Genomic DNA, 288358 nt, shown 5'->3' on the forward strand with positions numbered 1-288358 from the left:
TTAATTTGTGACTTCCCTTCTTCAATAAGCTTATTCATTTTTAGCTTTTCATATAAAGTGAGAAAGGTATGACGCTTCCTTTCACTTGGACACTGCAGTACAATTCCAAGAAAGCTTTAGTCACGGTGATGACCAAAATCACCTATTAGGAGAGCAGTGCATCTGCTACTAATGGACCGTTATCAATGGCCCTGCTGTGCTCAGACAAGCTAGAAGTAGTCTCTGGGAAATATTGCTTCCATAAATGCAGCAGTCTGCCCAAAGAGGGACCTATGTGGTATTTAAAGTCTGAGAGGCCTTTTGCACCAGGAGATTTGAGTTGTCCATTTTCATGACCATCATGCCCCCTTTACAGTGGCAGCCACTGTAATTAATGCTTTGCCAGACATTGTCCTAACTTCTTCTCTATGGGTTCTCAATGCAGTGGAAGCCTTAAAACTTCAAAGCAACTCCCAAACATTCTCAGTCTGCTAGGTTATCACCTATGGAATTTTTTTATTGTTTGCTTCCCAAAAAATAATAATAAAAAAAAATAAAGAGCTACTTTTTTTTTTTTACAGTGAAAGTTAACATCCTGACTGCTTGATATCTTCAAAATCTAAAGATTCCCATCCTGACCTGACTGATACTTCCCTAGACAACATTTATGTGGTCATATTTATTCATCATATAATTGGAATGGACTTGCTGAGTTACAGGAATAGTGTATGTTTAGCTTTCATTGATAAAGTAAATTGTTTTCTGAAGTATTTGAATCAATTCATGCCCTCACCAGCAACGTATGTCTATTGAATCCACATCCTTAACTATAGTTGGTGCACTGTTTTTAAAATTTTAAGATAGTATGAAAGGTGTGTGGTGATATTTCATTAACTTCTTAGGAATTATCCATTTCTCTAATTAATAATGAATATTTTTTCATATATTTATTGGTCATTTGAATATCTTATCTTTGTGATGTGGCTATTAAACTATTTTGAGAATTTTTAATTGAGTTGTCTTTTTCTTACTTATTTGTATGAATAATTTGTATATCCTGGCTATGAATTCTTTTTTTTTTTTTTGAGACAGAATCTCAAGCTGTCACTCTGGGTAGAGGGCTGTGACATCATAGCTCACAGCAGCTTCCAACTCTTGGGCTCACACAACCCTCTTGCCTCAGTTTTTCTATTTTTTAGTAGAGAGATGTTCTCACTTTTGCTCAGGCTGTTCTCAAACTTGTGAGCTCAAGCTATACACCCTCTTTGGCCTCCCAGAGTGCTAGGATTACAGGCATGAGCCACCGCACCCAGCTTATGACTACGAATTCTTTATTGGATGCAAGTACTGAGAAAATCTTTCATTTGTGTAGAGTCCTTTTTTACAGTGTTTATGCTTTCTTTTGGCAAAAAAAATTTCTTAATGTTAATATTATCCATTTTATCATTTTAAAATTTATGGTTAGAAATTTTGGGGTCCTATTTAAAAAAATCTTTACCTTCTCCAGTATCACAACTAAACTTGTCTACATCTTATTCTCTAAAACTATATTGGTTTACTTAACTTTTAGGTCAGCAATTCCTATGGAATTAATTTTTGTGTTATGGTGTAAGGTTGGGCCTATGCTACATATTTTTTATTATATATTTACTTAACTTATTAGCACTTTGACATCAAAGACTATTTCTTCATGCCATTGCAATTCAGTCTTTGTCATGAATTATTTGATGTGTATGGATCTGTTTCTAAACTATATTTTTTCCATTGTTCAGTTTGTAGCCTTTTGTGCATTTACTTTGTTTGCTTAATTTACAATGGCTTTATTATTTGTTTAGACTATTTGCAATGTACATTCTTCAGCTTCCAAAATATTTTGTGTTCTTCTTCTACTTATTCCAGGGCTTTCAAAGTCTGTTATATTTTTATATAAAATTTATAATCAGTTATTGATTCCTTCTAAGTTTCCTAGCGTTTTCATTGCCCTTACATTGAATTAGTAGATTAAATGGCAGTAAGCAATGAGATCTTTACAATGTCATCTTCTAATGCAGGTACATGTATTTTATTTCATTAATTTATGTTTTTTAAAAAATTTAATCTTAATAATGTTTTCTAACTTTAGAATAGAGACCTTATGCATCATTTGTTAGCTATATTCCCAGATATTCAATATTGTTATGCAATTTGAAAATTGCCAAAACTACTCATTGAGTAGTTCTAAGTTTTATGTTTTGCTTAAATATTTTTAGCATTTCCATTTAGTTATTTTCACAGATTTTTATATTTTATGAACATTTCCTTCTTTTATATGCTTTCTCCATCTTATACACTATTTTTAAAAAATATACTAATTATAGCTCTTTTATATATTAATTTATCTACTAACTCCAATATCTGGATCACCTACTGTTCTGCTTCAGGTGTCTATTTTGTCTATTCATTATTAAACATTTTATTTATCTCTCTTTCACTATCTCTGTCTGTCTTTACCTTTTCCCTAGTAATTACTGAATGATTACCTGATATTTTATATAAAGACATATCACAGTGGGGCAATGCCGGTCACTGGTATCTTCCATCAGTAATAGTGTCCACCTTTATATCTTAGGCAATGAGTTTTAGAGCTTGATCACTTCAATGCATATGATCACCTCATAAATTATGTCTTGCTTTGAATTAGGGGTAGTGGGAGGTTTTTGTGAATTTTATTTTGCTTATGTGTAGCTCCTTTTCACTAGGTAGTTTTCCTCCTGAGCTTATTCTCAAGACCCTAGCTGTTCTCTATGTTCTAATCCCTGAAATAGTGTGGAGGATTCAGATCTGCACTTTATATGTTGAAAGACAAGATATCCATTCTCTAGGGCTATGTACCATAAGAATTTTGCAAACCTTTTGAAAACAAGATTGGCCCTATGCCTTCTTTTCTAGTGTATCTTTGTTTCCCAAGTACTATGAGATTATAGATGATTTCACTGTTACTTTTGGAAGATTTGCTATGGCTTTACAGACTCCTACCCATGACCAGAAGTTAATAAATGACTCACAGGGAAAATATGGCTTATGCCAATTTTTCGGTTTGTTGCATTATTACCTTGGAATTTAAGGAGCTTTTCTTTTCTTCTAATAGAATATTTTACTACATGAGTAAACATTCCTGTTAAAAACTTAATCTGATGGGCGGCGCCTGTGGCTCAAGGAGTAGGGCGCCGGTCCCATATGCCGGAGGTGGCGGGTTCAAACCCAGCCCCGGCCAAAAACCACCAAAAAAAACCACTTAATCTGATACTCACTAAAAGATAGACAATTCTGGAGCCGACTGGTAAACAATATTCACTGAGAAGTAGAAACTCTAGCATCAATTGTTAAATATGAAGATATCAAGGACAGCTTCTCAGAAATCAAGACCCATGTTAAGGATGATGTAATTTTTCATATTTGTATAGTTTCCCCTCATCTCTTCATATGTTCTATCTTTTGCAGCAGACTACGTAAATTACTAAACTATTCTCTTTGGCTTATATTTGCTTGAATACAAAATAATCTAAAGCTTCTTGTGTTATTGGTCATTGTCTTCATATTTCTTACCTCCTGTTGTCTAATAACAAAATGCTTTCAAGTTACCATATAGCCATTTATTCTTTGTCAAAATCCAGTTGATATAGTGCTTCAAAGTGAAAATACAGTGTTATATCATGGTCGACATTGTTTCTTGGGAATTAAAGTGAACTAAAGGAATGACTAAATAGTCCTGATAGCCAGATCTTTGTGCCCCCAGCAGCTCACTTGAGTTCTAGGGGATGGGCTCTGACCTGCGGTGTGCATCTCTAAAAATTGCTCATGGGCAGGGACCTCCCAGGTTGGGCACCCCTGTGTCCTCACAGGGAAGGGTAGCAGTCCCACTCACTGTGAAAAGCTCAGACTGGATGATGTGCCATATGGAAAGAGGCTGCCCCTTGCCAAATACGTGGCTCAAACTGCTCTCCCACTCCCAGTAGTTGGGACAGGGGCAGGGAAGGGTAAGAGTCTGTGTGGAAGAAAGTCCACTCTTTATCTACTTAGGTCACTCTCCTTGGAGGGGAACACCACACAGGATGTCCAAGCTCTCCGATCACACAAGTTCTCCCCAGTTTCGTAGTTGCTACAATGTTCAGACTCATGGGAGTGTGCGAGTGGAAAAGCTTCTAAGTGACTTGATAACCCACTGGTTACTGAAGGAATGTTAAAAGGAGAAAGAAATTCGCCCTCTTTACTCAGCTTTGAGGTTTCTTGGTTTGATCCTTTCCACTTCATTTTCTTTCTTCTCTGCTTCATAATTTTCCTCTATGAGGTCCCTGGCAGGCTCCAGCACTTCTCTGTATAAACTACAGCTAAGCTGTGTCCCCTTCCCCAATCCTTTACCTGAAACCCTCCCTTCCCTCTGTGGTGATCAGGGGAGAGAATCTCTAGTCCCGCATCAAATTTACTTTCAGCCTCTCACACAGAATGTTGATGTTGCACATGGTAGAAACTCAACTAAGTTTGTTAAATTAACAAGAAACTTTGGCAAAATAGCAGCATTTTAAGGCAAAGTCCATACCTTTTTTTCAATCACGAGCAATGGGAGCAGTGTTTATATTCATTCCTCCCTTTTTCCTTTGGCCCTTACGTTATATTCCTACCTTTGAAAGAAAGCGGAACCTTTCAAAGAAATGTATCTCATTCTTTGTGAAAGGAATTGGCTCAGGTTCTGTGAACATTTCATTGCCCTATATAAATGTTTTAGTGACTTAGAAACAAAAATATCCATGCCTGTGAAAAGTGTAATGAGTCCCAGTCTAGCTGTTTGTAATGGGGATTTAACTGCTTTGTTTGTGAGCTTCAGCTAAGGAAACAGATTACCTTCATCATGTGCTAATACCCCAGAGTCTACGTAAACTCCGCTCCACTTTGAAAAGGCATCATGGGGATGCCGGCAAATATTCTAAAGATGAATTCTGTAAACCTGTCAGCTGCTGAATAAGGAATTATTACTGATGCCAAAGTTCCAGTTCAACACCCTTCTTACTTGTACAGGACTTAAAACTAATTGAGAAATCATTATAGATGCATGTCAGAATTGAAATTCTACTTTCACAATAACCGAAGTACTTACATAAAAATATGCCTACTAAATGTCTAAGAATCTAGGGAATGATAGAGATATAGTTAAAAAGACACGAGTCCTTCAATTACTGTTATAGTGTCACAAATGTCAAAACATTATTCCATTAATACTACTTTATCACCAAAACTTGTGTATCTGTGTATTTCCCATAAATTTTCACTGTGTTTAATTTCAGATTTCTTTGTCATTGTTTTAATATGTTATCTTTCCACTATAACCTTTAATCATTGTGAAAGCTATACTTAAATGCATAGTAAATATATTTCTCCTCTCTGTCCTCCACAACAATACTAATACCATATGAAGTCAGGAGTCAATGTATTAAAAATTAAATCAAATGCATATGATTTTCATATGTAAGAATACTAGCCGAATGTCTACCATATCAGAAAGCATTAAGGAAAAATTATTTTATGTTTATTTAAGAACAGTGTGCTAAACGATTTTCCTTGAAGCAAAGCAGTTTAATTTTTCTTTTCATATTATTGTCAGTGGTTATAAACTTATTTAGCTTTGTATACTTAACATTCACTTGCATTTAGGACACATTTAGTCTTTTTTTAGCATAACTTTTTGAAATCAAAATATGACTAGCGAGGTGTAAGTTTGATTAGTGGAAGAGAACAATAACAAGTAATCATAGCGATGAGATGTTAATTGGTGCCTGGGCTGATCTATTCATAGTAACAATGAGACATAATATCTCTGTGTCCTTTGCTGTTCAACAGCATTTTGCCAGATCATTTATTATAATGCCAATTATATTGCACTTGAAATTCACAGGTATTTTAACAGTATAAAGGGACACGGGTTGGTTTAAGAAGCCTGTCTGTTCTAACACGGAGGCAAGATTTAAGATGAAATATTTTGCCAAATTCCCTTGCATTAAATTTCAAAGTCTAAAATGAGAGATTTTGGAAGATTTTAGTTTCCAAAAAATTGTGGGCAAGGTGTATTTGTATGTTGACATTGACCGAATTTTTGAACAGATTTTTCACTTACTAAATACAGGCAGATAACAAAAATTCAAGTAAACTCTTGCTTAATTTTAGCATGGAACAGATCTGTATTTTAGATACAGATCTGAGAGGGAATTTCAGTTTGTTGCTGTGTATGTCAATATAGCTAGCCGACACTTTGTTGCACTGATTCATCCAAAAGTAAAAGAGAGGTGACTATTATCTAATGAATTATTTTTCTACATTAAGTTTAGACAATTTCAAGAGTTTGGGAGTAAAAACATATTCAGTTGGACATATTCAATTTAACTACCTGTATATACATAATCTCAATCTTTCAGGTAAAAGTTTTTATACATTTAAAAAAAAAGATTTTATAAATTCTTTATGAATTTGTTCATAATACATAAAAACCCAATTATAAACCAATAAGTTTGTTTATTACTTAACATTAAAAGGAACTGCTTATTTTGTTACAATCCTAATTGAAATTATAATTTGGGTTCCTATCTTCATATTTTTATTCATAATAATACTTAATATTGCTAATTTCATGCTTTATTATAGTATCATACCATTGGTAACAATACTGTAATAATATATATAATTTATTGAATAATTTATGTGTTTCAGACATTAGGATAAGCACTTTTAAGTACATTATTCCATTTCATCCTCCCCCCAAATCTAAGGAAGCACTTATTATCCCCAATGTGTAGATTGCAGATCTAAAACTTGAAGATAATAACTAACTTCCACAACATCTCATAGCTAAGCTGAGTGAAAATGAAATTTGTATAAAGTTGAGTGTGTTGACAAAACACATATTCTTTACGAAAATAATTGAAATAATTTTGAAAATTCAAAGATACACACAATGTTACAAGTAAATATAAAAGTCAAAAATGTGAACATGAATCAGATAAAAAATCAAATCCCTTAGAAGTAATTATTGACAGTTTGTACTTTATGTTATACATATCAGTACATACAAAGAAAAAATGAGAATGTAGTACTTATTATTTGTGCTTTTGTTTCATTTTGTTTGAGAATATATTTTAAAATTTTGCTGACATTCCCAAATTTCCCTCCAAATGAGTAAGAAATGAATATACTCTCCAAAATGTGTTTTAATTCTAGTTTTCCACATACTTTCCATTATTGCTTCTCTTTAATCTTTGTCATGGTAAGTGAAAAACAACTGTTTGAAATCAGATATCATAAATCACGGATAATTTTTTGATGCAGTTACTATTCATTTTAGTTTCTCTTTTTTTGTTTGTCTTTTTAAAACCTTGTTATTTAAATTTTAATTGATTATTGATTTACAAAAGCTACATCTATTTGGATATGAATCTTTTACCTTTCATGTGTGTTATAAACATTTAATACATTTTCTTCTCTTTTTGGATACTGTGCTTTTATTTTTTTGCCTTATGTAGGCATTATAGGTAGTCAAACATGTTAAATTTTTTTTTGGCGTAGCTTCTGTATGTTGTGATAAACATACAAGGACCTTATCTAGCCTAAGATTATAAATAAGATTTACTACTCTTTTCTTCTGGTATTTTTGTTTTCATTTTTTACATTATAATCTTTGATTCATCTGGATTTCAGCAAGCTAAAAGCAGTCGTTCTTCAATTTTGCATATATAATAACCTGTAGATTCAATAGCTCAACTGGTCACGCTGATTTAAAATATCTCCTTTGCCATTTTCAAAATTCCTATATGAACATTTAATTATTTCTATAGTTTTTTCAAAGCCTTATTGATCTAAATACCTCTGTGTAAAAGTAGCTTTATTTAACACATTTGTCATGAGTACCACTCTGGGTTGCACTGACCAGGTAGAAAAGCTGGCTATCTCTAAGAGCTAAAGCTTTTGGGACACATCCTGGATGATTCACTTGCTTCTTAAATAATGCACTATATTTGAGAATGATTACTCTAAACACAACAGAATAAATTTGCTAGAATATAATTTAAATATAATGGCATTTACATGGTCTTAACAAATACCATAGGACTGTGGTTTCCACTGAGAATTAGATAGAAACTCAGTCTTGCCCATGTCTTCCTCCTGCTGAGTCCCCTCCCCTTGTGGTGATTTAAGTCAATATCTAGTGCTTGGTTAGTTTTAGAAACTACAGTCAAATTAACAGGCTATGTTTGCTAACATTCTATCTACATAGAGATCATTTACAAGTTGGCAGCACAATAGGCTTAATGCTAAGGCAAGGCTGTGTTCAGAGTTTATAGAATTGATATGCTTCTTTCAAACGAATGAGCCAGTTACCTCTCTGCAACCAAAATTAAAAATAAACATGTTCCTTGTTATCATTGCAAATTATCTTTTTATTGATTTGGGTACTGAATTTTGAAAAGTCAAAATAACATTGAGGATATGAGATTTTAATTTTTTTTTATTCATTGCTTCAGGTTCATTGAGGGTACAAAGAATTAGGTTATACTGTTTGCATTTGTTAGGTAAAGTCCCTCCTATAATTGTATCCTGCCCCCAAGAGGTGTGTCATGCACTGTAAGTCCATTCCCCTCCTTCCCTCTGCCTCACACCTCATTCCCCTGCTCCCCCTTTGAATTTACTTGAGTTTTTCTCTTATGTGGGTATGTATTAGATTATCTACTGGCTTCATATTAGAATTGAGTATATTGGATTCTTGCTTCTCCATTCTTGTAATACTTTACTAAGAAGAATGTGTTCCAACTCTATCTAGGTTAATACAAAAGATGTAAAGTCTCCATCTTTTCTAATGGCTGAATAGTATTCCATGGTATACATATACCACAGCTTGTTAATCCATTCCTGGCTTGGTGGGCATTTAGATTGTTTCCATATTCTGGTGACTGTAAATTGAGCAGTGATAAACAGTTTAGTGCAAATGTCCTTATGATAAAATGATTTTTTTCTTCTGGGTAAGATTGTAATTTTTATCTAATGGGAACCTGAAATTTAAAAGAATTTTAAGAAGTTCTCATTCCAACTATTATTCCATCTTAATTAAAGAGCAGAATAACTCCTTAATGAAAAGTTTACAAGGGAAATTTCATATTTTGTTCTGTTAAGTTGATGGGCCTGTCATGGGATCTTCATCTTCTCTCTGAGTCAACCTTGTACTATACCTCAATAGAGTTTTCACACAGGACAGGGAATAATGAGTCCGTGTTTCTAGAGGTGCAGCGCTAGGGTAAGGAATAGAAACAAACCTGTTTTCAGGCAAATATCCCTTATCCCTTTCCTTGTCTTTATAGCCACAGAGTGATGACATCAGTGGGTGAGCTTTGTGGAAAGGATTAATAGTCCTAGCAGCCTACATTAGGCCCAAGATCTACAGCAGAGCCAAGAGTGAACTTAGCACTGGGGCTATAATAAAACCAACTATATTTGTCTATCTAATACATTTTCTCTTTTGCTACTACTATTCAGTAACCCCCAAGCCCACCCCGAAACTTTCTCTTCTGCAGCACAGAAAGTGAACTTAACTTCATCTTTGAGTATAGAAAAAAATCATATGGCTGAGCCCTGGTTAAAAAAAAAACAAAAAAACTTAAAATTTCCCTTGTTTAATAACTGAGTCAGTGATAAACAAGTGATCCCTATCTACCTACCTACAAAAAGAAATTATGGCTACTATGAGATGTTGGAAGAAAGAAACCAGCCTACTATTTTGATGAACACAAATCTACCGGAAGTGCATAGTTATGAGTTTAAAATTACCAAAGGTCATTTCATGGAACCTGATATGAAGTCAACTTACAGAAGGAATGAAGCAAGAAATTAAGACAAGAGAGTTTTGATGGCTTAACTGAATCCCCAAAATCAATTCAAACGTAAAACTATATATAATTGAAACTTTCAAATTCCAGCCATTCTGTTTTTTTTTTTTTATTAAGTCATTTTGCATGGGAATTAATATGGCTTTAAACTTAGGGAATCATAATGAATATAGGAGGTACAAGATTGCTAATAAATACATTGCTACTTCAAGATGAATAAATGGTGTATTTTTATCTGTTCACCTAATATTTTCATAGATTGGGAATAAGAATTTCTCATTCTGTGAAATTTTATAATGAATTCAGTGGATCTTGGGATAAATTATATACATTAAATCCTGAGGCATTTTTAGATTGTAATAGACTAAAATTGTGACCATTTCATTTAAAACATTTTTGGATTGATAAATATAATATTTATAAATTTGTACAAAAGATATTAGTATATATTAATCCATCTCAATCCTTAAAAATGTCTATTTTCTGTTAACCTGGGAATGGCTATTCTTGCCTCATTACAGCCTTGATCGCTCCCCTTTCTTTTTTCATGTTTTGAACATTCCCTACTTCTTTGCTGCAATGGCAGGAGGGATGTTGTAACTCCTGGGGTTGACTATCTCAACTTCGTCCTAGGTAGACAATGTGGAAAACTTATTCTCTTGAAGTTAAAGGCCATATGCAAATTATGTTCTCGTCATTATTTATCTTCACTGAGAGAGGGAAGATGTAAATAACATGGTGATTATAATTTTGCTCCTTTAGCAGTTGGCAACCAAGGAGGTGGTGACATGAATAAATGTTTCAAAACAGGGGCTGTGCCTTGTCTTTGCATTCAGCACCTACCACTCAGTTTTCTGTGTTTGAAAGGAAGCTGAGCAGGGTCACCAGCAACAATAATAGCAGCTTCTTGACTGCTGAAATACGGTAGACATGTCCACATTTTGATCCTCTAGTCCTTCCAACAAATTTATAAGCACCTGCTCCTTTGTACTAAATCTCTTTCTGCTTAAAATATTTACAATGGTTTCTATTTTCTTCCTTCTTACATGAATGATGTATATGGGATTATAGATTCTAGTTTTTTGGCATAGAAGTTGAAAGATAAAAGAACAATAAATTTTATATTAAATGTAATCTTAATAACATAAGCCACCATATTTTGAAATTAGTACCATTTTTATTTTTTCTGAATTAAACTCCATTGCTTTTTCTCTACACATGTTAATTTCCCTATGTTTGTAATACAAAAAATATGATGTAATGATTACAGGATACCTTGAAGATATTGCAGATTTCCTTCCAGTTCACAATAAAGTTAATTTCATAATCAAATGAGCCACGCAATTTTTTTTTTTTTGGTTTTCTAGTGCTTTTAAAAGTTGTGTTTACACTATAGTATAGTTTACTAAAGGTGGAATAGCATTATGTCTAAGAAAAACATGTACCTATCTTAATTAAAAATAGTTTATTCCTAAAAAATGCTAACAACCATCTGAGTCTTCCAGTAGTCTCAATGTTTTTGCTTGCAGTAAGATCTTGTCTCAATGTTGATGCTTGCAGTAAGATCTTGTCTTACTGAACTGTCTAGGTGAACTGATCAGGGTGGTAATTTCTGAAGGTTGAGGTGGCTGTGGCAATTTCTTCGAATTTGCCTAATATAGTTGCTTTTAAGATTTAAGATATTAGCTGTTTTTCAGATTTCACAGGCCTGGAACCATCATTAAAATATAGTAGGATCTAAAGAAATTGTAACCGACATTACTAGTGTTGAAATCATTCTACATGGAGTCATAATCTTTTTAATATTTATCTGTAAATTCTCTTTCTCTTATATGACATTCAAGGTTTCAACTTCTGTTCATTCTTTTCTTTTGAGATTTACTGAATAATCTAGAAAAGAAATTTATATAATTTTATTACAGCCCACTGTTGACTTGATCTGGAGACAATTCAAGGCAAGGAGTCTCTGAGATAAGAATTGAGAATAAAAACAAGATGATTGACATAAACAAATTATATTCATATTTACATTAAGCAAACATGGGCAGACAAATCATTACAATTGAAAAACAAAGATTTTATAACAAAACTACAGACTAATATCCCTTATAAATATAGATACAATAAAATTGTATCTAATTGCTCAATAAAATTGTAGCAAACTGAATACAATAGCACTTCAAAAAAATAAAATTCACCATAACCTAGTAGCCTTTATCCCAAAGATGCAAGGATGGTTCAACATATGCAAATCTAGAGCAAATCTAGAAATGTGGTTCACCACATAAACAGAAGCAGAAACAAAAACTACATGATTGCCTCAACAGATCAGAGAAAGCATTTCACAAAATTCAGCACCCTTTTATCATAAAAACTCTTAACAAAATGTGCACAGAGGAAATATACCTGAAAATTATGAAAGCCATATATGACAAACCCACAGTCACTACCATACTGAACAGGGAAAGATTAAAAGTATTCCCACTTAGATTTAGAACTAGACAAGGTTTCCAACTGTCACTATTTCTGTTCAATATACTCCTAGAAGTCCTAGCAGGAGCAATCAGATAAGAGAAGAAAGCCAAAAGTATCCAAATGGGAACAGAAAAGGTCCAGCTATCAGGCTTTGCTGACATATCATCTTATATTTACAAAACCCCAAAGATGATTCCAAGAGATTCCTGGAATTGACAAATAAATTCAGCAGAGTCTCAGGTTACAAAATCAGTACAATTCAGTAGCATTCCTAAGCACCAACAGCAGTCAAGCTGAGAATCAAATTAAAGATCCAATGCTTTTCACAATAGTGACAAAGAAAATAAAATACGTAATAGGTATTTAATCAAGGAGGTAAAGACCTCTATAGGGAGAACTGTAAGTTACTAAGGGCAGAAATCACAGAAGATATAAACAAAATATGGAAATATATATAATGCTCATAAATCAGCAGAATCAACGTTGTTAAAGTATCTGTACTACCCAAAGTGATCTACAGTTTCAATACAATCCCCATTAAAATACCAACATTATTTTTTGAAGATCTAGAAAAAATAATAATACACTTTGTATGGAACCAGAAAAGAGTCCCAATAGCCAAAGCAACCTTAAGCAAAATGGACAAATTAAGAGGCATCCTTTTATCAGACTTCAAAATATACTATAAGGCTATAGTCACCAAAACAATAAGGAACAGAAACATAGACCAATGGATCAGAACAGAATACCCAGACATGAAACCATCCTCATATTTTCAGCTGATCTTTGACAAAGCAGAAAAAATATGCACTGGGGAAAAGATACCCTATTCAGTAAGTGGTGCTGGGCAAATAGGATAGCCACATATACAAGAGTGAAACAGGATCCACACCTCTTACAACTCACATTAATTAATTCATGATGGATGACAGAGTTTATCTTATGTTATGAAACTACAAGAATTCTGAAGAAATTGTTGGAAAAACTCTTATAGACATTAGCCCAGGCAAAGAATTTGTGAAGATGATCCCAAAGGCAATAGAATGACAAGAAAAATTAACAAATGGGGCCTGATTGAATTAAAAAGCTTCTGCATAGCCAAGGACATAATCAATAGAGCAAATAGACAACCTACAGAATGGAAGAGGATAGTTGTGTGATATGCATCCCATAAAGGGCTGATAACAAGAATCAATAAAGAACTCGAGCAAATCAGCAAGAAATAAGTCAAACAACCCCCCAAAAAGTAGGCAAAAGACACGAGCAGAAAGTTTTCAAAAAGAAGATAGACTAATGACCATCAAACAGGAAAAAAAATGCTTAACATCTCCAATAATCAAGGAAATGTAAATAAAAACCACAATGAGATATCAATCGCCTGACCCCAGCGAGAATGGTTTTTATCAAAAAATCCCAAATCAACATATGCTGATGTGGATACAGAAAGAAAAGAACACTCAGACATTTTTGGTAGGACTGCAAACTAGTATAGCCTCTATGGAGAGTCATATGGAGATACCTCAGAGAATTAAAAGTAGACCTACCATTAGATTACCTATTACTAGGTATTTACCCAAAGGAAAAAAAAATCATTTTATCAAAAAAAATTATGTGCACTTAAATATTTATTGCTTATTCATAATTGCAAAGATGTGGAACCAAGCCAAGTGCCCATCAATACATGAATCAACTAATAAAATGTGGTGTATGTATGCCAGGGAGTAGTATCAGCCATTAAAAATGGTGAACTAATACCTTTTGTGACAACCTGGATGAAACTGGAGACCATTCTAAGTTAAAAAACAAACACCACCTGTACAGACTATTATATTTGAACTAATCAATCAATACCCATGAGCACATTTGGTGGTAAAACTCAATGGAAAGCAAGCTGGTGGGTGGGGGCAAGAGGGGAGGAGTAAATTCACACTTAACAGGTATAATGCGTACTATAGGTGAGGGACATACTTACAGCTTTGACTTAAACTGTTCAAAAGCAATTTGTGTAACCAAAACATTTGCACCCTTGTAATATTCTGAAATAAAAAAAATTTTAAAAACTAAATAAGGAGAAAGCCAAAAAGTAAAAATAACATTGCATTAAAAATGATTATCATGTTAAAAAAAAAACATTTTTTTTTTAAAGTAAATGTATTCCAGGTTAATGTGAGGCTACAAACAACCTAGTCAAAAATTTGATTTTGCTAGATGGAGTCCCTCTTGTGGTTTTGTCCCATACATAGAAGGTGTGCCAAACACCCCCACCACTTGCCCATTCAGTGAGAGCACACCGACCTCTCCCCCTCTCTCACTTTACCCCTCCCTCCAACTTGAATTGAAATGAGTTTTTCTCCTGTGTGGGCATGCATCAGATCATCTACTGGCTTTATGTTAGTATTGGGTACATTTGATAGTTGCTTTTCCATTCTTGTGATACTTTACTAAGAAGAATGTGTTTCAACTCAATCCAGGATATTACAAAAGATGTGAAGTCACCATCTTTTTATGGCTGAATAGTATTCCAAGGTGTGCATGTACCACAATTTGTTAATTCATTCCTGAGTTGATGGGCATTTAGGTTGTTTCCATGTCTTGTTGATTGTAAATTGAGCTGCGATAAACAACCTAGTACAAATATCCTTATGATAAAATGATTTTTTTCTTCTTGGTTGATGCCTAGTAGTGGTATTGCAGAGTCAAATGAGAGATCTAATTTTAGATGTTTGAGGATTCTCAGATAAGACATTTTAAATATTAATGTACTGTGTTTGTTTAAAGTACAAAAGATGCATATATAAGCATACACACATATACATACATTGGTCAAATAAAAAAGTAACTGGTAAGGATATGTAAACGTTAAGGATTTTAGGGCAGGAAGTGTTATGAGAGAAAGATATTTTAGAATGACAGGAGTCAATTGCAACTGGAAGGTAATCAATTCTAGAGTTGAATTGACTTAATAACATGCTTTTGAAATATGTAGAAAAAGTTGACTAAAGTTGATAAAGAAATGAGTAAAACCACAATTGTCGAAAATATATTGTTCAGAAATTCTCTAGCCTTATCAAAATACAACTGACATAATAAAGGACATGTTTAAATTATACAATCTGATAAATTTGACACATGTAGTATAGCCATCGAATCATCCGCAAGAAGATATTAACATATCCAGCACCCCAAAAGTTTCATTATCCCCGCTCTTCATGATTGCTTCCCTACCTTATCTCAGACAACATTAATCTGTTTATTGTTATTAAAGATTAGTTTGCATTTCTAGAATGTTCAATGAATGGAATCATACAGTATGCACTCTTGAATAGTGTGACTTCTTTCATTTAGAGTATTTATTTTGAATTTCATCCATGTTGTTATGTGTATCAGTAATCCATTTTTTATATCTGAATAGTATTCTCTCGTGTTGGTATATCAAATTATTTTTATCCTTTCACTTTTGGTGAGCATTTGGGTTGTTTCTACCTTCGGGCTATTACAAATAAGACTGCTCTGAGCATTTATGTATAGCTCTTTAAGTGCATACAAGTTTTCATTTCTCATAAATTTTCTAGGTGTGAAATGACGGGGTCATAGGCCTGCAGTATGTTTAACTTTTTAAGAAAGTATCAAACTGGTTCCCAAAGTAGTTCTATCATTTTACATTCCTACCAGTAGTGCATGGGAGTGGTAAAGGTACATGACTGTGGCTCTGATTTGCATTTCCTTGATGATTAATGATGGTATGTACCTTTTCAAGTGCTTATTTTCCCTATGTATATCATCTTTGGTGAAATGTCCGTTTATGTCTTGTTCATTTATAAAAATTCAATTGTCGGTCTGATTGTAGTATAAGTAAAACTTCATACAGTAAGTTGAAAAGTATTCTATTGTCTTCAATTATCTGGAGGAATATCTATAATATTTTTATTACACTTTTAAAAAAATGTTTGGTCAAATTTACCAGTAAAATCATCTGTGCTTACAATCTCATTTGTGAGATTGCGTTTTTTTTTGTTTGTTGTTTGTTTTTGAGGTTTTTGGCCAGGGCTGAGCTTGAACCCGCCACCTCCAGCATATGGGGCCAGTGCCCTACCCCTTTGAGCCACAGATGCTGCCCGTGAGAATTTGTTTTTAATTACAAATTATAATTAATAGATGTAGGACAGTTCATGTTATCCATTTCTTATTGAGTGAACATTGGTATTTTGTGTCATTCAAAGTTTTAACCATTTCATCTCCACTGTCTAATGTACTGGCATAAATTTATTCATAAAATATTATGAGAAATATTTTTATATTTTCATTACCTATCTATAGAATTTTGTAGTTATGTTACTTCTCTCACTCTTGATAATGAAAATTTGTGTATTCTTCCTTTTTCCACCAAGTTTGGCTAGAAGCTTATGATTTTAATTAGTAGTCTCCAAGAACCAACTTTTAATTTTACTGAATTTTCTCTATGAGTTTTATTTTCCCTTTACTTGTTGGGTCTTATTCTGATTTCTTTGTATTCATTTTGTATTTCATTTTCTTTTTCTAGTTTATTAAAGTAGATTCTGAGGTCATTGATTTGGGATTTTTTTTCTTTTCTAATGTAGATATTTAGTACTATAAATGTCCATGTAAATAGTGCTGTATGTCAGGGAACTGTTTTTGATGGGTGGTTCTAACTTAGGGTGTCTTGAGTGAATCTATCAGACAAGTCTGCAGTCTCTGAAGACTTGAATGGTGGTGAAGGATCCACTTCCAAGCTTACTTATGTGGCTGATAGAAGAAGGCTACATATAGTTCATCATCACCTGGGCCTCCTCTCATAGGGTGGCTTATGACATGCCTTCCCTTTGTCCAAGAAACAGAGAGAGAGAAGGATGTACCAAGACTGAGGCTGCTGTCATTCGTAACCCAATCTTAGAAACCACCTGCCATCATTTCTCCCATGTTTTAATTATTGTCATATGGGAGGGGACCACACCAGGATTTGAATACCAGGAGATAGAAGCTCCTGAGGATCCTCTTGAAGACTGCTTGCCACAGATAGACACAATTTCTATTTTTCTCTTTTCTCTTTGCTTTTGGATTAATCAACCTGGCTTTGACATATTCTTCCTCATGTTAAGTTAAAACTGTCAATTAGAGTACAATAACGTCATGCCCTGACCTGAGAACACTTCTATCCCTTAGAATAGAAGTGGTAAGGAATGTGTTATTTTTGAAGGTTAATTCTTGGATAAAAATCTTATTTGTTTGCAAGTTCTTGGGGGATCAATATTTTTATTACCCAAACGTGAAAATGTAGCTATTTGCGTACTTTATGAGATTCTAATCAATATGTCACATTTTAATTCAGCCATTTTTTAATACTTGGTTTAACTTATTTAATTTACTATTTACTTAACACTAGTGATGAATAATAAATATTATTTTTTCAATTGCCTTTTTTTGGTAAGAAAGAGCAGAATAGGAAAAGAAGTAATTTTAAACCAGATTCTGAATGTTTATATAATATCCAAAAATACTGTGAAATTGACTTTAGGAAGAAAGTTACATGACGTAAGAATAAAAATATCATGTTTAGTTTTAATTTATTTTTGTAGAAATATGTATACATATATACGTATATATTTATACCTTTATATATTTGTATAACTTTAATTCATTCCCATATTATGTAGATTATTGAATGGAAAAATATCACTAAATAATATATATTCTGTTCATTTTACATCAAGGAGCATTACTCACAAACATTAAGAGTAAAGTGATGCTTCGATAAACCACTTTTTAATGCTCTTTTGGTAAACTTTAATTTTAATGGAGGCCTGCAGAACATGAAAGAGAAAAATATCCCTTAAGAAAGTAAATGTATTAAATATTGAACTCAACCCATAAGCAAAATGATATATTTTAAAAAATCATGTTTAAATTAAAATTGAATAAATTATCCGTGTAGCCATAATAGAACAAAATATTTTTCCATTCGCTTTTTAGAAATAATTTTACATTTCTTACTGTCTCAAATACCTGAAAAAAATGATATGTGAGCACTTTTTACAGTAGTCAATGCTTCAGTTTCACAGGACAGAGCTTCTTACTGCTTAATTATGTATACTGGATGAAGTCTGGTGATTAAGTTAGGGAATTCCCCCTGGAGAATGAGCTGCATAACTCACTGTGGTCAGCTTTGAAGTCCTCACCTTGGGAAGCTGTGCGCCTTGGCCAGTGCCTAGTCCACTTGTCAAAGCAGTTTTGAAACTTTTTTTTTGGAATGCTAATCAGAGCTGTCTGCATATTACCCTGATGTTCTGAATGTCATCAAAATGTCTAGCTTCCACCATTTCCTTTATCATTGGGTAAAGAAAAAAGTCCTCAGGGCCCAGATCAGGTAAGAAGGGAGAGTGTTCCAATACAGTTCTTTGTGTACTGGCTTCAGTCTTCCTCCCGGACCGTGCCGTGTGAACTGGTTGATTGTGGTGATGCAAGACCATTTTTGCATACACATTTCTTCAAGATTTTCACTTAAGTCTTTCTGTTTCTCTATCAATGTTTCCTTGGTCCTCTATGGTTCTCACAGTCGCCAATGATTTGACACACAATTTGATGAATTTATGTAATACTTTCATTAGTTCTGCTCCTTATTGGCTCCCCGACCTCTTCCATCGGTGACGATTTCTCTCCCCTCAGAAAAACATTTAATTCATATGTACGCTGCCATCTTCATCATGAAATTATCCCCATAAACTTGGACTAACAAGTCTCTGATTTCACTTCCACTCTTGCCAAATTGAACAAGAAATTTAATGTTTATTATTTGTTGTAATTCCAGCTCTGACATTCTCACGATGGCACACAAAAACATGTAGCAACAACAAAGAACACCACTCTGCAAGATTCTACCACAACTGTGGGACATGGGTATAACTTACTGAGTTTGTTGGTCCAGTGCTGTCAATGGTAAGCGCATGGTGGCAAGTTCACAAACTTAATTGTCAGGCCTGAGGGGTGTGTGTGTGTGTATGTGTGTGTGTGTGTGAGTGTATGTATGTGTGTTTGTAGCAATTTCTCATATTATGGTTGAAATATATTCACTTCCTAAAATCATGAAAAATTAAACAGAAAGTATCAATAAACTCCTGTATCACCACAAATTACTTCCTAAGGAATTTCTTTCATGTCTTACATAACGTATACAAAGAAAATTTCTTAAGAAAAATATACATATATATTACTTTAAAATATGTTAATTTGGTGTAAATAAAAGAGTAGGCTTCTTTCCTGTAAATATTGCCTAAATTATAGGATGGTGTATCTAGGGTGGAGATGGGAGAGGTTCACCCCAAGACAAGTTTACACAGGTAGACTGATGAGAGATGAGATGAAAAGTGACACCCCAGGAACCCAAAGTCAGGAATTTCACAGAAGACAAAACAGGTAAAAATGTAGGCTTTTATGAAAGTATGTCCCAGTTTTGAGAGACAGACTATAAATACGTGATTGATTAAACAGGTAACATAGGTTACCATGACAATGAGATCAAAATGTGTGAGCAGGTAAAGGTGGCTCCTTTAGAAATAGACTTGTCAGGGAGGCTTTTCTACTAAGGGAATGGCTGAGCACCTGAACAAAGTGAGGCACTGGCCCACTGGGCACAGGTGGAGGGAGCGCTTCAGGTAGAGGGACTACAGAGGGCAGGGGCCCCAAGGAAGAGCAAGGAGCAGAAGGTGTGAGGGTGAGGAGGGAGAGACTAGGGAAGAGACCAAGCCTGGAGCCACACCACCATGTTCCTGTTAACAAACTTTGATTCTTCTGACAACTAAATTTTATCATTATGTAAATATACATACATAATAATAAAATATATAAATAATAAAATAATAAAAAATAAATAATAAAAAATAAAATTATATATATAGAGAGAGTGTGTGTGTGTGTGCGCGCGCGCGCACGCGCGGGCCTGGAAGATAGCTTTTCTCTTATATGGAAAGTAAACATCCAATACAGTTTTCATGCCTGACATGCCAGTAATCTTAGAGCTTATCAGAGGCTAGAGCACTTGCAGTAAGATAGGGTGTGGATTAAAGAAGGCATCCCTTTTTTATTTATTTGTATTTTTTTAATTAATTTATTTTTATTGTTAAATCATAGCTGTGTACATTAGTGCAATCAAGGGGTACAATGTGCGGGTTCCATATACAATCTGAACTATTCTCATCAAACTGTTCAACGTAGCTACCTTCATGGCATTTTCTTAGTTACTGTATGTAGGCATTTGTATTCTGCATTTAGTAAGTTTCGCCTGTACCCATTCTAAGATGCTCTGTAGATGTGGCCCCATCCATTACCCTCTCTCCACCAAAACCTCCCCCCTCCCTTCCCCTTCTTTGGCCCTTTCCCCTTATTCTTGTGCTATAGTTGGGTTATAGCCTTCATGTGAAAGCTATAATTTAGCTTCATAGTAGAGCTGAGTACATTGAATACTTTTTCTTCCATTCCTGAGATACTTTGCTAAGAAGAATATGTTCCAGCTCCATCCATGCAAACATGAAAGAGGTAAAGTCTCCATCTTTCTTTAAGGCTGCATAATATTCCATAGTATACATGTACCATAAATTGCTAGTCCATTCGTGGGTCGATGGACACTTGGGCTTCTTCCCTGACTTAGCAATTATCAAATGGGCTGCAATAAACATTCTGGTATAGATGTCTTCGTTATATTGCGACTTTTAGTCTTCTGGGTATAAACCTAGTAAAGGAATTATACGATCGAACGGCAGGTCTATTTTTAGGTCTCTAAGTATTCTCCAAACATCCTTCCAGAAGGAACATATTAATGTGCATTCCCATTCTCCCATTCTGAGGGCTGTCTGCTTGTTTTACTTACAATGTTCTTGGCTGTGCAGAAGCTTTTTAGTTTGATCAGGTCCCAGTAGTGTATTTTTGATACTGCTTCAATTGCCTGGGGAGTCCTCCTCAAAAAATATTCACCCAGGCCGATTCCTTCAAGAGTTTTCCCTGCACTTTCTTCAAGTATTTTTATAGTTTCATGTCTTAAGTTTAATCTTTAATCCAGTGAGAGTCTATCTTGGTTAATGGTGAAAGGTGTGGGTCCAGTTTCAGTCTTCTACAGGTTGCCAGCCAGCTCACCCAGCACCATTTGTTAAATAGGGACTCTTTTCCCCACTGAATGTTTTTAATTGGCTTGTCAAAGATTAAATAACAGTAAATAGCTGGATTCATCTCTTGGTTCTCTATTCTGTTCCAGACATCTACTTCTCTGCTTTTGTGCCAGTACCATGCTGTTTTGATCACTATCGATTTATAGTATAGTCTCAGGTCTGGTAGCGTGATTCCTCCTGCTTTGTTTTTATTGATGAGTAATGTTTTGGCTATTCGAGGTTTTTTCTGATTCCATATAAAATGAAGTATTATTTTTTCAAGATCTTTAAAATATGACAATGGAGTTTTAATAGGAATCGCATTACAATTGTATATTGCTTTGGGTAGTATGGACATTTTAACAATGTTGATTCTTCCCAGCCATGAGCATGGTATGTTTTTCCATCTGTTAACATCTTCAGCTATTTCTTTTCTTAAGGTTTTGTAGTTTTCTTTGTATAGCTCTTTCACATCCTTTGTTAGGTATACTCCCAAATATTTCATCTTCTTTGGCACTACTGTGAAAGGAATAGAGTCCTTGACTGTTTTTTAGGCTTGGTTATTGTTGGTATATATAAAGGCTACAGATTTATGGGTGTTGAGACATTGCTGAGACATTGCTGTATTCCTTGATCACTTCTAAAAGTTTTGTAGTAGAATCCCTAGTGTTTTCCATATATATGATCATATCATCTGCGAAGAGTGAAAGTTTGATCTCTTCTGACCCTATGTGGATACCCTTGATCGCCTTTTCTTCCCTAATTGCAATGGCTAAAATTTCCATTACAATGTTAAAGAGCAATGGAGACAATGGGCAACCTTGCCTGGTTCCTGATCTAAGTGGAAATGATTTCAATTTAACTCCATTCAATACGATATTGGCTGTGGTTTTGCTGTACATGGCCTCTATTAGTTTAAGAAATGTCCCTTCTATACCAATTTTCTTAAGTGTTCTGATCATGAAGGGATGCTGGATATTATCAAAAGCTTTTTCTGCATCAATTGAGAGAATCATATGGTCCTTATTTTTTAGTTTGTTTATGTGTTGAATTACATTTATAAATTTACGTATATTGAACCAGCCTTGAGAACCTGGGATAAATCCCACTTGGTCATGGTGTATAATTTTTTTTGATGTGTTGTTGGATTCTGTCTGTTAGGATCTTATTGAGTATTTTAGCATCAATATTCATTAGTGACATTTGTCTATAATTTTCTTTTCTTGTTGGGTCTTCCCCTGGTTTGGGGATCAAGGTGATGTTTGCTTCGTAGAATGTGTTGGGTAATATTCCTTCTTTTTCTATATTTTGGAAGAGGTTTAGTAGTATAGGTACTAGTTCTACTTTAAAGGTTTGGTAGAATTCTGATGTAAAGCCATCTGGTCCTGGGCTTTTCTTTTTAGGGAGATTTTATATTGTTGATGCTATTTCAGAACTTGATATAGGCCTGTTCAACATTTCCACTTCGTTCTGACTAAGTCTTGGTAGGTGGCATACTTCCAGATTTCTTTCAGATTTTTATATTTCTGAGAGTAGAGTTTCTTGTAGTATTCATTAAGGATTTTTTGAATTTCTGAGGGGTCTGTTGTGATTTCATCTTTACCATTTCTGACTGATGAAATTAGAGATTTTGCTCTTTTTTTCCTGGTTAGGTTGGCCAAAGGTTTATCTAGTTTATTGACATTTTCAAAAAACCAACTTTTGGATTTATTGATGTGTTGTATAATTCTTTTGTTTTCAATTTCATTTAGTTCTGCTCTGATTTTGATTATGTCTTTTCTTCTGCTGGGTTTGGGATTGGAGTGTTCTTCCTTCTCCAGTTGCTTGAGATGTCCCATTAAGTTATTAACTTCCTCTCTTTCTGTTTTCTTGAGGAAGGCTGGCACTGCCATAAATTTCCCGCTTAGCACTGCCTTTGCAGTATCCCAGAGGTTCTGGTAATTTGTGTCTTGATTGTTGTTTTGTTCCAAAAATTTGGTGATTTCCTTCTTAAACTCTTCTATAACCCATCTATCCTTAAGCATAAGGTTGTTTAGCTTCCATGTTTTTATATAGGTATGCAGGTTCCTGTTGTTATTGAGTTCAACTTTTATTCCATGATGGTCTGAGAAGATGCAAGGAATAATTTCTATTTTTTAAAATTTGCTGAGGTTATATTTGTGGCCTAGGATGTGGTCAATTTTGGAGTATGTTGGAGTGGTTCAATTTTGGCTGATGAGAAGAATGTGTATTCAGTTTTGTTGGGATGAAATGTTCTGTAGATGTCTGTTAAGTCCAGATGTTGAATGGTTGAGTTTAAATCTAAGATTTCTTTGCTTAGCTTCTTTTTGGAGGATCTATCCAGCACTGCTAAAGGGATGTTAAAATCTCCAACTACTTGGAAGTGGAGAAAATCGAGTTGCTCATGTCTGTTTTATATGTGAATTTTATTTTAGTTTTTGAGAGAAAGCCTCACTATGTCACCCTTGGTGTAGAGTGCTATGGCATCACAGCTCACAGCAACTTCAAACTCTTAGGCTTAAGTGATTCTCTTACCTCATCCTCCCAAGTAGCAGGGGACTACAGGTATCCGCCACAACGCCCAGCTATTTTTTTGTTGTAGTTGTTGTTGTTTAGCAGCTCTGGTCTGGGTTTGAATCCACCAGCCTCAGTGTATGTGGCCAGTGCCCTAACCACTTAACTACAGGAGCTGAGACTGTACATGAATTTTATTTTTTATTTTTTCATCTGTTCTAATTATATATTTTTATTTAATCATAACTGTACTTTAATGCATTTATGAGGTACAATGTACTGATTTTATATACAATTTGGGATGCTTACATCAAACTGGTTAACATAGCTTACACCTTACTTGTTTAATTATTGTGTTACAATATTTATACTCTACACTTAATAAATTTGGCACTACCCTTGCAATATGCACCACAGGTGTATTCCCACCATTTATCCTCCATCCACCAAACCTGCCCCCTCTCCTCCCTTCCCCCTTCTCTGCCCTTCTTCATCTTGGGCTATAGTTGTGTTTTATCTTTCATATGGGAGTGTGAGTGATTGCTATAGTGAATTTTCCATGTATCCCTCATCCCATTTCCACTGGGCAGGCACAGCACTGAGCCCATGGCATGGTGAGCAGACTGTGGTCATGGTACAGTCCCTCTTCTGGACATGGGTTGAGTATTTCAGGGTAGGGCCCAATCAGAATGTTCACTCATTTTGGCCCCAGCAAAGACTATGCCTTACATATTTTGTCTGTAGCCCTCAATATAATATGCAATTGCAAAATAATAGACATAAAATGAATGTATACATGTCTCTAATTTTTATGCAATTCTAGTCATTTGAAGATTCCATCACTATGTCTTATTATCACTGTTGCCCTTACTCTTTCTCTGAGTCTTTTTCAGAAAAATACGTGAACATCAGCAAAGCCTTCGTATGATGTTTTTTCTCTTAAGTGTGTTTTTTCAAAGGCATTGTGAATGAGGTTTTACGCATTTTCCTGACTTCCTTGTCAGTGAAATAATCAATAGGGAATAACCAGGCCCAAAAGCATACTTCCTTTCTTCCTCTTTATGTAAGGCATGTCTTTCTTTTTCTTTCATGAGGCAGTTATTATCAGACACTGGAAATAGTTCCACTAACCTCTTCTTGAAGCATCATTTAAGTTTCAGTGCCACATTTGAATTATACAGGCATTTTAAACTCAAGGATGATGTAGAGATTGTAAATTCCCAGGATGTGAGATTCTTCCTTTCACCAGGATGAATACTTGTGGCAGGAAGGAATAAAGAATATTGTGCATGCCAGACTTTTACCGTAACTCAGTGTACCCTGGGGGGCGGAAGTTGCAAGGAAGCTCATATTCCTGCCCTCTTTATGTATACATATATTTTTTTAAACAATAGTTCAATAGGTCCCGGGAAGAGATTACTGACTCTGCTAGGTCCTGCTGGTGCATACCTGCTGAGATGGGGTAGGGGGTCACACAGTTATCCTTGCCATGCTCCAAGGAGGAAGCCTGCTGTGGTTAAAGTATGTGTTCTTATTAAATATATATTGTAAAGTAACTCTATTGATACTGTTAAAGTCCTACCATAAAAATGTTGCATATAATCAACCACTGCTAAGTTAATATTTCTTTTAGGAAGTTTATGTGTTAAAGCTTACTTAATATAACATTAATCTAAGGGGCAGGATTATTTTGTTCTGTTTTGTTTAGCCTTGTTTGGCACAGACAGACACATTATGTATGTATGTACACTTTCAAGTGTTTATAAAATCGTAACCAACTCCAGTGAGAACATATGGTTTTATGCTGACACTTGTGCTGGGAAAACCTTGGTTTACCTATTCACAATATAGTTGAAGTTCTCACATCTTTCTGCCACTACGTAGAAATTTCTTGATTCCTACACAGATTCAGAGTTCTTTGAAAGAAAAATAGCAAAAGTAACCCAGCTGGTAACGATAGGCTGCATATGTAAAGACTCAAATAGTGCATGTTGGCATAAATCTGACTTGTTATATTGTCTGTTTACAGGGCCTTTTATTGAGTGTTTGTCCAGAATATAGGAAAATGAAAACTGTGGTGTTAAATATAGAGTATTTTTAAAGGTAAGCAGTGTACAAGGCAGACCAAAACATTGATATACAATAGCATATGTTTCTGATTTCTAGATTTAAGTCTGTATATTTTTATATATCTACAAATCTCTAATGAACTGTAATGCTACTAGTTCATCTAAAAATAAGAGGTGCTTATCTGTGCACATTTTAATACCTTAGAAGTATTACAATTAAAATTGAATTTGAATGAAAATTGAAAACGCAAAACGTCAAGTTTATCAGAATAAAGCAAATGAATTTATATTATTTATATGTTCTATGACTTGTTTATAATTCTAATATTTAAGCCATTCTTTAAGAAAGGATATCATGTCAAATTACCATAATCGTTAACATCAAATCTTTATTAGATGGTGGGCTTTTTTTCTTCCCTGAAATATGAACCATTTACTTCTAAAATAAAGCTATTTTATCTCTTGTCATCACACAGCCATAAAAATTGCAGGCAGTCAAAAGTTAGCAATGGCTGCTTCACAGACCCATAGCAATACTTAGTAACAGATTTTCAAAGCAGTTCAAAGAGTCCGGTTTCCATCTGTGTTTGGTGAAGGATGCACAAACCTTGAGGCCATCTGAAAACTCAGCTTCATCTCTAACACTTGGAATAACAAAGGTGTTATTTTTCAAAGCTGTTTTCTCCCCTCCTGGGGTGGATCTGCAGATTCAGTTCAGGGAAGGTGGGAAACTTCAGAGCAGGTATTCTCCTCCTAGACTTTGCCTCCTTCGGGGAGTCCTTTTGAGGGTGTTACAATGGTGGCCTCCTCAACATGGGTTACTGCCAATAGAGGCCCAGAGTTAATGAACCTTATAGACAAATCCCTTCTTCTGGTTTTCTGAGCAAAATATCCACATAGAACCAGCCATCTCCTTTCTTCTAGACTAGGGGTGTTGTTTAATCAGGAGAAAGCAGAGGGTGCTCTCTACTCACGATACGCTGTCAAATGCTGCAGGAGTGTTGAGTCTTCATCCCATTCAGCTGCTTTTCTAACAGCAAAACTGCTGAGAAAGAAATGGTTGGATATCCTTGTCTTCAGTTTATTACAAAGGCATGCAAGATTTAAATGAAAAAAAATGTATATTTTCCCTTCCTCATTCTGTTTAGTATCCCAGGTGTTGATTATCTGGCAGAATTTTTGATAGTGTCTTTACAAAGACTACTTAGCATAAAGTTAATGCACAATTAACAGGATATAATGGAAAGACAGACATTTACTATTTGAATTTATTATGGAAATGTAAGAGGAAGCATTTAAAAAATAAATGTACAAGTCTAGATCACGAATGACACTTCTATCAAATTAGATGACCTCCTTGTAAGAGAAATAGAATTATTTAATTATTTGGTTCTTTTTCCTAGATATCTGTTTTAGAAAACGGACATGGACGTCAACTCTAATATTAATGAAAGAAAAAAGTGGATGTTTATGCATTATTATCCCCAATTGTTTTAACCACAATCCCATCTAATTCTCAATGGAAACTCAGGATTCTATACAAACTCTTCTGTAAGCATACCTTTGTCTTTCTCATTTAAGTGTTATACACAAGCATACTACTTTTCGGACCCACAATAACTATTCTGACCTAATTTCCTCCCTTTTTGCCTGCTATATTCTGTTTATATTTACCAGTATCCTTATCAAGTCCTATTTCTTCAGGGAAGTCTTTTCTGATGTACCACCCAGCTTCTAGTTCTCTCTCAAGCCTCAAAACCTCACAACACTAATCATTAGACTCACTCTATTATTTTCACTTCTGACTCATATTTTTCTGCTTTCACATCCTGGTTTCTCAACACACAACCTCCTAGAGGAAATTGATCAATATTAAGGTTTTTTTTTTTTATATCTCCTCAAGTGTTTTCTGCTTTAGGTGTTCGATTAAAATTTGAGGTGTGATTGCAACTTTTTGTGCTAAGTTAGTTTTATTCCCTTTCTCTCCTTTACTGCAGACGTTAAATGTCTATCAATTCCTATGGGCTTTTGAGACTGACACACATGTTAGTACCTCAAAAGGTTTCTTAGCCAGTTATAAATTTATATTTCAAATTGGGCAACTGGAAGAATAACCATTCTGTGAGTTAGTCTAAGCACGTGAGTCTGTGCTGACTGGATACAGTATCAAAACACTATTGTCCTAACGCTACATTTTATTGAAATTGCTACCTCCTTTTTGGGTTTCATATCATGCTTTCTGAAAATGAATGTTAATAGTTAACCTTTAATTTAAGTAAAAGTGTTTCATAACTACCTGATATGCCTGCTTATCACATCCATCTTCAAATACAATATGTATAAGACAATCAATAAATCTAATGTATATATTCATAGCAAAATATTCACTGCGAATTCACTTATGAAGATCAAAGTTAGAAAAATAAATGTGTAACTAATAAATAGATGCGATTTTGAAAAGTAAATGAGATTGTATTCCATAATACAGAAGGTAATCTCTGGAAAAACAAATACGTACAATTTAATATTAATTTGTGGTACTAAATTGAATAAAGTCAAATTGGATCAGAATAGTATAAAATAATTTGATGAAGTAGATTTTAGGTTATGAATGTAAAGATAGTTCAACATTAAGAAATCTATTAATGCAATACTTTCCTGGGTACAAAGAAAGTATTTTATTTAATTCAATGACTCATTCTGAAATTTGAAACTTCATAGTAACAGAGGAATCAAAAGATATTGTTACTATGATTAAAACTATGTAACAGAGGACATAAACATACTAACAAATGCTATAAATGGATTTGGAATTAAAGATCCATTAAAGTTCAGTTTGGGCCCCCGTCAAACTTTGGCAATTCTAATATGCAAAATGTTTTTCAAAGTTATTTTACAAATATAATTTGGCTTATCAAAACTTCTGTATGATTATTAACCTTGTGATAGCATCATCTCTAATCAATGTAGACACTTAAACAATATGCCATTAAGATTTATTGTTAAATAAATAGCCTTCAAAGAGAATCACCCTCAATGTAACTTGAAGTTATTTGATATATTGACAATCTTAGTTAAATAATTGTGCTCATCTATTATTATAAAAGTAAAATGTGACTATAATTGATGACTGATGTGAAATATTATGAACAAAAATAGTTAATAACTGTTAAGTATTTAAGTGAAAATGAAAACAAACAATATAAACACTAAGATAGAAGGTAATAGCTAAATAACCTTTAGAAATACACTGTATCTCTTTTAACAAATTAAAGTGTGAAAAGCTTTAAAAGACATTGCAAAGCTGAATATTTAACTATAACATAACTCTAATCTTCATAGTATTCTCGGGTATACTCACATTCATAACACTAAACATAACAGCTGTTAAAGTTTCAGAAAAATGGCATATTTTTTATAAATTATATCTATTCTTGGCCATGACTTTTTTTTTAAATTAAATATTGCTGGGGAATTCCTCATATGTTTTAAAATAAATTAAAAACAAGATAACAATTTTATAATTCAAAATTTACTAAGGAAGAAAAACTAAAAAAAAAAAAAAGAACAGATAAAATATCAAGAAAAAATCCTCTTTGGTACCTACCAACATATGAACTAATCAACGAGAGTCTAGCCTTTTTACAGTAAAGGAAGGTAATATTAAATACCTTGATCCTTTACAATACTGTTAAAATTCAGCTTCCATTTATGTATAGATCATATTCACTTAAGAATTTTTCAAATAAATTCTAATGATAAATAATAATAAATGAAGTTAATACCATGCTGTAATTTTTAAAAATAATGATAAGATTCCAAATTTATTTTTGTGTTCCAGAAGTTTATCCTCAGAGTTGATTTCATCTCTGGCTATGGTGCCAGATGATTGTCAATATTAATACTTGGCCACTTAATATTTAGCCAAAATATGTATTTGGAAAACCTTTATGAATAAACTTTAAGAGAAATATTCAACACTTATGTTACAAAGCTATACAACTTTACTCAAAGATGAAATAGACAACTTGAATAAATAAAGATATATACACGTCCTGGGGAAGAAAGACTTAATGTAGTAAAGACAAAATTTTTCAATATTAATATCTTGTGCAATATAACATTAATAAAAATTCCCCGTGAACTTTAAAATTTGGTAATAAAGAAGTAACACATATATTTCAATATAATAGAAAGCTACATATAAAAACTCCACAGTAAACATCATATTTAACAATAAAAGTATGAAAACTTTTTCTCTAAGATTCGGAATAGGTCAAGGATGAGGACTTTCACTGCTTCTATTCAACATAGACTGGAAGGCTCTAGCCATATGTGTCAGGCAAGAAAAATAAGTAAAAGACTTTCAAATTGGAAAAGAGAAAATAAAATTATTTTTGTTAAAATATAATACAATCTTATTAATAAAAACCCTAAAGATGTGACTTAACGCATGTTAAAACTGAGAAATAAATTTAGCCAGGTAGTAGAAGACAAACTTAACTTGCAAAATTCAGTAGGCTTTCTTTACACTAACAATAAGCAATTTGAAAAGGAAATTAAAAAATAATTGCATTTACAGTAGCACCAAAAATAATAAAATACTTAGGAATTATCAACCAGGGAGATGAAAAACTTGTAAAATGAAACTATAAAACATTGCTGAAAAAAATTAAAGAAAAAGTAAATAAATGAAAACACAACCCATGTTTATGCATAAGGAGCCTTAATCTTGTTAAGATGTCATTATTACCTAAAGTAATCTACTATCAAAAGTAGTAATACAATGCAATATATAAAGAAAACTATTCTAAAATTTGTATGGAATCTCAAGGGACCCTGAATAGTCAAAACAAAGAACATCTTGGATAAGAACAAAGCTAAAAGACTCACACTTTCTAATTTTAAAAAACTTACTATTATGGCTATCATAATCAAAACAGTGTGGTGCTGGTATTAGTCAGACATATAGAGCAAAGGAATGGAATGGATATGTTAGAAATAAACTCTCCCATATATGATCAAATGACATTTTTCAAGTCAAAAGGAAGCTAAGACCAGTCAATAGGAAAGTGAAAGTCTTTTCAGCAGATGATTCTGAGAAAAGTAAACATGCAAAGAATGCCAAGAATGGGGCCTTCACCTTACAATATCTATAAAATTTGACTCAAAATGGATCAAAGACCTAAGTATAAGGAATAAAACCATAAAATTGTTAAAAGGAAATATAGGGCAAAACTTTCATGACATTAAATTTGGCAAAGATTCTTTAACTCGGCATCAAAAGCATAGGTAACAAAAGAAAAAAAGAGACCAAAAGGACTTATTAAAAACAAATTTCTATCAAAAATCAATATCAAAATAATAAAAATGCAAACCATAGAATGGGAGAAAATACTTACAAATCACAGAGAACTAATAATATTCAACAAGAAAAAGTGTTGTTAAAATATGTGCAAAAGACTTTAAAAGACATTTCCCTAAAATGTCCATCAATGGATGAATGCATCATCGAAATGTTTTATACAAATACAATAAATACTAATCAGCCTTTAAAAGGGAGGAAATGCTGACATATGCTACAACATGTATGAACTTTGAGAGAATCATGCTAAGTAAAATACAGATTCCATTCATGTGAGGTATGTAAGTGAGTCACAGTCATGGGGACAAACTGTTAAGTGATGGCTTCCAAGTGCTGGGGGGCAGGGAGTTTCAGTTTCACAAGGAGTTGTAAATGGATAGTGGTGATAACTGCAAAGCTTTCTAAAACTACAGTAGAACCTCTGTAAGTTGACCACCCAACAACCCGTAACATACTGGTCAACACAAAGAAGTGGTCAACATAGTGACCACTTCCAGACAGCAGGGATCACATATCAGGCAACCTTGCATCCTGAGCACCCATCAATAAACAGTTTTCAAAAAGTGAATAAAAGCATTCTATTACAAATATATTTAAATAAGAAATTGTTGCTCATTATTGTTAAAGGAGACTGGCAATTGGAAATCTCATTTAGGGGAGAATGTGTCTACAGTGGTGAATAGGTAATTTGATATAATTTTGACTAGAAATTGGACAGAAAGCATTTCTGAAAAATCTATTGTAATTTAAGAATGAAATATTTACTCACTGGATATAGTTCACAATAATTTTCAGTGATAAAGGAGCCATGTGGAATCTGGGACTCATTTCATGCAAGAATACATTGTTTATTACAAAAATGGGTTTTGAAGTTAGCTTTTTGACAGGGAGAGAAAATCCCAAAGTCATAAATTTCTGACAACTGTCTCAGTGATATAGTTGGAATGGAGGAATTCTAGCCAAGAAAATAGTAGAAACACTGATCAGTCATGGTTTTCTATATGAACTAATCTTAAAAAGGGCATAAAATATAGATATTTCTCAGTTTATGATGGGGTCCCATCCTGATAAGCTGATTCTAAGTAAAAAATCAAAAGTCAAAAGTACATTTAATGCTGGCTGCCTCACGAGCCACCAAACCTATGGCAAATCCACACCAACTGGCATTCAAATCTTGTTGCTGTACACTGTTTTGAGTCAGCCGCGTCTTCCAAGCTTTCCACTCACTGCACAACTTCCCCCAACAACTGAAAACTCTGGAAAGGCTTCCTCCCATCCCAGACCTCTGTGGGGAGAGCCAGCCAATCCCAGCTGGTTGCAATTACTTGCCTAACTTATTATATTTCCACTGCTCCTGATCATAAGCTGTATCCAGCTCATCACCTCCTCACTGGGCTCCCTGAGCTATGACTCTGGGTAAGATCCCTACACCAGGTATGGCTGCATTCTCTCTTTTTCCCCAGTTGTGCTAGGAGAGCTCAGCTGAACAATCTCTCTGGTCCACCATCTTGGTCTGCCCCTTAAAGTATCTTTTTTATTGCAAAATGATATTATTGAACTGATGCTCTCTTATTGGCTCTTTGCTTGAGTTCAAAGACATGTTCTCTACCCTGTTCCCCTATGTTCACAAATTTTTGAACCAACACAGTTTTGTTAAGGGGTAAAGTGCATTTTACAAGGGTTTAAAATTTTGGTTTTCACCATATCAACAAAGAGTTTACAGTGTGTACATAAATAATAATAAATTTTATATGAATGTCATAAAATATGTATTTTGTTTAAAAAGAGAAATAAAAACAATTTAAGTGGTAAATTCTATCTGATGAGAATTTTTACCATTGTAAATGCAAAATTGAAGGCACAAATCAGCTCTTTCTTTGTCTCATATTTATTGCAATGTTGTTCTCATGATATTAATATAAAATTTTTTTGAACAAAATTACAACTAAATGCAGACCAGATTGTTCATCCAGGATTCAAATGAAGAAATAGCAGTATGTCCTAAAATGGGTATATTTGTATTATGCTCGATTGTGTTCCCCAAAAGCATGTGCTGGGAAGTAGGGTTAATAGAAGGTGTTTAGGTCATAGGAGTTCGACCTTCATAAATTGATTAATATTGATTATAAAATTGCTTGAGGCTGCAAGTTCAATCTCTTGCTCTCTCTTTTTTACATACTCTCTTGCCTTTCTACCTTCCACCATAGGATGACACAGCAAGAAGGCTTTCATCAGAGGCGGATCCTCTACCTTGGATTTTCCAGTTTCTGGAACTGTAAGAAATAAACCTCTAATCATTATAAACTATCCAGTTTCAGATATTCTGCTATAGCGCCATGTAATAAATTAAAATAATAGATCATAAGTTGGGTTTTCAGGTTGATACCTTTATAAGGAGATTTTTAAATAATCTTCAGTTAGTCTGATAACCAAATAGCCAAGTCCTCCAAATATATGTTATCAATGTAATAGACACCCTCTAAATATGAATTTCATTGTGCTCTACAAGTTTGTTGCATGACAGATGAACTTTAGCGCTACCACATATCCAATGAGCTATTGTTAAAGATGATCCACATCTTATGATAGTTCAACTCATGATTTTTGGACTTTACCATTGGTTTATAAAAACATAACTCCACTCAAAACTCAAAGACATTGTTATGACATATGATGGGGTCATGGTTTTTACTAAATGATTCCATTGTGAAGTCAAAAAAAAATCACAAGCCACATCATCACTAGTTGGGAACTGTCTGCTCTGTTACCAGCATAGTGAGAATATCTTGGTGATGAGGGGGCAATCTTAGGGAGGATAGGTCATAAGAACGTCTTACCAGGGGCCTGAAGCATGGCTGTCTTAATTACACCTGCCCGGATCAGAACTTCACTCTTGGGACAGGCTGAGGGACTCCTGCACCCCAGAGGAACTGTAGTCAGGGGGCACTATGAGACCTGCCCTTAAAGGATTCTTATGAGCTTTAAGATCCCAAAGTGGCAGGATCCGAATGCTGAGAAACAATCAGGCAATCACAGGAGGAAACTCAGTTAGAAATAAGGACCATAGAGGTTGCAGGCTATGCTGTCTCCTAAAAAACCACAGCGCCACCTGGTGTCCTGGTGTCATATTATAACATATTGTCATGGAAAGCAAGGACTTTCTATTTATTTGGCCATGAGGAAGAGTTTGGCTTTGTTCAGGCTGAGGCCACTTCAAGACCTAAGCACTGAGCCAAAGTAATTTGAAGCAAAGGAGGCAGTGGGACGGAAGAAGGAGGACAAGAAGGTGAAGAAGAAAGAACACATGAAGAGAAACCAAAGGAAAAGTTCAGGCAACATGAGAAACCAAAACAAAGGAACTTCCCCCAAAGGATCATCAGGCAGCTACTGCAGAAGACTTCACCTGTAAAGAATTAAGGGACTTGACATTTAGGGAATTTAAAATATTTTAAATAAGGCAATAAAAGGCAATAAAAGGAATGGATGAGAAAATTGAAAGACAGAACCAAAAGTCAGATAAGAAATGTGTAGAGTATAGAAAGGATATGGTGGAGCTAACAGAGATGAAGGAGACAATCAGGGAATGTGAAGATGCAGTAGAAACTATCAGAAATAGGTTAGACCCCAGACAAGAAACAAAACCTCAGAGCTAGAGGACAAAGTCTTTGAGTTAATCCAGGTACTTCAAGAGGTAGAAAAGAAGAGAGAGAAAGCAGAACAGGTGCTAAGAAAACTATGAGACACCACGAAGTGTTCAAACCTACGAATAATAGGGATTCCTGAAGAAGAAGATTGTCCCAAAGATATGAAAGCTCTACTGGAAACTATCATAAATGAAAAATTCCCAAGTTTTACTAAAGACCCCAACACACTCTTTTCACAAGAATATTGAACCCCTGAATATTGAACTCAACTCAAACAGAGCCTCTCCAGGACACACATTTAATGAACCTTTCCACAGTCAAGATAAAAGAAGAACTTATGCAAGCATCCAGGAGATGCACCAATGGATCTGCAGAGGCATGGCTATTAGGATGAAAGCAGAATTTTCAACTGAAACTTTCCAAGCCAGAAAAGCATGGTCATCCACCTTCAGCATTCTTTTTTTTTTTTTTTTTTTATTGTTGGGGATTCATTGAGGGTACAATAAGCCAGGTTACACTGATTGCAATTGTTAGGTAAAGTCCCTCTTGCAATCATGTCTTGCCCCCATAAAGTGTGACACACACCAAGACCCCACCCCCCTCCCTCCATCCCTCTTTCTGCTTTTCCTCCCCCCCATAACCTTAATTGTCATTAATTGTCCTCATATCAAAATTGAGTACATAGGATTCATGCTTCTCCATTCTTGGGATGCTTTACTAAGAATAATGTCTTCCACGTCCATCTAGGTTAATACAAAGACTGTAAAGTCTCCATTTTTTTTTAATAGCTGAATAGTATTCCATGGTATACATATACCACAGTTTGTTAATCCATTCCTGGGTTGGTGGGCATTTAGGCTGTTTCCACATTTTGGCGATTGTAAATTGAGCTGCAATAAACAGTCTAGTACAAGTGTCCTTATGATAAAAGGATTTCTTTCCTTCTAGGTAGATGCCCAGTAATGGGATTGCAGGATCAAATGGGAGGTCTAGCTTGAGTGCTTTGAGGTTTCTCCATACTTCCTTCCAGAAAGGTTGTACTAGTTTGCAGTCCCACCAGCAGTGTAAAAGTGTTCCCTTCTCTCCACATCCATGCCAGCATCTGCAGTTTTGAGATTTTGTGATGTGGGCCATTCTCACTGGGGCTAGATGATATCTCAGGGTTGTTTTGATTTGCATTTCTCTAATATATAGAGATGATGAACATTTTTTCATGTGTTTGTTAGCCATTCATCTGTCATCTTTAGAGAAAGTTCTATTGATGTCTCTTGCCCATTGATATATGGGATTGTTGGCTTTTTTCATGTGGATTAATTTGAGTTCTCTATAGATCCTAGTTATCAAGCTTTTGTCTGATTGAAAATATGCAAATATCCTTTCCCATTGTGTAGGTTGTCTCTTTGCTTTGGTTATTGTCTCCTTAGCTGTACAGAAGAAGCTTTTCAGTTTAATGAAGTCCCATTTGTTTATTTTTGTTGTTGTTGCAATTGCCATGGCAGTCTTCTTCATGAAGTCTTTCCCCAGGCCAATATCTTCCAGTGTTTTTCCTATGCTTTCTTGGAGGATTTTTATTGTTTCATGCCTTAAATTTAAGTCCTTTATCCATCTTGAATCAATTTTTGTGAGTGGGGAAAGGTGTGGGTCCAGTTTCAGTCTTTTACTTGTAGACATCCAGTTCTCCCAACACCATTTATTGAATAGGGAGTCTTTCCCCCAAGGTATGTTCTTGATTGGTTTATCAAAGATTAGGTGGTTGTAAGATGTTAGTTTCATTTCTTGGTTTTCAATTCGATTCCAAGTGTCTATGTCTCTGTTTTTGTGCCAGTACCATGCTGTCTTGAGCACTATGTCTTTGTAGTACAGACTAAAATCTGGTATGCTGATGTCATGAACACTATCATAGGTTTATTCAATTAAAATTACAGTCTTCTGTAGTCTTATTAAAACAAATATTAATAACTGTTTGAAATGCTTGACTTTTGGTCTTCAGATTTGTGTATTTGCAACACTTTCTTGAAAGTGTGTTTATACTTGATATTTGCATAAGAACCTAATCTCCCCGAGGGCTTGTTCTCAGCTGTACCTCAGATTCTTGGAAATTAAGTATATTGTAGAGGCTCAGTAATTGCTTATTGAAAGGTAAAAGGGAAATGAAGGAAGTGAACAGAAAAGAGTGAAATATATATTTATTTTGAAATATGTAGGTATTGGATTGATTTGGGGTGGATTTCCAAAATTATAAATAAGAGATTATTTCCAATGATATTATATTACCCTACATTTCTTTTCTTTTTTTTTTTTTTTGCAGTTTTTGGCCAGGGCTGGGTTTAAACTCGCCACCTCTGGCCTGTGAGGCTGGCACCCTACTCCTTTGAGCCACAGGTGCTGCCCTATATTACCCTACATTTCTAAAAGTAAAGCAGAACATTTTCCAAATTAAAATCTGTATTTAGCACTTTTAAAAATGTAAAATGATCTTGGGTGAAATGCAGCTAACATGTAAAAAGGAAAAAAAATCACATTAAAATAATATGAGATACTAATGAAGAATATATTTCTTGGTCTCTTCTATACCCCAGGATAAGCATATTCTTAAAAATATACTTTAAAAAACATCTTAGAATGAAGGCACTGCAAACCTAAATCCTAAATAGAAAATTATTATCATGTTGTCTAGACTATGGCACCTATGGCTCAGTCGGTAAGGCGCCGGCCCCATATACCAAGGGTGGCGGGTTCAAACCTGGCCCCAGCTGAACTGCAACCAAAAAAAAAATAGCCGGGCGTTGTGGCGGGCGCCTGTAGTCCCAGCTACTCGGGAGGCTGAGGCAAGAGAATCGCTTAAGCCCAGGAGTTGGAGGTTGCTGTGAGCTGTGTGAGGCCACGGCACTCTACCAAGGGCCATAAAGTGAGACTCTCTCTACAAAAAAAAAAAAAAAAAAAAAAATGAAAATTAAATGAAACTTGAAATGAAATGAAACTTAAATGAAAATGCTACGAACCTTTAACAGATAGTTTCTAAATGCCAATATGAGCCCGACACTCTGCAAGATGCTCAGAAAAGCATGATCCTTGCTCTCGCTGACTGTGCAGCTCCGGCAGACAGGGAGACATGAGAAAATACAATATGTAATAAGTTCTGTAATGGGCAAATACAGGAAACCGGTAACTGGAGGCCGGGGCAAGACTTTTGATAAATTTAATATTAATAAACAATTGAAGCTAGAAGACAAAAATAACTCATGACTTTAATGAATTTGCCTTCTTATCTCCTCCAGAAGCAAATACTTCTGCTTTATTGGCTGAGAGGATCATAAGGAGAGGCAATAGCTCTTATTTGTATTACTGAATCTTGTCATACATCTTACAATTATCTCTACCATGTGCATGTCACATGGTTAAAGTGGAATTCTCACCAGAAAACCTTTCCAGGATCTCTACTGATCAATGTTTATTTTGCAACTGTTTCAGTCATTGCTTCTTAAGATAGGTTCTTTCGAAGTATTTGAATTTTAAAAGGAATACGTAGAGACTAAAAAGAGAAGGACAATGTAATTATGAGATTATGAGTCATAGTAATTTCACTGAATTAATTTAATTATTACATAGAACTAAGTTATATTACTCTTAAAAGATTTTCTGAGAAATTCTAAACATTCTGCACTTCCATTTGAAATGACTGTACAATTGTTGCTTAGAGTTGACTTTCTTTTCAAATAAAGCCTGAAGATACAATGATATTTCCAAATTATAAAATAGGATTTTTAGTGCTACTTGCTTTTACTAGAAATAATCATAATTTTAAAATGTTCATTATTTTAAAATTATTTATTTTTACTTCCTCATGTTTTGGATAAGGCTCATACTAATTAATTAATTATTTTTGTGATCCTATTGCACCACTATGATAAATTACTGACTTATATTTATGGAACAGTTAACTTTTAGTGTTACTTTGCCTGTTCTAAAAGGATAAGAGAAATATCTCTATTTATGCTTGTATTTTTCAGCAACTTTATGTCAGATAATGATGCATATATTACTGTAAAAATCAGATATGCAGGTCCAAAGGAAGATGAAGAATAAGAAGAAGAAAGCAAGCTTTAAAGTCTATTTTTGAACACTACATTAGGAACTCAGCACTACTGTCAAATCAAGAAATGATCAAAATTCTGTGTAAGATCTAGACTGTAATATGAAACTTTAAAACAAAGAGTTAAGATAGCCAGTTCAAGCAAATCAAAACGTTCAAATACAATTAACATTATTAGTAACTTTATCTCACTAGAAATCATAAATAAAAATTCAACTTTTATATAGATATAAATTAAAAAGTTTCATTTATATCAATTATGGCATACAACCAACCAAAAAGTGAAATCACAATAAAATTGTACATAAGAATTTTTCTTATATACAAAAAATTGAGACTATTCATTCTATGAAACTATAAAAAAACTTCCTGAAACACTATCATGTAGTCCTTTTTAATATTTACTTACATTTAAAATAATCAATGCATTAAAACTAATTCTTAAATATTAACTTTTCCAATAGAATTATTCTACTTGAAATCTCTTTAAGATTGAATTTGTGTTTTGTTCATTTGTTTTTTGAGACAGTCTCACTTTGTCATCTTGGGTAGAGTGCTGTAGCGTCACAGCTCACAGCAACCTCAAATTCTTGGGCTCAGCAATTTTCTTGCCTCCGCCTCCCAATTAGCTGGGATTATGATGAAAGCCTATATATTTTTTGTTGTTGTTGCCATTGTTGTTTTTTACCTGTCCCAAGTTGCCTTGGAACCAGCCAGCCTTGGTGTATGTGGCTGGTGCCCTATCTACTGAGCTATGAATACTGCCCTAAGAGTGAATATTTTTAATGAAACATTACCTCCATATTCCTTGGGCTAATTTGTGCTTTTGATGAAACCACACTTCTGTATTTATACTGATGTATAGTTAGGCTTTCCCCTCACAATGAAGAAATTTTATAACATCAGAGTTATTCTTTTCTCTGACATAAACACTATGACATAGTTTTTACCGTGTCCATATATTACATGCCTCCCAAGAAGAAGACTTCAAATTGGGAAAAGAATACATGTTCAAAAATTCTAGGAAAGAGAATTGTAAAGGGGGAGTAAGTCAATAAAATGGCTTACTTTGTAACCATAGGTCAATGAATTTGGGCACATTTAAATATATAAACATATTTTCACCCTGTAAGCAATTTTCAAATGTGTATATATGAATATATTTATGTGTCACCCAAAACATATATACTGTTCAAGTACTTAATTAATCCACACATTTATGGGATCTGATACAAGAATAACTTATCAGTAAAAAGAGAATAACTTATCAGTAAATAATTTGATGCAAAGCCAACAAAATATAGGTTGATATTCTTTTTAATTAATACAATAATATTAATTGCTAATGGCTTAATTCTCCCTCTCCCCCTGTTAACAATCTAAAAGGTTAACTCTCAGCTCTAAGGCAACTCCCAGGGTGCTGTTCACAAAAGATTGTCACCTTGCTGTGGATTGTGACCTCTGATCCCATTACTTTTGCACATTTAATACAATTTATACATGAATTAAAAAAAATAAGCACAGAGAAATTGTAGGCCCTTCTGTGAAATATTCCATTGTTTCTATACATCTAATTGATCTTTCACATTATAGAACATAAGAAAAACAAATCAATAGGATTCCTTAGTAGCCAGTCCAATGCAATCTTTATTCTTAACATGCTAAACACGTTCCTTTCAAGGCAATGGTACCTAAACACTGCTAGAAGTATCAAAATGACTTCTCATTAATAACCATTATATTAATCACTGTTGCCCAGAACTAGAATCTGACTGCGAAATCCCCTGGTGGAAATTGCTATAATCGTTCAAACTACAGGAATGAATATTTTTCAGCATAATTACTGCTGTCTTATTGAAAAATATCCCATTAGATGGCAGCTTTTAGTTACGTAAATCGTGTTGATTAATTTTTAATTTCTAGCATTTATATGACATTGCACAAGTAAAGATCTTTGATAATTTAAATGGTTAGCTGAGCAATTATTAAAATAACTTACAGCAATTGAAGCATTCATTTACTTACTAGAAGTGCCATACATCATTAACTCCTGATTAAAACAAAGTGTGGAAAATTGCAAGTGCTGAACTGATCACTAAGATATCTATTTCAGGGTATTTTATAAAACTATTCCTGCCATGTAGGATGCCTCAGCGTCAAGGATAAAGCTTTAGCATAAATGTTTCAAAGCAAACGATTCTAAATTATAATGGCAATATGGCATCCCAGCCATGTGCTCAAGTACATATTTCTGCCTCTAGGCAGGCAATTTATATGGTGTAACATCATAATTTTTAGCCATCCCAGTACCTCTTTTATTTAAAATGAACAAAGAGTTTTAATACTTATGAGAAAATAATGACTTTTCGGTCTTAATTGTATGTTTTATGTTTTTTATTGACTTATTTGAAATTTCATATTAACTATGAACTCTTAGATAATTTCAAGTTTCTTCATTTGTAAATTGGGAAAATAACTATACTTAGATCATAATGCTACATGAAGGAATAACATGAATAACTACACATAGGATTCGCAAAGCAATAAAATTGCTTTATAAAAAAATTTTTAAATTGCTAATATAAAATTTCTATGAAATTCTTCAAATATGTGGCCCTTATAAAATGATAAATGTTTTGCATATAAAAATAAATGCCATTTGATCCTTAATATCTCTTTACCTTTGTCTTAATAAATTAAAAACAAAAATACCCATAAACTTGGTTTTCAGTTGAGTTAGCTACCAGTTATTAAGGTTTTAGTAAACAGAATAAAGATTTCAAAACAAGGTGACTTTCTATAAGAAACTACATTTTCACTATAATAAACAATTGTTGTTAAGTCTTAAAGATAACAATACAGATGAACTATAAATAAAAACTGTCTAATATATTGCAATATTCTAAAACCTACAATTTATCCTTTGAGATTTTTTTCCTAGAAATTTGTGAAATTGCTCCCAAAACATAGTCTTTACAGTTAATCAGTTCAGAGGGAATTGGCAGGTACATTTGTTTACTACATGTTATTTTCCAACAAAAAAGGATATATTAAAACTTCACATACAAATATTTAATCAGCTTTTGTAAATACCTGAAAAATGTCGAGAAGTTGTCTTTATAATCTTTTCCCTCAATATAGTCATATCTCAGTTGGAAAATAAAGATAAGATTGGTAGTTGCAATGTCCTGTGACAGTTGTTACAAAGTCCATACATAGTCAGTAACTTATGGGAATAGGAGAGAAGTTCTTAACTGGGTTTAGGGGTTTGTAGAAATCTTCTGAGGGCAGGGACAGTTGACTAGGTCTTTCTCTTCCTTCCTTCCTCCTTCCCTCCCTCCCTTCTTTCCTTTCTTCTCTTTCTCTCTTTTCTTTTTAGAAAGGGTCTCACTGTATTGCCCAATCTGAAGGGTAGTGGCTTGATCACAGCTCTTTGCAACCAGCAACTTCCAGAATAGCTAGGACTGTAGGCATTTACCACCATGTCCAACTAATTTTTCTATTATTTATAGAGACAGAGTCTCACTATGCTGCCCATGTCTCAATCTCTAGGCCTCGAGTTAACTTTTCCCCTTAGCCTCCCATACTGTTAGGATAACAGGTGTGGGCCACTATGACCAGCCAACTTCCTTGGACTTGAAGGATGAGAATTTGAAAAAAAAGAGTGTTTGGGAGAAAAACATTTTTGGAAAAAAACATGAAGTGAGTGAAATAAGACAGAGTGCCCATATGACCCCATGTGCCCAGTCCCTGAAGCTTTGTAGGTGTTCAAAAAAGAATTTGTTGAATAAATTAATGAATCAAGAAACTGGAGAAAAGGTTATGAGAGGGACAAAAATAAACCTATAAAAGAACAGTAAACACCTTTGACTTTATAATTTTGCCCATCTTTCTGTACATTCTTGTGATTTTTTTCCATCTACCTCCCAAGTTCCATTTTACTTTTGTTGTTCTTCATCTATAACTAATGTCTGAGGCCATTCCTCTCTTAACCCACTGATGATAACTTTACTTCTGATACTGCTTTCTGCGAGCTTCTGGACTTCTGTGCCCACAGGGGCTTCTCACTTCTCCCTCTTACTGTTCTGCGTTTCAGAGACTTGACTCCTATAAGGTACTGTTTCTAGACTCCCATAAAAATTCCTTCCTGGTTGATTTCACTCAACACGTGACACTGGGGAGATCAGAAGACAAAAAGATGGGAGAAACCAGAGTACGTCTCTTCCTTCTTTGCAGGAGTAATTCTGCATCCTGCCCGGTAGGCCTACTTTGTTTCCATCTACTGTGCGTTGACCCTAAACCAGGAGTGCAGTCATGGCATTTCCTCCAATTGCCCCCTCTAAAGGATTTTGGGATTACATTGAAGATTTAAATATAAAATATGAGATTTGGTTTACAATGCATTGCTCTTTCTATATTACCACAGGGATACCTCCTTAAATATATTTGACAAAGTATTGGGTGTCTGTAGGCCCAAACCTGGGACAGTGGTCAGGAAGGGAGACAGCATGGAAGAAATCACAAAACCTACACCAAAGTTAGTACCTAAAACCGGAGGCCTGTAAGGGCATACAATGTTTCATGTGCCTGGTGGCAGCATGAACACAGCGCAGCACCTATCCTGTTTTCTGGAATCTTGTTATTGGGTACATAACAGAGTATACATGCAACGATGCACAGACCTAAGTAGTGAGCAGTGAAGGTTCAGAATGACAGAGGTTGGGGGCTCACGGTGTGTGGCGCACCTCTTGGGGCAGGGCATAAGTATAAGAGGGACTTTATCTAACATATGCCATCAGTGTAACCTAATTCTTTGTCCCCTCAATGGATCCTAAACAATGAAAGAAAAAAATAAAAAGAATTACAGAGGGGAGATTACAGCCCCCTGGGAAGTTGAGTAAAGGGTAAGCAAGGAAATAGGGTGATGGAACATCTGAAGTGGCCAGATAATGGTGCAACCGGAGGAGGTGGGGGTAGACCAAGTCTCTCAGCTGCCTGCACTGCTAATTTCCTCATGCAGGGATAGTCAGTGAGGCATCCCCTGATTGAGCACCTTACCCTGAGATAGAAGGTCTCTGAGGAATTCAGCCTGTCTGCCTCCCACAACAAAGGAATTACCATCTATAATTAATCAATATGAGAAGATAAGAAATGTTAGGAGATAGAGATCAATAAAAAGAAGACAATATTCTAGCATTAAGAAACATTTTTTAATTTCACATAACAGAAACATTTTTTATCTTCACATAACTTCACATAGATTAAGCAACAGAGTCTTCTTTTTCTCATATATGAACCAATCACAGTCAGGTAGTTGCTGCCTTTTTCTCAGTTGCTCCACAACATGGTGATAGCATTTCAAAAATTCTTTTGGCATTTTCTACAGGAAAGATGCAATTGCAGACATTATATTCATGATTAAGGAAGGAAAAAAGAGGATAAGAGTCCTATGAGTCAAGTGTATCCTTTTTTTCTGGAAAGCAAAAGCTTTCCCAGAGTTCTCAGCCAATGTGGTGTAAGTCTTTTGGACCAGAAGTGTATCCCATGATCACTCAGGCACAGTGAAACTAACAAAGTAAATGCTAGATATTTCAGCCTCTTCGGTGGAGGCTGGTGGCTAAGAGGAAGATTGACCATGAGTGATGGGTTATCCAGCCAACAGATGCATGCAGAAGGGAACTATTTTAATCACAGGTGAATAAATGAACGGCAGTTTTAAAGAAAGTAAATTGTGTTATTGAACACTTTTGGTACTAAGAAAATAGTTAATATTCCAGTTTGGAACAAATTAAGTTAAGAAAAATGTTGGACACATGTACTTCAAAACATATGCAAAATATTGTGTAACAATAAAAAAGTGTTGGGAAAATCATAATTTAGCAAAGAAATATTTTCATATGTGGAAAATGAGGATCAGAGAAGTTACATACATTGTCCAAGTTCATGAACCTGGTAAATTGCAATGACAGTTTTCAGGATTAACTTTAACTTTGCTTTAACTACAAAGCCTTCCAGCTTTGTGCTATAAGGCACCGTTAGAATATGGTTTATTAGCTACTACCAAAGGATACCAGAATTTCATGTATGCGTACAACCAACCCATACACTTTAAAAAACTATTCTCCCTGTGCCCAAAGGCCCCACAATGAGTTTTGTACTTCAAAGCCACTCTCTACATTTAAAACAAAATATGTTTACATTTCTGTTAAATATTTATAGAAAAAAATAATAATAGTTCAATGTTCCCTAAGCCTCACATCTTTTAGAAGTGATGTTGAATTGTATATAGCACAGAAAATAGATTTTAACAAGAAAAAAAAGCTCAAAATAATAACATAGTTCCTATTCACACTTTCATTCACTGTTGCCCTTGAGAGCTATTTTTATACTAAATTGATGCAGTTTATGTCTTCCAAGTGCACTATACATAATTAATTCTGATGATTTCTAACTATTTCTGCAATGAAACATCACAGTAAATGTTAGCTAATATTTAGCTCATTCTGCATATCTGAATGTAGCATAAATGTTCCATTTGCACTCCATTTTTATATTTCCTATAGCATTCAGTTTGATATCTAATATGAAATCGATGCTAACTAACAATTCATTTAATTAATTTCTTTCCTTGTCTGCTATTTTGACTTCCATGTACCTCCCTGATTACCAAGAACATGTGCTTCCTGTGTACTTACCTCCCATTTTATTTTTAACAGCAAGCTAAGGCCAGGCGTTGTGGCTTATACTTGTAATCCTAACACTCTGGGAGGCCAAGGCAAGTGGATCACCCGAGCTCAGGAGTTCAAGATCAGCCTGAGCGAGAGCAAGGCCCACCTCTATGAAAAATAGAAAAACTAGCTGGGCATCATGGCGGGCTCTGTAGTTCCCACTACTTGGGAGGCTAAAGCAAGAGGATTGCTGGAGCCCAGGAATTTGAGCTTGCTGTGAGCTATGATGCCAAGGCACTCAGGGCAACAGAGTGAGACTCTGTCTCAAAATCAATCAATCAATCAATCAATCAATAAAGGCAAACAAATTAACTTTATAAAAAATTTAAGTTTAAATTATGAGAAACTATAGTCTGTGCCAACTTCTCACTCTTTGATTAGTACTATCTACTAAATTTATCACATTTGCTTAAATATCTGGAATGTGAAGAAGTAACTTTTTTTCTGGTTGCTATATTAGTATATTAGTGTCTGGTTTCTATGTTAGACAGTTTTGAAGTGTGGATGTCTCTACGTGGAAACCCTCCTCCCCAAACTTCTTCCTATGGGAACCAGATCTGCACGTAAGTAGATTTTTATCTGTATGAGACTGTCGCCCAAAGACACAGCGAGTTTGTTTCTTCACATGTTCAATATTAAATGGAGAGATTGAACTATATACTCTTTGAGGTTAAGGAGGTTCTATTATTTGGCATTTACATGATTCTTAATTGTTTATTCACTATCTCTTTTAACTATTTCTTTTATTATTAGTCTCCAGAATCTTTGGCATGGTTATCCTCCAACAAAATCTTTAGTTTAGAAAAGAATCTTAAAATGTGATAATCAGAATAAGAAACTGTAATAATAATAAATCATATAAATAATAATAATAGCTAATATTTAAAAACACCTCAAGTGACACTCTTTAAGAATTTCGTGTGCATTATTTTATTTAGTATTTACAATAGCACCTGGAAGTGTGAAGGGGTTCACTGTGCCCTGGTGACCAACTTGTCTGAGCCTGGTGAGACAGAACGGATTCATATGCAACAGGTAGTTACCTCCCTCCTTACTTGAGGTTGTTGCATTCCCAGCACTTTCTACAGTTATTCTTGAGAACTACAAGCAAGAAAACAGAGAGAACTGGGCCCCCCGTCTCCCAGAGAAGTGTCCTACAATTATTATTGTTGCTGTTTCATTTAATGGTCAGAAGCTGATTCTTGGAAATCTTAAAGTTACCAGGAATTTTCCAAAGCTCAGGATCAACAAATTTTTTCATTGGTCTGACTTTTATCTTTTTCACATGATTATATTTCAAAATTTGATAGCATAAATTTGTTTGTACTGTTTGAATGGCTTCCTCCTCTTATAAGACGGCCAAATATCTATGTAAATAATATTTTAAATGCATTGCCGAGATAACTGAAATATTTAACTATTAAAATTTATGCCAGTGAAATTTCATCATATTACTGATACAGAATCTAATTTCTTAAAATAAAATATATTGGTCATCTTAAGAGGAAAGTTTTTACAGATATCAGCTTCTGTTTTAATAAGCATACTGACACAATAGGCCTACTTAATGTTGTGCATTTTTCCTAAATACTGAGCAATTTTAATGGATTCAATGTAAGGTTTTCAATATTTATCCAAAAGTTAATATTCTCATATTATTATTATATTTCCAGAATTAAGTGAAGCACAAAAACACTCCTGTATCTGTGAAAGTGTTTATTCAGTCCACGTACAGTGCTCAGAACATCTGCCAAAATACCTATAGAAAAGAGAGACTCATTTTTCCACAATTTATTTGAAAAGTTAAACATAGTGCATAAATCCCCTGACTTAGTTTTGTGGTAAGCAAGATAATAAGACACATGAGATTTCTACAGAAGGTCGAGGACTGAGATTAAATCAGTAATTTTGTTAGAATAATAATGTTGCTTCTTAAGTTAACTTTAGGTTATTTGTTCATGGTGTAAAATTAAGTTACTGTGTTACTTTACAGGGAGCTTAACAGCATTTCAAAGTTCTTAATTCACAGTGTAACACAGTGGGCAGGGAGTTTCAGGGTCTCTCTTCTTAATATTAACTTTCAGGAAGTGACTCATTACACATCATGGAGACTATTTTCCTATCATAAATAAAATGAATGACATATGTGATTCCTCTCATCAGTCAAAACAGGCAGCCATTCTCCTGGGTGGCCAGTATGGTGACCAAGTCCCCATTTTCCCTCTAAGAAGTCTTCCCACAAAGCATCTCATGTTTAGTTCAGAATCAGTTTGGGGTCAGGGCCAAATTTCCAAAATCTACCATCCACTTTTAGCTTACTCTTTATGTTCTTCATAGCCATGATTTTACAATAAAAAAACCAGAGGAAATTATGGAACTGTATGCATTGATACACAAAGAAATATGAGAGATGTATTTTAAAACTTGTGATTTCTGGTCAAAAACAAGAATTAGCAAGTGCCACGAGAACCATCCTCCACAAACAACTCTGGAGAAACTGCAGATAAGAATTAACCGTAGATATGAATTAACCCATGAATGGGTTAACAAATTTTGGTATGTATACCATGGAATACTATGCAGCCATAAAAGGATGGAGTCTTTACAACTTTTATGTTTACCTGGATAGAAGTGAAACTTATTATTTTTAGTAGAGTATCTCAAGAATGGGGGAAAAAGTACCCAATGTACTCAATACTATTACGAAACCAATATATCATCACCTACATGTTCATATGAATGATAAAAGACAACTATAGTCCAGAAAGAAGGAGGGGAGAAGTGGGACCTGACCTATTGTCCATAATGCAGTGGTACATTTCAAAACTACTAAGAGTAGAGTATAAATGTCTGACCATGACAAATAAATAAGTGAGATAATGGCTATGTTAATCAGTTTGATTTGGGCATTCCACATTGCATATCAAACCAACTTATTGTATCCCATAATTGTACACAGTTATGATTTGATAAAAAAATAAAAGAAATGTAAGTAAGGATTCCAAGAGTTAAAAACTGCCACCAAAAAACACGGTCCCTATGAAACATCTTGGGAAATGACTTAATCTGGATGTGTGGCTTTAACTTGGAAGGCAGAATTGTAGGGGAAAGACAAACTAAAAGGAATTTTTTTTAACACCACCCATATACACACCAGGTGTTGGTGACCTGATTTGTTCAATGATTTGTTCAAAGGCAAATGTGCTAATCAACTTCTATGTTCACTCCCTCCCCTAAATCCCACAGGCATGAGATCTCACACCACCGTGGTTTTACCATAAGGAGTTAAACATACAACCCAATTGTAGTGCTTGACTGATAGGGCAGCTCCCCAAAGAAAAAAATGACCCTGAGTTCATGTCCCTGAACCCGTACCCCATCCTGCAGGGAAAGTAGCTGATATCCTGGTGGAAAATGAGCTCACAGTTGAAAATAACTAAGTACCAAAACAAGAAAACCTTCTCAAAAGAAAGACATCAAAGTCAGCAATCTACATTATCGGTCAGATAATTGGTCAGGTGTCAGAACCGATGGGGTGAGGATTTAAAAAAAAAAAAACTATTAAATATCTTCAGGCATTAAGTGGAGACCATTGGAATTTAAAACAAGATGACTTTCACCACTCTTTCAGTGCAGACTGATTTCTCTGGCTTTGAATTCAGCAAAACCAAAGAAACAGTAGCAAAATCTTGTTACTAAAGCTCTCATAGTTGCAAAACGGAAACCGAACCCACAAGGTTTTTTTGTATGTTTGTTCATTTGATTGATTTCTGAGTCCTTATGTTTTGACGTTGCAGTCTAGCCCCTCTGGGAACTAGAATCAGGCAACCTCCCCAACTACTGGTGAAAGAACCTTTAAGACAGAGGCAAGCTCCCAACCAGGGAGCTCAATGCATGTCTGTGTGACAACTACACAATCATATCTGCATAAATATTTCCTTTATCCTGGTAATATGTATACATAATTTGGAAAGACAATTCTACAGAAGAGTTAAAATTCACTCCAGCATCACTCTTCCTTTTCACAGTTCTCTTCCTACAGCAATCACCTGAGAATATTCAGCAGTTACTTCTGAATCTTCTAAAATACAGGCTTCGTGAGGACAGCTTGTTTCTGGATATGGATTGTGGTTTCAGTCTGGCATTTTGGAAACCTACTTCAAGTGTCTTGCTTTCCTTGTTTGTTCTTTTATATTTAAGAATGAGGCAATAAAGACACTGACTGTAAAACATGCAGAGTAGAACCATCCTATTTGCTTGTTTATTTGTTGTTGTTTTGAGACAGTCTCTGTTGCCCTTGGCCGAGTGCTCTAACATCATAGCTCACAGCAACCTCAAACTCTTGGGCTTGAGTAATTCTTTAGCCTCAGCCTCCAGAGTAGCTTGGAATACAGGTATCCGCCACAGTGTCTGGCTAGTTTTTCTGTTTTTGCTCTTGCTCGGGCTTGTCTCAAACCCCTGAGCTCAAGCAATCCACCTGCCTTAGCTTTCAGGAGTGCTAGGATTGCAGACATAGAACCATTCTGTTTGCTTCAGTGGAAGATGGAGAAGAGAGTCAACTCTTCCATTGCAGGGAGTCTTCTCAGAGTGGGGGCTCAGTTGTTCAATGTGCACGTCATACGGACGTAGGCCTTACTTATGTTCTCGGGCAAACCTTCTACTTTCTAGCCTGCTGGCCCTTGGGAATTCTGTAGATTCCTTCTTGGCAAGACATCCTTGAGACATTCTCTAGGCTGTGGCCGTAGCAGCCCTGCAGGTGCCTTTCTCTATCTGTTTTATGATGTCCAGCTTATTTGTCATTAATAGTGTATACTTTTTGCTTTCCCTCCTCTTTTTTGCTATTTACTATCATTTATGCTTTTAATGTGGGTTTCATAAGGGAAAGGGTAGGAAAAACGTAAGACAGTAGGTCTGTCACTTATATTAGAAAATTTCATGGACATTTTCAGATGTACCCGAGTTTTCTAGTTTTCACATTACTTTGGAGTTGTATTTTTAAAAAAGACCATACATGCAAACCATCAGTTATGTTCAATCTCAAGCAAAAGATCTGAGAGGGGCACTTGGTTCCTGACAGGACATCTCAAGGAATGTCAAGTACAGAGTACTGAGACATTAGAGTTGTATTTGTCAGTGTTTGAAGTGCAAAAGTACAGAGGTAGAAAAGCCAGCCAGGGGCAGAATCCTGGAGGGTTGTGCCTGTCAGGTCCAGGAACTGATGTGTTACTGGGGGGCCTTTAGGTACAGCTGGGTACTTGCAAAAGAAGCTGACCATTTTGAAAAAGGTCCCATTCTCCCATAAGGAGGGAGGGGGGCGGGGCCTTGGTGTGTGCCACACCGTCTGGGGTCAAGACATGATTGCAAGAGGGACTTTACCTAACAAATGCAATCAGTGTAACCTGGCTTATTGTACTGTCAATGAATCCCCAACAATAAAAAACAAACAAAAAGAAACAACTCCCCCCTCAGTTTATAATACATTGATTAAAAAAAAAGAAAAAGATAAACACGCAATGAAAAATAAAATGGGAATGTGAAAATTTAGTCTCAGATCATGTAAATGCCATAGGTAATGTAACATATTTTTTCTTATTTACAAACTGATTTTAAAACAAATGGACTTTAGCTGCATAAAACAATGGTGATATGTGTACATAAAGAAACTGCAGAGAAAAAAACTAAAGACTTCCTCTAAAATGAAGTAAATAAATATGCCATTCACTGTGGTCATCTACAGGTAGAGAATAGATTGGGCCCTGAGTACTTAGTAAACAAGAGAAAGTACAGCAACTTTCACTGCCTTCCTAACAAGAAGAAAAGTTGCACGTTAGTTAGGAGAGCTATATATTTAACTTTTTCTGGATTTTATTTATTTATTTTTTTTGAGATGGAGTCTCAAGCTGTCGCCCTGGGTAGAGTGCTATGGTGGCACAGCAACCTCCAACTCCTGGGCTTAAGCGATTCTCTTGCCTCAGCCTCCCAAGTATCTGGGACTACAGGTGCCCGCCACAACGCCTGGCTACTTTTTTTTGGTTGTAGTTGTCATCGTTGTTTGGCAGGCCTGGGCTAGATTCAAACCCGCCAGCTCTGGTGTATGTGGCTGGTGCCTTAGCTGCTTGAGGTACAGGTGCCGAGCCTTTTTCTGGATTTTAAATTTCTCAGCTATTAGCAAATTTCTAACCTGTGAATCAGTAATTCTGGAAGAAATATAGCAGGTTTTGTGGCAAAGAAAATTCAGGAGTAAGTTAAAATGTGGTTTTTGTGCTGTCACATGTCCTCAGAAAATGATCAAAATTTTAACTTTTCATCTTTATCTGCAAGGGGTTTGATTGTTGGCTTGTGTGAGTGATGCACAGAGTTCAAAAAAGGCTGACTCATTTTTTTAAAGTTGAAATATACCACTACTGCAATCTCCCTTCTCTCCACTTTTATTTCAAACCCATATGCAGTTTTTCTGTTTTGATAAAAACTGTATTCTTCTTCCTTAAGTTTGACTGTAGAAGACCCATTTTAGATCGGTAGATTAAAGATACACACACACAAAAGATCCTTTGTGTCTTTTTCTGAGAAGTAGGGTAACCATGATTTTCTTGTTAGTGTTCATAAATAAAAGCAGGGTAGTAAATCATCCCTATGCATCATAGTTAGTTATCATCTTACCAATTAAAACAATAAGAAAATGGGAAGAAGTAAAGAAAATATCATCAATAGAAACTGCACAGTTTGTGAACAAACGTGATCTGAACCTATCCGCCTGATTTATATGCACAGATATTATTTCTACAGAGCAGCGAAAGGACTCACTACTGTTTCAAGGCACCCTTGGAAGTAATTATTCCCATGTCCTCCTTCTGGCCTTTTTCTCCTTGGTGGTCTTCAGACATTCTTTTTCTTTAATAGCACCAGAAATAGTAGGGGGTAAGAAGACAGGGTAGACAAGGCGATTTTGTGTACAGTTATAGATATGGCCTTTTGTAGTTTAATTTTTGAAACTGCAGCCTTTAGTTCTTTGAATGTATTTACACAGATGTTGGGGAAGACGGCTTGTAACCATCTACCACTGGCCTTGTGGTCACCTTTGCCTTAAAGCGATCTCTGGGAGGTACATTAAAAATGATTGTATTAGACACCCATTTCTAAGAGACCGTGTTTTTGTTCCACGTTGTCATTTTGGAATGTAACCTAATCCGTATTCTTTAGACTTGAGCATGTTTACTTAGTATTATATGATTAGTTCATTTGGAAACCTGTAGTTTTCTCCGGTTAATATCAGTAGTCTATACAATGTGTGTGAGACAAATGAATGCAATCTATTATGCTGCTTAATCGAGTATTTCAGAATCGCTGGGATTGAATTTTGACATATAATGTCAACAATTATCAGTAAAGAGAAAATAAATGTAGCCCGATTTTTGGTTTCAGACCTCTACTTTAAGGAAAATATTTTCAGAAGGTAATTTTGAATAAAACATTAACTGAACTATAAAAATATATTATTGAAAGTCAGTAGGACATTTTTTCTACGTTTTCCATCATTTTGCTATATTGGCTACTATTGAAACGTTATAGGGGATATAATTAAACACAATTTAATGTCATCTTTAAAATCTGTTTTCTCTTTTTCTATTTGTTTTTTTCTGTCTCTTTTTTAATTTGGAACCAAAAGGGTAAGTTATTCCTGATTCTTCTTTTTAGGGGTGTTTTCTGTTCCTTCGGACGTTGCAGGTGCCAACATCCCGCTGCTATGCCAAATGCTTTCTCCCACTGGGAGTTTCTATCTAGCTAGGTGTCATGGCTGTCAAGCTGAGGGATGAGCGCTAAGTTGAGCTGTCAGAGGGATACGTGCAACATGGTTTTCACCCTCAAGTCGAAGGTGTTACCTATATGATGCCTCTGAGAGCCAGCAATAGTGACTTGGCAGTTTCTCTACTTTAGCAAACTCTGCTCTTGCTCACTAACTGGTCATATGGACCTCCTGCTGTTATGCCTAATAACTACTGCTCCGTTGCCCACATCTTTTCTCACCTTTTTACCAGGAAGGAAGCATTGTCTTTGATTGTCCATCAGGACTAATCCTTTCTCAGCATGATACTTGTTAGCATAATTGCAGAGAAACAACCAGAAAAGCACATTACATTAGAAGTTGTTCCTTTTAAAAAGATACGTGTACTTTGGATGAAAAAGACACTATATATATTTCACTAATCTGGTGGTGAAGATTTCTTCCATTATCATCTTTTTCAACCTTTGTATTTTCATTATTTTTACGTAATTAGAAACCCTACCCAACTCTATAAAAACCTTCATAATAATCTTTAACATTATCATAATCCAGAAAAGTTCTTATTAATATTTTTAAAGAGTCTTAGCTCTAGACAAATTAAATTATGAACAATTCCTGTTACTTTTGGATCAACTTTGGTCATGCAACTGGGTTGGTCATGACTTACTCTAAAAGAGAATAAAATAACAGTACTGAGATCTCTTTCCAAATGAATTCTAAAATCACTAAAAGCCTTTTTATTTGGTCTTCAGAGAATAAGCTGAGAGTGGAAAGTTGGAATGAGCTGCAATCATAGAGATAAAATGAACAGAAGATGTGTGCCTGGATGAGTTTAATGTCTATTTACTGAAATAATGGTTTACTTGCATTTCCAAAACCCAGAAAAATCATCAAAAGTTCTTCTTTAACAGAAAGGGAAGAATTTACAGTTTGTATCCTGGTTTTTAAAAAAACATAACATAAAAATTTAATGTCAGTGTTCAAGGTAAAAAACAAATATTGGCCGGCTCATGCCTATATTCCTAGCACTCTGGTCTAGCACTCTGGTAGGCTGAAGCAGGAAGAGCGCTTGAGCTCAGGAGTAGGAGACCAGCCTGAGCAAAATTGACACTTGCCTCTACTAAAAACCCAGAACAAAACAAACAAACAAACAAACAAAACAAGACAAAAAAAAATCAAAATAAAAACTACCTGGGTGTTGTAGTCTTGCTACTCAGGAGGCTGAGGCAGGAGGATGGCTTGAGCCCAAGAGTTTGAGGTTGCTGTGAGCTATGATGTCAAGGCACTCTACCTAGGGTACAGAGTAAGACTTTGTCTCAAAAAACAATACTAATGAAAAAGACTGTAGGAATGGAGAAGCAAAATATATTATTATATTCTTATTTATTTGTCTATTTTCTTTTTAAAAAAAAAATCTATCTACAAAGGCATTTAGTTACCATGTTTCTATATAGAAACAGCAGTGTCAGGGAAGTAACTAAACTTATCTGGGAACTTTATTCAGCCTACTTTGTAAGTAAAGAAAAAAAAGAAGATTAAAAAAGAGAAAGGATCTTAATAGCTGAGATTGTTGCATAGGACACATTTTGACAAGTGTGAAAAATATAATTCAGTGTCCCTGACTATTACTAAATTGAGAAGTTTCTACTACCTTTTTATGTTCTATTTCAATAGAAATGTAGTATCTTTTGGTAATATTACTCTTGTCAAAGTGTTATTATTATTTTTGGTGGTCTCCCTTGACTCTTGGTTCGAAGACACCATTTTCAAGGTCCTATTTCAAATCTACTCTTGTTCAAAATAGGTAAAATCCTGGTGCAAACTTTCTCTTGCTAGTTTTGCACAGTGTTTTTTATTTAGTGTGGTGACCACAACACCAAGCAGACTAAAAATCCCCAGATGGCGCCATTTAAATCTTCTAACTGTAACACCAAAAAAGGATACAATAAAAATTTGTTTATCCCAAGTTAAGTATGTTTCATGAAAGTTAAATCAGTCTTACAATTTAAGGTTGGATATCACGAGGTCTTCTTTCCTATTAGTGATGGAAACAATTGGAAACTCGATGGTTTTACTTACTCCATTTCAGATGATTTTATGAAGTAGCTTCAAATTGGGATCTTAAGGATTTATCTGAAACCCTGAAACTGAAGTCATAGGTACAATCTCACTTGACTGTTCAGCACACCAGCACCCAGGACGCCCTTTTGCTTAATTTTTAAAAGAGTATTCACAACCCAGTTTCATTTCCCACAATACTTCTGGGAATTTCAAGAGGCTTGCATGTGCCTCAGGTAGGAAATCTGGCAGTGGAGTTGCCCACTCAGCTGCACATTATTTATTTCTGTCTTTAGATCAGAACCCCCAGGCAGCTACTGCCTGTGTCCTCCCGCTTTGCGTATTCAGGACCAGAATCTAATGCTTAATGTATTTTAGGGAACTTTTAGAGATAGCATAAAGGCGTTTGCTATCTGCTAGCAAATAACAAATTAGACACTAGAGACTGTGACTCCTTTTTAAAATTATTACTTGTAATCATTTTGCATTTTATCTTACAAGAAATTAGAGACCCAGAGAGAAGCCTTTTCGTTTCATGCTGAACCATCTCACTAGATGTAAATTCCTGTCTTGTTCCCCTCACCGTGATGTCTTCATGTCCGATCTCCCATAAAAGTTGTAGGATTAAAACAATGCATTTGGTCCTAAGAACCTATTTTACTTTGTAGACATAAATAGACATTCAAAATAAAGCATTTTCAGAACAAAGAATTAATTGGTGGAGATGTTATGTGGTGCAATTTTGTCCACAGGTTAGATTTTCCCGTATAGAATTTGACTGAAGGGTCATCAATATTTTCATCAGAGAACATACCCTTTAAGCTTTGAAATTAGTTGAGCAAAGTCTCAAAAGTCCCAAGGCCAGATTGGGTTCAATCAAAACTCAAGTGAAGTCTTTTTTTTTTTCAGAACAAGGGCTATACATGGGCAAATGTTTTCAAGTATTGATCTATTGGTGAAAGGCTGTTCTAAGGCAGGAGTGGATACCCTGCTCCTTTCCATGACCCACCTGAGATGGAGTCAGGAGACGATATGCTTTGCTATGAGATTAAATGGCATTCTCCTTTCCTTGGTTGTCTATACCCAGATGAAATTAGAGTTGAACAATATCTCAACACATTTTGGAAAAATAAAAGTAAGAATTAAAAGAAATAAAATTTAGGCGGTGGCTGTGGCTCAAAGGAGTAGGGCGCTGGTCCCATATGCCGAGGTGGGAGGTTCAAACCCAGCCCCGGCCAAAACTGCAAAAAAATAATAATAATGATGATAAAATAAAATAAAATTTACCTAGTAGAGTCTTTACAACAAAGTTGAACATTTTAACTACGCAGTATAAATTTAGTTACAAAGAAAGTGTAGGTGTAAAGTAATTACTTTCTCTCGTACATACTTTCTCCAATGATGCCCTAGGGACGTTTATAAAATAGGTCATCTATTGAATGATAACTTTTACCTTAATGCAAATAGTACACTAGAGAATTTTTAGAACAGAGCCCACGTACGCATTGGATGGCATTTCATTTGCAGGGTTTCATGTGTGTGCATGTGTATACGTCTATGTGACTTAGATGTTTATAGAGAATAGATATAGAAAAGTAATTAGAAAGGAGCTAGATTTTCTTTGTAATAAAAAATGTTTAATTATAAATGAATTTTCAATTGAACAAAGAAACTGGGTAAGGATTTCTCCTAGTTCAGGGAAAAGATACATGGTGCTTGTCAGGCAGAAAATGTTCTCTCCTGCGTGACCTAGCTTTGGCCTTTACTGCAGGAATAGATTTGTTTTGGTAGACCCCTGTAGCCAGCTACCTGCAGAGCAGGGAATCGTAGTAGAGAGAATTCTTGACAATAGTTAAATATTCTTTCATTGGAGTGAAACTTTCATATATGATATCCTTCTATATTCAACATAATTTATAGACTTAATTTTAATGCAGTTTCTTTCAGAATAAATAAAAATAACTATGAAAATTAACAAGAGAACTATAGAGCCTCCGTTGAAAAGTTTTAGCCTGTTCAAATCGAACAGGTCCATTCTGAAACAGCTGAGAATAAGATGTAACATGAATAAGAAAAGAAAGCACAGCAGACTGTACCAGATGTTTTTTATGTGTTGGCTGTACATCTATCTTCCTTTGTGAGCGTATCTTGCAGATTGAATGCACTGTACATCATTTTATTCACAATAGCTGGCTACGTAGCATCTACTCACATATGGATATCATCTCTCTGAAGATTTATTGAAATACAAAGATAGGAAAACACAATACGACATATACGTGGAATTCTACACAAGCCAGTGTGAACTGTAAAGTTAGATGCTCTCTTCAAGGGGTTCCTTATCACTATCTCACTGGGTAGCGTAAGGCTTAATTGGTTGAAGTATGTGGGCTCCTTGAAGCCGGAAAACACTATGCTAAGTGTTATCATGGTAACTTGAGAGTGAGGCATAAATGATTTACAACTTCATCAGCTCTTTGAAATGTGTGTCTAGCCTGATTCAGTTTTCTCTTACAGGGTTTGGTGGATCGGAAAGTTTTTTTAATCAGATTTGAAGATGAAATATGTTCTATTGAAATCATGCTGGTCTGCACAATCTTTTTTCTATACAGTTAGTAAAGCGATGTTTCTCAAAATAGAAGAAAGCGAAATATGATTCCAATACACATTTAATAAAGTAGGATTGCGACATCAATTATAACTCGTCTATTTTCATTTGATTGACTAAGCTGTAGTTCTCTTAATTAGTACAAGTGCAGTCTATAGTTAATTTGCATGAAGGTAGCTGTTCCCATCTTTTACACAGCCAGCAGCATATTCATTGTTTCCACAGAGCTCGCATAGGTTTTATAATCATGTTTCAGTGCATGATTTTCAAATGCAAAAATATCATTTCTGAAATGTAATTTATTACTTCTTTTAAGAATATATTTTAAACAGTTGAGCATAAAACTATTTCCTATCTTCGTAAGTCTGATTTTGGATATATCCTTCTCTCTCTATTATTTTGTATAGATAATGGGCCAAGAAGAGTAATGCACTGGTCAGATATTTTATTTTATATTTATTTTTATAAAAAATGTTTCTTTGAACAAGTACTACATTTTCTAATTTTCACTTTTTAAACTCCTCAGAGGTAGCAATGGTAGCAGGGAATTTTTTAAGCAAAGCAATTATGTAATAAATGGATTCCAATAACAATATTGTTCATTAGGAGATTATTTTGTTTTAGAGTTAAATTTGAAAAAACAGAAATACAAAATAACGTAGTAAATATCTATTTGTGCCCACCCAGAAATGATGACTATTAATACCTGCCCCATTCTACTGAGGTTATGTTAGTTATAATTGGACTACCCTTCCATGGGTTCATTTTCTTTTCTCCATGGCCAGAGGTGCCATTATGGTGAACCTGGTATTTAAGTGTATCTTTGTGTTTTCATAGTTGTATTTGAATAAATACCTTTGGAAATAACATTTATTAGTGTTTTTGGAATTCTCATGTTTATGTAAATATTGTAAGGCATGCATTATTTCACAATGTTTTCACTTAACCTTTTTTTTTTTTTAAGCTACCCTTATTGATGCCATAGACCCTCGTCTGCTGGATTCTGGTAGGCTCCGTAATGTGTTTATTGAAGTGCTACAATAAAACCCCTTCTCTACACCTCCAGGGTCACACGTGTAAGAGTCTGTCATGAGTATACTAAAAGAAGAATAGCTGGAGTGCAGAATGTGTGCAATTTCAGCTTTGAGGAGACCGAATATCCTCATCTCCTCCCAGGACTGCCACTGTGCTACTGTTGCTCATGCATCCTCGTTGGGTAAGCATGTGTCTTGGATTTTTCATTTTTAATAAAGTATTATTATAAGTTTCATTGATTAGAGCCAGCATGGGCTTGTTAAACGTTCATGTTGTCTAGTTCTTCCAGCTATTGTCATGCCTCACGCAGGATGTGAGACAAATGAAATATTAACAGAATTCTGAATTTAGTGGGGGTTAAACCTGAACATTATTTTTATTGTCCTTATTTATTTCAACATGGTTCATTGACAAGGACAGTAGGCAGAATGCTTAATGATGAAACAGTGTGCGCTTGGTGACTAGCAGCTAGGGACAGCTAGCTTGTTCCAGTCTCGCAGGGTGGTAGTGAAGTATTTGACTCATTTTTTAAATGTTGTCCACTACGATAAAACTGGCAAACCATCACATGTTAAGTTGGTGGAAAACAAAAGTCATAATGGGTTAAACATACATGAAGTATGTGCAGAGAATAGAAACGAAGCACATAGAACATAGTTCACTGTTTTGCAACAGTGGTTTCTGTCATCTCTCATACACCTATTTATTTATTGGGTTGCTCAGTAACGACTATTTTTCCTAAATAATTTGTTTCAGCAGCAATGACTTAAGACATAAAAGTACATGTTTAATTAAAAACTACTAAATTTCCTATTCAAGAAAATTTATGGGAATAATAAAACTTACACAACATGTTTGTTGGCAATTTTTAATCCACTCTTAGGGCCACAAAGATAACACCTCATAAAATCCAGAATATACAAATATAACGGGGAAAAGATCAGCTTCTATTTCAAAAATTAATCTTTTGTTACATTAAGAAAATTATGCCCACGGGAGGCTGAGGCAAGAGAATCACCTAAGCCCAGGAGTTGGAGGTTGCTGTGAGCTGTGTGATGCTACGGCACTCTACTGAGAAGAAAACTATGCCCAAAAATGACATTTTCATAGGTTTAATATACGAAGTTTGAAAAAATGTATAAGCTTATCATTTTGAGAAGCATGGGTTTTCATTTAGATCAAACTATTGTTTTAAAAAAAATTATGTGTATTTTTAATTCTACTTTTTTCACACCTTTGAAGTATGTATCAATAGTTTTTAATACATTAGCTCTCTTAGTAATAGAAGGCATGTTAAAAGTTTAATAACATTATTTAAATATTTCACACGAAAATTAGTTCTAAAAATGGTTCCATTTTGCATCAAATAATGGATTCAAAGTAAAACTGTGAATTTTATTCTGCCAGAAATAAAACCTGTGACAATATTGTGTATTTTTTAAAAATTCAGACAAAACACTAATCATTGTTAATAATTTTCTTATTGACAACATGAATTAACATTAGAGAAGGTTGCAAGAAATTTTACAAAAAATTAATAAAAATTAAAAGGGATACATTTTCAGGGATCATTGTGGCTAATAAACTGATTAATGTATATAAATATGTTCCAGTATAATTATTCTGGTTGCTATTTCTAATGTCTATATAATAAATGTAAAGGGGTTATTTTTCTGTTTAAATTATATAATTATTATTTTAAATATTTGAAGAATTCATTTTCAAAGACAGTTTAAAAAAGAACTATTTCATATGTCCATGAAGCATAAATTTAGTATATAGGTGAATTAAATATTTCATGTTATATATTTTAATGTTAAATATCACATATATTTAACATATGTGATAACATAATATATAAACAATGTTATATATTTAGTACTTTTTATCTTAAAAATTTTCAGTTTGAACAATATATTTTATAGTCACCCTAACTTTACAAAATATCATGAAATGGTTTTGTGTATTGATGAAACAAATGTATTCTTGCTACATCCTTGTCAGCACTTGATATTATTATTATTTTATTATTTGCAGTTTTTTTTTTTTTGGGATGGGGCTGGGTTTGAACCCACCACCTCCAGCAATATGGGGCCAGTGCCCTACTCCTTTGAGCCACAGGTGCTGCCCTAACACTTGATATTATTATTTTAAGTTACCTAACAAATGCACATCATCTGGTTTTCATTTATATCACCTTGTTTACATGAAATACTAATGAGCTCACATATTGTGTCATTTTTATTGATCTCTTTAGTTCCTTCTTTTGTGAAATTGATCTATCAATTGCTTCTCTATTTTCCATTAGGTAAATTGCCTTTTTTCTTTTTTACTTGGAAGAGTTATTTTGATATCTATTGGATTTTATCACTTTTTATTTACATGTTTTCATGGTGCTTATTTGGAGTTTCATAGACCTTCTAACAGGGACTGTTTAGAAATCATATGCAAAGATTTTCAAAAAGCCAACTTAGAAGGCATTCAATGGCTGTAATGCTAGCTCCAAATGAATTGAAGAATTATGTCACTTCAGCAAAACATACCCAAAGATATTCATTAAAAAGCTCTAAAGTGCTAAATTTTATCCTTTTAATAAATTCTTCATTTAAATGGCTATTACAACAACAACAACAAAAAAAAAAACTATAAAAGTTTAGTTACCTAGCTCCCAGAGGGTCTACAAAATATTTTAGTTATCTTTTCATAAAAATCACTAAAATACTTGTTGAAATGCAGATTTTTTTCAAGTCCCATTTCAGTTTACTGAACCAGAATTTGCAAGGAAAACACCTAGTAATATCTGGATTGCGTAAAAAAAAAAAAAAGACCCATGTTATTCTTTGTGGATATTTGGGAAACCATCTTTTGGAAACGCAAGAGGAATTAAAAGACAATGAAAAGCAAGTTAGCGTCAAAAAGAGTTTCTCCTTTTGCCCATCTCCTCCTCAAATTACTGCCTTTGTTTTCTTTCTCATTTTTGATTACTACTACTACATCGCACAGCATTTCAGAGCACGAGAAACCATGCTGGTTTGCAATTTAGCAAAAGTAAGGAACCTATTTCTGAACGTTTTCCTTAAGACCATACTATGTCTGGCTAGTCACTGTGTGTCAGTTACTGCCTATTTCTTACTATGAAATAGCAGGTATTTAACAAAAATATTTCACTACTTTGGCAAAGTTATCTTCCCCAAACATTCCACTGCATCTATAATTGTGTTGAAAATTTGGAGACTGACATTTTGAATTTCAAATATGCATGGGAGATAGGGAAGCAGCTTGAGATGTCAGAGGCTATGATGAGAAGATTTCTTACTCTTATTAACTTCTAAATTGTTTTGTGTTAAAGCAGATGTGCAGGTATCGGATGAACAGGTAGGTCACTGAAGCATGACTGTAGTTAAAGTTGTAAAAGCTTTGGTGAGATTACACATGGTAACATCTCTGCAGGAAATTTAGACCTTAGCTCAGCTGGGAGGTGTAAAAGAAAAGAGTATTTCTGACTTTTCATTGATTCTCCAGCGGAGTCTTAAAGAGAGATAACACAATATTGTGGAAAGAGGCAGTTTTGTTGTCAGATATCAGACTTGAGAGAAGTTAACGACGTGTTCTGAATCTCGAATTTAGGGTGTATGAAATAAGATTTAAAAAAAAATTCTGCTACCCAAGAGTACAGTTATAAAGATCACCAAATAAAATAATGGGAATAGATTATTTTTGCCTTATGTTTTTCCTCGAGAAAAACACCATTTAACTTAGTTACTTTGTATCATTTGATATAACAATAGTAGTTTAAGTAGATTACCTTACCTACTGTACCCAGTTTTGATTTTTGCAGAACTCCAGTTGTTCTGTAAAGAATCTGATATGACTTGCAAAAAACAGTGGATAATTGTAGGTTACTTAGGAGCCAGTCTTCATTTACAGACTCTATATAATTCCCAGGCAGAACACAGCCTATTTGGAACAGTTAGGTGTGAAAGATGAAGGATCATTGAGAAAAGATTGCTTTATGGATTAGTCCTCTAAATATCCAGCTTGAAATATTACATGTATGATGCTGCTCGTTTTGGAGAGAGTGGAATACCAGCAAGAAGAAATGTGCTCGAGGGTGAAATAAAGAGTCGGTTTTGGTATGTGGAGATGTAAAGTAGGCAGATGACTATGCCAAGGCTGGAGGTCAGAGCAAAAATCTGTCCTGTAGACATACATTTGTTAATGGTTGGCCAAAAAAGAGTTGTTGAAGCCTAGAGAATGTGTAGAAGCAGAAGGAAAAGCAAAGACGATCGTGGACTAACAGCTAAAACCACTCCAACATCTAGACATTTAGCAAAGAAGCCAAGAAGATACATATCAAGATCATGTTAAAATTGGTGGGAGAAGAAACATTACTTTGTAAGAGGTAGTCAGAAAACTAGTTATTTGCTTGCTAATTGGGAAAAATAAAATCTATGAAAAATTTTTTAAGTATTCAAATATTTAAAAAACTCACATGCTTAATAGATTAAATAAATAAAATTAAATTAATTGTTTGGCTTGGTGCCCGTAGCACAGTGGTTACGGTGCCAGCCACATACACCGAGGTTGGCAGGTTCAATCCCGGCCTTGGCCAGCTAAACAACAATGACAACTGCAACAAAAAATAGCCAGGCAATGTGGCGGGCACCTGTAGTCACAGTTCCTTGGGAGGCTGAGGCAAGAGAATCACTTAAGACCAAGAGTTTGAGGTTGCTATGAGCTGTGATGCCATGGCACTCTGCCGAGGGCAACATAATTAAACTCTGTCTGAAAAAAATTAAATTAATTTTTAATGACAATATAATATGAGCAAATATGAAATAATCACTCTAAATGAGATTAACAGGTGGTTATGTTTTCTACCACTGCCCCGCTTTTCTTCTTGATTCGTGTGTCACTTTAACTCACCAAATAATGACTTTTCTCAAACCAATTATTTTTTGACACTCTTTTTTAGTTTTTAACATGACCAATATCAAATTTTTCGCTAGAGAATAAATGGAGAATTTGGACTACTATATGTAAAACACTAGCTTTTTAGAATTGAGCTTCTAGAATGTGCTTAATTAGGGGATTATCATGAGAGTTTGAATATTTTTTTTTAGATTTCTGTGATTGCATCTCCAAAATAACCAGTGATGACTACAATAAAACTAAAATTATGCAGGCTTTTAAGAAAATGACATATAAATAAATTTGAAACTCTTAATTTGGATGCCTACTAAGCATTGCTTCTATCTAAGTAAGTTCTCTATTCACTTTCCCCAGAATCTCAATCTTTTTTTTTTTTTTACTATGTAACTGGATATTACATGTAAGAACATTTTTAAGTTTGAGACTCTTCATTATAGAAAGAGAGACTGCCAAAAAAAAGTCAAAAAATTAAATTGGTGAATTCTCAACATGCAATTATGTTAGAGAAAAGGGATGCCATAAGTACGTCAGCTTTGATTCACCTTCCTCCTTTTTCTGTCCCTGGACACCTAGCGTCTTTGATCCAGAAAAGTATAATTGGAGATATCAATTTGCATTTTTTAAATATTTATGTACAAGTGACATAATGGGGTCCACCTTTATGAGGATGCATTCTGTTGAAGAGTGCTCCAGTGCAAGTGCCAACGCTAAAAGCAAAGGACAGAATCACCCATGGAAGAATCCCAAAACTTTTTGACATCTTTTCAAAAGAAATATTTTTAAGTAGTTCTTAGATACATTCTCCATTTTTAAGTAATATTTTCTAAATTGCAAATTTATGAAGGAAATGATATTTCTTCATTCTGAAGTAATCTTTCATAAAAACTTATTTAATTTCTTATATATAATACTCAAATATAATTTTTAAATTATAATGAGTGCATGTCATGCATACTTTTCTATAACCAAATTATTTCGTCTAATATATTCTATCAACAAAGGGCAACTTCACTCTTTTTAATGGTACTAAAAGCTGTGGTATACCATTTTCTGGATGTACAGTATTTTATTAGGGCATTTCCGTCTTTCATGGTGAATATTTATGTTATTTCAATGCTTGTGTTATAACAAATAATAAAGGACTACAGATGTTTATACGTAAGAGTTCTATTTTGTTAATTAAACCACTATATTACATTCTGTTATGAAAGGACTATTTTTTCAGTTGTTCCCACTACACTTTTCTTAAACCCCTACAAATTTCATCATATATTTTCTTACAGTACATAATAGAGTATTTATACAAGATATGACAATTAAGTTTGTGAACTTGTCACTGTGTGCTTATGTTGAAAGCATTGAACGAACATCTCGGTAAGGTTTCGTAATCTTGGCACATCAGCATCTCATAGATGTTTTCTTGTCATTGTGTGGCAATGTCTTGTTGAGTGGTGTTCGTTATTGCTATTATGTACTTTTCTGTGCTATCATAAGAATGTCAGAGCTTGAATTTTGAATTATAGCACCTAAAAAACATTAAATTTCTTGTTAAACTTGGCAAGAGTAGAAGTGAAATCAGGGACATGTTAGTCCAAGATTATGGAGATAATACCATGAAAAAAACTGCAGCATATGAATATATTAACTATTTTTCTGAGGAAAGAGAAAGTGTCACTTATGAAGAGAGGTCATAGTGACTACTAAGAGGCAGAACTGATGACAATACTACAAAAATTCACTGAATTATATGTTGTTGGGTGACTGTAAGAAGCATAGTCAACCAAGTAAACTTGATAGAGAAACAGGAAAATCTTAACTAACAATCTTGGCATGAGAAAGTTGTGGCTCTTGCATCATGACAATGCACCAACTCACACAGCACTGTCTATGAGGGAGTTTTCAGCCAGTAAACAAACAACTGTATTGAAATACCTTCCCTACTCCCCTAATCTTGCTTAGAGTGACTTTTTTCTTTACCTAATGATAAAGAAATATTGAAAAAAGACATTTTGGTGACGTTCATTACATCAAGGTTAATACGATGACAAATCTGATATCTTTTCCAAAAAAAAAGTTCCAAAATTGCTCTGAAGAGTGAACTTGACACTGGTGTTGGTGCATAGCTTCCCAAGGGGCATTCTTTGAAGGCGAACATAGTAATATTCAGCAGTGAGGTAAGTAACACTTTTTCTAGGATGAGTTTGCTGACTTAATTGTCAGACCATGCCTGCCACGCGCGTCTGTGTGTGTGTGTGCGCTCACATGCATACCTCTGTGTAAATTTATCAAGAAATAAAATTTCCTGGTAATTTGGTGTGCCTTTTCCCAAATTTACCAAGCATGGCCAAACTGCTATCTGAAGTGATTATATCAATTCCAGTCAACTCACAGCGACAACGTAGTAAGGCCCTTACTTTCCTATACTCTTGTCAAGACATGGCTATGCTAGACTTTTAAATTTCTGTTAATGCTGTGGCTCAAAAATGGCATTTCATTGTGGTTTTAACTTTATTTTTATTTATTTACCGACTACTCAGCTTTCTTCTCCTGTGAACTGCTTGTTTATATCCTTTGTTCCTGTTCTAATTTTTAGCCTTTATCTTACGGAGTTGTATGTGGCATTTTATTTTATTTTATTTTTTCCTACCAACTCTTTGCATGACCGATATCTTTTTTCAGTTAGTAACATGCCCTTTTTCAAGATTTTAAGAATGTATACTTCAAACAACATTTTTATTCATTATTACAGCCATTTGAGCCCTGTTAACAATATTCTTCTTTAACATCGTAAATTATTCTTTAATGTTTTCATCAAGCAGTTTCAGTTTCCATTTTACATGAACGTTTAGAATCAGGTGCAATTTACTCTTGTGTGTATTGAGATAAAGAAATTAATTTTTATCTGTTCTTAAAAGATAGGTTTAACCAATGGTCCCTTCAATTTTTTCCTTAAAATGTTGTTTAGTGTTCCATTATTTCACCACTGTTGAGATAATCCCTTCCGTCGTGATGTATGTGTTGTTTCTGAGTTGTGTCTTCTGTTCTGTTGGTCTACTTGCAATACTTCATTCCACACTACAGTGTTTATAAATACGGACATACAGGTGTTCACTGTTACACAGAGTGCACCATCCTCTTCTCTTTCGTCCTCTTTCACCATTTTTCTTTCTCTAATACACTGAACGTGGCTACATCAGCCTTAGCCCTTTTCAATTCCGTGTTTAGGATCTGCTTGTCAATGTTTATGAAATGCTTTGTTGTAATTTTGAACATTACTGCAATAAATTTATTTATTAATTTAAAAAGATGTTTTCACCATGAAAAACTTTCTTAATCTTTTTTTTTTTTTTTTTTTGTAAAGACAGAGTCTCACTTTACCGCCCTCGGTAGAGTGCCATGACGTCACAGGACTCACAGCAACCTCCAACTCTTGGGCTCAAGCGATTCTCCTGCCTCAGCCTCCCAAGCAGCTGGGACTACAGGGCGCCCACCACAACATCCAGCTATTTTTTTTGTTGTTGTTGTTGCAGTTCAGCCGGGGCTGGGTTTGAACCTGCCACCCTCGGTATATGGGGCCAGCACCCTACTCACTGAGCCACAGGCCCCACCCTCTTAATCATTTTCTGACATATTTCTCCATTTATTTAGGCTTTTAAGAAATTTTTGGTAATAAAGTTTAATAATTTTCATTGAAAGTCATGTATATTTTTGGTAGATTTATTTCTGTATGTACAACAATTGTGTTTCTTCTTTTAAATGGTATAAGTTTCCATTTTCCAAATATTTTTGATTGTATAAATAATTATAATTAATATTTATTTATTACTCTGTTAGACTTCAGTAAACTACTCACATTAATCATTTATCTATATTTTCTTTTGTATTTCTCTATGTAAATAATCATGTCGTATCTTCTGAAAATGATTTTCTTCCTTTCCTCTTTTAAAATTTTTTACATCATGTTGTGTCTTCTTATATTTGTTAGAAACTCCAAAATAATGTGAAGAGAATATTTGAAACTGAGAATATTCATTTTGTTCCATCTTTTCTTTAGAAAGCCCTTCTAGCTTTATCACTACAGTTATATTATTCATTGTTAGTGTTAATTGTTTACACAGTTATTGTTAACTTAGGTTTTTTACTTTTGTACCAACTTATTTGCTCACCTGACTTCTTATTTCTTGCATTTTTTCTTCTGCATTGAATTTCTTTTTTTTCCTGAATCATATTCTTCAGAAGCTCTTTCAGTAAAAAAAATGAAGTGATAAATCCTTACAGGTTGTAGATACCATAAAATTTTTTTATGACTTGAATGATAACTTTTTGATCTTACTGTTTTACCTCATCTTTAAAATATTTTTTTAATTCCTTTTGTCTAGTTATTGCTTTTGAGAAATTATCCGTTTAAAAGCCATTTATTACAGGAAATTTGTCATTTAGTTCTAGTTGAGACTAGAACTAAAGTCTCTAGTTTGAGATTTTTCTCTTTGTGTTTGGTGTCTGTTTTGGTATATATATATTTTTTTCTGAAAACAATTAAGATTTTTGTTTTTATTTTGTGTGAAAACAATTAAGATCTACTCTTTTAGCAAATTGCAAATATAGATTATAGTTACCATCCAGGGATGATTGCATGTACTATCAGTGAAGACCCAGGTCTTTTTAAAAAAAAATTATTTCAACAATCCCTTGTACCAATGGGCAAGAAAGATGAATAGAACCTTTTCTAAAGAAGACAGACAAATGGCTAACAAACCTATTAAATCAATGCTCCTCATCCCAATTATCAGAGGAATGCAAATCAAAACTATCTTGAGATACCACCTAACCTTAGCAAGAATGGCTCACATCACAAAGTCTCAAGCTGCAGATGCTGGCGTGGATGTGGAGAGAAGGGAACACTTTACACTCCTGGTGGGACTGCAAACTAGTACAACCTTTTTTGGAAGGAAGTGTGAAGAATCTTCAAAAAACTCAAACAAGCCCTTCCATTTGATCCTGCAATCCCATTACTAGGCATCTAACCAAAAGAAAATAAATCCTTTTGCCACAAGGACATTTGCACTTGACTGTTTATCACAGCTCAATTTACAATTGCCAAATTGTGGAAGCAACCTAAATGCCCACCAACCCAGGAATGGATTAACAAACTGTGGTATATGTATACCGTGGAATACTATTCAGCCACTAAAAAAGATGGTGACCACATCTTTTGCATTAACCTGGATGGAGTTGAGACCCATTCTTCTTAGTAAGCATCACAAGAATGGAGAAGCAAGAATCCAATATATTCAATTCTAATATAAGGACAATTGATGCTAGTCCATGGTGGTGAGTGTGGGAATAAGGGGAGTGGGGAAAGGAAAGGGGGGAGGTTGGTGGGGGGTCACCATGTGTGACACACCTCTTGGGGGTTGGGACACAATTATAAGAGGGGCTTTATCTAACAAATGCAAGCAGTATAACCTGGTTCTTTGTACCCCCAAAGAATCCCCAGCAATAAAAAATAATTATTTCAGATTAATATGAGGGCACAGAAATTTAGGTTACATTGTTTGAATTTATTAGGTGGAGTCCAAGTTGTAGTTGTGCCCCTCACCTCGGAGGTGCGCCACATACTCTTACACTGTGCCCATTTGGTGAGCGCTCAATAATTCTTCTCCTTCCTCCCTCTTCCCTCACTTGAGTTTAATTGTGTTTTTCTCTTGTGTGGGTGAGTATTTGTTCATCTACTGGTTTCATATTAGTATCAAGTACCTTGGATTCTTGCTTTTCCATTCTTGTGGTACTTTGCTAAGTAGGATGTTCTCCAACTCCATGCAGGTTAATACAAAAGATATAAAGTCCCCATCTTTTTATGGCTGAATAGTACTCCATGGTATACTTATACTACAATTTATTAATCCATTCATATGTAAATGGAACTTAGGTTGATTCAACTTCTTGGAGATTATAAATTGAGCTGTGATAAACATTCTGTGCCCTTATGGTAAAATGATTTTTTTTTTCACTAGACACCTAGTGGTGGGATTGTGGGATCAAATGGAAGATCAGCTTTTAGTTCATTGAGGATTCTTCAGACTTCTTTCCAAAGAGGCCGTATCAGTTTGCAATCCCACAAGTAACGTAAAAGTGCTCCCTTTTCTCCATGTCCTTGCCAAGATCTGCAGCGTTGGGAAGTCAGGCTGTGTATTATGAGTTTGCTTTTCTCCAAATTTCAGCCTTGTACGTCTAATTTTTCTCCAGCATTTTTGATTTTACTAAGAAACAATACCTAGTTCTTACAAGCGTGGTGGCTCTACAGTGTCCATCCATTCAGTCCCCTACTCTCTGCTGCTCCTCATAGATCTACAAGACTTAGTGATTCAATGCACTTCAAGTGACACACCAAGAATGGGCTGTTCCAGGGAAGGGGTGTTCTTTAAGCAGCTCAGAGAATGTTGCTCTCTCGACAAGTACTTCACACTTGGACTTTGCCTGATATCTACAAATGTTTATAAATGTATATTCACCCTGAATGTTCTATATCACACCTGCTGTCTAATTTTCATCACCCCAACATCCCTATCACATAGCCTGTGGTTAAGGATCAGTGCTGGGGCAGGTAATGGCTTAATTCTCTGTCCATGTACTACACATAAACTAAGTACTATATAGGAACCATGTCATTACAATGCAAATATAGCTTTAAGACATGTACCTTAGCATTTTGCATATGTCTATTTAAATTTAAGTCCTTGCAAGTTTCCTCAATGACAATGTCCAGAGTTATTTCCTGCTTCTATTGAAACATGATTTCATTTCTTTGTTGCTTATTCTTAGTCTGTTTCATTTTTATTGTTTGAGAGAGAGAGAGACTCAATTTTTTTTTATGCAGTCTTTACATAGAAATAATCTTCTAAGTCACTTCCAGTGTATGTGTGTGTTTGTGTAGAAATATTTGGTTTATTAGTTAGTTCCCTTTTATTACTTTGACACAAAATCTGCAAGTAACATTTGTCTTCTTTCTTTCCTTTCTTTATTTTTTTTTAACAGAGTTTCACTCTGTTGTCCAAGTGCAGTGGCATAATCATAGCTCACTACAATGTATTCTTTTCTATAATTAAAAAAATATGCATATGGAGTGTGTGTTATTAAAAATTAAAATAAGTAATGTTCTTTGTAAAACTATAAATTTGTTTTTGTAAAATTAAAGATAATTTCAGAATATCTTTAATCAATGCATAGTCATTCAACTGCTTTTTAATTAAAACAAGCAGCTTTTTATTTCTTAACATCCTAAATCTTGCTCCCTGCCATTTTCTCAGAGAAAATCAGTAACACAGTATCAGCTTTACCAACTACGAATTTCCAGCATGTTACCTCTGCTTGATCTCAAAGTCTTAGTTCATTTTATTGATAGACTTTACTGCCGTTGTTTCAACCAAGTTCTTTAAGATTTCAAAACAGTGTGCTTTAATAAGTTATTGTCTTTAATTAATCACTTGATTCCTGGTAGAACTACTCATACTTATTTAACGTGCTAGAGATGTTATCATTTCAAAACCTTAAGTTTCAAATCAAAGACTAACTAAACCAGACTGGATTCCTCACTTATTTCTCTTCTCCACCTCACATTTTGGTCCAAAAAGGAATACTTTGCAGCCACTACCTTAGGTCAGAAAAAGTGCAGGGCATGGCGCCCTTGGGTAGCTATTTTAAAGCCAGAAAGGAAGACCCAAGGAGTCACAAAAGTTGATGTAACTGAAAGTTTGTCAGCATAAACTGTGCTCCTGTATTATTCCATTAAACTAGGACACCAACATTTGTGCTGTGCACCAAAAAAAAAAAAATAAATAAAAAAATAAATTGATAAGGATCTCTGTTTCCATGTATTGTTCCTGGTTTGGGCTCCAACTTCATTCACTTAGATCCAACTTGCACCTGTAGTAGAACCCAATCATGTTTCTTCAACTTGTTAAATATGGTTGGTTTTCTATTCATTTGTGCCTCATTCATTTCTTCAGAGACGATTCATTCTGAGCCCCTTGATTTGCTATTTCCAGCACCCAGCCCTTTTTTTCTGAAACCTTATATCTTAGGAAAGACCCCTGTGGCTGGCATCTACTTTTGTTTTTCTCTGGCACCAAGGTTGCTGTTCCATCAATTTTGTCTTTTTAATCATATGTAATTTATGGTTTGAATTTAGTTACTCACCAAAATCATGTAAAGGCTCCTCTGTGTCATCACTCAACTTTTCTTCCCACCCTGCTAATTTACTTTTTTACCTTCTAAAACCTTTTTTTTGTCTGACCTTGCAAGCCATTTTCTAGCAGGAAGCCTCATTCAACACAGTGTAGACAAGACTCCTTTTTAAACTACTGTGAATGATCTAGTCAGAACTTCATTAAACTTCAGTAACTTACAACTGAGTGCATTACCTTGGTGTCATTAAAACTACTTTCATTATGGTCAGAATAAATCTTGGAGTGAAGGTGGGGAGAAGAATGCTTTTCCAAAGAGTAGCATCACTTTGTTTCATTTTTAAAAAAATACTGTGGGGGGTCGGGAGGGTGAAAGGAAGGGAATAACTAGGTCTTCAATGACAAATGAGTAAAACAACATTACTTGCAACTATCATTACAAGAACTTCTGAAGAACATGTACACTGACTTTAAACTACAGTATTGCTTCCCGTAACTCCTCTCTTTGATACATAGTTTTTTAACCCACTAAGACCACCCTTCTGTCAGATGGGTCCTTGTATTTTACAAGAGGCTTTAGAGATTGGGGATTTTGCATCAGCAGTTACAGTAAGCAGGAAAGAATTATTGCTTCCTTAACTTTGTGGCTCTATCTGTCGACAGAAAAAAATAGCTAAAAAAAATCAAAGCCAGATGGCTGTAGAGGAAATGCCTCTAATGCTTAAGCTGTTAAGACACCCTGGAGGGGAGCTCTTTTATGGCTGGTCACTAGGCCCTGCTTTGCTGGCCCATCTGCTCCCTCGATCTTGTGTAAGAGCTCTCCTGGCCTTTGTTAACTGCAACTGAACAGCAAGGTACCTTCTCCTGTTTCCTTAGTGCCTGATTAAAAAAAAAAAAAAAAAAAGAATTTGGTTGCATAAATGAGGAAAGAACAGAAAATCTAATATCTGGAATATGATTATAGACTAATAAGACCTCAACTAATAAAGAAGGGAAAAATTTGAGATGAATTGATACATTATTTTTACGTCATCAGAACTGTCTTCTATTTCTTTCTAAGAAGTGACCTGTTGGAAATGTGAAACCTAGAGAAGTTGTGAAAATTAATTTCCTTCTTCAAGAACCTGCAAGAAATCATCCTTTGTAATTTTTGCTAAACCATTTGCATGCGCATGCTAAGGGCATGGGCGGGATAGTCTGTTCATGATCCACAAATTCCTTATTTCAATGGGATTAATGATCATTATCTGGTATACTCACTGGCATAGTGGTGGACCAGGTTTCTGAGGTGGGGAATCCTTGATTTAACCTGAAGCTTGTTTAAAGCCACTAATGATTTATGAAGAAGCTTGTGAAATTTCTAAATAACTAAATTCAGCTCAATTTAGTGAGCTCCAGCACACCTCTGAACGTGTTACGGAAAATCTGGCATAGTTATGAATTGTGGCAGGCCTGTTTTGAGATGGAATGAGTTTCCCGCAAACCCATCATGGGAAGGGATCTAATACATACAAAAAGCATGACGTTCCCTGATGTGGTCTTACAAATATACATTAAAGGGGGTTTGCGTCAAATGATTTGTATTGATTTTCATAAACTAGAGACAACGTTGTTGGATTGTGTTATATACAATTTTTATATACAATGTCAGTATTTAAAGTAGCTTAAAAAGATTTTGTCAGAATATGATCATAGGGATACAAGGTAAAAATGCGCTAAACATCACAAATGCACAGTAATTCACATTATACTGACGACTAGGCTGTCTTCCCTTTGAAATAATTCTCTGTCTCTGCAAATGCAGCTGTTGATCATATTGGTGAAGTTTCTATTTGTAATGGACTTCAGAATAAATGGGTAGTTAATGTATGTTTTTCTGCTGGTCACATTGGATTGCCAGAAGGAATGTCAGAATGCATGAGACATCCAAACCAGAAAGACCTAAAGGTTTTCAGAAAAGAGGGGTCTGATTCCAGAGGTTACAGTCTGAAAAATTTGATGAAAATTTCCCTCCAAGTATTAGTAAGCAAAACAAAAATAAAAACAAAGGTAGTGTTTTTAATACTATCATGCCGTGTTAACAAATCTAGGATCATCTCTAGAGTATAACTCATATTAAGAATAATTGAAACATGATTACATAATTAATAAGAAGTGGATAGATTTTACTTGCTCGTGCCATTTATCATCTTTTGCGATTAAAAAAGGGTTTATCATTTGAAGTTATAGCATATCATCAGAAACATTAAAAGGTATATCACTCGGGATAAGTGGGAAGTGTTCTTCGAAGTCAGTGTAAACCAACAGAAATCTATTTTGGCATGAATCCACTTGAGGTATTTTTGAAATGAGTTTTTTATACATTGCATATTAACATCTATCATATTTTAAAACTTGTGATGCATATTTATCAATACATCTTTATCCACATCTATGTAAATACAGCTATATGTGTGTGTGCATGTTTTTCTTTTTATTAACTCATTAAAAGTACATTTCTTCTGAAAAATGAGTGGCTGGACTAGAAAAATTGGCTTGTGGGTTGAGATCACAGTTTTTTTTTTAACTCCTCTGTGCCTCAGTTACTGCATCTGTACATAGGTTTAATAATCACAGCATTTACTGCGTATGGTTACTATGAAGATGAAATGAATTAATATACATATATATTTTTAGAAAGTGTCAAATTTGCTTTTCTGACTCAATATATTTCATTCATTTTGCCTGACAGCCTAATTGTATGTTAAAACTGCCATATGGTACGTATTTGACCTATTTTTCCAAATATTTCCTATTATAAACAATCCTGAAATGTTCCATCTAACTTAAATATTATGCATTTCAAGCTCTAATAGTTACTTTACAGTTAGAGTCAACTGCCACTTGATAATTTTTTAGAAAAAACTGTTAATAAATAGAATGTTTACTTAACGATTAATAATATACATGCATTATAACTAAAATTTTAAAGTTTATAATGTGTATATATATATATATATTTTTTGAGATGTTTCAGTATGTTGCCCTCAGTAGAGTGCTATGGCATCACAGCTCACGGCAACCTCAAACTCTTGGGCTCAAGCGATTTTCTTGTGTCAGCTTCCCAAGTAGCTGGGAATACGGGCACCTGCCACAACACACAGCTATTTTTTTGTTGTTGCAGTTGTCATTGTTGTTTAGTGGTCCGGGCTGGGCTTCAACCCGCTAGCCTCAGTGCATGTGGCTGGTGTGGTAACCACTGTGCTACAGGCACTGAGCCGGTATTTATCCAATGCCAACAAACAAATAGCCAGTATTCCAATTATAGTTACTTGGGTGTGTTTGACAGAGTCAAATACACAGTATTTGTAATACAGTGTAGAGAGTCATATTTACTGTTTCATGGAAAATGATCCACACCATACAGCAGAGTTGTGTTAAGTCTCCATCTTTTTTTATGGCCGAATCGTATTCTATGATATACATATGCCACAATTTGTTACATCTTTTATGTTTACCTGAATGGAGTTGGAACACATTCTTCTTAGTAAAGTATCTCAAGAATAGGGAAAGAAGTATCCAATGTACTCAATACTATTATAAAACCAATATATAAACACTTACACACTTGTATGAATGATAAAACACAAATATAGTCTAGAAAGAGGAAGGGGAGAGGAAGGAGAGGGGAGGGAAAGGGAGGAGGGAGATTAGTGGGAGGAGGGAGGGCATTTGGTGGGATCTCACATAATGTGCACAATGCAAGAGTATATTTCAAAATAACTAACTAAATTTTAAATGTCTTACCACAAAAAATAAGTGAGGTGATTAACATATGGGTATGTTAATCAGTTTGATTTAAGCATTCCACATTATATATCAAATCATCACATTGCACCCCATAAATGTATACAGTTATGATTTAATAAAGAATTAAATAAAAAGAAAAAAATGATGTGCACAGAAAAAAAAGTTGTGTTACTGATCTATAGGTTTGCAAATGGACTAAGTAAAACTAGTATCTAATTTGAATAACTTTGTTTCGCTCGAGGACCTAGCAGTTCTTCCCTGGACCCCTAAATCTTATGGTTGTACTTCATTCCTAGTAAACTCTGGTAGAGCTTTAAAGTTACTGTGACTTCTGGGAGAACTTTCAATTTGGAATTCTTGGAGCCCAGTTTTCTCTTCTTCCTATAAGTTACTGAAACAATTATTGGGTGTGAAGTCATCTACTTAGTGGCAATACATGCTGAATGGTTGTGTAAAGTAAAACCAATAAACCTTCTAGGGGGAAAAGTATTTGAAAAAGGAATATTGTCAAAAAGTGTCTGTCTTTAACAAGGGTGATAGAAACTAGCTTGCGCATATATTGAAGGCAATAACGTACACAGCCTCTTTGTGGTTTCACAGGAATAGGTGGCAACCCGACCTCAGCATGATAGCAATTATGTATAAAGAATAATGCATTCTCAACTTCAGTGTGATAGTGTTTATATTTTTAGGTACAGTGTGATTTTTACCTTTGGTTGGTGGTTAAAATTAAGGTAGGTGCATGAATAATTCATGGTGAGTAAAAGTGGCCTATAGATAAAAATTACATTACTAGTCAGATATTTAAAAATTTGTTCTCAACTTTCAGATATTTATTATTTCCAATGAAAAGCGTTAAAGAGCACACTTTTTATAGCAAATATAAGTGTATCTCTTGAAACATTTCAATGTGTATGGAATTCACTGATTCATTTACTCCTAGAGGCTTCTAATGAGGAAATCATTTTTACACACAGATCAAAATGAAATTCTGAAGGAATTTGATTTATGCCAAAGTTAAGAAGAATGTCCACTAATTAGTTTTAACTGAAGGCAATTTCATATTTGTTTGTAATATTAAAGAATTATGAGGTTAAATTTTAAATCTGGAGTACAGAGGATTTAAACATCTAGAGCAAGAAAACAGCTATATTTAAGGTAGTCTTACTAGTTAAAACATAAAATGTAAAGCAGAAGGAGTCAAGGCTCCTTGTTTCATAGTTACCTTGTGAAAGATCCAGAATACCACAGGCAAATATAGGATTCTGCCCCCATGTTCTGACTCTACCTGCTGAGTCTTCCTCCAAAACTTGACGACCTCACTGCATTTCATGTTTGAGTGGGGCACTATTTTTGCTATAAACAAAAACAAAAAGCCTACCTGCAGCCACAATAAAACATTAATCATATAATCCCATTTAGTGTTCATATCTTAGATCTCGGAAATATATCTTCTCATTTGAGATATTTAGTTTTGTAAATCTATGATGTGTTAATTCCCGGTTCTTTAGCTGCAATGAACTATACATGATATCTAAACAAAATTAGTGAGGGCTTAAGAATATTCTCTTGCCTGCAGATCATATGTGCTCAATTAAATAACACTATCCTGCTTACAAAAATGACCCTGTAATAACACTATCAAATATGTACCTTTAATGCCATTTTCCAGTTTATTATCAAAAGGAACCCTAAAAGGCATAACACAGATTAAGTTGAAATGTGTGTGTTTATTAAAATAGAAAGGAAATTTTGAGTCACAAGATGGAATCGTGTCCAAAATTTTCATGTGGATTTAATATGGTATTATATGTTGATCCTTTGAGACAACTGTTTTTCATAACTGCGATATGAAATTCCCCATCACTCAGTAATAAATTGTTATAATAAGGAAAAAAGTCTGATATTAACAGATCAAATTCCCTTGCATTTAACCAGAAATAATCCCTACTATTTTATGTTGATTAACTTTTCTTGTTTTTAGTTTATTTGTTATATTAAGATAACAAATTAGTTATGGAAAATATTTAGTATGAGATTATACAAAGCTTGTTTCCTCTAGAAAAATGAGTTGCATTACAAAAACATTCTCAAATCACTTGTTTGGAAACAGTATTAGATTTTTCCATAATAATGATGCCACATAGTGATCTATCTATCTATCTATCTATTCATCCGTCTACAGAGAGAGAGAGAGAGAGAAAGTGAGAGAGAGAGAGAGAGAGTGCGCACACTATCTTTGTAACTGCATAATCCAAACCTAATAAACCTTGACAGACTAGAGATGAATCACTTTGAACCTAAATAAGTTGAAAGAAGGTCAGGTGAGTGGGGGAGGGGAGCACAGTCAATGGAGGTGAGAAGATCTGGAAAATAAATACTTCTAAAATCAGAAACAAGGGCCAGCTCTCAAGGTGTGATTTCTTGAAGAAAGGTAAACTTCATAAGTGACTCGTAATCTTTAGGGTCACAGGATAAAGACCGTCTATCAGTTCATTATACAAAATTACAGTAGTAGTTCTGTTGTTTAGCAAATATTCACACTTTTCATTAGCAGAATTATACTTTCCTGTTTCTTGACATTGGGTAGGGCCTAAGAAGATGTTTACATAGGATATAGCAAAAGGCCTTAAAATATGCTTAGCAATTGGATTTAACGTCTTGCCTTTTTTGGTTTTGTTCAGGAGAAGAAAATAACTTGGTTACCTGTGGGTGCAGAGAGGACACAGTGGAGGAGACTGAGATGAAACAAAGCCCACCCAAGTCCAGCAGAGAAGAGTCAAACACCAGTCGTTGCTAAGGCAAAATTACATGCTTACTATAAAATGCCACCAAGCTCTGGGACAGAGGTAATTCCATCTATCTGTCCTCTACTGAGGGAGAAAAAAGAGACAGAGAAAAAAAGTGAAAGAGAATAAAGGAGGGGCAGAGAGAGAGAGAGAGAGAAAGAGAGAGAAACAGAGACAATGAAATACATGATTGATTTTTACTAAGAGTTACACAGTCTTAAAAAAAATGGGATTATTTCTATACCTTAAATGACATTAAAATTTACTGGTGAGGTGCAGAGATGAGGCTTAGACATGTTCTAAGTAGTAGAAAAAGAATGTTCAAAACTCTGGAATTCTGTGGCCCACTGGAAAACAGAGAGAAGGTGTTAAGATTAGAGTGTAGATTGCAGTTGACTGGAATGAGCAAGAGGCATAGGGCTGTGGGGGTGGGTGGGGAGTTGCTGATGATGACAGATGAAAATGAAAATACAGAATTAGTATCTTCAAATTCGGCATTTATTCTTCAATGAATGTATAGTTTTGAGAGAGGAAAGTGAAATTTGATTGCATCTTTTGTTACACACAAAACTTACATATTAGTGTGGAGAAAAGATAATGGTGGGGAGAACTCAGAGAGGAGGTGTGGAGACAGAGACTGGTTAAGAACATAAGACTCGCCCATCTTATTTTCATTCTACTGAATGACAATAGGGACACAAGCTATCAAAATCTATGGGACTCAGCAAAAGCATTCCTTAGGGGAGAATTCATAGCCCTAAAAGCCTATGTCAGAAGACAGAAAGTTCACAAATTAATGACCTAGGATCATCTCTCAAAGAACTAGAAAAGGAAGAGCAAACCAAACCCTAGCCAGCAGCAGAAAGAAGAAAAAAAAAAAGTCAGCACCAAAGTAAATAAAATGGGAAACAGCAACAACAACAGATACAGATGGTCAATGAGCAAAACGTTGGTTCATTGAAAAATATGTACAGTTGACAGACCACTTGCCAGATTAACCAGAAATAGAAAAGAAAGATCCAAATAACCTCAGTTAGAAATGATTAAGGAGATGTTACAACTGATACTAAAAATACAAACATCACCCATGAACGCAACGAATCTCTCTTGAATAAAACCCATAACATGTAGAGGAAATTGAAAAATAGAAACAAACAGCCTCTCAAGATTCAATCAGGAAGGGGTGCACACTGATAAATGTGATTCAGCACATGAGCGAACTCAAAAGCATAGACCATGTGATCATCTCAATAGATGCAGAGAGAGCATTTGACAAAATTCAATACCCTTTCACGATAAATAGCCTCAAAAGCATAGACATAGAAGGAACATATCTCAAAATAATGAGAGCCATATATGACAAACCCACAGCCAACATCATGCTGAACGGGGAAAAGCTGAAAGTATTCCCCTGGGAACCGGAGCAAGACAAAGGTGCCCCTGTCACTGCTTCCAGCCACCAGAGTGCTGGAGATTCTAGCTAAAGCAATCAGGCATGAGAAAGAAATAAAGGGTATCATCTCATGAAAGAGGGGGGTCAAACTACAGCTCTTTGCTGAGGATTTGATATTATGCCCATAAAATTTCAAGGATTCCACCAAGAGATTCCTGAATTCATAAAAAGAAATTCAGCAAAGGTTCAGGATACAAAATCAATGGACATAAATCAGTAGCATTTCAGTATATTAGTAACAGTCAAGCTGAGACTCAAAGGCTCCGTTCACAAAATACAAGGAAAATAAAATTCCTAGGAAAATCCCTAACCAAGGAAGTGAATGATCTCTACAAGGAGAACTACAGAACACTAAGGAAAGAAATCACAGAGAACACAGACAGATGGAAAACATATCTGTTCATCAATCAGTAGAATCAACATTCTTACAATGTCTATACTACCCTACATAATTTACAAATTCAGTGGAATTCCCATCAAAATATTAACTTCACACTTCATAGATCAAGAAAAAATAATTCTATGCTTCATACAGAATCTGAACAGAGCCTGAATAGCCAAAATAATTTTAAACTAAAGTAACAAATCTGGAGGTAACACATTACCAGGCTTCAAACTATACTACAAGGCTATAGTAACAGAAATAGCAAGGTACTGACAGAAAAATAGAGACTAAGGCCAATGAAACAAAATAGAGAACCCAGATAGAAAAACATCTACAGATAGCCAGCTCACTACTGGCAAAGCAGATGACAAGGTATGCTGGGGGAAAAGAAGCCCTTTTCAATAAAAGGTGCTGGGAAAACTGGATAGCTGCTTGCAGAGGAACGAAACAGAATCCATATCTCTCACCACACACAAAAATTAATTCAAGATGGATAAAAGACTTAAATGTAAGGCATGAAACCATAACAATTCCAAATGAAAATTCAGGAAAAACGCTTCCAGATATCAGCCTATGTAAAGAATATATGATCGTACCCCAGGGGCAATCACAGCAACAACAAAAATAAATGGGATTTGATTAAACTGAAAAGCTTCTGCACAGCTAACAAAGTAAACAACAGAACAAATAGACAATGTGCAGAATGGGAGAAAATATTCACAAACTCTGCATTTGATAAATGGCGAGAAACCTGAATCTACAAAGAACTCAAACAAATCTGCCAAACAAGCAAATGATTTTATTACAAAGTGGGCAAAAGACACGAACAGAAGCTTTTCAAAAGAAGATAGACAAACGGCCAATAAACACATGAAAAATTGCTCAACATCACTAATCATTAGGGAAATGGAAATTTAGACCACAATGAGATGTCATCTTACCCTATTAGGATAGCTTTTATTAAAAAGGCAAAAAATAATAGTTGCTGACATGAATGCAGTGAGAAAGGGAAGCTTATATGCTGTTGGTGGGACTGCAAACTAGTACAACCTCTATGGAAAACAGTTTGGAGCTTCCTCAAAGAACAGTAGACCTACATTCAATCCTGCAGTCCCACTACTCAAAGGAAAAAAAGTACTTCTATCAAAAAAATCCCTGCACTGGAATGTTTATTGCAGCACAATTCTTTCTTTCTTTCTTTCATTACAATTCACAATTGCAAAGATGTGGAATCAACCCAAGTGCCCATCAATTCATGAGTGGATTAATAAAATGTGGTATATATATTCCATGGAGTTATACTAAGCCATAAAAAGAGAATGAATTAGTGTCTTTTGCCACAATTTGGATGCAGCTGGAGACCATTATCCAAAGAATGAAAAAACAAATACCACATGTACTCATATTAAATTGGAACTACCCGATAAGCACGTATGTGCGCAGAGGGAAGTAAAACTCAGTGGAATTGCACAGGGAGTAGGGGAGGGGAAAAAAAACCCTATCTAATGGGTATACTGAACACTATTTGGGTAATGGGTACATCTATACCTGTGACTTAAGGATTATGAAAACGATTATGTAACCAAACCGTTTGTATTATCTTAATATTTTAGAATGATATAAAAGATAGAAAGCAAAGAAAAAAATAAAGTAAGAGACATTATAGTTCTCTTATAAGGAAGAGTCATCTTAAGAAGATAATAGGAAGTTTAAGAATTAGTCACTTCATGATTTATCCTGCTCCCCTTTCTGGGATCTCCACTCCAATTTTAATATCCAAGTTCAGATTCTTGACCTGTGTGTGAGACTCCAGTACATGAATGAAAAATAGAATGTGGTAATCAAATCTGTGAGGGGCTAAAGTTAATTTTTTTTTATTTTATAAGCATTGCGGGCCTGGTTCTTATTTAACTTACAAACGATTTCTAAGAATGTTGGCATTTTAACTATTGATAAGCAAATAGATGCCAATTACCATGAATTTGGTCCATCCATTGGCATAAGCTCAAGAGATTTTACCTGAAAATACTGTTAGCTGATTCATTACTGAATATAATTGAAAAAAAAATACATCTTTTAAAAATATAAAATTAACTTAATACAGACTGTTTTCTATCTTAATTCAGACTATTTTTCAACCCAATTTATTGCTATTGAAGATGATGCAATATATAAAGTTGTATTAGTCAAGAATTACTGCTCAAGGCAGGGAAGATACACCTCAAAAGGAAAAGTACTGCATCCTACCCAGGGTGAGAGTGCTTTGTTATTGCATTGTTAATCATATGCAAATATGTATTAGAAGTGTTGATACATTCATCTTCATAATGTCTTTTCAGCTTGTTAAAGTGAAGTTTAAGAAGCTCCTGGAGGAGTAATAGGCTGCATATAATGGACTACAGAGTGAAAACTTTGGTTCTATATGCTTAATTAGTTCCTAATGTCTCTGTAATCTCATCATGAGTCTAACAGAAAATAATATTGACCATACACATGGTGCAAGTGGGTGCTGGTGCTTTAGATCATTCTCAAGGGGCTCACTCAATTATTTACTAAGCTTAATGTACTACTAATTCAAATTAAACTTCACCTCCAGTGTAATTGTAAATTCAATGAGTAAATAGTGCCCTATGAACATTACAGGCTTATGGTTAGAATTAAATGAATTAAAGTTCCTGGCACAATGTCTGCAAGGAAATATTCTGACACCGTATCCTTCTCCGTTTAAGGAATAGGGTTTACATCATACTTCATGTTGAGAAAGGGAAAAAATACTCTGCCTCCTAAAATAAAGAATAATTATGACAACAAAAATCAGACTCATTCTGCATAGTTCCAGTCCACAAATTAAACCAAAGCTTGAGCTTTCCTTGATCTATCATGAAGTTGTGATAATAACTTTATCTTGACATTTACAAGGTTGATATCTAGAGATAGGTGATAAAATGCTCATTTGTCAACAATTTAAGAAAATTGTTAATTTTTTATAGTGAACAGTCATTAAAATTCAATAAATCAAACATATAGTCTTTCTTTTTCTAATCTTAGGGGAAATTTCTGCTAAAACCTGTACTCTAGGTAAATTTTCCTCAAAATTAAGTTATTTTCTTTCTAAATGATTTTGTCTCTATATTTTCAGCAAGTTCTCAATTGTCGCTCTCATTAATGCTGTTGTTATGACAGTCATTTTGATGGTATATGAATATACAAAGACTCACATAAATACCTTCTATGATGACCTTTTAAGTTGCAAGTATTCTGAGGGACTTAGCAGAACTATGAGACATTAAATAAAGATGAACCTTAATTGTCCTTGGTTATGGAAAGCAGGGATTCATGTTTCCACTAAGGGTTAACTGACCATAGTATTCTTATATCTGCTTGCTCAATGCATGTGAAGGAATACTGTTTCCCCATAAAATTACACCCAGCTGAAATGCTGGGGAAAGATTGCTAAGAATTTTGTATATCTATTATCTGTTGCATATTTATTCCTAAGAATTTTGTACATCTATTATCTGTTGCATATTTATTCTGTCTACTATGGACTAATCCTATACTTGGGACTGACCACTCCCATCAGGTAATAATTCTAGTCTGTACACATTGTGCTCTAGATAAGTGACCATTTTAAACACTTTGATGATGCTTGACACAGTCAGGTGGCCCAGACCAACCACACCAAATAAGATATAATGACTGACCAGTGACTGACCAGTGAATGGCCAGTGTGACAACTCTACAAAATGACCAATCTAGACATAGAGACTACTTCCTTGCAGCCCAGGAAAAGATGTCCTGCCCTATATTCTCACAGAGATGGATGAAGGTGGCTAAGTATAGATTTCAAATAGCCTCTAAGTGAGCCATCTACTTTTATATATATAGAAAAAATGTGTATGCTTTAGCAAGGCTAAGTTGGGCACTGCTTCACATAATCAATTTCAGTGAACACTCATATAACATTGATGTGGTGAAAAGTATGCCTGCTAACTTGTCAGTGTTGCCTCTGGCTAATGAAAGTAATGATTTGTCTTAAACATTAATTTATCCCTCTTACTGCTTATTTATTTTATCTTTAAAAGTTAAATTAGCATTTCAATGCAATTTACAATTGCAAACATGTGGAGTCAATGCAAGTGCTCATCAATTCATCAGTGGATTAACAAAATGTGGTTTTGGGCGGCGCCTGTGGCTCAGTGAGTAGGGCGCCAGCCCCATATGCTGAAGGTGGCGGGTTCAAACCCAGACCCGGCCAAACTGCAACAAAAAAATAGCCGGGCGTTGTGGCGGGCACCTGTAGTCCCAGCTGCTCCGGAGGCTGAGGCAAGAGAATCGCTTAAGCCCAGGAGTTGGAGGTTGCTGTGAGCTGTGTGATGCCACGGCACTCTACCCGAGGGCGGTACAGTGAGACTCTGTCTCTACAAAAAAAAAAAAAAACAAAAAAAAACAAAATGTGGTTTATGTACACATATTTTATGGAATATTACTCAGCCATGAAGAAGGATGAATTAAAGCCTTTTGCAGCAATTTAGATGAAAGTGGTGACCATTTTCCTAAGTGAAGAATCTGAAGAGTGAAAAACAGACATCACAAGTACTTGCTATTAAATCAGCACACGTGTGTACAGAGGAAAGTAAGACTCAGTGGAAATCAAGCAGCTGGGGGGGGCAATAAAAACCTACAAAACAGGTACAATTAACACTGCCTGAGTGAAAGGCATATTTATAACCCGAACTCAAGCATAACAAAAGAAATCCTCGAAACCAAAAACATTTGTACCCCTTTTATATTTGAAAATAATAAAAATAGAATGAAACAACAAAACCAAATAGTATTGATGGGTCCCCTCTTTGGAACTTCATACAGAGCAAACCACATGTAAGACATGTAGCCGCTACTGAGTAGTTCATAGAGACAAACTTGGATAGAAACAATTTATATTCTCTAAAACACACATTTAGTAAAAAAAAAAAAAAAGCTGCCGTCAATAATTTTATTATTAAACTAATTAATTATTGTATCTGAGATTAATGACTTTTTAAAAAATATCTGAATCAACAAAATTCACTAATATTTTAGAAGTAACATTAACTGTTAGAATGAGGTATAGCTTACTTAGTACTACCAATTTTCTAAATGGTACAGCTAGTCCTATTCATTCATTAAATAGTGTGTTTGAATTGTACTTAATAGTTGCAAATTAGAAATCAGTATGATGATGGAGACTATATGAGAATGGTCTTCTCTGACAGAAAGTAATCCACCTTGAAAAAAAACTACTAAATTGTGAAATACAAGCATCAAATAAAAACATTGTTAACAGTTCTTTAAAGTCTAAATTATCCTTAAACTGTCATTCGATCTCTTGGTAATTTAACACTCCTAATTTTTATCCTGTCCAAAATATTTTAACTCACTTTGAAACCAAATATTTTATTTCACGATTCATTCAATATTTTATACTGCTGCACATTATCTTATTCATGCCCCCATAAGTAAACTTTTGTAAGAGAAAGAAAAAGAAGAGCACAGGGGCCGTGGCACAGGCCCTGAGTCCTGAAGAGGGACTGGACTCCAGCCAATTGCAAAATGGGTTGACCATCAGGCAGAGGAGTTTGGAACTGATTAGATGGACACCGCCCAACCTGTATTTTTTCTTTCAGTCTCTCTTTCTTTTGTGAAAGCTTTTCTCAGTTTCCAAGTGTGGAGATCTCGGTTACTTTATTGTTACTTTGGCTCAGAAGTCATTCTGAAATTAAAAAGGTGGTTCCATCCAGCAGTCGGTACAGAGAATATAAACAAGAAAACAGAAAGTGTTTATTTTCCACTTTTGTAGAGCTCAGTAAAAAACTTCAGTTGGAAGAAATTCTCTTTTTTTTCCCCTTAGACCAAAATTTAGCTTTAATGATCAGAGGTAAGAAGAAAACGGAGCATCACCTGCTCTCTTGCTACAAACAAAAGGAAACAAACCATGTCACCAGGGCAGCAGGAACCTGGCTTGGTAAAATTGCACTCAAAGCTGCTCTGTTGATCAGCCAGTGATGGATCTCAAGTGGTAATCTGGGCACATGCCACCACCACGATGCTTTCAACCCTAGTTAGCAAATACCCCCTTCTAAGATGAAATCTGTCTGCTATGAGTAACCATCAGGGCCATAAGGTCGATAAACCCAAATAAAAGCGTCTTTTCTTATCCAAATCCCATTACAAATCAGACACATTTTAGAAACAAATATTGCTCAACATTACCAACTTTTAAACCAAATTCAAAAAGGTATAGTTATACGTTCAAAAGTTCTGTGTGTTCTGGAATATGTATACTGATACAAAATGAATCACCGTATGCTATTCATCTTTTCAAAGGAAAAATGAATATACAATTAGAACCAGTGAATTAATTCTTCAGAGGCATACAACTAATGCTTATGGCAAGAGTATAAAGAAATGGCAAAAATGTGAAGAAAATTTTTAAAAACTGTGCAATATAATAAAGGTTCTATTTGTTTTATTTTTCTTTTATCCTCCTAAAAAAATCAATGTTATTATTTGAGTATCTGAAAATGTGATACTAATTCATGTATTTACGTATCACTTCAAATTTTCTTCCAAGGTTTTCACAGGGCTTAGTGTAGCTGCAATTAAACTTAGCTGTGGCAAACTGTTTTCAGTGAGGGAAATTACGATCTGTTTATTTAATCACATTGAAAGGTAGTTGAAATTTTCAGTACGACCGTTCCTCTGAAAGAAGCAACCATGGCCATATCTTACATCTAAAATGTTGCTACTTTCTCCTCCCATCCAGAGAAATAAAATTCAATCACAGAATTGAACAATCAAAGAATTATTTAATATACTCTTGGGAATGGCATACTCATGTAAGGAAAATAATTAGATTTCTATATTTTAAAAGTTATGTGTTTTATAATCTGTATTATCTATAGGGGACTTGCTGAAAAAGTGGTCTTTAGGGTTTGTACCTTTTCTTTCATGTGATGGAGTTTAAAAAGATGAAAGGGAAGCTTTTGTGTTTACATCTGGAGTATAAAGGCAGCTCAGTATGAGGAAAGGACATTCCATGAAATACTATGTCAGAAACTTTCTCAGTCAGAATTCCAGAAATAGCAAGATGTTAAATAGATAATTAAAATGTCTTCAAGGTTTAAACCATAGGGACTTAGGGTTTTAATCATGTAGTGTATATTCATCTGAAGTTTTTGCTTTTATCTTGATCAGATTTTTGATGCTGTCTTTGGGGGAAGAAACATGGAGCTCTGTGCCTCTGAAATTCTTTGGTTTGATAGGATCTGATATTAGCATGCTTAACTCAAAATAGCTATCATTTTATCAGATGGCTGGCAGAAGCCTTTAGCAATGCTGTCTTGCAGAAACATAATGGGCTTCTCCATTTCTGATGAAATTGGAAAGCTGTGGGAACTTCTGTGTCATGGCATAAGAATTGTGTTACCCATGGTGTAAATTTTTTTTTTTTTTTTTTTGGTCAGGGAAGGCGTCAAACAGAAGGTTGTAACTAATCACAACTTTAATGTAAACAGTTTTTATCCAAATAATTTTTTAATGTAATGCAAATATAAGACTAAGTTTGGCAGCAAGATGCTTATTGGATCAAAGTGGAAATAGCTAAACATGTATTGAAATGTTTATATCATCTAAGTCGTACAAATTAGAAATTCACCCATTTCTGTCTTGTGGCCTATGTGACAGTACATTTTTTTTCTACTTCATTCTCTACATCTGAAAAAGGCACCACAAAATATGCTTAATAACTTGGATATAAAAATTAGTAAACAAGAAAAGTGTCGTATATTAACATAATATTAGTGTCACATTAAAATGTGTGCCCTAAAGTTAAATTTAAGACATACTTTGAAATACAGTAGTATACTATTTTAATAGTGATTTGAAAGCATAAGTTCAATTATTCTTTCTCTATACTAATTCTCATACTAGTCTGTTAATATATTAAAGAAAAGATGTATGTAGGTTGGAAATATCCCTTATCATAGATGAAAAACAAAACAGATGTGTCTCCATGTCTTAGTGAAGACTAAGACATTATCAATAATATTTAAATATTCCTTAGTATTCTAGCAAATGAAAAGGGAATTAAAATCATCATAGAAAAAGATGTTACAGCTAACTAAGACATTTCAAAATCCCTATATTTTATATAGAGTAAAGAATTTAACTGTCTTTCTTGTTTGTTACATTAGATGAGAGAATGAGTTGACTTGTGCATATTACACAGGGTATTTGGTAGCAATGCAAAATACTTTTCAGTTATAAGGAGAATTTGTAATGTTAATTAAATGAAGAAAATATAATTGAGTCTTGAAAAGATCATTAATAAATGAAACTTTATTTTTAGAATTTAATACTGGGAGCCAAATACAAAACTACTTAAAGGTATCATTTAATAGTACATATGACATATGGTAAATTACTGTATAACTATATGATATGAAAATATAGATAGAATTCAACTTTTGATAATAACTAGTTTATACTGAACTTAATGATCTAACTAAGCAACTGATTTTTTTTGATCAACAGCATTATTTTAGAGGTTCAACTTCTCATCTTATCAATAATGAAGCTGAGACAGAGTGAAATTTAGTTTTAATTTGTAGACATTATAATAATCGAAACGCCCAGCTTCACACGAAAAGCATCAGGTTGGAAAGGAGGATTTAAATAGTTGTATAATTATTAAACATGTAAAACAAAAGTCAAATTTACAATAAACAAATGAAATATTTGAAAAAGCCATTAGATACAAGGAAAATTCCTTGAGCTTGGAACTTCAATAATTTAATGTCCTATATTATTATTCCTAACTGTCAAAGCTACAGTGCTTCCTTTAGAACTGTGATTTTGTTGTACCTCTACAAATCAGATGATAATACTGTGGTTCGCATCATAGACAAAGAGTCATAGTTATTTCTGCCTCTATTCTGGAAACATTACCTCTTCAAATTCCATCTAATGTCAAAATTTGCTAATCATTTTTCCCCTGTCTCTCCAAAATTCCTAAAGTGTTTCAGGCTCCTGTATAAAATCATAGTTTAAAGTCTGATTTGGATTTTCTAAAAAGCATTTTGGATTTAATTTGGGAATCTTTTAGAAAAACAACCATGTGAGGTTTTAGCTAAAAGAAAAGTTTGAGTTAGTGTAAAATAAGTTAACATAAACATATTATTGTGTTTCAATTCCATTGAATTATTGGTCTCAGATGTTCAAAGTACCAGGAAGTATTTTAAGCTTGAGGCTACTTTTACACACACATATACAAATGAATGCATGCACACACATTTTAAAAACATTCAGTAGAATAAAATAATATCAGAAATACTTTCCATATTATGGGCAATAAGTTTACCTGAATTTGCCTGTATTTAAAATAATTAATTACTAAACTTACTATATTTTAGCAAAATGCCATTCACATATAAATGAATCATAAAATAAAATTTTCATGAAGTTTTATTTAAATAAAATTACACTGTAATAGCAAATTTACTTATAATTTCAAATATGTTGTATTTCAGTTAACGTTAATGAAAAGTAAAATTGGTTTATTACCCACCAACTCTTCAACCTCAAGTTTTAAATAACTAAGCTTGAATATTTAAAGCACAAACTCATTCATATCAATCAGACATAATTTTTATTTTGCCTTTTTAAGAAATGATCTAAATACTCAATCATTTAGAAATGAAGATTATAATTAAAACAGTATGCAATTTAATCAGAAATTATATGATATTCAGTAGCAGGTAAAAAGATTCAAATGCTTTCCAAATAACAGAAGTGAAGCTGAGAACAGTCTTTTAATAAAGGCTATTTTTCCTGGTAGGAAAAGATTGTTGCTTGTAAAAAGAAACCTTTTAAACTAATATGATGAAGTGCATGTAAAAATTAATATTATGCCGTAATGTTCTCTCTAGTGAGTAGCCTAGGTTGATTTATTCATTTAGGTAATTATGTTCAGCAATATTAGTAATTCACTGTTAAATTGAATTTGGAGAACACACAATAAATTGAAACTGTAGTCATATTTCTTTCTCACTGTGTAACAAACAGAGATGTATTGATGTAAGTTCTGAGTGTACTACATAAGTTAAATTCCCTAGACTGCAATTTGATCAAAAAGCTTTAGACATTTACTTGCGCTATATTAGGTGGCTGCCATTGGATGGCAGTAAAATTCTACATCAATCACTTTAAGCAAAGTGAAGCTGGGAAAATAATGAGACTTTTCTTTTATTATTTAACAGCAGAATGCTGATTTAAAAGGCAGGGCTCAGGGGGTTGTGTGTATTGTAGCAATACCAACTGATTTTTTTAAACTTTTCTTTCTTTTTGCCTTCAGTTAAAAGGAGATGCAATTTTGGAAGAATCATGTATAGTATTCTGTAATGCGAAGAGATTATATAGCTGCTTTGCTTTTATGTAATAAAATTTTTCATTTTTAATTTTAAAAAGAAGTCAGTAAAGGAAAATGAACACATACACTGTATGTGATTTGAACTTTTTGCACATCATTAATGTCTCAATCCTTTTTTTCTAATTATAAAGAGTACTTCTGTTCTTGTTACATACTAGAATTTGATGGCTAATTTATTTAAAGAGCTATAAACATCTTCCTATTTAGTTTTATTTTAAAAATGTAAACAGAACAAATATTTGAAACTGCACAATAAACATTGCTGAAAGTCATGGGATAGGAGAAATTTTTTTTTCCTTCCTTCCAAGGAGGCCTTAAATTCTGTGCTTGCGGACCTCTGAAAATAGTCAATACTGTGCTCTGAAGATATTAAGAACAATGTTGACTACCTCTGAGCTTATGTTAATTTATGGTTACCCAAGAAAGATTTGCAGAGAGGGCCAGTTTGAGAGAAAACCTTTGTTGTCTTAACTCTCTTCCGTTTATCAAATACAATAAGCAGGAATAAATAGCACAGAGAATAAATAAAATATGTCTTAGATGCTATCTCGTATAATGACATACATGTTCTTGTGGTCCTCGCCCCTTTATTTAGGTTTTTATTTGGTTAGAAGTTGTTAACTCCAATGACAATTTATTTGACAATAAAATGAACCAATCGTTTTCAGAAAATATTCAGGGTGGTCTAACACAATCTGAAGGCTATTAATCAGGATTTCCTGGGATCAAACCCCAGACTTCTTGCTATTTATCTTTGCCTTCACTTTATGTTTGAAGTCTATTAAAAGTTTATAGTCTTCTCAAGATCATATTAGGCATTAAAATTCAGGCATCTCATTCCTGCTGCAAAGATTGTTACAAGAAAAGAAAATAAATGGGTTATCATGAATCCATTCTCATCATGAGAAGTGTAAAAGCATGCACAGTGGAACAATATTCATTTATTTTTACGACAGCGCTTAAGAAGAGAAAAAAGGAAGTGAAATAAACCTAGGGATATGTAGGATTATTACTTCCATGCACAGGGAGTTAGGACAGCTGGAATGACAGCCTCAGTGTGCAGAAAGGATACGTTTAACATCCTGTGTGTGTGTTTTTTACGCTGTGATTTTTGCAAGTTTGTTTTATTGGGTTAATGGGTTTATTTCTGATGCACAAATATTGATTTAAATTGGTGTTTGGCAGAATTTTAAAAAGTTTTTTCCTACTGAATTTTTGTCAGACTAAAAGAACATTTACACATTTTATCGTGTGCCATTCCCAAACAAAATATTGTTGAAAATACATGTAAAAATAAATATCACACACTTACATATGTTGAGTTTGCAAAGGAAAATATGCTCAATCAACATGTTTCAATTTAGATATTGTGCATTTAAATGCAGGATCAAAAACAAAAGCATTTCTTCCAATGGATCACAAAATTGATGGATCTCTATCCTTAGTCTCAGTTTGATGAATTATAGCTACACATTTAAAAAAAAAAACAATTTTTCCCTAAAAGCATTGGCAAGTGCATAAAGTGGGCTTCTTTGTATTGAAATGCTATGTATCTGAATGTAACTGTTTGATTAGTTACCTTAGTTTTAAAAATAGTAACATGGTAAAATTTATTCTCAATGAGCAGCACGTTACAAATGCTTTCTTAAATTTAGTGGTAAAAATTATTAAAAACACCTGTTCACTAGTCCATAAATGTCACAGGAAAATCACTACATAAGTTTGAAGAAATGATGTGATTGGTCCAGTTTACTTTTGTTAACAGTGCTTTTTATATGAAATGTTAAATGCGCAGAAAGATCACTTTGCAGATATGATGTCTATTTGAGCATTCAGAGTAGGTTTTTAAGCTGGTACTTAAGCATAGTATTAAGTGCCCATGCTCTGGAGCTGAAATTTCCAGGTTTGAACATTGGCCCTCGCACCAATTACCCATGTGACCTTAGGGAGTGTGCTTAGTCTCTCTGTGCCTTCACGCGGAGACTTATCGTAGTACAAAACAGTAGCAAATGAAGCTACAGAGTGGTGCTCTGTCTGCGTAGAGCACATAGAAGGGGACACACAATCTCTTCTGCAGGTTGCTCAGTCAGGGACAGTGGGCAGCAGAGGAATAATTCCCCAAGTCACACATCTTTAAATGCATCTTGAGAATAGCGGTCAGCTGGGAGTGGAAGGGTGTGAGAACTCTAAGCACAGGGCTCAACCTCTGCAAAAGCATCAAATAGAGAAAAATGTTTGTAACATAGACATATCTAACATAGATGTTAGATACATATTATTTTTAGCTACAAAGAGATTTAAGTTTAATGAGAAAGAATCAAATAATAGTACCTTGCACACACATGATCTTACGCTGTAGTAGAATTTGACTTGTGTTGTATTATCTAGTGAGGAAACAAGGCTGGGCTTTTAGAAGAGATTACATCTGTATTTTAAATCTGAAAATGCAAACAGTAAAATGTCCAATAACTGATGCAAATCTTACAGCTAGAAAAATAACCACAACTTGGTTAAAAACCGTCTTCTAATGCAAATAATTACAATATGTCTTTATTGATAGTTTGTTCTGTTTAGATTTTCCTATACACCCATTTCCATCTATTTGCTATCCATAAGTAATGGCTATCTATTTGCTATCTGATACCTAAATTTCCTAGAAATTACCATTATGGCTAATGTTCATAGAGTAAAATATATATTGACTCACTCAAAACAATATTTTTTGATGAAGTAATTTGGTGAAAAATTTTCAGTTGCAATTCAGTAGTTCTTCAGACTTGTGTCAACATTTTAAAGCACATAGACTGTCAAAAAAGAGAATTATTATAAATTACTCAGGGTGGTTAGAAAAGTTACCAAATTTTTCTTAGTTCACATTTTCATAATGAACAATTTTTAAAGAATTGGCATCTTGACTTTTTTTTTTTGTTTGTTTGTTTTTGAGACGGGTCTTACTCTGTTGCCCAAGCTAGAAGACTATGGTGTCATTGTAGATCCCTGCAACTTAAAACTCCATGGCTCAAGAGATCCTCTTGCCTCAACTTCTGAGTGGCTGGGACTACAGGTGTGCATTACTGTATCCAGCTCATTTTTGTATTTTTTTGTACATAATAATAATGGGATCTAATTATTGCTCAAGCTAGTCTCAAACGCCTGTCTTCCAGTGTTCCTCTCACCTAGGCCTTCCAAGACATTAGGATTACAGGCATGAACCACCGTGCTGAGATTAGAATCTTGATAGAATAGATTTTTCTCCACACGCAGTACAAAAGCACAAAGAGATGAATGAAGACGTGAGTGGTAGGGTTATGAGTCCCATTTCCACTAAATGTGCAATTCAAAAGGCAAGAATACAGCAGATGGGAGGAGAAAATGCTTCGGAGATGGAGACAGACACACCACATATCTTTGAATAAAATGCCCACCACTATTTTAAGAAAAAGAGACAAGTAGACAATGTAATACAATTTTAAAACAAAGAAGATACAACACAAGTATAAAAAAAAGTCTCCAGAGAATGAGCAAACACACACACACACACACACACACACACACACACACACACACCCCTTTGGGTTATCTAGAAGAAGTAAGAATCAAAGTGAGATCAGATTTTCACTCAGTAAAACTGAATTGAGAAAGCAAAGAAACAATATCTTCAAAGTTCTGAAAGAAAATTATTTTGAGCTCCAGTTTCCTTCCATTATCTATCTACATCTCTCCCTATATCATCTATACATCATATTGATATACTATCTCTTGCTCTCTCTGGATCTGTATCTACTCAACTATCAAGTAGATCAATGTAGATCAAAGAATGTAAATCAAACATTCTGTATGATAAAAAAAACCATCAACAAAACAGCAACCAATTAGAGAAAATAGTTGAAACATATGAGCAAAGAGTTACCATACATAATTTTTCTAAACTTTTTCTTGATATTTTTTGAAATTTTCTAAATTTATAGTTGAATTTTATTTTTAACTAAAATATTTCATTAAAATTAATAGAAAATTTAAAATAATTTAAAAATTGAGAAAATTTAAGTATGATCAAAACGTAGGAGAAAAGATACCTATTGCAATGAAATACAAAACTATTCACAATTGGCTAAATGTCAGATATATGAAAACTGAAAAGACAGTGAGATGTCATTTTGGCCCATAATATTGGCAAAAAATACACTTAATTTAATATTTGCAATATCTAGGGTTGGTAAGGATTTGGTATACAAAAGACCCTTATATGTGATTGCCTTTATGAAGATCAGCTTATAGTGTCTCATTAAAGTCTAAAAGCTGAAAACTTCCTAACTCAAGAGTTCTACTTGTAGATATATAACATACAGAAACATCTGCAAGTGTGTGCGTGGACGCATCTGTACAAGAAAGTTATTAGAGTAGTATTGATGACCCCTGGAGTTAAAAACAGACCAAATGACCACCATGTGTACATTCTTTAATCTGGCACATATATGATATAAAGTATAACCTAAAACAATGTAACAATCAAGGTAAATGATTTTATATTGACAGGTGTAGAAATTAGGAAGTATACCTTAGGGAAGACAAAAAATGTTTCTTATATAACTTGACTCATATTATAAGTGAGTGTATCTGTTTAAATGTGTGTGTGCATATACATGTGTATATACAATCAATTTATGGGATACACAGCAATCCATGTACTACTGGGAATTAATTAGGGAAGATTAGTTGTATGTAACCAGCAAAGAGTAATTTCATTTTTTATTTATTGGTTTAGTTTCCAATTTGTTAAAACTGTGAACATATATGTGAACATATGTCAATGTATTAATTTTTTTAAAAAATGAGAATACTTAGGTAAAACAAAAATTCTACAAACTGGGCAAGGCTCAGTTGATGCAGTGTTATCTGGGATAGCTTTCGTGGGACTGAAAGATCTACTTCTAAAATGGCATCAGTTACATAGCTGTCAAATTGGTGCTCATTCTCAGATTGGAAACTCAGTCAGAGCTGTTGGTCCAGGGTAGTGGTTCTCCTCTATGTCACCTCTCCAACTGATAAGGTTGGGCATATCACAGGATGACAGCCAGGCAGCTGCACTTCATATATTGTGGCTGTCATGTTCAGAGAGTACTCAGAAAAACCAAGCAGAAAGGGAATGGAAGTCAGAACAAGTTAAGTAGATGTTTCAGCTGTTTCCCACTGCAGGGGAGAAAAGGGTTGGAGTTTGAGTCCCATCAAGTTAGAGAGGTTACATAAAAGCCTCAGGTTTTCTATTGAAATTTCAGAAAGGCTGCACTTTAGGAAGAAAATCGATATGCCAGGAATAAGGGATTCATCATAAGAATAGTATAAAACCCAAATAGTCTCAAGTTAAAGTGTAAGACGAAGGTTCCACAAGATCAGTGTGACTAGCCAGTAATTTCTCAAGAACAAATGCCAACATTCTTTAGAGAAAGATAAAAGAATCCGGTCTCTAAACATGTAACTGAAGTGTACAAGAATTTTATTACATTTATAAAGGACCAGGAGAATGTGTTTCATAGGCAAGAGAAATAAACAGTCAATGATAAAAGACATCATGGTCCAAATAATAGAATTAAGAGAAAAAAAAAACACGTTAAAACAGTTCTTTAAAGTACATTCAAAAACTTAAAGGAAAAAACAACTACTAGCAGACATGATTCAATACAAGAAACTTTAAAAAATCAGATGGTTTTAGCATAAGATTATAGAAGAAAATAATGTCAGGGATCAAGGTTGTGCTAAGCAGAGTAATAGACCCCAGAAGTGGCCAGATTCTAAGCTCCAGAATCTGTGAAAATTCTACCTTAAATTGGAAAAGAGACTTTGCGGGTCTTAAATTAAGAATTTGGAGTCCTGAGATTATGCTGGATTATCCAGATGGGTCCAGTGTAATCCCACAAATTCTGGTAAGAGAAAGGCAGGAAGATTAAAGTTAGAAAGATATTAGAAGAAACTAAAGTGCTAGCTTTGAAAGTGGACTAAGGGGTCAGGACCAGAGTGCACACAGCTTCCAGAAACTGGAAAAGGTAAGGGAATGGGTTCTCTGCGAGGGCCTCCAGAAGACATGCAGCCTTGTTAATACCTCTCTGTTAGTCTAATGAACGCTTTTAAGACTCCTGACCTCCAGAACTACAAGGAAATAAAGTTAAATTCAATATCTGAAGTAGTACAAGCTATGAGAAGACTACAGAAAAACAACTTCCAGGAGTGGGGAAAAGCAAGGGGGAAACATTCTTAACACAGAACTTGATAAACTTGAACTCTATTGATCCTGGAATAGAAAATGGGTTTCTGATGGAAACCGGAACATTAACAGAAGGCAGATTATGAGAGCCTTGTAGCTCATGGTAAAGCATGTAGTCCCCCCACCAAAAAAAAAATCATCCATGGAAGTCTTTCAAGCAGAAGAGTGACTTGATGTAATATATATTTTTAAAATATAGTATATTATAGAGAATGAATTTGAGAAAGGCATGGGCGAAAAGAGGTTAAACTTTTGGAAAACTATTGCAATAGATGAAGCAAAAAATCTAGCTGTGGTTGGATATAAAATGGAAATGGAGGGCAGACTGACTGAAAATATACTCTGTCACTGTACTTACCAGGATTTAATTGTGGATTTGATGTAGAGTTTAAGAAGGGAGAAATTGAAGATAAATCTTAAGTGTTTTGGTTCAAACCGGTGATAATGATTTAGAGATATTGCAGAGTGAATGCCACTTTGTTAATAAAAGACTGTTGGGAATTGATGTTAGGTCTACTTGCCTACAAAGCACTTCCTTTTAACCATTATTCTATCTTAAAAAAGTGTCCCTGTCCTGGTCCCAGGTTTTCTTGACTGAAAAAGAAAAAAAAAAAAATGGTGACACCAATATGATTCTTCTCTGTTTTGTGATTTTCTGAGTTATCTAAGACTTTTACCCTCGGTCCATGCATCCACTAAACAAGAAGTAGATCAATGTATATCCAATTTAAATTATACAATTGTGCCAACCTGAAAAATTCACTATACACAGAATCAAGAAATAATAGGATCAACCATGAAGTATTTTTGAAACTAAAAACACACTTGGTTTTGAATCTCATCACTAGTATTTTCTGCTATGTGCCATTGATTCAGTCATTTAACCTTTCTTGCCCTAAATTTTAATAGGATAATTGTAAATATTAATACTTAATATAATATAACGCATAGCATTGTTACAAATGTGTTAACCAAATTAGTTTTGACTATAAAATTAAAAACTGGAAATACTAGTTGTTTTTTCAATAATCTAGGTTACAAAAAATTGATTGTTTTAACATTTACAATGTTAAATTCATGTATCTAAAATAAAATTAATTCTTTTCTTTTCTTCTTCCATTCTCAAACATAAGCACTGATAACAGCTTGACTTGCAAATGTTCAGCCATTATTTCATACATCACATTTGCAAACATTTTTGAAAGAAATTGCTACACACACACATTTGCACATATACAATATGTATATTTTCTATAACTTGCTTTTGGGATTTAACAAAATAAACTTCAAATATTCTCCAAATTAATACAAATGTCAGCCTCCTTTCTGTTAATCGCCAGAAAAATAATCAATGTTACATGTATACTAAAGTGTCAATGAATGTAAATCATTATAATTTTGAGAAAAATTCAGGTTGTTTCAATGCTTTGTTATTAACAACACTCTGATACATATTCTGGACATTTCTTTTAATCCTGATAATTTTTTTACTACCGGTAAATGCTAAGAAATGGGAAAACTGAGCCAAATGATCTAAGTATTTTAAGTACTACTTATTTAAATTATTTAAAAGCTGTATTAAAGTAAAATTAAAACACCAAGTCGCTTTTCCAGAAAACTTGTAGCAATTCACAGTCCTCACAGTACCAACAACTTCACCAATAGAAGCTACTGTTATTTTTTATTTTTACCCACCAGTGAGTTTGGTATCTATTATTTTAATTTCATTTTCCTGAGAACTAAAAATAATCTACAACTTTATTTTCAATATAGTTGACAAAATATTAGATCAGATCTTGCTAATACTAGGAACACTATGTACATTAGAGGGTTTAGTCATTACTTAATACTTGTTTGCCATCATTGTGTCCTGATCTATCATGTCTTTTATTTTTTGCCAAATAAGTTTTTTTTTTTTGTAGTTTTTGGCTGGGGCTGGGTTTGAACCCGCCACCTCTGGCGTATGGGGCTGGCGCCTCCTCCTCTGAGCCACAGGCGCCGCCTCGCCAAATAAGGTTTTACACATTTACGTAATTAAATATTTATGTTTCTCTTTATGGTTTCTCTGTTCTTAATGTGCACTAATATATCTCTTTGTAATTTAATTTTTCTATTTTTTCTAGTCTTTTTTACACATCTTTTATTCATCAAGAAATTATTTCTAAACATATATAATGTATAGTAAGATCTGATCTAATATTTTGTCAATGTAAATGGTGTTTAGTACAATTTATTAAATAATAGATTCAAATCCATGTATTTTATTAATTTCTATATAACTTTAATTTATTTCTAGATTGAATTATTTTCAATTAATTATTGATAAATGTGTTTATTTCTATGTCAGACCTGTAATAGCATGACTATATTAGCTTTTTACTATGTTTGAATATTTGCTAGTCCAAGTCTTTGCTTGTTATTCTTGCTACCAGTACCTTCTTGGAAATTTTCACATTTTTGTCTTCTGTGAACTTTATGAAAATTTTATTTATTTTTAAAATGCTTTGTATTTCAATTAGAGTCTGTTGAATGAAGGTATATTTTATCTCCCTCCATAATTAACCGTAAACATAGGCACTTAAGTTCTTTTTTGATTGAACCAAAAAAAAAAAACGAAACTGAAAAATAGATTTAAAAAGTATTTTGTGCGTGAGATTGTTCCAGAAAATAGGTACAAACCAAGAAACATAAACTGGAAAAGAAAGATAGTACTGACTAAAGACACTATTCAGAGTAAAACGGAAACAGCTACGGCTTATTAAATGCTTATTGTGAAAACACCGCTTTGTGAGTTTCATGGGTTATTTTTTCATTTTTGTAAGAATATTGCAAGGTACAGGTTAACTAATTCTCCAAATTAATACAAATGTCAGCCTCCTTTCTGTTAATCACCAGAAAAATATTCAATGTTACATGTATATTAGGTTAACTAGGGGGACTGGTTAAGTGTATTCATGGCCAAAGAAACTCGCGTTGCATGTTTTAAAGAAAATATCCGTTCCCTTTATACAGTAGTTTTCATGAATACAAAATGGCTAAATAGCACCATATTGGATGGCTCTCTTCAGAAGGAGTCTCAAGTTTACACTGTCATGAAAAGCCCTTGTTATACCAGTGATGGTAGAATCATTATATCACAGACACTCAGAGAAGAAAGTGCCTTTTATCAATTCCACATCCCTGGAAATTGATCAGCAGGAAATATGGAGAATCATTTATGGGGACATCTCTAGAATTTTTACATATCCACTGACAACCAACCATAATCAAATCACGCTATGTCACAAAAAGCAAGTTCAATCGTCAAAAACTTGTTTAGCTGGTGAGACTTGAAAAATACTAAAACAGATTCCCTAGAAAGACTCTGAATATTTCTCAGATAGATGAGACATTTACATGTTTAGGTTGAAAGGCAGGAATCTCCCCCGAAAATGTGGAGGAAGAAATAAGTATAGAAATTTCAAACAATACCACCACAACAAAAACTTCTCTTTATCTGGTACCTTTATTATTTTTCCTTCTTGATTTTCTTCTTGTGATCCAACATATTGTGGAATCCCCAAATCTTAGATGCTCCTTTTTCTAAACTGCTGCTGCCAGTCTTTCTATCTCTGAAATGTCTGATCTATTACTGATTTTGACACTCTTGAAGTGTAAATGATTTATGCAAAATTCAAGAGTATTGAGGTTTTGTTTGAATTACCAGCATTTGTTTGCAAACAGGAAAAAAAATCATATAAGAGATATTATTTATACAGCTATCTTAAGTTCAAAGGTATAAGCACATGACTTTGAACTTTATCACTTCTAAGCCCAGAGAAAAATTAAACGAATGACTGACAAAACACATTGTATTACATAGAAAGTCTATCTAATATAGAGTGTATAGATTATAGTGGTATCCAGTCTTAATCTGAGCAAATATTCACAACCTCTATTATTGATAAAGGCTGGAAGAAATGTAGATAGAGAAATGTTTAAAAGGATGAAATATAACATTTGATCTTGAACATGAGTGTGAAATAGTGGTCACATATTACCATCTTTCCATGAGATGTGAAAGTAGATATATATATGGCTGGCTGGGTGGACATTACCTTCCTTCCATCTTTCTATGTGGATGTCTAAAAGCCATATATGTAGAAAAAAAGAGAATGTTCAAAATATTATCTAATTTCTTGATTCAGCATGCCACTTTAGAAACAATAAAACATGGCTATGACTTTTTTAATAAACAAAAATACCTATCAGAAATTATGTCCAGACTATCAGGGCCAGGAGTAGTGAGGAACCTGTCTGAGCCTCCTCGCTGCATCCTGTCACATTGTTGACCTGCTTCTGTGAGTCTCTGTTTGTTGACTTCCTTTTTGACTATTTCTGGTTCTTGGACTTATCTATGTTCTGCCAACCATTGAACTGATTCTCTACAGACTCTTGTCGTAACTATTCTAAATGCAGAATAATGAATGCTTACCTTGCTTTATCCACCTTTTCCAACACTTCCCTCCCATTTTTTTAAATCCTATGATACCAGAGTTATCTATTTTAGGCACTTTGTCCAGGAACTTGAATTAATTGACATGTTGCTTTTCTCCTCTACTTCATCCTCTAATAGAAAAATCAGAAATGCTCTCTAGGATAGAGTCAGTGATATCTTCTTTTAAAACGATGCCTTCTTACATCTAAAATAAATACAACTTTGTGGGTTTTTCATAATGTAAAGTCATAAACATTATTTTTGAATGTGTATTATGTTAATACACAAAATATAGCAAAGTAAATGCTGTTTTGCAATATAGTGGGAGAGTACCCTGTGAATTAACTTTTTGCCTTCAACAAATATGAAATACATAATGTAAGTATACAACAAACAGTAATACATGGCTCTATTTATTGTTTGAGATCTTCTATAGTGTTTATGAGTTTTATCTTGAGGAAGTCATTTTTTAGATGAAGATTATTTTACATAAAAGTATTTTGGTACATCTGCCTACGTCACACAACAAAATGTTTCTAGGAGTAAATGTTTTAGAGGATCAAATGCCAATAACCAATCTCTCAAAAAGTTTCTGCTGGACTTTTAATAAATTAGTGATGTGCTATCTTGGGTCTCACTATATTTTCATGCATTTGAAAAGTTATGAACCATCCCAAATAGCAAATCCATTTTCCCTTTCTAAATTTTGTTCAATCAAAATAACTGGTTTTAGGTCTTTTACATGTGCATTATAAAGACAAAATTTGATACTGAATACTTTGATGGAGGATTTCAGTATCTCCACCGGTGAAGCTTTTATTAAAAGAGAAATAATCCCTTTGGCTTACACGGTATCATACTATGAAACATGGTGAGAAGAGCCTACTTACTATTTTTGATCACAATTTTGATAATGAGTACACATTTTTAAGACACCTATTTAAGATTTAGATCTATAGTTTAATGTATCTTTTAAAAGTATCATTTTATAAAATCTTTAAATCTTGGAAAAGATTAATGATCGACACATTTGATTGTTAGAAATGGTCATTGTATATCCAGCACATTTGTTAATGAAATGAAGTCTTGATAGGATAAAACTTTTTCATTATAGGAATTTTTAAAGAAAATACAGTATTCAAAACCATAAACAATAATATACTTCAAAATTTAAAGTCAAATAAAATTATGCTAATAAGAAACAGGTAAGATCTTCTTTTATGAGAAAACTGTTCAGTGAAATGCCAAAAGGTATTTTGTAATCCATGGTATCCAAAAGAAAAGCAAGTGGCTCCTACTTTCAAATTTGACGTCGAAATCAAGAATAGTAGAAATGAGACAAAAAATGATTTACCTATTTAATCAAGCAACAACAACTATTCGCTGACTGTCTCAAGCAGACATGTGTGAACCATCCAAATGGTAGGAATGGACTGAATTTGAGACCGAAGTCACTGATGGCTCACGATAACAGTGCATAGGGGGTGCCGAAATGTGACAACGTAAACAAAAGGGGTCCCTCCTCCTCTGCTCTTCTCCAACCCCATCTAGCCTCACATTTGATAGTTGGCAGATGCTTCACCCCAAGGACTGAGGCCAAATATTTGATATGAATAATTACATGAAAACTGCCTCACTTTAATGCCTGTAACAAACGTGTTTGCATTTTCTGTTCTGTGGTTTGTACGAAGTGTTCATAGACACAACTGGAACTTCGGGTGAATTTTGAATAAAGGGAATTGAGAATTCTTTTCCTGGGCTTTCTCACAGGTGTAAACTATAACAGTACATTTCTTTTGATTGAAAAAAAATTGCGCCTTGTTGAGAGAATTAAATTTAGAGCATTACGGCCTTATTTGTAATTTTGGCTGTTGGACAATCTCTAAAACTGTTCTGAGATACCAGTTTGACAGAATTTATCAGCTAGTGGATGAGGTTGTGATTTTTATGCACTTTCTGTTCATGACATTTTTTTGTATATATGTTTAGTACCGGAGATAATTCTTGATGATTGATGGTGAAATAATTTAGCATTACACATTTGGACCATCTCATATACTTTTCATGATGAGAGGAGGTTGTTACTGAAAACTTAGAGATTAAAACTTACAAAGGGAGCATCAACAAAGCTCAGAGTGAGCTTTATGAGGACATATGTATATATGCCTCCACAAAATTTTCACTCATTTATTTAACAAAATTTTATTTAGCACACACATCCTGTTCACTCTTATAAATACAACAAGGAAAGGGTTGTCACTTCTTTCAAAAGACTTAGAGTAAAATGGGAACAGGAGAAAACATCCCCTATTTCTCTGTAACAATAAACAAACAAACCAATAAATAAATAAGAAAAAACATAGCACTTACACTAGGATACAAATCATCTAATACCTAGCTATAAATTTAATAAAGATTTACGAGTCTTCTTACAAAAACTACAGTGATTATTGATATAAATCGAAGAAGAATTAAATAGGAGAGACATAACGTATCTATAAATTAGAACCTTAATAGTTTTAAGATTTAAATACTTCCCAAATGTGTTTACAGATTCACTGCATGCTCAGTCAAAATCTCGTCATTTACCTTAGTTCCAGGCAACCCAATCTTGGATATATGTTCCAGGGACACCTGTTTACGGTGTGAGATGAAAGAGTTTATCACAGCAATATTTTTCACAGTAAAATTTGGAGGTGAAATAGGTGATCATTGCAAAAAAAAATAAATGAATACATGAAAATGGATGGCTAAATTCTTTGAGAGGAAAAGGAATTTGAAAGACAGATTAGAAACATCATGGACAGATCTTAAAACCAATTGTTGGGTAGGGAATAATAAACAAAATGAATGGTATAGAATAAGTCTATAGCAAAATGCAATATATTTTTATTTAAGTGGCATACACAAGAATGCCATGCATTTTCCAAAATTGCGAACACATCTAAGAGCATACAAAAGATTCATTAAAGTAGATTCCTGTTTGGGCAATGGGCTCAAGCATGTAGATGAAAATAAATTGACATGAAATGAAGAGCTTTGCGCAGACTAGGAGAATCAAGTGTCATGAATAAAAGTGTATTTTCTCTTTCATGAATTTTTCCCCAACTCCATTCTTCAGAAAAATATGCTTAAGTATAGTATAAATTTATTGAATAGGTGAAGGGAGTCGTCAGTTAAGTCTACCTCTCCTGAGAACTTGAGAAAGTTTAAAAAAAAAAAAATGTTCCTTGGATTTGGTGTCATAGCATTCTTTAATGACATCATTCAGAGCAATTTCAGTACTGAGGCAAGGATGCAACTATTAAACTACCTTTATCTGCTCTCTGGCCCCCCAAATTCACATCTATCCCATGTGCAGAATATATTCACCCAATTCCAACCTGCCTAAATATTTCAGATTACAACTCTAAGTCCAAAATCTCATCTAAATATCAGCAGTTCTAAAACTCCTAAATGTTATATTCTAAAGTCATATAAATCAGGTGTGGGCAAGACTTTGGGTATGATCTATTCTGGGGCAAATTTATGCCCCATTTGTGAATCTATAAAACTAAATCACAAATTATCTGCTTCCAAATTGTCATGGCAAGACAAACAGGATAGAATTTCCCATTCCAAAAAGGAAAACTTAAAAAGAATAAAGGGGTTACCTGATCAAAAAAAAAAAAAAAAAATGAAGTCTAGCAAGGAAAATTCCTCTAGATTTCAAGGCCTTTGACAAGGTCATCTTCAGCACTGCTTGGAATCTTCTCCACCAAATATTCAAGTCTATTGCATAAAAAATTCTGCTTTCCACAAAACAGCAGAGAGAAATTGATCTAAGTTTTCTTTTACTATATAGCAAGGATCATCTTTCCTGTAGTTTCCAAATGTGTTTTGTAGTCCCTTCTAAAGCCTTTCCAGCAACATTTTTAAAATTCAAATTTCTACCAATAGTCTTTTGAAGGTGATCTAACTTTTTCCCATCATATACCTCAAAATTCTTCTAACCTTTACCCAATATCCAATTCCAAATCAACTTCCATATTTTTAGAAATTGGTTACAGCGGTATAACTCCTTCCCAGCAACAAAATCAGTATTAGTTTTCTAGGATGGCCAAAACCAAATACCCCATTCCTTTGCCTTCCAATATAAGATATTTATTTTTTCATGTTTCTGGGGAACAGAAATGTGAAAGCAAAGCATTGACAGAGCCATGCTCCCTCTGAACACTTCAATGAGAATACTTCCTTGCCTTTTTGAGTTTGTGATGGCTCTAAGCATTTCCTGGCTTAGAACTACATCATTCTAATCTTTGCTTTCATCTTTCCCTGACTTTCCCCCTTTTGTCTCTCATGTCTTATAAGGGCACCTCACTGGACTTAGGGACCACCCTAATACCTAATGATTTTATCTTAAAATATTTTATCAGCAAAGATCCTTTTGCTAAAACTGTCATGTTCACAGGTTCCAAGGAGGAACTGTTCTTTAATGTCCGGAGGAGTCATCTTTCAAACCACTACATGTGTTCATCCATTAAACATTTTATTTGGGAGTCGTGTTGGGGGCACAGACTCCCTCCTCTTCATCCAAGTCACTGTAGATAGATTACAGCATGTTTGCCCTCAATTGATGATAAATAATTATTGCACGCATTAAAAACAGACTTATGATCAATACTTAAAGTTTTTCTAGAAGTGGGATATATTATAAACTCAAAGTAGTGTTTAAAATTTAACAAATGTTGTATCAGTATAACACCATTGGTTCATTACTTTTAAAATATAGATCCAGACTCTACTTGCAAAATAGTTAAGTGTCCCTGTTAGCAAAATTTTAATTGTATGAAAAAGATATGGGCCTGCGTCTGAGGTGAAATATGGGACTATAATAAAAATTGGCTCTTACTGTTTGTAATCACAGATGAACATTGCTTTACAAGCCTGTGTTGAAATTAGCTCACTTTACCACTATGGTCAATTATGTAGCCAAATTCATTCTTGATGGGACTTGTGTAATGGGCCATCATTCTTTCAAGAACAAAATTGTTTCCTATTCCTATGATTCGATAATAAGTAATAAACATGTAATATATCAATTTACAAAGTCAATTACATAATCAAGAAGATTGCCAATGGCAATAACCACCATACTCTGTACTGTATTTACTTTCATATTCTCCACCTTCCCTAAGGCACCAGGCCTGGCATTTTTCCTACTTTCTCAATTTTCTTTGCATAATTTTCCACTTGGTGGACTGCCATTGTCAACAGCAACACTCTTCAACTTCTGGAGGCTTGGTAAGAGCAGTTGAAGAGATGGAAACTGTGTTTAATTAAATCCTGGTTGTAGAATGTAAATGCAAAAGTGCTTAATTATTCAATGTTGCTGGTAATGAAAGTCGCAAAACAGGCTCCACAAGAAGTTTGGTATCTCATAATCTTTTCTATAAAATCCTTAAAAATATCAGTTTCCTTTTTTCTTTTAATGGAAAAAATTATTAAAAGAATGCAGATGAAAGTGTGTATAGCTCACAAAGTACCTTGCTGAATGATACTAGCGGCTGAAAAAGATGCATGTGGAAATAGGTAATGTGATCTTATAATTATGTGTTGGATATGTTTCATGAAAACATCCGCAGGCTTTGTGATTCACGTATATGTATCCTTAGGTAAAAGCAAAATGTGAAGGGAAATTAATTTCAATGTGAGGACAGGAAACTGTTCCAATTCAAAAATTGATTTCACATTTTATTTTTTTTCAAACTTGCTTCAGTTTTCAAGGTTCCATTTAAATTTTATAGATTTCAAAATATTTGGAATTCATTAGCTCAATAAATATAATTTATTTTAAATCACTACCCAAACTCCTATTGTGTTTTTGAGTAAATATGAGGCAAACCTCTCTCTGAAAAAGTGACTCTCCAATTATTTAGTGAATGTAAGCCCAGAAAAATGAGATATCTACAATGGTCTTGCAGTCCAATTCTTTAAATACGCATGTCAATATAAAATGGAATTCTTGGGTAAATTTTCACATCCACACATCATTACATATGAATTCTTTGTTTCTTTAATTCATTATTTGGTTTCCACCGACGATATTGCTGATAACATTTGGATAAAATGGCATTTTAAATTTTACTGTAGAATAGCTAACCAGAAATAGATTACATTTTCTACAGATGTAGATATCTCCATATGTGAATATAGGAAAAACTTAGTTTTGTCTCCGGGTATTTATTCACCATATAAATCTGCTAGCACATTCTTATCTGTTATGTAAATAAGATGTGGAATTCCAATAGAGGATCAGCGTTCTACAGCAGATGGTACGCTGAGATTTACCACACCATTACATTTAATGGGCTTGAATTCATTTGGATTTCTTGATGTTCTCTCTGTCCTTCTCATAGCAGCAATGTTGCCAATGTTCCTGATTATATATGATTTGAGAGAGTGCTTAAAGAAGAAAAACTCCTTTATCTTAGAAATATGAGTATTTTATGTCAAAGTTTAAAGTGTATATGTATTGCATTTCAGAGGATTTATACGCCCTGTGAGGAACGGATAGTTAATGAATATTCAACAAAGTACTTGCAGTCATTACACTCCAAGATATTTTATAAAATGGAAATACTCAATTAACTATTGTAGTGCTAGCAGAGAGTATTCATTTGAAAAACAAAAAGAATTCACTTGAAAAACAAAAAGTAGATACTCATGGATGAAGTTAAAATAGAAACTTTCCAATAAGAATGCGAACAGTCGGGAAGGCACAGATCTCAGTCACGTTAGGGAAAGATATTCATGACTGTTTCACTTAACCAAAATTGATACAGTATTTATCTCACTAATTACTCTAGATTAATGAACAATATTCCTGAAAGAATTTAATCTATAAAGGGTCAGACCCCAGTGATAATTGAAAATGAAAACATGAGCAATACGGGCATTTTTTTTGCTCTATTTAGAAACACAGTGTGTCCTGATACAGCTTTCATCACTTAGTTACAGAAATTACTGTGGATGAACATGGAGTGGAACAAGAATAAGGAATCCAATATTATGACTGTAACTTGTATTTTTTTTTAAATAGATTTGTCTCAAAGTATGGTCAACAAGCCACCAGCATCAAATTTACTTACGAAATCTTGTTAAAAATGAAGATGCCTAGACCTTATCCCAGAATCACTATATCCAAAATCTGTGGTGCAAAACACTGGGTATCAAAACATATGTACACATACACACACAGGTGTGTGTGTTCAAAAATATTTGTCAGATGAGTATTCAAATTCAGTGTCTAAAGCAGATTGCCTGGATTCCAACTGGGATCCTTTACTCATCAGCCCTGTGCCCTAAGTTCATTATTTATCCTTTCCAAGTCTTAGTCTCCTGAACTCTGAATAGGGCTAACTACCGATGTTACAAGATTGTTATGAGGATTAACAAGTTAATATTTGGAAAGCCATTAGTACCTAACACATGATAAGCACTAATAAAATGAGTTTGTAATAGGATAATAAAAAATACCGATGTTTATTGGAGCGTCCAGCTCACAGTTAACACAACCAAGATTTCTGTTAGAAATAGAAAGAAAACAAAAACTCTCTAGAAAATACGTAAGCACTGAATACAACACAAACGAATACTCCCTATGTGACAATAATTAATAGACTACAAAGTGGATTCCATGTTGTTTTTGCTCTCTTCATTATTACAACTTTATAATAAATGTTTTTAATATTACCAAACCGGCTGCCAGTCATATTCTGAATAAACATCCTTGCGATCTTCTTCAGTAATGCTATATGTTAAGATTGGAAGGCTATGTTAACCAGTGTGATGAAAATGTGTCAAACGGTCTATAAAACCAGTGTATGGTGCCCCATGATTGCATTAATGTACACAGCTATGATTTAATAATAATAATAAAAAAAGATTGGTGAAATACACACTCTGTGAATGGTGAACTCATTTTTCATTGAATAAAATGAGACTTAAATACAATATCTTGGTGCATATATGTGCCATGATATTTTCAGCAAATCATTTCAGCTGATACAGCATAGCAGTCACCTCAAAGTGATACTGCAGGCGGTATTTCAGGCATTTCGTTTTCAGTTCATTTGTAGGACATTGTACTCATTTGGCAACGTACTGAAGTCACATTCATTTATAGGCACTTCAGAGGCATCCACACAACATCTCCTAATTGCATAGCAATGGCCTGGCATTGCCATGCGTTTATCGATTTTTCAGTCTTAGAAACATTTTCAATTATTATCTGCAGACTTATTAGATTTACAGTCATTTGCCACATTTAGAACAAGAAAAGCTAAATGCTAAAGACATATAGAACAACATGATTATATTTCATTTGACTAATGCCTGGCTTTATCTGATAACAATAATTCCCAAAATGAGCCCCAATGTTTAATATATCTATGATGTCATCATCATTTCATCAGTTTTTGAAAAAGATCCTGAATTTTACATACATCCCAACATAATCAGATGACAAGTTCTTATATTGAAAACAAGATTTCTGGGCAGCTTATAATTGTACTTGCAGCATTATTCACACAAGCTTCCAGTAAGTCTAATTACTTCTTCAAATTGGCCTGAAAAGCATTTAGACAGGAGGGCTTTCCATTGGCCCAGAAGTCATTTGATCTCTTTATGACTTCCCTGAGCTGGCAGCAGCCATTTCAGATCGGCTCTGACTGTGAGGCAGGCAATGGTGCATCTGTTTTTTGTTTCCTTTTTTAATAGGAAAAACACTTTCTAAGAAGGCAAACTTCATATCCTTACTTATGTAAGAGTTATGTGTAAACCTTTAAAATATGTAAATGGGTATACTGTGCAAAAATAAATGTTCATCTGAATATAATTATGAAAAGGGACACAGGTCAATTTTAACACCATAAAAATCTTTTTTATTTTGGTGTATATATGTATATTGTATATATATATGTACATGTTTGTGTGTGCATATATGTGTAAAATAATTAAAAACTACCAAGTTGGTTTAGGCTGACTTTAATATCCTGAATATGGAATTTAACAAAAATATAAAAAGTTTTCAAGTAATATGTTTTAAGTAATGATAAATAAAACTGAAATTTATGCTATATAATATGACTTTGTCTTCTTAAAACTTAAAAAAATACCCACCAAATTATTTTGTTTGATGGCAAGTTATCATTTTAATGTCCTTTATAAATTCAAACACAAATGCTTCTCCATTCCAGTTCCTTGGGAAAACCTTTAAAATCATTTATTATACTTAATTGTAGGCAAAATTAAGACTAACATAGTCTTATGAAATTGAAAATGGTATAGTAATAAAATCTTTACACAATATATTTTTATACATTCAGTCTTTTCCCAGTTTTGCCATTGTAGAACATGTCAATTTATCATACATGTTGGAAAAAAAACACATAAAAAATCAATTCTATTTGAATTGAGATTTTATATAACTTGTATAATAATCTTAATAATACTTCAAGTATTTTGAAGTTGTGGCTAAACCAATTAGTAGTAATAGATCAATTCAATTACTGAATATAATTAGTTTTACTTATTTATTTATGTACATTAATAAATTAGTTTTAATGTAATTAAATGTAATTTTAATGTAATTAGTTTTAATGTAATTAATAATTAGTTTTACTTATTTATTTATATATATATATTTTTTATTGTTGGGGATTCAATGAGGGTACAATAAGCCAGGTTACACTGATTGCAATTGTTAGGTAAAGTCCCTCTTGCAATCGTGTCTTGCCCCCATAAAGTGTGACACACACCAATTTATAAAAAAATTAAAAATATAAAATATTTTAGTTCATTTGTTTTGGTATTACATGAAATCTGGAACTGATCCTATGTTTTTTGTGTCATGATATTTGAAATAACTTATAGATAATTAAGTATTCATAGACCCATATATGTCTGTGTGTGTTTACTTATACACGGCAAGAGCGCTTAATTTCAGAGTTTAATATTTTAAATGTTTTAAAGTTCATAGTAGATCTCAATATATCTCATATAATGATAACTAATAATTCAAAGAAGAGGAACACAAAAATATTTCAAGAAGTTCATTCTTTGATATTTATGACTGGGAAAGTAAAATATTTAATTTAGTACCTGACAGGAACATTCTGCATACAAGCTTTCTATCCCTTACAGTCATCTTTGATTTCTCCGTATTCTTTATATTTCATATCTAATCAATTTAAAATTATGTCACTATCATTTATTTATTTGACAAATAGTTGTTTTTTTGTTTTTTTTTTTGAGACAGAGTTTCACTATGTCGCCCTTGGTAGAGTGCCATTGGCGTCATAGCTCACAGCAACCTCAAACTCTTGGGCTTAAGCAATTCTTTTGCCTCAGCCTCCTAAGTATCTGGGACTACAGGTGCCCGCCACAGCACCCAGCTATTTTTTTGTTGCAGTTGTCATTGTCGTTTAGCAGGCCCGGGCCAGGTTTGAACCCTCCAGCCCCGGTGTATGTGGCTGGCACCCTACCCCCTGAGCTACAGGGGCCGAGCCTGACAAATAGTTATTGATCATTCACTCTGTTCCAGGCCCTCTATAGGTACTAGGACTACAAGAATACAAACCCAAAAGTTATCATTCCTACTTTCATAAGACTTATAGAAGGGACAGGTGTCAAAGCAAGAATTTGTCAAATCAAATTACAATCTGTGTTGTATGCTGCGAAAAGAAGTTGTTGTAGTTTATAGTAAGGGGACTTCATCTTCTCTGAAAGATTCAAGGAAGATTTCCATGAAGAAATTTTATTTGAGCTTCTCTGAAGAATGAGTTAGAGAGAATTGAGCAGTGAAAGGACTCATTCCAGGACCCAAAGCCCTGAAAATTAGGTGGGGGAGTTAATAAGGGTAAGGGTGTGAAATGAGACAGGTGTTAGGGAAGGAGAGTCACATAGAAAGCAAGGTTTTTAAAGAGCCTCTAGTTGTTGTATACAGAATGAATTAGTGACAGGTTAAAGTACGTGCAGGAAGAACAATTAAGACACTATTGGAGGTTCAGCTGTTAGGGCACAGGCCACATACACTGGGGCTAGCTGGTTCGAAACCATCCTGGGCCTGCTAAACAATGATGACATCTGCAACAAAAAAATAGATGGGTGTTGTGGCAGACGCCTGTAGTCCCAGCTACTGGGGAGGCTAAGGCAAGAGAATTTCTTAAGCCCAAGAGTTTGAGGTTACTGTGAGCTGTAACGTCATGGAACACTACCAAGGGCAACATAGTGTGACTCTGTCTAAACACCCCCTCAAAAACAAAACAAAAACAAAAACACCCTTGGAATCACCCAGGCAGAACGTGGAAATGACTTGGAGTGTAATAGTGAGGGCTGAAGAAATGGAGAAATGGATACAGCTAAGAGATATTTAAGAGGAAGAATCAAAATTCATTGATTGAAGTAGATGAAGGGAATGAGGGAAAAAGAGATATCAAGGTTTCTGGTATGCCTAATCAGAAGGACAGTGCAACTATTCATCAATAGATGTAGAGATCTAAAGTGAGATCAGAGAAGGGAGGGAAAAATTATTTCAGTTATGATGAAACTCAGTTTAACATTTTTTGGATAGATCCAAGTAAAAATGTCAAGGAAACAATTAAGTGTAGAGACATAAAGATTGGAGGTAAAATCTTGGTAAGTCAGTTAAAGCCAATAAATTCATAGATAATAAGTAAAATCACAAATCTGAGTAGTAATTCCTATGAGGACTTTAACAGATGGATAACAAAAGGTTTCTCAAAGTAATTTGGTATGAATACTGGAAAAGAAGAGACCAAGTAAATCAGACACGTTATGATAGTTTCCAAGTGGTGTTGTAAAGAATCAATCCCAAATTATTGATCTAAGGAGAGTTGAGTGAGATCACCAAATCTAATATTAAGTTATATTGTGTTCCAGAAGACAGGAAAACAAAAGCTGAACATAGCGAGAGTCTATGAGAGACATATTAGAAGTCATAAGAATTTCTAAAGACTATTTATATTGTCCTTTGAACAACGCAGTCCCTTTCAGAGTTATCCTATTATGCATATACAACTGGAATATATAGTTTGGAAATACTTGTAAATGTAATCTCTTATCAATAAGCCAATCGCTTACTCTCAAATTCTGTCAATAATTACATTTTAATCCTAAAGTTGGAAGGGGTAAGAGGATATAACATAGAGCGAATAAGAGATTTTGTACTTCTTTTATACTAAAAAAAGAAAAATCATTAAATAAGGAAGAACAAGAGAAACAAGAATGGAAGAGAATGGAACAGATAAATCTTTTTCTTCTCTTTCTGGATTTTAACCCAGGAAAAAGAAGATACATTAAAAAGAAGTTGAGAGAAAAGGGAAGTATATGTCTGCTCAAGGTAAGTTTCAAGATTTAGGGAAATTTCCTTCACTGTTGGCTGCTACTTGCCTCCGGTTCTTACTCCCAAGCACTACTCCTACATGAACTTGGAGGGAAGCTCTCTGGCACATAAATCTGGTTTATCAGTGAAGCCGAGGAAAGAAAGGACTAATGTTAAACTGTCTCAAATTGTCCTTCTTTCCTGTGTTCTGTGGATGGGACTCAGGTTCTTGTAGACTCCTTGGGGACAATATACAGAAGGTTAGAACTTTCTAAGGGCACTCAGGAAGCTAAGGACAGGACCTCTTGTCAGGATTGAGGAAAGGTGTCGCCTGTGGGTGCTGACAGCCTGATGATCTAAGGACATAGACCAAGCTGTGACAGACTATAGGGGCCGGATCACACAGTACACAGGAGTCAAAAATAACAACTAGATGAGCCCTTGTCAGGCAAGTCCACTGACAAATACTAGTGGAGAGAAGCCTAAACTAGTTAGAAAACACTGCAGGGATTAACAATAACAGCAAAAATGTTTTCTTGCAAGTACCAAGTCCACCTCCTACATCAGATGCCATCTTGGAAGAAGAAAAGGAGAAGTGAAATTGGAACATTGAGTATTTTGCCTAAAGTGACTATTTTCATGATTGCAATGAGCTAAGACTACTTGATTTTTGGAATACAATAGTTCTCTTTCCCAAAGTTTAGGAGTCTCAAGTAACTTAATGACATAATAAATAAGTTACTTTTCTTTCTGAACACAGGGCCAGTAATTTAAGTCTTTGTGTAAAGTTCTTTAATCTTATATCTAATTTGCTTATAGAAGGGTTGAATTATTTTTAGTCTCTTTATTTCCAGTAGCAGCATCCACTTCATTATCACTCTTCATTCCCAGTATTTCTGTTATGACATTTCATTAAGTATAATTTGTAAATTGAAACACTAGAATAGTATCATTTGTGATGTGATATCATGAACTCCACTAAGATGCAAGATCATTAGGTAAAAGGTGCCATGCATAAAAAATTAATTTAGCATGTTATTTTTATTTATTCAAGCTTTTCTATCTGATTGAAACTTGAAAAATTTAAGAAAGAGTCTAAAAGTAGGATAGAAAATGTTTATGAAAACATTGCTTTAATCTTTATTAGTTTGAGATGAAAACTAATTATGCTCTTATAAATGCACACAAAATAAGAGGTTTTTAGTCTTTTAGCATTAGTAAAAATTTATAGAAATTCATACATATAATTTAAAGTAAAATCTATATATAAATGAACTGAATTTTATACTATTTTACAGTAGGCATTTTTTCTTATTTGCATTATAAGTTTATTTAGTTTATTTGTACACTATGATTTCAGAGAAATATATAAATATACTTATTATGAAGCTACTCCACATTACTGCACTTGATCTTGGCCAAAAGTTTAAGAAGTGATTACTGTGTATTATTAAACAACCGTATGAACAAAAGGTTGAGATAAGACCAAATATAGCCCCCTCCCACTTTTCTTTTAACAAAGTGGCTCAAGGCATCACCATATTCTGTTTTAATTAGGTGCTTCTCTGTATTTCTATAAATAATGTTCAAAAATGAAATATTTTTGAAGCTGCTTAGCTGAAATAGGTTTCCTAGACACAAGATTTCTTATTCTTTTTGTTCGGCAGGTATGTGCATGTCTTAGGCAAATGTAAGACAATTTAGCTATGGTTATGTTTGATTAGATTGATTAAATATGTATTTTTACTCAATACAGACAAATTTTACGTGTGTTAGTTGGATATCTATTTTTAGAGACTTTCAGTCTTTCTGTACTGTGTGACGTCTGTTCGTGTCTTCTATGGTTTTGAATAAGGAACTATTTCCAGGAAAATGTGAATATATTTCAAAAAATGTGTTCTCTACCTTATCTATGACAATATTTTATGCTAATATAATGAATGTATTGCCTGTTTCTTTGTGAGTAGAAAAAAATTCTATGTTGACTTTTTGCCTGGAAAATACCAATTTAAGGACTATGTATTAGCATTTGTTTTTAAATTAGGTAAACCTATACTCTTTCAAAATAAAAATAATGGCAGATAATTATTATCATTATTATTATTGTTATTATCATTATCATTATTATTATTCAGAGCCAGGCATTGTTTTAAGGGCTTGAAATGTAATTCATTTAATAGTTACAGAAAATTTTTATGATGGTTATCATGAGCTAAGAAAATGAGACCACAAAGAGGCTGAGTTGCTTGGCCAAGGTACATAAGGAAAGAGCCATGAAAGAGCCAAACAGATTTTTAACTCTTGCTCTTAACCATTAACCCACATAGTGTCCAGTTATGTTCTATTATGTTTAAATCCCTACATGCTCTCGGAAGATTCCTTCCACAATTTCACCCACGTCAACTCCGCTCTCAGGACTCACTATAAGGACCTTCTTAATATCTCTCATCTATAGCTCTGCTTTATTTATGCTTTAATTTGGGTCTTTGTATGAGATTTTCAGTCCCTTCCACTTCCATTTGTACCCAAACATCAGAATAATCTTTCTGGCATCTCTTCATAATAAAAACTAAAACATTCAAAAACTAGAAATAAAAGGAAATCTCTCAATTACTAGCCTTATAAATAGAGGTGAAAGACATGCCAAAGATGTTCTTTTTCCCACTCCTACCCAGTATTTCACTGGAAGATAAGCCAGAGAAATTAGGCAAGAGAATAAAAAAGACACTGATATTACAAATAAATAAATTATTCTCTCTGTAGAGGTCCTTCATGTCCTTTGGAGGGGGGAGAGGAGAGAGAGAACGAAGGAGGAGGGAAGGGGAATCATAAGCTCGTGCTTAATAGGCACAACGTAAGGTTATAGGGCACACCTTCTGGGTGAAGGGCTCAACTGCAACTTGGACTTCACCTAACAAATGCAAACAACGTAACCCAATTATCTGTCCCCTGATATTAATTTCAAATAAAAATAAATAAATAAAAATTATCTGATTTTGCAGATGACATGATCTTATTTATATAGAAACCTAAGAAAAGCACTAAAAAACCCAACAATAAATGAATTCAGTTAGGTTTCAAGATGTAAGATCAATGCATAAAAATCCATTGCTTTTCTTTATACTTATAATGAGCAATTCAACAATGAAATTAATACGGCAATTTAACTACAGTACTGTTGAAAAATAGAAAATTTATAAAGTTTAACAAAAGAAATGGAAAGCCTATAGTCTGAAAACTATATAAAACACTATGGTTGCAGTGTTATGTTGGATCAGTGTACGTCAATTGTGGATACAATTGGACTTTTACCTTAAGTTGGTGAATAATATAGTTTGTGAATTATATTGCAATAAAATTGATAAAATTTAAAATAATAATCTTAAAGTATTCCCTTCTCGGAATTCTTCAGATGCTAGTTCTGGTCTATAAATCAAAGACGAAAATGACTGTGGATAAGTTGAAAGCTCTGGTGACCTGGCGTTTACTGTTTTGCTTGTTTATCAGTTCATTAAGGATACATTAAAACCAATTATGCCTACTGTTCATATATTTCACATATTTTCCCGACTTGAAAGATACTCATTTCTCCATATTTCTGTTCAAATTTCTTCTAACTTTTAATTTTCATTCTGTATCCCATCTTTTCTCTGAAAGAGGCGACTCTCTTCTGCTGTCCACTCTCTCTCTCCTCTGAACCTACGGAGCATATCTGTTCCCCTTCCATAGCACTGACCACTTCCTGTTTTCTAGCATGGTTAGGTCAACTTTACACAAATTCTTTGCTGACAGGGTTACTGTCTGTTTTATTTCTCAGCCCTCCCACTCAAGTACATAAAATATCATGCATGTTATTGGAAATGAATAAATGAGTTATTTATTCAAGAAAGGCAGAGAGAATGAATAAAGGGAAAGTATGAACAAATGATCCAATGAATCTCACTTTCCCTTAAACTTTTAACCAGGATGCATGGATATATCTTCTAGGTTTTAGTTGCAAATAACAGAATGAATTTGTTTATGAATAGTTTAGACAGAAAAAGAATTTTCAAAAGTACATTATCTCACAGAATCTCCAAAGGCTAAAGGGCTACCTTCTTCAGTTCTCTTTTCAGAAACAAAAACAGACATATTGCATTTACTGATGTAGAAAAAACACCACCTGTTCTTGCAGTGGCTCAGCACGTATGAAAGAATCGCCCGGATTACAAAACTTTGTTAACATCACCCCCCTGTAAAACTGGATAGAAGTTTTAGGTCAATTCTACAGAATTTATATGTATACTTTTATAATATACAGTGTGAATTCTTCTCCTTTCAGAACCTATTGTTTGTGAAGAACCAAATATGTTATAAAATCATGAAATAACTGTAGTCATTCATCAGTTGTCACAGAGTCACATTTAAGTGTAACTGTAAAGATATTATACATCTTATATTATTGTTCTAAATAAAATTAATCTCATGAAGAAGTACCGAAGGTTGAAGGCCTGTATCTCCCGCCAGCTAGGTACACTGTCACTAACCATGCTCAAAGTGACTCTGGGGTTACACGTCAACGCACGCTGCCGAGCTTGCCAGGTAATGCTCCTCAGAAGTGAAAATTCAATCCAACATTCACTCAAACAAAACAAGAACATGCCACTCAATCCTTGGGTTTCAGTGCTAAGTTCATCAGTATGGACTGGGATGGATGACAATTCATGTTAAAGATGAATACAGTAGAGTTTAAGCCTCATCATCTGTCAATTATTAAATGAGAAGGAAAACAGGGTGATCAGGATGACCTTCAGTAGAAAGAACCAAAGTATTTGATTTTAATATCATCAGTCCTGATTTAGTTTTCATTTCAGGAGCATCTGATATAATTTCATAGTTGGTTCAGTAAAACAAGGCAGGTGGATATGCTAGTTTTTTACTTAAAAGTATAAAGACCGAAAATCCCTATGAAATTAAAATATCAAAGCATGAGCATGGTGGAATAGGCATTGTGAATAAATTATTTAACTGCTATAGAGCCTCAGTTTCCTCAACTCTAAAAACCAAAATACTCCACATGGCTGCTGTGAAGATTAATTAAATAAGATGCATTTAAAGTATCTAAGGGACTGCCTGACCCATAGTAGACAATATATAATTGATAGTTTTAAGTACTTACACAAGCATGGCTTACCTATCAAATTTTTATATTTGCAATTGTCCTCATTTTGTTCTATATAATAGTTTTCTTTGCGTTAGCTACAGAAATACCAGCATTATGCTCACCATTTAACATGTGGGAAACCAAACAAAATGAAGCTAAGGGAAGGTAAATGATTTAACTAAGAAGAGCAAGAAAGACAGGTACGATTCTCCTGTGTTACAATTATACTCTTTATTCCAATTGGGAGGTGGTGGTGGCATACGCAAAGGACAGAAAGAGTCAAATTATAATTGATGTTGGAAATAAATTGACAAGGTATAAAGGATAAACTAATTTTTAATCCCAGAATCTCTTAGACACACATTTCCTTTTTAAAATCATAGATTTCTTGAGTATTAAAAGGTATCCATTTTTGATTGTCCATAGTATCCTTTGTCCTCCAAATCCATCCTTTTTTTATGCGATAGAAATTTTCGCTGATAACATAGTCACACAGAGAAATACTTTACACTCCAGTTTTGGCTGAAGTAAGATATAAGCATGTGAAAAAGTTCTAGTCAATGGACGAGGTCCTAGGAAGTGTGTGTAACTTCCGGGATGTGCCTTTAAAGGGAGGAAACTGGCCTTCCATTTCCCATATTACTGGTCTGGCTGGCTGGAAAGTGACCTGCTGTGACAGCAGGAGTCAGGAAGTCTTGGACCATGAGATGGAAGCTGTCTGTTAAGCATGGCGGAGCAGCAGACTACAGAAAGCCTAGGTCGCTGACAACTTTGACAATTGGCGTCACCACACCAGCTTAGAATTGTATGTGAAAGAAAAATAAATCTCTGTCATATTTATAGCACTATTACTTTGTGTAACACCGTCCCCAATGACATTTTAATGAAGCACAATCCAATTTATTTTATTGTTGCTACTGTCACCACCACTGTTGTCTGTACATCCTTTACTGAGGCCAGGACAGGGTGTTGGAAACCAACTAGATCAGCATCTTCCCACCTCCACCTCGTCTTTCTCAAGAGAAGAAAGAAACTAAGAGCAGAAAAGGGCGAATGCTAAGCTTTTAAATAAATCTTAAAAATTCAATTTAATATGATTTCATATGAACCATGCTTAGGCTTTTGTTCTTACTTTGCTTATCCTTTTAAAAATTAAAGGAAAAGAAGATGTAATGTCACTAATATAGATGTTTTATCTTTATTTCTTATTTTATGTATTGGACTTATTGTAATAATTCCATTTTAAAATCAGTAAAAATATGAATATACATAAATTTATTCATTGTAAAAATGTAGTTTCAGAACAATAGCTATTCTCTAATCCAGTTTTTGCTTAAATGTACCGCTATGTGATCATGCATATATTTTACCATGTGTCTAAGTACATTTAAACACAAATTATGGAAATATTCATAGCAACTTCTTAGTTATGCCTTTGGGGAGAACAATTAGAGATAACAGAAAAATTTTGATTTATTCATCTACTTTTGTATTAATTCAACTTTTCAGTGAATATTTATAACTTTATAATGTATCTGAATAAAATATGCTTTACTAATTTTATATGATCCACCCAAAAACATTCATAAACTATCCAAAATTGGTGGACATAAATATAACGAAATGCGTTTAAAAAACTATATAGAGAGCAGAGAAGCAATAGTGAGCAACTCCAAAGATATTATTATTCCATACTCAAGGTCGAAGAGTAAGAGTGGTGCAGGTCATTGTCAAGGTTGACCGATAAACACTACCTTCCTCACTGCAAATGCTACAAAGAAGGCAGGGCTGGGAGGTGAGAGAAGATAGCACAGTTGAAGGGAAAGAAGGAGGAGGAGAAGACATGTAGGAGAAAGAAGAGGGCAAAGGAGAAGAGGAAGATAAGGGGAGAGGGAAGCAAGGAAAAGGGGGAGAAGGAAGAAACACGGTCAGGTTTTTACTATTCTCAAGTATAGAGACTACTTGAAAATACAATGTGAAATCTAACCTACTAGCCAATGTTTCAATGATGCTGTTAATGAACAAAAATGGCTACAAGTGTTCTTGATATGTTTAAAGACATCACCAACCACATTCAAACTCTATAAAATGCAGAAGCTTACTAACAAAATCACATAATAAACTATAGCTTTAGTATATTTAATGATTTTAATATTTTTAAAGGCAATCTTCTAAATGTCAAAGTAATCTACTACAAGTGTTGCCTAGTTTCCAGTTATTTTTCAATGTTTTGCTGGAATTAAAAAAAAAATGAAGAAAACTAGTAAAACCTCAAGTATAAAAGATTTGGACAAAATCAAGACCCAAAGAATGATCCTATGAATAGCATAGTTTGTATGTTCCTTGAGGGCAGGAAATATGACTCACCTTCTAGCTAAATTGACCATAGAGGATAAACCAAATATAATACCTGCTGTGTTCTTCATAAAGTAGGTTTATATATTTTGGAAGTAAAAAAAGAGCAAAGGTTTTTCTAATTTTTTTTTTTTTTAATCCAGCATGGATTGAAAAGAAAATTTGAATGGCTAGTGAAATTTAAAATTGAATTGTGAACATCCAGATATTCTCTTTTTGAACAAGGTCATGGAGTGAATGCAGAGCTAGAAGATGCCTGAAAGGAAAATACAGAGATATGATGTGTTTTTCCTTAAGGAATAAACATTGTTACAGTGTAGGGCAAATCTCTGCTTTGATATAGTTATTTTTTTCCTCTCTAAATTTCAGTTCTGTTGAGTTATGCAAGAAACAAAGATAAAGTTGGGATTAATTTAGGGGGACAGAGTGGAGAGGAGAGAGGACAGAAAAACACCAGTAGAATATACCACAGAAGCTTCGACACAGGGGAAGCTAAATTACAACTAACTGATGAAAATCATTAACCTCCAATGAATCCTGACACATGCAAACTATTGTTTCAAGATTCAAAGTATACATCTAGAATTCACACAAAGCAATAGTTAATTGGAAAAGAAAACTCAAGAAATAGTTTCTGCCATACAGTAAAATCACTTTTAATTGAGCTATTGGAGAAAAGAAGAGGGTAAATAAGGGACAATTAAATGAAAATTACTGGGTGGTGCCTGTGGCTCAAAGGAGTAGGGCGCTGGCCCCATATACCGGAGGTGGCATGTTCAAACCCAACCCCAGCCGAAAAAAGAAAACACAGCAAAAAAAAAAAAAAAAAAAAGAAAGAAAGAAAACCACAACATGAGCATTGTTACAAAATTCTATTAAGTCTTGCTTCTAGTATGTTTATCTTTATGATATTCCAGTTGAGTTATATAATTGATATTTTAATAATGTCCTTTATGTTTATATTAAAAGAAAAAGAAAAGAAGAGAAGGGAGGAAAGAAAAGAAGCAACCATTGGTCAGTTACTTTTCTATCAGCTTTACCTGAAGGGAGATCTGTTCTGATATGACCCATTACCAGGTACCAACAGCATCTGGTACTAATTATCCTATATTACAAACCTAATATCCCTGGATAGAATAACCAATCTTTATGCCATTTTAGTGTAAATTTAGTTTTTAATAAAATTTTCAAAACTGTGTCTTACATGGATGTAAAATAGAATATCTAATTAACCATAATTTATTAAGAACATGTTCAGAAAGTTTATGCAGTAGAGATAATATTTGTTTGATTATACAAGAGAAAATGGGACAAAGAACAGATGTATTGAGAAATAACTAGTCACAAAATCGATAAGGTAATTAATGAAATGCTAGTTTAAAATCTAATCAAGTTGTAGGATTTTTTTTCCCCCCTTTCTTTCCTTTTGTGATATATGTTGTTATTGGTACAGGCCCTTGGTCTCTCAGGGCCATAGAAATCAGCAATAGACCAAATGGGCTTCATTGGGGTTTACGTTAGAGCATAAGCAAAATAGTACAAAGGAAGAATCCCCAGTCTGGCTCCCTGAGGAGAGTTCAGGAAGAGTTTTAAAGTGGTTTAGGTGGGAAAAGGATAGCATGTGAGAACATAGAGGTGCAGATTTTCTTGCACCTGTTTAGTTCTATTCCAGGCTTCTTCATGTTACATTTCTCCCACTGGGTGTGATTTTTAGCATTAAAATGAGATTATGAGGGAAAAGTCAGGGCAAAGGGTTTCTTTTCTTTTCTTTTCCTCCTCCTCTTCTCCTTCTCCTTCTTCTTCTTCTTGTGGCTTAAGGTGGTTGGATTCAGATAGATCTGGTTCTTTTGTAGCCACTTGCCTCAGTAGCCTGTGTCAGTATCTTACTCCAGTGGCCTCGGCAAAGAAATATTCACAAGGTTGTGCCATCCCAGGTTGTCTCCATTGGTCAGAAGTGACACCTGAGTCCTGTCCCCATACCATCTCGGTGTTGTTTAGTTCTGTGTGAAGACTCTATTATTAATCACCTAAAAATATGACAGAATGTCAGTCTCTCATACATGTCATCATTCTATATTAATGTGGAATTAATAGCCTTCTCAAAAGTATGAGTAATCTAAGTATATTAGGAAATTTCAACTTTACCATGGCTCCTAGTAGAATAATATATAGTCATTCCTTCCTTCCTTCCTTCCATTAGTCTGCACCAACTATGTGCAGGCATGATTTAGTTTGACCAAATAAGATGGACACAGTCTGTGGTCCCATGCATTTTTCTATACTGTTAGGAAACAGACAATGAATAAGCCTACTAATGAACAGAATGGTACCAGATCACTTTCAGTCTTATCAGAGAAGCAACTAAGGCTGTGTGCTAGAAACAAAGGGCTGTGGAGGTGGATAGTTATTTTCAAAATCTTTCAAGAAGTTTAGAGAATTCCTCTTTGGAAAGGGCAACTATTAAGTTGAGAGCTGCAGCATGAGAAGAAGCAGGTATGCAAAGATTCAGAAAAAGAAAATGAGTAAAACAAACGATCCTAAGGAGGGAATCAGCTTCCACAGAATACTATGTGTGTTTAGGGTGTAAGGAACTGGGAGGAGAGGATTTGAGGTGAGCTGAAAAGGCGAGAGAAAGACCCTATAGGTTGTGGTTTTATTCTCAGTGAAAGGGATAAATCTTTGAAGAGTTGCCAGCAGTTTTTTGGCATAGCCTGATTGAGGTTTACATAAATGTAAATCTTGCAATGAGGAACATTTTGTGAAGTATTAAACCCATATATCATTTGTCCTAATTAAGCACTAGTTCCTGGATGTCCAAGATTTCAGTATTTAGAAGCTAGCCCATCTGACTCAAATTGCAGGTATTTAATATGGCCAAAGTGCAGAGAAGGCACAGGAAATAACGTCTGGAGAGGAATTTGGGGTGGACAGAAGAGGAAAGGTAAGGAGAATTTCTTATTGTCCCATGAAGTCTGGGAAGAAATACACTTAGGTGGAGGAAAAAAGCAAAGAGATAAACATCAAGAGTGGGGCTTTCGCCTGCAGTTCTGAAATCCCGGTCCAAAGAGTGGAGTAAATTGAAGGGAAAGGTTTTTTCCTACTTTCATTCTGAATGAGGAAAACACAACTTCACTGTCGGGAGTTTGTGGCAACAAGAGTCAGCCACGGCACAGAAAAGCTCTGGAGATACAACAGCGTTAAGTGGAGAGAGTGCTCAGAGCTGCCCTGTGTAGGGGGGCAGGGATGGGATTTGGAGGTGCCCCTCATAGAAGTGATGGAGGTTGCTGAGCCCAGAAGGAGCTAGGAGCCCTACTGAGGGCTATGCTGGTAAGAGACAAGGTGGCCCTGGTACAGAAACCACAGTATAAGTAGCCTAGTCAGGCACTTAGCAGAAGGTGGTCTTGAAACTATGATAACACACAAATTCATGCTGTACCTCACAGCATAGCCTAAGAATCTCAGAAACGAACCAGCCATCCTACAGCAAAGATCTGGGAGGATCCAGAGGGCCCAGAGTTCTCCCAAAGGACCCCACACTTCTCCACCACTTCTGCAAGAGTCGGAGGTCCTTTCTTTCCCTTTCCACATCTGCTATTTTGAAACTTGTAGGTGGAAATACGTAAGACAAAGCATTTTCCTAAAAGAAAAATTTTTTTAACCAGAATCTGAGATACTATAAATTAGCCAGTTAATATCTCCACCATCAATCCTGTTCCTATTTGTCAGGGTCAGAGCTTGCAGGGAAGAGCAGATTTGTGAGAGACAATCAAAAACCTTCAATTACTTTGTACATCAGAGTTGTCCTAAGTGTAAATTTACAGCACTACCCTGATACTTAGATGTAATCATTATTCTATCTATTTCAGTTCATTGACTGCCTACATGTAATTAGCACACATTTAAAAATACATGTTTATTAAGATATGTGTACTGCTATTAATGAAATGCTCTGAAATGAAAAGTATTCTGAACCTGAGTAAGAAATCATATGTTCTGTGGCTGATGCTGTCACTTCCACCAACTGGCTCTGTAACCTGGGGCAAGTCATTTAATTTCTCTGGGCATTAATTTTCTTTAGAAAATGAGGAGACTGGACAAAATCATTGCTAAGGTCAATTCTGATTTCTGAAGTCTGTCATGTGAGTGCTAAAATAAGGCCTGCTGAGATGATGGTGGTTAGATTTGCATTAATCAAGAAACAATGATAATAAGTGAAGAACCATTTAGTGAGTCCAGGCCATTTCCCTGGCAGACAGTAAGTCATTTTATATAGGTTATCTCTAATCTTCTAAACAAACCCATGAGGAAAAAGAGGTTCAGAGAAGCTATAATTCACTTTGTGCTACACAGCTGGTAAGTGGCAGGGCCAGGCCTGCGACTCAGGTTTTCTCTGAAGCTTCTGAATTAAGTATGATGGTATGTATTGTCCATTTCTTATATTGTTTCATCTGAAGATTCAACTTTCAGGAATTAGTAAAATCTCATGTATATTTTGAGCATTTCATTCTCTATGCAGTTATTTTTATACCACTGAGGCAAAGCAAACAGTCTCCTGAACTCATGAAGAACTCAGACCATTCATGGAGCACTTATTTTCAAAGTTTACATGTTTTTCTATCCTGCTGTAAATATCTCCTTGGGTGCCCACAACCACACGATAAATCCTTGGAAGTAATGCCAAGAAATGCTTGGGAAGTGTGCAGCACCAACAGGGCTAAAACAAAATCTCAGGAGGTCTCACACACTCTGGGGATTAGGCTAGTGCAAGATCATCTCCATCCAGTGCTGGTCCTGGATAGCACATGGCAGTGGGTTGCTAGCTCAGGGAGAGGGTCTGAAGTTCAGCAACTTCACTTCTCTGCTGTGATACCTACTGATATTTGGCTGCCCTATGCAGTGCCTAAAGAAGTCACTTGGTGAGAACAAAACTGGAGTCCAGAAAGGCAGAGCAGAGATGAATCAGAGAGGAAACACCTTGGTTGGCAGCACATCCTTATAGTACATGGGTCAGCAAAGAGCAAGGGTGACTGAGCAGATATATTCCTGAGCTGTCATCCCCTGGAGCTATAACCCCAGTGCTGTAGTCTTATAAAGGAAAGGTTGCTGAAACAATTTCTGAAGGTCTTTTCAGGCTTTGACCTTATGTTTGAGTTCACCAAGGGCCGCCATAACAAAATACCACAGGCAGGGTTACTTATACAACAGAAATGTATTTTCTTACGGTTCTGGGGGACTGGGGTTCCAAGGTGAAGAAGTCAGGTTTGGTTTCTTCTGAGCTGAGGTCTCTCTATACATTGGCTGAAAGATAACTACTTTTTTTTTTTTTTTAATGCAGCCTGTCACCTAGGCTGGAGTGTAGGGACAGAATCATGTGTCATTATAATCTTGACCTTCTGAGGTCAAGCAGTCCTTCAACTACAGCCTCCTAAAGCTCTGGGGTTACAGGCATGAGCCCCTGCACCCTCTGAGATGGCCACATTCTTGATGTGTCCTCCCAAGTTCTTTTCCTATGCTTTCATTTCTTTGTTGTTTCTCTGTGTGTCCAAATTTCCTCTAATGAGGATATCAGTCAGCCTAGATTAGGGCTCACCCTAAATGGCCTGGTTTTTTTTTTTTTTTTGTAGAGACAGAGTCTCACTGTACCGCCCTCGGTAGAGTGCCGTGGCGTCACACGGCTCACAGCAACCTCTAACTCTTGGGCTCACGCGATTCTCTTGCCTCAGCCTCCCGAGCAGCTGGGACTACAGGCGCCCGCCACAACGCCCGGCTATTTTTTTGTTGCAGTTTGGCCGGGGCTGGGTTTGAACCCGCCACCCTCGGCATATGGGGCCGGCGCCCTACTCACTGAGCCACAGGCGCCGCCCTAAATGGTCTGGTTTTAATTTAATCACCCTTTAAAGACTATCTTTAATTAAAGTCATATTTTGATAAAATAGGAATTAGAGCTTCAACATACAGATTGGAGTAAGTGGTGAAATTCAGCTCACAACACAATGGAATTATGAGCTCTCAAACAGGATAATATATGCATAATGGCTAGTAGAATGCTGTCCGTGTTAACATTGTATTTAATTCTTTGTGCTTCAAAATTCAATTCTGACAACATTTAGGTAAACAATAAACATTTACTAAATCAATATGGTTAATTTAGTAAGTGAATAGATTTGTTTACTACCTTGGATGGCCACCATCACATACATTATCTGGTAGCAAAACTTAAGGGTAAGTTAGAGAGGTAGCTGAGATGTGAATTTAATAAATCTCTCCAGTCATTATTATTTAAAAATTAGTCTTTTAATTAAACAATTGAACTTAAGACATTCTATAAGTTAAATAGATAATTCTTATTTAATCACATCTCTCTTTTTGGTAAATATGTAGAATTAATTCTTTTTTTTTTTTTTGCAGTTTTTGTCTGGGGCTGAGTTTGAACCTGCCACCTCTGGTATACAGGGCCAGCGCCCTACTCCCTTGAGCCACAGGCATTGCCTGAATAATTTTTTTTTTTTTTTTGAGACAGAGTCTTTCTCTGTCACCCTGACTAGAATGCTATGGCATCATAACTCACAGCAACCTAAAACTCTCAGGCTCCAGCTATCCTCTTGTTTCAGCCTCCTGAGTAGCTGAGACTACAGTTGCGTGCCTTAACACCTGGTTAATTTTTCTATTTTTAGTAGGGATGTGTCTCGCTCTTGCTCAGGCTGGTCTAAAACTCCTGAGCTCAAGTGATGCACTGGCCTTGGCTTCCCAGAGTGCTAGGATTACCTGTGTGAGCCATTGGGCCCAGCTTACAATTAAATACTTTTCATACTTTTTCAATATCATTGGCTTTAGTAATACCCAATTTATATACCCAAGTATGGATTGGATATTTATTATCCCTAATCCTATTTTACTACTAAACCACCTTTGGACTGGCCCTCGGGATTCAGGTTATTGCAAGGTAAAAAATGTACCACGCATACATACATATACTTTAAATATTTATTAAGCCATTATGTTGATAACAGATAGTATCAATCTTTATGTATTGTATTTGTATTTTTAGAATTAGACATGTCCTCATCAACCTCTGCCTTTCTCCTTGGCTTCTCTGCTCTAAGATACCCTGTTCCCTTTTTTTCACATAGCAACAAAAGGAAAAGAAAAACTAATTGTATAGATGTTCTTATTTTACAAATCGTGTTATACCACCAACATTCTTATCTAAATTCTGTCTAATCAGAGTGTTTTTGTCTACTGGACTCTTTCAAAATAAAATAGCCCATCACTCATATTACTAGCAAAAATCACTGACTTGTTTTCACTTGAAATTCAAGTGAAATTTCCCCTTAGCAACAGGCCAGCAACAGTTGAAGTCACAGTAACAAAAGCCCTCAAAACATAGGCTTTTATTTATTAAATTTATTTTACTTTTTTTTTACTTAAAATACTTGAGGCAACTATAATATGTGAGATTAAACAGCGTATTTGTATATCAAGTAGAGTTTCTTACTGAGTTTACGTAAGATTAATTTAAAGTAGTACTTAGAAAACAGAGTTTGTGCCAAGTTTAAAAGACCACAGAAACCACAAACTCATGGGTAAGAATAATTATTTTACTAATTTTATAGACGAAGAAGCAAAGGTTCAGACAGTAAAGGCTAAGTTGTAAGCAGAGTTGAAAGAGTTTTCAGTTTTAGGTTCAGAAATTATGTAAGAGTTGAGTTCTGGACAGCAACATTGGAGAATAAGTAGGCGTGTTTGCAGGTAAACATGCAAAACAAAAATCAATTAATTCAGCAGAAGTGAGTACTGAAGGGCTAGTGGCAGGTCTTGGAGACAATGAGAGATTAAGTTTTGTGTACTGGGAGATGGAGAGTCAACACAGAAACAGATAAAGGGCCTTCAATGTGAGTATTGCGTCATTTGTGACAACACTGGCTAACAAAATGGATAGAAAATGGGGCTCAGGTCACCTGTGAGAAAAATCACTCCTTTGATCCATTTGTGAATTAACTTGGATTTGGAGACAGAAATAAGAGGAAGGGAAGAAAGTCAGTTCACAAAATGTGGTGAAGAAAAACACCACAGGATTGGTAGTTCACGTTCACATGCAGTAGAACGCCCATAGTTGATCACCTCCCCAGACTGACCATCCCTTAAGTCGACCTAAACTTCCTAGATCAGCTGTGTATCACATGTAAGTATCAGCATGGTAGGACTAGTTCCTTATGTTGACCACCTCTGTAGGATGATCAGTTTGTTATAGTCACTTGGGAGGTCAACTTACAGAGGTATTAAGTTCTAATGATAACTTCTTGCCATTGAAATTACATATGGAAACTCCTAAACAAAAACAAATTATTAATGAAGTAGGAAAAAGGCATCAAAGTGGACAAAGAGGGTGAAAGAGGGAATACATCCAAAATGATAGTATTATTACATGTGTGTGTCAAATAAATGAGCTTGAGATGACTGCACCTTCATAATTCCTTTGGAATTATTGCACAGAAATGGCTTTAAAATAATAAAAGGCAGTGGCCTTTTTATTAACAAAAAGCTAACATGTATTTAACTAGGATATATAAAAAAATTTAAATGCATGTCAAATTTTGTACTTTTTTTATATAGCAGGTCCCACAGAGGGTCTAATATTTTCTTTTTTTTTTTTTTCTTTTTTTTTTTTTATTGTTGGGGATTTGTTGAGGGTACAATAAGCCAGGTTACACTGATTGCAATTGTTAGGTAAAGTCCCTCTTGCAATCATGTCTTGCCCCCATAAAGTGTCTAATATTTTCAACCTAAGAGCTGGTCTACGTGATAGCGCATATTTGCTGTGATAAAGGTCAGGGGAGAATACTCTCTTTGCTTTCACACATCCTTTGTACCAAAGTCATTTGCCAACATAGAAAAGCTCCTTTGGTTCTTCCCAGTCCTGTTTATGATAAAGAAGAAACTTCCTGCAGTATGGCCATCTGCATTTGCACGTTGTCTGGAAGCTAAGCACTCCACCTCAGAGAACTGTCAATCAGTGGGTGGGAAAGCTCTGAATTCAGTCATTTGAAGTGGAGAAACACCTGGGATGTAGTGCCCCTCTTCGTTCTGTTTTCCTCTGTTGTTCAGCCCCCCTACAGTGTTGTCAACCCCAGAAGTGTGAACAGCAAAGCAAAACTCAAACATCACCAGGGCTAAGAATACGTCTAATCTAAATTTGTTCCTACGCATACAGTCATTGGTTGTATAATAACACTTTCTAAAATGTAAGTATGTCACAATTAAAGGCTGGATCACTTCAGGAAAAAGAACTAGCTTAATTGGGGTTGGGGAAATACATTTCGTTGTATTTTTTAAGTGATGGCCCTCAGGTTATGAGATTGGGCAGTTTATCTGAATAAAAAATATTCTATGTGTGCTACCTTACTTTTTCTTTTTAGTGGAAGTTTTGGTTTGCAGAAATTAGTGTCCAAATTCCAAGAATTATTTGATAACACTCTGTAGTTAGTTGAATTATGTTTCTTAAAAAGTCCATATTGAAATTCTAATCCTGGGTACCTATGAATATAACCTCACTTGGAAATAGGACTTTGAAGGTATAATCAAGGTAAGGTAAGGTGGGTCCTACCCACCTTAGAGTAGGCCAGAAGTTCACTGACTTTTTATACAGAAAGGGAGAATTTTAGACACAGAGACACACAGAGAGGGATGATAACCATGTGAAGATAGAAGTTCATGAAAACCAAGGATTCATAACAATTACCAGAAGCCAGAAAGGGGCAAGGAAGATCTTGATTTCAAACTTCTACTTTCCAGAAATATAAAAGAACACACTTCTGTTTGTTTAAGCCATTCAGAATGTGATAATATTTTTGCAATAGCCACAAAAATCTAAAACATCCCCTGAACTATAATTTTTCTCTGATTATAAATTATCTACTTACTGATATATTTTCAGAAATTTTCTCATTTTTAAGAAATGTAGTATTCAACTTTTTATATGGAGGGTATTGAGATATCATTAACATCTTCCAATAATCTTAGGGACTTCTAAACAGAATATGTAAATTTAAAGGGAAAGACAAATTTATGTTCTTAATAAAATTAATATGGATGGAGGAAAGGCCAACATCCTTGTTCCCATCTGAATTCTGGCCTTGGCCTCTTCCAGAAAGCATCCCAGTATTGGATCATAGGGCTTCTGTGGATCCCAGAAGGAGATGATGAGAGTGGTGATGATGATCATGATTACTAGAAACAGGATAATTCATATTTTAAACTTTTTCTGTTTAATTAGAATTCGTCAGCATTTTTTGATTATTTATGCATGTATGTATATATGTATGTGTGTATATATATATAATAATCACACACACATATATTAATAACATATCTTTGAATCAACAATATCATAAATTTACCTTTCCCTTTGTCTTAGTTTAAGTTCCCCAGAAAACAAGCCTGAGATAAAAGAGTAAGTGTGAGTACTGGGTTATAGAGAACCTAAAAAGAACAATGAATGAAAGGAGGAAGGTTTGCTATAACTTTTTTACATGTTGACTGCTGGCTCAGGCAATTCTAGATTGAATATGCTATACTATGGAGAATTCTCTACATCCACAACAACTTCAGTGGCCTCAGCCTCCTTGTCTGAAATAGCCAAGCCTTTCCCTAGAGGTCACTAATTCTCTTGCAACTCACTCAAGCAGACATCACTTAATCTCAATACTCCACCTAATATAACGCCCACGGGAGGGATCTTCCTTGTTCCCTAGTGCTGTGTCTAGGTTCACTCTCTCAGATGTATGACCCCTTCCCTGTGGTTATCACAATCTTTTCATCCACTCCAATTCCTGCCAACAACTACAGTGACATCAACATTCACAAGAAGGGCTAGACAAACATGTGGACTCCCAGTTCCTGGACCCTCTAGATCCCAAACCCTTTTCTGACACTTGGGTTCTTTTTTTGCCCTCTTCTTCTCTTAACCTTTCAATACATACTCTGAATTACCTTGCCTCTATAACTCATCCGTGGAAGCCAAAATGTAGAAGATTCTCACCCGGCACCATGTCCAAGCTGTTTCCTGGAAAGCTGGCTGTCATGTTTGAGCTGCATTAGGAAGCAGCCCATGTGGTGAGAACTGAAGGCGGTCTCTCTATTAGCTAGAAGCCAGTGAGTGAGGCACTGAGGCTCTCAGCCCAATGACTTATGAAGAACTAAATCTTGCCAACAACCATATGAGCAAGCTTGGAAGCAGATCTTTCCCCACATGAGTTTTAAAATGACTGAAGCCCTGGCTGACACCTTGATTGCAGTCTTGTGAGAATCCCTGAGCCAGACATACCCAGTTAAGTGTGCCCAGATACCTCACAGAGAACTGTGAGATAATAAATGTTGTTTTTTAAGCCACTAAGTTTTGGTTCAATTTGTTACTCAGTAATAGATAACAAATGTGATATCTATGGCCAAACAAAAAAAAAAATGACATCTGTTCTTCTGGCAACTGAGGTGTGTATTGGAAACCAATGTTTTGTGATTAGGTAATTGGTAAGTGGGAAGCAAAAATAGAGCCTCTAAGAAAGTAGTAGGAAAGAAAGAAAGAAAGAAAGAAAGAAAGAAAGAAAGAAAGAAAGAAAGAAAGAAAGAAAGAAAGAAAGAAAGAAAGAAAGAAAGAAAGAAAGAAGAAAGAAAGAAAAAAGAAAGAAAGAAAACAGCTGAAGAGACGTCATACTTATTCTATAACATACGCCTGTAAGACATCCAAATTTCTGCTTTCTTTATAAATATTTTGTTGGCGCCATTTCCTACGTGAAGTTGGCTTTCAGGGACTTAGTATTCTAGGCATATAGTGTATCATGGATAAAATGACTGTAATGAACTCATTGAGCTCTCTTTATAAATTACCTGAGTGATAATTAGTAATAATTAATTTTTCCTATACTCATACATTCCATGATCATTTAATTTAGTAATATTTTCCTTTCATTATCCTGCCCCCAATAATAGGATGTATCATATCTCAAATTCTTCTTTGCCACCTTTTAACTTTCTGCTGTTTCTGAGGTAGACTATGATAATGATAACAAAATCAGGATGACTGAATGGCCCAACTTTGAGCACTTATGGGACATTAGGAGCAGGTCACTATCATTACTGCTTGTCCCCTCATGGTCAGAGTCCATTGTTTCCAAGTAAGCTGTGTATACACTTTGGTTGTTTTCTTCTAAATTTTTCCTGAGAGGGATTTGGATTATATTTTGAGGGCTTAAATTTGGCATCTCTCTTTGTAATTTTATAGTTAAACCAATTTCAGATGTCAGTCTTTTGACCTCACAGCATAAATATTGCCTGGCATAAATATGGCACCTGCCCAGCTGGTGACATCCAGGAGAGTTAGGTATAGTGTGAGGATTAACAGAATGGATGAGTTTCTTGGTGTCTCAGTTTAGTGATCTTTCAGGTTATGATGATAATCATCTTTACTTTAAACGAGTTAAATCCTTAATTCACCTAGAATAGTATTTGGCATATAGGAAGATGTGTTAGTAGTATATGTGAAAAATAAACCTTTTAAACATAGGAATATCTTACTTTTGCAAACAATGTCCAACTTTTGACATACATTGTCTTATGCAGACACACATACACACACACACCTATAGTCCCAAGCACTTGGAGGGACTAAGGCAAGAGGATGTCTTGACTCCAAGATTTGAGGCTGCTCTGAGCTATCATGACATCACGGCAGTCTATGCAGAGTGAGACTCAAAAAAAAAAAAAAAAACCGCAGAAGAAATAGCAGAAGTGAACATACTCATTTTATAGATGAAGAAAGAAAGGTTAAAAAAGTTAAATAACCAGCAGAATATCTGCTAAGTGTCAGGGCTAAGATTTGAATTTAAGTTTTGTTATAAAAATTTTTCTACCTGCTTTGGAGAGGTCAAGAAAGTCAAATATATAACCTTATGGGTGGTGGCTTAATAGATTGTCATTTTCTTGCCCTTCACCACCACATAGCTGGCTCAATCTATCTGCTACAGAGCAAGGTGGCGTGTGTGTCTGTGTGTGTTTGACGGGAATTTAACAAGGACTTGAACTAAACATGTGTGAAGGGAGAAAGAATTGTCATAAGATACGGAAGCCTCTTTGAGCAATCATCACCTTACAGGTCATTAAACTTGGAATGATATGTGTCGGGTTTTATCTTTTTCTTTCTTTCTTTCTTTTTTTTTTTTTTTCAGTATCAAACAATAGCATGGTGATTTGTGGCCAGTATTCCAGAGCATAGGGATAAAAATGCCCAGGACAGCACTTCCCGGTCCTTCTGGGAAGTGTAGTTTTGCTTTGTGTTTAAGAGTAAGAAAATGTCCAATCTCATCATTTGATAGAAAAAAATAAAACCATAAATTAAAACGGGTTGAACACTTAATATATTTATGACACTTGAATGGTGTATCTGATTTTAACCTAAGCCAATACAGTGTTTTTCACTGCCCCAAAATTTAATAACACAAAAGAAAGTGCTTATACTGGTAGAAGTGAGTTAGCTGCGTCTTGGTCCATCCAGGGAGTTAAACGCCTCTTTTTTTCCTCACTCTCCTTTAATGTGCCATTGCCAAGAGTTATAGATATCACAGTTACAAAGTATCAGAAGACTATAATTAAAAAAAATCCAAACCCTGTTTTTAATGTCGGAATTTTTAGGATCTATTATATTTTACTTTTTTATTTTTTTATAATAAGTCATTGTCAGCAGAGAGCTATCAGGGCCTAGTGTTTTATCTTTAGCCCCGGTGAAAGCGCCGCCTGTCTACTTCTGGCTTGTGAGAATTTCTTTCCTTTGGGGTGGTGGCTGGTGCCAGAATGAGAGGAAATATCATGCCCTCCGAGAGTCAAGAGCAGCTGGTGCAGTTGTCCTGGTGTTTATGGGATATTGTAGGCATAAAGGCACATTTGGAACTGGTTGGGGAAAGAACTTAATGCTTCTTTCTTTTATCTTTATAATCCACTTTCCTAGCAGGATTATCCTGCCGTTCATACTAAATTTAGCAAATGTAGATATTTAAAAAAAGAAAAAAAAAAGCTATGTTGCTACAAGGTGCTGTGAGAATGCAAATGCATGTTTGTATAGATAAACTGTCTTTTATCCAATGCAACAATAAAGAAACAAAGGAACTTGTTAAAATTGCGTTCTGGATTTCTTCTTTTTTTTTTTTTTTTTGAACAATGAATACATTTTTTAAAGAATTAACCAGAGGGATTTGTACATCTGGAAAGCGGTGAACACTTATTATCTGTTTGGAAGAAAACTGGCGTTATTGCCAAAAAATTATCCATCTGCAGTATGATCCAAATTTGAAATTTGTCAGGCTAGGGGTATCACAGAGAGGAATTTGCTACCAGAAATTTGCATTAGAAAGCATTTTCACTATTTATTTTTCATGACATCTTTCTTTGTTTTTGGCAGAATTTTTATAATGTGTATTTAGTGAAGAGCTACAGAATCTTGATGAAATAAAATAAGTAAAGCATCAACGTGACGAAACTGGGGGCCTGGGGCTTGGAGTCATCGTTACAGCTTTAAAGAATTTTCCTGGAGTGGAAGACATTATTCTTAGTAAAGCATCACAAGAATGGAGAAGCATGAATCCTATGTACTCAATTTTGATATGAGGACAATTAATGATAGTTAAGGTTATGGGGGGGAAAACAGAAAGAGGGACAGAGGGAGGGGGTGGGGCCTTGGTGTGTGTCACACTTTATGGGGGCAAGACATGATTGCAAGAGGGACTTTACCTAACAATTGCAATCAGTGTAACTTGGCTGATTGTACCCTCAATGAATCCCCAACAATAAAAAAAAAAAAAAAAGAATTTTCCTGGAGAAGTCAGGTCTCGGATGAATTTTGCACGTCATAGAAATTACTCTTTAGTGCTGTTGTTTGTTCTTTTACACTCTCATCCTTCTCATTATTCTTCTTATTTTTTCCTTGATCAGATATGGCGGGCCATTTTGGCACCCTCTTCTCCATCCTCTCAATTAACCATTGTGACCATGATAGGGCATTCACATCAGCTTTATTTACTCATTAAATGATTTCAGCAAACAATTGAGGAGCAGCTATGATTCACAGACTTGGGAAGGCCCTGGAAATACAAAGATGAATACACATCCAGTTCATATAAGCAAGGGAATGCTTTTGCTCTAAACCCATAGGAATGCTGTAGAAATGAAAACTATTAAATAGTACATGGCTGAGCTCAAAAAAAAAAAAAAAAAGGAAAAGAACATAAAGTTGTCACATACTGGAAGTGAAGCAGGAACACGAAGCCAGTGCAAAAATGCCAGAGCAAAGATCAAGGTCAAGGATTTTCTTTTTTTAATTTTCTTTATACATGTACATATGTTTATTTGCTTTCCACTTTTTTTGCCTTCACAGAATTAAAATGGCTTAAAATTTAATAACAATAACAATGTTTAAGATAAGGACTAGAAGCAAAAACCTTGTAAAAAATGAATGAAGATAAATACATTCAGAAAAGAAATCAGACAATTGCTGCAACGAAATATTGAGCAATAATAATAATAATCATAATGATGCAAAAAAAGTAACATTCACATTGTCAGATAAAAGTATGTCTATCATAGAATGCTTTGACTCTGAGGGTCAGTATGGAGTCATCAGTTAACTTCTTCTTTTTTTCCCCTAAAGTCTCAAAAAATACACAACTAATAAATACAAATAGAAGATAATTTCAAAAAACAGATCATGCCAAATCTTGTAGACAATACAAAAACAAGAAATACTTGAAAATCATTCTACTTCACCTGGATATACCTGATATTAAAATTAGAAAATATATATCATTATAAAGGGAAATTACAAACATATTTTACTTATAAATAAGGATGCAATATCCTAAACAACATATTAACAAGTTGAATTAAAAATTATTATTTAAATAATGTACTTTGGTCAAAATTAAATCCAATTTATGTGAGAATTAGTCACTATTTTTCTTTCCTCTTTTTTTTCTTTTCCTTTCTCTCACCCCCTCCCTTCTTCTCTCTCTCTCTGCTCTCCCCTTCCAACCCCCACCACCGTGTCATTAATTGTCCTCAAATCAAAGTTGAATACATAGGATTTATGCTTCTCCATTCCTGTGATGCTTCACTAAGAATAATGTGTTCCACCTCCATCTAGGCTAATAGAAATGCTGCAAAATCTGCATTATTTTTAATGGCTGAATAGTATTCCATGGTATACATATACTACAGCTTGCCAATCCATTGCCTGGGTTGAGGGGCATTTAGGCTGTTTCCACATTTTAGCGATTGTAAACTGCGTTGCGATAAACAGCCTAGTACAAGTGTCTTTATAATAAAAGGTTTATTTTCCTCTGGATAAATGCCCAGTGATGGGATTGCAGGATCAAACGGGAGGTCTAGGCTGAGTTCTTTGAGGTTTCTCCATATTTCCTTCCAAAAAGGTTGTATTAGTTTGCAGTCTCACCAGCAGTGTAAAAGTGTTCCTTTCTCTCCACAACTGCGCCAGCATCTGCAGTTTTGAGACTGAGTGATATGGGCCATTCTTGCTGGGGTAAGATGATAACTCAGGGTGGATTCAATTTGCATTTCTCTAATAATTAGGGATGATGAGCATTTTTTCATGTTTGCTAGCCATTCGTCTGTCTTGTTTAGAGAAAGTCTGTTCATCTCTCTTCCCCATTGATGTATGCAATTGATGGCTTTTTTTCACGTGGATTAATTTAAGTTCTCTATAGATCCTAGTTAAGCTTTTGTCTGATTCAAAATATGCAAATATCCTTTCCCATTGGGTAGGTTGTCTATTTGCTTTGGTTGTTGTCTCCTTAGTGGTACAGAAGCTTTTCAGTTTAATTAAATCACATTTGGGATTTTTTTGTTGTTTCTTTCAATTGCCATGGCAGTCATCTTCATAAAGTCTTTCCCTAGGCCAATATTTTCCTATGCTTTCTTGGAGGATTTTTATCATTTCATGCCTTAAATTTGAGTCCTTTAACCATCTTCAATCAATTTTTGTGAGTGGGGAAAGGTGTGGGTCCAGTTTCAGTCTTTTACATGTGGATATCCAGTTCTTCCAGTACCATTTATTGAATAGGAGTCTTTCCCCCAGTGTACGTTCTTGTTTGGTTTATTGAAGATTAGGTGGTTGTAAGTTGTTGGTTTCATTTTCTGGTTTTCTATTTGATTCCAAAAGTCTATATCTCTACTTTTGTGCCAATACCCTGCTGTCTTGACCACTGAGGCTTTGTAGTACAGCCTAAAATCTGGTATGGTGATGCCCCCTGGCTTTGTTTTTATTACTAAGAACTGCCTTAGCTATATGGCTTTTTTCCTGGTTCCATACAAAATACAGAATCGTTTTTTCCAAGTCTTGAAAATAGGATGTTGGTATTTTAATAGCAAGGTCAAGGATTTTCCAACACAGATTTAAACTTTATAGGGTGGGAGTGTTAGGTTTTATATCCCAGATAAGGGTTCAAGATGAGGCTCTTATTCCTTGAAAGTCATGAAGCCTCCGTTAATTGAGAAACCATGAGACATACTCTGGCCATTTTTCTAAGATATGGTTTGGAAATTTCCCCCCTGCTGTGGTGGAGAGAGAGTGACTTGCCAAAAATTAGAACCCAAGCCTACTCTCTTAGAGAGAAGATTAGAATATTTACTCACAGCATATGGACAGTAAATTCTGCCTCCTTTTCCCTTTCAAAAGGGAAAACTTGACAATCGTGTATATGGTTGCATCTTAAGTAGATTTACTTCAAAAAAAGGCATTGCACACTGGCAATAATCATACCATCAAACATGACCCCATATCACCATAATGAAGTCAACATTCATGAAAGTCAGTGGATGCAACAAAGAGAAGGCACCTGGAATTTATTCATTATAGTTGATACTGGATATGACATTTGGAATGATGTTTTTTATAATTGCACCAAAATTTCAATATATATATATATTTTTAGAGATGAGGTCTTGCTCTGGCTCAGGCTTATTTCGACCCTGTGAGCTCAGGCAATTCACCCCCCTCAGCCTCCCAAGTCCTCGGATTACAGGAGTGAGCCACCACACCCAGCCTCAAAATTTCAATTTTTCAATAAAATTTTTCTTTCAAAATGTGTAGACAATTCTCATTCCTACATATGTCTATTTCGTGGCTTGTAATGAACTTTAGTTAAGAATGTTGTTGAATTCTGAAATTTTAAGGTGTTCTTCATATTTCCTTGCTTATTCATTCCCTTTATAAATGGTTATGGAGAGTTGTTCTGTGCCAAGCACTGTGTAACATGCCAAAATTATAGGATAAAAAAGGCAATACTAATGGGGCTAAGGAGATAAATTTATGAGGCACAGAGATAAGAGCACAGGTAGTTATAATTCAATGTGATAGATTAGTAACACAAATAAACAAACAGAACACACTGATTTTGACTTAACCTAACTTTTATAAACCGGAAAACATGTTGAGCTTACCCCAAAGTTTTTAGTTTGTAACTTAATGTATTAAACAAAATCCTAAGGCATCTGAATAATATAAGAATTTGCCTTAATAGAAATTAAAAAAAAATTAGCTTCAATATCTGCGTTATAACCGAAAACTTCAGAATATTTATCAGTGTTCCCCAAATTCATGAAAAAGAAAATGGTATTTAAAAGAATTAGCTGGATGTGGTGGTGTGCACTGTGGTCACAATTACCTGGAAGGCTGAGGCAGGAAGATTATTTGAGCCTAGGAGTTCAAGGTTGAGTGAGCTATGATCATTACACGGCTATGATCCAGCCTGAATGACAGAGTGAGAGCTTGTCTCTGAATAAATAAATAAACAACACAACTCAAAATTTCATACATCTAAATTTTCAGTCTTATGAAAAATTAGTGGAAAGACATTATACAGTACAAGATCTGGAAAGTATCCCCTATGCTCCCTAATAAAAATAAATAAATAAACACACTGTAGTTTAAGAAGAGTTAAGACAAAATAAAGAATAGAACATTAGTGTCATAAAAGAGTGTAATTTCAAAGTAAATAATTCTGAAACAAAAGAAGCATCCAAGGCTATTATGGAGGATGAATATGCACTCTCTGAAATAATCTTAACAAGAAAAATTAGGTATATTTGACCACTGGGGTGGCACCACATCGGTCAGTAAGAAGGAGCACCTAAGGAAGCTGGGGAGAAGGAAGCCCAAAAAAGGGAGGTGGGTTTTTTCTCAAACAAGATGGTATAATGTGAAGCTCTGTTGACCATAAAAAAACTTTGGCAACACCAGTGACAGCATTCATGGAACGAAACTTGCATCCCATGGTCTCAGGCTCATTTTTTTAGCATGATTTTTGGCATTTTGCAGAATGATGATGTTGCATCTACAAACATCAAATTTACTTTTATTACTAAAGTTGTTTGGGACAAAATACTACGAGGCCAACTTTCCTGAACTTGATTTTTATCCTTGATAGAATGTATTATATATTTTTAAAAATTAGCCTGTGATTTAAGTTCTTTTTAATATCAAAATTATCAAAGGATATTCTCTTTGTTTGCTACTCTTTTCTAGGTATTTTACTAAAAGGTGCCACATTCATCAATATGTTCATCAAATCTGGAACAGGATAATGGGAAGCATGAATGACCAAAAGAACGGAGACAAATAAATTGAAATGAGTGATCAGATTTTTCCTGGAAAACACTCGGGAAAATTAGAAAGCATTTGCCAGTCTGTTTATGAATTATCTGTTACCTTTATATTTTATCAGAAAAGTCAAAAGACTGAAGGAGGTCAGGTTTGTAGTGGGAATATTAATGGCACTTTTATGGAAAAAATCTTAGGGAAAAAATGATAATTAAATACCAATTAAAATGAATTGAAATTTAAAAGTTTGTTTCTTCATCTTGTAGAAAGGAGAAATCAAGTGCCACTATAACTTGTGGCAATATAATTGGTTAATAAGTTCTGTTTTTAAATTGTAATTGTAAAATCCAGGATAATTAAAACTTGCAATAGACTTTTTGAATCACCAGACAATGAAAAACAGGAAAAAAGAAGATATATATTTAATAGATATTTATTAAAATAAAGAATGGTGAATGAAAGCTCTGAAAATAAAAAGAATAAATATTACACATTTTAATATTATAGTATTGTACATCAATTCCTTATTTACAATTTATTGAATTTATCTTAAATATTTATTTCAGTGATAGGTGTTTTTGGAGTTCATAGAGCAGAATAGTTTTCTGGTCCTTATAAATTTTATTACATAAAGGTTTTGAAAAGGTAATTAACTCACTATATTAAAAAGAGAGAGAAATGTGAAGATGTAATGGGTTATTACATTCGAATTAAACTCAAATTATTTCATTATGATTTAACTTCTGCCATACAGTGACTCAATCAGTTTCATTATTTTATAGTTAGAGTAATTGTATTATTTCTTATAATCAAATTATATTTATTCAATTTTATAAAAGCTGTCATTATAAAATCATACTGAATAAACATTACAATGGCCCGGCAGACTTATTAAGTGCCAAGTATCTTTCTTGCCAATAAGTTCTTACTTACTTTTTCAGGAAAAAATAAAAATGAGATGTGATGTAAAGGAAACATATCAGCTTCCAAACCAGGATGAAATTTCAGGACATTGGATAGATTTTCACTGTGTGTAAAGGAAGAGTCTGCCGGCAACTCACAGGAAACTAAATCTGGAAGATGCCCTGAAACAAGGCTGGGATGTGACTACTATTATCCTAGTTATTTCTTTTTTGTTTGTTTGTTTAATTGTTTTTATTAAATCATAAATGCATAGATCATGTATACATTAAAAAAGAAATTTGAAATGAAATAAAAAACGTTCCTAAAGTGATCACATTCATAATCCAAATTTTCTAGTTCCTTCCAGTTCAGAAAATTCACTACCTACATGTTTCCATACAATATTATCTTTCAAGCCATAAGATGCGTGGGTAAGGCACCGCTTCTTAGAATTTATTTCAAGAGCTAAGTCATTGGTTTTCTTCTAAAAGTTTGCTCCATGCTTCCTTTTTCATGGAAGATTTGAATAGGTACTTTACCAATATTATCTGCAATTAAGGTTTTTTTTTAACATAGTCAGGACTTTATATTTCTTCTTCAAATGGATTTTAGAAGCACTTAATCAAGCCACCATGAAATAAATAACCAAGGTCCAATGTGTAGGTAATGACAATTGTCACATCTTTGCTAAGTGATGAATGTCTGATACCACTGATTAGAAGAATAATCCAACATGTGAAATGTTAACGTACATATTTTAGGTTGATAAATGAGATGTCTTGTGTAAATTTTAATGCATCAAGCCCCCCCCAAGCCTTTTATGAATTTTACCTTTTTAAATCTTCATAGAAATCTGTGAGGCAGAGGCAATTATTATTCCCATTCTCTATGTGAGAAAATGGAAGCATATACGAGATAACTTGCTAAATTTTATGGATCCAGAAAGTGGCAGAACTGTGTACCCTTGTATATCTCCTATAACTGAAACAGAATTATAACTTATGTTTGCTGTTTTTAAAATTAATTATTTCCAATTTGAGATTATAAACTCAATGAGAACATAAAACATATTAATCTGTGTGTTGTAACACCAGCGCAATCCCAGTGCTTGACACACACTGAAAGCTCAATAGATAATTATTACAGAGCGAGCATGAAACTCTTTGGAACATCTACGCTTACCTTAGCATCTTTCCTTCCCTAGTCCTTCTTGTTAGCTTGGACTTTTGCAATCTACCTGACGTGGAAAGAGAATATATGTTCTTACATGGGGTATGATTTAATGAAAGTCAAGAGATTTTCACTTGAAATTATCTTCCTTAATGATTAAAGTCAACTATTAGTGATTCATACCATTGTGTCTGACTTTTTTCCCTTAGAGGTTCTCTTTTTAAAATATAAATATATGAGAAGTATAATATATTAAATAATACTGTGTAAGTTTTTTGGTTTATGTCTCCTGTTGGTTAAGAGAGTAAACAAGGGTTTAGTATGAAGACTCAAGAAGCCTTTTGTGGGAATCAGTATGAATACAGTAAATCTGGAAAAGTTAAAATAAAATTTCATCAAAATAATATTTTTTAATTTTTATTGAAATATACATACAGAGAAGTACATCAGCCACGAGTATACAATCCTATGCGTTTTCACAAAGTAAGCAAACCTTAGCCATACCTAGACCCTATCAAACTTCCTAGAAGTTCTAGTCACTTTTCCTCCAAGAACTACCACTTTCTGACTCCTTTCATCACTGATTAGTTTCTCCTGGTTATGAAACGTATATAAATGAAATTCTAAAGTATGGAATCCTTTGTGCATAGCTTCCTTCACTACCCATATGTTTGTGAGTTTCATTCATATTTTTGCATGTAGTCATAGTTAACTTATTCTTGTTTCTGTATTATATTCCACTGATGAACACATCACAATTTGTTTACACATTTTAGTTTGGGGTTATCACAAATAACACCGATATGAACCTTGTATGTGCTTTTTAATGAAATAAACAATAATTTCTTCTGGATGTATGTCTAGGAGTAGAAATGGAATCCATGTGGGATGTGAGATATTCAGCAGTAGTAGATACTGCCAAATAGTTTTGCTAATAGGTTGTTTTATTCATCTTCTATTTTTTTTTATTTTTTATAAGTCCTTATTCTGGTCCTCTTGTGTGATCTGTGCTTTAATGGACCATAGAATCTTTTATTCAGCATGTAAATATTGAGGATCTGCTGTATGCAAGGAAGTATTATGCTTTTGGATTAAAACTATGGTTGTATTCCATCTCACCTTGATCTCCATGGAATTGCCATAAAGTATGAGGTGGAGACACTGTCATCCTTTCTCGTATTTGGGTTAGGAGTCTCAGGGAAGTAGGACGGCTCTCCATTTGCAGTGTGTGAATGGCGATGCCTGAATGTGAACCTGAGTTCTGACAACACGTCCTGTGATTGTTCCCCCTGTCACGTCATCGCAGCTTATGATTTGACACATTTTTTCTCCAGCCGTAGAACAGTTAAAGGGAGGGTACATAGGAGATCGTTTTGGCAACCACACTTACTCTATGATAACATCAGGGAGAAGACTTCTACTGACTGCTTTTTATCATTTTACCAAGAAGGTGGCTGGGCAGAGGAGCAATTGTCACATCTTTACTAAGACAAAGAGGTCAGTTCTCTTTTCTGCACATGCCCAGAAGTAACCCAGAGGCAACGATAAATCTAGCTCTCCTAGATGTCCTTGGTAAAAGCCAGAGGAAATAGGGAAACAGAGCCAGCATTGTCCAGCTTGCTCAGTCCGCTATTTCTGACAACCCCTTACTCCAGAGACCCTTATATACCCCCTCTAATTTTACAAATCAATAACCATTGTATGATCAAAGACAAAAGAAACTTCGACTAACAACATTTAGTCTCAATGCCAAAACAGACCAGTGACAATAGCTTGAAAAAAGGAAAAGATAGGTAAATAGGAATAAAAAAATGTATTTTTACTCTAACATTGATACAGTATAACTGTGTTATGCCAAATAGTACTGTGTACATTTAAATCACCACATATTATTTTTGTAAAGAAAAAGAAAATCAATCCAAATTGCGCCTTTTATTACATATCCACAAATTTATGTCATTGTGCCTAGAATCATTCCAAATACTGAATGACACGCTTTAATTGCACACAAAAGTACTGGAACACTCTTTTGTTTCTTTATTTACCTCTATTATAAAATGTCTTGGCAGTCTTAGCCATTAACATTTTCTGCTTTCTCAAGGAAAAGATAATTTACCCGCTTAAAGATATTAGACTCCTGAGCATTGCTTTTCTCCATTTGGTATCCTCCATTCCCCCTCTGAACACTTGAGTGCTCACAATCAGGGCACAATGACACTCACTAATAACAACTGAACCACCGCAGCCGCCATAATGCCAGGCAGCCCCTACATTTACCACTGCTGAGCCCCAGCAGTGTGGAACGGTTTCCCCATACAGAGGCTGGCTTCTCTCCATAGCTGCGTCTGTTCCCCATTTCCCCCCAGAGCATCTGCGGTGAAGCATAACCCCTGTTGAACACATGGGGTCCCAAACTGGGGCCTCCCCTCCCCCCAAATTCTAAGATCCTCAAGTTCTTGTGCTCAAATTCAAATATCCAGGTGCCAACAGCCATTGCAACAATACTGAGGTTCAGAGGAAATACGTGTTCTTTTTTTCATTAAGGGTATTTTTCCACTGATAGAAATAGTTAAAACAGGTCAGTACGACTTTTATGACAGAAAAAAAAAACATTATTTTTTTCTGATAGGTAGTAAAGAGATGGAATGTTTTACAAAATAAAGATGATATAGTTGTGCAATGATAGTCCACGTTGACGGAGCTGGAACGCTCCACTGATTATTTTATTTTTCAATGTCTTGCCTTTTCCTCATAGTCAAGCTTGTCGTGTTTTATTTGTGTTATGTATAAACTTAAAATATTTTACTATTGAAGGATGAAAGGATGGCATGATCCTCTTAAAATATTTATAGATGATCCAGTAAGTCTTAAATCAGAATTTTTAAACTAAACTAAATCATGATGTGAGGATGGAAATTTCCCTAGAAACAATGGAATCATGAGGTTTTTACTGGTTGTTTTGACTGTTTGGGGGAAGATCACACTGTATCCAGTCAACGTTCATGGAGCTGCGTTACTTACTCCTGGGCTCCCTCCCTCTTTTGATCTTTCTTAGACCTTTACATTCTGCAACTTTATAAAATAAGCCATTCAGGGGAGGGGCCAGATCCATCATTGTGTCTTCAAAAAGGAATCCATCTTTATTATCTCCAGTCAATAGTTCTCATGTTTTACTGGCCCAACAAAGTTCACATCTGTTTATAGTGTCCTATTTTGTTCGAGTCGAGTATTTCCAACAAACTTGATCCTTGAGTCTGCAAACCCTCTAGAAATAGCCAGTGCCTCTTACACCATCCATCAGAGAAACTGAGGCAGCAGCAAAGTGTGCAGAAAATATCTATTAAATCAATGAATGATTCAAATCATAGAATTACAGGATTTTCCACATGTTTAGACTAGACGTTTACCTTGCGAATGTCTATTATTTTAATGCCAAAATACGTCAGATGTGTAATTTCAGTCGTTTTTTAAAGCATGAATTTCCAGTTGTTACCTCACAAAAGCCCGAACCCTGCAAAGAGGGACAGCTGTCTGCGCTGCGGTAGGAATAGTCCCTGATTTACCTCTGGTGTTCCGCGCACCTCCCCTCTCACTAACCAGGAGAGGGAACTAAGAGCTGGGGTCTATTTCATACCATGCGGGGCTGAATTAGTGCTGAGCTTTTGTTGGGATGGTTTTGTTTTGTCCAAGCATGACATAGAAGTGGAGTGCTGCAGGCTTTTCTCTTCTTTCTCTTTGAGCCTTTTCAACTTCCCTTTTCTCCAGGTTATTTGTAATACCTGTCACCACGAACAGACCTGAAAGTAACAACCTCTCTCAGCCAGAAAAGGCAGGTTTCTGACTCCCTCCGCTGTGTAGCATGCCAAGAATTGTTGACATTTTCTTAGGCTTTCCCAACCTTTCTCCCTCTCGCTCCTGGCTCTGTGACTACCTGCCTTTCTTCCTCCCCCCTTTTAATAGGAGAACCGAGGTATAAAGCTCAGTGCTTATATTAACTTCATCATTACCTCTCACAGGAGATGAATGATCAGTGAACCAACAGATAAAGGGACTAGGAATGTCTTTGGGGACGAGATATGATATTAATTACTGCCATGTACTTCCTCTTCCCTTTTTAATATCCTTATGGAGCACTTGACTGTCACCTCCACCAGAGCCTGGAAGAACTCTCAGCACTCGGCAGCAGGCATTTGGCTGAGACCCCCCAGCCACAGTCAGAAAGCCTTTCAGCATAGCTACTCTTTGTGTCTCCTGCACACGAGTGGCGAGTTACCTGTGGGCATCCAGGGCCACGTGGCATTGAGAAGACTCAAATCCTCACTCCTTCACAGATGGGTAAAGGAGCAGCTCTGAGACACAGGGAGTTTCAGGCACGCAGGGCAACATCAGTGCAGACACCCGAGTCCTCCCCAGGCAGCTCAGGCCAACAGTGCGTTTTATGTGTCTTTTATTTTTACAGGGCACTGGCAAGATCTCAAAGAAAAAAAAAAAAAGAAAAGAAAAAATGCTGGCATAACAGAGAAGTAGCCACGCAAAGCTACAGAGCAGCAGCTTGTTTTCTTTCTCAAATAGGCAAGCCGAGCTTTAAATCACTGCAAATCACTGCAATGTCTTTGTTTCATTTGTTTTCTGTTCCATTTCCCCAAAATATTGATTGTTGCAAGGGAAGTGATCGGAGAGCATGACGCTGGCTTTCTCATCAGCTGTTTCCAAATCTTCATGGCCCTGCGGAAACCTCTATTTGTGGATTCTGAAAATGACAAGAGATACGTATTATATATTCAAATAATACAGCAGTAAAACCAAGATTCAAGGGTTGTTAATCTCAAACATATTATGGGATTGCAGAGCAACTAAGGTACTGAGTGTCTCCATTTTAATTACCAGGGTTGGCAGAGGAATCCAATTATGTGGCTGTGTCCCCAACATAACCCTTTCTCTTTGTTTGCTGCTCGCCTGTTCTAAGCATGTTTTGATCACCTTTGTTTATCTGTTAGTTTGGTATGTTTTGTTTTCTACTATTCGGGTTCCCTTGCTCCAATTTGAGAGATTTTTGGAGGCTTCATTTTCATCAAAAGACTTGCTCTGTTTCACGTGAAGAATATATATTTTTTCTTTTATCATTCCCAAGTGGAATTGAGGCAGTGAGGATGACTGGCTTCCCATATGTGCCAGGCCATTGTTTGAATCTGATGGCGATAGTCATAGGCTGCACAGACTATTCAATCTCTGAGCTTCTGACATCATGGGGAAATTTCAGACCAGGAGTAAGTTTTCATTCCATTTGAATTCTTAGTATTACAAGAAAGAAAAGATTCCTTAGACAGTGTGCTTCTAAACATATTCTGATACCCTAGTGTCTATGACATCAGGACTGAGTAAAAGTAAAACAAAATTTTCAATCCAAATTTTAACCCCTGTTCTCCGTTGAGCACAGACAGCTAAGTCCTTTGTGTTTCCCCCGTTATCTCTGCAATACTGCCTCTCATTCCTGCTTCTCACTGCAACGAGCTACTTTACGTTCTTTGTTCTTCTGAAATAGTTGGTTAATTTTCTGACTGGTCTGTCTCCTTTCATTCTCCCCTTGCTCTCTCCTCTGCTTCCATTTGTCTCCTCAAATCATAGACATGGCCTTGCCAATTTCTTTCTCCAAAACCTTCTAGTCTTCTGCTGCCCACGCCATTCACTCCCCTCATCTGACATTCAAAATTCCTCTGACCTGGCACCAATCTAACCTTCCTACTCATAGCCATATTTTCTCATATTGCACATGTCCTTCAAACTACGTGATGGACTCTCCCTGAATACACAGCATATTTTTCTCTCACTACCTTTTAAAATATTCCCGTGCTCTATGATTAGCCAGAAATACAGTATTACTTTCCTTTTTGTATATTCCAATCTTATCTTTCAGGATTAAGCACTATTATTACTTCTGCCCCACTCACAGTCAAGGAAGTTCTCTGCCATAATATTTTGCAGTATAATATTTTGTACTTATTTTGTCTCTTCTAACATACTATAAGCACTTTGATTCCAGGAGCTACATTTTCCTTGTTTTGTATCTCTCCAGTGGCTTTAGTCCTGTGGCCTTTGCATAGGTGGTTATTAATTCATTCAACAAATATTCATCATGCCCCTACCTGGTGTCAGGTGCTGTGCTAAAAAAGCAGGGAAGCAGCAGGGAACATCACACACCTGTGCTCCAAGAACATATATTCTGTTAGAGGAATGCGTATAAATAAACAAAACAAATTAGTAACTAAATCAAGGTATGGAATAAAACAAACACGAGAAGAGGGTATAAAAATTAACACAGGTTGGATATAATCATAGATAGGGTCTCCAGGGAAGGTGACATTTTAGAAAGTAAGAGGAAGACAATGGGACATCTAGGGAAGGAGGTTGAAGACAGATGGGACAAGTGTGAAGGCAGCGTGAAGCGGCTGCTAAAAGTAAAAGAGAAAAGGAGAGGAGTCATAGGAGTGAGGTGAAGTTACAGGAAGAGTAGCGTGTACAGAGGTGGGCGATCTTACAGTACTTTGGAGTTAATTGTAAGAACATTAGTTTTAACCTAAATAATATGGCAAATTATTATAAAGTTTTAGCAGGAAAAGAAAATGATGTGATTTATGTGTGAGAGTTTCACACCAGCTCTGCTGTTACAGTGGTTGAAAGGGGTCCTACAGTGGAAGCAAAGAGAACAATAACAATATTATGAATACTTGGTCCAGGATGATACAGTGGGTGGGGAGAGTTCTGACCATAAGTATATAGAAGCCCTGTTAATCCTCCAAGAACAGGCAAAATAAATATTCTACGGTCTTAAACAAGAAGTGAGGGCTTCCTTGCCTCTTATGATGCCCTGAATGATAGTGTGTGACCTAAATCAAAATGAGATGACAAGAAAAGAAGAAATGAGAGGAAGAAGAGGAGAAAAATAAGACCATACGGACTCTTACTGCACTTACCCAGGACCAGAAGTAGTTGATTGTAGAAAATAATTCATGGCATGTTGTTACAGCTGGTTCGATCAATTATTTTCTTCAGATTTTTTTCTTCCTTGCCTAAGCTTCTGATAAGAAAACGTAAATCACTCATATTTTGTTCCTGCAATTTTGTTCTTTTATTTAGTTTTGGGGTATAGAAATTATCTCTCCACTGCTCATCAGTACTGCCACACGCTAACCATTAAAAATGCGAGGTTTTATAAACATCTGCTACAGACAAGACATCGTTCTAAGCATTTAAGTCAAAGACTTACAGGGTTATGGCTTAATATTAGTGACTGAAAGAGAAATCAAAAATGTAAACACTATTATCCAGTGAGATCTGTATCACAACTAAGAAATGTAGTAGCAGTTCTGAATAAGAACTTCCTGCTGTGCTGATGCCGTAGAGAAGACTTTGTGGAAGAATGAATATAAATTGAATAGAATGAGAAGGGAAAGGATCCAGCTATAGAGAATATAGAAATAAATTCTTGGAGGAGGTGTTTGCAAAACATTATTTAGAATGGATCTAAAAAGTTGGACTCAACTAAAAATAAGCTCGTAAGAAGCCTGTAAAATTAGTAGTTCTAGTAATAAAGGCTTAAAGAACCAAGTCAATTTAGCCAATGGACAATGAAATGCCATTGTTGTATTCTCCGCTTCTCTGAGTTCATTTTCGTAAAAGCTGCATTTTATAAAGATCAGCAAGAGGCCAGGAGAGGTGTCTCATGCCTGTAACCCCAATACTCTGGGAGGTTGAGGTGGGAAGATTCCATACGCTCATGGGTTTGAGACCAGTCAGAGCAAGAGCGAGACACTGTCCTTACTAAAAATAGAAAAACTTAGACAGGTGTTGTGGCAGGGGCCTGTAGTCCCAGCTACTTGAGAGGCTGAGGCTGGAGGATTGCTTGAACCCAAGAATTTGAGATTGGTTGGCTAATGCTGCAGCACTCTGGCCTGGGCAACAAAATAAGCCTCTGTCTTAAATAAATAAATAAATAAATAAATGAATAAATAAATGAATAAATAAATACCCAACTGTGTATGCCTGTTAATTCTTCTATCTTAAATAATAGCCCTTCACTTATTGTTAAATGTCTACACTGGCAGGTCATTGCAACCATAAACGAACAACAGTATCCTGGCTGAATCCTCAGTACCACTGTCTATTTGTAGCCACACACCTGCTGTTTAGCTCTGGCTAATTTGCTGGGTTGTTTCAAAGCCAGTAGGAAAAGTTGGCACAACATTTGGATTGGGACTTCTCCTGTTATTATACATTCTTGGCTAACGTCACAGAGATGATGATATTGGGTGCTAAATACCCCATCCAAAGACAGGTACTACACAACTTGTGTGGGGCTGATTAAAAGCAAGTTAAATTTGCCCTACAACCATTTTTCACCTGCAACCTATACCAAGGCTAGGGTGTGTTGGTGAGGATGGGATTTTCTTTTTTTTGGCCGGGGCTGGGTTTGAACCCGCCACCTCCGGCACATGGGACCGGCGCCCTACTCCTTGAGCCACAGGCACCGCCCAGGATGGGATTTCTTAAAGAGAAGTAATTTGAAAGAATAAAGACCGCTGTCCAGATTTTCCTCTCCTCCCTACAGATACTCCCCTAAGGCAAATTTAAAGGCTGTAAAAATTCCCTTGGAGAGACTGGGAGATGTTGGAATCAAGAAGAAGAAATCGACTTCTTTCTCCCTGGCCGTAGAAACCCATGGACAGGCCTTATACACTTCCAGGGTGGAAAGTGTTGTGACTTCTGAGACCATGGCCTCTCATCCTGGAAGTTCTGACAGCAAAGAAAGTGGCCTGAATCTCACACGGTACATCGGAAGCTGGGAGGACACCTGGAAGGTAAGGAGGCAGAAAGGCCAGGATAGAAAATACATGAAATTCTACAATTTGGCGAATGAGGGGGTTTTTATTCTTTGGAGCCAAGTGGATACTGAGGCAGAGAGCTAGGTTAAGTTCATACCGACAGCATTGCCTCATTCTTAGCCCCCTCAAAAAAAATGTCTGGAGGACCTGGTGTGCTGTACTTACAGGGTCATCTTGGGACTGCCTGGAGCTCATCAGAGACTATATGATATTGGAACCTACTGTGGAGAGAGCAGAGGAGGGTGGTTTACAAGGAATCCAATAATATATACATCGTAAATGTTTAATTATTTGGACGCTTGCCACAACAGAGGGCAATAAACACCCATTTATTGCTGGTGAAGAATTGCCAATAGTTCCACATTATTAATAAAAAGGTCTTTTCCTTCTTTTCCTGTAAACCTTTATTATGCTTTAGTTCTTGGAAGAACCAAGAGGAGGAGCAGGAAGAGTGGAAGTACAAGGTGAAGGCAGGGGTGGATTGACTGGGAAGCTACTGAAGCTCAAACCCCAGACCACCTCACTTTCACAGGCCTTATTAGTGTTCCATGGACCAAATTTTGTATTCATAACTTGTATTATATTTTCATAAAGAGGGCTCCCTTCTCTCTAGAGTGTCATAGTTTTACACATCAGAAAACCTGGATAGGGAAAACAGATGTGCAAGGGTAGCATAGACCACACATTTCCTTTTCCTTGGTGCTACGCGTGGGGCCATGGCTTAAACCAAACTGGGGGGATGTTTAAATGGAAGCAGAAATTAATTTTGATACAGATTTTATGGATTTATTAGTATCTGAAAGTACCAGTATACTAGTACTATTGTATACAAGAATTAGTATTGGAAATCCATGGGAAATGCTTGAGTTGTCGTCAAGAGATAGTAGAGAGATGACTGGAAGGCTTTGAAATCAAGGGCAAGACAAGCTGCTTCCTATCGTACCTGAGAAAGTTTCGCCAATTCATCACTTGTTTTCTGTTACAGAAGAAACATACTGTTGCCAGTTTTATGGCAAGCCTTCTGTGTAATTTGTAAGGAAGCAAACTTTTTTACCCAGTTCCGTATTTCATATCTAGACTGATTTTTTTTCCCTTAAAGCCAAAATTTCAGAGTGATGCAAACACATACACACACACACACACAAATGGGAGTAGGGGAAGGGAAATATTTCCCAGTATCATCTGTCTACTATACTCATAGTAAATGTATGGGAAAATTACCCAAACATTACCAGTCTTTTGCCTGCCTTACTAAAAATTCATTAAAAAGATGAGAATTTTGTATTTTTGTCTCATATTTACAGTAATACAAATGGAAAAAGTACAGGTAAATACCTGACACTTCCTCTTAACTCAGAGAAAAATGTTCACCTTACTTAAGAACACTTCCTACCTCTATGTTAAATAGGTAATGTTTGGAGAGTCTGTCATTTAGTTTGCAATAAATCAAAGGAGAAGAAAAGTCCTCCAAGGAAGGGAAAATAAAGCATCAAGTTATGATATTATTGGTAGTAAAATTTAACATGTAAAGTACAAAAATAAATCTTAGCTGAAATTAGATCATATTGTGATTCTTCAGGTTCAGCGTGGGTAGAGTGCATTATTTTGGTTATAATGTTCTTGTCTACTTATTTATCAGAATGCCCATAAACATACTATAATTTGCCTCCCACTAGTTATAATCAGCTCATCTTTTGCGTGAGCTATGCCATTTTTTTTCTTAGAATATTGTGCCCTCAAGTCACATTTGTTACACTTCTCATTCCATCACATATTCTTCGGAATAGAGCGTGCTATGAATTGGATTTCCATTTGGATTTCTTCCAGAGATGTTGCTTTGAGAGCAACACCTGAAATAACGAAATTGGATGGGCAGCTTTAACCCTGCGGTTAGCTGCGTTGTTTTCTGTTGATGATAGTGTAAGGGATAGTCGAAAATGCAGTCTACAGTGTTGATTTTTATGCAGACAGATTCGTATTGTATATAATTTAGCATTTTTTCAGTTATATTCTAAATCTTCATACATTTCAATAAACATATCTTGTGAAGCTTATGGCAGATAATTGATAACAAGAGAGGATTGAAAATAAAGAAGCAGAAATAATAGTACTCATTTACTATGTAGGATGCAGTAGCCACCTTGGATTCTTTTTATAGAAACTGTAGTTTTCTGGCAAAGACAGTAGTGAGATGTAACTGCAAAGAGCCAGCAAGTGGAAACAGGATCGATGTGTTCCAGGACAGAGAAGATGTGCATGTAAGCATATTGGAACCATGGGTGGGGTGTTCTTGGGGGGTTGAGGGAAGTAAAGTCAAAGAAGGAATCAAAACTCAGATCAAGTAAGGTTTAAAGGCATATAAAGAATTTATATTTTATTGTAAGTGTGCATTTAAATTATTGGAGAATTGGTGCAGGGTGGTTTAAATAATTATTTATGTGTTTTGTTATGAACTGTAGAGTATGGACTATAGTGGGTGAGATGGGGTACATATATTAGTTAAGTGTCTTATGAACTATTTTGGTTTGTAACATCATGAAATACGACGTTACATTCAGAAATATAACAAATATTTATTGTAAGTTGTATGCCCAAATGTATATCAGCTATGCTGATGACTCATATTCCTGGTGTGACATAGTCTTGCAAATTTCCTAAACAGAATATTTTAATGTACTCTACAGGCTTATTTTTAAAGCAAATGAAACCAAGACAGGTGACAGCATATATAGTTTCTTGATTGTCACTTTAAAAGGAAGTTAATGGAAAAATTGTGTAAAGAAGTCAAAAGTTTGAAAATTTAACCATGAATGACATTCAGATTATCTTTCTGCTACTTTAATCAAGAATTTAGCATTTACTAGATTTGATAATATGGCAAGGTATTCAAGTGATAATGCTACTAGGTGTTAAGAATCTGATTCCTAGGTGTTAAGAATCTGATTCCTAGTCACAGAGCTGTTGTTAAATGTGATTTGAGGATAAAGTAATCATTCAAGACATTTTAAACTCATATGATCATCCCTGTAAGTGTAAATGGTATAGACAGAACCCAAGGAGTATTATTATATTATTATAATATTATTTAGAGAAATCGTTAGCCATTAATACAATTTAATAGAAACTATATATTTTAGAGATGACAACTCCCCGCATTGCCCAGGCTGACCTTGATTTCTTGGGCTCAGCCAATCGTCCTGCCTCAAACTCCCAGGTAGCTGGAACTGCAGGAATGGAAAAAATGGGCACAGCATAAACTTCAAAAAAATATTTTGCAACTTCCACCTCTGGGAAGATGAAGTAGACACACTTTACCTTATCCCTTCCACTAAGTATAACTAATAACCCTGGCCATGAAACACAAATAAATAAGAAGACTCTGAAAGGTTAGAGGAAAGGTTGACTGACTAGGAACCTGCGGAACCCAAAAAAGAGGTTGATGAGTTCCTTGGATTTTCTTTATGTTCCATATATTCCAGCTTAAGAAGCTGGCAACTCTCAAAAGCCAGTGGGTAAAAACCAAAAAAACTTGCTAACAAAATTATACTCTCTGTAGCCAAAGGGCCAGGAAAGAGGCAGTCTTGCAAGATGGGAAACTTTTAGGCAATAATCAATATACTTGGGGAAATTCACGGAACCATTTTAAGTAATTAAGAACAGACACACAAAAACTCATATGTGTGTGTTCTTACACCTGTTCATTCAGAGGTCTCAACATCTGCAATGGATAAAACTTCTACACAATAAAATAACCAAATAATAGTTAATCTCCTTTTGAATTTGCAAGATATCATAGAGGAAATCACCTAATCAAGGTCCATCATAGCTTTAAATGTTCCTATTCAGACAACTATTCAAGGCTAGGCATAGTGACTCATGCCTCTAATCCTAGCACTCTGGGAGACCAAGATGGGTGGATTGCTTGAGCTCAGGAGATTGAGACCAGCCTGAGCAAGAGACCCCATCTCTACTAAAAACAGAAAGAAACTAGCTGAGCGTTGTGGTGCACACCTATAGTCCCACCTACTTGGGAGGCTTAGGAAAAAAGATGGCCTGAGGTTGCTGCCAGCTATGATGCTGTGGCACTACATCCAGGGTACGGGTGAGACTTTCTCCAAAAAAAAAAAAAAAAATACTTGATAATAGTTTATTTGATTATGGATCAGGTACTCCTTTTCCTCTTGAAAGAAATGTAGGAACATAGTAACAGTAGCCTAACCATCTCAAATGTAGACAGAGAATCTTTTCAAATGTAGATGTAGTAAATTTCAAACAAATAATAAACCAAAGTTAAGGCGATTAATAACAAAAACTAAATTTTCTAGATCTTTGAAATAAATACACAAGAATTGTTTTCAAAATAAATGCTTTAATTTTTTTTTTTTTTTTTTGAGCCAGAGCCTCAAGCTGTCACCCTGGGAAGGGCACCGTGGCATCACAGCTCACAGCAACCTCCAACTCCTGGGTTTCAGCGATGCTCTTGCCTCAGCCTCCCATGTAGCTGGGACCACAACGCCCAGCTATTTTTTGGTTGTAGTTGTCATTATTGTTTGCCAGGCCCGGGCTGGATTCGTACCCGCCAGCTCTGGTGTATGTGGCTGGCGCCCTAGCCACTTGAGCTACAGGTGCTGAGCCATAAATGCTTAATTTTGTAGTTTTAAATGATCATGACTTTTTATAAAGATTTTCATGTATTAATGTAATAATGTAATCAAAGCCCTTCTTGGCAAAATCTTGGCTTCCCAACATACATTTTTTTATATGTAGTTTGATTTCATTATGGAATTGAAGTGTGTATCATATTACCAACCTTTAATCTTATATAATTAAAGTGAGAAGTTTTATTCATTTACTAAAATCACATTATGGGACAGATTTTCATTTCTTTGCAAGTAATTCTTCAATTCAGTTTGCTTTTTATTATCGTAAGACCTAAGAGGGAGAACATAGAAAGGCAAAAGGCTAAAATTAAAAGAATTATTGGGACAAGTAATTCTTAAAATTCACCTTTGTAACTCTCGTTTTCTTTGCTCCTCTTCACCGAGTTTTGTTACCTCTTCCCTGGGACTTCTGGAGCTACATATAATTTCTTCTAAACAGTTTGCGTTCCTCTAAGGAATGGCTTTTCTGGGTTATCTTGATTGTCTACTATTGTTTCTGTTTTTAATTTCTATATGGGGAGGGGATTGAGAGAGACTATGAAAGAAAACCAAACCAAAAAAAAATTTTTACCTAGAATATTAAAATTATAATATGTCATTTAATTTTAAGAGACCATTTTATTTACCCCTTAAGTTAGGGGATTTAAAAATCCATTTTACAGATAAGGCAGTAGAAGCTAAGAGATATTAAAATGCTTTCCAAAGAATACTCTATGTGTGGCACATTAAAATTACTTAAATAATAATTGAGTGGACAGGTGAAGAAGTCTACTAACAAATGCTAAAGTGGGGATTATAATTTAGACTTCTCTCTATTAATGCTTACACTACCACTGATTGTATTGTTGATTATGTTAAATATTTTCAAAAATCATAAAGCTATTATATTCTATTCTGGTTCAAAGATTGTCATTTCTTATTACAATTTTAAATTGTTTCTTTTTCTCTTTTCTTCCAAACCATGTGTTATTTAATGATACGGCAAGGAGAAAAGTTATAACCCATGGGAACCAGGAAGCCATTCACTTAAGCTGCTCTATTTAGTCACTTAAATTTATGATACTTAATCCAGACCTTTCCTCTAAATGTCATATTTGCATTCTGGTAGAAATTATATATTTTTCAAACAAATATGAGATGTTTTCTATTTCTATACCTTCCTACAACCCATTCACATGAACATTTTAGCTTAAAATCATATCAGTCATATAAAACATTATTTTTGTTGGTTAACTTATATATTTTACACTTAGGAACAGGTGTAAACTCTGACATCTGGAACATCCATCAGAAAAGAATGTCCCTGAGGCACATACACATGGGGATATCCATACACATTCACACAATGACATTTCAGAAAGATAAGTGCCCTCATATCAGGGCACCAAATAAGAAAAATAGAAGGCATGAGCAAAGAGCTCAAGACACAAAATGAAATACATATGTAGACACTGACCACCATTTGCAGGGGTTAGGGCCTGATTCCATGCTGAAACTGAAGTCCATTTTAAAGCAAAAGATTTAACATTTAACAGCTAAGCACATAAAAAGGAATTCGTAACAGAAAAACCTACAGCGAAAAGAGTGACCTTTCTCAGAGATATCTTTTACAGATTTTCCTTCTGGCTGTCTCTTTTCTTCCTTGCTCTACCCTAGACCTTTTCCAGTAGGGATCTTTTTCTGTATTTCCTCAAGTACAGCCCCCATTTCATTCTATTTAGTTTAATAAATCAGCTTCCACTACAGAAAAACTTTAAGATGATATTTCTGCCCTGGTGTATAAAGACTTCGGGAGTTCCAGATTCCCCCATATTTTATGCAACTCTTTCTCTCAGGCAGTTGATTTAAATTAGGGAATTAGTAGGGAAAAGAAACCTGAACACCAGCCATAGCTGATTTACATGAAATTTCTCAAAAAAGTTTTTTTTTTTTTGGTCATTTCTTCTTTATTTCGTCCCATCTGTGTGGAAGTATAAGAGATGACTTTTGCTAAGTGTAACCCATGAGCCTAAAAGTTAGAGCATAAGAAGAAAACCCCAAATTTGGCATTTGAGAACTCCATGAATGATAGAAAGAGTTTTGTTATTATAATAAATTTGATTAGTACCTATGGAAGAATAGATTAAATAAATACAATATAAATCTCAAATCCTTATTCTTTTTTTATTCTTAATTAGAATCTTTATTTGCATGACTACTGACTTAGGTCCACAGACCAAAAGTTTTGAGAATTTGTAAAACTTATCATACTAAATTTTAATCAAGTGTCATTTTACTACCATATGTAAATGATACAGGATATCATTAAAGGATACAGGTTTTAGAGAAGGTTACAAGAAAATATCATGCTTGAGAAGTTCAATGACCAGGGTTTCTGCAGTCTTCCCAGCAACCTCGTGCATATGTGCACTGAGACAGGAGCAGACTTTCCTCTCCATCCAGGGTGAGGGCTCTTGTGATCAAATGTAATGGATAGTCGTGCACGGTCAGGAAAATCTGCTTTCGGAATTCATTAAACTTTAAATCTTTAATCATTACATGACAGGTGAGCCAATAATAACTAAGTCTTGCCTATATGTGTGATCTGAGGCAAACAAATGAACAAACATCACTGCATCCAGTGCCCTGAGTAAAAAATTCTGCTCAAATGTACAAAGTCCGTCCCAATCACAATATGGGACACTTAATGTTTACCACATGATACTGTAAGGCTGGGTGTGAAGCCTTTGGCATTTCCTCTTGCACGTTTCCTCTTGCTGAAGTCAGGAGCGCAGAGGTATAGATTAAAATCAAGATTCCTCATTAGATGGCATTTTGTATTTTACCATTTATCCCCATCCCATCCTGAGGCAAAACATTTTGAGCAGAGAATGGGAATCAGGGGGTGGTGAATGGGAAAAAAGAATGTCTTATGTCTTCTGTCATTTGCTTCCTTGCATTCTCAGTTGCCTTGTGTTGGGTTTTGTTTGTTTGCTTCTTCTCTTTAGTTTTTCAGCCTGTTTCTAAATACTCAAGTGAGTAGCGTTTATTGGTGCCTTGGGGAGGATCAACAATTACTCTAAATTCTTCTAACTCAAATAAGTCATCTAAAAGGTTTATACTCTCCCTGTGTTTCTCTCCCCCCACACACACATATACAGCAACACATTTTCATACATTTTGATATCAAATCACCTGCAGACAAAAACAGAAATACATATAATCATTTTTATTTCCTACTTTGGTATCTTCATATTCTGTTTTGCAACCTTATTCTTTTGAGGAAGAAATAATATGGATAATGGAGTAACTGGACCTGGAACCAAATCAAAAGCTTTCCCTGTTAGGTAAGTTTGCTATTATTGTTTAAATATCATAGATTCATGCTTACGTTTAGACAAAAAGATTCTGTTACTCCATGGAGTTAAAACATATAAAACTCTCAGGCAGTGCTTGTCTTGTGTGACAATGTGTCTGTTATCTGTGATATAATATTTCCAGTTGAAAGGACTGGGGGAAATGCAAAAAAAAAAAAATATCAAAACTCTAAAACTTAGATTTTGGTCTTGCTAAAAGAAATTTGTCCTCACAGAAGTGAAATGTCAAATATCTGTTATGTAATATCATTTACACATTAGGCATAAAATAATGGGCCAACATGATTGAACATCATGTTAATCGCATGAAGATCAGAGCTCAATACTCAATATAGGCCTTTCTGTCTGTTTCTGTTTCATGATGAACACCCAACATTACCCATTAGTCATCTTCAGATAAATATGTTTAACTAAGCTATGGATGATTTCAGTAAATATCATCCCAAATACAGAAAAAGTGCCCACTGGCAGAATGACTTTTATTAACAGATAGAATTGTTTCACTGTTTACATGCAAAACATCATGTTTTGAATAAGTTTTAATGAACAACCCAGGTTTTTTATATACCTATCTGCTTATTACAACTATACTTTAGTTAATGCCTGATAAATTACTTTGAAAGTAATATGATAAATTATCATATTACTTTCTAATCAGTTCTCTATCAATAAATACATTTTGCTCTTGACATCCAAACTCGATTCTCTCAAACCCCATCCTACCTTCCCTACATCAGTGGGGAGAGGGCATTAAAAACAATGCCCTCCTAAGAAAACATTTGCAAACAATTAAGTTTGGAAGAGAAAGAACTAAAGTAATTTGAATTTGTTAATTCAATGGCAAGAACATGTCACATTTTTAATGCGTATTCTGAGATCCAAGTTTCTCGGGCTTCTTTGAAATGAGTAGAGGAGAGATAATTGGGATTGGGGAATAGAGTGCACAAAAAGTGCTCATGTAAAAAATATACTGCCTCTGAAATTGTAGAAGGATTTCAGAGAACTGAAACATCATGGGAAATACAGGAGGGTAAGATCCAGTCCGTTGTATTCCCAGTGAGGAATAATTGTGATTAAATACAGTTTTATTATCTCTTAATAAAGTTTTAACTTCCCCTATAGGGCATAGGTTTAAAGTTAATCTGAAGTTAATTCTTCACCTTGGAAAAAGATGAATTCATTTTTTTGTGAAAGATGATTATATTCACTAACAACAATCCAAACATTGCTTTACCCTCTGCAGAAGGCATGCCATCAGCAAACAGCTTTATTTGCTTTTCGATTTTGATTAAATTCACAGAAGGGCATTGGGTAAAAATTGATTCTTGTTTTCCTTTTGTTAAACTGATAATCTTCTAAATCTTCTGTACAAGGATTGAATGTATGATTTCTTTCATGTGTGAAAAACATCCCTTGCAGCAGTCTCTTAACTATATTTTGCTCAATGAAACAACAAAAAATTGTTCTTTACATTACTTTCCTGTGACTCTTCATACAACAACAACTGACACTGATAGTGTAATTGCAATAAAGTAAATAAATTTGGGGCAATTCCGAATTACCAACTTTTTGAAGGCTAGAAGCCATATCTAATTTGTCATTATTAAATTCTACTTATTTTCAGACTTAAATGTTATATACATAACATATGTATATATCAACAGAATAATAGAAAATGCAAAACCACTTTAGTCTGCATCCACCCTAACAGTGTTAGTGGAATGAGCCAGGGAAGAGTTCTAGCTAACAAACTATGTACATGTATTCAACATTCAAACAGACTTCTTTTTTGGAGAGAATGACAAGATAGCCGGCTCTGTCTCCCATTACAAATGACCAAGTGAAGAAACTGTCATTCATATTTCTGAAAAGTTGTTTAAAGGATGATGTCAGTTAATCAAGCACTTCATTTCAGAGTTTCAAAACTTGAAAGAATGAGAAGAAAAAAAAAGAGCAGAATTTAGTTAAGATTATGTCTAGCAGATATGGTGGAGTAGCCAGCTCAGCTAACGTCAGAGATCACAGAGGCTCCCAAACTGTGGCGTGTCCTGAGTTGACAGGCTTCTGGGTCTTGGCCCTTCTGCCAAGCCTGGTTAGCCAAGACTTCCTTTCTTTTTTTTTCTTTTTAAAAACAGTTTTATTGAGATATAATTCATACATTATACAATTCACCCATGTAAAGTGTATAATTCAGTAGGTTTTAGTGTATTCACAGAGTTGTGCAACCACTATGACCATAATTTTTAAAACATTTTCATCACCCCCCAAAAACTTATACCCATGAACAATCACTCCCCATTCCCCACCAAACTATATCCAGCTCACAGCAACCACTAATCTTTCTACTTTGTAGATTCTCCTAATCAGTAAATTTTTTATATAAATACAATAATAGAATACATGAGACCTTCTTATTTTGAAGGAAGTTGTAGAAAAAGAGCAGTGGCCTGCTTTTCTATTATTGTGAGTTTCTTGTCTTATAACATTTGGAATCCTTTTCTCCCTAAGTGTTCTGTTCCATGGCGTGCCCTTCCAGGATTACTTCTTTTCTGCATAGTCAGTCAACATGGTTTCTGACATTTTCCACTAAGAATCTCACTCAGACAGTACCTCACCTTCTTATGTATCAGAATTAACCCATGACAGTTTAGGCTTGATTTGAGTAGATACAATACTTAAGCAAAGTATATTTCTAGGATTAGTAGCCACTAAAGAAGCAATGTAGTTAACATTACCTGTATGAATGTATGTGATAGATGTTTACTCTGAAACTTGAAATTACTGGCATTTGATTAATATGTTTTTGACATTTACTGGTAATTTTGTGCAGTTCAACCTAATAAAGGCAATATCTTAATGAGTTAATAAAACATTCTATGGGATAATAGACTAACTTTCCCGCCATCCTAATGGGGATTCCCCACCTCCTCTCCAGAATCTACTGAATTTCTGTGATTACCTCTAAGGTATAGGAATGTTACATGAGCTCCAGATGGAGCTTTCTGGATGGTAAAGGAGATAAACTTAGGCTGCAAGTTATTTAAAATAAGTGTGACATAGTTTATTTTGGAAAGAATTACGCAAGCATATATAACTCACACATAAAACACACTTTCTTATGAGATAACTCATTTGAGAGTGTGACCTTCATCAGCATATCCCTCCTTAAAGGAACAACTGGAAATAGCTGATAGAAAAAGTAGACTATGATACATTTTCTAGCAAACTATGATACATTTTCTAGCAAACTCAAAACAAAATACCTAGAAAGTAATTATTATTAATATTCAAAATCACAATAGCTAAGATTTACTAGGTACCTGCTATCTTAAGTGTGTTATATTCTTTATATGAAGAATGTCACTTAATCTTCATGGAGCCTGTCAGAAACATATTATATCATTACATCATTTAACAGATAAATATTAATTCTTAGAAGGGACAAATAACTTGTTAAACTTTGGCCAGAAAGTAACCGATTTCTGTTTGACTCTAAAACTCATGATTATAAATACTGTGTTATAAATTTAACTGGCTACCTAGATATTACTGATAATTACCAGATAAAAAGCAACTGTATGAACTATATTAAATGCTGAATGGAATTGAAACAGTTATGTGTTTACTCCTTTGGCTGTGCTGGTTATTTCTAACAGTAAAGCTGTTGTTTCATCCTAGGCCCCTTTGCTTTTTTCTATACTATGGCTTTTCTTTTGCTAGGAGGACAAACATTGCCTAACCTAATCTTCTGGAAACTGACCATGACAATCTACAATAGCTGTGCCATATTGCCAGTATCTCTGCTAAATGTGGGCAAAACTGCCTGTGTATTTATTCTTATTGCTAAGTAGGTGCTTCACTCTTGAGAGAGGGAGAAGGATGGGGGAACAGAGAGTGAGGAGAAAGTTTGTATGACATTAACCACTATTTTATTTTCCAAGTGATAGCAATATATCAATTGCTTTCCTAATTCTCTGATTTCCTCACTCCAATCCACACAGTCTAAATGGAATGTTTAGGATACCAAAACGTTCCATTTAGTCCTTTATTAGCTAAGCCAATCACTGGCCACCTTGAAACAAACCAATTCACAACCAGGTTACATTTGTTACCTTCCAGCCTAGACTACTGGTGGATTCTGAACAGTTCAGCAACGTGTGGCCCAGGAAAGGTCAAGGGAAAGTATCTTATGACAATTTGAGTAGCTTTCACTTTACATGGTTTTTTCACCAACGCCTAAGGGGATCCAGCATCCAAAATTTCTATTCATATCCCCAACTTCGTCCAAGTTTATAGCCACAAAACAGTGGGCATTTGTCTTGATAATGTTTATATTTGTTTGGTAGATCAATTACTCTCAAAGTATTTTAACCAAATACTTTAATAGATACAGACATATAATCATTAGCATTATCATGTATAGAATATCACTGCTAATTAAGAATTGTGGTAAAAATTCAGTTGCTTTCATAATAACCTATGTCCTTTAGGAAATTCTGAACCTGTGTTAGATCTTTGTTGTGGCAAGAAAAATGGTGGAAGAGTACAAAGGAAGAATGCTACAATGGACCATTAAATTAAACTTCCTTCCAATTATTCACCTGGGTGTTACAGTATAATATGAGCTTTGAAAAAATATTTTAAGAGAGGTTTCCAGGATACAGAATGACAATCTACTCTGATGCAAATTAGTGCTATCATTCATTAGCTGCTCAAAGTGTCTCCAGAAATAAAAATATTCTCCTGTAGGATTATTGTTTTGGTATTATCTTAATTTCCTTCTTTGTGTTTAAGAAGAATTGAGGGTGAATAATAATGAAAGCATACTGTGCACAATTCAAGAGGCTGCTTAGAAACTTATTCTACTTCTAACCATCGGTGAGGATCAATTTCACATAATTTTTATCAGCCCTGCTTGAGGCATAAACCTTTTACTTTCTATGCCTTACTTACTAAGTGTGTATGTGTACCTGAATAGGTCTCTGTGTATGGTTGTTTGTGGGAGAGAGTGAGAAAGAGGAATCAAATAAAAAGACAGAGAGAAAAGGCTTATTGGATTTGCTTCTACGTTTCAGCAGCCTTCATTCTGAAATGATTCTTGAGATTTAGGATAAAATAATTATGCCAGAAAATACATTCATTCCTTCACTCAATAAATAGTCATTGAAGGCCTACAACATAACAGGTATTTGGGTTGGTACACAAGTGAAAAAAAAAAAAAAACATAGTTAAAACAAATCTCCCCTCTCATGAAATGTATCCACTTGTAGACAGGCTGTAAGTAATAAATAGCACAATATACACGTACAAGTATGCTATAGTTATGTAAGTCCCGACAGTAGTGAGGGTGGAGTGGTAATGGTAGGCCTAATTGAAAAAGTAACACTGGGAGAACACATATTGTAGGTGGGTGGAGTGGGTTAGCCTTTTAGATGTTGTTAGCAAAGAGATATCCAACAGAAATAAGGGTTATAACAAATTCCCTAAAACAGGAGTAGGCATAGTACATGCAAAAACAAAAAACAGAAGCAAACAAGATGAACATGAGTGTCAGGATGGCTGAGGGGAAGCAGATCAAGATGAAATGTAAGACATCAGGAAGAGGATAAACAAAGGAAGCAAATTTCACCATCTGTTATAATTCATGTAGATTTTATTTTTTAAGTGAAAATATGTCATTAACATATTCTGGAAATAAAAATCTATAGAACCTTTCATTAATGTTTTAAAAGTAGTGGTCTCTTTGATGCATTGAGAAAATGACAGAAGGGTCTGCTTAGGCGAGACTATGGCAGTAAATCAGATGAAAGAGGATGTCAGGGTGGACCACGTTGATAGCAAAGGCTATGGTAAAAAGTGATCAATTCCGGGGAATATTCTGAAAATGGAAATAATACCCCGATTCTCCAGATAGAATATGAGTAAAACAGAAGTTTTTGAGAGGACTCCTAGGCTATGGAAAGGTAGAGTTTTCATCAAGTCAGATTAGAAAGATGGTAGGAGGGAGGTAAATTGTGAGGAGAAAGTACAGAATTCCATGTTTGGAGACAGTAAGTTTGAAACGTCTATGAGACATTTAAGTGGAGATGTCCACTGGACACTTAGGCATGTGAGCCCGCAGACAGAGTAAGGATAGAAACAATAACAGGGGGGTAAGTGTAGATAGATGAGAGAAGAGGATGAATACCGAGCTTTAGGTCAAAGAGTTGAGAGAAAGATAATGAACCAATACCCAGAAAGGAAATAGAAACCACTCTAGTATCTTTGAATAGAGATATAACATGGAGGATGATTTTTAGATGTGAATGGGCCGAAGGACAATAACAAGAGAAGGCACTATTTTTCAAAGGTTAGATATTACAGAAAGATGTTAAACAGAAGCATGTCTGAGCCCACAGTTATCTCTGCAGCTGCTTCAGACGTCCCTGTCATTGGCTGGACATTGCCCCTTCAGCAAGGAGCTCACTGTCAGTCACAACAACAAAGACCACTGCCAGATACCTGGAAATATTGCAAAAGCCTGCAATATGTTTCAGTGGTCTAGAATCCCCCTTTGCCACCACTAACTTGGCTGCATTTGGAGCCCTGGGTGCAAGAGCTTGGACCACTTGTGCTTTTGCAAGAGCCCATGCTCATTCAGTGAATGCTGCCTGAAGAGAATGATTTCTGCCTACCAACAGCCGTCTCATCTGGAGCAAGTCTCTCCAGTACCAGAAGACAACTGGAACCTAGTTTCAAGCTAGTATTTGAAATTAAATTCGCAGGTATTACCCTGATTGTACCAAGGGGAGAATAAAAGAGAAGGGTACAATAAGTTGGATCAAGTTGCAACAAGTACTGTCTGGTTACATCCGCCTTTGATTACTCAGCATTCATACACTGTCTTCAATACTCTAACTTCTAAAAAGTGACAATAAGGCAGTACCATGTTTCTACTAACATGCTGAAACTATTTCTTATATAAATGATGAAACTTTCATTCTTTCCCTTAAATGTAGAAAAAGCAATTTTATCATTCACTGTAACTACTTTGGGGGAAAGTTAATATGACATTAATTCCTCTTCTATTTTGGTCACAATTTTATCCCTAATATTATTTCTTTAATATACTTAAAAAATTGAATAGAAAAAAAATTGTGTATGTGTATGGGTGTGTGTAAAATTACAAAATAGGCAAGGAAAAGTATGCATAGCTGCTTCCATCTGGTTTCCATAATTGGTCACAGAAGATGTTTGATGTTTATGATTTCCTTCCTCCACTATCCATTACATGTTCCTTTTAGCCTAAGCTGGTCAGAGTTTTCCTTCAGAGGATGGCTTAAAACCTAAATCTTTGTTTGTCAAAGATTAATCTCTAAGTAATCCTTCTTTTTCATTGTACAAGTAATCTCCGATGGACTCATACCATTGAATATTGAAATACTAACAGAGATCACAAATAATCCCTCGGGCCCCTACACACAGAACCTACTCTTCCTTCATACCAGGTATCTTTCACAACTGAGTCGAGCACCCCTTCTTTGCCTGTTACCAAAGGAGCCCTAAATGGTTATGTGGCTATCATAACTTCCAGTTCCAAAAATAATCTTTTGTGCCTTATAAAATTATTTCTCCCATTTGAACTAATTAGTTAGGAGAGAAAAAAGAAAACATTTCAGGACAGGAAGCAAAATTTTTCAATTGAGATACTAAGTTTATAAGAGAGGGAAGACATTCTTACTTCCATCCTGTTAATTCCTGAATCTATATGCAGTGGCATGGAAACTTTCAGGTTCGTAGCACAGACTGAATTTTGCATGACAGTTCTGAGGTTTCCAAGATTTTGTCTTTCAGCTCTTAGTGAGTCTTCAGCAAGTTATTCCTTTGTTCCATTTTTCTACAAAGCCACCTGCCTCTAGTAGGGTACATTGTAAGAGAAGTGAATACTTTGAGTGTGAGTACACTGCCACTTTTTTTTAATTTTCATTTTTACTAATGAGTTTTGTAGTTATAAAAAACATTATCTGGAATACTATGGTGGAAAATAAGGCTCTCAGAAAATCCATAGATGGCAGTGCTAACAAAAATAAAGCAGAAAGGAAAAGGAAAATTTCAAGTGGAATGAAGTTCCATCCCTCTGAGAATGGATCGCTGCCTCTTCATGATAGAAGTGTACAGTGAGGTCGCCCCACCTCCAAATGAACAGATGGTCACTGAGATTCAGATGCCAGACTTAGAGTTTAGCTTTAGCCTTTGGTAGTGGCAAGTTTTGTGCTCGTTAGTGGCGATTGTCAGAGAAGTCTTGCTGAAAGGCTTTATGTATTCTTGAACCCAATCATAGCCTCCTTTTACATAGCCATGGTCATGATGTACATGAATCCATTGTGCAAACACTGAGGTTACTGTGGAAAGAAAGACCAACCACCAGGCACAGAATGGATCACTGTCTCAACCTTCAGGGTCGTCTTTGTAGTGGGTGTCCTGAGAGTGAAAACATGGAGATACAGATATCTTTATATGCTGTGCCCTTTCTAATAAGCTTGTTGTCCTAGTCCATTTGGGCTGCTAGAATAGAAGTACCCTAAAGTGCGTAGGTTATAAATAGTAAGAATTTATTTCTCACAGTTCTAGAGACTGAGAAGTTCAAGATCATGGTGCCAGCAGTGTCCAGTTAGCCCTCCAGCTGCTTCCTCACATAGTACAGGGACTATCTAGATCCTTGGGGTATCTTTTATAAGGGCACTAATCCCAATCCTGACAACTCCACCTTCATGACATAACCTCTTTCCAAAGACCAATCCTTCTTACATTGGGGGTTAGAATTTCAGCATATGAGTTTTGAAGAAATACAAATATTTAGACCATAGTTCTTCCCTTTTGTTTTCTAAGCTCCTTCCCCTTCCCATCTATCCAGATAATAGAAATACAAAAGAATGTAGTTTTAAAAATACAAATAACTATTTATTACTTAGTCTGAAATTCTCCTCTGTTTTCATACTATGATAAGCAACACACGTAACAGAGGGTGAATAAAACTGAGCAAAAGGAACCTTGCTTTCAAGGAGCTTATAGTTTAGTAGGAAATACAGCAATCCAATAACTGCACAGACATATAATTCAAACTCTCATAAGTCTTATGAAGAAAAGCTCATAAGACTTAAAAAGCAGGCAGCATACCTGATACAAGTAGCCAGTGACTGTTTTTGCCAAAGTGATAGTTAAGAAGACGTATAAAGCTGTGTTCTGTAGGAGCTAGTTAGGGGGAAAAATAGAGAAGGGGAAGGATATTTTTTCAGAGAGAGAGCACGTACACAGGCCTAATGTATCTCTTCAAGTGTATGGAATAAGGGGAAGAGAGGTTTGAGAGAATGCTTGAGATATGAGATGCTGGATCTAGCTTATGGAGCACTTTAAAGTTTATGTGAAGAATTGGGAGCTTCAAAGAACAGCAAAGGGAAACCTTTGAAGAAGTAAAAGAGAGAGATGATCAGATTTAAAGACATCACCCTGGTTTTAATAAAGAGCAAATATTAGAAGATGATAAGAAAGAAATAAATCATGATTTATTAAGCCATTCATGGGTCGATGGGCACTTGGGCTTCTTCCATGACTTAGCAATTATGAATTGGGTTGCAATAAACATTCTGGTACAAATATCTTTGTTATAATGTGATTTTTGGTCTTCTGGATATATAACTAGCAAAGTATCTCAAGAATGGAAGAAAAAGTATCCAATGTACTCAGCCTTACTATGACACCAATTTATAGCTTTCATATGAAAGTTATAACCCAATTATAGCCCAAGAAGAAGGGGAAAGGAGAGAGGGAGGGCATGGGAGGGGGGAGGGCTGGTCAGACTACACCTACGGTGCATCTTACAAAGCTACATGTGAAATTTACTAAGTGTAGAATATAAATGTCTTAACACAATGACTAAGAAAATGCTGCGAAGGCTCTGTTAACCAATTTGATGAAAATATTTCAAATTGTATATAAAACCAGTACATTGTACCCCATGATTGCATTAATGTACACAGCTATGATTTAATAGAATTTCAGACTAAGTAATAAATGGTTATTTGTAAGCAATAGCATCACCATAAAGGCTATAATTTTGCCATATTTTAGGCTAAATGGACTTTGGGGTATTGGCTTTGGAAGTTAATTGCCACCTACAGTGGATGTGTGGAAAACATAGTTCTTCATTTATCTCACAACACAGGTGTTTAGGAACCTCTATTTCTGAAATGGTAGTAATCAGTCAATATAACTTTCTCAACCCATTCAATATCTACACAGCAGAGAAGACTGTATGAACATCCACGGTAGGGGGATGGACATGCTTAAAGTGGCAGTGACAAGAAAGGACCCCAAAGGCAGTGACAGTGAGGAATCCTACGCCTGCTATGTGATGGCAGGGTAGCTGAGAAAGGCATGGACTTTGGAGAAAAAAATATCAGATTTATCCCTTGTTATCTATGTGACCTTTTATAAGTTGTTTGATCTCTTTAAATATTGAAGACCATAAGATGATAGATCATTTTGCTTGGCACATATATAATAACATCTAGTACAAAGGGGTACTGCATGGATTAACAGGAGATAATGAGTAAACAAACCTAGCATATTGTAGCTCATAGAATGTAACCGTAGAAGTTACTCCCTTTGCTAAAATAATCTGAATGTTCAGTGATAGCATTTTCAGGTCTGTTATTATTACTCCATACAACAACATCATTAAAATTTATTATAATTCTTTGCCCATAATTGTGTACCATTTTCATGCAATGCAAGTGTATTGTTCAAATTATAAACAGAACAAGGTAGGAATTAAATCTTCTCATTCTTCTAATTAAATCTAAAACATCTAGGATATGGGAATTATGCTGGACAAAAGCTCAATAAATACTGGTACATTCATGCATCTCTTAAAATTGAAAGTGCTTAATGTGGAATAAATTACTTTCTTACTGTTAAATTTAGAAATCTTGAAATCATACGATTTTCTCTTTTCCCTCGTAATTCCCTCATTATCTCTTTGTCAGAAAGAAAAAAAAGAAAAAAATTAGAATTTTATAGAAGTCATACCCTATAAGAGGTATTCTATATACTTGTCCCAACTTTTCTTCTGTCTACTGACATGTGTATTATTGTGGCTGTTTAGACTGGAGAAATTCAGAAGAAAAATTCTCCTGGGATATAGCAAATGAAAAGGATGAGAATTACTCCATAAGCCAAAGCCTTTCTTTATGTCATCAAATCCTCAGTTGAACTCAATAGCAAAAAGAAATTCTATACCATAAGAAGTAGATATATATTTTAAAAATAAGAACACTTCTTACTAATTCTGCTTTATTACTTATTTTTCTTTTATCTAAACATCTCAGAAGAAATTGTTTTCATGAGGAGCTACGGAAAAATATTTAACTGTGGTGCCTGAATAACTACTAACCAAGAAGTAAGAGTAATGAATATGATGCTTTCATGACAGGCATGTTTCCCTGGACTGTTGTTAAAACCACATAAGACTTAGTTGTAGTGGAATATACTAATAATAGACTCCTTTTTTGCCAATATAGACCTATTTGAAAAATTTGACATTTATCCAGGTGTTTAGTTGATTGTACTTTAATTAAGCTGTGTATGCTTACAAAGAAAACAAAATAAAGCAGTTTAAATCAAAAAGTACTTGGAATCTATTTTGAAAGAGAGCTCGTCTTAACAATTTTGATGATATCCTGAGATTTAATTAAAATATTTTACCCTTGGAATTTTTTTTTTTATTAAATCATAACTGTATACAATGATATGATTATGGGGCATCATACACTCACTTCATAAACCATTTGACACATTTTTATCACAGTGGTTAACATAGCCTTTCCGGCGTTATCTCAGTTACTGTGCCAAAACATTTACATTCTACATTTACCAAGTTTCACAAATACCCCTGTAATATACACCACAGGTGTGATCCCACCGATTCCCCTCCCTCTACCCACCCCCCCCTTTCCCACTTCCCCCTATTGTTAAGTTGTAGCTGGGTTATAGCTTTCATGTGAGAGTCCCAAATTAGTTTCATAGTAGGGCTGTGTACATTGGGTATTTTTTCTTCCATTCTTGGGATACTTTACTAAGAAGAATATGTTCCAGCTCCATCCATGTAAACATGAAAGAGGTAAAGTCTCCATCTTTCTTTAAGGCTGCATAGTATTCCATGGTATATATATACCACAATTTATTAATCCATTCGTGGATCGATGGGCACTTGGGCTTTTTCCATGACTTAGCTATTATGAATTGGGCTGCAATAAACATTCTGGTACAAATATCTTTGTTATGTTGTGATTTTTGGTCTTCTGGGTATATGCCCAGCAGAGGAATTACAGGATTGAATGGCAGATCTATTTTTAGATCTCTGAGTGTTCTCCATATAGCTTTCCAAAAGGAATGTATTAATTTGCATTCCCACCAGCAGTGCAGAAGTGTTCCCTTTTCTCCGCATCCACGCCAACATCTCTGGTCTTGAGATTTTGTGATATAGGCTAGTCTCATTGGAGTTAGATGATATCTCAAAGTAGTTTTGATTTGCATTTCTCTGATGATTAAAGATGATGAGCACTTTTTCATATGTCTGAAGGCCTTGCGCCTGTCTTCTTCAGAGAAGTTTCTCTTCAAATCCCTTGCCCAGCCAGCGATGGGATCCCTTGTTTTTTTCTTGCTGATGCGTTTGAGTTCTCTGTGGATTCTGGTTATTAAACCTTTGTCAGAGATATACCCTGCAAATATCTTCTCCCATTCTGAGGGCTGTCTGCTTGCTCTGCTTACTGTGTTCTTAGCTGTGCAGAAGCTTTTTAGTTTGATCAAGTCCCAGTAGTGTATTTTCGAAGCTGCTTCAATTGCCCGGGGGGTTCTCCTCATGAAATACTCACCCAGACCAATTTCTTCAAGGGTTTTCCCTGCATTCTCCTCTAGTATTTTTATAGTTTCATGTCTTAAGTTTAAATCTTTAATCCAATGAGAGTCTATCTTAGTTAATGGTGAAAGGTGTGGGTCCAATTTCAGTCTTCTGCAGGTTGCCAGCCAGTTCACCCAGCACCATTTGTTAAATAGGGAATCTTTTCCCCACTGGATGTTTTTAATTGGCTTGTCAAAAATCAAATAGCAGTAAGTAGCTGGATTCATCTCTTGGTTCTCTATTCTGTTCCAGATATCTACTTCTCTATTTTTGTGCCAATACCATGCTGTTTTGATCACTATCGATTTGTAGTAAAGTCTGAGGTCTGGTAGTGTGATTCCTCCTGTTTTGTTTTTATTTCTGAGTAATGTCTTGGCTATTCGAGGTTTTTTCTGATTCCATATAAAACGAAGTAATGTTTTTTCAAGATCTTTAAAATATGACAGTGGAGCTTTAATAGGGAGTGCGTTGAAATTATATATTGCTTTGGGTAGTATGGACATTTTGATAATGTTGATTCTTCCCAGCCATGAGCATGGTATGTTTTTCCATTTGTTAACATTTTCAGCTATTTCTTTTCTTAGAGTTTCATAGTTCTCTTTATAGAGATCTTTCACGTCTTTTGTTAGGTAAATTCCCAAATATTTCATCTTCTTTGGCACTACTGTGAATGGGATAGAGTCCTTAACTGCTTTTTCAATTTGACTGTTGTTGATGTATATAAAGGCTACCGATTTATGAATGTTGATTTTGTAACCTGAGACGCTGCTGTATTCCTTGATCACTTCTAGGAGTTTTGTAGTAGAGTCCCTAGTGTTTTCCAGATACACAATCATATCATCTGCGAAGAGCGAGAGTTTGATCTCTTCTGACCCTATATGGATACCCTTGATCGCCTTTTCTTCCCTAATTGCGGTGGCTAAAACTTCCATTACAATGTTGAAAAGCAATGGAGACAATGGGCAGCCTTGTCTGGTTCCTGATCTGAGTGGAAATGATTCCAATTTAACTCCATTCAATATGATATTGGCTGTGGGTTTGCTGTAGATAGCCTCTATCAGTTTAAGAAAAGTCCCTTCTAGACCAATTTTCTTGAGTGTTCTGATCATGAAGGGATGCTGGATATTATCAAAAGCTTTTTCTGCATCAATTGAGAGAATCATATGGTCTTTGTTTTTTAATTTGTTTATGTGCTGAATTACATTTATAGATTTACGTATATTGAACCAGCCTTGAGACCCTGGGATAAAACCAACTTGGTCATGATGTATAATTTGTTTGATGTGTTGCTGGATTCTGTTTGTTAGGATCTTGTTGAATATTTTTGCATCTATATTCATTAGTGATATTGGTCTATAATTTTCTTTTCTTGTTGGGTCTTTTCCTGGTTTGGGGATCAGGGTGATGTTTGCTTCATAGAACGTGTTGGGTAGTCTTCCTTGTTTTTCTACATTTTGGAACAGGTTGAGTAATATAGGTACTAATTCCTCTTTAAAGGTTTGGTAGAATTCTGACGTGAAACCATCTGGTCCCGGGCTTTTCTTTTTAGGGAGGTTTTGTATAGTTGATGCTATTTCTGAACTTGATATGGGTCTGTTCAACATTTCCACTTGATTCTGGTTAAGTCTTGGAAGGTGGCGTGCTTCCAAGTATCGGTCTATTTCCTTCAGGTTTTCATATTTCTGAGAATAAAGTTTCTTGTAATATTCATTAAGGATTTTTTGGATTTCTGATGAGTCTGTGGTTATTTCGTCTTTGTTGTTTCTGATTGATGATATTAGAGATTTTACTCTTTTTTTCCTGATTAGGTTGGCCAGAGGTTTATCTATTTTATTGACCTTTTCAAAAAACCAGCTTTTTGATTTATTGATCTGTTGTATTATTCTTTTGTTTTCAATTTCATTTAATTCTGCTCTAATTTTGGTTATTTCTTTTCTTCTACTGGGTTTGGGGTTGGAATGTTCTTCCTTTTCCAGTTGCGTGAGATGTCCCATTAAGTTGTTAACTTCCTCTCTTTCCGTTCTCTTGAGGAAGGCTTGCAGTGCTATAAATTTCCCTCTTAGAACTGCCTTTGCAGTGTCCCAGAGGTTCTGATAGTTTGTGTCTTCATTGTCGTTTTGTTCCAAAAAATTGGCGATTTCTTTCTTTTTTTTTTTTTATTTTTTTGTAGAGACAGAGTCTCACTGTACAGCCCTTGGTAGAGTGCCGTGGCGTCACACGGCTCACAGCAACCTCTAAGTCTTGGGCTTGCGCGATTCTCTTGCCTCAGCTTCCTGAGCAGCTGGGACTACAGGCGCCCGCCACAACGCCCGGCTATTTTTTGGTTGCAGTTTGGCCGGGGCTGGGTTTGAACCCGCCATCCTCGGTATATGGGGCCGGCGCCCTACTCACTGAGCCACAGGCACCGCCCGGCGATTTCTTTCTTAATCTCATCTCTGACCCAGCTATCATTCAGCATAAGGTTATTTAACTTCCATGTTTTTGTATGGGTATGCAGATTCCTGTTGTTACTCAATTCAAGTTTTATTCCATGATGGTCCGAGAAGATGCATGGAATAATTTCTATTCCTTTAAATTTACTGAGGTTAGACTTGTGACCTAAAATGTGATCAATTTTGGAGTAAGTTCCGTGGGCTGATGAGAAGTATGTGTATTCAGTTTTGTTGGGATGAAATGTTCTGTAGATGTCTGCCAAATCTAAATATTGGATGGTTAGGTTTAAATCTAAGATTTCTTTGCTCAGGTTCTTTCTGGAGGATCGATCCAACACTGCCAAGGGAGTGTTGAAATCTCCAACGATTATGGAGCTGGAGGAAATCAAGTTACTCATGTCTGTTAGAGTTTCTCTTATAAATTGAGGTGCATTCTGGTTGGGTGCATAGATATTAATAATTGAGATCTCGTCATATTGAGTATTACCCTTAACAAATATGAAGTGACCATTCTTGTCCTTCCTTACTTTTGATGGTTTAAAGCCTACTGTATCTGCAAATAAAATTGCAACACCTGCTTTTTTCTGATTACCATTTGCCTGAAATATGGATGACCATCCTTTCACCCTGAGTCTGTATTTGTCTTTTAAGTTGAGATGTGACTCTTGTATGCAACAAATATCTGGCTTGAGTTTTTGTATCCAGTCAGCTAACCTATGCCTCTTTAGAGGACAGTTTGAGCCATTCACATTGATGGAGAGTATTGATAAGTCTGGTGGAATTTTGGGTATCGAGTTTTTCAAAGGTCCAGTGGACATTTTTAATCCTTTCGCCAGTGTGGAAGTTGGAGTTTGATCCGAAGTTTCTGAGTGAGTTTACTTTTGTGGTATAGGATTGGGTTGGTCATTGTGGAGGAACATCCTAAAGAGCTGGTTTACTTATGGCAAATTTTTTCAACATATGAATGTCATTGAAGTATTTAATTTCTCCATCATAGATGAAACTCAATTTAGCTGGATACAAGATCCTGGGTTGAAAGTTTTTTTGCTTTAGGAGATTTAAAGTTGATGACCAGCCTCTTCTGGCTTGAAAAGTTTCAGCAGAGAGATCTGCAGTTATTCTAATATTCTTACCTTTGTACGTTATAGTTTTCTTTCGCCGGGCTGCTTTGAGAATCTTCTCTTTCATGTTAACTTTAGTGAAGCTAATTATGATATGTCTGGGAGATGGCTTATTGGGGTTGAATCGTGCTGGGGTTCTGAAGCTGTCTGCTGTCTGAATTTCACATTCTCTAGGCATGTCTGGAAAATTTTCTTTCATAATTTCATGTAGAAGGGCCTCTGTGCCCTTGGCAGCCACTTCATCGTTCTCCGAAATTCCTATAACCCTTATGTTGTTTTTTTTCGAATTATCTGAGAGTTCTCTGAGTGAGTGATCCATTTTTGCTCTCCATTTCTCTTCCTCTTTGAGAGATTGGGAGCGTTCGAAGACTTTATCTTCAATGTCAGAAATCCTTTCTTCTGCTTGCTCCATTCTGTTACTGAGGGATTCTACTGTATTTTTCATATCTTTGAAGGCTGTAAGTTCTTGTTTCAGTGTGTCTAAGTCTTTGGTGGTTTTGTCTTTAAATTCGTTAAATTCTTGAGACAATTTTTGAATTTCTCCTCGAATTCCTAATTCCATTTTATTAATCTTGTCTGCAAACCAAATTCTGAATTTGACTTCTGACATCTCAGCCAGTTGTTTATGAATGGGATCTTCAATCACATCTGCCGTATCTTTTCTTGGGGGGGTTGATCTATTCTGGTTATTCATGTTACCAGAGTTTTTCCGCTGATTCCGCCCCATGGTTTACTCCCTTTGGTTTTTCCCCTGGGGTTTTATCGAGGGCCCGTACAGTGTTGTGGCCTGAGAAACTGGGACCCTGTCTGGTGTGGTGGAGCAAAGTTGTTCTGTCTTGTTTTCAGCTGGTTTCAGCTTGGTTTCAGCTGGTTTCAGCAAAGTTGTTCTGTCTTGTTTTCTGTTTGATCCTATTGCAACTTCTACTCTGGCTTGAAGTCTCAGCTGTGTGGAAAAATCAGCAATTAAGTCACCCCGCCTGCCTACCTCTGGCCCCAGTTGGAAAAGGAGAATCAAACCTTCCTACAATCGCACACCCAGGGCACCGCCTGAAAAGTCCTCAGTCTATTAGCCCAGTTCAAAAGGTCCGAATCAACTGTCTCAATCGGCACTTGTCTCAGGTGGAAGGGTTCAAGAGGTCTCTGGGAACTGGATCACAGGGGCCTGGTGACTCCTCTGACACAGCTCACCCCAGTGCAGCGTGGAGTCAGGAGGAGCCACCCAGCAAACAGAGCAGTCTGGGAAGGTTGACGTCTCCTTCCCCACTTTGCCCCTCCGTCGGACCCAGTCACTGGTATCTCTGCAGATGGCTAACCCAGTTGCCTGCAGTGAACAGACACTCCAGGGGTTTGCACCTGCCTGAATCGCAAGGAAGTCTGCCAGGCCCCCGCAGACTGCCGCTATCTAGCAGGAGGAGATGGGGCCTGACATCTTTGAGTGTTTGATGCAGGTGATGGGAAGGAGGTGTTCACTCAGGCTTAGCCCCGTCCCTGATGGATGCTGCTAACAGAACAGAACAGAACAGACAACTTTGTGAGGTTCTGTCTCTGTTCCTGTCGTCGCCTACAGAAGACGGGCTGTTTTGAGTTCAAACGTCTTTGCTGTTGGAGAATTGCGTCTGAACACCTCTCTGGGTCGGCCCCGCCCTGGAAGCTTCCCGGGTTTGTGAGCCGTGTAGCCAGTGGCCTCCTCTGGTTGCCCAGGGAGACAGGGGGTGTGGCCTCAGAATGTCCAAAAGTGAGCGTTCTGCCGTTAAAGAAAAAACGGCTGTTGATCTACCTCCAGGGAACTGCTGCTCTGGTGTGGGCACTCAGGCGCCCCAGAGTCAGCACTGAGCGGCCGCAGTTTGTGCTGGGTCCACACCCCTTAAGAGATCCCCCAAGAATCAGAACTCTTGGGGGATGGGCCCCCAGACCCCGATTGGGAGTGTGGGGGGGAAGCTAGAGTTTCATTCAGTTTTACGCAATACTACGGTCCGGGGAGGGCTCCTGCACTGCACCGCAGGGAAGTGCCGCCAAGGCTTGAGTTCCCCTCCGCAGAGTGCCCTCTCCTCGCTCACGATCCCAGAGTCAGCGCTGACCTGATGCAGCTCAGGCACTGTGCACTCCCCTCGAGAAATCACCCAAGGAGCCGAACTCCTGGGGGATAGGCCCTCAGACCCCGAGTGAGAGTAGGGGTTCTCAGCTCTCAGCGGGGAGGCCAGAGTCTTATTCAGTCTTGGGCCCCGTATGCCCGGGGAGGGTTGGTGCACTGCACCGCAGGGAAGTGCCGCGAGGCGTGACTCCCCCTCAGCCCGGTGCCCTCTCCTCACTTGCGCGCCTCAGAGTCAATGCTGACCAGTCGCAACTCGGGGACTGTCCACTCCCCTTGAGAAATCACCCAAGAATCCAAAGTCCTGGGGGACAGGCCTCCAGACCTCAGTGGGTGGGAGGGGAGCGCTGGGGATTCAGGGTTGCCGGCAAAGGATTCCCAAAGTTTTTTTCAGCCCTACGTCCGGCAGGAGAACGCCACGGCACCCCAGTAGGGGACGTAGGTCCAGTTTTTAGAAGGTCTCTCCCGTGGAGTGTAGTGGGAGGGCCTTTAATTTCTGCCCGCTTGTTCAATTGTGGGGCTCTTGAGCCGGTCTCATGGGGGAGGGGGACTCCCGTCCGCTTGGTGGTGGATTTTGTACCTTTTGTTTGCGTCCTTGTGATCACAACTTGCCTCAGCGGTGTTGATGTGCGTTCTTCAGCCTTCTCTCTTGGTGAGGCTCAAGTCCACCAGGATACTTACTAAATTCCTGTCCCTTAACTCTCCTTCTGGATGGGAGCCTTTGTTGAAAGCTGGCTTCAGTCCGCCATCTTGTCTCCCCTCTACCCCTTGGAATTTTTAAGTGTTAATAAAGTTCGTAACATTTCTGAACCTTGTCCATATATGTTAAAATATATGTGTGAAGGGTACTTTTAAAATTGTGAAATGGAAACTACTAAAAGTGTTGATTATATATAGATTGTATGTAGAGAACAATAGTATGGAAAGTATGAAGCAAACAGTGAGGTATTAAAAAAAAAGTGTCTTGGTGGTGCACATCGCTCAGTGGGTAGGGCACCAGCCACATACACTCAGGCTGATGGGTTTGAACCCAGCCTGGGCCAGCTACACGGTGAAAACTGCAACAACAACAACAACAAAAATAGCTGGGCGTTGTGGCAGATGACTATACTCCCAGGTACTTGGGAGGCTGAGGCAAGAGAATCTCTTAAGTCCAAGCGTTTGAGGCTGCTGTGGGGTGTGACGCCATCATACTCTATCAGGGGCAACATAGTGAGACTCTGTCTCAAAAAAAAAAGTGTCTTTCTGAATTCATAAAGTGTCTTTCTAAATGCTGCTTTCAGGATCTAAAATGTACAAAATCCAAATAAAAATGATCCATTATGCTCCAGGCTTAATGAGATTTGCTTGTTCTGAATTCAGTGATTAAGAAAGACCCATGGTTCTGTGGAAAGTCTTCTCTTTCACTTTTAATGACAAACTTAATGAGTTTGTGAGTCAGGAAAGTCTTAAACATAAGACTTCTATGCTTAGCTCAATTGTGTATAACAATATACACCCATCCACACACTAACATTCACAAGAATAGCTACACAACATAAAATGTCCATATAACATAGACATAAAACTTATGTTACGACATAAGTAAATTATTTCATTTATGTTTAATCAAGAACACTATTTTTGCCAACTTTGCTGCCAAATAATCACATTATGAAAAGTAATAGAAAAATCCAGTAAATCTATACATTTTAACATACACAAAACAAAAATTTCATTGCACTCCTGCTTTGCAAAAGTCTGGAGATTTTCAAATAAATGTTTTATAAGTAGAAAAAAGTGTAGCTTTAAAATTCATATAGGAAGGGACAAAATAGTTGACAAGATACAGTGCTTGTTGGACCATCCAGAAGGAAGATGGGATTTTGGATGGGTGAGAAGGGAGAAGAGACACAGATCAGACACAGATTATAGAGTGAGGGTCCAGAGCCCGCCAGGGACCTCATGGAGGAAAACTGTGAATCACAGTAGAAAGAAAACAGGGAAGAGTATAATTTTCTTACCACAACAAATAAGTAAGCAAGATAATGGATGTGCTTATCAGTTTTATGTAAGCATTTCACATTGTATATCAAATCAGTAAACTGAATCCCATAAATGCATCAATGTACACAGTTATGATTTAATAAAAAAAATAGGATCATAGGTCGCTTTAAAATAATATTCAGTCATTTAGCCAAAGTGATGACAATTTAAAGATTTCAAAAAGTAAGTCTTTGATGGAGATGAGGTTCAGTTTCCTGAACAATTATAAGACCTAATACAGATACCATGATGCACAGATACCATACCACCTAATACAGATACCATGATAAAAACAACAACAACAACAACAACAACAAAAAGGTAAAAGAAAAAAATATTGGTGAGGACCAAACCCTGAGAGGCTTTGATCCATGAGAAAGGGTAAGGGGAGAATCTTTTTTTTTTTTTTGTAGAGACAGGGTCTCACTTTATGGCCCTCGGTAGAGTGCCGTGGCCTCACACAGCTCACAGCAACCTCCAGCTCCTGGGCTTAAGCGATTCTCTTGCCTCAGCCTCCCGAGCAGCTGGGACTACAGGCGCCCGCCACAACGCCCGGCTAAGGGGGAGAATCTTTATCTCCCTTTCAGAACCTCTGGTGACCAGCAGGCTGTGGAGTTATTTGGAGGCTTTCACACAATGAGCCCAGGAATGGCAGCAAACACGAAGCAGCAGGAAGAGATAGTACGATCCCGAAGCTTGGACATTCAGCATTGGGCCCCTGTCCAGAGGGAGTGTTGTGGAGAAGCTGGAAAGCTGGCTTTCTTCAATTCAGATGCTTCCATTGCAGCTCCCTCCACCACAGCCTGGAAAGCAGTTTAGAGCTGAGAGTTTGGTGAGCAGCTGCTTCTTCCTAGCAGGCCCATGCTGCAGGCTGAGATCACCACGGGAAGTGAGTCCCATGCCTTTACCCTTGGGGGGCCTGCAGTGGACTGGAAGCATCCAATTTGGGGGCTCCCTGCTTGCCAGCATTTTGTAGAGTTGCACATTAGTGGGTCAAATAAGGCTGGACCCCAAGAACCCAACTCAAGAGGGCTGCTAGGGGACACAGGGCAGAGGTCTGGGAGCTGGACTTGGGTTGCATGGGAACTCACATGGACAGAACTGATGGGAGAATGTTGTGGCTTTCTGAGACCTGCCAATCTGGGTGAGTACCTATTCACCCCACATAAACACTTCCTATTGAATTAGGGAAGGTCTTGTGGTGAGGGAGACCCCACACGAAGGAGTCATAGCAAGCAGGAGTGGCACAGTCAGGAGCTCAGGATGACTAGCAGCTGTGGCACCTCCCCTGCCTGTTCCAACTGGGAGAACTGTTCATGAGGAGAAGATTTTAAAGAGCCATCTCTCTCCAGCAGGCATGTACTCAAGGCTGAGGTCTCTACACAGAGTGGGGCCCATGTCTCCTTCATTGAGGACTTATAGTGGATCAGGGGTACCCAATTAGGGAATTCCCTGCCCAACAATGTTTCATGAAGACACATGCTAGTAGGTCAGACATGTAGGCTGTGGGAAGGTTTGAGAGTTAGCCAGATTGTGAATCTTAGATGGCCTCGCCTCCAAAAGCAGACTTTCAGGTTGGATGGGGCCTCTTCAACTTCATCCTTAAGACCTTTACCAGAAGCTTGGAGCAAACATTTGAACCCCACTAAAACAGGTATTTTACTTGCTTTTGTGGAGCCTAAGAGAAAGCTCACTTTACCCAGCCCTGCCCAACCTCATCCCCCACCTGTTTCCATAGTGGCAGAAAATAAAGCCCTGAAAGTTCCAGGGCTCTCCCCACCATCGTGCATTAAAGTGTTCCTCCTGAGGGACTAGAGCCAGTCACAGGTCCAAGAAAGAACACCACAGCTTGTTTCTTCCAGTAAGTACCATCTAAGGATAGGGAAGTCAATTTGCACAGCACTTTACAGTGTTTATTGACTCAGTTATAGAGGGTGAAGTTGATTTCACCCATAGCTGCAACCTACTGTTTCAAAGACTAAACTGGACCTGCCCATGCAATTTGCATTGCTAAAATGACATTGGTAAGCTGTGTGTTTGGGTAGATTTCAAAGATCTCCATTCTCTCTTATCAAAAATATACAGGAAATCTACCCAAACATAGCTTACCAATGCTATAGCCTATAAACAATGAACAGCTGAGCAAACTACCACACCAAGGATATCTATAATCAAGGTATCTATCAAAAACGTGGATCACCATCAAAACAACCATGTCCCTACTCAACATGTGCTAAAAATACACCAGCACAAGAGTGTGCTTGTTGAGAAAACCTTCCCTAAAAAAAAAAGAAAATCCAAAAATAAGAAGCAACAGCTGCTCCAGATAAGAAATAAGTGAAAAGACTCCAGAAGTATGAACAATCAGAGTGAAAGAATGCACCCAAAAGGGAGCACTAGATGTCTAGCAATAGATACCAAACAAAACGAAAATATTGAAGTGACAGATAAGGAATTTCAAATATAGATTATAAGAAAACTAAATGAAATCCAAAAGAAAATGAATAACCTTCTCAAGGAAACTGGAAAAGCAATTCAGGAAATGAATGAAAAATTCACTAAGTAGATTTTCATCTTAAAGGAAATCCAATCAGAACTTCTGAAAATGGAAAACTCATTTAAGGAAATCCAAAACACAATGGGATGTTGTAAGAATTGACAAGGCCAGGCAGAAGAAAAAAATCACAGAACATAAATAAAAGTCTTTAATTAAAAAAATCATTAAAAATTATGACCAGGGAATTAAGAGGAATGAGCAAAGCCTATGAGAAACATACAATTATATAAAATGGCCAAATATAAGAATCACAGGCTTCGCTGAGGGTGAAGAAGAAAATGCACAAGGGCAGGGAACCCTATTAGGGTGAATAATTGAGCAAAACTTCTCTGGTCTTGCTAGAGATTTAGACAGTCAAATAAAGGAAGCTCATTAAAAACCTGAGAGATTCATGGCAAAAGAGGTAATCACCAAGACACATAGTTGTCAGACTGTCCAAAGTCAACATGAAGGAATTCCTGTGAGCTGTAAGGCAAAAGCATCGAGTAACTTACAAAGCAAAATCAATCAGGTCAACTTCAGACTTGTCAATTGAGACCTTACAAGCCAGATGAAACTGAGATCCCATCACCACTCTTCTTAAACAGAACAATCACCACATTGCTGAATATCACTATAGTCATCTTCAAAGTACTCTCCTTGGGAATCTGTGTTCTTACACCAATACTTAGTCCATCCTTAAAAGCAATTTTGGAACTATTTTTCTTGAATGACCTTCAAAGCTGTTGTCATATGGTACACAAAGACATGTAACAATAATAATGAACTCCACTCAGCAAGACACTACCACACTTTGACACAAACACAGTTGTTAGACACTGATATTCACAACTGTAGGATTGTGAATCCTTACTGAATTGTTTGTACAGTGCTGCCAATATAAGTGTGTGGTGGCAAGTTCACAAACTTAATTTTCACAGCTGCTTGATGAGGCAGGTATGTATTATTTCTGTTTTACTGATAAGATAATTGAGGCCACAGAATAATTTATGTAGTGTTACAATTAGTAAGTAAGAGACTTTAGCCCAGGTTTCTAAGCCTATAAAGGACAAAGATTGCAATATCCAGCACAGTGGCGTCCCCTTATCCTCAGGGAACATGTTCCAAGATCCTCATGTGGATATCTGAAAACTGGAAAGTACCGAATCCTATATACTTTCTTTTAATTGCTATATAATTGCTTTTTCCTACATAGACACACCCAGGGTAAAGCTTAATTTAAACATTAAGATGCAGTAAGAGAGTAACAATAACTAATAATAAAATAGAACAATCGTAACAATAAAAGTTATGTGAATGTGGAAAAAATAGAGTTATGAGGAAAACTCATACTACCATTGACCTTTTAAATGTGCGCGCACACACACAATAAACCTGTATTTTCTTGTAGGAAATATGCAAAATATGTTATGTAATTTGGATTTACTTGCTTAAAAAGAGGCATCATATATATTTAAACAGATATCGTCAGCATGAAAACAGCATATCCTAAATTTCTTAATTTTTCTTGAGGAGCTGAGAATACACAAAATTTAAAAGAAATGGCAGAATATATAAACGATCCAAGCACATGTTCTTTATAGCTAGTGCCCTATATTCTTATCTCTGTAGAAGTACAGAATGGAATTATTTGGGAAGGCAAAAGCAAATGTGACAGAAAATTAGGGTAAATTGTCTTTTGGGAAAAAAAGGTAGGATGAAAATATTGGCTCTCATAATGGAAAATCTTTGATTCAAGTATAAAATACTATCATTGGGATTTTTTTCTTCATCTCTCTGCTCTTTGTCCTTGGATAGATTATTCCTCATTGAGAGTAATTTCAACTATATTCTTCCATGTTCAACCATGAGTATAAAAGAAGATCTTTCTCTCTAACCTAGATCCTGAATTACTTTTGATGAGTTCTGACTGGGTCATGTACTTATTCACAAGCCAATTATTATAGCAGGAAATGGACTAAGAGTGAGGCAAGTAGTGGTTTTCAAAATGAAACCTGTATATATTATTAAAGGAAGAGGGAATCGATGGTGGACATCTATTCTCTTCATCAAGAAAAACTTTCATTAACCAACAAATTATAGGATGCTATTCCAGGCTAATCAAATTTTGAGTTCAAAGGGAAGAAATTTCAAATGTGTTTAAAGAATAAACACCAGATAAGGACAGGTAGAAAACCCAAAGAGGTTTATATAAAACTACAAGAAAATAAAGACTGAATGTAGCTTGTGACAAACATTGGATGAGCCAATGAGTTTGGATTTTAGTTCTGTAGTATACAGGGAATCAAACTGATGCGCTCGGGAACACAAATATTTCTATGCCTAATACAGTACCTTGTGCCTCATATGCTGTTAAGGTAGAATGCATCCTATAGAAAGTAATTTACTAATAACTTGCACTGTGAAATGGGTGGTATGATAATATAGTTAGGATACTATTGAAATAAATTAGTAATGAATTTTTAAAAATCTATCAAATTCTTATTTATTAATGTATTAGGTTCATGTTAATCAATTCAAACTATATTGCAGTGTTTGAAGTTGGTTCAAAAAAGTTAGAAAGGTTCAAAACTGTCAGGGATATTCAAAGTATGTATTTTCTTTTTGTGTTTGGACACTGGCCCCAACTGGTTTAAACTGATAATAAATAATTCAAACCAAGAATTCATGATCATTTCATATTAAAACTTTATAATCTTAATTATTTAAAACTACTGTTTTCTTGAGTGTATGCATTCTTTGAGTTAAATTGGCTGTCTTTGAGAATAGGTTATGAAAACTTTGGAGTCTTCTGAGGGACATATGTTCTGCAAACACTGGCCTTCATAAAATCATTCCTCTTTTTGTGGAGCAGCAGACATCCGGCAACATGTTTTACTTGCACTGGAACTAATGGAGAGAAAAACTAGTCTTTTGCCTGTCTGCTGGAGTCTGTGGTCCACCCTGTAGTTAGGGATTTTCTCACCCTCTGCTTCTTTCTTCTCAATAAAGGAAAAATGACACTTGGCATTTGTTTTTTGCTCATGCTTGAACCACCCCGCTAGATCTGGATATCTGACCATCAACTAGCCTACTCTTTGAATGAACCCTCTCTGACATTTCCTATCTTGTGCCTAACCAGAGAGCAAAGATTTTTTTTTCTTTTTTTTTTTGGTCTAAATAAGCAGAGGCAGAGAACTTTTAAATGACATCCTTCAAGTTATTTTATGAATATAATGTGGTTGTCAGACTTGGATAGCCAATGATATAGTCACGCTTCAGGAATGATCTTACAGACACAAACTGGTCATTCTTGCTATGATTTAATTTCATTTTCCATACAACAAAGTCAGTAACATTCCTAACTACCGGAACTGCCCTAAGGATAATGTGGTAATGCCTTCAATGTGCTCAGCCCAATATCTTACACATAATAATATCAATAAATATTAGATTCCCCCCAAAGGGATATATATGTATTTGATTAATTACGTGTATGGTAGATTGGGGTGGTAGAAGAATCTTACAAGATGTGGGATTTATAATAAAATTTTAATCCGTGCAGGGAATAGTTAGAAGCTTGTATTTTATGGTGCTATATTACAAAAGAGATGGCAGAATGTAGGAAAATTAAGTGTGACCCTGAGGAATGCTAAAAGATTTGACAGCTTAGGAAAATTCTGGAAAACAATGTGCCATTTAGCACACTATCAAATATATATCTATAGTAGAAGTCCATAATATAAGCAAGAAATCCACTGCAGGCCACCGAGAAAAACTAGAGATTGAAAATAAACAATTTGATAACTGGAGAAATGTTCATTCAAGGAACAGTGCCAATGGTGGCTGTAAAAACTTCCCTAAACTTTGAGGCTGAAAAAAGCTAAGGAAAATAAATTCTATTTATGAAAGACCTGATGACTAATATATTAATATATTCAAATACAAATCTTTTCTTTCTTTTTTTTTTTTTGAGACAGAGTCTCATTATGTTGCCCTCAATAGAGTGCTGTGGTGTCATAGCTCATAGCAACCTCAAACTCTGGGGCTTCAGTGATTCTCTTGCCTCAGCCTCCCAAGTAGCTAGGACTAGAGGAGCCTGACACAGTGCCTAGCCATTTTTTTTATTGTAGTTGTCATTGTTGTTTAGCAGGCCCAGGCCAGCTGGTTCGAACCCACCAGCTCCGTGTATGTGGCCAGTGCCCTAACCACTTAGCAACAGGTATTGAGTCATACAAATCTTTATTGTAGTATCAATAACTAGATTTACATTGGAGAAGATATGGAAAATTCAGACACCAGAATCCAACACATGTTTTATTATTTTTCAAAATATAACAGTAAAAGCCAATTTAATAACTTAATCAAGCTCATTATTTTGAGATTATACAGATTATATAATCATTTATTTTCAGTTAAAAAATACCACCTTTCTTAAACCTTTCATTAAATTAGCCTTAGTAATAAAATTAAATTCCATGCTTACTTTTCTAGCATACTTGTTCCTATGCCCTCGGTGATGGCTAGGTTAGATTTAAGAGGAGCGTATATGGTGTCATCCACCCCAGAGGCAGAGCTCCAGACAAACCTGGCCATTCCCACTTCTTCCCATCCTTCTGTTCTAGAGAGCACCAGCACATGGGCGCCCCTTAGCCATGTCATTAAGGGTACCACATACAAGTACACTCCACAGAAAATTTTTGTACTTTTAATTTTATTTTGTTTTCTTAAACTCTGCAAGTTAAAAGTTTAGATTAAGATAACGAAGAAATACCTTTCTGAGGATGTGTGATCTACCTGATGTTTTACTGAATTTTAATAAAATTATTAGATCATAACTGTACATTACTGCAATTATGGGGTACAATGTTCTGACTATATATACAATATAGAATGTTCACATCAAACTGGTCAACATATCATTCACCTCACTTATTCAATTGTTTTGAATGGATGCTACAACAGATAAAAATTTCATATTATGATAAATAATAATAATTATCATTAATTAACTTCTGGGTCCATGGCATATCTTTCTTATGTCAACCTTACCTGGGTATATGACACATACAGATTTTGTGTTACAAAATTTTATTTTGTGATGCAACCTATGTTGCCATAAGTTGAGACAACAAACTTTAAATACAGACATTTTTCTTTTTTTTTAATAGTTTTTCTGAGGAATATTTTGCATATCACAAAAATCACCCATTTCAAGTGTCCAGTTCAATGATTTTTGAATTATTTTTCTTTTTAACTATTACAGTGTACAAATTGATAGAAGGGTACCAATATTTATGTTACATTGTTTTCATTTATAAGGTAAAATTCAAGTTGTAGTTGAGCACACACTCCGCACCCAGTGGGTGTGCTGTATACCCTTACATGGAGCACATTAGCTGAGAACTTGCCAATCCTACTTCTTCCTCCCCCTTTCCCATTTTCCTTTTCCTCCCTCCTCCTGACTTGAATATATTTGTGTTTTTCTTTCATGTGGGTATGTAGTTATTAGTTTCATATTAATATTGAACACATTGGATGCTTGCTTTTCCATTCTTGTGATACTTTACTAAAAAGAATGTGTTTCTACTCCATCAGATAAATACAAAAGATGTCAAGTCTCTGCCCCTTTTCACGGCTGAATAGTACTCTATGTTATACGTATCCCACAGTTTGTCAACCCATTCATGAGTTGATGGGCTCTTGGGATGCTTCCACATCTTTGCAATTGTGAATTGAGCTGCTATAAAGATTCTAGAAATGGGGAATGCAATGTTCTATTAATATATCTTATTAGGAGTGTGGCTTTCATGGGTACATATTTATCAAAGCCCATTGACTATAAATAATAAATATGAATGATAAACTGTAAATTACACTTAATTAAAAACACATTTAAAAATATATTCAGATCTAATCTAGTGTATTAGTTTTCTATTGTTATAACAAATTAACACAAACTTGATAACTTAATACAAATTTAGGCTCTTACTATTCTTTAGATCAGAGATTTGAAATGGATCTTATCGTGCTGAAATCAAGGTCTCAGTGTGATTGTATCACTTTTAGGAGGCTCCAGGGGAGTATCCATTTTTAGCTTCTAGAGGCTGCTCACATTCCCAAGATTAAGTCCCTTCTAGCATAAAAGCTAGAAATGGCCAGTCGAGTCTTCTTCACATCATATCACTTGGACATTACTGACTTTTTTTGCCTCCCCCTTCTTTTAGGGACCTATGTGTGAACATTGGACTCATCAATAAAATCCTTATTTTAAAGTCAACTCATGAGCAATCTCAGATCCCTCTGTGACCTTCATTTCCCTCTGTTTGGTAATATAACACATTCACATGTTTCAGAGATAGGACATGAACACTTTTAGGGGGAAGAAGGGAAAAGCATTATTCTAACTATCAAACCTAGAAATATGGCCATTATTTTGAACATTGTTTCTAGGAGAAAAAGAAATGATTGAACAATCTGAGCCATTCAATCTACAGCCATCTATTGAAGTAAATATTACAAGACACTAGATGAATAACCCAGAACACACTTTGTGGGGCACTGATGGTATTTTACAAGGTATTCTCAAATATATTGTAAGCTTTACAAATAGCTAAATGGGCTTGATAGGTTGTATCCTGGTATAGTAATTATCTCTATATTGAGAAAAATACTTCATGTTATAGAAAATACTGGGGCTTCATATATTTATCTCAAATACACTCCTGAATATTAAAATTATTTGATACTATGAATGACTGAGAAACTATAAAACCAACTCCCCTGCCAGGTGGATGCCACACTGAGTCCCAAGGAGGCTCTGACCATCACACCCATGCTATTAATTAACAAAAGGGTGGGATGAGCTCAGACTTAGCAGTTGGAGTTAATTCTTCCAAGATACCTTTTACTGTTTGTAAGATTTTCTTTAAAGTGTAATCTCGAGATTTCTTCTCTCTTATTAGTGTTGAGGTCTAACTTTCCTTAAACAGCAGTAAAAGTATCCTTAGAATGTGTCAATAGATTTCATATGACATGGAAGGACAATGTGGAAAATGTGGTTTTTATATTTTGTTTAATAATTCACTTTTTATCTTTACATCTTAAACACAGTCCTTTGATATTTATTTATTATAAATAATCAGAAACTTATCATAGTTTTCCTGTAGGCAGTAACTCTCAATCTTGGCTATACATGACAGAGTCCTATACCCAAAACATTCTCATTTAATTTATTTGGAGTCTAGCCAGTAAAATAGAGTCTAAAATGTCTCCAGATGATTCCAATAATCATCCAGGATTGAGAACTACCCTGTTTTCCCCAAAATAAGACATCCTCCGAAAATAAGACCTACTTACAGGAAAGATAAGACGTCCCCTGAAAATAAGACCTAGCGCATCTTTGTGAGCACACCTTAAAATAAGACACTGTCTTATTTTCAGGAAAACAGGGTATGTTTTAAGTTCTGAGTTAAGAACTACAAAAAGAAAATACCAGAAATGGTTTGACTAAATGAAAACAACCTGAATTTGCAAATCCAAGGGCTGTCCGCAGCCTGGAAAATTGATATTTTTACATAGTAAATTTTATAACCATATAATCAATGTATAGCAATTTCTATGTATTTGTAAATCTGAAATGTTTCAACCACCTCAGATGAAATATCTCTGCATAGATTTGTTGAATCAATATGTGAAGCATCATCACACACAATTCAACAGTCATCTCAAAAGGATTAAAGAGATACAAAGAATTTTAAAACAAAAATATTTTTCCACATACTTTTGATTCATTTAAAATTTTTCTGTAAAACATGATCTGATTTTTTAAATTCATGTATGAAACAATGTACTAGTGTTTGTTACCATTTTTAAATGTGCAAGTATGGAAGAAGCATTTCATAATGGCTCTGATTTTTAAAAATCTCTTTCATTTCTTCTTGATCCAGTGTACATCCAAGATTTCTATAATGTTATAAGAGGTACAGAAATAGATCAAAACTCCTTAGTTCTAAAAATGAGTTACATTCCCAAAAAGCAATGTTTTTAGGAAATTGTTACTTGTTTGTTTTTTTGTCTAACTCTACATTTCCTTTGAATCCTATTCTCAAAAATGTGTCTGTCCCCTAGGGGAAAAATATCTTCAAACAGTAGTAAGAAAAGTTTGATTGTAAGGCCTAGTCCTTCTTTGATGATCAAGGTTAATTTGCCTTGATTCATTGGATATATGTAATGTGAGTCATTCCCTAATCTTCAAAACAACAATAGGAGCTTTCCTAGGTAATCGTGCACTGATAAAGGAGAACTAACCATAATTTTTCATGGGCTGTCTCCAACAAAATACTATTTCTGAGCATCCAGACCAGAGCTTTCATTAATCTTAAGGGCTTTTGCAAATCAGGTAAATTAATTCAAAAGTAAGTTAATCTCACAATCCGTTCTCTGTGTTTTCTACTCCATTTTGTAGATATTCTCACATTTTCTTTATCCATATTTCCTTTATTCATGCTATCACAGAATGATAGCATGTAGAATCTCCATACTGATTTCTTAGTACATAGGGTAAGAGCTATTATGGTGGAAAGTAAAAGTAAAGGTTAAGGATTATCCTTTTCCTATCACAAATCAAATATTAGAACACACCTCCTGAGAGGGTTGATGTGATTATTACTACCATAACATATGAAACATTATTTAAAATTTTCTATTTTATTTAATCTTTTTTCTTCTTTGTACATAAGATGTACTGGTGGTGGTGGTCGTGGAGTTACACACAAGACTTGCCTATAGCCTGGGTGCACAGTTCACGCCTGTAATCACCTCAGGGAGGCTGAGGCAAGTGGATTGCTTGAGCTCAGGAGTTCAAGATCAGCCTCAGCAAGAGTGAGATCCCATCTCTATTAAAAGTTGAAAAAACTAGCTGGGCACTGTGGTGGGTGCCTAATAGTCCCAGCTACTCGGAAAGCTAAGGCAAGAGGATTGCTTGAGCCCAAGAGTTTAAGGTTGCTGTGAGTTATGATGATGCCATGGCACTCTGTCCAGGGAGACAGAAAAAAAAAAAAAAAAACAGAGAGAGAGAGACAAGAGTTGCCTAGAGGTTGAACAATCTCATGAGATAACTATGATAGAACTAGAGGAAAATAGGCACCACCCAGAGATAAAGGACCTAAAGAAAAGTGACATTATTTTGCATGTAGCATCTGGACATAACTTTCTCTCTCACTGAGAGGGAAAACCAGTTGTGAGCTCATATGTGGAAGAGAATTATGTTGAGAGCCATTTTTAATATCATGTGTTTAAAAAAAGAAAAGTATTTTAGAGGAATCAGGTAGCTATTGCTTCTATTTTCTCCTGAATACTTTTCTTTACCATCATTTTAATAACAGCTTACATCCCTAGGACCATTAGGTGAGTTACGTGCCATGACAGATTCTTTGCTCTTGAAATAACAGGATTAGTCAGTAATGAACAAAGGTAAAAGATTAAGACTTAAGTAAGATTTTAGTAGTCTCCTGGGGAGAAACCAGATAGAAGAGCTACATGTTACTATTGGTGAGATAAGGGGAGAGCCCTATATCCTTGTTACTACAAAATCAAGACTTTTGGCTGACTATTGTGAGCTACCTCCGTGCCCTTCCAGCAAGTCTCCTCTCTCTCTCTCTCTCCCGCCTCTCTTTTCTTCTGCTCAGTTTTTCAGAGTCATTTTCTGTTTCTGGCAACCCAAATCCCTGAAATTATACAGACATAAAATTATAATAAAATCAGAGGAATACAAATATTTAAAATTAGTTCTTGAATGAAGTTAAAGCACTAAGATTCCCAATCACATCCAAAGATATAAAAGCAGCAATAGTATAGAAAGAAAAATGGGGAGAAACCAAGAGGAAAGCTGGAGAAACCCAGGCAGGGCACATAGAGAGCAACAGTAACTTCACACGGGCTTTAGTATAACAAAGAGAAATTTTATTTAAGAACAAAGAGAAAGCTTAGAATACTTCCAAATAGAGCTGGATGTGGGTCCCTCTCATGAGAAAGAAGAGAGAGACGGAGATGCAAGGCCCTGTAGAGGTATAAATATATTCATTCTTTCCATTTGAAATTGTAACTTTTTGATTGGTCTTTCCGTGTCTCCAGATGCCTATGTCCTTTTTTATTGGTTTTGAATGTGGATAGACTGCCTCATACCACATTCTTTTCTTTTTATTGGCAAGAATTGCAGAGTGCTGGTTTAGCTGTTGAATGTTTCTGTGAGCCCTCCAGACTTCCTAATTCAGCAGGCCAGGCTTTTCTGCCACCACCCCTCCCCCCGCGAAGTCCCTTTCCTTTTTCCTTCTCAGAAACATGATTTTTTTAAATAGAAAAAACAATTTTGCTTAATTTAAGGGTTTAAAATTATTTTTAAATTAAAAAAAGTATCATAAATAAAACTAAATCAATATAAAAGTTGGAATATGGTAAAATTTTCAAAAGATGTTAACAATCTTGATGGTCAAATAGATTAAGATTAAATAAATTTACTTATATGGTTTTATGAAAATTAACTTTAACATTTAATATACTAATGCAAAAATAATAATTGTTTTTCTCTTATAAATAAAATCTTTATTTAATAATATAGTGAAAGATTTTTGTTTACTTTTTGAGTAAACTGCAAGAAAAAAGTATAGGGAGAAGGAAAAAAGACATATGAAATTTATTGCTTGATTAGTGTGTTTTTCAGCTTACCTTTATTAGGTCTTATGTTTGGGAAACTGAGTCTCCTCTCTATTAAAAAAGTTTTTGCCCTTAAAATCTTTAAATTACTACTTTGGCTGAATAAATGACCTATTTTATAGCAACTTGTGATCCTGTATTATGACAAGTGCTTTATGATAGCAAGTGTTTTAAACCTTTAATATTTGACAAACTTCAAAGTTATAAATTCAGTATTTTTGACCTCAAACTAACTTTTTAAATATTAAGGCCACTGAAGTCTGAGAGAGACATACTAGGCTTATTTGATATGTTAGAACTATATAGGAAGCATTGTCAAATACAAAATGGTGTTTAACAGTCTTTAGATTACATTTATGTAAACATTTTATGAATATATGCTCTGAAATTGTTGCTACCCAAACAGGTTTATCTGCCCCCTACCCAGGAGGAAGACGATTTCAGAGACAACAGGGTTTACACAGACAAAGGGTTTATTCCACATAACACTAAGCAGTAATGGGAGGAATTTCTCAATACTCAATTGGGCAGACAGGGTTTTTAAAGGATAGTTTGACGGCCAAGGGATTAGGTATTTAGGTTTGCTAATTGGCTAAATTTGGGACAAAATTATAGAGGTTTGGAAATGTTTTGTTTTCTTTGTTCCCAGGGTCATGATTTCAGTCAGTGGGTTTCTTGGTATTTGCTGCTGGTCTGGGTAGGTCAGCCAAACCTCTGGAACACTAGGCCTAGATGACGTCTTAGAAACCACCTTTAGAGTTGCAAAAGGTGGTGTCATGTACAAGAGAAGTTAAGAATCTTTACAACTACCAGCTATGTGGAAAAAGTTAGGAATATTTATGACCATCAGCTGGAAGCAAACAAGAGCCAGTGACTAATGATTATCAAGTAAAGGAGGGGACAAGGGCTGGTTATTACCATTATTGTAGCTAAACCACAGAGTTTTGGAGCCCTTAATATATTTCTCGCCTTGTAACCCTTCATTAATTTGTAAGGGCAGTTTAAAAATTATGTAGTAATCTGTTATGTCTTGGTGATATTATCAATACTAATTGTGGTTCTTATGTAAAATTGTTGTATACAAAAATAATCACCAAATTTCTTTGTAAGTTATCTCTTCAACCATGGCTATTCTAAGACTTTTTGTTAACTATTTTTTTCTTTTTTTTAAATTTATTATTATTATTTTTTATTAAATCATAGCTGTGTACATTAAAGCGATCATGGGGCACCATACACTGGTTAACATAGCCTTCCTGGCAGCTCTTATAAATAAAATACAGTCTAAAAATTTGCTTCTTCAAATAAAGCCATAGGAAGAACTGACAAGACTCTTAAATGTGGGTGTCTGATAACTTAGGAGATTATACCATTTCAACTAAAAGAAACAAACAAAAAATTTTTAACACTTTAAAAGCTGATGCATTCATGAACATTGCTAACCCAACTTCAAATAGAACAAAAATTAAACTCTTGTGGCGTAATTATTTTTTTACTACATTTTTTAAAAGCCTTCCTGATTCTTTTAATGTTTTATTTTCTAGAAGTCAAGGATATTTTCCCTTCTTTTGAACTATATATAGCTTATAACGAATTGGTAAATATATTTTTGTGAACAATCGAAGCATTTATTTTTCTCTCTACTCGATTTCTCCCCAATTTAGAAACTATATATAAATGTTCTTATTTTATTGGCAATATAGTTATTTGCATAAGTTCAATAAGAATTGTTTTAATAATAGGACAGAACTGGAAAAATTGGGTTTTTTAAACCCAGGCTTTGGCTAGAAAGGCATTTTTTTATATGCGTAGATGATTTTGAGGAATTAGGTTGACTTGATAAAGCCAGTAAAATCCCTGTAGTAAAACTAGCCCAATACCTCATTTATAACACTTTCTGGGCTGTAGTAAGTAAAGAATGTTACACTCTGACAGGTCCAGGAACCACAAGTAACTTTGGGACCTTGAGAAAAGAGGAATTTATCCAATTTATAAAGGTATCTACAGGCAATCAAATCCTTGGCTTGTCTTGAGAGGTTTTAAGTTTGATCTAAGATTTTCTTATGGAACCATAAAGTGCCAGCACAGCCAATTTAAAAAAGAAGCCTAGCGACAATGATTATTCTCACTGTACTTTATGCAAATAATAAAGCCACATATAATGAGACTAAAATTTATTTTGTAAATAAATTTGTTCTACTACAATTTGCATTTACTAAAAATGGAAAACTAGAGAAAGATTATGTCTTAAAAATAATTATTAAGAGCAACACCTGTGGCTCAAAGGCGCTGGCCCCTTATACCGCAGGTGGCGGGTTCAAACCCAGACCTGGCCAAAAAATAACTGCCAAAAAAAAAAAAAATTCTTAAATCCTAGCCTTGTCCTTTTGTTTGTGTTTTTATTATTTATCTAATCCTGCATTATTGTTTGAGTATAAAAAAAGTCATAATTTTCTTCATGATATTTTTTAGTTACCTCCCTAATGGAATAGCTTCCTTTCAATTGTCAAATTATTAACATTATTCTTCTTTTATTTTACTTCTGAGAAAACAAGAATCACAATATCCTGAAGAATGAAAATGATCCAATGAAGCCTGTAAATATTCCTTATCTGAAATCCATTTGGGATATGAATCCTGATTCATATCCATTGCCAGTTCCCTGCTTCCAAACAGACCCCTTTACCCCTTCCAGCCCTATGCACTTTGTGGAAGAGGGGTGAGCGTAAGATGGAAGGGCTACTTAGGGAAATAGTATTAGTTCGGACCCTCCAGATCAAGGTGGGCACACAGAAACAAAAGCTTCTAAATTTCTTAACTCGAATGGTCTTACCAGGATGCTTACGTTTACATAGCTAATTGCTGTAAGTCTGTAATTAAGACCAAGACCATAGTAACTCAATATATATCCATAGTAACTCAATATATATAGGTAAGTAATTTTACAACTTTATCTTTGGCTTTTGGTTTTTACCTATATTGCCTGAAAGATTTTGAGGGATTTATGTATGTTTGTTATCTGGCCCAGAGCATTTAATTTTCTGTAAACCTTTATGGCTCTAAACCTTTCCTCTTGGCCCTAGGGCTCCTGCAGAGGGCCTAGACAGACCTGGGGCCAATAACCACACCACCCCGGCAACAACAGGAGAAAAATCAAGTTTGGCCATCAATGCTGTCTCTGACATATCTTGGCCAAACGTGGGGACTGTGAACTAATAATAAAAATCCTAAGCCCCACCACTGACTGAATCAACTCATCTCAGCCAAAGAGTCCACAGAGAAAACTTACAACTGGGTTGCCAGCCACAATGGGATGGGAGGTATGAACCACAAGGGAACATGCACATGTTTTCCCATGTCATGAGTATTCATGACTCCTCCTGTAGCTTGTTACATATATATATTGATTTAGCCACCCTATTCTGCCTAAAATCCTATTTGCTTTGACCTCACCTTGAAGCATGTGTTCCTGGCTTGTGGTCAGGAGTCTGGTTTCCCAACCTGCCAGACAGAATGGCCACCATAGGCTGTCAACCCTAACTTCGTTACCAGAAATAAAGCTCTCCTTTTCCCAAAGTATAAACCTCTTTTTTTCAAGTTAGTGATATATTCTGAAGATTAAACTAGATAAACCTTACAAAACAGCACAATGCCTAGAACATAAAAAGTATTTGGATGTTAGGTGCTAATTCAATTGACTTTTTCAATAGTTTTCTAATAGATGGTAAATAATTTGGAATCAAGAGGATTTATGAAGTGCTTACTCTGATAGAATTCATGCTTAGGAAAACATTTAAAGAACTTTTTTACCATCAAGGAGTAGTCTAATTATTCTGCAAAAACCTGAATAAAACATGAAAATTTAAATGACAACTTAGGGGAAATAGAAGGTCAATATAGTGAGATGACAAGTTAGTTATAAAGTTTTACAAGATTAAGTGCTTGATGAATACTCTTGGTAAAAAGTGTTTTATTTTTCTTAAATGTAGTCTTTCAGCAAATGACTATATTTAATATACTGTATTCAAATAGTTAAACTCATTTCTAATTCTTATTTTTGCTTATGCTCTTATAGCAAGAACCAGTCAAACCTAAATACTGTATTTGAGGCAGAACTTCACACTTTGGGTTTTGACATTTATTTTCAATTTCCTAAGCCAGCAACTGAATCCTTAAAATCTGCTAGACAATATAGCAACTCAAGTGGAAAATGCTTTGAAAGCTCTTTGTAGTTGGCAATAAGGCTTTATTAATGACAAGTATTCTCACATGATGGATGTACTTACCATAATACCTATGGGCTTATACTGTTACTATTAGTATTTCCTTGAACAATTCCCTAAGTGACCATGTATAATTTAATACACCTAGCCTCCCCAAACACACTGTCTTGTGGATTTGTGAGTAGCATATTTTAATGAGAAAAGTGTGCTCCTTAAATCAAATGTAAATTACTTTTTGTTGAAAATAATCTAGCTATGGATATAACTCACTTTCGAAAATATGATCTTGCAATGCAATGACTAAAAAAGTTGTTAATTGAATCATGTTTCTCATTGATTTGCATTATTACATTCGAAATGTGGATTTTGGTAAGAAATTTGGCCCCAAATGGATAAATATCACAACTTAGAAATGCAGAGTGTGTTAGGGGAAAATTAGAAGTTTAATGGCTCTCTAAAAGAAATCTAGTTCTCATATGGAGCATATTTCATCCTTAAATCTATATTTTGTTTTGGCCACAATGGTAAAAACTCAGCAAACTACAAAATGCTTAGATAACACAGGTTGGAAAATTGTGTTGCATCAGAAGCTAGTTTACGTATCTTTGAGAAGCTGATTTCTTTTCAGTTTAATAGAATGGCTTCACAGATCCCAGAAGTGATACTTTAGAACTTACAAACTGGAAAGCCAAGTTGTTTGAAACTGAAGGTTTTGATTATGTATAGCTTCTCAACTACATTTTAAAAATTATGGAAAAGGGGCCATTTATATTTAATTTTCTGAACAGTTTAAATTTGGATCATACTCTGATACATTGAAGACCTGTTTTTAAAAAAACTTTGATGTACTTGATGGATTGCAGAAGAGAAGAGATTTGAATCCTAACAGTCTCCATGGGCAATAAAGATTAACTGAACACAATGTAGCATCTTCAAATGAACTTCCATCAATTTCCATACATGTTTTCACTTCATTAATGTATTCATTCAGCCAACAAATATTATTAAACATATATTGTGTGTGCCAAGAACTGTTTGGAATAATGTGCTACAAGCAGTGAACAAGTAGGTAAAAATCCCTACTGCAAAGAGTATACTTTACATTCTGCTAGGAGACAGACAAAATTAATAAATTATACACTAGGTTAGAGGCAATATACACTATAGGAAAAGGAAAGTACTGTCTGGGTAATAATGATGACATAATTTCAAACAAGGCAAGCAGGAGAAACCTCACGGATGTTGTGACGCTTGAGCAAAGCAGACTCACTTATAACCCTTGCCAGGCATCCCTGGAAACAGTATGTAGTCTAAAAAGGGATTAACAGTTTCAGGTAGGTGTTTCCCCTTGGAAGAACTCTGAGCTCTGGAGTGGATGAGACTCAGTAAGAGGAGCTGCAGAACTGGCAACTTTCTAAAAGACCAGGGGGTGCTCATTCCCCAAATTAGGGAGCAGTCCTGAAGCATTGACATGAAGGACATGAGGGAGAGAGACAGGGACCTATCTGGGGAAAAACATCCCAGGCTGAGGGAACTACCAAGTTTCAGACACCCTGAGTGCCTGGCAAATAATGAACAACCAAGAAAGAGGCAGAGTCAGCTGGGGTGAGTGGTGGGAGATGAGGTCACAGGGCCATAATGGACATAGCAGGATTCTGCAGGGCTTGTAAGATTGACTTCTCACCTAAATGAATTGGAGTGGGTGGTTCCTAGAGGATTTTGAGCAAAAGAATGACATGATCAATTTTATGTTTTAAAAGAATCATGATAGAAAACAGAAATTATAAAAGAAGAGCTAATAGATATCTTTAAGTAAATATTTTAATTGACTTGGATTCTCATTTGAGGTGTCATCTCTGCATACCAATTGTTATTTATGTAAATAGTCCTGTCAGCCTGGAAGGAGGAAGAGGCTTTAATTCTAAAGCCAAGAAGATGCATGGTTTGGGGAACGTCCCTAAATCTCTCTGCATTTTTTGCCTTTGCCTATAAAGTTAACCTGTTAGATCATATGATCAAATATTATACATATTCTACTTGGCAGGAAAGTTACTGAAAATGAGAACTTAGAAAGTTCTTGAATGATTCTAATTTAAGAAATTGCTTTAAATATATTCTACCTAACTTAGTTTTCAAGCAACTTTGGTAATCAATAATTTTATTCTGGCAAAAGTTTACCAGTTAATTCTTATATTAATTAAATGATCGTGCTACTTAAAATATAGCATATTCTGGTTGCCCACTTCAGATGGAGATATTTCTTTTTGCTTTTTCTATGCCCTTTAAATACAGTTCATTATAAACTCATTAGCAGTTATTGGGAAAAAAACTATATATGAGTCACTTAAAATAGAACAACATATAGCAGATGTCACTCTAATATTAAAATACTTACAAAATCTTAATACTTCTTATTTCAATATTCCTGAGATGATATTTTTCATAAGCATTTCACAGTAGAATATGTACATTTGTGATCCTAGATCAACTCGTTAAAGAAAATATACCTAGACTTTAGCATTTGCCCAATCCTACAAATTATTCTTAGAAACATCAAAGTAGCTTCTTTAACTGGAGTAAATTTCCAAAAATGATTAATGTAATAGTTATTTGGCACACTTATAATGAGGTGCATTGTTGGTACAGTCACTGCCGTCTAGCTATCAATGCAAAGTAGATGTTAGGACCATTCCCTAGATCTTGGAATAAACTTTATGGAAGAACGTCTCTCATTTGCTCATCTGAGTGCCCACTCCATGTCCTCTCAGTCAGCTCTGTTTGGTGATCACTTTAAAGCACATGGCTGCTCAATAACACGACATGAATAGCAACTTCAGAAGAGAGGCCTATTCATTGAACAAGTTGGTGAATAAAATTTGGGGAAAATTAAGGCTCTCAAGTACTGATCAACATTTCCCTTGGCATCTTATTAGTCTCATGCTGTAACTGCTTGACAATAAGACTGTGCAATTATCTTACAATTACAGCTTCAAGATTTTAACCTGAATGTGTTTGTTGGGTCCCACTTCCATTATTTTTGCCATATGTCATACTAATGAACGCTTTGTTGTAGTCTTTCTTAGCCAAGTCTTTCTCATGAGACTGGGAAGTCAAAACAGTAATATCTAAGCTACTGTATTACAGAAAGATATACTAATCGGTTGATAGGTTTTTTTTTTTATTTTCTTCATTTCATGACTGGCTATTAGATCTTTCTTGTCAAAGTTAATTAGGTTGGGTTTAAGAAATGAAATAGAAGGAAATGGGAATGAAATCTTAAAAGCTGAAAAAAAGAGAATGAATAAATTTTTAAAAAAGAATGAACTAATGTATGAGGGAAAAATTACCACAGGATAAAAGAGAAGTATAGTTACAGATGGAGAAAACAACTCTCAGATGTGTACCTCTTGGGGGTGGGACACAATTATAAGATGGACTTTATCTAACAAATGCAAACAGTGTAACCTAATTCTTTGTACCCTCAATTAACCTGAAACAATAAAAAAAAAGAAATAAGAAATGAAATACTTCCTATCTACCACTTTGAAATATTGGCATATAAATTACTACACAATTTGCAATATATGTGGGAGCATGTCGAATAATCTTATTAAATAACAAAATAGTCTGTATGTTAAGTATATATGCACCTTAATAAGAAAAGAGAGGGTAAATAGATGTAAGACCCAAGATGCCAAGAAACAAATGCAAAATTCATTAGTAAATGAATTCGTATATGTATTTTAATTATATTAAAAGATTTGTATTTGAGGATGATCAAAACAACCTAAAACATTTTACTTTTCTAACAACATGACATGTGGTAAAATAATGCTATATCTCCACCATGGGAATGCTGCCATAAATGTCATAGCTTCCGTAAGTATTCCATGATATAAATAAATATTAATGGTACAGTTTGTGTGAAGAAACAGAATCCCCTTACACAGAGTATTTTTGTTTTTAATTCTTCAGAGATTCATGGATAAGTAGATCAAAAGACGACAGATAGATGGATGGATAGATAGACATATAGATATACAGAAGCTGAAATAAAACATAGTTGACCCTTGAACATCACAGGCTTGAATTCATGTGCATGCTTTTTTCAACTAAAAAGGGATTCAAAATACAATATTTGTAGGATGTGAAATTCACAGACATGTATGTGGGACAGACTTTTTGTATAGGTGGATCCTGCAGAGCCAGCCTATGGTGTTGGGTATGTGGATATTTTGGTACATGTGGGGGTTCCAGACCCAATTCCTCATATATATGGAAGGACAACTATACGTACAAATGTTAACGGTGATGATTTCTTAATAATGGCTGACTTTTACTTTTTAAATTTAAACTTGATTTTTTTACCTATTAATCTATACTTTTCTTGAAAACTCACACTATGTATTATTTATCACAAAATACACATTTTTAATAAAAATTTATCAACTTTCATCTCTCCTATTGTGCCTCCACATCCCAGAAGGGCTTTATAAATTCAATCAACCTTGAATGGGAAGAATTGGAAAGGAGTGCATTTGACAATGAGGTAACCTGCTTCTTTTTTCAGACTATTGCTCAGACCACACTTTCTTCCTACTTCCCTTTCAGTACTCACCTTTACAATTTGTAGACATGTCTGGCTCCGAAACTAGATCCAAGATCATTCAAGAGCCTAAAACTCTCTGTTTCCATCAGTAATTTATATGCCCAGCTTACCCACCTGTCCCCACCTCTGTCTGTCACAATCTACAGTCATTATAGCAGCCAGACTTGTCCTTTAAAATTTCACCTCAGATCCAGTCTCTCCTCTGCTGAAAATCTTCTGATGATATCTTTTCAATCAGAGTAAAAGTCAAATTCTTACAGTAGTTTGCAGTGCCGTCATAATCTGGCCCACCGCTTTGACCTCTCAAGTAAAACCTCCCCCCTTTCACTCTGCTCCTATATCCCCCATGTCTTTCCTGACTGTGAACCTAATTCAGCGTGCTCCCCCCACAGGGCCTCAGCACTGTCTGTTTTTTCTGCCTGGAAGACTTACTGAAATCATCCCATTTACAATTACACACCCCTAAGTACTCCCAATCCTTTTTTACTCTTTATTTTTCTTACTAGCACTTACCACCTAATAAACTTTAGAGTTTAGTTGCACAGAACATAAATTCAATGAGGCCTGGGATTTTTATTTATTCTACCTATTATCATCTCCAGGGCCTAGGCTTGTAGTAATTGTTGATGAAACAACAGTTTCTAGTTTCCAGCACAGGAGCATACACACTAATGCCCATATAGGAGAGAAATGTACTCAAAAATCTTTGATAAAAAAATTTAGAAGTCACTTTTATAAATTGTATTTCTTGTCAGTTGAAAACTTGTTCTCTGATTCCCTCAACCCCCAAATTTGTATTAAAAGGAAACTGGAGTGAAGAAGACAGTTAAACTTCTGCATTCAACTATAAAATACTAAACCTTATGTAAATGTCCTGTTTCCTTGGTTGAAACAAAGTTTAAGGTAAAAAAAGTTTTTTTTTTAACCATCAAACCAGAAAACTTTTTTGGTGCAAAACTAGCAGAGATCTCTTATCTCAAGAAGATTTCTCAAATGACTTTTTTCTTTAAAAAAAATTTTTTTTTTAAATTTTGGGTTAATGTGAGAGTACAAACAATCAAATCACAATATTTGAATCTGTTAGGTAGAGTTCCTGACTGTGAACCAAAAGGTGCTCCATTCACCCCTATGTTGTGCCCATTCAGTGGAAGCACCCCAAAACCTCCCTCCTTTCTGTCAGAATTCCCTGGTCCCCCAACTAGAATTGAAATGAGTTTCTTCCTATATGAGCATAAATTGGATTGTCTACTGGCTTCATATTAGCATTGAGTACATTGAATACTTGCTTTTACATTCTTATGATACTTTACTGAGAAGAATGTCTCTACACAGGTTCATACAAAAGATGTGAAGTCACCATCTTTTTAATGGCTGAATAGTATTCTATGGTGTGCACATACAGCAGTTTATTAATCCATTCCTGAGTTAATCGGCATTTAAGTTGTTTCCACATCTTGGTGACTAAAAATTGAGCTGCGATAATAAATTTAGTGCATATGTCCTGATGGTAAAATTATTTTTTTTTCCTTCTGGGGAGATGCCTAGTAGTAGGATTGTTGGGTCAAATGGGAGATCTACCTTGAATTCTTTGAGGATTCTCCATTCTTCTTTCCAAAGAGGCTGTGTTAGTTTGCAGTCCCATCAACACTGTAAAAGTGTTTCATCTGCACCAGCATCTGCAAATTTAGGATTAAGTGATGTGGGCTAATCTTACTAGAGTTAGGTAATATGTCAGGGTGGTTTTGATTTGCATTTCTCTGATGACCAGTGATGGTGAGCATTTTTTCATGTATGTTAGCCATTCATCTGTCTTTCTTAGAGAAGGTTCTGTTCATGTCTCTTGCCCAGTGATAGATGGGATTGTTAGCTCTTCCTTTGTTGATTAGTTGTTGATTAGTTGGATCTTTATAGATCCTCATCATCAATCCTTTGTCAGATTTGTAATACACAAATATCCTTTCTCATTCGGAAGGTTGTCTATTTGTTTTGATTGTTGTGTCCTTAGTTGTGCAGAAACACAGCAATTTTGCTCCATTCAGTATATTATCTGTGGGTTTGTCATAGAAGGCTTCAATCAGTTTAAGAAATGTGCCACTTATGTCTATTTTCTTAAATGTTTTTGTTAGCAAAGGATGCTGAATTTTATGAAATGCTTTTCTACATCTATTGACAGGATCATTTGGTCTTTCTTTTTGCATCCCTGGGATGAAGCCTACTTCATTGTGATGTCTTGACTTTGGACAGGTTCATGACAATGTATCTTGGATATGTTCTGTTTGTTTTGTTTTTAGAGGGTTATTGAACCCAGAATTTCTGGGTTCAATAGTCCTCTAAAAGGAGAGTTTCAGAATCTTTAGTGAAACTTAGTAAGTTTTCATTGGTGATAACCTCTAGTAGAGCTTCCATTCCTTTGTGATGTTCTTTTATAAGGAGTCCTTATATTTCATATGTTTGAATGCTTCATGAAGTCCCATAATTCTCTGAGTGAATATTCTGCTTTCTATGTCTTCGTTTCTGCACCTTTAACTACGTGGGTTAGCTCATGAACTTTACTATCTAGCTCTGAGATTCTTTCTTCTCAATGGTCTAATCTATTGTTGATACTGTCTACTGCATCTTTAAGTGTTTTGACTGACTCCTTCCTTTCCTTAAGCTCTGCCATACACTTTCTATATTCTTCATATCTTTCATGTATTTTTTTGGTTCTATTTTTCCACTTTCTCATCAGTTCCCTTTATTGCTTTTACCAGCCACACTTTAAGTTCTCTTTCTGTCTTTCCCATTACTTCTTTATAGGTGACATCTTCTGCAGTAGCTTTCTCATTGTCCCTTGGGGTGGTTGCTCTATTTTGGTTTTTCATGGTACCAGAATGTTTCTGTTGGTTCCTCTTCATGTGTGCTTTATTATTGTTCATTTCCTTGTTCCATTTTTCCTTCTCTTACTTTTTCCTTCTCATTGCCTCTTTTTCTTTAAATTGCTTTGTCTCAGAGCTTAAGTGTTAAAGTGGCCTCTTAACATAAGGCCAAAAGTAAAAGAAGGGTAATTAGTGAGCAGTGAGAAAGAAGAAAAACAGAAAGAAAGAAAACAAAATACCAAATGGGAAGGAGTGAAAGAGATTAATTAGAGAAAAGCAGAAAAGAAGGACATGAAGAGAGAAAGAGAGTGACAAGATAAATGATGTTGTTTGGCAGGGTGCTATGGCCACTTTTGCAACTCCAGGATTTGAGGGTGCTGGGATGGTTGTGTCTTTTGAATTCTGGAGCTCCTTACCAGTCTGGACAAAAGCAAGAATCCACCTCTGCCAATTATAGCAATAGAAAGAGAAAAAGAAAGAAAAATTCAGCAGCATGTCATAGTGAGAATCTGCCAGTACTTACTTTCCAAAGTCCAAGGGTAGAAAGACACCCTGGACCATGAGGTAATGACCTACTTGAGCCAGACCACTGCTGTGACCTCCTAGCCAGACCAATCCTGTGGCTCCTTCAGCGTTTAAAGAACAGAAAAAAATAAAAAGAGATAAAGTAAGTTAAAAATACAAGTATATAAGGTAAAGAAAGAAAGAAAAAAGGATATTTTAACCATTGTATGAGAAATTCATGGAGGGAAAATGATAAAAGTAGAAAAATCTCAAGTAAAAGAGAGAAAGAGAAAAAGGAGAGAAATAAAAAAGAAAGTGAGAATAAAAGAAATGGGGCTGAAGGAAATAAAAAGTAAAGTTAAGAATACAACCAAACAAAACAAATAAACAAAAGAATAACCCTAAAACCTAAAATAACAACAACCCCAGAAACTAAAAAGAGGGGAAAAAAAAATCTTAAAAAATAGGGAAAGGGAGCAAAAACAATAGAAATATGTACATATGTGTATAACTAAATATATGTATGTATTGCAATATATTGCCTGGACACCGGGTGGCACTGTGGTGTCAGGAGGTGGAGCACACAGCCAGAAACCACTATGGTTGTCCAGGAGATAGGGTCTTGTTTTTCTTACTTAGTTGCCTTCGATCATTGCCCGTTTGTCATCAGCATTCAGTCTTCACAGGGTGGGGGCCTTAAAGCTCTTGCCAGAATCCTTAGGAGGCACATTTTACAGTGCCCTCTGACAACGATTCCCCCCAGGGTTGCAGGAGCCTCTCAGCTCTCCCCAAGAGTGGAAGGCCAAAGCCAACAGGAACCAGAGCCAGCTGTGTATCAGGACCCTGCACATTGTTTCTCCCACCTGACCTTCCCACAATGGCAGCCCAGCTAGCAGCTAAGCGGGTGGGAGACCTTCCCCATCAGGTATTCAAACCTGGCTGGTGGACACATAGTCTACCCATTTGTATGAGACCTCCAAGATACTTATAATGTGCAAACCAACCCCAGATCAAAACCCTGCAAGACAGCTTTCCCATCTCCAGTCCTCTGTGTGAGAACTGGTTGGCTGGCTGGTCCCCGCCCATCCTGACACACTTGCCTTTCCTGCCAGCTTTCCTCATCTCCTCTTTGCTGGCTCCTGTAGTCCACCACTGCCTCACTGTTCCCCGCCAGTGATGGTTGGGGCTTTTCTTTCCCCTGCCTTGCTGTGAGCAGGCTTGTAGAGAGGTGTTCCTAGTCCGCCATCTTCCTTTTCCTTGTCTTTTGAACCAGAATCCCTCCCTACATCGATCCATGTGATCAACATAGTGAGGTGGTCAATTATGGCGTTTCTGCTATGTATATAATACCTGTATTTTCACAATAATTTATTTCCAGGAAAACTCTTCCCCACCCAAGATACTGTTATTCAATTAGAAAAGTTGTATGACAAATGAGAAGCACAAAGTTGAAAACTGGTTATTTAATTAGGAATGAGTGATCTCATACAACAAGAAAAAGATGAATTCAGTAAAGTTTTATAAATTTTTCGTAAATCAGAGTAAATAATTGACATATCATATTAACTCATATGCCTACAGTGCTCAGATTTACTCTAGATCCAACAAGAAAGTAAAAAATGTAATGGAGGAAGAATAAAGAATTGTGATCAGGAATTATCTATGTTAAAACTTGAGCACTGTCATGGCCCCCCAACTTAGTGCTGTTTATAGGGAACTTCATTTAGGGAAGGGGTTACTGGGAACTGCTGGAATCTTCCTTATGCAGGAGCAGCATTGGCAAGCAAATTTTAGGGAGTCTCATGAGGTACTGCATAGGACAGACTGTGTGGTACATCAAAGGAAAAGAAGTTATTCTCTTTACAAGTCTTAAACTGGGGTCAGGCCCTGTATGTTGCCGTAGCTCTTCAGTCCTATTTTCATTCTACTGCAAAGAAGCTTAGACTTAATTTAAAAGTTGGTGAGGTAGGAAAGAGACCTCATTATTTGCATTCCTTATAGTGGGGATATGCTAGTCAACCCAAGCCCTAACAGTCAATGAAAGGGACCCAAGATTTAGCAAATCGTGAGTACAATGATATTTATACCACAAGTTCACATTCTTAGCCAATCTCTTCTTCTCAAGTGAGTCTTTAATATAATTTCCATACAGAATTAGAAAACAATGGCAGGATAGAATTATAGGAAGACTGACCCTTATTTACCAGAGAGGATTCTCCTGACACCTTTAGCTTATTCCTGTATATGGAAGGGAAGATTCCAGTTTCAAAGTAGCTAGAACCTACCTCTTATCCTGCCAAAAATTCACTGAAAGCATATGTTGTCTGGTCATGAAAAAGACTAGTGAAAATAGTCTGCCTGCTGAATCGTGTTTCTACTGCCAAGTAACAGACAAAATCCACAGATTGTTTATCTTATGCCTTGGTATAATTATGCAATTAACTTTAAATGCATGAAACTATCCTAGAATACAAACAATGGACAGTTCCAGGAAAAGAATTGTAAGAGTAAGAAATTTAAAACAGACTCATGAAGGAACCCCTAAATTTAGCAGTACAAAGTTGGTTTACATTAGTAAATTTCTACCTAGTTATCAGATGTTATTAGTAATGCCATATTAGCTCAATGTTAAAGCTAAAAAGGAAATCTTTAAAATTATTAGCCAGTTTTCTTTCTTAACATAAAATATATTAAACTATCTGCTCCTGTAGATTTGCCACAGGCAAACAGTGTGACCTATTAATCGCTGGACTGTAAAAAAAAAAAAGCCAAATCCACAACTCCCACAGAGTTAAACATCTGGAGAAAATCTTGTACCTAATGATGAATTATATAATGTTGTAACAGGTGGTCCTAAGAACTATTAAGCTTATTTTAATAAAAAGGACAAATATGTTCCATTTTGTTTCTTCCAATAAATTCCTACAAGCAGGTGCAAGAGCAAAGCAGAATTAGCATCTTTGTGTTAAGTTTCAAAGAGCTTCTTTAGTTTTTAAAAAATCTTTGAGACAACATCACTCTAATTAAAGCATCTCTGTATATTATGCTTTGCTTTTATCATTCAAGAGAAATGTAAATAATACATTATGAAGTATCTAAATATCTGAAACAACTGTTGATATGCTGACAGATTAAATGGATGACAATAAATCAGTCTAAATGTAAAGCTACTTTTCTTTCCTTTAAAAGGGGTTTTTCTTTCAAACTAAATCCAAATAATGAAGATTATCTTTGAAAAATAGCCTTTTAAAAATCAAAGGAAAATCATCTTGATTCTATGACTAAGTATCATTTTATTTCAGGCAAGCCATTTAAATCTCTCAGTTTTCTCATCTTTGAAGTGAAAATAAGAGATAATTTTGTCTCTCTATATTTTAAAAGAGAATAGTTCTAAGCCTTTTGGATGATTTTTGTTTAAAAATCAGTGTTACATTTTCTCGTCTTTGGTCTTGAGATAGCCCAGTAATACCAGACTAAGATACACTATTGGTGGGACGGTAACCTAGTACAGCTTTTATGGAAAGAAGTACGGAGACTCCACAAAGAACTAAAAATAGACCTTCCATGTGATCCTGCAATCCCATTAGTAAGTATCTAGCCAAAAGAAAAAAGAGTTATTTTACTATAAGGCCCCTTTCAGTTGAATGTTTATAAGCAGCCCAATCACAAAAATGTGGAAAAAGCCCAATCAAGAGCCCAGTCATGACCATCAATCCATGAATTGATTAATAAACTGTGATATACGTGTATATATATATATATATCCACACATACATATGTACACATATATATGCCATGAAATATTATTCAGCCATGAAAAAAGTAGAGACTTTGTATCATTTGTATTTACCTGGAAGAGTTAGGAGAACATTCTCCTAAGTAAAGTATCACAGAAATGGAAACTCAAGCATCCCATGTACTCAATAATAAGTTGAAATTAGTAGATTAATAACTACAGATCCACATGAGCAAAACATAAAATTCAAGAGGGGGGTGAGAGAGGGGGCTCAGTAAGTTCCCACCTGAGGAGTATAATGTACATATATAAAGCACACATCCTGAGTAAAGGACACAACTGCACCTTGGACTTCACCTTACAAACACAAGCATTGTAACCTACTTGTATGTACCCTTATAGCAATCTAAAATTTTTTTTAAAAGACAGGAGATGGACATTTGAATTCAACTAGATTGACAACTCAGCACGTGGAAATAAGTTTCAATTATCTGCAATCACTGCAAATAACGGGAGTGATAAGCCCCCAAATCCTGTCTGGGTACTTAAATACTACGACCGTATTTCTTTATGATTTTAGTACTTATAAATTAATATTTATAAAATGATGCTTTTGTTAAATTTTTTAATCTAATCCATACCAGATAGAGACTTTTTATGAACAGCATCAATATAGGTCTGCTATAAGTAATATATTTTGTGGACTTTATACACTGATGTGGAAAACTTTGGTGACTCGTGAAGTCTGAATTTTTACTTTAAAATAAAGTTTATATTTAAATACATTTTATCTAAAACTTATCTTCCAACTATTTCTGTGAGAACTTGAGACAAAAAACATGCTATAGAAAAGGTTGAATTTTACATCTGAAATAAAACACTTACAAAGTTATTTTTAAATGATTGTGTGTTTTCTTTTTTTCAGAATTCTACTCAGTAGTCTTAATTATATATCATTGGATATCACATAGTTTTAGATTCTTTGACTAGTATCCACCATATGACAGTAAAATGCTGTAGAGTTTTATTTATTTTCTTACTTCTAGGTGTAGTTCCTAAAATATATTACAATTTGGGTTTCAGCAATACTAGTTGCCACATTGCTAAATTCTCTCTCTCTCTCTACATATTATATATTTTTTTTTTCTGAAAGTTCACACACCTGCTTCACCACATAGCAATTTCTATTTATACATTTCCCTATTAAACTAAAAAAGGAATTTTGCACATATATTTGTAAATCTGACATTTGAAAACATTATAGCGCTGTGGTTGTAAGATATTTAAATAGAATAACAGGTTCACAGTAATTTGAAGATTAGTTCAGCTGTTTATGTTTTCAAATCTTCAGATAATTCTCTCAGAAGAAAACACATAATGAGTCTGATCTTCACTTCATCCTTCTTATATAGCCTCTGACCTCATAGAGAAAAGGAGAAAGTTACTATCCAGTGGAGATGATCAGAAGTCTTTTAGCATCAACAAGACAGCAAGTATTTTGAAAGACCACTGCTGAGAGACAAGAGAAAAATGGGATATTGAAAATATTTTAAGATTCAGCCCCTTGTGTTTGAGATTAGTATTTTCTTTTCATCCTAGAGAAGTGAAATTATATTCTATAATAATACAAAAAATTATTGTAGTATTACCTATCCCTTATTATGGCCACAAAGAATGATGAATCTCTTTTTTTCTGACAACACCATGCTCAAACAACTAGTCTTTTCAGTGAAAAATAAAACAAGAAAGATGTGACAATGTAACCCATTATCTTTTTCCTAGCCCCCACATTACTCTTTTTCTTTTTCCTTTCCTTCTTTCTGTCATTTTCACTTACTTGTTCCATCACTTCTGAACCAAACTCTGAAAAAAGAAAACTAAGATCTCTGCCTTCAAGAACGTTAGAACCTAGGGGGGAAAACATAATTAATTAGGATACACTGCAATGAGTATTCAAGTAAGATGAAAGATAGGATAGAAACAAAATGCACAGAAGGAAAGTCACCACCACTTAAGACCTGAGGGCTGAGTCTGAGGCAGGTGAAGAAGAAGGGGCTCTTGAGTGAAGAGAATGTAGGCATTCCAGGCACCAAAAAGATTAAGACTTAATAACAGATGAAACTGTGGTAGCACCTGCTGGTTGTGCACCACAGTTTCTCTTCTTGGACATTGAGCAACATTGTATTTCCCAGCTTATCAGTTAGTATTTAGGTGTGGCTTGTGACTATTTCTCCCCAGTAGAATGTGATTAGAAATAAGGTGTGTCACTTCTGAGCCAAGGCCCATTCTCCCTTTCCTGTTTGTCAAATGAATACCAGAAAGTCCAGGTTCTGCAGGAAGGTAGAACTTGGGAAGTACCTAGGTCTCTGAGGCCCTGCCAAAGGCCTGCCAATAGGAAACCCTTGATGAACTGTGGTTTAAACAAGAAATGCATATCTGCTGTTGTGTTTGAGCCATTACACATTCAACCTACCTCAATATACAGGGCCTAAATGATGATAGCGGGTGGGCAATGAACTTGCAGGCCAGTCTAAAGAGGCTTATACAGGGCCTAAATGATGATAGCGGGTGGGCAATGAACTTGCAGGCCAGTCTAAAGAGGCTGATCTTTATTTTAAGGGCAATGAGAAGCCATTCAAAGACTTTATAAAGTGGGAAGTGTCAAGATCAAAGAAACAGTTATCTTTAATTTGCTCTGTCAGTGGAGTAACCAGTGTTTAGAAAAATTTAGGTAATTTTCCATATTCTTGCCCATCTCACATAGTGAATAATATTTGGCAAGATACACTCAAATGGTTTTAGTAAAGTATCGCATCCAGTCTTGGACACAAGACTATATCTTCTGTTAAGGCAGATGATTATCATGAATGTCTGGAGCTTGAAAGGACAGAATAGACATTTTCTCAAAATCCCTTATTTCATAGAAAAGGAAGAGCCTCAAAGGCAAGATGCTTAGTCAAGGTGACCCGGAGTTGTTGAGAGTAGAGTGCTAGACCAGGGACAGCAGCCAAGTTCCCCTGCTCTCATTCCAAGGTGTTTTACACTGTGTCTAACTGTTTTAATTCCTTTAACTCCAGTGCTTAAAACAGATCAGACAATTCTGGGGAATGAATTAAAGGGCGTAATGACTGAAAAATTATGAATTTTTAACAAAAAGAAATGAACTACCAATTTATGAAAAGACATGGAAATTTTATTTTCCTATTTCAGTAAATGTCATTAGCATTTTGATAGGGCTTGCACTTAATCTGTACCTAGCTTTGGGCAGTATGACCATTTTCACAATATCAATTCTTCCACTTAATGAGCACAGGATATCTCTTCATTTATTTATATCTCCTTCAATTTCTTTCATCAGTGTCCAATAGTTGTCAGTGTAGAGATCTTTTGGGTCTTTGGTTAAGTTTATTCCTACGTATCTTACTTTTTGTAGTTATATAAATGGGATGATTTTATTAATTTCTTTTTCAGATAGTTTATAAAGAAGCACCAAAGATGCAAAATAGCCAAAGTCATCTTGAGAAAAAAGAACAAAGCTAGAGGCATCAAACAACCCAACTTCAAAGCTATAATAACGCAAACAGCATGGTACTGGCATAAAAATAGACACAGAGACCAATGGAGAAGAACAGAGAGCTCCGAAATAAATTGATACACCTACAGCCAACTGATTTTTTACAAAAGTGCCAAGAACTGGGAAAAAGATAGTCTCTCCAACAAATGGGGCTGGGAAAATTGGATAATCTGCAGGTAGAATAATGTAACTAGAACCTTACCTTTCACTGTATAAAAAACATCAGTTCAAAATAAATTAAAGACATTTTACATTTTCTTAATGTGTCTATCAAAAAATGAATACATATGTATGTTAAAAAATACAAGTACATAAAAATTCACAAAATAAAAATGAGTAATAAACATATAAAAACATTTACCTTATATTTATTATTATCTCTGTAACAAATAAAGATTTATTGAAAGCTTAAAGAAAACAAACAAAAAAGATACAGGATTTTTAGAGCAGTGAAATTACTCTTTATGATACTATAATGGTGGATTCATGCCTTTATACATAGCATCATTTAACTCCTAGAGTGAACTCTGGTGTCAGCTCTGGACCTGTGTCATAAAGATGTGTCAATATAGGTTCACCAATTACAATAAATATGTCACTACGGTGGGAGATATTGATAATGAGGCTGCCTATACATGTCTAGGGAAATCTCTGTGCCTCTGTTTAATTTTGCTGTGAACCTAAAACTACTCTTTTAAAAGTCTATTTTTTATAAATTTTGCAATAGCATCTTGTTTAAGCTTGAACACATTTATGTAATTTAAGAATATAGAGACACAAAGAATTTTTTCCTACCTGTGATTGATATTTTGTCAAACTGAAATAAATGAAATATGTTAACACCTCAGATCGCCTTACAAACAACATCTCCATCAGTTAAAATGAATTTATTGACTACAAGTTTCTATCTCTTTACAATGTTATTTCTTTGTAATATAACACTTCCTATACATTCTTTTCAGAACTCATTTCTTGGCCTTTAAGGCAATTGCCACAGTACATACAGGTTACTCAATTGCTGTTAGTAGGACACCTGATGACAATGAACTTGCTTAGACTGGCATTTTTCCTGTGCTGCCAAATATAAGCAGTAAAATGCACTGTGTCAAAAAAATTGCTTCATAATTTTTCTGGGGTAACTAAAAGCCTATGACTGCTACTGTTAAAAGATGATCAAAAATGTACATCTTCAAATATGAGTATAAAAGAGTTGAACACAGAATAAAAATGAAGGAACATTAGAGTAACTAACATTCCAGGAAATGAAAAACTATAATAAAGCATTTAATGGCACATAGTAAGAAAATATTATTCCATGTGGACATCTACCTGCATTAGTGTTAATTTGATGTTAGTATAAATTGAGAGAATGGAAAACCGTCATAGTCACTATCAGTAAGCTGAAAATCAATGGAAATAACATAAAAATTATAATTAGCCAATAACACAGTTGCATTTAGCTCTATACCTCCTAATCCTATAAAAACAAAAACATAATCCATAAGTGATCATAAGTAAATGAATACACCTAAATTATAATGAAACACACACTTATATATAATATCTCATAAAATATTAGTAAAAATGTATGTCCAATTAACATGCAGAGATCAATTCAAAATTTGAAACATCAAGTAAATCTAGTCTTTGAACTTTGAAAACTGTTCATGCTTCATTTTCCTGACCTGTAAAATGTCCATGATCATAATTATAAGATACATTTAATATGGGAACTGAAAATTTTATATACACACACGTGTAACACATAACATCTTGCACCGTATCTGTCACACAGTAGGCACGCAAAATAGGATGGTCTAATTATCATAATTATTATTATTGGTAATACTATTATTATTATTATTACCACTTTAAACTCCACAGGTCAAAGTCCTCAATCTGTCCATCAAGACATTGTTTCTTCCAGAATGAATTGAATGGTGAGTGCCTATATGAATATTCAACTACTTAAAGAGATACATATTTCTAATTATACATTATGTTTCATACACACACACACACACATATATTAAGTGCATATTACTATTAAGCAGAAAAATATAAAGATTTTCATTCTACTAGGATGAAAATAAAATGATATGATGCCACAAAAGAATATTTACCAATTACTTGCTTATTTTATAAGAGAAAAGATAGTTTGCCACAGCTGTTATCTGAAGTTTAAGAACCTTTTGTTAATACCGTATGAAAGTTCTTTTCTTTTAACAACAATGAATAAAAGGTAGTTAACTAAAGAAAGAAACGCTTCAGCATATTATTTCATAGTGGCCCTGGAGAGCATTGGACAGAAAGTTCAAGATAAACTATGAAAAAGCAAGGTGAAGGGAGGGGGCTAGTGAAAGGGGCCAAGGGGCTATGGGGCCATGTGAATCCATGTGGAAAAATGATCAGTGCTGGAGAAGGTTAAATCTCAGTCCCCGAAGTCTCGCTGTTGTGGCTATAGCCCAAGAAAGTTAATGAAAGAAAGGGAGCATTGACAACTCCTGCTGCTTCGACAGGAGCTTACCACCTCATTACTGGCCAGATTCTTCTAACCAAAAGAAAAGAATACTTCTGCCAAGGAAAAGAGTAAGAGCCAGAGTGAGAGAATCATCCAAGCAAGGCATAGCTGATATTGGGCAAGGATCAAAGTGATATCAGACAAAGGGAACCGGACAAGAAATAGCTGAGCCAAGAGCTATGACCACAGACTAGACAACTGTCCAAACCCTAGGCAGGAGACATGGAAAGGACGGTTAAATCCCTCAGCCCTTCCGCCATACAGGAAAAAAGTAAATGAAGTGACACCATCTGCTCACTTTCCCAAAAGAGAGACTTTCAACTCCTCATGGTTATCAAGGCAAACATTTTCAAAAGCATTACTCTAATTACAAATGATTAGAAATGATTCCTAGAAGTAAAGACTTAACTCACAGTGTGCCTGATTAACGAGCGTTTCCTGCACGTCCCAACGCACTTTGAGCTGCCTTTTATAGCCCTGGTTAGAGACGGTTTCTGAGGTTTTGAAATGATCCTCTTAAAGATAATAGGATGCTACACTGTTTCTCTCTGTTTTTCTAACCGTACAAATGCATGATTTCTCCCCCCCACCCCCCAAAGCACAATAGGAAATCCTAGAGTTCTTTCATGACTAGCAAACGCAGTTTTGTTCTTTAAGTTTGGGGAGGGTGTGTGTGGTGTGTGTGTATGCCAAACTGTGAGGGGAGAGTTCAAATGAACTAAAATTAAATGTTTCAACTTCAGTTTAAATTTCTCGTAACATCTTCCAGGGAGATAGATTTCCTGCTGCAGAATTAAATTCTATGATCAACTCTGTTTGAAGAGTGAGTTATCAGTATGCTGCATTACAAACGGACAATACCAAGTGGCATTGGAGAGCGGGAGCAAACAGAACCCTCAGCATTGTTGGTGAGCATCTATTTGGAAAGCTGTGAAGCAGTATCCGTTCAAGCTGAGCCTATGCCCTTTCTGTGACCCAGGAATTACTAAATTTAGTATACACACAACCATAATTCATATGGAAGGGCATCAAAAGGCATGCACTAAAATGTTTTTTTCTAGCATCATTAACCAAACTAAAGACAATGCCAACAGGGGCCTGGATAAATAAACTCTGGGATATTCTCACAATAGAATATTACACAGGATGGATTGGAGAACTGACCTGTGGACCAAACCTGGACCCTTGCCTGCTTTGGTAAATAAAGTTTTACTCAACTATAGACATGTCCATTCGTACATATACATATGTCTTCACACACATGCATACAGACACACACAGGGGCTGCCAAAAATGTAGGCACATTTTAAGAAAGGAAAAAACTATATTAAAATTTTAATAATATATGCTGATAACAAAATATGAGTACAAGTCATGCTTGGGCACCTTGTATAATTGCAGAAGCCAAGTGTGACCAGAGTATTACAGGTTTTTCCTTTCTTGAAATGTGTGTACATATTTTTAGCACCCTCTGTATACCATCTATAGCTGCCCTAAGGTTATGACATGTTACAGTGGCAGAGTTAATTACAACAAAGCCCATATTTACCTCTTGTAAATTATTTTTTCCAATCCCTGCTTTCCAGCATAAAAAAAGCAAACAAACAAATAAAAACCTGTACTGTAGTAAAAAAAAAAAAACATGGGTAAACCTCAGAAACAAATTTGAGTGACAGCAGCCAGTTATTATAGGGAACTTGCTGTTTGACTTACATAAAGTTCAAAAGCAGGGAAAATTAATCTATGAAGGATGAAGGCTTCTGTTCCTCCATCTATATGGTTGATGATTTAATGAATATGTTCATTTGTAGAAACTGACTTACATTAGTGAACATTCCTGTATACTATATTTCAACAAATATATATATATATTGTTGAATATATATTTATATTTATTTATATATTATATATATAATATATTTATTCCTGCTAAGGAATAAAACATTAATCAATATGTATTTATTCCTGCTAAGGAATAAAACATTAATCAAAAGTGAAAATTAAGGCAATATCATTCTGTTAACAGTTACTTAAGATATTTGAAGGTTTTACCTATCTCCCTCTAGTGTCCTTTTTACTGATAATAGCAAATAAATGTTAAATAACATCAAGGAAAATAAAACCATGAATAATAAAGGTAAATAATAAAGGACTTTATTTTAAAGTCCGGAGTCATAAATATAAAAATGAATACCTTATCATGAGTGCCTACTCATGTTTATGAAACCAAAACATGTAAATGAGGTTGGACAGTTACATTTATCCTAGAAAACATGCCCCATCCCTCACAGCTGAATAGCACGACCATCACCTGCAAGGTGCTACCCTTGGGAAGCGAGGCCAAGCACCCAGTCCTCCATTCAGAGCAATTTCAGAATTCTTTTCCTGGAATGCCCATAACAGTTGTCATCATACAAGTTCTGACAATTAAGTTCATATTCTCATCCTAGGAAAAGTGCTGTGTACCTCATCGCTAATACCACCATAGACACTAGATGGCCAAAGGGAGTACTTTGGAGGTGACCATAGTGATACCCAGCAGTGAGGCAAGTTATCACTTTTTCTAGGATGAATTTGCAAACTTAATTTTCTGACTTCATATGCTACTTTTGCCTACAAATAATTCTTGAGGGATTCTAACCTATTTTCAAAACAATATAGAAAATTAGCTCTCTTAAGTATTTAACCACTACATTTCAAGAAAAAAAATTTTTTTTTGAGACAGAGTCTCACTATGTTGCCCTAGGTAAAGTGCTATAGAGTCACAGCTCACAGCAACTTCCAACTCCTGGGCTTAAATGATTCTCTTGCCTCCGCGTCCCAAGTAGCTGGGACTACAGGCTCCAACCACAACTCCCAGCTATTTTTTGTTGCAGTTGTCATTGTTGTTTAGCAGGCCCTGGGCCGAGTTCGAACCTGCCAGCCCCAGTGTATGTGGCCAGCACCCTGCCCACTGAACTATGAGCACTGAGCCAAGAAAACTCTTAAACAACAAAACCAATGAAGAAAGTTGTTTTGAAGGTGCTCTTTGGTATTTGTTTCTCCATTAAGTCATTTAGAATACTTAGTTACTTAGAATTTATTTTCTTCCTCAGATTTAATTAAAAGAAATATTTTCATGTATTAATACCAATCACTTTCACTCTTCACATTGATTATGTGAGTAGAATTAAACTTAAGCACAAAGCATTTCTAATTTGCATTATTGTGTATGAAATTGAAAACGTACATAGGACGAGTTATCTGTTTTAATTACAACATAACTCAGGTATAATCCATAATGATCATTTGGAAAAGTACTAATCACTTTTGGAAATCCGCATAGTTTCAGTTTGAGCCACCTGGCCCTCTTTTTTTCTTTTTTTTTTTTTTTTTTTGTCTTTATTATGGGATATTTAACATTACTGGAGAAATTTTACTTAAATATTTCAACTTGAAATTTTTTCCAGGGGGTAAATAAATAAAATGATAAACATTTCTTTTATCAGTTTTATTGTGGACAGAATATTATGTCAGAAAAGTAGCTGTCATTTGCAGACCTCTATCTTATTTCCTTAGATTGACTTGCAGTTTGATTTTAACTTTTGAAAGCATCTGAACTAGAAATATTATTTCTACATATAAAATATCAGAATTGAAAGATTTACCCTCAATGTTTTAAACTCTTAAAATCCCATGAGTTCTTTTAAAAGAAGATATTTTAATAAATCAACAATACATCATGAAAAATTAAGTGATTATCTAATCTTTTACAGGATGATTAAACTTATGTCTTAAAAGGATTCGGGATAGCTAGAAAGTTGTAAGTACTTCTATTAATCAGAATAAAAAAAGTACTTGTGTGCATACAGGTGCGTGAACACGCACATACCAGCAGACGTTCAAATATAGACAACTTTTGGGTGCTACATAGATTATGAACATTGCAGATTATTCATGTTTTCTCTTCCTTTCTCACCTAAAAGTACTTCATTTTTCAATTGATTTCCCTTCCTTTTAGTCAACACTCTTGTTATAATTTGTTTTCCCAAGTTCTGTGAAGGCAAAGGTGTGTATTTCCTCAATCTTATGTTCCCAAAGCCTCATAGAGTATCTAAAACATAGCAGGAGGTCAAGGAGTATCTGTATTTCTTCCTGGACAGTAAATGAATGAATAAGGTGGACAAAATCAACCCTAAATAACTACAAAACAGCCAGAAAATGAACAAAACTTCAAAATATGTAAAATTTAAATAAGAAGTAAATTGCGCAGTTAAGCACAGGAAAAAGAAACATCTGGGGGTTGTGGAAGACCTTGATTATTCATCTTAAACCATAAATCAAATGCAGTTAGGAAAAATTAAGGCATGAATGTTAGCAATGGATTTTTAAGGATGATAGAGTTAAAAGTAATAGATGTTCTTTGCATGTTTAGGTTTTTTCCAAATATTCTGCAATAAGGCTTGAAATTTTATATTCAGAAAAAAGTGAAATTACAGAAATTTAAACCCTTGGTTTAGCAAACATTTACTTATTGCCTAGTACATGCTAAGCATTGCCCACATATCTAGATACAGATATGAGTTCAGACTTACAAAAAAGACAAATATGAAAACGAGCCATGATAAGCAACATTACTAGTGCTACAACAGATATACTCAGAAAGCAGTAGAAAGAAATCCAGTGTGCATATGTATACCAGCTGGAGAGGCCAGAGAAGATTCACAGAATAGGTGAACTATACATTTGTTCTTTTAAGTTAAGATTCAAATTTAGGAATTTCTAAATGCACCATTAAATTTAGTAATAATGACTTTAAAATTGCTCCATTAAGTTTTTTGTTGTTGTTTGATTTTTATTTTTTAGGTTTTGTTTTGGATTTTGTTTTTTTTCAGTAAAATTAGGAGAACTTAAGAAAAATAATCTGATAAACTAACAATTTATAATTTTGGTAATAATCACGATCATGAAAGTAGGAAAGTAATAAGTGAAGTAAAATACCTGTAAGTGGAGAAAAGGAAGTTTCCTTTTTTTCTGGAAACATCAACATTAACTGAAAACTAATGAATTTTTATTGTCGGTTGCTCCAAAATTTTGCTCTTTTGGAACACGATAGTCTTTTCTGTAGTGATCTTTCTTATGATAGAACAGTCTGATAATCCCACAAATTTCCCCAAGTCAGATGGAAGAGATATAAATGTTGTGCTTGTTGATTAAAACAAAAAACAAGATAGAAATAATACACTAGAACAAGAGGAAGAAAAAGATCCAGAAAACAAAAGTCATTACAGTTCCCTTCATCTGTCCTGCTTGTACATATGTTGTTTTTTTTTAATCCCACAATAGTTGATTAATGTGGAAGAATATTTATTTGCTTTTCCTCTCCTGGAATCTTTGAAATCAGTGGGAGCTTTTCATAAACACACACAAACAGACTCACACACAGAGAAAGGAGTGAGCGTGAGAGGCATACAGTGTATCGGCCTTTTGAAGCCAAAACTACAGTTGTTTCAAAGCCCTGCATGAAGTGCAAACATTTTAAATGTATGCAGCCTGTGGAGTGATTTTTTTTCCTTGAAAATTTAACTGGTTAATGAATTAGATGACTCTTGATTTTAGGTAATGATTTAGTGTGCTTAAATATATAAACCTTTTTTTAAGGGTGACTTTTATTGTAAATCAATATCTTGAGTTTTGTGCACATTTCAAACAGTAAAACAAAGGCAATAAGATGGGATCCTCATTATTCAACTGATTTAAAAAATTAAAATAATGATTAAAATTGATTTACTATATAAAAGTTGTGGTAATTCCAATACAAAGAAGACCATCCAGTCATCTTGCCCAAGGAATCAATTACTGAAATGTACTATGTCTTACTCTCAAAACGTCTTGAACAATCAATGTTTATATAAACTATAAACTGGAGACTTGTTCTTCACAAGTCAGAGGCTTTGAGAGTGTAAGGTCTCTACTAACAAAGAGTGTTTTGGAAAGACTACCTTTGCCAGGTTTGTTTGGAAGATATAGGGCATATTCCTTCACCATTTAGGTCATCCCGATGAGATATTTGTTTCTCATTTTCATGAGAAAATGTTTCCAGGATGATCTGTATAAGATGAGAAGTATATATTGTTAAATGTAATATATTAGAGAAATTTTTGAATTTATTTTGCCATAATAAAGAACACAGTTAGAATCATGGATAATGTGAGAGAATAGTGGTTTTAAGAAGGAAGAACTGCATAATTATATACAATAGACCTTAAAATAAAATAGACCAAAATAAAAAATAAATAGCATACATAGCATTATTTACCCAATATTGGGGTAAAGATTGCATAATACACAGACTTGGGTCCATTCATCCAGATTCAAGTAGAAATTAATCTGGCCTATCACATATAATAACAAAATCATTTTTATTGAGGCCTTATGTAAGTTACAGATAAAGCATATTCCTCAGCTCTCCTGCTGGAACATATTTTCTTAGATGTGTTTAATAATCAGACTCCCACTGAAGAGTGCCTATGACAACCTGACCTGAAGGGGAAAAGTCTACCGTGGTCTTTTAGTTGCATATTAGGAAAGGATCACTAGACTTCTACTCCCCAGAATTTCATGAAGAACAGATGCCTCTGTCATCTAATAAAGTATCATCCTAGTTCCCTCTCTCCAGGCTTAGAAGAATGAACTCTGCAGAGGCCTGGATATAATTATATGCCATAAAATGCATTTCAAAAAAATCAAGGTTTCAGAAAGCTAGGCTTGGAAATATCTGCCATATCTTTTCAGAATGAATTGAAATATCAGCATTCAGTAAAAGTGAAAATGGAAGACTTAGGAGAAAAGCCTTAAGACCTGTGCCAGAACCGTGGTACCTTTAAAAAGGAAATGAATCAGCTGTCACACCCCAGACAGAGGAACATAAGGCAAAATAATCTCCAGGCAGTGAGCTGGTCTTGAGGGAAGACACTCTCACACTCTGTCCCATGCATCAAGGTGTTCCTCTTTCCAGCTCTGCAGTCACAGGGCCCTCACCTGCCCCCCTCTCCTTCCATCAGCTCTATCATTTCTAAGGAGGAAAACAAAAAGAAAAATAAGTAAATTATAAGATGTGATCATGTATTAGCTATTCCTCATTTCTAGTTCTCTTAATTTATCACATGTGCACATAATTATAAAAATTGTGTGTTACAGTTTTCTTTAGTGTTAACTTCAGAATAAATTTTATCGATGCTGACTTAAAATATTAATGATTATCATAATCATAGCCACAGTCATGATATACAGATTCTTACTATAATTTCTCTGTCCAATCTCTTGTCTTTATACTAACCTCAGTTTCCATTTATTATGTATTTATGAACCTACTATGAGTCAAGTGTGGGAATAAAGCAGTGAGAATGTAGCTTGTGGTCCCATGGAGCATATATTCTTTAGGGGGAAACAGAGAAAATTAGAGAGAGATTAAATAAGGATCTGGTGGTAGAGATTCTGAAGGTAACAAAACTGGGTGATGCAGTTCAGCACAGAGATTAATCGGGTTGGAAGGAGAAATGGTAAGTACCACTTTAGACAAAATTATCAGAAAGGCCAGATTCATTAGCTGATTACTGGATGATGATGAGGAGGTAGTTATGGGGTGATCTAGCTAAGATACAGGCAAACAGAAGAGCATGAGAAAACCCTGTGGTAGCTCCATGTTTAGTGTGGCCTGGGGATCAACAGGAGGCCAATGAGTGCAGAGAGCTCATTAGTATAAGATTAAACTGCAGAGGAAGGAAATTCACCAAGAGATTAAGCAAAGCTTCTAGATTTGAAACTCAAAATGCAATGAAGCTAATGACAAATTCTATGCTCAGTTTTGACATGATTTTCTAACTCATCTCTCCAAGTTCATGTGCAGCATGGACTATAAATGGAGCCAAGCACAGAAGGTGAGCATAATTTGGTTGCTACAAAGAAGTCTAGGTGACCAATGTCGGAGCCTTGACCAAGGGCAGCAGTAGAACTGGATGGGTTTTGTAAACATGTTTTTTCAAGACTTTCATAGATCTCACAAACCTTTACCCTTTTTGTCAGGTGTTGATTGGCATGATGGTAATAGAGAAAGGAAGAGAGAATGTTATTAAACAGCTAGGAAATACTCAGTATTTTTTTTTTCAGATATACCTAGAATCTGCAAAAACTTAAACAAATCAGCGAGAAAAAAACAATAACCCCATTAAGACAGAGCAAAAGACATGATAGAGTTTTTTTTTTCAAAAGAAGATAAATAAATGACCAGTAAAAATATGAAAACATGCCCACTGTCACTAATAATTATGGAAAGGCAAATTAAAACCAAATGTGATACCACCTTACTCCTATCAGAATGGCCATTATCTAATGGCCATTTTTTTTCAAAAATTAGAAAATAATAGATATTGATGTTTATATGCTGAAAAATGAACTTTTATACATTGTTGGGAGACTATAAACTCATACAACCTCTATGGAAAACAGTATGGAGGTTCCTCAGAGAACAAAAAGTCGGCCTACCATTTAATATAACAGTCCCACTTCTGGGTATTTATATAAAGGAAAAGAAGTCATTACATGAAAAAGACACATGTACCTGAATGTTTATCACAGCACAATTCATAATTTCAAGATATAGAATTAATCTGTGCCAATAACTCGATAAGTGGATACTGAAAATGTGAAATATATATACAAAAATAAAAACTGTATTAAAATTGTAATAATATATAAAATTATAATAATATATACAATAATTTATATTGTAATAATTATATTACAATATAAATTGTAATAATATATATTGATAATATAATTGTTATATACTACATTTTGTATCTCTTGCAATTGCAGAAGTCAGACATGAGTTGAGTACTACAATTTTAATACAGTTTTATCTTTTTTAAAAATGTGTACATATTTTTGACACCCTTTATGGGTACATATGTGTATACACACACACATGCACACACACACACACACCATGGAGTCCTATTCAGCCATAAAATGGAATGAAATAATGTATTTTGCAGCAACTCAGATGGAATTGAAAAACATTATTCAAGTGAAGTAAGTCAGGAATGAAAAAACAAACACCACATGTTCTCACTAATAATTTGGAGGCACTAGAGATGGCCTCTATCAGTTTAAGAAATGTCCTATCTAAACCTATTTTCTTAAGTGTTCTTGTCAGAAAAGGATGCTGGATTTTGTCAAAGGACTTTTCTACATCAATTGAGAGAACCATATGGTTTGTTTTTTATTTTATTTCTATGGTGAATCACATTTATGAATTTACATATATTGAACCAACCTTGCATCCCCGGGATAAAATCCACTTGCTCATGATGTGTAATTTTTTAAAGGGTCACTGTATTCTGCTTGCTGGGATGTATTGAATATTTTTGCATTGATATTCACTAATGATATTGGCCTGTAGTTTTCCTTTCTTCTTGAGTCCTTTGCTGGTTTTGGAATCAGGGCGACATTTGCTAGATAGAACATGTTGGGGGAGGATTTCTTTCTTCTCTATGTTTGGGATAGGTTATGCAATACAGGTGATAGTTCCACTTTGAAGGTTTGGTAAAATTCTGGTGTGAAACTTTCTGGTCTCATGCTTTTCTTTTTTGGATAATTCTGTATTGTTGACACAATGTCAGTGCTTGATACAGTCCTATTCTAAATTTCTAATTCTTTCTGACTGAGTTTAAGAAGGTGGTGTGAGTGCAGGTATTATCCCATTTCCTCTACATTTTCCTATTTCTGGGCATAGAGGTTTTTATAGTAATCATTGAGGGATCTTTTGTATTTCTGTGGTATCTGCTGTTATTTCCCCTTTATCATTTCTTTTCTTTTCTTTCTTTCTTTTTTTTTGTAGAGACAAGAGTCTCACTTTATCGCCCTTGGTAAAGTGCCTTTGCGTCACATAGCTCACAGCAACCTCCAACTCCTGGGCTTAGGTGATTCTCTTGCCTCAGCCCCTGAGTAGCTGGGACTACAGGCGTCCACCACAACGCCTGGCTACCCTTTATCATTTCTGATTGAAGTTATTAGATGTCTTACTTTTCTGTTTCTGGTTAGTCTACTCAAGGGTTTATTGATTTTATTAATCTTTTAAAAGAACCCACTTTTTGTTTCATCAATTCTTATTTTCTTGATTTCCTTCAATTCTGTTCTAATTTTGGTGATTTCTTTTCTTTGGTAGATTGGGGTTGGATTTTTCTTCCTTTTCCAGTTGCTTGAGATGGCCCATTGGGTTGTTGACTTGCTCTCTTTCTGTTTCCTTGATGAAGCCATTTAATGCTATAAATATCTCTCTTAAGAATGCCTTTGCAGTATTCCAAATGTTTTAATAGCTTGTGGCTTCATTATAGTTTTGTTCAAAAATCTAATGATCTCCTTCTTAATCCTGTCTTTGACCCAACTGTATTCAGCATAAGGTTATTTAGTTTCCATGAATTTATTTGGGTGTGAAGATTTCTGTTGTTGTGGAGTTCAACTTTTATTCTGAGATAGTCCAAGAAGATACAAGGAATAATTTCTATCCTTTTGAATTCATTAAGGTTAGATTTGTGTGCTAAGATATCAGTTCTGGAGGGTGATCTATGGGCTGATGAAAAGAATGTACATTTAGTTTTCTTAAATGGACAGAGGTAACATCTATAACAAACCAGCAGACAAAAACATTTTGAATGGAGTAAAACTGAAAGAATTTCCACTTAGAATGGGAACTAATTAAGGATGTCCACAATCACCACTACTCCTCAACATAGAACTGGACATCCTAGCCATTACAATCAGGCAAGAGAAGGCGACCAAGTATATTCAAATGGGGACAGAGGAGCTCAAAGTCTTGCTCCTAGCAGATGAATGATCTTATACCTAGAAAATCCCAAGAACTTAACTACACAGTTATTAGAAGTGATTAAGAAATACAGTAACATTTTGCGATATAAAATCAATGTCCACAAATAAGTAGCCTTCATATATGCCATTAACAGTCAAGCCGAGAATAGAATCAAAGACACAATATTTTTTACAGTAGTTCCAAAGAAGATGAAATACCTGGGAATACATATAAAAAGGATGTGAAGGATCTCTATAAAGGGAACTATACAACCCTGAGAAAAGAAACAGCAAAAGATGTTAATAAATAGAACATACCATGCTCATGGCTGGGAAGAATCAGTATGGTTTAAATGTCCATAAAACCCAAAGTAATCTACAGATTTAATGCAATCCTCATCAAAGGACCAACATCATACTGTGAATAACTTGAAAAATTAGTATTTCATTTCAAATGGAACCAGAAAAAAAATCCAAATAGCCAAAATAATTTTTAGAAATAAAAACACATCTGGAGACATTATGTTACCAGACTTCAGGTTATATTACAAGTCTATAGTGACCAAAACAGCATGTTACTGGCACACAAATAGAGATATAGATCTATGGAATAGAATAGAGAACCCAGAGATGAATCAAGCCACTCACTATCATTTGATCTTTGATAAATTAAACAAAAGCATACACTGGGGAAACAAATCCCTTTTTAATAAATGGTGCTGGGAGAAGTGGTTAGCCACTTGTAGAAGACTGAAACTAGACCCACATGTCTCAGCACTGACAAAAATTGACTCCTGCTGGATAACAGATGTAAAGGCACAAAACAATAAAAATTCTAGAAGAAAATGTTGGGAAAGCACTTGACAAAATTGGCCTGGGACAACAAAACTAAAAAATTAAATAAATAAATAAATAAGTGGGATATAATCAAGCTAAAAAACTTCTGCACAGCTAAGGGTGCCACAGCCAAAGCAAACAGACAGCCTTTGTGTTTTTTGGTTTGTCTGTTTTTTGTTGAGATAGTCTCAAGCTACTGCCCTGGGTAGAGTGCCGTGGTGTCGCAGTTCACAGGAACCTCAAATTTATGGGCTCAAGTGATTCTCTTGCCTCAGCCTCCCTAGTAGCTGGGACTACAGGTGCTCACCACAATGCCGGCTATTTTTTTGGTTGTAGTTGTCGTTGTTTGGCAGGCCCAGGCTATTTTTAAACCTGCCAACTCCGGTGTATGTGGCTGGTGCCCTAGCTGCTGAGCTACAGGTGCTGGGCCCAGACAGCCTTTGGAATGGGAGAAGATATCTGCATGTTACATCTGACAAAAGGCTGATAACTAGAACCTACAGAGAACTCAAATTAATTAACAAGAAAAGAGAAAACAGTAAGTGGGCAAGAGACTTGAACACAAACTTCTCCCTCCAAGATGACAGATGAATGGCCAACAAACACATGAAAAAAATGCTTATTGTCCCTAGTTATCAGAGAAATGTGAATCAAAACCACTCTGAGATATCATCTAATCCTGGTGTCACTAGCCCATATCACAAAATCTCAAATCTGCAGATGCTGATGTGCATGTGGAAAACAGAGAAGACTTTTGCACTGAAGACGGAAACTAATACAACCTCTATGGAAAGAAGTATGGAGAATTCTCAAAGAACTAAACGCAGACCTTCCATTCAGTTCCACAATACCATTGCTAGGTGTTTACCCAAAGAAAATCATTTTACCACAAGAACATCTGCACCAGAATGTTTATTGCAACTCAATTCACAATTGCCAAGATGTGGAAGCAACCCAAGTGCCCATCAACCTAGGAATGGATTAACAAACTGTGATATATGTATACCACAGAGTACTATTCAGCCATAAGAAAAGATGGAGACTTTACATCTTTGTGTTTACCTGAATAAAGTTGAAACAGATTCTTCTCAGTAAAGTATCTCAAGAATGGGGGAAAAATGTATTCAAAGTATTCAATACTAGTATGAAACCAATATATAAACAACTATACACCCACAGGAAAGAAAAAAACACAAGTATAGTCTAGCAAGGGGGAAGAAAGAGAGAGGAGGGAGGGAGGAGGAGAAAGGACTACTGGGGGAAGGAGGAAGGATGTTTGGAGGGAGGAGGAAGGGCAATTGGTGGCCTTTCACCTAATGTTTACAAGGTGAGGGTGTTCAGAATGCCCCCTGGGTGAAGGGCTCAACTACAACCTGAACTTTAAGCCCTTTTAGAATTGAAAACAATGTAACCTAATTTGAACCCTCATATTAAACTGGAATTAAATATATATATATATATATATAAACTGGAGATAAAAGATATGTACACTTGGTAACGTCATAGTATAAAGGACATCGGGAACTAAGAAGCAAAGAGGGTAGGAGGGCTTGAGAGATTAAACAGTACCTATTAGGTACAAGGAACACTACTCTAGTGATGGGCACAAAAGCTTTGATTAAGCAGTATACAATTCATCCATGTAACGATAACACTTATGCCCTCTTAATGTTTTGAAATCTTTTAAAAAGTTCATAAACATCACACGAAGAATTTAAGGCTCTGCATGTTCCAAGAGTAAACTATTCCCAGTCTTGTCATTATAAAACCTACTTTGCTAAATCTCAGCTCCTGTTTTCTATCTTCCACCTGCTGAAGAAATGAAAGACATTTACCAGCGTCTGTTGCAACCATATTCTCATGTTCCCAAGAAACTAAGTATGCAATACATGAAAACATACCAAAGCAAGAGAGTTGGGAAAATTTGGTGGAACAAAAGGTAAACTACTAGAAAAGCAGACATAAGAGGTTACGAGGCTCTTACGTTCTGCATTATGAAAAAGCATAAGGTGAATATAAAATGCCCCTGGATGCCTTGGATGAAAATCAGAAAAACATGAAAAAGCATCAAACATTAAAAATAAGTATGTCCTACAATAGACTTAAATCCAACTCTAAAGTATTTTATTTTATCTGCCCATTGTTTTGTATTATTTACTCATTTTTATTATATACTGTCTAATTTCACATGCTTTATACATTCTAAGTTTGAGATGAAAAAAATTAAGAGAACATTATCTATAGGCAAAACCCTTAGAGAACGTGGAAAGTTTTCGTGTGAAGAGAGAATTAGCAACTGAAGATGTTTTGAGATAGTGATCATCTTGCAAACTCACCTTCAAGGTAGCAGGCGCGCAACAGTAGAGGTTTCGCCGCCATGAGAGTTACATTATCAGCCATGGTAAAGCTTACTGAGAGTTCTCTAAAGGAACACAGTTGGGACTTGTTCCTAGCAAAATGCAGTATGCTCTCTGAAAGGTAGGGGTCTCTCCAGAGGGGATTATATCCTGCCAAAAGGCTCATTTGTATGAGCTTTCCCCCCTCCCAGGCTCCCCAGCAACTCAGCCCTTTGCTTGGCACCTTGCAGTGGTATCATGTGACTTTTTGGATTGGCTGATTGAGTTTATTGAACACACAGCCTTGGCAGTGGCAATTATCCTGGCAGTGGCAGACGCCAGGAAACATATACCGTAAATGAATCTAATTTTAATCACTGTACATAGGGTTTGCTTGATTTATCCCATATCATACTAAGCTCCAATGTGGCAGCCAAACTCTGCACTCAGTTGCTGTGCTCAACAAAAAGGCTAAGGTTGAACTTCAGTTCCATTGCCAGTGCACAATTTTCCATAAGTAGCTTTTCCTTTCTCATTTTTCTCTGTTTTTTTCCACGCCACACCCCCCTTTTAAGAGTTCATTGATGAGGCTGAACAGGTTCAACACTCTGTTCAATTAGAATCTGTATAATGATATTTTGTGTTTGAACCATAAACTACTTTAAACAGAATTTAAAAATAGAATTTAAAGTAGTTATTCTGAAATGAATTACTAGAGTTTCCTGCCTTATTAGCTTTTCATGTAATCTGATCATTTTTCTGCCTAAGTTAATTTTTCTTTAAGCATAGCACCTCAATTCTGTCTTTAATTGGGTTAATATATGGAGCTTAAAATTGTGCTCAGAACACTATTCACAAGAGATGTTAACTTTGGCTACTGTTAGCCAAAGACGATCACTATTCACAAGAGATGTTAACTTTGGCTACTATTTTTGCTCCTTCCTTATTAATCTATTTGTTTAATGTGTGTCTCACCTGAGACACTGATCTTCTTTTGAGTACATGACCTGTAGATTTGCATCTACAGCACCTGGCAAATATGTCGTGTTCAATCAGATTTGTCAACCTATGCTAAATACTCATCATCATGTTTACTGTTGTTGTCACCCATCATGAAAAATACTGCACTACACTATTATTGCCATGAAGATGATAATTTGAGAGCGGCACTACAAAGGAAGGGAAGAGACACAGTCGCTAAGGACTAGGATACAAACCTACCAAGGACAAACTAGAACAATGGAGAGGCAATGAGGAGACGTGACTTAGGAACTCCGTAACTTTGCATACTGATCTGAGAGAGAAAAACCGAGAAGCGTGATCAAAGAATTCCAGTATAATGAACTAGATCCTAAATAAGTAAGTGTCCACACATATCTTCAATTTTTTCTGGGAGTGGTCACAAAGATTTCATGGACTCTATCTTCTACTTTTAAGAAGCAAAGACTTCAGAGAATCAACCTTTATTGAATATCTACTATATGCTTCTCACTATAATCAACTATTATAGTGTTACTCCCTGTACCATGTCAGATAGAGATTATCTTCTTTTCTTGACACTTGACAATGGTGGCTCAACATTTTTAGTAAACTTCTTGGTGCTACAGTTAGTAAGTGTCTGAACAAAGATTAAAACAAGGGAGCTCATATTGACACTTAACAGATTATCATGGATTTTATTTTATTTTTTATTTATTTCAAAATCGATTTTATTGCAGCCCAAACCATGGAATTAACTGTACATGATAATATATATATTATCATGAGAGATAATGAGAGAGAGAGAGAGAGAGTTTATTTTGGCAGATAGGGTTGAAAAAAATTAAAGTTGCATGCATTAGTAACATAACTCAACATCCTTCATTTCTATCATAGATTTTAGATATGTCCACTTGACTAAGCTACAGTCCACAATTAAAAAAAAAATGTTTAAAAACATGTATCTACATATTTCTGTGGAAGTCGTGTATAAATGTGGGTGAAAAAAAGTCAGTAAAATTTACAATTATTTTAAATGACATGTATGGGCCTGATTCAATTACTTAAAAGATCGTAAAATCAGTATCAAATCTTCACTGAAAAAAAAATTCCACCTGTTAACAGCAGTTTCGGTCCACCTTGGAGAGTTCCAGCATACTCTTCCTGAAAGCCTACCCTATACATTTCAGATTTGCCTATCCAGCCCCCCAAATCATACAAACCAATTCCTTGTAATAAATCTCTCTATATATATCTTCTACTGATTCTGCATTTGTAATTGGATCCTAAATGGCACAGATTTTGATACTAGGAGTATTGGTCAAATACCTAAACTTCACAGTGAAAATAACATGTGAAAATAGCTTTGGACTTGGGCAGTAAGAAGAGGGTGGAATCATTTCGATGAATATAATTTAAAAAAAAAAAACCTAAATTACCTCAAATATATTATTACTAGAAATACAGGTGTCAATAACTCTACTATTATTTACTCAGAAGGAAAGGATAAACATGGAATGGGAAGAGGAAATCCAAATCACCGTAGATAGTATCTAAATTGTCATGAATGACACGTATAAATACAGACATTCCAAGTTCTCCAAGTCAGGGTTCAGTGAGAATAAGGAACACATTATTGAAACCAAATAAAAGAAGATCCTTATTATATAATAAGAGAAATCTTAGAAGAATTGTGTCCTCAAGTTATGTGGAAAACAGATCTTGGCAAAGATGAAACCAGACATTTAGCCGAGAGGACTTCCAAGCCAAAGGTTGAATTTGTGACCTAGTTTCTTCTTGCTGTTATAGTAAAATAGAAGAGGAAAGAGATAAATTGAGGAAAGAACTATCAAACACAGTGAAACCAGAAATTGATTGATTTGGAAAATTCTTGGCCTACTAAAATTGTAAAAGACCCCAAAATTGAGATTCGCTATTATAAAAGCAAGTTCCAGAGGAAAAAAATCAGGGGTATGGCTAGACAACTTTTAGCTAAACCTCAGGAAGATAAAACGTGTAAAGTATTTAGGCACAGAAAGGCTCTTTGAAAAGATTATATATGTGACTCATAAACACCTTCAATCAACTAGGATGAGGCCAGAAATAGACAGGGGATTATCCAGGAAAGATCTGCGGAGATTATTGTCTATGGGAGTTAATCCTTATGACATACAAAGGAAACCCAGAAGGTTTTTGAGAATTTGTGTACCAGAAAAAAAATACTGCCAACTTAAACTGAAAGAAAAAGTGAGAAGAAAAAATCAAATAAGTCTTTCTGATGTTTTAATGGTTCGAGATTTTATGGCCTTAAACGGGGATGAATGCATTTCACATATGTGAAGGACTTGAATCTCAGAGTACAAAGGATAAATTGTGATATGCAAAAGAATGACTCTCCAAAGATATCCTAATCTCTGGACACTGTAAATACGTTATTTCACATGACTAATGAACTCCATGGGTGTAATTATGTTAAGGACTTTGATACCTAGATAGGTTATCTGGGTGAGTCCAATGTACTCACAGTGTCTTTAAATGTGGAGAAAGAGGGAAAGAGTATCCAAGGGAGAGGAAAGAATTCAGAAGCACTCAATTCACCTTTGCTAGCTGTGAAGGTGGAAGAAGGGGTTCACAAATTAAGAAATGTGGAAAAGCCTTAGAAGTTGGTGTCTGTGAAGCTAGTGAATGATGCCCCATGATTATATCAATGTACACAGCTATGATTTAATAAAAAAAAAAAAAGAGGTTGGAGAAGACAGGGAAACAGTTCGTATCTAGAGACTAAAAAAATAATGAAGTCTTTCTTTAAAACCTTTATTTTAACTTTATGAGACCAGTGTCAGACCTTTGACCTACAGAACAATACGAAAATAAAGTGTGGCTTAAGAGTGGTAAGAGTATATACTGATGGATGACCTATGGGCAATGGTTTGACTGGTCAAATGCCTGGGGAAAAAACAGTTTAAAATTTGGTAACAAGGAGGTCTTTGAGAGAGGTATAGACTTAGAGATTTCTTAATGGGCATAGAACGTGTACCATGTGAATACTCACAGAGGATGCTTTTTTTTTTTTTTTTTTTTTTGGCCGGGGCTGGGTTTGAACTCGCCACCTCCGGCATATGGGACCAGCGCCCTACTCCTTGAGCCACAGGTGCCGCCCCCACAGAGGATGCTTTTAATAATCAACCAGATAAAATGAGTTGTCCTATGGATACCAGTGGGCTGCATTCCACACTCATTTCTCTCCCTCCACAATGGGCTCATGAACAAAGTGGTTGTGGCTGCAAGAGTGGAGATTATATGCTGACTCGCACTTATCAGGGATGGCATTACTACAGATACTTTTAAGTGTCCAGTCAGCCAGCTTTAGAAAACAACACTGAGCCACTCATGTGGTGCTGTTCCTTGAGGTGATCAATCAGCTATCTAATGATAGGTTGATTATATTAAACTACCTCCATGATGGAAGAGGCAGCCTTTGTTCTTACTAGAACAAAGAGAACAAAGAGAATCTCTTACTAGAGATTGCCTTCTCTGCCACAATGATTCTGTCAAAAGTACCATTCATGGACTTATCAAATGCCTTTTCCACTATCCTGTTATTCATATTTCACTGCTTCTGATCAAAGAACTCACTTTGCAGCAAATAAAATACAACAGTGAACCCAGGCTCATGGAATTCATTGGACTTACCATATTCCTCATCATTGCAAAGCAGCTGGTTTGATAAGTAGCTGAATGGTTTTTTGAAGTCTCAGTTGTATGGTGAGCTACATGGTAATACCTTGGGGAGAGGACAAGTTCTAGGCTGCAGAGTGTGCTCTCCGCTAGCATCCAATATATAACGCTCTTTCTTCCACAGGCAAGTGTCTTCATCAGTTTTGTTCTATTATAACAGAATACTACAGCCTGTATGATTTGTGTCTGATGAACAGAAGCTTATTGATTCATGCTTCTGGAGCTACCATCTGCCGAGGGCCTTTGGCTGTATCACTCTGTGGCAAAAAGGCAAAGAATTTTCACTCATTTACTCTAGTCTTATAACCATATCATCTCTCAATAGGCCCCACCTATTAATACTGTTGCATAAAGGATTAAGTTCTCAACACATAATTCTTAGGGCACACAGTCAAACAACAGCACAAAGATTCACAGGACCAGGAATCAAAAGCTATAAATGGAAGAGGCATTACTCACTATTAACTATAGTGATCTGCTGGCAAATATTTTTGTTGCCTATCTCTATAACTTTATGCTCTGCTGGTCTAGAGGTTTTAGTTCCAAAGGAAGAAATATTTCTTCCAGGAGATAAAATAATGATTTCATTGAACTACAAATTGAGATTGTCAGAGTACCACGTTGGACGGCTCTTGTTTGTGAATTAATACACAAAAAATAGGGGGGTGACTGTACTGATTCGGGCACTGGAGAAACTGGGTTGCTATGACACAATCAAGTTAATGGAAGGGTGTGTCTGAAACATAGGAGAGATCCTAGGGCTTCTCTAACTTCCTATGATTATATTCAAAAGAAAATTACAGCAACCCAATTTAGGCAGAACTGCCAATGGACCAACTCTTCAGGAATGAAGGTTGAAGTCACACACCCAAGCAAAGACTAGGACCCACTGAGATGTCGCTGATGGCAAAGGGAATATGGAATAAGTAATGGAAGACTATAATTGTGATAACCTGCTGTTACCACATGACTAAATACAAAAGCAAAGTTCTTATCGTGTTTTCCTTATTTTGTTACATATGTTTGTGTGTATATGCTCAAATATTGTGGTTTTCTTCCCTCTCATCCCTTTATCATCTAATATAATGTATATTAACAATATTTAAGGTGGCGCCTATGCTCAGTCGGTAAGGCGCCAGCCCCATATACCAAGGGTGGTGGGTTCAAACCCAGCCCCAGCCAAACTGCAACCAAAAAATAGCCAGGCGTTGTGGCGGGCGCCTGTAGTCCCAGCTACTCGGGAGGCTGAGGCAAGAGAATCGCTTAAGCCCAGGAGTTGGAGGTTGCTGTGAGCTGTGTGATGCCACAGCATTCTACCAAGGGCCATAAAGTGAGATTCTGTCTCTACAAAAAACAAACAAACAAACAAAAAACAATATTTAAGTTTCAGGGTGTTCTATTTGCAGGAAAGAGGGGATACTACTCAAGGACTTTTCACCCTCTTCTAGTGCCAGTGTTACTTTGTTTGGAGTTGTACTCAGGATAGTTTTACTATGTTGGGAAGAAATATGATTATGTTTTTTTTCCTTATTAGAAGATTAGATAAGGCTTAAGGAGAAATGTTTAAGCAGATGGATGCCAAGTTAACAAGACTGTGATGGTCTTTTTGACGAGCCCACTTGGTAGCCTGTAGTCACTAGTTATTAATCAAATACACAAGTGTTGCTGTGAAGACATTTTGTAGATGCGATTAAAGTCCAAAGTCTGTTAAAAGTAGACATTCTAGAAAAACGGAGTAAAGCTTCAAAGCTGGGCATTGTCAGTAAACGAAGAAATTATATGAGACATCTGGAGTGGAATTTGAAGAAAGGCAAACTGAGTGCCTTGAGAGACCCCATTCAACCCTGATTTGGGCTTGACAAGTAGATATTTGATGTGCCCTGGAAACAGAAATGTAGAGAAGGAATAACATATGGTGCACTGGGCAATGATTAGTTGAAAAACAAGGTGTTTGAGGTCCAAGAAGAAATTGGCATTGATAAATCAGGAGTGGTTTGAGATATGAGGATAGCAGACACATGGAATTAAAAACAAGATTTTTCTATGGAAATTAATTTTGTTATAAGAGCATGAAGAATAAGTACTGAATAATGAAGTACTAAAACATAAGTCATAAAAAGCATAGTCCCTAATAGATTAAAATTTTTTATATAAAGTAATGTTACCAGCCATGTGGAAACGAGAAAAGATTATGTCAAGGTGAATTGTTTCTGCAAAATAACCAGTACCTGCATGAACGACTGTGAACAGCAGTCATGCAGAGAGAACTGTAGGCTTAGAACTTTATTGCTGCAAGTGAAAGAACTAGTCTTGGCTTGTCATAGACAAAATGAGGTAACGGGCCCAGAATTGGTACCATTTTTAGGGTCATGACCTACTTCAAGGTGGCAGAAATAAAAAAATTGATATCATTTGTTTCCTGTGTATCTTAATTGCCACATAAATTCTCAAGATTCTTGTTTTGATGGTCAGCATTATATAGTGGTTAACAGTACTAGCTCTCAACACAGACACGCTGGTTTCAAATCCCAAATCTGTTCTTGATAAGCTGGATGACCTTAGTCAATGGTACCATAGTTTTCTCATTTCCAAAAGACAACTGTCTTCATGTCAAACTGATACAAAAGAGCATAAATGAGTTTTTTCATTTAAAATATTTAGAATAGGCTATGCCTAATAGGAAGTGCTGAGCAGATGTCAACTACTAGTGTTATTACATAAATAATTCTATGAAATTATAATGAATAGATTTTGGATTTTTAGGTTACTGTAGCTATGGAACACCTGGTGATACATTTAAAATACAGTTCCAGTCTCTGCATAGCTAATGTGAAGATGAGGATCAAAAAGAAGGATGAAGGAATATGTCTTTTCCTTCATTTTGTTGAATTAAAAGTTGTAGGAAAGAAAAAATGAGCTCAGGGTAAGTCATTTATTTCAAAAGTCAAATATAGTTTTTTTAAAAATAAATTATGGGTTGAAACATTAAAAACCTATCAATACTAATATAAACTAGTAGATGAACAACTACATGCTCACACAAGAAAAAAAGCATATTTAAATTTAAATGAGGGCGGGAGAACTAGGGAGAAGGGAGGGCTTTCTAAGCTCTCCTCTAAGGAGTGCAATGACAGGGTATATGGCACACCTCTTGGGTGGAGGTCTCAACTGTTAGGACTGTACCTAACAAACGTGGACAATTTTGCCCATATATTCATCTGCAATTAAAAAAATCAGTATCAAACAAAAGATGTGGCCAGTGGAAGTTTCAATACATCTTAAAATTATGACTTCAATGACAGTTGGGTTAAGAAAAATATAAATTACATCTAAGAGCTCTTCCTATGATAGAAATGGTTGTGAGAAAATTGTCGAGCAGCAATTGTGGTAAGTAGAAAACAAATCCATCTCTTTGGGTAGCTAGAGGGATACTTAATAAGCCTGTGAACTGCTGATAAATGGAAATAATCACAGCAGTAGAATCGTTTCAGACTCACAATGTAGAAAGAAGCAGGGATGGGGAGTCATAGCCCGATATTCAACTACTTAGTTAAAGAGTCCTTAGACTTAAATAGACCAATAAGGGCCAATGGAACTCAGAGTAAACCTCTAAGTGGCATTAGCGACTTATTGAGAGCAACTAGAAGTTAAATGTATTTAAAATTCTAAGCTCTGTAACAGAATCCTTTTTCTGGATACATTGCCATGAAAATGGCTTTTTGAATGGGTAGAGCAATTGCCTAACCCTAACTTAACAAGACCCCATATGTTTTTGGTGTAGGAGTTGCATCAGTGAATTTCAAAATGCACTTAAGGAATTAACTGTTTATAGTGCTGGGTACTAAGAATTTTTGTATCTGGCTACATAACATATTTCCTTTCCACAGGAGGTAGTTATGACAAATTAGAAGTCTGAAAATTTTCTGATGGTGTAAAGGCCCAGCTGTCACTGGGGACTTGGTGATCAGATTTCATAGCTGCGTGGTCCCATGGCGCCACCGAGAGCTCCATATGGTCACCCAAATGTTCCAACTAAATCCACTGAAAATTTCCAGTCTCAGTTTTACTTGTAAAGAATAAAACTCTTCGTGTATGAATTTATAATTATATGCCTACCAAGACAGAAAGTCTTGTTAACTGGTTACATTTTAAAAAATGGAAAAAATAATCTGCCAAGGAACAACTTTGTACAGCTGTTATGCCATCCTCATGATAAAGAGATAATGATGCACTCCTGGGAACCCCACAGAATTTGCTCTATATTAATTGGAATATAACCTAAGGAAAGTGGACTTTTTAATGGATATACAGTGAATTATTAAAGTCTGTGGAAATACCTACTGATTATGATACAAAACAATTTTATGAACGACTGTTCTCTCATTGTCCCCAGGAAAATCACCTCTGCTAAATTGTTAATGAAATTACTATGTGCTGGGATACTTGTATTCAAGTCAAAGGTGTCAGCTCAAGCCATAGCCGTAACAAATGACAAATGAATAATTTATTGATTCTTATAATGACTATATATCCTTGGATATATTCCTTGTAAACAATTTTCTTAGAAACACATCTGGCTCATATGCTAACAACTGTTTAAAGAACGTCAGCCCTGTCTCTTTTTTTCTATGATGGAAATTTATTACAGAGCTATATATCTTAAAGAAAGCATACAGCAATCTTTTATTTGTTCCATTTCTATGCTGAGTCAAGAAATGTTTCATGCTTTGCAGTTCCAATTTGGTTTTGATAATATTAAAAATACAACAAAACTACTTCATTGAAAGTTTTAACTATTAAAACTACAGGCAATAAGTCAAATGTTCTGTCATGAAAATTGCTTCTTTTTTATTTGACTTTTAACAAAAACGTACGCTTTACCTAATTTTTGCATTACCCATCAGACTCATTAGGTTGAATATTTGATTTTATTGAAATGTAAAAGTTTGTATTTGGCATTTATTATTTAAAATAGTAAAGAGGGCACTTTGAATTCTTACTATTTTTTTAATTGAAAAGATTTTTCCATGAATTATCAATCTTATATACCCTGCGTAGCTATTTCCCCTCCTTAAGCTCATACGAACATCCACAGACACTATATCTTGCTAATTATTTTATTCTTTAGTTTTCTCTGATAAAAGCAAAATATAATTTTTGAAATAGACTGTAAACATTTTTGAATATTTTATTTTGATGGTGTACAAAGAAAAGCGCTACAGAGAAAAGGCATTGTAAAAGCCGAGTAATAAACAGCCAGGCACCTTTAACTTTACATTTCACCTTGCAGCACACACAAAATGTTTAATTATTTGAGGATTAATGGAGGTAGTTTATAATTAAGCTGAAGTATGAACTGATGTCATCATCTCAGTATGATGATATACATTTTTATGCCAAAGCACCTGTTGTTTTGGAAGGAAGCAGCTGATATCATTATCTGCGCAGCCAGATAGCCCTGTCTCCTGCTGCTTAAAAAATTATCCTAAGGGTTACCTAAGTTGGAGTAATTCAGCATTTACGTTTCCATACCCAGAAGAGAGTAGAATGGAGAAAATGACTTCTCCAGCAATCAAAAAAAAAAAAAGGGGAAATGAGAGACAGATTGGGAAAGGTGTGGAGGGAGGAAAGGGAGACCCTGAACTATGTGATGAAAGGGCACCAGGACGGCCTTCAAGATTGTTCTAAGAGCATGTGTACATTGCAAAAGAACGAACCAATGGAAGCAACTAATTAATCATATTGCCCTAAATTAAGTGTTGCATTGTTGGAGGAAATGGGAAGAAAAAGATAAACAATTAAATTCAGCACAGATACCATAGTACCATCTCTCTAAACACTAAAATGAAGTTTCCACTCAAAAATTTAATGTGTATGGAATCAATGAACTACTCACAAACATAAGAGACACAAATTTTATTTTTTTCACATTTCTTAGTTACTTGTTTGTTTTTGCAGGTTTTGGCCAGGGCTGGGCCTGAACCCGCCAGCTCTGACATATGGGGCCCGCGCCCCACTCCTTTGAGCCACAGGCGCCGCCCTGTTTGTTTGTTTTTCAACTTAATTTTAATGAAAGCATAACCGTATACATTTATGGGGTACAATGTGATGATTTGATATACAAGGTAGAAGGCTTAAGTCATACTACTTTTAACATAACCATCACCTTACTTACATATTTTTGTGGTATGACATTTCCTGTTTATTTCTTTTTGTTTGTTTGTTTCTTTATTTACTGGTTGGCTGCTTGGTCTTTGATATGCATTGGTTAGGAATGAAGGTGAAGGCCGGTGCGACACAAACACAAACTGCCATGTAAACATATCAGTCAAATCACTCCCTTGCCCTGTCACAGGCCTCATCCCCAAATTGAAAAAATATCTCCAATTCTTTCAGCATGAGACAATCCTTCCATTCTGCACATGTATTTCCAGAGTACACTGACCACGTATGTTGCTCCCATGTGTATTGCAACCATCCTCTTCTCCTATAAAAAGCTGTTGCCTACTCAAGGTTATCTCTTACCAAACATAAGTTCTTCTTATCTTAGTTCTTAGTTTTTTTCCTCTCGTTGGAACTCACTGCCCTAATCAGCAAAGTCCAGGGGACATTTTCTTTTATACAGTTTTTTTCTCTCCACAACCTCTCTCTCACTGTAGAGGCCTCCAAACACTAGTTATAATTTTCCCTAAAGATTATTGCTGTTGGTCATTAGGTCACATTTCAGTCATGCAAAAATGCTATGAGATAGGCATTATGACCTTAAGACTGGACAAAATGAGGAATTTATGAAGTTAAAGTGATGCTCCCACATTCGCACAGCCAGCCGATGGTGGAGCTGATATTCAACCTTGATCTGCCATGTTCAAAGTCAATTGCCTTTTCCACCACAGTTCTTCACAGTTTAACTGTTTCCTCAAGTGCTCCCTCCATGTCCTTTCCTTAAATGAATCCTGATTTTTCTTTGAGGACCACACTTCTTTACCAAACTTGTGTTAGGATTGCGTGACTCTCTCTGTCATTCTTTTTTCTCCAACATTGTTACCAGGCCAAGAATCATAATTAGACATCCCCCCTCTGTGCCACTCGCTGACATCTACAGGTGTTTATTCCGTCACTATCAACCCCCTCTACCTTTATTAATGTAAAACTTGCATGATCATATTTCATCTTCCATATATTGCTTCTGTGTTTTTTTTTTGTTTGTTTGTTTGTTTTTGCCATTTCCTTTTAAACAAGTAAGATCCCTTCCTGGGCATCCTGAACTTTACCTGATGACCCCAATTACCATTCAGATACTGAATTCTCAGTCACTACATACCCTTAACTTCACTGACCTATATGCCATTTCATTTCAGTCATAATTTAGGCTTCTTCATTGTGATTATCACATGGAATTTGGAACTCAAAACTACCCTCCTAACTATGAGATAGTCTCCAAACTTATTCTATTCTCATACCCTATTTACCTGATTCTTCATCTTCTTATAAGCTGCAGTTATTCAACCCTTTCAGAGTAATTTATTACTCCAGTTTTTAGGTTATTTTTTCTCTATGATAGTATTTATTTATTTTTTACTTCAAATTAATATAAGGGTACAAATGTTATGTTATATTATTTGAAATTATAAGTTCTGATTTTAGGTTATTTGCACCCTATTCAACCTGAATGCATCAACATTGTGGTTATCTATTTCAGCTATTATCTTATTATCACCCTAGAATCTCTTACTTCTGTGATTGTCTCTCTTGTATTATGTTTTAATCTATTTGTTTATTTTATATGCTTTTGGTGTTGGAAAATATCTGAAAATCATGTTAATTGGGTTAATTACATTTTTGGAATTATTGATGCAATCTCAATGACTCAATGATTACTGCCTGTAAGTATTACTCTTGTGCTAACTTTATCAGTATTCAAAGCTTTTCTATTTCCTCAAGTCTTTCCAATTCTCTACCAGTTAATTATTTGCCTTCAACTTCTTTCAAAAGTTCAAAATTAATGCTTCTAAGTTCTTTCAACTTTGGCCATATTCTTTCTCAAAATTTTACTTTTTCTTGAAGGAAGAAACTAGTACTTATTGTCCTTCCTAGTAACGAGATGTGAGAACTTAGCTTCCTATGTCTTTGATTTCACTCTCTCTCACCTTTCCTAATATTCTTTACTATTTTTTTATTCCTGTTATTATTGGTTCTACATCTTTTATCATTTATCTACAAATGTCTTCAAACTATAAATTTTACTCACTGTTCACATTTTCTGTGTTATTCTGGGCATCTATCTGTAGCTGCCAACCACCCAGAAAACATTGTGGATTAATGAAAGTTTACTTCTCATTCATGTCACAATCTAATGCCGCTTGGTTATTGGATCTTTGATTTTAGAAAAGTTTGGGGAAGTGTACTGGAGGAGCTTTTCTCCAAAGGCTAATTTAGAGGTACTGTCTCTTTATATCTGAAGGTACAACTGTTGTCTAGCTGTGTTAGAGTCCTCTGCTGAGTTCTCTGTACCACTTACCACTGGAGAAGGAGAAGGAATGATCGCATGGAACATTTTAAGAAACAAGTCTGAAAGTGACATAGCTCACTGATGAGCTTTTGGTGTTGGATAATATCTGAAAATTGTGTTAATTGGGTCAATTACATTTTTGGAATTATTGATGCAATCTCAATGATTCAATGATTCAAGATTTTTATTGTCCAAAATCCAACTTCATGACTCTACTTAGGTGCTGTCTTAAATAAAATAGTAAAAATTGAGCAATAAATTTTGGTTGAAAAAACACTAATACTCTTAGCTTTCCTCTCTTAACACCACACTTTTTAGAAGCTTGAAAGTTTCTTCAGACATTTCAAATAGTACTTTCTGTCTGCCATGCTTTTAAATGGACCTGCTCTCTTCAATGTTCATGTGGCAACTTCAAAGTACATTCTTTTTTTTTTTTTTTTTTGCAGTTTTTGGCCAGGGCTGGGTTTGAACCGACCACCTCCAGCATATGGGGTTGGCGCCCTACTCCTTTGAGCCACAGGCACTGCCCTTCAAGGCACATTCTGTACCCTCATCCTTTTATTTCTAAGCAGCAGTTGAAAGTTTCTCTTAGTATTCCATGAAAGTAAAAACAAAACATGATATATGTCTACACTGCACAGATTTACACTTTTTTTTTTTTACTCCTTAATGCTTATTTCTCCTAATCTTTAGGTAGTTTTTCACACTTCACAAGCACCAAAAAGTCCCTGGGAATTTCTTACCTGTTTTTGTCGAGTTATTTTACACAGAAAATGTTATGATTTTGTAGGTGGGAGTTTTGTTTTTCGCGTTCATCAAAAGCTTTTCCCAACATAAAGGTTTCAAAAATCCATATATGAATACAGAATTCCAGATACTTTTAAAAGAAAAAGTAAATTAAAGTAGAGCAAGATTTTAAGTTTTATTCATCAGATCAAAATTTTTGACAACATACTGTTTATAGGAGTGTGGGGAAATAAATTTTTCATTTTGAATCTGGTGCAACCTCTACAGAACTTTTATACACAGTTATAAATTATTACAACCTCTATGAAAAACAGCATAGAGAGTCCACAAAGACATTAAAGTAGACCTGCCATTTGATCTATTCAACCTAGCAATCACACTACTTGGTATCTACACAATGGAAAAAAAGTCGTTATATCAAAATATAAATGTCCCTGAACATTTATCGCAGCCCAATTCACAATTGCAAAGATACAGAATCAGCCTAAGTGCCCATCAGTTGATGAGTGGATAAAATAAATATCACACACACACACACACACAGACACACACAGACACACACACACACACTATGGAGTACTTCTCAGCCATAAGCAGGAATGAAATAACGTCTTTTGTAGCACCTTGGTTGGAACTGGAGACCATTATCATAAGAAAAGTATCTCAGGAATAGAAAAACAAATACCACATTTTTCCACCTATAGGTAGGAGTTTAATAAGGATTATATATGGTCTCAAAGTGATATAATGGATGTTGGAAACTAAGAAATGTGGAGGACAGAGCAAGGGATAAAAACGTTACCTGTTGGGTATTGTACTCATTATTCTGGTGACAGGTTCACAAAAACCCTGACCTGAGCATTACACAATTCATCCATGTAACAAAAGTCACTTGCCCCAAATCTATTCAAATAAAAATTAATTAATTAATTTTACAAAATGTATGCAACTTTTGACCTAGCAAATCTAATCTTAGGTAAATATCTTTCAGTTGTCCATATTCTCACAACATAATGACATATACACAAGGATAGTATGTTCAGCATTGTGAGAAATGAAAAAACACCAAAACATCTAAATGTCTACAAATTATTGGAAATGATAAATATGACAGAGTATTGCCATATTTCATATAATTATATATAACATTTTATAATATATTTTAGAAGAAGAAAACAAGGTATAGAAGAAAGTACATCATCAATCACTCTGCCTGTGTGTGTGAATTCTCTGGATGATTACACAGGAAACCGATGGCCACGGCATACTAACACTGGAGAAAGTTATTGAATAGGGAACTAGGAAAAAAGGTGTTTTTCCCCCACCACTTATCCATTTGTACTATTTGAATCATGTTCCACATGCATGTATTACATGTTTTTTTTAAAATACAGTTAACAAAATCAGTATTTTGAAAACAGCACAAACATAAAATATTGAAGACAATGAAACTGCCAGAGCAGAACTTGTATCTCATCACAGGAATATTGTCTCTGCAGTATGTATGTGGAGTCTACCAAGGCTACAGGGAAAATTCAGTATTTTAGCATGATACTGTGGACTCATGTATCAGTTAGTCAGGATCCAGCTGGACATGTAGAAATCACTCAGCATATTTAAATCACTCAAGATATAATTCAATGGTGAGAATTGTTTATACACATGATAGGAGAAACTGAGAAACCAAACAGGTGGCAATAAGTTACCCCAGAGATCAGCAGCTGCTGGAAGCCATAGCTGGTCCTTGGCTTGAGGAAAAAAGAAGCAGGATGCATCACCATCACTCAGCAGCAAGAGCCGCCAAGTTGAGAGTAGGAGCTGGAGCCACAGAGCAGCCTTGGTGCTATGAGAGATGTTGCCTGAGTTAGACAGGTAATCTGAGTTTCTCTCCTTTTTTCCAGTCCCACAACTTACATCTCCCTGCTGGTGACTAAATTCATCAAGAAATCATCTCACACAGATGCTTGTAAAATGAAACATTTGGAGTTCACTCAACCAGATGTGCAAAACAGAAAGGGATCTGAAGGAAAAACAGAGTATGTAGCTCTTCCTTTTTCTCACCCAGCAGCCATTCCAGTTTTTGCACCTGTGTAGAAAGTACACGCAAAAATGTCATGTTTTTATCTAACACAAGACAACCATTCATATAAACAGAGATTCTCTTGCCTAAATCTTAGCACTGTATACCACTCCATTTCAGGACCCACAGAAAATCTTTATCCCTCCCCATCATATGGCACCTTATGCGGTCTGGTGACACAAAATCTAAAAATACAAAATTATGTGCCAATAGTGTTCTTTTACAAAATTACAAGTGTTTGGGGGATGATTTAACTACATACATGTGAAAGATGTTGAAATATAGGCTGAAATATATTTGTGTGCCTACATACATACGTACAAACTCACCTGCACATCAAAGAAATTAACACGCGTAGCTGCTAAAATCCTTAATTTTGGAAGCATTATAAAGATTTGATGGTTGTTTATCACCTTTTCTTTGTATTCCTCATACCATATTGCTCTTTCTTTTAGATCAGTTGTTCAGAATTCTTTACTGCTACGATTGTCCCAGGCCATAATTCTGGAAGGATCACAATCCTTAGTGGTCTGGCTTTATTGAATTGGCCTTTCTCATACGCCATAAAACTGAAGAGTTGCACATGAGGAACAGCTGGGTAGAGTCCTATCTCTATTCCACTTTCACTCTCTCATTTCTGTTTAGAGGGATGATAGGTAAGACTATTTACTTTCAGTAAGTTCATATCTGTTCATATCTGTTTTTTAGACTTCCTAACCTGACCTTTCCAATGCTGAGTAGGGTCTAACCTGGGAGGAAACTGCCAAAATGTATCTTTGGTTGAGTAAGTTCCTGGGCATCTACTCCACATTTCCCCCCACAGTTCTAATAGATTTGTACTTTTCCCTCTCTTTCAGTCATTTTCCTTCTTTCTTTATAATTATTCAATCTCTCTCCACTGTAAATTGACTGAGAACAGGAAATGTGTTAGATATTTATCTGTCCCTTGTGATACTTGGCCATTTGCATAGACTTCCTCTTCAATAGATTTGTGTTGATCTGAATTGATCAAATATTAGGGAGTGTCCTCTGCAAATCATTTTGCTGTGCTTTAAAGAAATTATTAAAAATATGGTAAGGTTTGTATTATTCTTTTTCAAAATAAAGTAAAATATTGATGTTTGAAATGACATTTGAAAGAATCAGAGCTATATTCTGTACCAACATGTTAAATTCTTGATATTAGAAAGGAGAATGATAGAAATTGTTGGGAAGGCAGAATGGGATGATTATATAAACTTGTAAATAAAAAATTATAGTCTTTTTATTACATTAAACAAGCTTAAAACTATTTTCAAATAACTTCAATCTGATATTTCTTAAAATTTAGTTGGTAAGTGCTCCCAGAAAGTACCCATAAAGAGGCAGGTCTCTTGTGATTTAATATCATTGTGGAATCAAAGTAAATGATTCCTCTTGTTTTTCATGCCACTAGAACGTTTGGATGAAATTAGAGTCTTTTACTAAGGAGCATTTGCAAAAGAATATGTCTGCTAATATTAAATACATTATATGGAAAAACATTATTTGTAATGAATATCTGTATAATTATGTAAATACGTGCCAAGTACGGACTTGCTATTGTGTTCCAACCCTAATGTTTTGATTGCTTAAAATGTAAAGAAAAAACAGAGACTTCTACTGGTTTGTCTCAAATAAAAAAGAGATATGTAGTTATGTGTAGGATTTTTGAGGCTGCTAAATATGCTATGCTGTTTCTTTTGGCAGTATAATTATTCTTACCATTTGACATTTCCACTCAAAATAAGAACTTTGTTTCTTTATCTTCTGGCCATATTTATTATTTAATTGAACAAGATGTCAAAAAAGTAACAAAATAATACAGAATTCAAAATGCAAGACATAAAGATAAAAAAGATAAAAAGAGAAAGCTATCATCTGAAAATGTAAGAAGTAATAGACCAAAGAGGAAATAATGATTTTAAATATTCTTACCTCACTCACTTCTTGTGTTACAAAAGACAAGTTTTAAAAAAATACATGGGTCTTCACTGCACTCTGGACTGCACAGCCTAGGGGTCACTCCAGGCTGTAGCTCCACACCCTGGGACCAGGACCAGGAGCAGGCTTTGAGTTTTTGGCCAGAGAGGCTCCCATCCAGAAGGAGAGTTAAAGGACAGAAATTTAGCAAGTAACCTGGTAGATTAGAGCTGCACCAAGAGAGAAGGTTGAAGAACGCACAGGAACCCTGCTGAGGGTTCAAAATCCATCCTGCTGAGGGTACAAAATCCATCATCAAGTGGACAGGAGTCCCCTCCTCCATGAGAATGGCTTGGAGTGCCCCACAAACAAACAAGCGAAGTTCAAAAGTCCTCCCATTCTACTCCACGGGAGAGACCCTCTAAAAATTGGACCTACTCCCCCTACTAGGGTGCCATGGCACTCTCCTGCCGGGCATTAAACTGTATAAAACTGTATATATTGTCTACCTGCAATTCTGAGCTCTCAGCACTCCCCTCCACTCTTACTCTGAGGTCTGGAGGCCTGTCCCCCAGGAGTCCAGATTCTTGGGTGATTTCTGGAGGGGTGTAGACAGAGCCTGGACTGCAGCTGGTCAGTGCTGATTCTTTGGCATGGAAGTGAGGAGAGGAGGTTAGCTGAGAGGGAACCACACCAAAGTGGTGGTGACCCAAGGTGCAGAGCAGCAACCTTTTTTGGCAACAAAAGGGCTCACCCCTGGATATTCTGGAGTCATACCCCCTGTCACTCTGGGCAACCAGAGGAGGCCGGGTATCTTCTCAGGTGGCAACCACTGGCAGAAGATCTGGGACAGAAACACAGCCCCAAGAGTAAAGGGTTTGCCTGAGGTGGTACCAGCCTGGGTAGAGCATGGGGACTAGAAAACACATGCGCAGTGCCGACTGACTCCCAGGGTGGGGCTGAACCAGAGGACCACTTTACTGAGCCTAAGATGCACCCAGCCCCCAGAGGATCATCAGCCTAGATAAAAGAGGGCAGGAGGCTAGAACTGACAGCTAACTATGTTGCAAATTCAAACCTTTGCAGCAGCAAAGATAGGGCCTGAGGCGCAGGTTCTGTGAACTCAAAACAACTTCTCTTCTGCAGGGGAATTTAGCCAGGAAAGAAAAGAATTCTGCAAAGTTGTTCTGTTCTATTCTGTTCAGTCAGTAACATCAATCAGGGGCGGGGCTGGAACTGAGTGAATAGCCCCAGCCTCCATGGAGCCTCGGAGGTTGTCAGGCCTCACTTCCTCCTGCCAGATAGAGACAGAGAGCAGCGGCCTGGCTGAGGAGATATAGATTTCCTTATGATTCAGGCAGGTGCAAACCCCTTGAGTATCTGCTCATTGGAGGCAACTGGGTTACAGCCCTGTGGGTTATCAGTGACTGGGTCTGACAGAGGTGCAAGGTGGGGAAGGAGGCGTCAACCTTCCCAGACTAATCTATTTGCTGGGTGGGTCCTCCTGACTTCATGGAGCACCAAAGCAAGTCATATTTGAGTTTTCAGCAGACCCCTGTGATCTAGTTGCCAGAGACCTTTTAAACTCTTCCACCTGAGACATGTGCTGACTGAGAGAATGGATTTGGACATTTGAACTGAGACAATCACCCAAGGACTATCCAAGTGGTGCCCTGGGTGTGTGGTTTTAGGAAGGTTTGATTTTCCTTTTCCAATTGTTGCCTGTGGGGGTTGGGGTGACTTAATTCCTGGTATTTCTCCATACCTGAGACTTAAACCCAGAGTAAGTGTTTCACTAAGGTCAGACAGAGACCAGCTGAAAATAAGACAGAGCCACTTAGCCGCACCACACCAAACAGATCCCCAGTTTCTCAGGCTGTAGCATTGTACAGGTCCTCAGCAAAGCTCCAGGTGAAAAGTCAAATGGTTTAAAATAATCATGGGGTGGAATCAATGGAAAAACTCTGGTAACATGAATAACCAGAGTAGATCAAACCCCCCACACACACAAGAAACATTTGGCAGATGTGACTGAAGACCCCATTCATAAACAGATAGCTGAGATGTCAGAAATCGAATTCAGAATTTGGATTGCAAACAAGATTAACAGAATGGAGGAAAATTTGGAATTAGAAATTCGAGGAGCAATTCAAAAGTTGGAAATAGAAATTCAAGGAGAAATTCAAAAGTTGTCTCAAGAATTCAATGAATTTAAAGACAAAACCACCAAAGATTTTGACACATTGAAGCAAGAATTTGCAGTCCTCAAAGATATGAAAAATACAGTAGAATCCCTCAGTAACAGAGTGGAGCAGACAGAAGAAAGGATTTCTGACATTGAAGACAAAGCTTTTGAACACTCCCAAACTCTCAAAGAGGAAGAGAAATGGAGAGAAAAAAAGATCATTCTTTCAGAGACCTCTAGGATAATTCGAAGAAGGCTAATATCTGCCTCATTGGAATCCCTGAAAGCAATGAGGTAGCTTTGCAAGGCACAGAGGCCCTTCTCCATGAAATTATGAAAGAGAATTTTCAAGACATGCCAAGAGATTCTGAAATTCAGATAGCATTTTCAGAACCCAGTACAACTCAACCCAAATAAGACTCTAAGAAAAGAAATAGATGAAAATGTTAATAAATGGAAAAGCATACCATGTTCATAGCTGGGAAGAACCAACATTGTTAAAATGTCCATATTACCCAAAGCAATACAAAATTTTAATGCAATCCCTATTAAAGCTCCACTGTCATACATTAAAGATCTTAAAAAAATAATACTTCATTTTATATGGAATCATAAAAAAACTCAAAAAGCCAAGAAATTACTCAGAAATAAAAACAAAGCAGGAGGAATCACACTATCAGACCTCAGACTATACTATAAATCGATATGATCAAAACAGCATGGTACTGGCACAAAAACAGAGAGGTAGATATATGGAACTGAATAGAGAACCAAGAGATAAACACAGCTACTTACTGTTATTTAATCTTTGACAAGCCAATTAAAAACATTCAGTGGGGAAAACATTCCCTATTTAACAAATGGTGCTGGGTGAACTGGCTGGCAACCTGTAGAGGACTGAAACTGGACCCACACCTTTCACCATTAATTGAGATAGACTCTCACTGGATTAAAGATTTAAACTTAAGACATGATGAAATACTTGGGAGTTTATCTAACAAAGGACGTGAAATATCTATATAAAGAGAACTATGAAACTCTAAGAAAAGAGATAGCTGAGAATGTTAACGAATGGAAAAATATACCATGCTCATGGTTGGGAAGAATCAACATTGTTAAAATGTCCATACTACCCAAAGCAATATATAATTTCAACACAATCCCCATTAAAGCTCCACTGTCATACTTTAAAGATCTTGAAAAAACAATACTTCGTTTTATATGGAATCAGAGAAAACCTCAAATAGCCAAGACATTACTCAAAAATAAAAACAAAGCTGGAGGAATCACGCTACCAGACCTCAGACTATACTACAAATCGATAGTGATCAAAACAGCATGGTACTGGCACAAAAACAGAGAAGTAGATGTCTGGAACAGAATAGAGAACCAAGAGATGAATCCAGCTAATTACCGTTATTTAATCTTTGACAAGCCAATTAAAAATATTCAGGGGGGAAAAGATTCCCTATTTAACAAATGGTGCTGGGTGAACTGGCTGGCAACCTGTAGAAGACTGAAACTGGACCCACACCTCTCACCATTAACCAAGATAGACTCTCACTGGATTAAAGATTTAAACCTAAGACATGAAACTATAAAAATACTAGAGGAGAGTGCAGGGAAAACCCTTGAAGAAATTAGGTTGGGTGAGTTTTTTTATGAGAAGGACCCCTCGGGCAATTGAAGCTGCTTCAAAAATACACTATTGGGACTTGATCAAACTAAAAAGCTTCTTCACAGCCAAGAACACAGTAAGTAAAGCAAGTAAACAGCCCTCAGAATGGGAGAAGATATTTGCAGGTTATATCTTTGACAAAGGTTTAATAACCAGAATCCACAGAGAACTCAAACGTAAAGCAAGAAAAGAACCAGTGATCCCATCTCAGGCTGGGCAAGGGACTTGAAGAGAAACTTCTCTGAAGAAGACAGGTGCATGGCCTACAGACATATGAAAACATGCTCATCACCCTTACTCATCAGAGAAATGCAAATCAAAACTACTTTGAGATATCATCTAACTCCAGTAAAATTAGCCCATATCACAAAATCCCAAGACCAGAGATGTTGGCGTGGATGTGGAGAAAAGGAAACACTTCTAAACTGCTGGTGGGAATGCAAATTAATACATTCCTTTTGGAAAGATGTTTGGAGAACACTTAGAGATCTAAAAATAGATCTGCCATTCAATCCTATAATTCCTCTACTAGGTATATATCCAGAAGACCAAAAATCACATTATAACAAAGATATTTGTACCAGAATGTTTATTGCAGCCCAATTCATAATTGTTAAGTCATGGAAAAAGCCCAAGTGCCCATTCATCCATGAATGGATTAATAAATTGTGGTATATGCACACCATGGAATATTATGCAGCCTTAAAGAAAGATGGAGACTTTACCTCTTTCATGTTTACATGGATGGAGCTGGAACATATTCTTCTCAGTAAAGTATCTCATGAATGGAAGATAAAGTATCCAATGTGCTCAGCCCTACTATGAAACTAATTTATGGCTTTTATATGAAAGCTATAACCCAGTTATAACCTAAGTATATGGGGAAGGGGAGAGGGAGGGGAGGGAGGGGGAGGATGGGCGGAGGGAGGGTGATTGGTGGGATGACACCTACGGTGCATCTTACAAGGGTACATGTGAAACTTAGTAAATGTAAAATATTAATGTCTTAACACAAGAACTAAGAAAATGCCAGGAAGTCTATGTTAACCAGTGTGATGAAAATGTGTCAGACGGTCTATAAAACCAGTGTATGGTGCCCCATGATCACATTAATGTACACAGCTATGATTTAATAATAAAAAAATGAAAATATCTATTAAAGAAGTGAGGAGAACTAAAATTATTTTATTGAAATCAATCTGTCACAGTAAATAATGTATCAAAAATAAAATGAACTTTCACAAAAAACATTCAGGTTATAATAATACTCTTCTAAAAATATATTACTATTACTACTATATAAATAAAAGATCTGAACATATTTTTACTAAACATATACTTCACAATATTATTTCTATTTACCACTTAATTAGTTTTCTTTGGAAGATGAGAAAATGAGGTTTCTACATATTCATTTTAGAGGGATAAATTCTTGAGCTATATATTTCTTTTTAAGTGTAAAGTATTCCTTCAGTAAATTATAGATAACTTGTTTATCCTTCATGCAAATAAACAACATATAATTTAATTGGTTGTATAGATAAATTTTCATTGGGTTGTTTTTAAGAACATAATTTTTTATTGAACTTTTCAATTTACTCTTCCCTTATGTCAAGAAATACTTGACATTGTTGTATTAATTTTTTCTAATTTTTAAAACTATTTTAAAAATAATTTCCATCATCATTTTCTCCACATGATCCCGAAACTATAATTAGTTCTATCTGAACACATATTTCTACACTATACCAATATAGTTTCTTTTTCCTCTCTTCAAAGGACTCCAATGTTTGTCATTTTAACCGTCTTAAAATATATTTCTGGCTCCCCAGAATCATCAGCTTTCTTGTAGCATACATTTTAAAAGTTGGTCTAGTCACCAAATAAGTTAATATTGGACTATCTACAAAGTTTCTCAGACATTGAGTGACATATGTTATACATGAACAAATACATCCATCAAGGTTATTCATTGCTTTGCTCACATCTCCATATCCTCCTGGTCAATAATCCTGTTGGCTCTCCTGTCAATATATGCAGACTCCAACCACTTCTTACCATCCTTAATAGGCTTCTTCCTAATACATCACCTCTCACACAGGTTATCACCAGGGTCTTTTCACTGGTGTTTTCTGTCTTTGCCCCACCTTTCCTCTCCTCACTTTCACCCTCATCTCATAACGTATCTACTATCAAAATCCCCTGCATTCCATTTTACTCAAAAAGCCTAAGTCTTGTCAGTTGCCAACATTGCTGTGCTTTATGAGTCCCATTGCTTCTCCTACCTCACCCCTTCCAATCTTCCCCCTCATTCTCTGTACTGCACCTACAGTGAACTCCTTGCTCCTTCTGCTGCACACAGCGCATCGGCCTTGCTCCCCCACAATACTTAGCATCTAAAAAAGTAACCAAAATGTTTTCTTCTCAGTTTCAACAGATCATCATAACTGTCTCTACAATTAGCTTGTCTGTCATATTTGTTCCAAACATGAGTATTAATCTTCAATTTGCCAACTAGTCTGCTGAATTTGATTATGAAATCAAACATGTGATAGGAGATCACTTTTCCGAAGGAGTAGACAATCTAGCAGAGGTGATTAATTTTATAAAAGAAGCAAGCCCAGAAGAGGAAGTATTGGTATTTACTGTAGATACTCAAGATTCCCAGAAAAGTTCAACCCTGAAGGATTAGGAAATGTTACAAAAGTGAAGAGGGAATTCAAAGAGGAAATTTCAAGCAGGAATAAGCAAAAAAAGAATATCAGCATTAATAGAAAATGGAATAAATTTAGAGAACTGTGATTTAATTTTCCCTTGCCATCTCCATGGACACTGGCGAATGATGAGGCTGCATAGAAAAAGGCAAGGCCACAGAGAAAAGGGTTATGAAGACACATACATAATCACTCATGAATTAATTCCGTGATTTTTATGTGCTACTTACTGTATTAAGTTCTGTACACAGTATATTGACCAAAAATGTACGAGTTTTGCATTTACATTGTTGAAAATACAGTAGGAGAGGCAGAGAACATAGGGTGTCCTTTGATAGGGAGATTCCAAGTTGTTGTGAGAATGCCCACTAAAGGGCATATAAATTGTATTTGGAAGATTAATGGAAACATTTTCAAAAAATTTACATTGAAGGGGAAATTTGATGTCTGCACATGCATTAGCCAGAGTTGTGGTCTGAAATGTGTTTTCATAAAATTCATATGTTGAAGCTCTAATACAGGAAACCTCAGAATATAACTCTATTTGGAGATGGGGGCTTTAATGAAGTACTTAAATTAAAATAAGGTTGTTGGACCTTCTGGGTAGCTGAACCCATGGCAATTCGTGGAGGATGTGTTATCCTTTCCCCCACACCTTGCTCAGAGTCTCTTCATCTTGAGATGGTGTGTGCATGGGGAAGGCCATTGTGTTTATCCACGTGCAGGGTGTGGACAGGGCCTGGACTGCAGCTGGTCAGTGCTGATTCTGGGGCACAGGAGTGAGGAGATGACAGTTGGCTGAGAGGGAACCACATGGGAGCGGCAGTGCCCTGAGGCGCAGAACAGCAGCCATTTTGGGCAACAATACGGCCCACCCCTGGATATTCTGAAGCCACAACCCCTGTCTCCCTGGGCAGCCAGAGGAGGCTGGGCATCTTCTCAGCTGGCAACCACTGCGGAACAAATCTGGCACTGAAACACAGGCCTCATGAGTAAAGGGTTTGCCTGTGGCGGTACCGGCCTGGGTGGAGTGTGGGGACTAGAAAATGCACATGCAGAGCTGGGAAATTCCCAGGATGGGGCTGACCTAGAGGACCGCTTTACTGAGCCTAAGATGCACCCAGCCTCAGGGGATCATCAGCCTATAGACAAAGGAAGTCAGAAAGTTAGAGCTGACCGTGCTATGAATACAAACCCGCAGGAGTAAAGACAGGGCCTGAGGCACGGTTCTGGTAACTCAAAACAGCTTCTCTTCTGCAGAGGAATTTAGCAGGGACAGAAAAAAATTCCCACAAAGTTGTTCTGTTCTGTCAGTAACATCAATCAGGGGCAGGGCTGGAACTGAGTGAACACCCCCCAGCCTCCATCAAGCACCTGAGGTTGTCAGGCCTCACCACCCCCTGCTGGATAGATGCAGAGAGCAGTGGCTTGGTTGAGCACATACAGATTTCCTTGTGATTGAGGTAGGTGCAAACCCCTTGAGTATTTGCTCACGGGAGGGAACTGAGTAACAGCCCTGCGGGAATATCAGTGACTGGGTGTGACAGAGGTGCAAGGTGGGGAAGGAGGCATCAACCCTCCCAGACTACTCTATTTGCTGGGTGGGTCCTCCTGACTTCATGGAGCACCGGAGCAAGTAATATTTGAGTTGTTACCAGACCCCTGTGATCCAGTTCCCAGAGATCTTTAAAACTCTCACACCTGAGACAGGTGCTGACTGAGACAATTCATTTGGACCTTTTGAACTGAGCCAATCACCTGAGGACAATTCAAGTGGTGCCCTGGGTGTGTGGTTGTAGGAAGGTTTGATTTTCCTTTTCCAATTGTTGCCTATGGGTGGTGGGGTGACTTAATTGCTGGTATTTCTCCACAGCTGAGACTTCAACACAGAGTAACTGTTTCACTAGGGTAGAACAGAGACCAGCTGAAAACAAGAGAGAACCACTTAGCCCCACCACACCATATAGTTCCCCAGTTTCTCAGTCTATAGCAATGTATGGGTCCTCAACAAAGCTCCAGGGGAAAAGTCAAATGGCATAAAATAATCATGGGGTGGAATCAGTGGAAAAACTCTGGTAACATAAATAACCAGAATAGATCAACCCCCCTCAGGAAAAATATGCAGATGTAACTGAAGATCTCATTCATAAACAGCTGGCTGAGATGTCAGAAATTGAATTCAGAATTTGGATTGCAAACAATATTAATAGAATGGAGGACAATTTGGAAGTAGACATTCGAAGAGCAATCCAAAAGTCAGAATTAGAAATTCGAGGAGAAATTCAAAAGTTGCCTCAAGAATTCAATGAATTTAAAGACAAAACCACCAAAGATTTTGATGCACTGAAGCAAGAATTTGCAGCCCTCAAGGATCTGAAAAATACAGAAGAATCCCTCAGTAACAGCGTGGAACAAGCAGAAGGAAGGATTTCTGACATTGAAGACAAAGCTTTTGAACACTCCCAAACTCTCAAAGAGGAAGAGAAATGGACAGCAAAAACAGATCATTCTCTCAGAGAGCTCTGGGATAATTCGAAGAAGACTAATATCCGCCTCATTGGAATCCCTGAAAGTGATGAAGTGGCATCGCAAGGCACAGAGGCCCTTCTCCATGAAATTATGAAAGAGAATTTTACAGACATGCCAAGAAATTCTGAAATTCAAATAGCAGACAGTTTCAGAACCCCAGCACGACTCAATCTGAATAACACATCCCCCAGGCATATCATAATTAACTTCACTAGTGTTAAATTCTGAAAGCAGACAGATATAAGAAATTCATTACCTACAAAGGGAAGAATATTAGATTGACTTCAGATCTCTCTGCTGAAACTTTTCAAACCAGAAGAGGAGGATCATTGACTTTTAATCTCCTAAAACAAAATAACTTTCAACCCCGGATCCTGTATCCAGCTAAACTGAGTTTCATTTATGATGGAGAAATTAAATACTTTAATGACATTCATATGTTGAAGAAATTTGCCATAACCAAACCAGCTCTTCAGGATATTCTCAGACCTATCCTCCATAATGACCAGCCCAATCCTCTACCACAAAAATAAACTCACTCATAAACTTTGATCAAATTCCAACTACCACAGTGGCGAAAGGATTAAAAGTGTCCACTGGACTTTCGAAAAACTTGATACCCAAAATTTTACCAGACTTATCAATATTCTCCATTAATGTGAACAGCATAAACTGTCCTCTAAAGAGGCACAGGTTAGCTGACTGGATACAAAAACTCAGGCCAGATATTTGCTACATACAAGAGTCACATCTTACCTTAAAAAATAAATACAGACTCAGGGTGAAAGGATGGTCGTCCATATTTCAAGCAAATGGTACCCAGAAAAAAGCAGGCATTGCAATTCTATTAGCAGACACAATTGGCTTTAAACCAACAAAAGTAAGGAAGGATAAGAATGGTCATTTCATATTTGTTAAGGGTAATACTCAATATGATGAGATTTCAATTATGAATATTTATGCACCCAACCAGAATGCACCTCAATTTATAAGAGAAACTCTAACAGACATGAGCAACTTGATTTCCTCCAGCTCCATAATAGTCAGAAATTTCAACACTCCTTTGGCAGTGTTGGATAGATCCTCCAATAAGAAGGTTAGCAAAGAAATTTTAGATTTAAACTTAATCATCCAACATTTGGATTTAGCAGACATCTACAAACATTTCATCCCAACAAAACTGAATACACATACTTCTCATCAGCCCATGGAACATACTCCAAAATTGATCACATCTTAGGTCACAAGTCTGACCTAAGTAAATTTAAAGGAATAGAAATAATTCCTTGCATCCTCTCAGACCACCATGGAATAAAAGTTGAACTCAGTAACAACAGGAGCCTGCATACTCATACAAAAACATGGAAGTTAAGTAACCTTATGCTGAATGATAGCTGGGTCAGAGATGAGATCAAGAACAATGAAGACATGAATTATCAGAACCTCTGGGATACCACAAAGGCAGTCGTAAGAGGGACATTTATAGCACTGCAAGCCTTCCTCAAGAGAACGGAAAGAGAGGAAGTTAACAACTTAATGGGACCTCTCAAGCAACTGGAACAGGAAGAACATTCCAACCCCAAACCCAGTATAAGAAAAGAAATAACCAAAATTAGAGCAGAATTAAATGACATTGAAAACAAAACAATTATACAACAGATCAATAAATCAAAAAGTTGGTTTTTTGAAAAGGTCAATGAAATAGATAAACCTTTGGCTAACCTAACCAGGAAAAAAAGAGTAAAATCTCTAATTTCATCAATCAGAAATGACAAAGATAAAATACAATAGACTCTTCAGAAATTCAAAAAATCCTTAATGAATATTACAAGAAACTTTATTCTCAGAAATATGAAAATCTGAAGGAAATTAACCAATACGTGGAAGCACGTCACCTTCCAGACTTAGCCAGAATCAAGTGGAAATGTTGAACAGGCCCATATCAAGTTCAGAAATAACATCAACCATACAAAACCTCCCTAAAAAGAAAAGCCCAGTACCAGATGGCTTCATGTCAGAATTCTACCAAACCTTTAAAGAGGAATTAGTACCTATATTACTCAATCTGTTCCAAAATTTAGAAAAAGAAGGAAGACTATCCAACACGTTCTAAGAAACAAACATCACCCTGATCCCCAAACCAGGAAAAGACCCAACAAGAAAAGAAAATTATAGACTAATATTACTAATGAATATCAAAGATAATCAACAAGATCCTAACAAACAGAATCCAGCAACACATCAAACACATTATACATCATGACCAAGTCAGTTTTCTCCCAGGGTCTCAAGGCTGATTCAATATACGTAAATCTGTAAGTATAATTCAGCACATAAATAAATTAAAAAACAAAGACCACACGATTCTCTCTATTGATGCAGAAAAAGCTTTTGATAATATCCAGCATCCCTTCATGATCAGAATACTTAAGAAAATTGGTATAGAAGGGACATTTCTTAAACTGATAGAGGACATCTACTGCAAACCCACAGCCAATATTGTATTGAGTGGAGTTAAATTGAAATCATTTCTAGTCAGATCAGGACCAGATAAGGCTGCCCATTGTCTCCACTGCTATTTAACATTGTAATGGAAGTTTTAGACATCACAATTAGGGAAGAAAAGGGGATCAAGTGTATCCATATAGGGTCAGAAGAGATCAAACTTTTGCTCTTTGCAGATGATATGATTGTATATCTGGAAAACACCAGGGATTCTACTACAAAACTCTTAGAAGTGATCAAGGAATACAGCAGCATCTCAAGTTACAAAATCAACATTCATAAATCGGTAGTCTTTATATATACCAACAATAGTCAAGGTGAAAAAACAGTTAAGGACTCTATTCCATGCACAGTAGTGCCAAAGAAGATGAAATATTTGGGAGTTAATCTAACAAAGGACGTGAAAAATGTCTATAAAGAGAACTATGAAACTCTAAGAAAAGAAACAACTGAAAACATTAAAAAATGGAAAAACATACCATGCTCATGGCTGGGAAGAATCAACATTGTTAAAATGTCTATACTAGCCAAAAGCAATATACAATTTTAATGCAATCCCTATTAGAGCTCCAGTGTCATACTTTAAAGATCTTGAAAAAATAATACTTCGTTTTATATGGAATCAGAAAAAACCTTGAATAGCCAAGACATTACTCAGAAATAAAAACAAAGCAGGAAGAATTACACTACCAGACCTCAGACTATACTATAAATGGATAGTGATCAAAACAGCATTGCACTGGCACAAACAGAGAAGTAGATGTCTGGAACAGAATAGAGAACCAAGAGATGAACCCAGCTACTTACCGTTATTTGATCTTTGATAAGCCAATTAAAAACATCCAGTGGGGAAAAGACTCTCACTGGATTAAAGATTTAAACTTAAGACATGAAACTATAAAAATACTAGAAGAGAGTGCAGGGAAAACTCTTGAAGAAATCTGTCTGGGTGAATATTTTATGAGGAGGACCACCCCATGCAAGTGAAGCAGCTTCAAAAATACACTACTGGGACCTAATCAAACTAAAAAGCTTCTGCACAACCAAGAACACAGTAAGTAAAGCAAGCAGACAGCCCTCAGAATGGGAGAAGATATTTGCAGGTTACGTCTCCGACAAAGGTTTAATAACCTGAATCCAGAGAGAACTCAAACATATAAGCAAGAAAAGAACAAGTGATCCCATTGCAGGCTGCGCAAGAGACTTGAAGAGAAACTTCTCTGAAGAAGACATGTGCACAGCGTACAGACATATTAAAAAATGCTCATCATCTTTAATCATCAGAGAAATGCAAATCAAAACTACCCTGAGATACCCATCTAACTCCAGTAAGATTAGCCCATATCACAAAATCCCAAGACCAGAGATGTTGGCGTGGATGTGGAGAAAAGGGAACACTTCTACACTGCTGGTGGGAAAGCAAGTTAATACATTCCTTTTGGAAAGATTTTTGGAGAACATTTAGAGCTCTAAAAATTGATTTGCCATTCAATCCTATAATTCCTTTACTAGGTATATACCCAGAAGACCAAAAATCACATTAAAACAAAGATATTTGCATCAGAATGTTAAAGCCCAAGTGCCCATCGATCCACGAATGGATTAATAAATTGTGGTATATGCACACCATGGAATATTATGCAGCCTTAAAGAAAGATGGAGACTTTACCTCTTTCATGTTTACATGGATGGAGCTGGAACATATTCTTCTTAGTAAAGTATCTCAAGAATGGAAGATAAAGTATCCAACGTACTCAGCCCTAGTATGAAACTAATTTATGGCTTTCATATGAAAGCTATAAGCCAGTTATAACCTAAGAATATGGGGAAGGGGGGAGGATGGGCAGAGGGAGGGTGATTGGTGGGATTAAACCTGCGGTGCGTCTTACAAGGGTACATGTGAAACTTAGTACATGTAGAATATAATTGTCTTAATACAATAACTAAGAAAATGCCAGGAAGGCTATGTTAACCAGTGTGATGAAAATATGTCAAACTGTTTATAAAACCAGTGTATGGTGCCCCATGATCACATTAATGTACACAGCTATGATTTAATATTAATAAAAAAATAAAAAATAAATAAAATAAAATAAGGTTGTTAGTATGGCTCTGATTCAATATGACTGGTGTCCTTATAAGAAGGAAAAAAATAGAAACACTGAGAGGTCCCTGTGTGTGTGTATACAGAGGTGCAACAACAGAAGTCAATAGCCAGAGGAAAGCAAACTTGCTGGAACCTTCACTGTGGACTTCCAGCCTCCAGAGCTTGTGAGAAAGCAAATGTCTGCTGCTTAGTCACTTCAGTCTGTAGTATTTCCTTATGGGAGCAAATAAGTATAGCAACTCAGTGAGGATTGGCCATGTGAAGACTGTTCTAGAATGAGGCAATGGTATATGACTAGGTTTGGAGGCAAAATTATGTCTGGGGAGTTTTAAAAAGGGTGCAGTAGGGTTAGAGAATAACTGGAAATGCAAATGGGGAGCAATGAAACTGGAGCAGTAGGCAGGGACTAGATCCTACAAGACTGCACATGAGAAGAAGGCTGGACTTTTCTTTACATTGATGAGGAGCTACTGAAAGGTGTTCAGTAGGATAGGAGGAGATGGCAGCAGTGAGTTTTGAATTAAAAGAGGCACTCTGATGTCAAAATGGGGAGAAAAGTGAAGGGGACAAAGCTGGAGGCAGAAATACCAAGTAAAAGCTGAGGTTCTTGTCTAGATAAGAAATTGTGGTGGCTTTGACTAAAATTATAGCAGTGGAGATAAAGATGAGCCAACTGAAAGGATGCTGCTCAGGAGTAATTGGAAATTAGTAATAATTGATGAGATGTAGGGAGTAGAAAAACAGAAGGATGAGTCATACATTATATCCAGTATTCTGGGTCCACCTGGGAGGAAGGATGTGACATTCACGGAATTTGAGGAAAGTTCTTCACGGTGGAAATGATGACTTTTGAGCTAGAGGGCTAAGCAGGGATGCCCAGTAGGCATGTGGCTATATGAGTCATTAACTCTGAGAATGATTACAAAATAGAGATACAGATTTAAGAGCCATCTCTAGATGGTTTTTGAAGCTGTGAGAGGAGATTGAATTAACATGATTAGAAGAAAAGGTGGCTTAGGAAAGAACCTCAGGGAACATCATTATTTAAGACAGAGGCAGGGAAAAAATGGGCCCTGAAGGAGAACGAAAACTAGGACAGCATACAAGAAGAAGAAAATGTTTTAACAGTGCCAAATAATACAGAGAGGTCAAAGCAGCAAGGGTTATGTAGGGCAGAAGTTTTTGTTGATCTTAGCCAAGTAGTTCAGTAGTTTGTTATACTCTGCATCCAGATTACAATGCTTGCAAGCAAACGTGTGTATGTGATGCTAATGGGAGGAAGTAAATGGTTGAATATTGTGAACACAGACAGGAGGTACTGGGCTATGGAAAGCATAAAAGAAACAATGTTTACTGGAGGTATGTGTAGGAAAAAGGAAGAGTTTTTTTCAGGTGGGAAAAACATATGTATGTTTAAATTTGAATGAGGAGAAGCCAGAGAGGAAGAAATATTGATGATTGCAAATAATAAAAGATGTCATCCTTATCATGTTGACTTTATGCACAGCTGTGTTTTAAATATTTTATTTGAAAGCCATAAATTAGTTTCATAGTAGGGCTGAGTACATTGGATACTTTTTCTCACAGGAAAGCTATAACCCAGTTACAACCTAAGAATAGAGGGAAGGGGGAAAGGGAGGGGAGGGAGGGGGGAGGTGGGCAGAGGGAGGGAGGATTGGTGGGATTACACCTGCAGTGCATCTTACAAGGGTATATATGAAACTTAGTAAATGTGGAATGTAAATGTCTTAGCACAATAACTAAGAAAATGCCAGGAAGGCTATGTTAACCAATATGATGAAAATGTGTCAAACTGTCTATGAAACTAGTGTATGGTGCCCCATGATCACATTAATGTACACAGCTATGATTTAATAAAAAAATAAAAATAAATATTTTATTTGAAATAAATCATTCAATACTAGGGCAATATATCATCCTCATTTAATGAATGAGAAAAGATGGGCACACGGATGATTCAATAGCCTTCACAAAGTTGCATGGCTGGTGAGTAATAGAGTCAAGATTTAAAACCAGGATACATGGCTTCAGAAATTTCCTTCTGAGGGTATAGTAGACAGAATACCTTCACAGGATCATTTGGAAGAATTAAGGGCATGATTGAGATTGGAGATGATGAGTTTAAGAGTGTATAATCTGAAAACACTCATTTACTATTCTTAGGGAAGAAACATGTGGCTCTGGCTCCCAGAGTGTGGTTCTTCTCATCTGGGAGGTTCAGGCAGAGAAGCCAGTTGATCAGCTAATTTGGGGAGAAGATAGACCAGAAAAAAAGATTAGCATACTTTTGTTCAATAATGCATGGAGTATTATTTTTACTATATACAGAATAGTTACAAGATAATGGTAAATATAAATATATATATTTATATTCAGCTCGGCACCCATAGCTCAATGGTTAGGGCGCTGGCCACATATTCCAGGGCTGGTGGGTTCAAACCCTGCCCAGGCCTGCTAAACAACAACAGCTACAACAAAAATATAGTCGGGCCTTGCGGTGGAGCCAGTAGTCCCAGCTACTTGGGAGGCTGAGGCAAGGGAATCACTTAAGCTCAAGAGTTTGAGGTTGTTGTGAGCTGTGGCACCACGGCACTCTACCAGGGGCAACAAAGTGAAACTCTGTCTCAAAAACAAACAAAAATTATATTGATTTAGGGATTACAAGTACAGTTTTGTAATATAGAGATTGTGCACAGTGGCCAAGTTTGGGCTTTTAGTATAATTGTCATCTTAATTGTGTACATTGTATCTATTAAGTCATTTTTTTGTCCCACACTCCCAACGCATTCTCATACTATCTCATCCTTCCAAGTTTCAAATGTCCATTATTCCGCTCTCTATGACTGGGTGTACACGTTGTTGGGCTCCCACATAGAAAGTGAGAAAATATGCTATTTGACTTTCTATCAAAGGAGTAGAAAGAGTTGTTACAGTTAGCAATAAAACTATGGATGTATGTGTAAAGTTAAGCCAAGGAAAAATATGTGAAGGTTCTTTCAGACAATATAATTGGCCTTGTTGTCTGACTGAAAAATATGAAAGATGGGAGATAAAGAGCAATATAGCTTTAACTAAGATGACTCTCGGTCTACTAACAATAGACCATAGGTCAGATGTTGGATTCTCAGACACAGAAAGCTCCAAGAGAAAGAGCCTCGGGAGGAGGGAGAATGCATTCAGTTCAGGAAATACTGAGTTTGTGCTGCCTGCAAGAAATACAAATCTAAAAGTCCAAGTGTGTTTTCTCCTCTCTGCTCTACTCACTGTAGTCCCTTCATCTCCCCTGATTTCCTTGAGCCTCCTCAGTCTCCAAATCCTACCTACACCGTAGTCTGTCTGTCCATACCATCAGTCATAATAATCTTTGTCTACTTGCATTCAGTTGAAACAGTTACCAAAAAACTTATTAAATAACAGTCATCCAAATGTGGTCATCTCATCCTCTTGGTAAAGCTGCTCAGACCTAGTTGTCTGGCCCAGGTAGGAGATAGGGTTTGACACAATGGCTGGGCAATTCTGTCAGCTGTCTCGATTTCAATTCAATAGCAGCTAGAAATGAACAACTTATCAAGTGAGGTAAAATCAAGTTGGGGGCTGATGTGAGGGGAAAATGTAGGATTTGTGGCAACTATGGTCTTATTACTGTAAATTGTTTGTTCCAGCCATAGCGAGTGACAGCTGAGATGTGACAGAGGAGAGAACATTGTTTCCCAGGGAAGGGTCATAGGCTATGTTGGATTTTGTGTGGCTGGTATGCTGGGGCCATCTTACACCTTAATAGATGGAGTCCCAGGCTGTGCCTGCTGTCATGTTTTGTACATTAGTGAATTATTAGCTTTTATTGTATGTAAGGAAAGAGCACCTGCCTAGAGAGTAATAGATATTGAAATCCATAGCTATCAGGGTTGGAGTAATATTAAGGCTCCCTTTGCCCTCCACCTTCCAGGATAATAAAGCTTTAATCTAAATTAGGTTTTCAAAAAATCACATGCAACAATGAAGAAAGACACACGCCAGGCTGACATTCAGAATATACAGTAATTGCCCGTGGGTATGCACGACGTTTGTGGCTGATTAATCGTGAGCTTTGCATACTATTTAGTTATTTTGTATGTATGACAAAAAAAAGTGTCACTAATATTTTTAATGATACTCATGGAACAACTGTTGTTGCCTAACAAATCAAACAGAACACTGGTATCGAAAATGTATACCCTTTTCCTAAATCAAATAACATTTTCAGAGACAGTATCTTAGAAAGAAAAAAGAAGTACAAAAGAACAGATTTTCTACACATTTATCATAGTGAGAAAAGAATTGTCCTGTATGTCTGACTTTTGCAATTTTACCCAAATTAAAATAACTAGGGAATTAAAAGGAGCCCAGTTATAGTAGAATGGAAGGGCAACTTTAAAATTCTAAAATTATTATCTGTGACTTTTAGTGGAAATCACAGAATATTTGTAACATAAAATAAGCTTTTATGATTCCATACTAGTATAAATGAATATATAAATCGGTGGTTCTCAAACTTCCTAATGCCGCTGCCTTTTAATACAGTTCCTGTGAGTTGCGACCCACAGGTTGAGAACTGCTGGTATAAATACATGAGGAAAATAAAAATAAAACTATAAAATCATCATTTTACAACCACCTAGAAATTGCTGATTTAACCATGAATCAATACTGTCCAGATAGAACTAGTGAGACAAGTTCAATGAGGATATTTACATATTGCAAATTTCTCTTTCACAAATTAGTTATAATTCAAAAAGGAAACATAATTACTTTACAGTGGATGAATTTCATAAAACTGGCAAAGCAATTTAATTAACATTACCAATCATAACACTTATCAACAGTAGAAAGAATATAGAATCATTTCCATGGCATTTGTGCCCAAAGTACATAACATTAATTGACTGATAGTGAAACATCAGGAAAACCCAAACTGAGAAACTTTCTAAATGAAGAGTAGGGTTATTGTTCCTTCCCATGCTTCACCATGGGATAACAGAAATACGTTCAGACACCAGAAGTGATATGAAACAATGAATTCATTAGGAACATACAAAATCAAGTAACAAAAATTAAAATAATGATTTTGCCTTTATGAGCCAGGCACTCGTACCACAAACTACTCTAGCGCTAGAAAAATTAAGGAGAGTAAGGATCTATGTGTGAGTTTGTCTGAGATTCCCCCTATGTGTACACAAGATCATGCTTGCGTCCAGCTAGTTTCACTTACCACAATGTGCTCAAGTTTTATCCGTGTTGTCAAGATTGCAGGATTTCCTTCTTTTCACGTATTCTTTACCCATTCATTTGACAAGCTACATATTAGTATTTTGGTTATTTCTATGTCTTGGCAAAATATCGAAAAATACTGCAATAATCATGGGAGTGCAGATATGCTATTGAGATCCTGAGTTCAATTCCTTTGGATATATACCCAAAAGTGAGATGGCTGGACCATACAGTAGTTTTACTTTTAATATTTTGAGGATCCACCATACTGTTTTCCATAAAGGCTTCATAATTTAGATTACCATCAACTGTAGAAGGATATTCTTTTTTCACATCCTTGCCAACACTTAAAGAAGCTGACTCTTTCATACACCTGTTGACCATCTGTGTGTTTTCTTGGGGGAATGTCTGTTCAAGTCCTTTACTTTTAGTAGGATATATATATATATATATATATATATATATATATTGCTATTGAGTTGTAGGTGTTCTTTATATATTTTGTTAACTAACTCTTTATTAGAAATGACTCACAAATATTTTCTACCATTGCCTTTTCTTTTTTTTTTTTTTTAGTTTTTCTGATATGCAGAAACTTTTTAGTTTGATATAATCCCACTTTTCTATTTTTTTTTTATTTTCTGTGACTTGAGTGTCATATCTAACCATTGTCATTTCCAATGCCAAAAGCTTTTCTTCCTGCCTCTTCCAAGTGTTTTATGGTTTCAAGTCTTTTGTTTAAGTCCTTAATCTACTTAGAGTTGGTTTTTGTGTATGGTTTGAGATAATGGTCCACTTTTGTATGTGTATATCCAGTTTTCCCAATACCATTTATTTATCCTCTGTGTGTTTGTGGTACTTTTCTCAAAGGCCAATTGACGGTATATGCATGTGTTAATTTGGGGGCTCTCTATCCTGTTCCATTGGTCTAGATGTCTGCTTTTATAATAATATCACACTTTTCTAATGATTGTTCCTATGGTAAATTTTGAAATCGGGAAGTGTAAGGCCTCCAGCTTTGTTCTTCCTATTCAATATTGCTTTGACTATTCAGAGCCCTTTGTGTTTCCATGTAAATTGCAGAATGATCTTTTATATTTGTGCAAAATTTCAGTTGTGGTTTTGATAGGGATTGCATTGAATTTGCTTTGAGTAATATGGATATTTTAACAATATTAAGGCTTCCATTCCATAAACAAAGATATCTTTCCATTTTTTGTTGTCTTTTTAATTTTCTTTTGACGATGTTTTACAGTTTTTAGTGTATAAGTCTTTTATCTCTTTGCTAAGTTATTCTTAAGTATTTGATTCTTTTTGATGCTATTATAAAACAAAAATTAGCTTTTCAATTTTCTTTACATTTAATTTGTTGTTAGTTTATACTAGTAACTGATTTTTCTCACATTGATTTTACATCCTATAAATTGACTAAATTCATTTGTTAGCTCTAACAGGTTTTGTGTGTGTGTGGTCTTAAAGATTTTCTAGATATATTGTTATGTCATCTGCAAATAAAGATGATTTTCCTTCTTCCTTCCCGATTCAGATGCTTTTCCAATTTCCTTTCCTGGTCAAATTACTTTGGCTAGGACTTCTAGTATTATGTTGGATAGAAATGACAAGATTGAGCATCTTTATTTATTTATTTTTTTTATTAAATACTAAACACATAGATCATGTATACATCAATGCATTTATGGGATGCTGTTAGAATTAGGAACTCTTACATCACACTGGTTAATATATACCTCATCTTGTTTACTTAATTATTGTGGTAAGACATTTATACTCTATACTAATGGAAGTCTTAGCCATCACAATCAGGCAAGAGAAGACAACTAAGAGTGAGCATATCATAGAGAAAATCTTTCCACTTTTCACCATTAAGTATAATGCTAGCATGGGTTTTCATACATGATCTTTACTATGTTGCAGTAAGTACCTCCTTTATGTAATTTGTGTACAGTTTGTGTCATGAAAGGGCATTGCATTTTGTTATTTGTTACCTCTGCATTTATCGAGATGATAATGTGATTTTTATCCTTCATTCTGTTACAGTAGTAGGATGCATTGACCGATTTTTATGCTAAACCAACCTTGCCAGGTTGCCTAAGGAAAGGTGAACCAGCCCAATTCAGAAACAGAGCAGGTCAAAACTCTTGGTGCTGAGCAGTGGATACGTTTTGCTTACAGTGTATGTCTATTTCATTTTTACCTAGTAGACAAAAAGAAATGATACCAGCATTTAGGCATAAAATTGATTTTTTTATATAAGCTTACCTAAAAACTTGAGTCACGTAAAGTAAAATAGTAACTAAATAACAGTAGAGATAATTTAAGAATATGGCAAAAAATAATTATGGAAAGGTACATAAAGTTTTACCAAAACTTTATTTTTCAATGATTTGACATCTTCCATGAAAACGTTCTCAATGACTCCTGTATGAAGTTATTTTTCTTTTCTATACATTATTAAACTCACTGCATATATTTCTCATTTATTTAATCGATCTTAGGTTTTCTGTGTTGTGTTTGATGGTTTTACTTTGATACACCGTTTACTCTTTCAGGAAGTATTTGTTGAGGAACTGCCACACTGGTAGGCACGGCTGGGGTTTGTGGCTGAGTACATATTAGAAACAGGGAATTCATACCACTGAAAACAAAATTTTGGAGAATGGCTTTGTGACGTACTGTATATTTGAGAGGAGTTAAGATTCATTAGGAATTAAGAAATGGCACATAATTTACAACGATTGTTATCCTGTGCACCATGATCTGGTCCTGGGAGCCATGTGATGTGGCACAGAGTCAATTTTTCAACAAGCAACTCATCACTGTACAAGGACAGACCTCAAGGGTCTGCCTTCTAGCTGAAAAGACAGATAGTAACTATAGACAAGTAAATCATCTATTTTGTTATCTAAAATTAAGTCAGTCAGAATAATGGGAATCAGAAATCTGAGTGGAGTACATAGGGAGGGTTAAATTTTCCAAAACAAGAATCTATTTTGCCTCATGGTTTTTAATTTGTATGTCAAATTCATTTATGTGCCAAAATCTTGACTGTCATAGTTTTAATCTAAATTTTGTATATTTTTCCTTCCTTCAGTTTTGTACTTAACATTGCAAAAACTGAAGCAAATTTTTGAGTCTTGGTGAGATTTTGGCATTTTATAAAAAATACCTTCATACCTGAAGTGCAAGTACTAGATGTCTTCAGTACAGAAATGAAGCCATCTCCAAGTCACTAGTCTTTAAGGCCTTTACTAAAAATTTGGTTTGTTATCATAAAACAGTAGCGACTCTTTACCGCCAATCCAGTAGCATTCAAGAGTAAAAGGCTTCCTTCTTGAACCTTAACTAAAGGCATGCAGTCCCTAGAATACCTTGTCTGTAGCCACTGCCTTATACAGTTTTCCTACACATATTAATAAGTTTTAGATTAATGGCACCATGAGATATTTGTAATATAGGTATTTCCTACAGGGTCATGTACATGATCTTGAAGTAATTAAATGATTCCAAGTTCATCTCTCTCTTTTCCTTTCAGGCTTCCTTCTCTCTCCTTCCTTCATTTTATCTTCTTCCCTTCATGACTTTTTTCTGCATTTTCTCCCTTCCATCTTTTCATCTTTTCTTCCCTTTGTCTTTTCTTTTCAGCAAGATCATTCTTCCTCACTTAATCAATCCAGAGGCTCAGGGATGGTAAGTAACTGTTTTTTCCTTACATTCTTACAAAAGAAAAGGAAAAGATTTAAAAATTCAATGGTTTATATGCCTAGCTCCAATCTACTACTTCTTTAGCAATATTCCTTTAAAATATCTCTTAAGTAATAAAAATGTACCTTTTCCCTGGACTATCTATGTAAATCCAGATTATCTTCTTGTAGCCTCACTGTTCCCTCTGAAATCATGACTCTAATAACTTCGTGGTAGCATCTTGAAACAGCATGCTGTACACTAAGGGATAATGTAGTCCTCCTTGCTGGAAGATAGTGGTATGGGATTTACCCCTTTTCGTTGTGTGTCGATTGACAGCTTTGTGCTCTTCCATGGTTATTTGTGATAATCATGTGGAAAATCATTACAATGATGCATGTTTAATTGAGGGACTACCAGAATGAATTTCTGTGTAATATAAGCTAGCTTAGAGGAAATCTAAACCAATTCTGAAAACCAACACTTAGTCAAGACTAAAATAGGGGGCATAAACGTCTTCTCTGAAAATATGTCTTGAGTAATTATTATGAACACAAAGAAATCCCAAAAGATTAGAATTTCAACACAATTACTATTTATAACTGCTTTTTAAAAGTATATGCTGGGCGGCGCCTGTGGCTCACAGGAGTAGGGCACCGGCCCCATATGCCGGAGGTGGCAGGTTCAAACCCAGCCCCGGCCAAAAACTGCCAAAAAAAAAAAAAAAAAAGTATATGCTAATAACAATTTCTTCTAATATAAAAAAGAAGAGTAGACAATCTAATTTTGATTTTTTAAAGGAATAAAAAATAAAATAAATATAGCACCATTTTACAAATCTAGCCTTTAGGACATTATTTTAGGACATCAAATAGAAGAGGTCTCTATGGATACAAGAGAGACTGTATCCATTTTTATTACTTAAGAGATACAGTTTAATTGAGGGACTACCAGAATGAATTTCTGTGTAATATAAGCTAGCTTAGAGGAAATCTAAACCAATTCTGAAAACCAACACTCAGTCAAGACTAACTGTTGCATTGGAATCTTAAGCATGACAATCCAGTGAAAAGCCAGGCTAAGTTTTTCTAAATGAAGTACAAATAAAAGGTCTCTATGAATACAACTCTTATGGCAAAGTTTTTAATGTAATAAAATCTGTTGGTTTTCTACAGTAAATATGGGCACCTAATCATCTAAAAAGTCATTGACAATTTCTATTCTTTTGACTTTTAATATTTATGAAAGTTAAATAAAGAGTTTTTGTCTCAGATGGCAGATTTTTCCCACAGCAGGGCAAAACTTGGAGAAATCTGGATGTATGATTAAACAACATAATTTTTCCCCCACATCAGGTACAAATGATTAAATTATCTTCATGAATATGAGATTATGCATGCAAAATAAACAAATTTAAATGTGTATACAATTACCTGTAATCTAGAAATGAAGAACATGTTGTTCATGAACTATAATTATTTGCTCTCACACGCGGAAATTTTTGTGGGCTAACTGATGACTTGTATTAGAAGGAGTCCACTAATTGTCACTGCTCAAACTTGCTGGTTTTTGTGTTAGCATGGTAAAAGGCTTTTTTTGTGTGTGTTTTTAAAAATGTTAAAGTCTCTGAAATCTATTTTCTATCACCGCAACCCACAGAGACTTGATTTTATGGACAATTAGGAGAAATTTTACTCAGTTATAGAAATTATATTAACCCAGAGAGCAGTTTCTGTTTTGCATAATTTTCCTTGATTCTTTACCTCTCTAATAATAAAGATTTCCAACAACTACTAATAGATTTCTTTTAACACTAATATTTCAACTTCTTGGCTATTCCAAGGGAGGTTTCTCTGCTGATGATATCATTTAAAATGTGATTGTTGCACTCAAATATTCATTTATTTCCTTAAACTATTAAGTTTTCATGAGAAGCTTATAGATTCTTCTGTTTCATGGACCATAAATAACCCCCAATCCACTTCTTCAGCACATTTCTAATTGTAATGCACCGTGTAATGTTGTAGGCCATTATACAGATGTTTTCTGTTACTGTACGGTGGCAGACAGTGACATTGAAATGTGTGCTTGCTTTAGAGGGATAGTGTGAACTTCATGAGTCTTAATGTAGTAGTGCTTTTAACTCGAGAAACCCACATTGATCACATACATTTGCCCTTCCAGTAAACTGTTGCATTGGAATCTTAAGCATGACAATCCAGTGAAAAGCCAGGCTAAGTTTTTCTAAATGAAGTACAAATAAAAGGATAGGAATGTTTATCTGACTTCTACTTCACTATGTATCTTTTCCTAAGAGTTTTGACATTGATATCAAGCACACTGTTCTTGTAGAAAGTTCTTAAGTTGTGTTTTTTGATTTATGATTAAATGGTGCTACTCTCTTTGTCAATGTATTATAGTAAACTAGAACCTGAGATTTTTGGTAGATATAGTCATCTTCATGAAGAATGAATGAACTCCAAGTACAGAGAGAAGTATCCCTACTGAAAAGGCATGATGTGTAATTTTGTTTCAACAGTAACTTTTTCCTTGGAAAGGGTTATCTAAATTTCCTGCCTATAGACACAAATATTGGATATTAATAAGCCATTTTTTGGAGGCTAAAGAAAGAATCCAGCTCACTTTAAAGCCATGATATATTGACTATTAAATTTCAGCCGGTGTCAGTAGTCAGTAGGAGAGGGAGCTGGAACAAGATGGCTGGATAGAAACCTCCGGCAATCATCCCTCCACACGGACAGCACATTCCACAACTAGATACACAAGCAAGCACTTTTGAAAGAACCAGAAGTCTGGTGAGTGATGTTTTAACATTATATCAAGGAAAGAGGCACTGAAAAGGGAAGAGAAGTTAACCTTTCTTTTTCCATGCTACCCCCTCACCTTTGGCAGTGCCTGCCAGCATGCTGAGTGCAGAATTTATAAGCCCGGAGCAGGAAGAGTGATGTGATGTGGGACTTTGCATTGAAACTTATGACCGTCCTGGCACATTGGAACATGGCACAGGGCAGAATTCTGCCAATGCCCACAGAGCGAAAATTTTGACCACCCTGGCCAGAGGGAAATCCTCTACTCCCAAACCTGAGTTCTAGGTAGCTTCACAGTGGCTGACAGAAAGCAGCCCAGTACCTGAACTAAATTGTTGAGGCAGTTTAGTTACAAAGGCTGCAGTTCCTGTGGCTGTGCTGGCTTGGAGCCAATAGACATGAAGTGCACTGACCCAGTGGGAAACCAGAGGCAGTGACCAATCAAAGGCCTGTCACCCCTCCCCCAGCTGTAGGCTGTAGGGCTCAGGGAATCTTCTACTTGGGGCAAGGAAAGGGAAGAGTTGAGAGGACTTTGCAATTTGAATACCAGCTCAGCCACAGAAAACGAAAGTACCAAGCAGATTCCTAAAGCTTCTGAGTCCAAGCCTTAGTTCCTCAGATGGCATTTCTGAACCTGAGCCAGAAGGAAACATGCATCCCTAAAGAGGACAACCAGTCCTAGCAAGAGTCACTACCTTCTGACATTTGGCTTTGAGTAAATTTCAGAGGTAGTCGGGGAACAGCGTGCTTTCAGGTGTAACCTGGTGCTGGTGGCCACAAAGGAGTGCCCATGTTGCCCCCCAATTCTAGAAGCACAACACAGAAAGTGAGAAAAGAGAATGAGACACTTTGGTAATCCAAGGAATTCTCCCACATCTTACCCAAATCCACCAAAGCAGTCTCACCAGGTATCTCTAAGAGTCACCCTCCTGGTCCTGGGGCACCACTAGTGCTGATATGGTTATAGTGACAAAGACTTAGACCATAACACGTTAAGTTCCATCGATTGTCTGAAAAACCTTCTCAAGAAAGACAGTTTTGAATAAACCCAGACTAAAAAGATTAAAAGAAACATCTGTTTGATGCTTAAGGCATAGGTGAATATCCACAAGCATCAATAACACCCAGCAGAACAGAAACTTATTAAACAAACTAAATTATGCAACAGTGACCAATTCTGAAGTATTGAAGATATGTGACTTTCCAGACAAAGAATTGAAAATACATATTCTGAAGAAGCTCAATGAACTTCAAGACAACACAGAGAAGGAATACAGAAGCCTATTGGAGAAATTTAATGAAGATATTGAAATAATTAAAAAGTTAAGGAGAAATTCTAGAGCATAAAAATTCAATTGACTAACAAAGAAATACATCAATAGAAACTAATCAAGCAGAAGAGAGATTTAGTGTGCTTGAACATAGGCTATTTGAAAATACACAGAAGATAAAAAATAAGACTGAAGCATCCCTACAAGAACTAGAAAACAGTTTCATAAAAGCAAATATAAGAGTTGTTGGCCTTCAGGAGGATGTATAGGGGAGTAGAAAGTTTATTCACAGAAACAATAATAGAGAATTTTCAAAACCTAAGGGAAGATAATCAATATTCATATCACAAAATTATTCTGTATGAGTTAAATTCATAGAAATCTATTGGAATTTATTTATGTTCTATTATGTGCACTATCATCATGTCTATTTCATACGCACATGAAAATAATGTGTATTTTGCTATTGTTAACTATAGTTTCTATAAAAGTTAAACAGGTTAAGTTGATGTATCTTGTTTTCCAAATCTTCAGTATCCTAACTGATCTTTCCCCCTGCTGTTTATTTACTAAGAGAACATTATTAAAATCTTCAGATATGTTTGTGAGTTCATCAGCTTCTCCCTTTTGTTCTATCGTCCTTGCTTCTATAGTTTGATGCTGTTCCATGCATATTTAAGATTGTTATGTTTTCTTAACAAATTGAGCATTTTGCCATTATGAAATGTCCTTTTTTTAAACCTGAGAATAGCTTTGATCCTGAATTCTACTTTGTTTGACCCTAATAGAGCCATTCCATCTTTCTTATGATGTATATTTCCATTGAGTACATATCTATATAGTTCTATATTTACACTTTTTATTTATCTGTATATTTACATTTAAAGTTTGTTTTTTGTAAACAACATCAAAATAGGTCCTGTCTTTCTTTTTTTTTTTTTTTTTGTAGAGACAGAGTCTCACTTTACTGCCCTTGGTAGATTGCCGTGGTGTCACACGGCTCACAGCAACGTCCAGCTCTTGGGCTTAAGTGATTCTCTTGCCTCAGCCTCCTGAGCAGCTGGGACTACAGGCGCCCGCCACAAGGCCCAGCTATTTTTTTGTTGTTGCAGTTTGGCCGGGGCTGGGTTTGAACCCACCACCCTCGGCATATGGGGCCAGCACCCTACTCACTGAGCCACAGGCGCTGCCCAAAATAGGTCCTGTCTTTCAAATACAATCTTAGAAAATAAGCATTTTCAGTTTTTAGTGCAGGTGTGTTCAAACTTTTTTCTTTTCTGCCACACATTTTAAGAATAAGAGCTATCATGGGCCTCACATTAAATATACAAACACTAGTAAAAGTTCCTGAGCAAAAGAAAAACTCTGCACATACTTTTATCAATATCTAATGCAAAATGGCCCTCAAATAATCTGCATGTGGCCTGTGGGCCACAGTTTGGACACCTCTAGTATATTAGCATTTGACGTAATATTGACATAGTTGTGTTTAATTCTACCATCTTGTCATTTGTTTTTTAACAAACGTGTTTCTTTGTCCTCTTTTTTTTAGGTCTTCTTTCAGATTAATCAGCTATCTTAAGGACTCCAACTTATTTCTTATATTTTCTTTTAACCTGAATCTCCTAGTTTGTTTGTGCAGCTGTTGTAAGGATTAAAGTATGCAGGCTCACCTGTCAACAATTTTCATGGAATTAATATGAAATTTCTTTATATATGAAGTATCTTTTTTTTTTTTTTTTTTCAGTTTTTGGCCAGGGCTGGGTATGAACCTGCCACCTCTGGCATATGGAACCAGCGCCCTACCCCTTTGAGCCACAGGGGCCGCCCTGAAGTAAGTATCTTAAACATTAGGCCTTCCACAAGCATCTGGGCTCTTGTAATCATATGTTTTACTTCTGCATTTATAAAGCCCTTCCTGCAATTTTGAATATCTATCAAGTACCATTTCCTTTTAGCCTAAAGAACTGTATGTAATTTTTACTGAAATATATTTTACTGGTAAAATTTTTTCTCAGATTTTGTTTGAATGAAAGTGTCTTTATTTCATTTTAATTATTTTTTAAATTTTTTAGAGTCAGAGTCTCACTTTATCACCCATGGTAGAGTGCAGTGGTGTCACAGCTCACAGCGACCTCCAACTCTTGGGCTTAGGCAATTCTCTTGCCTCAGCCTCCAAAGTAGCTGGGACTACAGGCACCCACCACAATGCCCAGCTATTTTTGTTGTTGTTGTTGTTGCAGTATGTCCGAGGCCCGGTTTGAATCTACCACCCTTTGTACATGGGGCTGGCGCCTTACTCACTGAGCCACAGGCACCACACTTATTTTAATTTTTGAAGAAAATTTTTGCTTAATGCAAAATCCAAGGATGACAAGATCATTTCCCTCTTTTTAGCTACGTTAAATATGTCACAGCATCGTCTGCTGGCTTGCATTGTTTTTAAGGATAAGTCAACTCTATTTCATCAGTTCTCCTCTACATAATATTCCTTTTTTTCCATTGTTAAGATTTTTAACTTATTTTTCAATATTTTTCCAAGATGTGGCTCTGTGTGTGTGTGTGTGTGTGTGTGTGTGTGTGGCATATGTGTTGTTTGGGGTCTTTTTATCTTCATGGGTCTGAGTATTATTTTCACCAAATTTAAAAATGTTTTGTCATTTCCACATTTTTTTCTTAACCCTGATCTCCTCCCATTCTGGAGCTTTAATGACATATATTTTTGACTCCTTTATATTTTCTAAGATGTTAGTAAGATTCTGTTGATTTGTAAATTCCTTTTTACTTTTTTGCTTTGATTGGCAGATTTCTTTATCTCTGTATTCACATTTGATAAAATTTATTTTTTGTGTGTGAGACAGTTTTACTTTGTCACCTTTGGTAGAGTGCTGTGGTATCATAGTTCATAGCAACCTCAAACTCTTGGGCTCAAGGGATTCTCTTGCCTCAGCATCCCAAGTAGCAGACACTACAGGTACCTACCACAAGCTCTGCTATTTTCAGAGACAGGGTCTTGCTCTTACTCAAGCTGGTCTTGAACTCCTGAGCTCAAACAATCCACCCACCTAGGCTTTCCAGCAGGCTAGGATTACAGGCGTGAACCACCACTCCTGACCACATTCAATAATATTTCAATAATCATTTCTTCACAGTGTCCAATTTGTTATAAATTCATTCTGTGATTTTTTTTTCTTCAGGTACTATATTAAGATCTAGAATGTCGTTTGGTTCTTCTTTTCTAATTTTCTCTTTTTTTCTAAGATTATTCCCCTGAACATATTTATAATAGGTATGTTAAAGTTTTGTGTCTGATAATGTCAACATCTACATAATCTCTGTTTCAATCAGATGTTTTAATGACTGCTTCTACTTCGTATTCTTGTTTCTTTGTATGTTGAGTAATTTTATTTCTATACTGATCATTTTAGATCCTGTCTTGTTGAACTTTGAATATCATCTTCTTTTAAAGAATGTATGTTCATTTAAAGAGTTTTCTAGCTGGTCAAATATGGCTGATCATATTGGGGATAAAGTAGCTCTCATTTTAATATATGGTCTTTCTGAGATATTGGGGAGACTTGATGTCCAAAAGAGTAGTGTACCTGGTCTTTGTAGCCTCATCTCTGTCCCACCAGAAATGCTCATTGAATTTGTTCTGTACCTGGAACTGAAAAGGACTTCTCACTTAGGGGAGGGGAGAGGTAAGAAGAAGATTGCTACCACAAACACCTACAATAATTATAACAAGAGATTCCCACAGTCCTTACAAGTCCTGATCCTGGTCTGGAGAGCTGCTGGGAATTCACCCAGTTGTTCCTAATAATGCATAAGGTATGCATTCCCCGCTCCCCACCAGTCATCTCTGAGCCAAGCTGCTGCAGCATGGCAACATCTTGAGATGAGAGTCAACTGTACATTAAGCCATGCTCTCAGGACCAGGAGTCACTGCACTGTTCAAGCACTGGAGCTCCATCTTCATTATGCCAAGCCTATGTTAGTGGCTAAACATTTCAATCCCAGCTGCCTGGACCATGAGCCTAGGATTGCCTATGACTCCAGTATTGTGTAACATGGAAGCCACCCACCACACACACACTGCCACACATCCACTAGAGAAACATTCTGTCAATTACAACCAGACTGAAACCATTCATGAGCCAGCCAAACTGCTGCATACACTTTACCAGGTGGGAAGAGCCTTCAAGTTTCTAATAAGCTGATATGATCCCAGGTGAGTAGAGTATCAAGGTACCCACACTTAGTTCATGAGAAACAGTCCTTCAGCACTCCTAACTCCCCAAAGAAGCACCCATGGCCTGCCTAACAACTCCGCAGCCCCCAATGATGGCCAGAGAAATAGTCCTACAGGCTTCCCCTGGCAGGCATGCTCCTTAGCCAGCCAAGCAGCCAAAATCCAACATTGTGGACCTGAGAAATAGCTCCATGCACCTCCCCTGACAGCCATTCCCCAAGCTGGCAAAGCAGCCATGAGCCTGCATGTTCAGCCTGATAAACAACCCCATGGGCTAACCATAGCAGGCATGCCCCCCAGATCAGCTGAATACCCTTGGGCCTGCATCTTGGTCTGAGAAACAACCTTACAGAAATTCCCCCCCAGGCCAGCTGAATACCCATGCAGTTTTTCATGAGCCTGAGCAATAGCTCTGTGCCTCCACTTGAAGGGCACACCAGCAGGTCAATTGAACATCCCTGTAGACTCGGCCTGGCAGATGCACCCCCATGTTGGCCAAACATTTGTGTGCTTGCATCCTAAGCTATAGAAACAGTCCTACAGACCCTCACCCCAGACATACATTCAGGCCAACTGAGAAGCCATATGACTTGTATTTAAGGGCCAAGAAATAGCCCCATGGGCTGGCCCTGGCGAACATAGCTTTAGGCCAACTGAATAGTGATGCAGCTTTGTTCTGTACCTAAGAAACAGATCTGTGGTTGTCCCTGGCTAACATCCCACCAGGCCATCCAAACAGCTATGTGTTTGATGCCAGGCATAAGAAACACCCCCTCGTGTTTCTACTGGCAGGTATAACATCAGGTTGGCCAAAAACCAGGCACTTGTGCTCCTGGCCATAGTACCATACCATGGTCCCAATCCCAACAATCCAGATCCACATGAATGAATCTCCAATCTGAGAAATAGCCCAGCAAGTTCACCAAAGGAAAAATTTTACCACCATTACCACAAACCCTCTCTGACTTAAAGAAACTAGTAAATGCCAGTAATGTTGGCAATAGCTGTAGAAATGACACAGAGACTATATTACCTTGTCCACCAATAATCAAAGTTGATGTCTCCATTGAATCAAAAGCCCCAAACCCATTTATTTTAATAAGTTTTTCCTTATGAAACCTAATTCATAAAATTGGAATAGGCAACTTTTCACTAGATATGTAGAAATCAATATCAGATGTGAAAAAGCAAGGAAAATATGATAAGGACATATTATTTTCTTTCATTAAGAGAAAATAATAATTCTTCAGTAATAGACTCAAATCATAAAAAATATAGAAAATGCCAAAACAGTATTCAAAATTGTAATTTTAAGAAAATTCAGTGAGATAAAAGGGATTATAGTTAGGCAAAATCAGGAAAATAATTCATGCTTTGAGTTAGAAATTCAACCAAGATATGATAAAAAAGAACCAAACAGAAAACCTAAAGCTGAAGAATTCAGTGAATGAAATAAAAATGTAACCAAGAATTTCAATGAATTAGACAAAGGAGAAGAAAAAAATTGTTTACCTTGAAGACAGATCTTTTAAAATAAAACAGGCAGACAAAATAAAATTATAAAAAAGAATTAAGAAAGCCTACAGGATTTATAGGACAACATTAAGCACATAAATATTTTTATTATGGGTGTTACAGAATGAGAAGAGAAGAAAAAAATGAGGAAAACATTCCAAAAACAGCAACAGAAAAGCATGATGTCACATACAAGGGAATCTCCATTGTAGGGAGTTTAACAGAGGGTTTCTCAGTAAATTTCAACAGTCCAAGAGACAAAGAGATGATATAGTTAAAAACACAAAGAAAAGTACTGTCATTCAAGAATATTATATCCAGCAAACCAATTTTTCAGAAATAAAGAAGAAATAAAATCTTTAACAAATAAGCAAAGACAAAGGGAATTCATTCCCATTAGATCCCCCAGCCTTATATTGAATGCTCAAGAAAGTGTTACATCGGGAAGAGAAAAGACACAAACTATCATCTTGAAAACATGTTAAATTATAAAATTCACTGATAGAGCTGATACACAAAGGAGAAATATGAACTAATCAAAACTTATTACTGCAGAAAACTACCAAAGGACAAAAATAAACAAAACTTGAGAAAGTAAGGAACAAAGGATATACAAGACAACAAGAAAACAATAAAATAACAGAAGTGAGTCCTCATCTATTAGTAATAACCTTGAATATAAATGAATAAATTCCCATTTGAAAGACATAGACTGATGGATAAATAATACAAGACCAAACTATATGCTGCCTTTAAGAACCTCAATTCATCTTTAAAAAAAAAACATAGACTAAAAGTGAAGGAATGGAAAAAGATATTCCATAAAAAAAAAAAACGTAATAGAGAGTAGGAGTCACTATACTTATATCAGATAAAACAGACTTCAAGTGAAAAGCTGTAAAAAGGGACAAAGAATGACATTATACCATAATAAAGGGATTGATTCAGCAAAAGACAATACCAACTGTAAATATACATGCAACCAACACTGGAACATCCATATATATAAGGTAAACATGTTTAGATCTAAAGGGAGAGATAGATGCCAAAACAATAGCTGAAAACTTAAACAATCCATTCCAAGCATTGGACAAAGAATTTCAATAGAAAACCAGTGAAGAAACATCAGATTTTAACGGCACTGTAGGCCAAATGGACCTAGCAGACAATTATAGAACATTTCATACAACTGAAGAGTGTGCATTCTTTTCATCAACATGTGGAACATTCTCCAGGACTGACCATATGTTAGGATGCAAAACAAGTCTGAAAATTTTTAAAAAATTCAAAGTTATATAAAACATCAAAGCTGGACATCACTAACAAAAGGAAGCTGCAAAATTATACAAACATAAGGAAATTAAACATAATTGTTCTGAATGACCAGTGGGTGAAAGAGGAATTAAGAATAAAATTGGAAAAATTCTTGGAACAAATCAATACAGAAACACAACGTATCAAAATCTATGGGATACAGCAAAAGCAGTATCAAGAGGCAAGTTTATAGGATTAAATGTCTACATCAAAGAAGCACAAAGATTTAAAATAAACAACCTAATTACTCACCTTAAGGAATAAAAACTCAAGAATAAAACAAACCCAAAATCAGGAGGACAGAAATAATATGGATTAGAGCATAAATAAACAAACTTGAAACTAATAAAAGTGTCAATGATAAATAAAACCAAACGTTGTTTTTTTGAAAAGGTAGACAAAATCAACAAACCATTACCGAGACCAAAAAAAGAGAAGACCTAAATAAATAAAATTGAAAGTGAAAAAGTAGATGTCACAACAAATACCCCAAAATACAAATAATTATTAGAGTTTAAGATGGGCTGTTATCAAAAAGACCAAAAATAATTGGCTTGGAGCCTGTAGCTCAGTGGTTATGCTGCCAATCACGTATACCTGGGCTGGCAGGTTGGAACCTGGCCTGGGCCTGCTACACAATGACTACTACAACAACAATAAAAATAGCTGGGCATTGTGATGGGTGCCTGTGGTCCCAGCTACTGGGTAGGCTGAGGCAAGAGAATTGCTTAAGCCCAAGAGTTTGAGGTTGCTGGGAGCTGTGATGCCATGGCACCCTACCAAGGGCGACATAATGAGACTCTGTCTCAAAAAAAAGACAAAAATAATAAATGCTGGTGAGGATATGTAGACAATGGAACACTTAATACACTGTTGATGATAATGTGAACTGTACAGGCACTTTGGAGAAAAGTGTGGAGGTTCCTCAAAAAACTACAAATAGAACTACCTTATAATCCAGCAATCCTACCACTGAGCATTTATCCAAAGGAAAGAAAATCAGTATATCGAAGAGGCATTAGTACTCCCGTGTTTATTGCTGTACTATTTAAAATAACCAGGATGTGAAATCAACATAGGCGTCTAAAAACAGATGAATGGATAAAGAAATATGGTATACACAGCAGAATACTGTTCAGCCATAAGAAAGAATGAAATCTTGACATTTGCAGCAACACGGATGGAATTGGAGGATGCTGTGTTAAGTGAAATAAGACAAGAACAGAGAGTTAAACACTACAAAAGTTGATCTCATAAAAGTAAAACAGAGGCTAACAGAAGATGGGAAGTGTCAGGGAAGAGAGGGATAGGAAGAGATTTGTTAAAGGATGCAAAATCACAATTAGATAGGAAGAAAAATTCTAGTCTTTTGCGCCACTGTAGGAAGACTATAATAGTAAACGATAATGTATTATGTAGTTTCCAATAGCTAGAAGGAGGATATTGAATGTTCCAAAAACAAAGAAATTATATATGTTTAAGATAATGCTATGGCAACTACCCTAATATGATCACTATCCACTGTTTGTATGTCATCACTCTGGGACCCTATGAATACGCACAATTATTCTTTTCCAATTAAATATTTTTAAATCACACACAAAAGCAATTTTTCAGAATGTGAGCTGATTAATTTTGTTAGAGAAAAGGCTTCCCTCAAAATACCTAAAGTTGTTAACTACTTCCATGTTTTGCAATAACTATGAGTTTTATTTTCAACTTCAACTACTATCTGGAGTATTTTAAACATAAATGCCAATGGGGACTATTCCTTGAAGAGTCTAATCGTAACAAAATATCCTGCAAAGGATTTGAAGGAATTACAAAGGTATTGAAGCTTTGTGATATAGGGTCATAAAATGTAAAGAACTCCGTGATAGGTTTTTGACAACTCAGAAGAAAGAGCAAAATATGAAATGTAAAACCTCTATTTAAAGAGTTGCTAAAAGCCAAATACATTTCTACAGTTTAGAAAGATATTTAGAACACTTTGATGAAACAAGTGTAAAATTGCAGTCATGTTGTGGATGAACATAAAGTCATTCAATATCCTAAAAATCACAAACTCATACTTTCTTTTTCTTTTAAAATTTATTTTATTAAAGCACTGAGACAAAGTTGAGATTAAAAAATTAATGAAATATGAAACCAAACTGATAAAGGTAAGCAAGAAAGTCAAAAGAAATTATCCTGACATTGAGAAGTGAATAGTAACAAAATTTTTCCAATCATAACAGTAATTCACTAAGAGGAAGAGAATAATTATTTCACCATGCATACATATATAAAAATATTATGTTGTACGCCTTGACTATACATAATTTTGTCAATTATATATAAATAAAGCTGGAAAAAAGAGGAATATATAAATTATAAGTGAAAGTGATGAATATGCTTTTGAATTGTTTAATAATCAATTTGTTAAGTGAATTATGTAAACTCATTAAAAATTATTCACATTTTTCTCTGATTCGATCACAAATTGGCATTGATAGAGATCTGTAAAACACACATTATGTACAAGTCATACATTAATATCTAATGAGTGCTTCCAATTTGAAAACTTCCTAAGATTAGTAATTCTAAAAGAAAACTTAGAATGTCATGAAATGCCCATGTAAATGATATTTGATAGAACTTGCAAAAATTTGACAAAAATATTAATATATATGCATTAATGAATTGTGAAGGTACACATTAACGTTCTTGAAATATCGCTAATCAAAAATGCTGATCAAACATATTAGAGAAAAGACTAAATTCTCTTCATAGTCTCTCTTTAGAAAATATTACAAATGATTGTTTGTAATATGAGCCAATTAAAGAATACACAGTCATAAAATGCAGGGAGGGGAAGTAGGAATGTTTGTGCCTCTCTGGGCCAAATAAAAATCACAAACTCAGACAAACGGTTACTATCATGTATTTGTTACATGTGTTGTCATGCTCCTGTATTCTGTTTTGCAGTGAAAATTTTCCACTAGGAAGGAAAACAGGGTAAATTAGCTTCAAGTTGTCCAAACCATGCAGCAGTAATTTATCGCTTGGTAATTCTCTTCTTTTGGTCTTCACAACAGGGTAAACAAGTGTACTCCAGATAATTATAATTAAGGTGAGGAGAAAAGGATTCTGACCATTTTACTAACTATCACCTAACCATCTATTATGGGACAAATTAATACCCACATGTAGTGAGGAGTTAATCAGTCTCAAAATAATACGGAGTTTGCACCTCTGAGAATTGTGATTTGTTTGTCTAATCCAATTGTTTATGTCACGCCTTTCCCTTATGGCAAAGCCTTTAGAAAATAATCCTGTCATCTGAATGCTTCCTCAACTTTAACTCCACCCCCAACTAGTTTATTTTTTATCATTTCTGTGGTCTTTTACTTTAGTCCTCCTCTCCCACAAGGAAAACATACCTTTCAGCGGAAATTGGAATGTGAGTCTCTATCCCTCCTGAGTTATAATAAACTTCTGCACCTCAACCTTCAAGCTGGTGCAAAGAGAATCTTTATCCAGTCTGGCTCCTTCTCTCCCCTTAAAAAGAGAGAGAGAATGAATTCTGTTCCTTTTGGAAGTGAGAAAATGGATGTGTTTGTTCATTAACCAGTGCTGTTCATTAACCAGTATTGTTCACATATTAAATAACAGGAAAAAAATGGGAGAAAACAAATCATCCAATCACTCCTCCTTGAGATTGATAGGAAAAATGATTTTCTGCCTCTTAAGATGACTTTTGATGACTTTTCTATATTAAATAACAATTCCATCTATGGTGCTGAAATGTTCCCATCTTTTAGCCCAGCTTCAACTCAAACAAAGTGAGAGCACCTTTGCTTGAACCTTTCAGATGAGAGAAGCCACGCTCACACTGTTTCTCATCGTGAGCCTTTGATTTTGATTTCTCCCGTATTAGCAGGCGCATATGTTTTACTTTACGTAGCTTCAAATCTGTCCTCTCTAAAAGCAATGACACCCTTGTAAGTTCAAACTTTTATCTTACTCTCTACTGACTTTTCCCGATGAATATTTAAGACTTTTTCATCTAAAAAATCATTAAAATGTTACTGATTTATATGGAACTCAAGCCACCTGATTTTTACCAAGATGATTGTTGGTAAATCCAGTGTTCCTTTCTCAGTCTTCTGCAGCATCTGTTGCCGTTGAAATACTCTCTTTCTCTAAGTCTATGAGTCTGTGTACTCGTGATTTTCATCATATCTCTGGCTGTAATTGTGTTTCCTTCATAGGCACTCTACTTCTGATTGAATGTTCATGTTTCGTGAGGTTTGATTGTAAGGCATTTCCATGGACAATGTCATTCTCTCTCAGAGTTTCAATTGTTACCTCTATAAAGCTCTTAACATTTTTCATATATATCTGAAACATACTTGTTTCAGAATACAAGTGCCTTTGGACATTTACATTTATAAGTTTATAACAACCTCAACATTGTCAAATCCAGAACTAAACTTATAATTCACTCATGGCTGTAGCTTCTCTCATATCCCCTATCTCAATGAATAGTACAGTCATTCTCTTGGTTACCTAAATCAGAATCCTGGGCATAATATACAACTTATTCTTTCCCCTCTCCCTATCTAACCAATCTAACAAACCATCAATTCTTCATCCAAAGTATGTTATTAGTTGGTTCATTTTTCTTCATCTTCATCATTATTATTTTAATCAATGCTATTGTCATCTTATACCTATGTAACATTAGTATGAGTATTATTTCCTTTCCCACCTTTTTTGGCCCTTCCCATATATAAAGGTGCCTGAAAGATCTTCCGTAAGTGCAAATTTGCACCTGCTGCTCACCAGCCTTGAATCTTTCTCTTGGTTGGCAAAAATCCAAACACTTATGCTTCGAAAGCTTGCATGATCTCATCCCCAAATTTCTCAGAATTGTCTCTTCCACTCATCATCTGAGCCTCAGCTATACAGAACGTTGTTTAGTTCCCTGAGCATGTACTACACATGCTTGCTTCTAATCCTTCTCATGTGGCATTTCCTCTTTCTAGAATACTCCCCCTGATATTCATCTCCTTTCATCAGGAAAATCCCAAGACTTCATATCTCTTCTTGCATATTAATTTTCTACAAAAATTTATGTAGTTCTCTGATTGACTTGGGGGATCCCATCCCATGCACTTTTAGTATTTCCTATAATTTCCCTGTACAGGTACACACATTATTTGACTCTACTATAAACAATACATAATATAAATGGTGTACCTGTACCTTCCTTGTCCACCATTGTATCCCCAATGCCAGGCTCAGTGCCTGGCCTAATTGCCTCCACATAGCCCAGTACCGTACATTACACATGCAGGTGTAGTTTCTCAACTGGATCCTGTTTTATGCTACCTCTGTGCATTGGCACATCCCAGACTGCTTTCTGGAAGGCTCTCTCATACATTAGTTAGTTGAATTTTCAACTCTTCTCAAAAATGAATGTTTTCCAAAAATTCGGTGATACGTCACACTCTGGGCTCTCAACATCTGTCAGACCATTTCTCCATTATACCACTTTTCCCTGCCACAGCAATAGGATTTTCTCCTTAAAGCTGAAGAAGACATTTTGGTATATCGATTTATCAAATATCTAGTAGAGAAGACATATAGAAAGAGGCAATTACTGTTTAGCGAATGAAAGAGGGAAACAACAATCCTAGTGACTCTATAGCATACTCCTGATGGGATAGAGAAATTTAATGATGAACCTAGATTCCTAAAAGCCAATTCTCAGAGGGCATTAAATCAAATAATGTTCATTACATTTTATTGAACTATTTCTTCACAGTCAATGAAAAAGAACTATTTATATTTCAGAAATATTAAATTATAAACCTTAAGAAATATTACCTAATTTGAGCAAACCTAGTTTGCTCAAACCTTGCTAGCTTTATTCCTTGAATAGCGATTCTTCGGCTAATTATATTCCCA

This window comes from Nycticebus coucang, chromosome 8 (genome assembly GCF_027406575.1).
Source record: "Nycticebus coucang isolate mNycCou1 chromosome 8, mNycCou1.pri, whole genome shotgun sequence".
Classification (NCBI taxonomy): Eukaryota; Metazoa; Chordata; class Mammalia; order Primates; family Lorisidae; genus Nycticebus; species Nycticebus coucang.